Here is a 250,699-nt window from a genome sequence, read left to right on the forward strand (position 1 = left end):
TCCACCACTTTGGTGCAGACTGAAATGTCTCAACATGTATTACCTGGATTGACATATTACAATTTTGTAAAGACATTCATGTTCCCCTCAAGACTAAGTCTAATGACTTTCTGACTTGCCTCTAGAGAACACATTGGTTGAATATCCCATTGGCTATCGTCTACCGAAGATTTTACTTTTTATTAGCTTATCTGGTTGTTGGTAATTGGACTGTAAACACTGTAAATGGAAGAGCAAGTCTTGGTGAGGATATCTATTATCCAGAAGAATTGGGACGTAAATTAAATGAATACCTCAGGAAGCCTAATTAGAAAGTTGATTTGGTGTATGTCACTGTATGTAGACATACAAACTTCACAGATGTCTTTGCTGATATTGGCGTAATGTCAAAAAAGATAAAGACAAATATTTCTGGATGAACTTCTGTTGTGTGTTTTAGGACCGTAAGGTGCACCGGGCTCTGTAAACACTACAAACTGTGACTCCTCATTACAGCCAAACCCAGACACGTGTACCACCAGACTGCAGAAGCCTTCTGCTGCTCTCTCACCCCAGGCGAGCCATTTGTTTCTCCTCTCAAACTCGCCTACATATCATGTCTCCACTTGGACGTTCCCACAGTAATCAAACACTTTGCAGTATTTGAATGGACCCACAGATCTGATTTGCAGCTTTTCAAATAACAGACGGACACGCTGACGTTGGCTCATTTGAACAAGAGAAATCCCCTCAGCTTGCTTGGCTTAAACACTGTAAGAGTCAACACTCACAGCACTGTTAGTGCAACAAACATTTATGTTTCCAGAATATCAGGGAGGTTAGAGTTATCCTCAAGTTGTGGTGAGGAGGGCCTACATGTGCATATTTCATTGACTTTGTACTGTATGCAAGCTGAAATACATAACATTTTTATACAGCTCAAAGAGTCTGTGGACACTTACATTTATAAACATCCATTCCCAAATGCAGATTGTTAAAAATGTAGCCTTTACATCAATAGCATAAATATTAAAAATAGATAATGTGCCTATTATGTGGACCAATATGTCCACTGACCAAAAGGGACAGACAGAATCATCAAGTGGTATACTAAGGAAATCTGACATTTACACAAATGTTTATTCATGTATAAATCTGGCAAACTTTCAAATTTAATCCTAGAATCTGCACAGACTTTGCTTTTCCTAAAATTGAAAAAATGTTTATTACCCCGAGGTGCTTGTGAGGTTGTTGTATCAGAAATAGACAAACTAATGGTACTGGTGCTAAGGCTGTAAGGACAGTGACAGGAAAGCAAGAATATACAGATACACAAATGACGGACTGTAGCTATTTGAGTGCTTTGAGCTAAATGCTAACATGTCAGGTATAAAGTTTGCCATGTTCACTATCTGAGTTTAGCATGTTACGCATGTACAGCCTAGGCTAATGGGAATGTCATTTATTTTGCAGGTATTTGGTCATAAACTTACCTTGCAAGGCAGCTGGGTTCTAGCAATATCAAGAGATCACGCGAGAAGGACTAACAGGCTAGATTAGGCGCCCTGTCTCATCATAGAATGTTGACATAGAAGAGGGAGGGGAGCTGAGATGAGAACAATCGGAACATGGCAACAGCACGCGCAGCACTGCAGACAATTAACCACTGCGGGTCAACTACATAACGCCTAGTGTCTACGTTGGTAGGATTAACAGATAAAATGCCTTCTCCTGAAGCTAAAAACCCTGTTCGCAACGGTGGAAGCCTAAGCCCGGTGCTCGGAAACTCCAACAGCCGCTACGAGTTCATGTCGCTGACCAAGCCGTTGAACCGGTCCTCGCCGTCGCGTGCACACATCGTGTGTGTGTGTGTGTGTGTGGCAGTAGTAAAGAGAGAGAATGGGAGAAGGAAGTTTGTGTGAGGTGGACCTGGTCACCACAGACCCAAATCTTGTCAACTGTTGCTACTGTCATATGCTGCCTGTCTCTTCATGTGGCACATTATGTTTGGCACATTGTATGGGTCACTTCTTATATCGTAATACAATATGTAATCAAGTGATGACTGATTAACAGTAATGTAAATGCTAAATGCCCTAATACCTGTTGATACTACAACAATGCAAAGTATAGGCTCTTAAACTTGCAGTTTTGCACATATCATGTAAGACTCGATTTCTCCATTTCTTTGCACAAAACTCTCCAGAAAGTGCCATTTAATTGTTTATTTTTCTTTTTTTTTTCTCAGGGGGGGGGGAATACCCCCAGACCCCCCTAGGGAGAGCCCCCCCCACATAACAAATTCCAATTTAACCCCTGGTGAGAGGCAACAGGTAGGATTCAAAGTGTGACGTCTGTGCTTGGAGGCTTGCAAATATTCATGTTAACAGACTGGCTAGTGTTTGCTAACACTGGGAATGTAGCAGCCAAATGGTGGTTTACGGCTAGCTTAGAATATGCAAAACCGAGGCTGCTGAGCTGAAAACTGGTAAATATAAGGTAGCATGTACAATAAATGACAAGAATCTGGAAAACATAACTAATGCAATAACTCTGGTTTACCATGGAATCATGCATAGATTTGCTACCAAACTTGGAGGCTTGCAAATATTCATTTTAACAGACTGGCTAGTGTTTGATAACTTAATGCAAAGCAATGCTGCTGATGTCTGTACAAACCTTTGTGCCAACTGAGTTCCATTTAGGCCAACCTAAATGTGAGTCAGCTTGATAAACATGAATTTGATATGAAGTACCGTCATTGTTCCTCCAAGCAACACACAGACTTCTTGTTGAACCTGCCAGTCTACTTTTCAGCAGAGAGCAATGGAGTGACTTAGCTAACACTTCCGCACCTCAGGATGACATAGGTTTCAGTGGAAGCAGATCAAACTCAGATTGTTTTTTGCCAACCATGGCCAGCATGTTATGAAGCATGTGTTCAGTAGTGTGGAGACAGGCCAGTACATCTTAGCTTACTTTTGTCTATAAACACTTTGAACTGGCAATACATTTTTGTACATCATGGTTGTGTCTCAAGTCCAGTGTTGGGCAAGTTACTTTTAGAAAGTAATTAGTTACAGTTACTAGTTACTTCTTCCAAAAAGTAACTAAATTAGTTACTCAGTTACAAATTATGAAAGTAACTAGTTACTTCAGAAAGTAACTATTGCGTTACTTTCAAGTACATTTTTTATTAAGGGCTAGTTCTGACTCAGCACGCAGAGATTTCACACACAGACAACGAAAGCAGTTTGTAAGGTTTTTAATGAACAAAATTTTACTCAGAGAAACAGTGTGGGTTTTGTCTGGGCAGGGAAACTCCTGGCAGGTCCAAGTGCCGAGACGAGCCGAGAGGGAAGGATCCAGGTTGTACGAGACTCGAGGCGGACAGGCCGGGAAGAGTTCACAGTGGTTTCCACAGCTGGAGGATGAGACTGGACGGTGAGGCTGGAAGCTTGTAGGCACAGCGGAGGAAGCAGCAGGTCTGAGCGGCCACTAAACAAAACACAGGATAAGTATGAGCTCAAGAGAACAAAGACAAAAACTAGACACGGACACAACTTGAGTATACTGAGAACTCAGAGCCAAGTTACCACATGGGTGTAGATAACGAACTGGCGCCGAAGAGGTGATCAGCCCGGGTTTAAGTATTGCTGGATTGAATCTTGTAGATGAGCTGCAGTTGTGAGGAACGGCTGTGCAGTGATGAATCGGCCACGCCACTTGACCTACTTTTCTCTGAACACACCTCCAGCACTCCAGGTGGAAAAACAGACACACACAAAAACACCCAAAACAGGGCGGAGAGAGAGCTGCCCATAACAGGACCCCCCCTCAATAGACGCCTCCTGGTGTCCCTCTAGGCCTCAGCTTGTCAGGGTGAGCTCGATGGAACTCCTTTACGAGTTGCGGATCCAAAATAAAACTTCTGGGAATCCAGGAACGCTCCTCTGGTCCATAACCCTCCCAGTCGACAAGGTACTGGAGCCCTCTACCCCATTGCTGAACATCCAAAAGCCTTTGGACAGTGTAGGCCGGGTGGTGGTCAATCATGCGTACAGGAGGTGGAGGATCGGCAGGCGGGCACAGAGGACTGGACGAGACAGGTTTCAGTTGCGACACATGAAAGGTAGGATGACACCTCATAGTCCGTGGCAACTTTAACCACACAGCAGAGGGATTGATAATCGAATCAATAACGAATGGACCCAAAAACCGAGGTGCCAACTTGCGTGATTCAACCCGCAGGGGAATGTTCTTGGAAGAAAGCCACACCTGTTGTCTGGGCTGGTACTGGGGAGCTGGGGTCCTGCGCCGATCTGCCGAACTCTTGTTCTGCTCCGTGGTCCTGAGCAACGCTTCACGGGCGTCGCGCCAAACCTGATGACAGCGACCTAAGTTCTCCTGAACAGAGGGAACAGCCAATTCCTTCTCTTGATCAGGAAAGGGGATAGGCCGGTAGCAGAGGTGGTCAGGGAGTTGTGGGCATACTCGACCCAGGGAAGGTGTTTCGCCCAAGAAGATGGATACTGAGCTGCTTCCAGGTCCTGGTTGGCTCTCTCAGTCTGGCCGTTTGATTGCAGATGGAATCCTGAGGAGAGACTCAGTCGCGCCAAGAGCAGAACAAAATTCTTTCCAGACTTGAGAAATGAACTGTGGGCCTCTGTCAGAAACAATGTCCACAGGTATTTCATGGGGATGGAATACATGTAAGACTAAGAGGTCCGCTGCCTCACTGGCAGTGGGTAATTTCGGTAATGCTACATAGTGAGCAGATTTAGAGAATCTGTCCACAATGGTCAGTATTGTATCATTACCTTCAGACACAGGGAGACAAAGTCCAGGGCTATGTGTGACCAGGGATGACTCGAGACTGGCAGGGGTTGCAGCAGACCCGAGGGAGACTGGTGGGATGCTTTTCCTCGGGCACAGGTGGTACACTCTGCCATAAAAGCCAGGACATCAGCTTCTGCTGACCGCCACCAAAAATGTCTTTTCAGCAACTTAAGGGTATGTTGCATCCCTGGATGGCAGGCGAAGCGGGAAGAATGGACCCACTGCAACACTTTGGACCGCACAGACACAGTGACATAGAGCCGGCCAGTTGGTCCATCTGCTGGTCCAGGGTCTGATTCTTGGGCCGTCTTGACCAGAGATTTGATCCCCCAGCGAATTGCGGCCACAATGCAGGTAGAGGGCAGGATGGACTCTGGTTCCCTGGACTTTTTAGAGATGGAAAACTGGCGGGACAAAGCATCAGGTTTTACATTGCGAGATGTGATCAGCCCGGGTTTAAGTATTGCTGGATTGAATCTTGTAGATGAGCTGCAGCTGTGAAGAACGGCTGTGCAGTGATGAATCGGCCACGCCACTTGACCTACTTTCCTCTGAACACACCTCCAGCACTCCGGAGGCCTGCACTACGAAGCGAGATCAACATGTCCTGGATTTCTTTCAGTTACCTGGCTTCACCTAACCTAACACCCGCGGTCCCGCATAAGCTGTGTCACGACGCTGGTTATCAACTAGTTCAGTCAACCCAGGGTTTCCCAATCCAGCGGCGCGCGCGTTCACATAAAAGAGGCGGTGTTTGCACAGCATGACCAATTGCAAACATCTACCAGAGCCGCATATTTTACATAAAAGAGGAAATTATAATTCTACATAAATATGAATAACACAGACACGGTATTGCAGGCAAAACGCAATACAGTCGCTGCTTCCTAAAACAGGAAGGAAAGCTGGCATAAAACTAGCCGACATTGTAGATGCGTAAATCACAACACTTATTAATATCACTTTCACCCATCAGTCAGGACCGAGATCTGACCATAATTACACTTGTGCACTTTCCATAAACTGTCGTTGCTTTAGCCTAGTATTTCAGTTGCAACCCTGGAAGTGGGAAGCCATCGTGAGAGCAAATAAAATATATAAAAACAAAATTCAAACTGATGTGCGCATTGGCAACACACGGCTCAAGAAGCTGAGCCGATATGGTCGAAGTGATATGGTCGGTCTCTAAATGTTTTAACTTTTATGTGCGTACCCCTTTCTCCCCCTCTCCCCCTCTCCCCCTCTCTTTCTCTCTCTCTCTCTCTCTCCGCCCACCGAGCTCCGCCTGATCTTCTAAGAACGGTGACGCCGTTATCAATTGATTATTGATTGGTCAGTAGGCGGTGCTTTTACACCGGTTGATCTCTGATCTCCAACTTAACCTGCTCCCAACCAGGTTAGGCATTCAGCATAAGTTACCACGGCGATTGAACCCGATCACTAGTGATCCACCTTCGTAGTACAGAAAACCTGTTAGTTCGTTAATGCCAAATCTCGCTTCGTAGTACAGGCCTCTGGTGGAAAAACGCTCAAATGTGACCCCATCTCAACCCCTCTTTAACAAAACTTAAAATACATGTGCATGTTCAATTATTTATAATCAATCTGAATATTATAATGAAATGGACACTTAATACAATACATTAACAGAAACAATGTACACCAATCTAAACTATTTTAATGTTGCTGTGGGACAAATAAAACTGTGCGTTTCACGATTACGTTCGTTCCTTTAATTTCTTGGAAAGAAAAGTAATGGCTATACTTCCATTTAGAGAACATTATTTGGGCTCGCCATACCTGTCTCTCTCTCGTTGACTGACTCGCTTGTGTTGTTTGTTGTGTGTCTGACTATGCATGCTTTCGAACACCCGCCCAACTTTACCTCCGATTGGCTTAACATGACATTTTACTCAACCTCAGCCAATCGTCAGCATTAATGCACTTGTCTGGTGCACTGCCCACTAACCAAGGAACAACAGTAAAAAAGTCTTTGCCTCTCGGCTCAGACTCAGAGATCTAGTTGGTCTGATGAAAAAAACAGCTTCAATTATAGGAACGCGCCACATTTTTTGGCAGTAACAGTAACGGCGTTATTAAGATGGGAAGAGTAATCAATTAGATTACATGTGTGTCACCATCAGGAACTGTAATAGTTACTATGAGCAGATATAACAAGAGTTGATATTTGGGTGGAAAATAGTTGAACTACATTGTCAGTTAAATGTATCAACATTTTGCATCTTACCAAATATGGTAATTAACATTTCCTCATATTAATAGAAAACATGATCCAGGTGGAACTATGTTCACCCCAAAACATGTTTGCTGTTGCAAATTAGTTGTATATAAACATATTTCTAGAAGACAGGGTTGTACTGTATCTACATACGCAATAGACCCTTTTCACTGCAGACAGTGGCCCACAAGCACCATCTTCTATGGCACTCAAGACTTGAATGCTGGGAATCAGAGTCTTTGATTGCAACAGTGACGCACAGGCTGAAAGGAAGCTCACACACAGTTCACGGAACTCAGGTCTGGCACACAGGCAATTCTCACACGAAACAAAAAGGGCTGAGGCAGGAATTGTAGAAGGCAGGTCTGAGTTCCAGGAACATGGCAAGGCAAGAGAAACAATAACAGTCAGGGTTGGCTACAGATAATTAAACTGGGGTCCGTTTCAGGAAGGAGGTTTACCAAACTCTGAGTCTAACCCTGATGTCTGAGTTGATGTACACTGAGATGGAGAGTTTTCGGTTCCAGAACAGCTGATAAGAGTTGGTTCAATCAACTCAGAGTAGTTTCACGCGCGTGCACCACCACAATAAAAAGGCAGCATGAATGGAGCCATGATACTACGATTCACCATGGTAACAACCACAAACAAACGGGTCGGCGGAAATACTCATGCGCACAAACAAGTTTGAACATGTATTTAGTTAAAAAGGCAAGACAGCGGCTGCTGCTGCAACAGAGAGAGAATTGGTGTGGGAGAAAATTGCTGCTCGAGTCAATGCGTAAACATCAACAGTGTATTCATTTCATATTTAAATCACAGTTAACTTATAATATTACTGGTGAAAACTGGAATTGTATTACACCTATAATTTCATATGGGTGCAATACTGCCGGCGAAAAAGTAAGCTACTACTATATACCATTCTGAGGCTGCAGCACCATGATCATTAACAGAACTATAATGTATAATCATTTATTTCTTTTTAATGGCTCTCACTGGTTTGTGTCCAGGGAACAACTACAAAAAACGTTTCAGAGCGAGTCACACTTTTCTGACGGCTACAGTAGCTTTACTATTACAGTATGATCCGCATCACCACTAAAGAAAACTGCCTTTTACAAAAAACATAATGCGACACAAAGAATCCACTGGGATGTTAAAGCCTGTCCACGATGGTGGATGTTAGTGATATGAGGACGATAAGGTGTCTACATATCTGATGGACTGTGAAAAAATGTGGAAATGAAAATACATTTAGGCGGGACTCTATCATCTCCCGATATAAACTCTATGTGAAGTAATACAGCTTCTTCATCTACGGGATTGTCGACAAAAGGACATGACATGTTTGATAAAAAAACGTTTTATAATCTGCCTAACAATACGTTTTATTTATTAAGTTTTTATTCATGCAGAAAACAAACTGCATTAAAATGCGCCTGATACAGGCTGAATAAATGAATGAGGAAATGAGAGAGAAGAAACCTGCTCCCGACCAGGTTAGGTTCACAGACTCAGTTACCATAGTAACTGACTCTGAGGTTAAGTTACCTCTCTTTCTGAAACAGAAAACTCAGAGTTTCCCTCATTTCAGTGTTAACAAACTCAGAGTTTTCACTAAACCTGCTTTCTGAAACGGACCCCTGGAGACTGCTGGAAAGTCTGGCATGTAAACACAAAGAACAATCTGTAATGAGTGTGTGACCTGGGGAGGCTTCAGTAGTGAATGCAGATGAGAAGCAGCTGTGTGTCCAGGTGAGCAGAGTGGCTGATGAGGTGGGAGTGGCTGGCTGGCAAAGAGGAAAAACTGGACCTTTTCCACAGCAGACATGTTGACTTGTCATAGTAGGAAAAGCACAGCTGAAACTGATAACCTTAACAATGGCTCAATTCCATCAAGTGTCCCAGTGAGCTATTTCAGTGAGTCAGCATGCACAATCTGTGAACTTTCTTCTCATGCTGAAACCTGCTGCTATCTTATACATAGTATGTGTGTGGGAGGGTGTGTGGGGTCTGGGAGGGATGGGAGGGTGTCTGTCAATTGCCTGTATCCCAAAATACATGTGCTGTATATGTGAGTGGGTGAGTGTGTGTGTGGGAGAGAGAAAAGAGAGTGAAATGTATTTCGGGGATGGGAGGGGTGTTTGTTACATATTTTATTATTTTTAAAAGCACTGATCTGGCACAGCCTCTTGAACTTCGTTGTTTTAGTACACTGTATTCATGCAATGACAGTAAAGCTTGATTTGGTTTGATACCAGGGCCTCTCCTAAGTCGAATGCTGCCATCATTAATGGTTTTGAATACACCTGTGCTTTTCCTACTACGACATGTCAACATGTCTGCTGTGAAAAAGGTCTATAGGCTTGTTCCAGATTAGCTGCGCCTCGCCTGTAAAGTGAACGAGAGCATGCAGCAGCATCCGAGGGCGGAGACTTAAAGCCGTGGTCAAGGAGGACAGCTTCCAGCGCAAATTTCTTTTTTTGCAGGGTGGTTGGCAGAAGACTCCTCCCCGATTGGCGTGCCCTGACATTCTTACCCTACCAATCCCACTCCTCTTGCCTAAACCTAACTGACCCAACCAGAGCAGACAACGAGTATTAGGGTGAGTTCCCTAATGAAAATTCATGAGTCTCCTCCTACCATCCTGCAAAAAAATTGTTTTCGCATTTCCAGCAGCTGTTAGTCTGAACAAGAAGTCAAAGAAACACTCACATCCTGTTAGGTCCGATTTAATAAAATGTTATCAGTCACATATATCAGCTCGTACACAGTCTCCAGTTTTTATTATGACAGAGTACCTGTCAAAATGCTCCACATGCGATCTGTTGCTAATTTTAATAAACAACAGACTGTAGATGATCCGTAATCTGAACAGATTTAGTCTCTCTGACTTCTAAAAGTCACCGTCAGCCACACTCACAAACCTGCTCAAAGCATGTGACAGAGAGGGGAGTCCAGACAGGTTAAAGTGCTAATGAAACGTTCATTGATAAATAAACATAACTATTTATGAAAACCATGAGGTGTAGTAAGTAAATGGTATCAGTGTTGCGTGGTGTATGGATGCATGATAACTGCAACAGAAGTGTCAAAAACGAACCCAAAACAAGGAGATGTGGATCCTAGGAGACAGAGAACAACATAATGATACATGGCATGCAGATATAGCCTTGGTTGAGGCCTAGATCGAGGTCTACCCAGGTGTCAGCCCATTAGCCAATTAAACTCCCAAACTGCCAGCTCCTGCAGGAAAGCCTGTGAAGCCAACAGCAGGTAGAAATGGGAGGGGTCAGAACACACAAACATGTGTTCTGTTAACAGAATAAGCCTTTAAATCAAACAAATAGTAATTAAAATCCCTCCAATTCAAAAACAATAATAAAAAAAAAGTATATAAAATGTCATCACGTGTAGTCGATTCTAAACCAATCTGCGCAGGCCAGGCTCATCTCCAACAGGCCTAATGACCAGGCAGTAGGTAAATGAGGTAAAAGAGCCGGTTGTGACACAGAGCCATGTCACTGGCTTACATAAATGGAATGCAGCTATCATTAATGAGTGCTTTTCTAGCTTTGACGAATCAATATAACTGCTGTGACAAGGGCTTATACTGTTGGCACCAGTTTTCACCAATGTTAAAACACCTAAAGTTAAAGTAGCACATGGCACAGAAAGGTTCAAGATAGCAACATGACTTATTCATCTTTATCAGTCAACATGCACGAACCTCTGTCATCACATCCCAGCTCGCTCTGAAACATGCATACAGATAAAGATGATTTAGAGTCATCTTTAACCTTTCCCCAAGTGCTAGTCACTTCTCTGGAGTGTGCATTCATTAAGTGGTCTTTGTAAAAGTAACTGACTGTATGGTTGGAGTTGAAACAGGTGTGTTGGACACCCTGCTGTGTGCACAAGCACATCCAAGGAAACATGTTGTTCAACCAGGAAACCATAGCAAAGCTGAGCACGTCGTTTTGAGATTGAACAGGACCCAGGATAAAGCCTGACATCCGTTGCTGCCCTTCTCCTTCTGCTGTCTGTGTGATCTCCAACTCCCTTCGCAACATCAACAACCTCTGAGCTAGCAAGCTACACGCTGAAAATGGCAAGTTTTAAAGAAAACTTGGACCGTGCAATAAGGCAGGCCTGCTTGTGCTTTTGGTGAATGACTGTAAAGATTTACAAAGAATATGCTCACAGTATTTGCTATATAACTGGGACGTGCCAGCATGGTTTGCCTACCGGTTATAGAAAAACATGATTACGCCGGGCAAGATAAAGACAAGGATGAAACAATTGCTGTTGGCCAGTTCTACATCGTATACTGATCACATAACATTCATTGGCCACAATAGATGGAGAGCCATCCTTCAAATGCCAATGTTTTGGGACCGATTGATGGGATGGGATACTTTAATTTAATATTGTATGTGGCGTTTTCTTTTGGGGTGCAAATGTTCCACCTAAACAATTTCCTTCCAGAGACTATTTAGCAGAGCCACCGTCGCTGCATCCAGAGCTTAGCGCTCCCCAAGACAATTGTGATTGGTTTAAAGAAATGCAAACAACCCAGAGTTTTTTTTTCCTCCTATCCCGGAATGTATGTGTGAGGTGCAGCCAGACCTTACTCCACAGCGCTGTGGAGATAGAGCTGGCAATGCGAGACTACTCTAGAAGTGATTTAAAGTAAATGAATGTAGGAAATGTTCTACAGATATAAGCAACCCTGCATCAAAAAGCAAAGCTGAGCAGGAAGGTGAGACAGTAATACATGCCACTGAAGTTGAGCTATTATTGATTGAAGCCATTGCAGCACTAATAAAGGAACAGACAGCAGCGCCGGCTGTCAAAGCCCTGTGGACTTTGCTGATCCAGCTCCTCACACAGCCAGAGAGCCCCCTGATTGATAAAGATTCCGCAGCTGAGTGATTCAGTCATATGTTAACTCAGGCTGACATGCTTTTTCACATGATACAGGCTCACTCCATCTCTCCTTCTCTCAGAGGTTCAGTAAATGATGTGTGTACTCCAGCGTGCCAGTCAACGGGCTACATGCCTTTATTCATTTTGTAAATGTTTGGCTTACTGCTCGGAAAGCATAGCGTCATTTTTTGCACCACACATTAATACTTCAGGACTTTTTGCACTCAGCAAGCACATTTTTGTGAAAAATTAAACCTTTTTCTCCAGGTTTATGCCTGAAGGAGCAAAGTTGTCAGCTATCCAGGCGTGTGTCTGCCGGATCTCAATTTCATTTAATGTATTGCTTCTCTTGTGGTTCGTTGGGGATTGTGTTGCAAAGTGTATTGAAAAAATGATAGTTTTGCATATTATAATGTGTCTCTTTTTCCTACTTATATTGTGTCATGATGTTTTGAAGTAATTTGACTCAGGGTGGGTCCAGACGGACACATATTGCAACAAGGGGAGCCACTTGAGTGGTTTCAGCTCAAAAGACAGCAGAGGGAGAGCCACAACAAGTAAAAACATTTAGCTCCGTGGCCAGGTTTGGTTATACTTTGGTTAACCTGCCCTGTGGAGCAGGATGACATGCCAACAGAGAGCATGGAACATTGTATAAAGGTGTTGTTTCCATGCGGTATAACCACCCCAGCCTTTACAGCAGGACACACACTTGTTGAACAAGACTAAGAGCAGTTACAGCCATGCTAACAGCACTGTGAGGCTGAACTTGCCTGCTTTGAGCTTAATGCTAACATCAGCAGGCGCAAATTCTCAAAATGACAATGCAAACATTCTGATGTTTAGCAGGTGATGCTTATGATGTTAACCACTTTAGTTTAGCGTTTTAGCATGCTAACATTAGCTAATTAGCACTAAACACAAAGTAATAATGTCATTCACATCTTACTTGCAGGTATTTTTTCTTAAACTAAGAACTGGACAAATAACACATTTTGCTGATGATGGTGATCAATGAAAAGTGAAAGCTATTATAATAAAAAGTTATTACAAATCTCCCATAGGTGTTCAGTTGGGTTAAGATCTGGTGACTGATAGTCACAGCATGATTCCCAATCATTTTTATACTCAAACTATTAAGAGACTCCTCATAGGCTGTATGGAAGCACCTGCATTCATTTTATTTCTCCACTGATTTGCTTGGGGTCTACCTTAAATCTGTCATCTGTCTGTATATTCTCTGTTGTTTGTGATTGTGGCTAATGTGGGCAGATTTTTTCCATTTGTCTGGATGTACTGTTGGTAGCTGTATGGGTTAACCTCATGACATGCATACGCCTACAATCAGCTTTGCATTTTTAATATTGCACCACAGTGAACTGTTGAATTGTGTTGATTTGAAAATAGAACATAGGAAACAACTACTTAAAACAACCTTCCCTGAAAAAGTAGCTGACGATTGTGCAGTGTACACTATACTCAACAGCAGCTAACGTTAGCCTACCGCTAGCTAGTAGCTGGATTAAACACGGTTAAAATGCTGACAGCTAACGCTAAACGGTGTAAAGTGTGACTGTATTTCACTGTAGAGGATTCAACACCAGGATGTAACAATCTGCAGCTGCTGTTGTTGGAAAAATACAGACGGTGCATTCAATGAAACTGGTAATTTACAGCTTTGTGGTGCATTAAAAGTTGTTGTTAAATTCAAATGTGTAACTAGATTAAATATATAATAAACAATTACAAATCTTAAAATCAAGTTCATAAAGTCACTTTCTTTGCATTCATTTGATTTCCAATCAAGATACACTGGTAAGAATGACTTTCCATTGTTAATATGTATTTAAAAACTGTTCTGAAATGCAAAATAATAGAATTTTAATCATGTGATAAAACATGCGATTAATCGCGATTAAGAAAATGTAATCGTTAGCAGCGATAACAGCCCTAATACATATATATATATATATATATATATATATATGTATATGTATATATATATATATATATATACAAATATACATATATATATATATACGTATATATATATATATATCGTATATATATATATATATATATATATATATATATATATATATACATATATATATATATATATATATATATATATATATATATATCTTGATAGAAGTACGTATGTATGTATTTTGTGTGTGCAGTCTTTCCCCTCTGGCCCCAGGTGTTTGATCTGGGTCACTGCATCAGTGTGTGCAGCTCAGCTTGTCTGTCTACACAGCCATGTGTTTAACCAGCAAACTAGACATGGATGCAGAGACTGAACTGAACAAATCTGTGCTGCAAAGTCACATGTCTCCTGAAAGGTATAATTCCTATAATCAATCATATTAATCTGCAGGAGCGCCCGCTGGCCTGCCATTTTACAGATTTGTCATGTTGTCTCAGCATATGTCCCCCCCACAGAAATGGAAACAGACAAGAAGAAGCCTAATGCAATAAAAGCTCTGGAACTGTGGTTGGCCAATTGGAGAATGATGGAAGCTTTTGCTATTTTGAGGTCCTTATCAGAGTCATGAAGGGCGAAGCAGTGCCAGCACTCAGACGGACCTCCAGCCTCCATGAAGGGGCCATGGGAGGCGGGTGGTGCTTAATCAAAGGGACCACATGAGAAGATTGGCGAAGGTTGGAGACAAGTGTATCTAGGCAGTGTATTTATATCCCTGATGTCTCAAGTCTAACGAAGTGATAGACAGGCAAACTGAAAGCTTCTGTCACACAAAATTCTCCATGGCAGCATCTTGCCCTGTGCCCCCCTTCCTCTCAAAGTAAAAAAAAACCCAGAAAAATAATCTGCAGCATAAAGGGGACTCTTGGATTTCTATGGGTTAATAATAGCTTTTCTCCAGTCTTAGTAATTCCCACCCCGGCCTGTAATGTCAGGCTTGGGGGAATCAAAAGCTTGGGCTATATATACAATAAATATATTTAGATCAAAGAAATAGGGCATTTTTTTCTCAGGGGGACACAATATGTCTCAAGTAATCATTTCTCATTCTTAGCAAGTCTGTCATGGAAACATCAACTGTGATGCTGCTATGCTGTTATCATTAACTACTGTATTTAAAACGATTTAGTTATACTACCATCACCCCCAAGGCTAAACCTTGATCCTTAAGGGGGAAACACAAGTCAAGGCTACAATTAGACCTGCAGAGTGTGAGCAGGTAAACCGTCCTTAACACAACAGCCATGCCTGTAATGTGTAAAGGTTATTATCATGCTAGATTGAAACTACGCCCACAAACCGAAGCACATCAGGGGTTATCAGCACTTGAAACATGATTGGGCATCTTTCTAATGTATCATCAAGGAGTGATCCTTGATGGTCATCAGTGAATATTTATAGGCCTATAAAAGATTCACTAACACACATCTGTGAGTGTATGACTTGATTACATGGCAAACACAGAAACACTGCTTCCATGGTTGAGGAGGCTTTCCCACTTTTGTTTACCTGTCAAAGTAAATCAACAAATGAATAAATAGAGGGCTGGTGAAAAATGTGCTCCCTGGATCACTGGAGGGTCCAGGTTACACTGTGTGATAAAAGGTGAGATCAATAAATCACAGCAAAGAGCTGTTTACATGCATAATACTGGAGAACTGCTGCTCGGATCAGTGCGCACACAGGCAGAGTCACGCATTCACACACACTAACACACTCACTCCAGTAAACAAGCAAGCAGACAGAGAGCCGACCTCCGTCAATCTGTAAAAGGGTGCCAGATGGCTCTGTGGGAGGTGGTCAGCGAGGATGAAGCGGGTGAAGCCCCCTCGGTGAAGCTTACGTGAGAGCATCCATGCGCACACACATTTACCCTCTCGCACAAGACAAGTCATTACTGCAGAGAAAGACGAAGAAGGGTCGTGTTAAAGGGAGGCACAGCTGCCTTTTCAGGAACTGCCGAGTACTTAAATCTAAGTCTTTATCCCAGGTTTTAGTCTCTAAGACCTTTATACATTACCACCATGTTCTTGTGAGACAGTCATCAAAGCTGGGTGGACATACAGTATACAAGTGAAAAAGATTATACTGATTTTGATCAAACATTACCATGTAGCTCCTCACTCTTTATCCCCCTGCACACACACCTCCCACACTCACCACACTTAAAAACACCATACTGTAGGAAGAGACTGTCCTCCTCGAAAAACGCTCCCATAGGTCGTTGGTTCGAACCAGCAATTACGACTCATTTTAATGTTTATAGTGGCGGTCCTCTAGTGGCCGTAGTAGTAATTATGACGGGAGCAAAGCAGGAAGTAATGCAACAAAGTATAAGAGCGCCAAGTACTGAGTATAGGTGTGGACACACAGACATAACAAACATAAGACTGGGACAGGAAATTAACAGTGTGTTTTTTTTTTTAACTTTATGGAACAAACAGAACAAACCTACGTCACGTTCAGCGCCATGTGCGTAACCGGATGTAAATCGAAGTGAAATCAGATTTTAACCCAAACCACAATATTTTTTCTAAACTTAACTACTTAAAGTAGTTTTTGTGCCCACAACTAACAAAACTGCAAAACATTAAAGGTCCCATAGCATGAAAATGTCACTTTATGAGGTTTTTTAACATTAATGTGAGTTCCCCCAGCCTGCCTATGGTCCCCCAGTAGCTAGAAATGGCAACAGGTGTAAACCGAGCCCTGGGTATCCTGCTCAGCTTTTGAGAAAATGAAAGCTCAGATGGGCCGATCTGGAATCTTCCCTTTATGACGTCATAAGGGGAAAGGTTACCTCCCCTTTCTCTGCTTTGCCCGTCGCCCACAGCTGCCCAGAGAATTTGGCCCACCCATGAATATGCATAAAAAAAATTTAAAGCTACAGACACAGAAATGGCACATACTAAGGAAAGCTCATTGTGGGACTGGCTCTAGTGGCTGTAATTCTGCACCAAGGCTGAATTTCAGGAAAGAGACTTCAGATACAGTATTAGGGGACCACTAAGGTCTATATAAAAGAGACTTCAGATACAGTATTAGGGGACCACTAAGGCCTATATAAAAGAGACTTCAGATACAGTATTAGGGGGACCACTAAGGTCTATATAAAAGAGACTTCAGATACAGTATTAGGGGACCACTAAGGCCTATATAAAAGAGACTTCAGATACAGTATTAGGGGACCACTAAGGCCTATATAAAAGAGACTTCAGATACAGTATTAGGGGACCACTAAGGCCTATATAAAAGAGACTTCAGATACAGTATTAGGGGACCACTAAGGCCTATATAAAAGAGACTTCAGATACAGTATTAGGGGACCACTAAGGCCTATATAAAAGAGACTTCAGATACAGTATTAGGGGACCGCTAAGGCCTATATAAAAGAGACTTCATATACAGTATTAGGAGACCGCTAAGGTCTATATAAAAGAGACTTCAGATACAGTATTAGGGGACCACTAAGGTCTATATAAAAGAGACTTCAGATACAGTATTAGGGGACCACTAAGGTCTATATAAAAGCATCCAAAAAGCGGCATGTCATGGGACCTTTAACGTGTTTAAAACCGCGACAGATATGAAGACGGAAAACTCTCCTGTGGGTCGTATCAGAGGATAGGACTAAACAACCTATTTCGTTGTTATCGTTGTATCGTCGTATGGTTTGGAGGACTTGTGTTGGAATCCATTACCATGGGAACCTGCCCAGGAAATTGAATTTGACGCATGTAATGTAATACATGAGTATGGACAGTTGAAAGTAATGAACGTTTTACTTGCCATTTCAGAGAACACAGTTGCAGTACTGCGAGCAAGCCGTGAGTGTTCACAAAACACTGAGTGTGCATTAATCAAACATTTGTGTCAAGCACAGTGCTGCTGTAACTTTCACCTCAAACTTAAATGCAGCAAACAGCGAGAGTCAGGGCTCCGTAAATCCTACATGCTGCTCCCAGTCACTGAGTCAGGCATCAGGTAATGATGTGCTGCTGCTGCTGTCCACGGTCTCCAACAGGCCACATTACAGTGATAACCAGTGAGCAAATGGAAACTTAGGCCTGGCCTCTGGATAAATGGATTTCTGTGACAGGAACCAGAGGTGGAGAGAGTCCCAAAATAACCTGCACAAGTTGGAGCACTCTGCTGAAGTTTAACTCACTTTCCTCAACTGTTTTTGTATGAACCGAGATACATACGATTCAAATAGTGAGTGAGATAAAAGAGTAAAGGTTAGCATAGCCATTTTATGCCAAACATAATGGATGACTGTTTCTATATACAATTAAGTAACTGAATGCATCTAAAGAACAATTCAGAGATGTACAGTCTTAAGCTATTTGCTTTTATGCAATGACTTTTAATCTGAAAACTAATGTCATTATTCAAATTAATAAAAAAAAATAATACAAAAATTTTGTTTTAATCCAGTTAGCTAGCAATGTTTAAATTAAGTAGCTACAACTGCCGGGCTAATGCAGCTTGGATAGGGTTTTGGCTGCTAATAAAGGGCTAGTCCAGCAATTTGGTATTGATCTTCCATAAAGTTGAGGGACTCACAAGGAACAGATAACAAAAAGAATGATATCCCATAAAGATATCCTGACTTTAGTTCCAAAGTATTGGTCAAATAATCCGGTCTACATTTCCCATAATTTAACTAAATAGTGAATTGTATTTCATGCTACAATACATTTCAGAGATAGAACGTGAGAACTACTGAATTGATGTATGACAACAGCAAGATATTTCCATACAATTTGAAGTATTAATCAATGCTGTGTGATATCCAACAGGAGTACACTGTGATATAAATGGTTGTAACAGATTTCTTCTAAGTATGAATGTCATGTATTGCAGTTCCCCAGTGTATAATCAGCTTGGGCTTCATCCGGATGTATTCATTAATTGCTCCACCAAGGTTCTGTTCCTTTGTACATTGTCTGAGGGAAATCTGCTTCACATTGCCCCCAAATCAGCTGTGGGCTTTTATTAAAGAAGAACAACAGCAACTAAACATTTCAGTTGAAGTGCAAGATGGTCCGTTTCAAATAAATTGGTCTTGCTGAGGTACTGTGATGTATGTCAGTGTCTTAGTCCAGATTAATGTGTATTATCTCTACAGATTAGTCCAGAAATCATGCCACTGTTGCTGAATACTGGGAAGCGTTCAGCTTTTCAAAGGGCCAGACTGATTGCCATTCAGCCTTTTGTGTCGGATTAATTACGTTGGTCTTTTTGGTCTCATCACAGAAGGGCAACACATTTGTTCTCAGAGAAAATAAAAGTCAGATATCTGCTATCCCCCTCTGCTCCTTCAGCATATCACTCTCAGGACCGAAGAAGACCTTTCAGTATTCAAGACCCGGCTGTAAATCTCTCTACAGCTCGCTTGTATTATGCTTGTTCATGGTGAAACCTATTCCAATTCCTTTATAAAGAGAAATGGCTCAAAGCAACACATCAGGGATGTGGAAAAATCTAGCTATCTGCTTTTAAACGACCCTCACTGTGAGCCGTCTCAGACCAGACTGAGTGTAATATAGAGAAATAGTGCGATGGGACAAACTCTGGAACCTCTAATCGACAACTCTTCTAGTCACAACTCCTGCATTTCTAAAGTAACAATGACTTTAATCTAAGAAAGGATTTCCTTTCAGCTGTTAATGATTCATTCATCATGATTTACATTTACCATCATTTAAGTTAAAAAACGTGCAGATGAATAAAAGCACCAGTATACTGAATATGAGGGACAAGCTGAAGAGGGGAACAAAGATATTTCTTACAATTAACACTCGTCCTTTTGTTTCCAAGCGCTCATTCTCTTATAAAAGCTGTCCTCAAACACTTTCAAATTTGGGTCATTTGCCAAAAGTTCCTCTGCTAAGTTAATGGATATTAATGAGCTATAATCCATTTGATGTGACAGGCTACTTATAGTTCCCTGCACGGAAGGAAGAATCCTTCTTCCTAGATAATGGTGAAGAAAAAAATCACTATCAATAATGTGATTCATGCTTCATGCGCGACGATATAGCACATCCAGCTTAATGATGCATTTATGTAAACGTGGCGGCAGATGTGTCATCATGGATCTCGGACCTGGAGATGCATGGTCACTGATCCTGACAGATAAAGAGTTTGAAGTACAGAAGCTGTCTTCATTTTTTTTGTACCAACAGTGAAGATGAAGCCACTGTAGCATGACAGATCTCATGAATTAAACAGTGCTCTTATTAACTGTACTGAACCGCAGGACTTGCCTTCCTGCATTCGGCTGTGATCTGTTCAGTGCCATCTCTCGTTTTTCTTTTTTATCCATGTAGACTGTTTGACCACACATCAGGGGAGAGAAAGCCTCTCCCAGTGGGACGGTATGAATAAGAGTCAAGAGAGGGCGGGGGAGAGGTTGGGTGGCTACTGTATCTCCAGCAGGAGTGCAGTGCAGACAAAAAACGCAGGCCAGATGCATCTCAATTCCAATTAGGTAATGGGATCTGACAGCAGGCATGAGCGAGTGACACGTGGACTCAGAGCCAGAGCGGAGGGCTGGATGGATCTTTACAGGCTGCATTTTAAAGGCTCCTTGACCCAGGGTCTCTGGGAAATGAAGGCAGGTGGTTACACTACAATCAAAAATGAGTAGTGGTGTTATGTGTGAGTGCGAGAGGAGGGAAGGAATGTAAAAGGGAGAAGCATGTAGAATCAAATGATGAATGAAAGTTTGCAACAAACAGGGCATGTGAATGAGAAAGAGGCTGCTGTGGAGGTGGAAGGAAATTGATTGTCAGCGCCACGATGTGAAGTCAAGGAGTGTTTTTTTCCTTCTTTTATTCAACCAAAGTGCACACGCCAACAAAGTCTAGTTGAGGATGAATGTGGCTGCAGTCCAGTGGCTTCAATTCAAGGTGTCAAAACAACACCGGCTACAAACAGGCTGCTATATGTTTACAATTTACTGTCATAGATAAAATGTAAGTCATGGTGCACATCCAGCCCGACAAGCACATTCTCTGTGTCTCTCTCTCTCTCTCTCTCTCTCTGTCTCTCACACACATGCGCAAACACACACACACACACACACACACACACACACACACACACACACACACACACACACACACACACACACACACACACACATACACACACACACAACCCTGAACTGACAGACTGAATGAACCCTGCTAATCTCCTCATAATTTAAGTCATCCAGGGTAGCCGAACTCTGCACATCTGTCATCGTTACATCTTGTCCAATCCATTTGCATGATGCTATTGCAACTCTTCTATTTTTCCTCAGCACTAAGCCTGTTAACTCTACAGTCATGCCACATTCTGTCAACCCAGCTTGTGAAGTCCTCTTATACTGTAGTTTGTCAAACGCCTGCAGTATTTATTAGTTATTGTGCTCATTTCCACTTATTTAATAGCACATAAAGAACATTAAAAGAGCAATATTAATAATAGAATATGCAAGGGAGGCCAAAAGCTTAAAAAATGATCGAGGGTATCCATAATACAACTAACACATTACAAAACCCTGGACCTCTGCATCAAGGAATGAACCTCTACCTCTACCTAGGATCCAAATATGTCATCATCATTAGCAAGGCTAAAGCCTGTAAACGTGGTTAAGAATTTGCTGGTGGTAAATTTGAGATGTTGAATTTTTTGTTCCATTGTTCCATTTCCAGTTTTGTCTTTCAGCTTCTGGTAGACCTTTTTCACAGCAGACATTTTGACTTGTCATAGCAGGAAAATTACAGGTGAAACGATGGCTCAGTTCCACTAAGTGTCCCAGTAAGCTATTCCAATGAGCCAGGATGCACAATACCAGGACCTCCCCTGAGTGGAATGCAGCCATCAATAATGTTATTAAAGTGCTCATATTATGCTCATTTTCAGGTTCATAATTGTTACTAACCAGTCAGAAGCAGAGTATGAGGGCGTGCCCTGACAGTAGCTAGGTAAGGACTACTAGCCAGTCAGAAGCAGAGTATGAGGGCGTGCCATGCTAGCAACTAGGCGAGCATTATAACGTGTGTTACAAAGTGACGTATGTTTGTCTCTGAAGTAAAGGCTGGACTACAATAGAGCTGTTTGGAGCAGTTTGTGAACAGTGTTTTCTGTTGGTCCCATTGGGGTGGACTTTGGGCTTTTTCACTTTTTAAACCTATAACATGCACAAAAAAGATATATAACACAATAAAGAAAAGGGGAAAAGCCCAAAAGCATAATATGAGCACTTTAAATACACCTAACGTTATGTTAAAATGTCTGCTGTGAAATGTATATTGCTATAGGTGCCTATAGTACATACAAGTAAAAAGTTATCATATCTGGGAATGCACGTCCACATTTATGAGGAGGTCATGTGACCCGACATCACCACATCCACCACAGATGTCAGATTAAAAGACCATCTTTGGTGATCTTTGGTGCAAAGTTCAACTAACTTACTTTCGCGCTTACCCTCTGCTAGTACCAGCTCTACCCGGCTGGTCTCAGCTTGACCCGGCCGCGGTGCCCCGACCTCCTCTCAGTGAGGATTGTGCATAGTGTTTGGCTGCACTGAGCCTGTTTTGAGAGTAATCAATACATTACAACCACCAAATGGCCAAGATGACCAATAATAAGTAAATAAGTAAACATTAGAGTATAAGTGAATTTCTAACTACAGTAAAATATAAATATTAGGTATGGACAATAGGTTGTCTGCATCTTTAATAACAGAGGCAGTTTATCTTAAAGTGAATAGACGGGGCATGTTTAAACAAACCAAGTAAAGAAATTGATCTGATTTCCACAGATAGATTATTCCAATCTGCTGGAGCCTTAAACTTAAAATTTCTTTTCCCAATTGTTTTTTTAACTCGCGGGACAAGGAAGTAGAGTTGAGTAAAGTGCAGAACTTCATAGTTTGAGGTATACGGTACAAGATACTATTTTAAATAAGGAGGATAATTGAAATAAATACATTTAAATATAAGTTGAAGCCAGTGACTGTGTCTTCTACTACTTAGAGATGGCCAATTAAGTGCATTATACATTATACAGTGATGAGTGAGATAAGGACATCCAAGGACAAATATTTGTCTATTATATACTGTGTTAAGTGGAACAAGTTCTTAGTTAAATGCATTTTGATATACAACATCACAATAGTCAATAATTGGAAGTATTGAGAGGCAAGTTTTATACGAACACTGCGCGTAAAGCAATTCCGAGCTCAATATAAAACGTTGATTCCAAAGTTCACTTTACGTAACACTTGCTCGATGTGTAATTTGAATGAGAGTTCAGTATCAAGCCATACACCAAGATATTTAATCTTATCAACTTTATGCAGAGAAGAGCCATCATTACAGGTTATTACACAGGAACCAGGTTTTGATTTGAGTTTTTGTCTGGTACCAAAGATAATATAATAGGACTTTGTTTTGTTAAGCAGTAATTTATTATGTAAAAGCCAATTTTGTAGGATAATGATGTCAGACTGAAGAGAAGCTTGCATTTGTGGTAGTTATTGAAAATTGATGGTAAATCATTTATATAAATAGAAAAAAGAAGTGGTCCCATTGTTGAACCCTGAGGCACTCCTCTGTCTTGAATAAAAAATCTGAGTTACTTCCCTGTAGGACTACACATTGTTTTCTATTATGCAAGTATGAATTAAACCAATGGATATAGGTCTATAATTGTTTGGATCAAGTACATCTCCAGTTTTATGGAGTGGAGTAATGCGTGCACATTTCCAGATAGCTGGTAACTCACATGTAGACAAAGACATATTGAATAAATCAGCAAGTGGATACATAAGAATATGGGAAGCTAGTTTAATAAACTTGTTTTCTATTCCATCTAGTCCAGCACCACTGTTTACATTGAGATCATTAATGGAATTCTGAACTTCAGTTGGTCAAATTTTCCTAAAAGATAAAGAACTGTAGCGGGGTGATGTATTACCAAAGAAACTTGTAGTCAAAGGAGAGTTAGGTAGTAAGTTACAGACAGAGGAGAAACGCTGATTGAATGCTTGGGCAATAGATAAAGAGTCATGAAGTATCAGCCACTCTTATTCGATTAATACAGTGTTTATCTGATGTATTAATAATGGTTTGGATTTTTTTTCAAAATTGCTTAGGATTCTTAAAATTACTAGTGAAACATTCTGTATAATAGTTTGATTTTGCATTACGAGTTTTTGTCTTGCTCAAATTTCTCAACTGCCTGTATATTTACCAATCAGCACCATCCCTTGTCTGACGGAATGTTGACCATGCTTTGTCCCTCTGCCTAAACAGACTAATAAGTTCGGGGCTGATCCAAGGAAGATGTTAACCCTTGACCTTTATCATTCTCCTGGGAGCATGTTTGTCCACAACATCAATAAACTCATAATGCAGAAAGTCCCAAGCATCTTGTACATCTGGTATTAATTGGTATCTGTCCCAATTAATAGCAATCAAATTATTAATAAATACATCATCAAATTTGAACAGTTGAGGTGGTTCGGGCATCTGGTAAGGATGCCCCCTGGGCGCCTCCCTAGGGAGGTGTTCCAGGCACGTCCAGCTGGGAGGAGGCCTCGGGGGAGACCCAGGACTAGGTGGAGGGATTATATCTCTAACCTGGCCTGGGAACGCCTCGGGATCCCCCAGTCGGAGCTGGTTAATGTGGCCCGGGAAAGGAAAGTTTGGGGTCCCCTGCTGGAGCTGCTACCCCCGCGACCCGACCCCGGATAAGCGGATGAAGATGGATGGATGGATGGATCTAAATTTAATTTCCCATGTTGTCTAATTTTGATAAGTCTTGGTGGCAATTTAGGAAGTTTGATTTTCCATATGCAGTAGACAATTGAGTGATCACTAAAGCAGTCAGACATAACACCAGACCTTATGATTCTGTTCGGGTGTGTAACAAGTATCCAGTCAAGCAAAGATTGGGTTCTAGGGGTGATTCGAGTAGGCTCATTAATAAATTTTTTGAACAATCTGTTTATTGGATTTTACATAGTTATAAAACAAACAGGCAAACAATACTGTTCCATACAATAGTAATTGCAGATGTAAATTCAACATATCAGGACAGAATCAAAGTCAGTCTTATTTTTTCCAATTTAAGAAAATAAAGCACCTCCCTAACTCAGTTTGTAAAGGTAGGTGGGACTGGGGGTTTCCATTTTAGCAGTATCAACCTCCTCGCCAGCAGAGTTGTGAATGCTATCAAGTCCTTGTTAGCTGGGGAAAGAGTAAGTGGGAAAGGCCATACACCAAACAGAGCAGTTAAGGCATTAGGAGTCACATCCCTTCCAATTACTTTGGATAAAGTACTAAAGATCTCAGACCAAAATCTAGTCAGAGAATAACAGCTCCAAAACATGTGTGAATAATTTGCTGTGGCTTGTTGGCATCGTTCACATAGGGGAGACACTGTATCAAATATTTTTGCAAGCCGAGCTTTAGTGTAGTGAGCTCAATGGAAAAAACTGTGTCCAGCACAGATTGAAGACTTATTTACTCTCCGTAAAATCTCCTCCCAAACGTCATCCAGAATCACCTCTCCAAGATCTGTCTCCCAAACTGTTTTAAGTACAGTAGAAGAGCCTTGACAGAGGTTATAAATATTTAAATGAATAGAAGAAATTGCCCCCTTTAATGAAGAGAGAGGCTTCAGAAACGTTTCGAAATCTGAGGACTTAGGAAGAGCAGGGAATTCTGGGAATGAGTTACGGATAAAACTTCGAAGCTGAAGGTATCTAAAAAAATGTCCTTTAGGAAGCAAAAATTTATTTTGCAATTGCTGAAAAGAAGCAAAAATAGAACCAACATACAGGGCTCTAAAAGTTGTTATGCCCAGCCTAGTCCATATAGAGAAAGTGCTGTCCAATAACGATGGGGGAAAAAAAGGATTAGCTGCAAGTGGAGCACCAACAGAAAATGTTTGCAGGCCAAAATGACGTATAAATTGAGTCCATATTTTAATACTGGAGGCCACTATCACATTGTTAGTATAACCAGAAATAGAGAACGACAGGGGTGAGTACAGTAACGCCTTTAATGATACTGGATGAACAGAATTTGCTTCCAGGATCAACCATGATGGAGGCACCGCAATATCTCCATAATTAACCCAATAGTTCAGATTTCTAATGTTTGTTGCCCAGTAATAGTAAAGGAAGTTTAAGTAGGCTCATTAATTAATTGAGTAAAATTTAAACTATGAAGTATATTTTTTTCTTTGTTAGACTTATCTAACCAATTTATATTAAAATCACCCAGTATTATAAATTAATTTCTACAGGAAATGGAATTAATAGTAGCAGTCAGGCAATTAAAGGACTCTACGGGTGAAGAGGGTGGCCTATCGATACTACCAATAGATAAACATGTATTTGCGTTAAAGATTACCTTAACAACGACACAGTCAAAATGTAGAGGCTCAATTGTGGGTATAATTAACTCAGAAACAAGATCAGAGGAAATGTAAATCACCACACCTCCATCCCTGTAGCACCTATATCTATATAAGACATCATTTGTGAGGTTTATTTCATTATCTGAGATGTTACTGTTAAGCCATGATTCAGACAGTGTAATACTATTAGGTTTATGGAGAACAACCCAAGCATGAAGTAAGTACATTTTTGGCCAAAGACTCCTAATGTTTAAGTGAATGATTTTTAATCCTTAAGCATCATCCATTGAAGGTGCAAAAATAACCAGTGGTAGGCCTTCTGTCGCTTATCAAACATAAATATGAAATATTGATGATGATTGAATACACTGATGCAACACAGGGTTGTAAAGATTCCGTAATTCACAAGTTATAGCAGTACAGATACACACATTGCACATAGACATACAAAAAAAACACAAAAACCCCCCACAAAAAACAGCCACACCCATCAAGAACAACCCAGCAGCCCCAGACACCATATTCTAGAGCATTTCCGTGAGAAAACCAAAATATGATGGTAAAGTCCATCTATTGAACTCATGACTCAGTCTGCATTATTTAAAAAAAGAACAAAAAACAAAAACAAAAATGAAGTTGTCTACTTTAAAAGCAGCATTTCAAATTAACAGCTATGGGGCAGGTGTAGTACCATCTATGGCTGTAACATACCAAAGCAGAAGAAGAAGTAACGCACTCATCTGATCAAAAATCAAGCCGGCAATCCAGTGTTGCGTCAGCCTTTCAACATATAGCATTCACACTGCAATTTCTTCAGACATTGCATTCTCTAGTTCATTTTAATATAGTATATAAAGTATACTTTTTGTATCTTGTTCTTAACAAATACAGATCTTTTTTATTTCAGTAAAACCTGCATAACCCTAAATGCAGGTTCTATTGAGTGAGAGTCAAAAGCTTCATATAAGGAGATGCAGGAAAGACATTAAAGTGCTCATATTATGCTAATTTTCAGGTTCATAATTGTATTTAGAGGTTGTACCAGAATAGGTTTATGTGGTTTAATTTTCAGAAAACACCATATATTTGTTGCACTGCACATTGCTGCAGCTCCTCTTTTCACCCTGTGTGTTGAGCTCTCTTTGTTGGGAGTCGCACATGTGCAGTAAGTACTGCTAGCTTCTCAGTTGCAGAGTATGAGGGCGTGCCACGCTAGCAGCTAGGCGAGCATTATAACGTGTGTTACAAAGTGACGCACGTTTGTCACGGAAGTAAATGCTGGACTACACCAGGGGTCTCATTTATAAACGTGGCGTACGCACAAAACGGGGCTGGAAATGTGCGTACGCCACTTCCCACGCAAAGGTTGTGATTTATAAAAAACAAACTTGACGGGAGAATGTGCGGTCCTCCAATCAAACTCTGACCCGTGCATACGCACATTTTGGAGACAAAATAGGAATTGGCGACGCAGATGGTGAGGTGGTGAACTGAAGTCAGACTGCAGAAAGTAAATGGGAAAAACAATTACTCGTAATATTTTCAAGTATTGATATGCCTCACTCACATTTTTTCACTCTATATCATCCACGTTACCATGAAGATTAAATCCAGCAGTGTTATTTGCGCTTGTACTTAGTGATACTTGTTCCATAAACACCTTGTAAAATCCAAAGCCGTTAAGCTCTCGCGCAATCGTTACACTTAATGTCCTCATTATCAGTCCTAACTTTAATCCTGTTCGTGACAAAACCTGCATGAAGAAAAGTGTGTTTGCCTATTAGACTTTCTTTCGTCTTCAAATTGTATGCATGGTGGGTGGATACCACTAGTTGATGCTGTGTTGGCAAGGTGTTAACAATCACAAATTGTTGTAAACAAATACTGCGGTGACCCCATGCGTAATGCTGCATGATGGCACTGCTGGCCCTGCAGGATGACACCGCCAATGGAAGAATTAGGAGAAAAAGAGACTTCAGGGACCATGACGATGACTGGCTAATATGCCGATATAGATTCCCTAAAGCTGAGCTCTTGGATCTAGGTATTGAATTGGGTCCAGTAGAGAGGGCAACGCGCCGGAACCGTGCCATCCCGGTCTTATACAGGTCCTCGCCACTCTGGGGGAAACCAGCTGTTTCCAGAGGGAAATGTCAGACAGCTAAGTGTTTTTTTTAATAATAAATATTATATATAATCTTCAACTTTATCACTAAGGCTTGTTTGGATATAATATATAGTTCTGTGAAATCTTATTATATAGGTCTGGCATATCGAAGCTGTCCCCGAGTGCCGTAATGCCTGCCCTTTTGGACGTATTATTAATACATGTAGTTATAGATCAGGTTTCCTACACTGTGCAAGAACAGGCCGAAATCATAATTCAATTTGCAGCAATTCCTGAACATCTGAGAAGTTTTTTGCTTTTTCTCCGCCAGTCATCATGATTCGCTCTAACAACTGCCAGTGTCATTCATATACTGATCAGCATTCACAGGTGCTTTGCATTGACTATTTATGGTTAAAATGGGCGTGTACAGGGCGGGATAAGAGGCTGATTCAAGTACGCACACTTAATCTCTGATTTATAAAGGGAACTTTGCTTACAGGTGTGCGTACACACGGTTTTATAAATCTGACTTTTTTTTTTGGCGTACACCATTTTGGGCTTTTGGGCGTACGTACACTTATAGTAAGGATCCTACGTATAGTTTTATAAATGAGACCCCAGAGCTGTTTGGAGCAGTTTGTGAACAGTGTTTTCTCTGGAAGATGGTAAGTCCCTTTGGGGGGGACTTTGCTCTTTTTCACTTTGTAAACCTCTAACGTGCACAAAAAGATATATAGCACAATAAAGGAAAGGGAAAAAGCCAAAAAGCAACATATGAGCACTTTAAAAGATGAATTGTTAATTGTTTCCTATGTGATGATGAAACCTGGCACCCTGAGAGTTAAGTTGAATGGAAATAGATAAATACTTTTGATGCACTGCCCGAGGTCAGAATTAATCAGATGTGCAGCACGTTTGAATACAAATACATCTCACATGCACACATGTATTTAAGTGGAAGTGGTTTAGTGCTTAGGTGGAACAAATAATATGTGTTTTCTTAAAAGACATCTACTAAGGTCCATAAAGGTTATTATTTTCTTTCCTAATAAGTGAAAATGGGGCTCATTGCCTATGCCTGGGGGCTTGGGTCAGCATAAACTGTGTCATGTCATGTGGCCTCATTGGTCAGTGTTTTTCCAGTACTCTTTTCAGGCATCAACATGCAGCCTTGATAGGGGTCATGTTCTGGATTTCTGCATTATGATGATAATATGAGGCTTTGGCTGACTCAACCCCCTCACACATGCAAAACTCAATCGGATGAGCTCTGCTCCACCTGTCTCTCCTTTCCAGTTGCCAAGACTGACCGAATGTTTCTACTCTCTGCCCACAGCTGTCATAAATCCCAGCATGCCTGGCATGCATGGTACACAGGACGCTCAGGCCAACTCATTGCCCGGTCGGTTGGGTCGGAGGTAGCCTGTCTCAGCGACGGAGTGCTCCTTTAGCACCTCCAGTGTGGCTTGAGGCCCGAGTAGTGACTGATTTGGTCCGTTGCTTCTGCCTGTTGACCTCACTTATGTGTGTCCAATGTGCCAACATCTGTATAGAAACATGAGTCAGCTTCAAACACAGACAGAAAGAGAGAAAGATGGACTGGCCCTGTGCCATCTTTCCAGATGCTTTGCCAGAGCATGCTCAGGCTCAGTATCACCTTGATGTGCCTCACTGCTTCAGCTCTGCCCCGCTCTGTTTACCCCTGATGAGGCGAGGCGCTCACCAAGCTAATACTAATTGACATGGATTGGGACTTGATTGCATCTGGCTCGTTCTGCTGTTCTTGATTTCATCAAGCAAGCTCGCCTTCTCCACCAAGGTGATTGAAACAGATAATGCTTTGAGGTATTTCTTGGTTTCTCCAGCAATCTCATCATGCTGTTTTAGTGATAAATCAGATGTGATGTGGTGATATGGGAGCTGATAGTCATCTGCAAAATAGTTTTGGGGGCAATGCATGTGGTCTCTGTCTATCTGTCTCTCAGTAGTTTCTGTAACACATCAGAATACTTTCAGAGAGAGGTTGTAAATATACTGAACCCCAACTTGCTCGGTGTGTGAGTGTATGTGTGAATGTTTGTCCCTCGCCTCCTGGTGAGCAGGTGGCACCTTGCATGGTAGCCTCTGCCATCAGTGTATAATTGTGTGTGTGAATAGGTGAATGCTGGCTTGTATTGCAAATCACTTTGAGCAGTCGCTAAGACTAGAAAAGAGCTGTATAAATGCAGTCCATTTACCATTTTCCTTCTATAATTCAAAGTTTAAAAATTCATAGTCAATTTTATGATATATTTAAACAACATTAAAGCAATGTCAATGATATGTAATCATCAGTCATTTCAAGGGTATTAATATACAACAAGTAGATCCAACCAGGCAATCTGATTGGTCAACTAGACATTTAGAACATGCTCAAATCAGCATGACATCACATCCAGAGCTGTTTGAGCACAAGGCTCATCACTTAAAATATCACTCTGCCATTTACATTTTTTATTATTTAAAAAAAAAAATCCATGAAAATAAATCTGGAACCATAGTCCAACATAACCACTCTCCAACATATTTATATGAAGTGATTCATTGTATTAGATTACTTTTTGGAGTTGACTCCTCCTGGAAATGTTTGGATCAGCTGTGCCGGTGACACGCCACTATTTAAAAAAAAAGCTGCCACATGTGAAGTTCGCGGACTTATAGTAGCAAAATCTGTCGTGAACATGATTTGTTCAGCAGATATATAGTTACAACACGATTGAGCTAGCAAAACTGTTTTGTATTTACATGTGCGGTATTTATCTAGTTTGAGATTTATTATTATTATTTTGAAAGCAAATTGCCCAACAATATGAATGCAGTTTGATACAGTTTGATTATAACTTGTATTCTGTTGGCAACCTTTGTATGTATAATCACAATACTACTTAATAATACTTCATGACGTTAAATCACACCCTCTCTTGTAATATTGTTTAATTGGAGGTACTTTACCATACGTACATTTACTCACCTCACTTATGTCTCACTCCTTTCTGACGTAGTATTAAACTTAAAATACATGTCAGAGGGAAATACTGTACTTTTTCTTCACTACATTTGTTTGGAAGCTATAGTTAGTAGTTGCTATGTAGATAATTATATTGCACATAAGATATAGGGTATAATCAGCTTATAAAGCATAATATACTGACTAGATAAAAATACCTTTTGTAAAGTATGGAGCATCTTTAACATTAGTAAAACAATCTCTATACTTCTTCCACGGCTGGGACTAACAGTTTTACAGAGTGTTATGTTGCAGATCTTTTCTCATCCTCTGTCTGCTGGGTTCTTGGTGAGCTCTCTCACTGCAAATGCCAGTATGATGAATCTGAACATTCCATTATAAAAAAAAAAGAGAGCAGAAATATTTTGCAAGACACTGACCATATGTATGTAAACAACAATGAGACAAGGGATATCATTTATATAAAGCTATCCAGGTGATATGTAAAACTGAAACTGAACAGGGTGAGTGTGCAGCTAATCATGTGTAAGCACGTTTACTAAAGATGGAAATGATGCCTCTGTGTAAAAATAAAAAAACAAAATCAAGCAGCACAAGTAATCTTCAGCCTAATTAAAATCTGCAGTCAAATTTGAAAGGCTTCAAGTGAAATCTCTCTCTCTCTCTCTCTCTCTCTCTCTCTGTCTCTCTCTCTCTTTCTTTCTCTCTCTCTCTCTCTCTCTGTCTCTCTCTCTCTCTCTCTCTCTCTCTCTCTGTCTCTCTCTCTCTCTCTCTCTCTCTCTCTCTCTCTCTCTCTCTCTCTCTCTCTCTCTCTCTCTCTCTCTCTCTCTCTCTCTCTCTCTCTCTCTCTCTGTCTCTGTCTCTCTCTCTCTCTCTCTCTCTCTCTCTCAATGTCATTAATTTTTAAGGCCTGATGAAGCATCATGAAAGTACATATTTAATGATGTTACTTAGGATCCCAAGACCAACCCATTTCAGTAGCGTGTACTTTACATTTTACGTGGCAACTAACAAATACTGTATGAAAGCTCCCATGTCTTGTAAGACCAATGAAAGCCACTCTTCTCTGCGGTTACATTACACTTTCTGCAGAGAGAATTATTGCTATTTGAACAGTTTTTTTTGGAATTGCTCCTTAAGGATTTATTTTTATACATTCTGCACAGCGTCTGTTGGATATTTAATTACTTTGAGCTGTATCTTATTACACAGACATGAATGTGAAATGTGACATTTGCATTACATTATTTCTTTAAAATGTTCAAGTAAAAGTACCGGTAAGTCTTATATGATTATTGTGACCTTCAAAAAGACAATCAACTATTAGTATGGTTTCCTCAGACATCTTTGAGACTTTTAACATTTCTAACTATTGTTTGGTGAGTTTTCGTTGGAATGTCTGTATGGACTGAAGCTGCACATAAAATGTCCATTGTGATTAATAAAGTGTCTGAATCTGAATCTGGTTACAGCATTGCAATGTGAACCCCCCCAGTTGCTGGTCCACCTGTGCACATGGAGCTGATAAAGAGAAAACCACTCCGTCTGAATTCTAATTAATACTGCTGGTTACATAGGCTGATTTATTACTACTGCTGCTCGTGTAGGTGCTTATTAGCCATTTGAAAGATAAGCATGTTCAATCTGCCTTAAAAATATGTCTACTGGGAGGCTTTCTTCTGTCCAAACAAATGTGTGTCTCTGAAATTTGCAACAAATACAGTTCAGTAAAATACTTAATGAGCCACCCAGTTGGTTTCAGAGTTGAAAGATACTAAGAAATGTAGTTTGAACTGTTTAGTAGGGTTAGCTGGTCCAGTCCTCCTTAAAGTCTGATTGGGTTATACCCTCATGCTCCTCTACATATAATGTATATGCAAGACATATTGTTAGGTTGTAATTTTGTAACATATCTGACAGATTGTTTCTTAAAGCAGAGGGACTGTTCCTGCCCTAAGTGAGCTGCTAACACCATGTGGTTACTGTTGAGTAGTCTCTCATTGCCAGACCTTCCTCCACAGCGCTACGGAGGAAGGTCTGGCTAGTCCACACAGCATTCCGGGATAGGAGAAAAACGTGCTCTGGTTTATTGGCATTTTCTTTCAACCAATCACAATTGCTCGGAGCCACGGTGTTGCTGCAAAATAGCCTCAGGAAGGAACGGCCAGCTGCCTGGATTTACCCTGCAGAGATCTGAGGAGCAGTTAACCATAGTCCTCAGAAATCCACCGGAGTTTAGAACGGCAACACAAAGGAAGCGGAAAGAAAACGGACATCCGGCTGAAAAGAGGTGCATCCGGCGGAATTTCCGGGGGCACCGGAGCTATCCCGGAAGTGGAACGTCGTGGATATAGACTACTGTTCTGGTATCATTAGAGTAGGGCTGCACAATATATCGTTTTTTTATCGTCATCGCAATATCAACTGGCACAATAAACACATCGCAAAAGGTTGCAACATATCGCGAAAGATTTTTTTGAGTTAGTTGAAAGAAAATATCAGTAGATAAAGTGCACTTTATAATAACGTCATTCTTTTTTTAGTGCTGCCATTTATGTTAAAGTCAATGTTCAATTTGTTCAATAAAAGTGTTGGAAATGTTGGAAATTATTTCCTTTCACTTGTTTTAAATTCAACAAGCAATTTGTTGTATTGAAGCAGAATAGCTTAAATTCATGATGATACCCATTAGCAGCATTAGCAGCACCTGTGAGTTTATCATGTGACAGAAAAAACGTGAAAGGTGGAGCAGTATGTCCTGTATGTCCCTTACAGGCTAACGTATTATAACGTATATGAAAGAGGACAAGTTTGTGAACGGGCAACACAGATTTTGTATGTGCTAAAAACATTACATACTGGACCTTTAATATCTGATTATCTATCGCAAGTAATGATTGTATTGCGATATTCAACAACGTTATCGCGTATCGCACATTTTTCTCATATCGTGCGGCCTTACATTAGACCATATTTTATTGTGCCAGTGAGTACGTCAGCATTGGTTGTGTTGAGGTTAGCTCTTGTGTGTGCACTTACCATCTGCTAAATCTTTATCTTTGTCCTGTAGGATAAGGCTTAATCCTGAGGGGGGGTGGTGTGACTACTCAAGCCGGGGGAGAGAACAGCAACTAGACCCCCTCCTCTCCCTGCATGCTTGAGTCGTGAGGTTGAGTTGTGTTTACACCATGATGCACCTTTACCGCCTTCCTCTAAATTTAACCCCAGCTTGGTAGACCGTGAACCTGACACCTGAGGCCCGTTTCAGAAAGCAGGTTTAGTGAAAACACGGAGTTTGTTAACCCTGCTTGAGAGCGGGAGGTAGCGGGCAGAGGAGGGTGAAGCAGACCCTCCTCTGCCCGCTGGCCGCTGCCACTCGCTCCATAGACAGTTAAAGAAAGACTTGCTTTCTCTCTTTCTCTTCCTCTGCAACATTGTAGCCTACTCTGGCTCAAATGAATAGCCTACATATGGTCATCGAACTATAACAACCTTATCCACATTGTCGAAGTCATTTAAATATTGAGCCATTACATTGAAAATCTTTTAGAGGAGCCTATAATTTCTGTAGCCTACTCCGTAACAACAGACTACCTGGACGCCTTTTTCTCGTCTCTCTCCACACCGCTGTCTTCAGACTTTTGCGTTTTTACCCTTTAGACGGGAACGCGACGGTGGAGAGTTTTTAAGATTTCCACTCTGGAGGGTGGTTTCATTTTTTTGCGTTTTTAAGCCCCAAAAACGCCATCGCCGTATAAACGAAAGGCACATCCGATAAAATATTTTTCCGTTTTCACCCGCGAGCTTCATGGTGTAAACAGGTCCTCAGAGTTTGTTAAACCTCCTTCCTGAAATGGACCCTGATCAATAGTAGTTACTGGTAGACTGTTGACCCATTGCCTAATGTGTTACCTATAAGCACTGTTTTTAACATGTTTTTTATTGTTTAAATGTTCTTTTTCCTTTTTACAAATTCTTATGGATTTCAATAACATAGTTTGAGATGGTTAGATCACCATCCGAGGTTTCTTCATAACTTACTTGCCAAATAACAATATAAAGTTAAACCTCATGTATGCCCAGATCAACACAAACCCTTATTGTAATGAGGACATACACAAGCTCTCTCTTTTATGCTCTTTAATACCACAGAGCACAGTGCTCGAAGACTGAACAGCAAATAGAACTGGAACTTATTTGTGGGTAAACAATCATGTTAAATCCACAACATTAGTGTATCATTGATTTTTAGCTAAGTAGCTGCAGAGAACATCCCATGATGCTTTATTTTGAATTGTACAAAATGAAAACAACAATATGAAGTCTGTTTTAGTCCAATACTTTGACTTTTACTTTGACCAATACTTTTGACTTCTTTTGATTGATATCTTATCCTCCTTGTGAAAGTTTAGACATCCCTAAAGGCTTTTTCCTTCAAACACCAACCTCCCCCATTCCTTTCTATTTCTGTCCGCAAATATCTGCCCTCTCCACGATGAAAGCAAAAACTCTTCCTGCTTAGTTAAGATATCTATCACAACATATAACATCGGTAAAAGAGCAGTTACCTAAAGCACAAGCAGTGACCAGCCTTTGTTTTATCTGACTGAATATTATTGGAGAGGAGTTGAGGTTAGAGATGTGTGAGGGGATAAGAAAGGCAGAGTGGATGTGAACAAATGTTGAGGGTGTGTGCAGGGTTGAGATTATGGAGGAATGCCGACGGTCCAGGCCAGTCTCCATTGCAGATCTTAAGAGGATTTTGTGCACAATTTTTAGCTCCAGACAATTCGAACAGAGGCTCCATGATCAACATTTAACTACACAGTCGCTGTCTTCTATTTAAAGGGGTGTCCCACAGGTAGCATAAGCTGCATGTGTTTGAGGTGATTTCAACCACTTCTTGTTATTGACTTCACATGCTTTAGAAAACTATAATTTGTGTATGGCATATATTGACAGAGACCTATACAGTAGTATTCATATAAGTAATTAAGATTAAAATAAGGTAAGCTTACTGAAAGAAGTCTCATAAGCCCTAATAAGAATATTTTAGGTATCAGTAACAGTTTTGACCAATTCAATTGAAATTCACTCTCAAAAGACCATGAACACCTTTTAGATAAACCTGGACTAAAAGTCCATGACGGGATTTACACTAATCATTTCATTTTACTTTGGCCATCAGTTGTCAACCTCTGTAAAAAAACAACAACCTTTTGTTCTCAACAGCCTCCTGGTTTACTGAAGTTTTACATTCTGTCTTTAGTTTCGTGAGCCGGATGTTTTTATTGAGCTCATTCTGCACGTTTGGACAAACATTTCCACATTCAAACAGCTGCTATATTCAACCATCAGACATTTAATTAAACAAGAGGGGCAGCTCTCCGGGCATCATATGGTGGTGGATGTAGTACTTTAGTAAATATAGCAATATCAAAATTCAAAAATGAAAAAAAAAAAACATCCAACATTAAAGATTTAACATAAGGAACAAGTAATGAGCTAATGAGCTAAATATGAAAGTACACAATATGTAGAATTGCACCTGTCAGTGTAGACTATTATATATGAATGGATATCTATCCATTCATATATAAAAGTAATATTATTATTAATAGTGGAATAATAATATCACTGGTGCATTAACATATAAGCAGTATTTTAATTTGCATGTGGTCATGGTGAAGCTAATTTAAACTATTGTACATACTGTGGATCATTTATTCTACACAGTGTCTGTTAGAGGCTGATGATACAGTGTGTATGTAAAGAAGCAAATGTACTCAAAGTTTCCAAAGTAAAACTTTAAAGTATGCCCCCATTCAAAGTCAGATATTTATCAAATGATTGGAATATTATTTTTTATGCATGAATTTGTGAAAATGGCATTTTAATGTTGTCAAGGTGGAACTGATTAATTTTAACGACTATACAGTTGAGCAGTTTAATGTATAATGTGTGTAATGTATAACAGTGGATTATACTTTATTAGCTGATCATATATTCTATATGCAATAACCCATTCTGCAAAGTAACTGCAGCTGTCAGATAAATGTAGTAAAATGTCAAATGTTTCCTTTTGACATATGGTGACATAGAAGTATAAGGTACCATCAAATTAAGAACAAGCACCTCGGAATTTTAGTAAAGTACATGGTCATATTTCACCACTGCCATTTCACCCCAATATTATCACATGTACAGTATTGTTAAAGCATGTCAAAAGATACTTATTTTTTGCTTGCACAATTTAAGTAATCTTTCTGATGTCTGTATGACTATATCATCTAATCTGTATAAGATGTGATGATAAGTCAAATGACGAAAATTCAGTCAGCTCTGCAGTTTCCATGTGAACACAACATATCTATAGGATCCATGTATTATCTGCTGTCACGTGCTGCAATGCTCCAGCTTTACATTACACAACAGTATTAAATATAGGCTATATATCAAGACTTGAAGGGATGTGATGTAAGGCTAAAGCTCCACTGCATCCACTGAACTGAAACCTTAAGCTCAGTTTACAACCCTCTTTTTTACAGTCAAGTTTACTCATCCTTTTCAGGCTGACATAAAGCTGTGTGGCCTGCCGGTGTTAGGAAACTGGACATTTGAGATGATTTTTTTTTTATGAACAAGATTGAACTAGTGACTGTTGTTTGGTTGTCTTCTGACACACAGACACACATACTCAGTCTTTATTAGACTCATCACTCCCACTCCCAGTGATTATTTTCCGTTTCCTGTACTGGAAACATTTTATATCATGATTTCTGCCCTGATTTTTCTGTTGCCATTTAGATTATGTTACTATGTAATCCACTTGTTATTATTTGTCATCTTGATTTTGTATTGCTTAACCAAGGCTTTAAATTTTATCCTGACAAAAATCCAAACACACACTATGAGGTCAGATGAAAAAAAAAAAAAAACATTTCCTTTTAAATGGGTTTTAATGTGTTTTGAACAGTGCCTTCCTCCACTGTTTTTAATGCACCCCCATGATGTAAAACATTATTTATATATTTTGAGGGAAAACACTGCTGCGGGACATGGCTATATTTTCAGAAAAATCCCATCAGCAAGGCCAAGACCTTTCCCTTAATCCACTGTTTTCAGCCACTCGCAGCCTGAACGCCAGAGAGCACACCCATGCCGCTGCTCCCCCTCCCCTCTCAGTAGAGAATACACACTCTCCTTTTGTTAAATGACAGTCTTAGCCCATGGGGTGCATGCAGCAAACCCTGTAAAAAAGTGATTTAATTGCTCTGTCAGGGCAGTGGGAGCTCATAGGCTACCTGTTAGTGCAATACACCTGCCCATGTAAATTGGCCCTGCCAGTGGGAAGAATCTTCGAAAGAAAAGAGCCAGGCTGCAATTTACTGGGAGCCAGAATTTGACGCTGTGTAATATCCCTCCAGATTTACTGCCTCTCTCTTCTTTTTGTCTCTTTAGTGTGATTGCTCCTGGTCCTATGAAGCAGTTTCCCACTTTAAAGCTGCAGGTGAAGCATTTGTATCATTAGGATTGCTCTCTTTCCTCATGTGTTCCCATTTAGAAGGTCACAAACGCAATGATCATTTGTTTGTAACGTTTTGACTTCACACTAGTCACACTTCCTTCTGGACACCAATGCTTTCATACAGCACATATACTGTATGTACTGTATGTAATTATTATCATCATACTGTATATTCTGATTATATTCTCTAGAAACATCAGTTATTTAAAATAATTTTTCTGTAAAAGAAATAGCAAAGCAGAGCTTTTCAGAGATGTGTTTCACTCGTTTGTTTACAAGTGACCACAGGACTGTGTCATCTGGTTCGCGGTGGAATGCTGCTCTCTTGTGGTCAGTCAACGTCTGCAACTCAACCAGTGCAACGTCCCAATGAGGTGAGGAAACAGCAACTGCCAGAAAAAGACAATAAATCACTCCTCATCTAGAGGAATGTTTCAATGTATGATTAACTATCATACCTAAGGTTAATACAAACTTTGTGGAGAACATTCCATATCATGTTATCATGCCTTTATGCACTTTAATGGACTTCTAGTGAGTTTCATTGGATATACTTATCTTTCATAAACCAGTTAGTCTTGTAATTCAGTTTGCTTCCAAACTCATATTCATGTGGGCTTTTTGGTATGAAACAAAGTATGTTGTTCATTGCATGCTCTTAATAACTTGTCACCACAGCATCTCTCTTCCATTGAGTTCCATTTACCTCGGAACTCGGAAGCCGAAGCTGGAGCTGGGAATGATCGCACCGACCAGTAGGCGAAGAGTCAGCTGGACAATACGGATGCCAATATATTGACATACTAAGTCAATATTTTAAAGTTTCTCATTACTTTGAGATTCTTAGTTAATATTCTGAGTTAGAAAGTCAATATATTGAGATATTAAGTCAATATTTTGAGATATTAAGTCAATATATTGACATACTAAGTCAATATTTTAAAGTTTCTCATTACTTTGAGATTCTTAGTCAATATTTTGAGTTACTAAGTCCATATATTGAGATACTAAGTCAATATTTTGAGATATTAAGTCAATATAGTCACATATTAAGTCAATATATTGAGATATTAAGTAGATATATTGAGATACTTAGTCAATGTATTGAGAAACTAAATCACTATTTTGAGATATTAAACCAATATATTGAGATACTAAGTCAATATTTTGAGATATTAAGTCAATATATTGACATGCTAAGTCAATATTTTAAAGTTTCTCATTACTTTGAGATTCTTCGTTAATATTCTGAGTTACCTAGTCAATATATTGAGATAATAAGTCAATCTTTTGAGAAACTAAGTCAATATATTGAGATTAGGGCTGTCAAACGATAATTTTCTTTTAATTAAAATTAGTTAGCGATTAATCGCTGGATTTCTATAGTTAATCGCGATTAATCACATATTTTAATCACATGATTAAAATTCTATTATTTTGCATTTCAGAACTGTTTTTAAATACATATTAACAATGGAAAGACATTCTTACCAGTCTATCTTGATTGGAAATCAAATGAATGCAAAGAAAGTGACTTTATGAACTTGACTTTAAGATTTGTATTTGTTATTATTTACTGTAAACAAAAGAAAAATGTGTGAATCTGTCATTATTGCACAATTCCTCCAAGTACCTAACTAAAAAACTAAAAATCCCTATCCTTACTAGAGTCAGTATAGTGTTTAGTAACTCCTAAATAATGTTGATTATCACTGACGTCCAGTGATCACCGGTTAATGAGACAGCGTTTGCAGCACCTTGCAGCAGTTCCAGTTTAGCTGCTTTCTCCGTGTCGTACAGGCTGTGTATGCGTGCCGTAAACTACTGTCCCCCTCGACGGCAATAAGACGGGTCAGAACATGCCAACCGTAGTACGTCTTTAAGACTCATGTCCTCTACGATGCTAACAGGTCTGCAGTTAGTTGCCACCCGTTTCGCAAGAGCTGTAATAATTCTTTTGGATTTGGTTTCATCCACAGGTCGGCAAGTAGCACTCTCCAAAATACTGCTTTGCCTGAGCCCGCTAGCATCAAACTGAGTCACGTTAATTAGCTCGTAGGTGGTAGCTCAAGCTTGACGTGCTTCGGTGATATTTTAATGTGCACATGGTTTTCGACTTGTCTACGGGCCGTCCAGGAGTTTTGTCAAATAAAAAGCTCCATTCAGGATTTCATTGCTGCTGTCTTTCTCCATCATGCCTGCAGCCTGCAGCAGCAGGATGTGTTACCAGGAAGTGGCAGCTTGATGATAAGTAACGGTGCTGCAAAGGGTCAAAATAATAGCCTGTTAGGCACGACGCGAAGCAGAGTGAAGTGTAAATTAAATTAATAAATGGCAACATGCGATTAATGCGAATAAAAACATTGCAATTCACGCGTTAATGTTCACAGCCCTAATTGAGTCAATATTTTGAGATTCTAAGTCAATATTTTAAAGTTTCTTATTACTTTCAGATTCTTAGTCAATGTTCTGAGTTACTAAGTCAATATATTAAGTAATATCAAACTATATTTTAACTCTTGTTCAGGCTGCTCTTAAAACGAAACCTCCTGTTTAGTCAGACTCATTTCACCTCAGAGTGATATTACACCACCCCAGACTGTCACACGAGTAATATCAGAGCATTCTGATGTAGGATTTTAAAATTAAAGGCTTTGAAAATTTCCAATTAAAGCTATATGTTTTTCAGACTGCTAATTAAAGCTATATTTCAACTCTTTTTCAGGCTGCTCTAAAAATGAAACCTTCTGTTTAGACGGACTCATTTCAACTCAGAATGATAGTACACCACTCCAAGACTGTCACTCTGGTAATATAAGACCATTCTGATGTAGGATATTAAAAATACAGGCTTTGAAAATGTAAAATTAAAGCTAAACTTAAAGTAAGGACATTTTTGTTTGGTAGATTATTTCTCTGTGGTAACAATGCTTTTTGACAATAAATTGTATACCATTGGAAAGCCTGTTTAGTTCCCTTTCAAACGGTGCCCCATTTGTAAGGAACATACATTTGTGGGATGAGCAGCAGCGCTGAGTATGTGGGTTGCGCCCATGACAAATGTACCAAATCTTCTCTGCCAATGCCAAACAGCTTATTCTGCCATTGACTCGTTTGGTGTTTGGTGGATTGGATGATTGAAGTTTGAAGAAACAAGACATTGCCAGTATGTCTTGTTTCTTCAAACTTCAATCATCCATTGAACAATTTATTCATTGCACAAACAAGAGCCTCAGTAGCGTGTGGAAGAACCATACACAGCCACAACAGCCTGGCATCTCCTCCTCATGCTGGTCATCAGCCTGGTCACACACTGCTGTGGGATGGCATCCCATTCTTCAACCAGCAGTCCTGACCTCAACCCCATTGAACACTTGTGGGATCAGCTTGGGCGTGCTGTTCGTGCCAGAGTGACCAACACAACCACGTTAACTTGCGACAAATGCTGGTTGAGTATTCACATACTACAGCTTATCACCTTCCCACTGATGCCCAGCATGTCCATATCTACTGTGGAATAAAGGAGAAAACCCAGCTCCAAAGAAATCTAAATTTTGACGATTCTATTGCTAAAGTGCCTGACTTTGCAATGCCCCCAAATGGCCAAATATGGCTCCTCGTTGAATTTGAAACCTGATTCACATACTACAGCTCCTCACCTTACCACTGATGCCCCATGTCCATATCTACCCTGGAGTTATGGAGAAAACCCAGCTCCAAAGAAATCAAGATTTTGCCAATTTTATTGCTAAAGTGCCTGACTTGGAAATGGCCAAATATGGCTACCTATTGAATTTGAAACCTGATTCAAATACTACAGCCCCTCCTCATCCCATTGATACCCAGCATGTCCATATCTACCCTGGAGTTATGGAGAAATCCCAGCTCCAACTAAATCAACATTTTGACAATTCTATTGCTAAAGTGCCTGACTTTGCACTGGCCCGAAATGGCCAAATATGGCTCCCCGTTGAATTTGAAAGCTGAATCACATACTACAGTTCCTCCTCTTCCTATTGATGCCCAGCATGTCCATATTTACCCTGAAGTTATGGCGAAAATCCAGCTCCAATGAAATCAAGATTTGGACGATTCTATTGGTAAAGTGCCTGACTTTGCACTGGCCCCAAATGGCCAAATATGGCTCCTTGTTGAATTTGAAAGCTGATTCAAATACTACAGCTCCTCCCCTTCCCATTGATGCCCAGCATGTCCATATCTACTGTATCATTAATTGATTTTTTAAAGGCTTTGAAAATGTCCAATTAAAGCTATGTTTTAACTCTTTTTCAGGCTGCTCTAAAAACAAAACCTCCTGTTTAGATGGACTCATTTCACCTCAGAGTGATAGAACAGCCCCCTGACTGTCACTCTGCTATTATTGGACCATTGCAATGTAGGAATTGAAGGCTTTGAAAATGTCCAATCAAAGCTATATTTTATATATTTGGGTGTACAAATAACAAGGTCATGTGAGACACAGCCATCTTCTAAACGTATACAAACTGGGAACTATATTCTCAGAAAGGCGAAGCACTGCTACTTCTGCTACTTGGGAGGAGTGATTTTCTAGCAGCACCTTAAGTCCTGTGGTGAGGAGCAGAGAGTTCGCCTGGAGTTCACTCAGAGTTGGAGTAATAGAGTCAACAATTACTAGATAGTAAAAGCAGAGTAACCTTGTTATTTGTACACCCTGTGACTATACAAATCACAACATGTAAACAGGAACATGTTGGCGTCATTTTATCACTTATTGGGAGCAGTAGGCTAGTTGGAGCCGGTTACCTCCAGGATCTGTGCTAAGCTAGGCTAGCGGTGGGGGCATCAGACAGAGTTACAACACGCACAGAGATGAGAAGGGTATGTATGGACTTATCTAACTCTGGGGGATACGGGGAATAAGCTAAAGTCCCAATAAGTCGCCGTGTTCCTTTAACTCTTTTTCAGGCTGCTAATTAAAGCCACATTTTAACTCTTTTTCAGGCTGCTCTAAAAACGAAACCTTCTGTTTAGACGGACTCAATTCACCTCAGAGTGATAGTACACCACCCCAAGACTGTCACTCTGGTAATATCGGACAATTGTGATGTAGGATTTTAAAATTAAAGGCTTTAAAAATGTACAATTAAAGCTATATTTCAACTGTTTCTTAGACTGATCGGGAAAAAAATGAAACCTCCTGTTTAGACAGACTCATTTCACCTCATTTTCCTCTAATATAATGATAATGGCATAATAATGCAGGTACACCTTTTCAAAGATCAATAAACTTTTATTTCTAAAGAATATTTAACACTGAAACTGGAAGACATTTTAAATATCCACAATAAATGAACGAGACTGTCAGTCTGTTAACAAAAAATGCACTTGAATAAAAACTAAACACAACCAAAAACTCTTAGACTCTCAAGGCTGTTTATACTTCTGTGTAAAATCTACACCGTTGCTATGTGCGTAGGTACGTGAAGACACAAACATAGCCTGACGTCACCTCTCGAAAAATGTAACTACACGTCGCAGCGACGCAGGTCTGTCGGCCGTGGCTTGGCAGCGTTGCATTTCCCCCGACTCATTTCGTGGTTCTCCTTCTCCATAAACAACATGAAATCAAGGAGAGGGTTAACTTCTCCTGCTCCAGATTTCCCACCGTGGTCAGAAAGAACAGGGGAGACACTTTGTTTCTCTCACTATGACTCTAGAGTCACTACTCGCTCCGAAGCTAATCGGAGCGAGTGGTGCCCCCCCCCCCCCCCACACACACACACACACACACACACACACACACACACACACACACACACACACACACACACACACAGTGGTTCACCATGGTCATGCGGTTTTAATCCGAAGTGCTCCCACACTGCAGCTGTTGCGTTTGGCTTTGAAACCAATTCCACGGCTGACAGGTGACTGACACAGGGGTTCTGCACCGGAGTGGTCATCCAGTCTCTTTGGTAGAGGGAGAGAGAGACGTGGAAAACAAACAAGCATGCAAATGGAAATTAACGCGGCCATTTTTATTCATCATGCGATTAATTGATTTATTGACTATCGCGACAGGCCTACTCCCTATACATCAACTGGCTTCTCAAGATTTAGGATTCAGGCAAGGCAGTAGCCTACCTGGGTTGAGTAAGATCAAATACTTTTTCAGTAGTGGTGTGTGATACTGCAAAATTTGGTATCGATCCGATACCAAGTAAATACAGGGCCAGTATCGCCAATACCGATACTTTTTAATAATTAAGGTGGATGCATCATCAAATTGCTAAATCTGAACGAATTTTCATGACCTTTAACTGTTTTTGTGATTTTACCTTTGGATATTAATTAGTTAAAACCCAGGACAGAATTTTCATATGCTTGTATACATTTGTACATTTGTATACAATTAATATAATTTATTTGGAAACAATAATAAGCAATACAAATATAATAAACAGATTCCACAACCCCCTCCCCACCCCTCAACAAAGAGAACAAGAAAAAAGTCAAAAGGTTTTGAATATGGTGTTTCCGTTGTTGCTGATGACCGAGTGAGCATGCATGACACACAGGCAAACAGTGGAAGATGACAGGACCTCAATGATCCCTGCAAACTACTGTAATAATGGCCGATATATCAGCCTGACCAGTCCAGCTCTATTACCAACATATACATATACATATACACCTTTGGTTTTTTCTCAGCACTTTGGGATTTATCTCAAATGTCACTTTGGGTAACAATTTGGGTCTGTGACTCTAGCAACATAAAAGCTCACACACTGAAAGAACGTCAGACCAATTAGCTCTGAAAACTGTGATAACATGACAGTCTCTGCATCATTTCTCACCCAACATGAACCGAAGTGCGTAGGTATTGAAGTTCAGTGAACACATGCTCTCATCGGCACAACCTTTACCTCGGTGTCAAAACACTGACATGTGGCCACCTGGCAAATATACTGATACTGAACTGAAATAAATGCAGGCTCTGCTTCATAATGTAATGTGAAGCTTAAAAAATGATCCTGTTTTTACTGCCTTTCCACTACAAATTGTCTGCGCCTCTCGGGCATGAAGGAGCCTGCTGTCAGCGCTGCTAACAATAACTAATGAATTAACATAAGGTTCAATCCAATCCAGCTGGCTTGGTCCAAAATAGTACTACAACACTGAATTTTGCACTACCATCCAAGCATTATTTACAGACAGGTGTCCACAGGCACAGTTCACGTGCCCCCGTTCCCCCACTAGCAGAGTGCTGGTGCTGGAAGCCTGGCAAGCTTCCATGGCAGTCTTAAATTAGAAATCAAGCACTTTATTTCAATGGCTACTTTTCAGGTTTGTTTTCTTAAATTATTTAAATGTGTTGACAAAGGACATTTTGTGATGACCTGATTATATATGTCTTATAATATGTCAGCAAGCAATGCATCATCAAGGCTGTGTTGTAGATGTTGATGAAAGCCTTTTACCCTTGCACAGTTAACCATATGCAGTGCACCCATCCATATGATGCACATTGCACACATAATTTTGGTGATATGAATGTAAGATGATTGCAGAAGTGACACTGATCTGTGTTTTTGTTTATTATTTTTAAAGAAATGGCAGAGCAGATTCCGAAAACAAATCCATTGTGGCAGGGTTTACATTTTTATGATGTAAATTGAGGGAGCAAAAGCAGTATCGGCTCCAAATATCGGTTCAAGAAAATCGGCAGCCCGTATCGGTCATCGACTAAGGCTGATGTAAAAAAAATTTTTAAAAAAACGGTATCGGCACAAAAAAATCGATATCGGTCGATTCCTAGTTACATCACACTTTATGTGATATATGTAATTTAATAATTATGTATACTTTTTTATTGATCCCCAGAGGGGACTGGGGAAATTACAATTTACACTCTGTTGTTAGAACACACTACACACAGGCCTGAAATACACACGTGCTCAGGTCCGATACATGCACAAATGGAGAGATGTCAGAGTGAGTGGGCTGCAACTGCTAGACAGGCAACCTGAGCGGTTGGGGGGGGTTCAGTGCCTTGCTCAAGAGCACCTTGGCAGTACCCAGGAGGTGAACTGGCATCTCTGGCTACCAGTCCACACTCCGTACTTTGGTCCGTATGGGTTATTCGTACGGACAAATTTGTGTTGGTTTCGTATGGGTTAATATGAAAACATTTCAGTACATTGACCTTTCTGACGGATCAAACTTTTGTCCAGCTTTGAAAATTTGCCTCAGTTTGAGGCACTACACCTTGACGCACCAGCTGCTGTTACTGCAGGTTTGCCTCCGACCTACAGTACATGTTGATGTGAGCTGATGTAGGTGGTTCACAATTGAGTGTAATCTACTGCAAAAAACACACAGAGGCAGAGAAACAAAATTTTGGGAGTCCTTAACATCACCATGATATAATAGGGCAGGAAACCATAGCAACACCAGATGGAAAAATATTATTCTTAAGTCATTACTCTTAGTTCACATAACCAGCCTGCTACAAAAATCTACTATTATGTGCAAAAAGAAAGCAAGATCTCACTGATGGATGGTTTTAGGGACAAAAGCAGGGGGATAGGCACATTATAGAGGATTGCTAATGTTTTTTATATTATTTTAATATTACATATGTTTGAAAGGCTGAGAATTGAATCAACACGTGTGAAAGTGGCCTTCTGTGAACATATATTAGCCTTGGTTCATGGTCACAAATGCTGATTGACTATTTTGCTGCTCATTTAGAGGCCCAGTGGGTGAGTCACCCAGAGAAAACACAGCTCCCGTCCACTCACACTGTCAATGACATATAACAAAAAACATGTAGGAGCTGATGAAGGGGACAGAGAGGTGGGTGACTCATTCATGTTTTCCCCTCTTAGCTTACTCACATGGCGGACACACCGAACAAAGCATGTGAGCGGCTGATGAGAGCCAATATGTTGATATATTGATGACAATGCATGAAGGACAACACAGTGACAGGCCGCTTGCATCAGGTGTTGGTGGGTGGCTGCTGAACACATGATGTCAGAGGGAACAATGCCTGCTCAGGCCACACGGTAAGTGGCGTTGGCTGGATCAGAAAGGTCATTTACGTTAGTCATCATTATCCATAGTTAGAGCCCACACATAGAAATATCAGCCACTGACTCATGTTAGCTTCATGCTGCCTACGAGTCAGCGTGAAGCCTGAACAAATGCGTCGGGGGGGTCCCATCTCCCGATTGTTGCGCAATGCCGAGCTCCCATAGAGTGAGGACTGGCTCCCATGAAAGCAACAAAGTCAAAAATCTAAGGGGTTCATATCTGAAGGTGTCTGCCATATGTGGCATTGTAATTTAATCTTAAACAACGCTCATTATCCATCCCTGTGTGGTCTCTTGCCATTAAAGACGTTAAATTAAAATCTAGGCTACTACGGGATGTAGACCTGAGCCTACCCTAAGCTCATGACTGCACTTCACCACCACACCACTAGGCTATGTGAGCATACGATCGATTTGACAGCACTTGCAAGTGCGAAGAAGTCACCTGCTTTTAGCTTAATGTGCTTTTGGAGGTAAATACCACCAATACATCTTAAATATAAATATCACTGTCAGTTATGCCACCGAAAAAGGCCAGGGAGAAATTTAACCCCATGCCGTTTGTCCAGTCATGGAAGAGTGGACACCGGACATCAGCATCATGGATTCCTGGACGCAGGCCCCAACCAGCAGAGAGCAGGGCATGTACATTATAAGACTAGAACATAGTTTGACTGTGCAATGGCTTTATTCATTTCTGCCAGTTAGTGCATTTTTACCTGTGTATAAGTTAAAGACTACATGCACTATTGTGTTTGACACTGAGGATATCTGAGACGGTGGTCTGGTTCAAATGAGTTACGTTTTATTTCATTGTGAAATAAAAAAAAATCTTAAATTGAAATGAAAATATGGACTATTACAATCAATAATATGTTGAAATTAATTAAAAGGAATCCATTTCTGTAAAAATAAAAAAAATGTCTGTTGTGTGCGTGTATCAAGTTATAGCCTAGGCCTACCGTGCGCGTGTACTGCGCAAAAGCGGCACTCACGCCTAGGCTATTTAATTGTATAGCATTGTTAGGCTATGTGCCGGGTGTGCCAACTTTTTTTAATTAGATAGAGAGACCCCCTTAAAGACAAAAAGATCATTTGAGCACTGTCATGGATACAAGCCAAGACAATCAGTCTATAGCCTACATGACAACACACACACTTAACAATTTTTGATAATCTATCCGATATGCTATAGTATTCGTAAAGCAACATTGACATAGGAGGTTGCATTGGCTAAAGTTGTTTGGAAGCACGTTGTTTTATAACAAGGAGAGGCAAAGTTGTGCATTACAATGCAGACATGACAATAATTGGCACCAATCTGGCTCATTTACAAGAGCAATCAACTGAATAAATGCCAGGTATCACTCACTCACTCACTCACTCACACACACACACACACACACACACACACACACACACACACACACACACACCAACAATCAGTTCTATCATCACAATTCAGTCACTGCAAAGATTGAAAAAATAGCCTAATTACCTTAAGTTAGTTAATGTTTCTCTCTCATCTGGGCTAGTTCCACTGACCTTGTATGGGCCTGGCTGTCCCTGTGTTTGTATATCTTCTTTCATAGCCTCTTTGCTTCAGAGCTAGTAACATCACCGTTGAGTAGCAACGTTTTTGCCTGTCTACACACTAAACACCCCCATTTTCTTGCCATTTTCATTCTTCTGTGATTTGAAATTGTATTAGCCTACAACATGTTTTGTTGTAGACTAATACAATTACAAATAAAAAATATAAATAAATATTAATAAATAAAGTTATGTTTTCATTTATATTGCAATGTAAACAATACACACACTACACAGTACACTTAACAGCACCCTCCAACCCCTCCCACCATACCTGCCAACATTTGGTTTTCAAATGGAGAGGATCATCTGTTCTGGTAGTGAGTGGGCCCACTGTGCTAGCAGCATCGTCTTTCGGTGCCTCTTCATCTCTGAGTGCCACCTTTTTGGATATGAACCCAAAGTGTGTGAGTGATACACTCTGGTTTAGCATGGCTAATTTGCATACGTGCATGTCATCATCATTATCAACTTACCGTGCGTTCATGGGCATCGGAAAAACATTTTTCCCAGTGAAAACGTCATCATTCACGTCACTTCATGTGGGATTCAGAGGTGGGAAACTGGGGCTAGATTTAGCTAACCGAGTTTCCCAGTTGGTGACGCGTTGTTGACAACTGACGTTTGATGTAGGCGACTTTGGTTCACTGAACATATTTCAATGACAATAAACTGTTTATTGTGGACAAACGCCTCTGCCAAGAAACATACACAGACATTACATGTTACAAATTATTCATAAATAAGCCCATGTATAAAAAAACAACACCTTATCCGTGTCCTTTCCCGTTGGTTGTCCTGCAGATAACACAAACACCTGACGATGTGCTGTTTGTATGCTCGCATAAGAAAACAGCAGCAAATCTTTTATTATCTTTTGTTTTCACACACCTGATGCTCTAGGCTACACCCAACAGTTGGTGGCAGTCATGCAACAAGTTGTTATGCCAAACGCCAATATAACAGAAGAAGAAGAACACGTATCCCGACCATGTGAACGCTGCCAGTCGGAAAAACAACGTAATCATGGGGTACGGTCCCTGATATTCCCAGGTGGCATGAACGCACCATTATTGCCAGAATCAAGGTCCATTCAGAAGACACAGACATGACATACATTACATACATACATACATACATACACAAACATTCATTAAAAAGAGAACGATATATACACATACAGAGAAATAAAAACACAGCAGCATAACAATGCTGTTCTGGGAGACGTTCAGGTGACAAATGAATTTGTAGAAAAGACTCCTCAATAATGCTTGGAAGGTGCTGACCCCTGCATTACAACAGGTTACTTGCACTAGAGCACCTGGGTTTGTTGAGCAGTATCATCATACAGTCATTATAAGCAACCTTAAGGTTATGCATGCTTGCCTTTTTAAACGTAGTCCATAAGGGAGCAGTATACAAAGGAGTGCAATATGCTTTAAACAGCCTCATTTTGACGTCATCCGTGCTCGTGGAATTTTCTTACCAATATGTTAGTTTGGGCATATAATATGCTCCGCTTGGCAAAAAATTGAATATATTTGGGAATAAATGTTTTGAATTCTGAATACTGGACATGGTGAGCTTAAAACATTTTAGTGACCATTAGTGACAATAAAATATTTTATTTTTTATTTTTTTTGACAAAATGTGAGACCCCCTTGCTTTTGAGGTTTTCAAGGGCTCTCATGGGTTAATCGGGGTCAAGCCCCCCAGACCCCCCATATTTCGCACACTCGACGTATGCATATGTCCTGGGCATTTTGTAAAGTTACATACTAAACCGTGGAAGCCACAATATGTTATTTAGTTGTTATTGAAAACAGTGATTCTGAGAGAAGTGAGACTGAACCAAAACAGTAAAGGTTTGGGCTGGAAAAGCAAAACATTGAGCTGGAAGATGCTAAAATGCTCTGTAGAGCTCAGACAGACACTGCTGAGTAAGGATAATTCTCTGTGTTCGTCACTAAGATTGACACACATTCACACATTTCACATTGAACAAAGTCGTTGGATTCATTATCAATATAAAAATTGCGATAATAGCAGGATTAAGTAGCATACACTGCTCGTCATTAAGTGATGTATTAGCATCTAGAAATTGCTATATCCACAGCTTCTTAACTGGCCAATATTTCTGCTTATCTACAAACTCAGAAATAACCCTGGGACACACTACATGACATATTGGACCAAGCTACTACACTCAGTGGCCATTCAATGTCTTTGTTACAGTTGAAGACTGCTGTAGTATAAGCCAAACTGCCTTATTCCATTTCTTTTTTGTTATTTACAACTCAACATCAGGGGCAGCTCTTACTGTAAGTGTTATGAATTGACAGAGAGACCTAAACACAGACTCAGGAGGAGACGGATAAAAAAAAGGATTTATTGTCAGGAAAAAAGGGGATTGGAGGAGAAATGGGCAAGGAGGCTGCTGGCAGAGGCAGAAGGTTGGTAGGCTGCTGGAGCGATGCAGATCAGTGAGCTGGGACTGGACTGGTTTCCTGCGGTGGCTGAAGAGATTCAGGCAGAAGCAGGCAGGCAGAGGAGAGTGATCCTGGAGAACAGGATTAGATCAGGCGCAAACACACTCGAGAAAAAGATTCAGAAATTACAACAAGCAATGGCCTGAAGTGAAACTACCACGTTAGCTGACTGAACTATCTGGTGGGTTGAAACACTGGAGCTTGACGTACTTGATGGAAGGCAGGTGTGGATGATCAGCCGCAATCAGGAGCCAGGACAGAGCCGAGGAAGGCCACAGACACAGACAGACAAACGGAGAGGAACACACAAGGGAGGGGAAAAACATATAAAAAACGCGAGGAAAACCCAAAAGTCTAAATTTCAGGGAGGTGAAATGGACTATGGCAGATTTATCAGACAGACATAATACTTTTGGGGACTTCTGTTCTACGGTGAACGTGAGTTTCTGTCTGTCTGTCTGTCTGTCTGTCTGTCTAATTAAAGCAAATATTCAATAGACGCACAGTATTTAGCGATCAGTTCTTTTACATTATATCACTGTGATTGTACTGTGAAAGCAAAGCATTTTAGCCTTTATAGTTGTAATGTCGCTACGTTATAGCACCATCCCTCAGTGTAAATTAAAATCCACATACAGTAGTATGGTAATATGAGACACCGGTATCTGGGGTGGCAGTATCTCAGTCCATCTGGAAATTGGCTTGGGATTTGGAGGGTTGCTGGTTCAAGTCCCTGTAGGGATCATTGAGTGTGGACTGGTAGCTGGAGAGGTGCCAGTCTGCCTCCTGGGCACCAAGGTGCCTTGAGCATGGCACCGGACCCCAAACTGCTCAGGGTGCCTTTCTACCTCACTCTGACATCTCTCCATTAATGCCTGTGTATATGTCCTGTTTGTGCATGTCTGTGAATTTTGTGGCTGTGTGATGTGTAAAATAAAATAAACAGAGTGAAGAAAATTAAATGAAAAAGGACTACGTATGCTTTCTTTATTTCTGAATTTAAAGTTTAATGTTACCTGAAAGTGATAGAGAACATAATACTGTAAAATGAAAAGAGTGAAGGTAACTCCTCAACCTGCATCCTTATCCCCCACCTGCCCACACTATTCATCATTCATGTTATCCTCTGTACTACTTGGCAAGGTAACGGCTCTCTTACGTAGGTTCAACATGCAGCAGGCCTGAATGGATGGGAGGAGTACAGTCATAGTAGTGAGTCACAGTGCTGAGTGGTAGTGGGTCAGGTTGACGTATTTCTCCACCCCAGCTCGCTACTCATCAGTGCCCTTCAAGATCCAAGCTGGGATCGTTAATATGCGGGGGGGAAGAATAGGCAGTCTATAACTCAATGTTGAGATGCTTCTCATGGTTGCATAGATGTACTGTCTGGAGGGGGACTCTGTCCCTTACCTGAAGTGAGTGTCAAATTACATCTGCTTTTGAACTCTAGAGGTACTTGTCTTTCACATCATGCTCACAAACAAACTGAAATGGTGAGGTGCTGTATATGGTAAAATTACAAAATGTGTTGAATATTTCATCTATTGCAGTTTTTGTTTTGTTCTGTTTTTTTACAGCTACTGAATTTCATTTTAATACCAGTGGTGGAGGAATTACTTAAATACTTTACTTAAGTAACAATGCCATGCAAAAATACTCCATTACAATACTGATATGAAAAATATTAAGTCAAACATTCCAACTTCTCCTTTAGTAAAAAGTACAGAAGTATTATCTGCAAAAAATGCAAAAATAATGGTTTCCTTCTACAGTGTTAAATTTGCAAGATTTGCAATGGCAATGCAATGTCGATCTTGGCCGTCCTCCACTTTTGTGCAGATGGAAATATCTCAGCAACCACTAGATGGATTGTTGTGAAATTTGTGCAAACATTTCTGGTGCCAAGAGGATGAATCCTACTTTGGTGATCTCCTGACATTTCCTCTAGCATCATCAGCAGGTCAAAGTTTAAGATTAATTGGCACTAAATGTACAGACATTCAACACATCAGCATGGTGTGAATGTTAGCGTCCTGCCATTAGCATTTTTGGTCAAAGCACCACTATGCCGAAGTACTGCCTCACAGGGGAGCGTATCTATGTTCCCAGGGTCCTATGTAACATTTGGGATAATGTAAGCAACTCAACAAAATATATGAGGTGTGAGTTGTTTTTAGACATTTTAAATCTTATCTTACCTATTATTATTATTATTATTATTATTATTATTATTATTTTTATTGAGGTTGAAGCAGCAATTTAATCTAGCTGGTTGAGGTGGCACTAATTTAACTATTTTCAGTTGGTTACTTTAAAGTGGCCATATGGAGCTCATTTTCAGATTCATAATTGTATTTAGAGGTTGTATTAGAATAGGTTTACATGGTTTAATTTTCAAAAAACACCATATTGTTGTTGTACTGCTCATTGCTGCAGCTCCTCTTTTCACCCTGTGTTCAGGTCTCTATTTTAGCTACAGAGTGAGACCTCTCACTTCTGTAACATTTTTGTTGTCTGTCACACATGCGCGGTACCTAGGTAAGGACTACATGAGCTAGCTAGCTGTTTCTGCAATTTCAGTAGTACAAGGCAGGATTAGGAAGGAGACTTCTAAACGAGGGCGCACTTCTAACTGTGCGTGGAATACCTGCATAACAGGTACATGGAAGTAGTTCTATACAATGTATTTAGTAGATTATGGTGAACTAGTGTGTGTTGTAGCAGTGTTTTGCCATTGAGAACGAGCTAGCATGCTAACGGTTAGCCCACTAGGCCCCTCGTCTCAGCTAGTGACGTAGAAAGCCGTGCAGGTTGTGACCAGCTCACCCAGTTGCAGAACAATGTACAACTTTATCATTCGTATTGGTATGTACTTGGGGGACCTTACATAAATCCCAGCATTGCACAACTCCTACCTGACCAGGTCTAATCAGCCACTAACTGCAAACACCTGTGTAGCCATGAAGGGTCTTTAATCTATAACAATGCATCATATTATATGTGTTAATCATATATGTTGTAAATAAAATCAAAGTCATTAGTAACTATAGCTATAGTTAAAAAAAACATACTGGAATCTTTCACAAATGTAGTAAGATAAGATAAGATACTTTATAGACCTTTTTCACGGCAGACATGTTGACATGTCATAGTAGGAAAAGCACAGGTGTAATCAAAACCATTAATGATGGCTGCATTCCACTTAGCAGAGACCCTGGTGTTGTTCATGCTGACTCACTGAAATAGCTCACTGGGACACTTGATGGAATTGAGCCATTGTTCAGGTTATCAGTTTCAGCTGTGCTTTTCCTACTATGACAAGTCAACATGTCTGCTGTGAAAAAGGTCCATTGTCCGGAAGAGGAACTATTGCTTGGGCAATAGTGCTACATAGCTGCAATAAACATAGTTGAAGTAAACATGTAAAGAAGAATTACTTGAGTAAATCTACTTGGTTACTTTCCACCACTGTTTCATAGATATCTCTCTGTCGAAACGATCACAAAAACACGGGTGACGAGGCAGCCCAAACAGCACCAGGCTGACAGTCTCACTGTTATAATCTACTTCAAAATAGTAGAGGCCCCACTGAGAAATTTCCCCTGCAAATGAGACTTACATTCTGATCTCCCAGCATGCAGTCTGGAAATACTGGCTTACACCTAAAAAAAAACACAATCTAGTGTTTGGGACGATTATATAGCAATTAACCAGCAGTTGCCATCTGGCTTGAGTGTATCCTGCACCCTGTGTTCAAGCTGCTGTGTTCTGAGAACATATTCAGCTAATATGGTTGCGGGTTTTATCTAATACATCTATGAGCAAATGAGTTTTATTGTGAAATGGACCATTATGCTTATTAGTGCACTGCAGAGTCACTGGCTAAGAAACTTATCCCAATAATGTTCCTGTTATTGAAGTACCTAAAAAAATCATTCACCCCCCTTGAGAGTTTTAATTTAAAAAATTAGTTTAATGGATTAAATCACTTTTGTGTAGCCAAGGGGTTTATATTGATTGTAGTATAAATACACCTGCAGGAAAGTCCCACTTTATAAAGAATTGTATCTGTTCCGGTCGTTTCGGCGGACATTGTGGTTAAATTTTGTCCACAAATTGTTAGCATTTGGCGGCGACAAAAGGTAAGATTAGGCACCAAAACGACTAGTTAAGATTAGGAAAAAGATTGTGGTCTGGATTAAAACACTCATAAGGAACACGCAGCTTTTACCTGGGGGAAAGTCTTTAGTTTTCCCCGGGAAGCAAACTCCACTCTCTGGCTTGAAAGTCCTGTATGTTAATGCCCACCCATCCACCCATACCTCATCCCTTTGCGGCCAGCGGCGTTCTCATAAAACGGCCGTCAATGTCGTGAATACAGCAAAAACACTTGGAATGCTTACGAATTACAGTGCTTAACTTTTTGCATATTTTTGAACGAATGGTTTATGAGAACAGGCTGCTTTGTAGACATAAACAGGAACACTTCCAAGAAGAGTAAATACTTTTTAAAGGCACAGTGTCAACCATCTGCAGAGTACTGTCAGTAGACTAAATGTTGAGCACATCAATAAAAGTGTAGGTGTTAGACCACATAGTATACTCTTTCATACAGTATATGCATACACACTGTTTAAACAGTGGCCTTAAACAGTTGCTGAGAAAACACATGATGTAAATGCATTAAAGATGATCAAAGCTTATCAGTCAGTGATCATCTCTATATCATTTGGACCACTCGGATATCACAAAGGTATCTTTCCACAAAATTTAACATACTACCCACATCAGTTTGCACTCAGTGCTCTATCACAAAGCCAGAACACATCAACACGTCTTCCCCCTTTTTCTTTTACAGTAGCATAGTCGTTCTACAGTAGATCTGTCACATCAGCTCTTCTTTCTTTTTCCTCTCTTCACTCACCTCTACATCTCATTTGTACATCATCCAGCTCCTCCTGTTCTACAGGGTGACTATGCAGTTTTTGCTCTCTCGTTGATATGCAAAGTTGTGCTCTCAGATGGAGAGGTGGGATAAGAGGATGCAGCTCTGCACACATAGACGTGACAAAGGAGTGCTGCCACCAGGAGTGCAACAAGAGACAGAGTCTGTTTTCTGTGAGTGTGTTTGTTAATGTTTTTGTGAGAGCTTGATGCCATTTTGCCCATGGGGCATCCTTACCAGATGCCCGAACCACCTCAACTGGCTCCTTTCAATGCAAAAGAGCAGCGGCTCTACTCCGAGTTCCTCACGGATGACTGAGCTTCTCACCCTATCTCTAAGGGAGACGCCAGCTACCCTCCTGAGGAAACCCATTTCGGCTGCTTGTACCCTGGATCTTGTTCTTTCGGTCATGACCCAGCCTTCATGACCGGCATTCTGGCTCAGCTCTCTTTTCGTCACAACGCTGCGATAAATTAAATGTAATACCGCCCCCGCTGCTCCGATTCTCTGACCAATCTCCATTGTGATGTCCACTCATTCCCTACCTGGAGAATCGGTTTCCTGCTGAGAACCATGGCCTCAGATTTAGAGGCGCTGATCCTCATCCCAGCCGCTTCACACTGGGTTTGCGAGCCGATCCAGTGAGTGCTGAATGTCATCAGGACCACATCATCTGCAGATAAAATGCAGAATTGTGTATTATACATACAGTCTATAATAATATATCAGTCACAGGGGGCATTTTGTCTTTTAATTTTGCTACTTTAAGTAGCCGACATTAAGCTGACACTACTTCTGTACTTTTACTTCAGCAGGATTTTGAATGCAGGACTTTTACTCGTATTTTTTACCTTGTACCATTGGTACTTTTTGAGCAAAGGATCTGAGTAAAGTGAGTTCGGTAATTTGAATTATTAACATTACCTAACCTTGACCATATTGTGCCATGCACAGCTCATAGGCTGTAAAAATAATGGACGAAGCTTCCAGGTCTGAAAAGTGCAGCCAATGCGGAAGTGCCTTAAAGCTGCATTCTATCAAATTTCCAGAAGGGGGCGACTCCACTGGTTGCGAAAAAGAAGACAGTTTGCAAAAAGTCTATTAGAAAATGACCCTACTTCTCACTTGATTTATTACCTCAATAAACATTTAAAACAAAAATAGATGATAAAGCAGGGGATGCTTTAGGACCTGTCAATTAGGACAGAGGCTAGTCAGTGCTAACCATGCTAACATTGTGGACATTAAAATAGACCTGAACTTGTTTTTGGGTGTTGTCCATGTTTTCACCCTAACTCTGAATCTCTCACTGTGTGTTTACACTTCATCAAAGTAAAACATTTTGGTCGCCTAAAAATGTCTTGTTCCCCATCGGTAGCACCGTGCCAACCAAGGCTAGCTAGCATTAGCTGGTATCTTAAGGGAAAGTCTGCCGATTTTCAACCAGCTCTGTGTACGGCCGTACATGCAGATGAATTGCGCCAGTAGCCGGAGGTCAGTGTTTATCCACCAGTAAATCTCCACTGGATGACTCGTTTCAGACTTTCCCTCTTTAGCGTTTAGCTTAGCGCAGCGCCATTGCAAACATAAACAACACTGGCTTGGTCGCGTCATCCTCCCCAGCTCCACCCTCTCGTCCAAAAATGGTCCCATCCGGGTTGAAAAAACCAAGATGGCGTCGGCCAAATTGCTAAACTCGAGGCTTAAAAACGGCAGTCCACAAATCAGTGGGTGACATCACTGATGCTATGTTCATTTTTACAGTCTATGGTGCAGATATTGTAGAAAGTGAGAATTTTAAAAAGGTTGGTATTGGACATAAAAAAAACTAATCTAGGGTTTTGGAGAATCGTCCTGGTTGATTATGACCTTGAACTAATAAATGAAACAATGAGTAAATTCCATCTTACAAGCATCACTTAATAACGGGTCATAGAAGTGTGCAGGATTATGCAGTATACTATGTGCCTGTATGTGGAAAAACATTTTCTCCACTCCATCTGCTCTTATTGAGGTGTGCTGCTGCTGCTGCTTCTGTGACAAAGTTTGCATGTTAGCAGCAACGTAACATGTAAAAATGCATGAGACATACACTCTCGATTCTCATGACACCAGAGAAGCAGCAGCAGGAGTATAGTGAGCTCTAGGATTGACAGATGGGCATGAGCAGTGTATGTCATGTCAAGACCACACAGTAGTCATGCAAAAAAATTACATAATATGCTATTAATTTAGCAAATACATGCAGGGAGAACTGTAATGCCAAAGCAACATAATTAGGAAACATTTAATGAATGCTACACTTATCGTATTTATTCAAATGTATTTGCAAAACTCTCAACTTGGCATGTAACATAAACATGCTATCTTGATTCTCTCACAATGTATGTGGCTAAACAAACTAATACTGTACAAATGTATGTAGGGAGAGGTTTGCAATGGGAAGAAAAAATAATTGTGATGGGTACCTACACTACTTGACTTTACACCGTCCTTCCCCATATTGCATATTAATTGTGGTCCAGTAGTTAACATGTTACAGGCTCAGCCTCATCATTCATCATGTTTTCCAGTCCCAAATCTATCATTCTACACCTTCCCCTCTTTTTTCATTTTGTACATCCTGTGGAAGAATTTCTTCTTGTTCTCTTAAAGAATTACAGAGTCGGAGGTATGATGAATCAGATTCTTTACTGCGTGTGTAAAATTCGATTGAATTTCATGAATATCTACTCAAAGTTTTACGTTCTGTCTCATTCGATTTTCTCTTGATCAATGTACGACTTATGCGATAAACGCTGAAGGAAACATTATTTGCAGAATAAATAATGAATTGCGATCAAGTTTTAGGTCATTTTATGGTTAAACAGACGCACCTGTACGAGTCAGAAGTGGGGAAGACCGCGCGCCCAATGCGCACTGCCGGGAGTTCCGACCCAAATGTCCTTTATGATGCAACAATCGTCTACTACAGCCTGTAGTACAATTGATGGCCAGCACCTTGTATTGACAAAATCCCTGCAGCCTTCAGCACGGGGTCTAATCGGGACGTGAAACGCGTCTTTTGCACCATACACCTCTGGAGTTACGCAGCGAGATCTCAGGCGCCTCATCCACTCCAGGTAGGTATATGTACGTTTGCATCATCCTCGTTCATATGGCATTGAACACGGCGTAAACACACGGGGGTCTGGCTGACCCCAAACATTTCACCTACCACTCTGTACTCTGCGGATGTAGCCAGTTTGTAGAGCGCGTTGGCGATACGCTTCTCGGTTGGAACCGGAGGGCCATGGCTTATCTGGGTCAAGGGACGGGTCAATAAAATTACACAATGATTCAACCAAAGGGTTTCCGTGAAGTATCTCTAAACCACGATTTCCCAGAACTGTTTGGAGCGCTCTCGTTCCACACCACAGGCCGCCTCCGTTGTCGTCGGGCATTTATGTGCATCTGCATCTGCATCATCATAGCAATGTGTTGATAGCGTCGTTGTTTTCTTATTATAGCTTGACATGTCGCTATCAGCTGGCACATAAGCACTATTACAACTTGTGCAATATTACTCATTTGTTGGTAGACGACGCGACCCATTTTGTCTAGCAAAACTTTGTTCGCAAATGTCAGCTTGAATGCTGTGCGATTCAGTGCGAAAATTCATGGAAACACCATAAAATGTCTCAAATCAATTCGATATACCGATTTGACCGCTAAACAGCATGTGACTTCATTACGCACAGTTTTTTATTCGCTTTAAAGACGTTGGATGGAAACACACTTTCACCGGATAATTCGACTGACAAGTGGACGGAAACTTAGTGAATGTCCCTTCCTGCCACTGCTTACCTCCTTCACACACCTGCCCCTCACCATCCCCTCATTATGTATACCTGCTCACCTGCCCTTCCTCTTTGGCAGAGCATCCTTTGTGTTCTCATTTTAGCGTTCTGTATGTGTCTGTATGTGTCCAGCTTTGGAGTCTAAAGTAAAGTTAGCATGTTTCCTCTCAGTGCTCTGGACAGTCTAGCAAGAGGCACCTAATGCAATCCAATACAAGTTCTACCCTGAAGTCTACCTTTATGATGTCTATAATGTTGAGTTTCGACACTGTCATAGAGGTGTTAATTTAGTTCTAGGTTTTTTTGCATTGAGGTCATAATTGGTGACGGTGTTGTACTGGACTGCATTATATTGAGAGGTGTTTCTGATTTTACAATTGTGTTCAAAATAATAGCAGTCCAACATCACTAACCTCATGAATCAAATATTTTGGTAGAAGTGATATTTGTACATGGCAAATCATTTACTAGTAAGTGTTGTAGAGTCATAGAAAACCAACAGACCCAACAGTCATGACATGCATGCTGCTCATTCTGTGTATTTGAATCTGTAATTGAAAGGGACATGTTCAAAATAATAGCAGTGTTGTGTTCAATTAGTGAGGTGATTGATTCTGTGAAGAAACAGGTGTCAATTATGGCCCATATTTAAGGAAGGAAGGAAGCAAATGTTGTGCATATTGGTTACAGTGCATTTCACACTGAAATACTCAGCAAAATGGGTCGTTCCAGACATTGCTCTGAGGAACAACAGACTTTGATTAAAAAGTTGATTGGAGAGGGGAAAACATATAAAGAAGTGCAGAAAATTATAGGCTGCTCAGCCAAAATGATTTCAAATGCCTCGAAATGGCATCCAAAGCCTGAACAATGTGGGAAAAAACGGTCAACTACCATTCGGATGGTCAAAATGGCAAAGGCTCAACCAATGATCAGCTCCAGGAAAATCAAAGAAGACTTAAAGTTACCTGTGAGTACTGTTACGATCAGAAGAAGGCTATGTGAAGCTAAGCTATCAGCTAGAAGCCCCCGCAAAGTCCCATTGCTGAAAAAAAAGACATGTACTGAATAGGTTGAAATTTGCCAAAGGACACATTGACTGGCTAAAGGAGAAATGGGGCAGCATTCAGTGGACTGATGAGAGCAAAATTGTTGTTTGTCTGACGACCCCCATGCACTGAATTCAAGTCACAGTACACTGTGAAGACAGTAAGCATGGTGGTGCAAAAATCATGTTATGGGGATGTTTCTCATACTGTGGTGTTGGGCCTATTTATCACATACCAGGGATCATGGATCAGTTTCAATACATCAAAATACTTGAAGAGGTCATGTTGCCTTATGCTGAAGAGGAAATGCCTTTGAAATGGGTCTTTCAACAAGACAATGACCCAACACATACCAGAAAGCGAGCAAAGTCTTGGTTCCAGATGAACAAGATTGATGTTATGGAGTGGCCAGCCCAATCCCCAGACCTCAATCCCATAGAAAACCTGTGGAGTGACATCAACAATGCTGTTTCTGAGGTAAAACCCAGTAATGCAGAGGGATTGTGGAATGTAGTTCAATGGTCCTGGGCTGGAATACCTGTTCACAGGTGCCAGAAGTGGGTCGACTCCATGCAACACAGATGTGAAGCAGTTCTCAGAAATAATGCTTATGCAACTAAATATTAGTGCAGTGATTCAAAGTAAAGCAAACCCTTGAGACATTTGTCAGTTCATACAGTAAATGTTTGACTTTGTAAAGAAAAATGCAAATACTGCTATTTTTTTGAACAGCCTAACATTCCTTTTTCTTCACTTTCTGTAAAGGTATAACACAAACTTGATCAATTTTGGTCATGTTTTGATTTGGAATTGAATGTGCAGTGTTCCCAATGCATTGATATTATGGAATTAAAAGCTATTCTAAGGATTTTGAGCATTATTCACTTTTTTAAACACACTGCTAACACAATTGTAAATAGGGAGGACACAAATAGAAACATTTATCAAAATAATTTTGTCCATAGCAAACCCTGGGGAAACTTGTTACATTAAGGATTATAACAGAGCTTGGTTTTACTCATGCATTTAAAAACTAGAGAACCTAACCACTTGGGGTTACTTGTTGACACAACATGGCCTGCATCAGATGCCTAGACTGTAATTCATAACTCCAGCCATTTGCATTGGATGCTTTTTCTCTGTCTCCTTTATTATCAGTAAAGCAGCCAATGTTCCTCTGAATATAGTTTGTGTACAGTACATCTTTGGCTTTTGTGACATGCAACCAGATGTGTGTGTGTGTGTTCTGCCATCTCAGAGAACAAGCTGGGCCAGTGCCCTTGGATTATCTAAAGCTTATTCTACAGAGGTGGATGATTATTTCTACTACTGTTCATCTCATCCCACAAAAAGAATGCCTGTCCTGTGGGCATTGTCTAAAATTATATTATTGAAGGATGTCTGCTCTGCACCCCATTTGACTCCACTTAACAACTTTTGAGATTTGATCATCTCATCTCAATTAAATGGCCCCCAGTGGGGTCAGATACGTTTAACCCTTTTCTTCGTAGTCAGCCATGCTCGTCAGGATGTGATTGAATATGTCATTGTTAAAGCACTCTGGGGAAATGTGTGCCTGGTGTTCTGAAACGTCCTAAAATGAACACAATGTCAAAAAAAGCAAGTAAGTTCTCTGTGTATCAAAAGAAGGAGGAATACATATTTTACAACACTGTATTTTTCATTAGGAACATCTGTCTCCACCTCTGATCATGCAGGTCCTATTCCCACTCTCTGTCAAGCTGTAAGGATTTCTGTTATGGGTTGAAGTTATAGCTAAGGTCTTTCTAATTCGACAATGACAATATACTTTCCTTAAAGAGTAATACTGCAAGCAGGTTACTCTCCACTGCCTACTATATGACTATGAAAAAAGATGCAGGCTGTGGCCATGAAGAACAAAGCATGAACTATGTTTTTGGGTCAGTGAAGCCTTCAGTTCTTCCTAAAGCTATATATTAAACATACAGGAAGCCTGCAGCTATGAATGAGACCATGTAGTAGAATGTGAGCTAATTCATGGCTGCTGTAGGTTTATTATACTGTTCCTAAGTGCTAAGAGATATAAGGTTCAGCCTGTGGTCCCTCTGGAGGACTGGAGTGGCTCTTACACCATCATGACACTTCATGCCTTCATTGCATTGCTCTCCAGTGGCAGTTCATTAATTTCAAATGAGACAATCTGCCATCACTGTATTCCATTACATAAGTATTGCATTGTGATCCAAGTCAGGGTTGGTGGGGAAACAATATGAAGGTAAATATGGTGCAAAATGTAAGAGCTTGTAGACTTGATGTGTGCACTTGCAGAATACAATGCTGAGCAAAAATATGAACTTGTATGTTAAAATATTCAGAGCTTGTAGAAGGAAGGTAGTGTACCCACTGATGACCGTCTGCGGCTGCAGGAACTGGAGCTCACCGCCTGCTTCCTGTCCACTGTTTCAGTTTGACTGTTGAAGAGTGTTTAGATGATTTAAAATGCTATTTATTTAGAAGCCGGCTGGCCAGTTCGATAAGGCTTGCTTATTCCACCAAGCTTCAATGCTACACTAAATGAGCCGGACAATCCCTCATCTGGCGATAAAAACCCTGCCTGCCGTGTTCTGCTCGCTGAGAGCTCCACAGCCCAAGTCCACAGGTACAAATTTGTTTTGCACCAAATGTATCGCAAGAAGTTGAGGCGCACAGATTCACCACTTTGGATGCAAGAGAGCACATATGTGAAGTTGCAGTGACCGATCCAAGAGGATGTAATCACAGAGTTGTGGTTGTACTGGAAAATGGACTCAAGTAATGATAAAAAAACAAAAATATATATGAGTAAATGTTGGGTAACAAGTTTGCAGCTGTCATTGTAAATATCAATCTACACATTAGTGAATTGTTTTTCTGTGACTTCACATTCAGAACATGTGGGTGTGTGACTATTTTCTGTCAGTGAAAATTTCAACTTACAACTTTAGATTTTTGTTCTGCAAGTTCTCACATCATGTTCTAAAAGTGCTCACATGAAGTCTATAAGCGCTCGCATTTTGCGCCCTATTTACCTTCATAAAACACACGACATCATCTTTTTCTGCACCTCACACATTTCAGTTAATGAAATAAGTTCATTTCCTTTCAAAGAAGAAACAATGGAGCAGATATAGGGAAAATCCGAGTTGCTGATTGGCTATTTTTGATCTGTGTGGACGTGATTAATCATGTAGTCACCTGAGAGCTGCTCTTAAAATTTCTTCCTTCACTGTAGGAGTGAGTCGATATTAACGTCATACTGAGTGAAGAATTATTCTACTCCTCAAGTGGGAAATTTTTACATGTATTTGTTAGAGGATTGAGAAATACAGGCCCAGAGCTATATGAGCTATGATTCTCCCACGTTAAACTTGTTAATCATCTTAGACATTGATTACAACTGAATTGTAAAACGAAAATGACTTTAAATCATTTCCATGTTTCCTGTTTTGAAATATATATGGAAATAGGGTTTAATCTCAGTCATCACTGCACATTGTTGAACTTCATACCAGTTGAAAAGCAGAAGCAAACTGGTTGCTTTTCCAAGCAACTCATGAAACAGCGGCTCTCTCTGCACCCTTCACACACACTACACACTGGCCAAACAGCTTTGTTACATGCAATTCCCTCTTCTTTCTTCTGTTTAATCAAGGAAACAACATTAACAAAATGTAACCATATTAATGCTAGAACTTTAACAATAATAGAAGTATAGTCAAGGACATGATGATTGATGAGGACATAATGACAGAGGAGCACTTACTGTAGCTGGCCTATATAAATACATTCATCTTTTCTTGAGATTATTTATGAATGTTGGCGTGGTCAAATTGTTGTTTTCCAGGTTGGTCAACCCTTTTTCTTCACCAAGATTGAAATGGACTTTGGCAGGCAATAAATAGTACACATGTTAAATACAATTGTAATTTATAAGGATATGAGAGATGGTTGTTCTCTTCTATTTAAACTTTCATGAGGTACTTTGAAAGTGGCTGAGTGTATAACGATATCCTCCTCACAAATACATGAGCTTTATAAAAAATGAATTGACTTTCGTAAAGGCACGAAACCGTAAAGTGCTCTTATGAAGAAACGTGAATATATAGAACTCCAGGTTTCATGTTACTTGAAAATTACTGAGGCGTGAAAGCAACTTCAAGTGTGAGACCTGTTATGCCAACTCAGAAATTAACTTTGAATTTTATTTCTAGATCTTCCATATAGACCAGGCTGAAATATAACAGCACATCACATATGCCCTGTCAGGTCAGCCACGCAGAGGCAGTCAAATAAACACCATCCACTGCACTATAAATGTTAACTTAAAAAAGCATGTTCATATTCAACCACAGTCATCACATCAAACAAGAGTCCGGGCAGCTGTTTGTACCTAAACTTTAACGGGTGCTGTAAACAGGAAACTGGAAAAAAGCTGTGGCGTCATTCTGAGCAGTTTGAGTCAGAGGAGTGTGAAAGCAGAACACCTCCTTTAAGTTTGAAACTGGAGTTAAATTGAGCTATTTGGAGGGCGAGGTGTGCTTAGACATTTAGAAGGATTTGCCTCTCCCACAAGCATCCTATAAATGAGAAGAACATTAGCCACGCATTTAATCAAAAACAATCCAGACCAAAAATAAGAGCTTAACTTGGCAGCAGAGAACCACAGTGACACGACTGCAAACACCAAGGCTTCTTTAAATACAAAGATTATTTAAATCCGGTGCTAGTTCGGGAAACAGTGCTGTGACACTCAGTTTGAAGAGGTAGACTTCCTTATATTCCTTATATGTTACTTTTGTCGGTTGGTTACATTACATTACATGTCATTTAGCTGACACTTTTATTCAAAGCGACTTACAATTGCTATATATGTCAGAGGTCGCACGCCTCTGGAGCAACCAGGGGTTAGGTGTCGTGCTCAGGGACACATTGGTTGATGTATCGCAGTGGGATTCGAACCCAGGTCTCTTTTTACCAAAGGCATGTGTCATACCCAAAAGCAGCGTTCAAAGTTGGCTCCTCCTCCCCAGCTCAACAAGAAAGAGAGAGAGAGAGCTGTGAAAAAAGATAGGGGGCGCCGAAACAAAGCGGTGAATCAGAGGAATAAAACGTTATTTTCTGATTGTTTCACGGCGGTTTTGATCTAAAGCACAGCTAAGCACACCTACACCTCAGTGTGTTTGCACGTGCTTCAGTGTTTCCCCTGCTCCTAGTCCCTTGTATGCTGTGAGGAGCTGCTGTGCTCTGAGTATGTGTCAGTATCAGACGCCACGACCCTGCGCACCAGCAGCGTTATTGGCTGGGGGTTACATACCACGTGGGGCCAAAAGGCTCTTTGCTGACGCCCATAAATGTCCTGCACACAGACAAATAAGAAGAAAAGAGAAAATCCAGGCAGAGGACAGGGTCTCTGCAGATACAGATACCACCACACACTTCGGGTGGGTCATGAGTGATGATTGAGAGGGATTACATTTGTATTATACATGTATCTATACTAATTTTTAAAGAAAATACTGCATATTATACATTTTTAAAGGTCCAATGTGTAGGCACTTCTCCCATCTAGCGTTGAGATCATATATCGCAATCAACTCTCTCGCGCTACGCAATTCAAAGTACGTATTACAGCTACAGTAGTCTTCATGCTTCAAAAGCCGGTCTCTTTCTCTTTTCAATCTCCTTTTTCTTTTTCTGGGCGAAGAAGACTCCTGTTCCTGAAATTTGGATTTTGAATACGTGTGGTCCTCCATGTTTCTTTCTTCAAACTTGCCGGGGCCGGGAAGCTACGATACCCGTTAGCAGCATTAGCAGCACCTGTGAGTTTATCATGTGACAGCGAAAACACGAAAGGCGGAGCAGTATGTCCTGTATGTCCCTTACAGGCTAACGTATTTCAAGATGGAGCATGAATATGGAGCGTCTACCCCAGTTCATGCAAATGCAAATGTAAAATTTCAAGCCAATAGGAATACTTGGAATTGATGGTGGAGGTAAATATTCATGAAAAAGGACAAGTTTGTGAACGGGCAACACAGATTTTGATAATGAACAACTAAACATGTTACACACTGGACCTTTAAGCTTTTTTTTTCTTCAGAAAATGACTGGCAATGGGAACATGAGGAGCATGTCTGTTTAACGTTAAGTGGGGCCTGCATGTGAATGAACGGAAGTGGTGAAGCAGGGATTGACCACTACACACCCTGCAACCACCTTTAATAATTTATCATATGGGACATAATGCACTCTGAATCAACTTTGCATTGACTCTGACATTATAATTTCTTTTTCCAAGAATGGCTATTTGCCAATCACAATACCTTTTGATTTATAAACTAATTCCACTTGATATGTCACAATGTTTCTTTCAAAAACGGATCATTTCATTCTAAAAACATAATATTTTTTAGACAGTGATGAAATATCACAACATGATTTGACCGAATCCATTAGCATCATTACTATGGCTAGGCTTACTATGTCCTTGTTGTCATATGTTCGATGATCTGTTAAACTTCAACAACTTACCTGATACATATGTACTTGTCAGTATTATATAGACTACATACATTAAATTTAGGGCTACATGCCAACCTCGGAAAAGTATACTTACCCAGGTCTCGAAATACCACACTTGGTACAGAAACTATGTTGCAGGGCTGCCAACTCTCATGCATTGAACGACACTTTTCACACTGTCCCGCTGACCGCCACACATCCATTTTCTCACGTGATGTAAAACCAATGTTTAACTGATAATGTTACAGCGCAAAAAGAAGACAGACAGAGAGACAAGACTGATCTGGCACATTCAACAGACATTCACTCCGGACCAAGTGGCAAACTTCCAAGCCTAAAAAAAGTGATATGATGACCTGCAATTTATTTAATTTCCAGCAGGGGGCAACTCCACTGGCTCCAAAAAGAAGTCTGTTTCTGTAGAAGTCTATGGGGAACTGACCCTACTTCTCACTTGATTTATTACCATAATGTCTGAACCATCCAAGGTAGACTGACCCCGAGCTGTAAGATTGTGAAATGAATGTTCATGCTTCTGTAGAAGCCACAGGTCTGTATGAAATCAACCTTATTTTAAGAAAAACATCCTCCCAGCCCTTGCGTTTAACTGCTAGGGGCTGGCTGACTTAGGGATCATCAATGTATTACTGTTGTACATTTTAGTGAAAATGATGATTAAAGTTAGTAGCACACATTGTTTTTATCATGTTTTCATTTATATTACATAAATATTTTAATATAATAAATGGCTGTTTTTTAATAATTACCATGTAATGTATCACAGCGACTCAGATTTAATATCAAAATGTATCACTACACAGGACACACATGACACACCTCTTCATTTTGGATGCTAATGCTCCTCTATTTTGTATGAATATTTTTATGAAAAATTCATGATTTATTTTTCAAACGTAGTACAATAGTAGTCAAAAGTAGTTTCACTCTACATGTAATTCCGGTCGGATGTGGCTGTGGCGAAAGTGCAGAGAATAAAGGACAAATACACCAAATGGTGCAGTAATAAAAAGTATTTCGAGCCCTGCTTACCTGAAACAGAACCTTTCACATAGCTTAGCTGTTTAAACCTAGAAAGTCAATGTTCATACCAGAAATACACTAGTCATATATTCTATATATGTATATAGTATCTGCTATACTTACTCAATTTTATTTGATTCAGCCTGTTTTATGTGCTGTTGTTTTTTTAAATATCTTATTATATTTTATTTATCTTATTAGTTTTATTGACCGGTACCAAGGTTGTGAATTTTTTTAAAGAACACACAACTTGTGCCTGTGCCTTTTGGGTTGTTCAGGTAGCCTGAACTGGGTGTCGGTGGAGACATTCCCGGGATAAAATCAGAAGCGCCGCACAGATAGAGACGCGTTTTCCATCACCCAGCAGCGGTTGGTCAGCTGGAGAGGGTAGGCGGAGCTAACACAACAGACTCGCTCTTGATCTTACTCCTTTTTCCGGCCTCTGCTAGCGTTGCATGTAAATGGTTACAATGGCCGAACAATCAAAGAAAAGAGCAATGACTACAGACGAGAAAAACACAGTTATTGCAGTTATTGCTTATCGCCATATAGGTGCTGAAACGAAAATGAAACTGAGATCTTTGAGATTGTAACTTTAACCTAACCTAAAATGATCAAACCTAATCTAGCCCAACATTAGCCTTACCTGACCTAATTCCTAACCCAACCTAACAGTAATCAAGTACTTCCCATGGTGTTAAGATCCATATAAAATAATGTAATTAAACCAGTGAATCATGTTTACCTTTAAAGAAGCAGGATGAGGAGCTCTCTCTCCCCTTCCTGTCTCTATACCAATGTTAAACAGATACAGTGTTGTTTCCACTTGTCAACTGATGTTATTCTAATTCTATCAACACAGGATTATCGCCTTGGCTGCTTCACTGCTCTGTAGACGTAAAACACACACGTGCTCTCTGTGATTTGGAAATGTCCACCAGCAAACCGACTGTACAGATAGTTTACAAACATGGTATATATTTATATTCTGTGGCTTTTATTGGAGACAGATTAAGACTCAATATGTGTTAAATGAGAAATACCGCCAAATGTTTAACCACATATGCTCCTTTGTTTTTTGTTTGTACTGGCAATATTGAAATAGCAGCAGGGAGGACAAAATAATATAGAAACAGACCAATGGATTGTGTGTGTGTGTGTGTGTGTGTGTGTGTGTGTGTGTGTGTGTGTGTGTGTGTGTGTGTGTGTGTGTGTGTGTGCCTTGCCCTTTTTTTTATCAGATTGACTACATGGTAGAGATATGACTGCTTTTGATCATCTGATTACAATTTGCTTCTTTCTTAGGAGGAAACTCTGTGTAACTCTTGTATATTATTGCATGTTAATTCAGGCTCATCTTATTTGTACATATAGCTACGAACTGTAATGCACTGTAATTTGTATGTATTCCAGACATTTATCAATGTGTGGACCACATTGACTGCTGCTGTATAAGAGCGCGAAGATCTGAGGATGTCGGGGTGGATGGTTGTGGAGTGGCGTTTGTGTCCAGGAAAGAGTTAAGGGACTAACACAAGGGGAACGTATTCTCAAAACTGTGTGCACTTTTTTGCTGCAGTTTCTGGGTTGACTGACATTTTTCCGCAGAACAGTGTTCAAAAGTGTGCAACAGGCTTTGAGGTATGTTGTTTCTCGTTTCGTGGACGTGTCACAGGCTGTGTCAATTAATAATCAATTAATGTATCTCTGAAGTGCAATTTTGTGTTTCTTTGTGTAATTCGGTGCTATTTAACGCAATGTGTACTTATGGGTTTATTCAAGGATCCATTCTGGGTGTTTCTTTTTTTTCTATCTATTTCCTTCACTTATTGTGTGATATATGTCCTGTTCCTGGTCTGATGGTCTAATTTTCTTTGACTTTTGCTGTAATTATATTGTTGCCTGAGTCTAAAGGCTTTATCTAGTCTGTAACATATCTAAAACTAAACAAAAGATGAGTTTACTACCATCTTTTCCTGTTTGTAGCCAAAACATTGTCCTAATTTGTGATTAGAATTAGTATTTGCATCAGTGTGCTTCTGTCATATCTTGCCACAGTTGTGTGGTGACCTGGATATCATTGTGTTTGTGGTATTTGGTTCACTCCCCATGGTGGTGGTCTGAGGGGGGGGCATGGCCTGGGCTGCATGCCAGAGGGACCATCAGCTCTCCTGGGTTGTAGGGAAAGGTTGGGTGAGGCAGAGACACAATGTGTGTGTGTGTGTGTGTGTGTGTGTGTGTGTGTGTGTGTGAGAGAGAGAGAGAGAGAGAGTGGAAGGCCAGCAGACATCCCTAATTGATCCCCTCCACCCCAGTGCCCACTCTACCCCAATCATGTGCATGGCAGACCCAGAGGACAGAATGGGACGTCTGAATTCATGAAAGCAATCAAATATAGCCTGCGTTATGACATAACAGATATTGTAGAGCGAGCAGGTCATTATTGCGAATTAAACCCAGACACCCTGAATGGGTTTATTTCACACTAAAAACCTGCTCGCTCTTATCCCGCTTATTACAGAGCCACTTATTGAAGAAATCAATAATTTGAGAAGAAATATTAATCTGAATTGTTTGTTTTTTGGTCCTCCAGAGTCTATGATCACAACTGCATCCATAGCAACTATTATTCATAGCAGCGGTCTGCTGTTCAGAAATTACACACTATAGAATGTTGTAATTGACCAATCAGCAATTGAGTATTTAACGAAGCCGTGTTATAATGAAATGTAACGAGTAGATAAGTAAGTGTCCAGAATGGTGGCTGATTATTTGGGTACATGACAAAGTATTCCAGTAATGTAATAAACTGGTAAGACTTGAAGTCATTATGGGATGCTCAATGCCCTGCTGGGATGTAACCTGAGCTATTGCTGTTCAGTCCCAGGTGCAGGTTATGGCTGGTAATGGTGAAGTCATTATGGTATCCAAGGTAATAGGCATAGTATCATCATGCTCATCAACAATTGCACAATTGTCTCAGCCTCTGTGAGATTCAAAGGTTGGTAGGTTTGTCACATGTTCATATAATAAAATGTTTGAAACAAGGCAGAGAAAGTGCTCCTTTTCTATAAAGGAAGGACTCATTTTACACCAAGCTTTGTGTGAGTCTAGATTCTTACACAGAGGTTTTAGATAATGTGTGGCAGTAATTAGTGGTACTAAAAGAAAAGACAGAGGCTTAAAATGACTTTACGGAAATATAAAATAGTTCAAAACAAGCTCCTAGAAGAAAAAAAAATGCAGGAAAATGGTAAAATGTGCACTGTACACGATGATAATGCTCAAAATTGTCCAAGCATCAGACAGCTTTGCTCTCCCTCAGTCTCTGAGCCACACCCTGCTCTGTTGCCTCTGTTCCTCAAGCTGCGACTCACCACAACTTCCCTATCACAGCTCTCGTGGGTCTGCACTCTGTGGAGCCTCAGGGGAACACGAAAACATCCGCCAGCACTACAAAAACAATCAAGACTCTCCAACGCAGACACTCTTTCTCTTTCTACTTCTCAGTCTCAGTGGGGTTAGTCTATATTTGACAACCTTTAATTTCTAGGATTGTTCAGGAGCCGCCAGAAATTCCGTAGGATGTCCCTCATTTCGGGCTGATGTCCGTCACCTTCCTCTTTCTTTGTGTTGTAATTCTAACCGGATTTGTGAAGACTATGGTTAACTGCTCCTCAGATCTCTGCAGGGTAAATCCAGACAGCTAGCTAGACTATCTGTCCAATCGGAGTTTTCTGTTGCACAACTAAAACAACTTGAACAAACACGTCTACCACCAAAACAAGTTCCTTCCCGAGACTATTTTGCACGGCACCGTGGCTCCGTCCGGTGCTTAGCGCCGCCCAAGACAATTGTGATTGGTTTATAGAAATACCAATAAACCAGAGCACGTTTTTCTCCCATACAGGAATGCTGTGTGGACTAGCCAGACCCTCCTCTGCAGCACTGTGGAGGAAGGTCTGGCAATGTGAGACTACAGTCTGGTGGACCTGGCTTAACGGTAAATCCACAGGTCCGTTGGGTGTCACGCCCCTAACAGGGATTGGCACACTATTCAAGCAAATGCTTGGGTCTGCAGCTTTGTTTTGTGGTTCTTAGGGAGCCGAACATTATCAGTGAGGCCTGCTTTAAATCATTTCACAATCATTTTGATGGAATGGCGACGTACGACCTGAGGGTGATTATTCTACAATCTTACACAGTAAAAGTAGAGAAGTATGATCAGCAAGGTTTACTTAAAATATCAAAAGTAAAACTACTGGTTCCTGACTGATGTATAATATTCAAAATTAAATTATTAGATTGTTAATGCATAAGCAGCATTTGACTGTTTGCAGCTGCTCACGGTGGAGCTATTTTAACAATTCTACATACAGTTAGGTACTGTAGTTTGATAGTGGTTCCCGAGCTGAGCGTCGGGCCCCTCCAAAGAGGGTGAATGTGATAGGGAAGAAGAAGAAGAAGAAGAAATAAAGTTGGACTAAAGTTTGGACTTTTTTGTAATATCTGTTTTAATGGGAAATATTTGATCATTTAACATCTACAGCCACAAACAATAACTCAAATGGAACTATCTGAGAAGTTTAGAGAGGAAATGTCTGGAACTTTGGTGGAACTGCTAACGATTGATAGACTTCTGAAACATGACAAGGGGTCCCGAGTAGACACTGCTTTTTTGTAAAGGGATCACAAGTCAAAAATTGGGTTGGGAACTACTGGTTTAATCTTTAACAATGCATTATATTTTATAAGCTAATCAAATGCTTTTTTTTCAATGTAAAATTATCTTTTGAAAGGCAACTAGTACCTATAGCTGACAAATAAATGTTGAAATATCTACAGAAACACATTTCCCTCTGAAATAAAGTGGACTTGAAATTGTACTTCAGTAAATATGCTTGTAAATGTATTATTATCCACCTATAAAACTGTTGGTCAAAATTCTGTCTGCCATCGGACATGATTGCAGTGCGCTAACTAAAAGAGCTAACTTTAGCACGCTAAAAAAAAGAAGCTGCTAGCTAACATCGGCTTTGTCTTTTTGATAATCTACACATTTTTTCTTGCGGTAGCCTTTCTACAATAAACCGTGCTAAAAGTTACTATAATCCGTTCAAAGAGTTGATAAGCAGACAGATTAGCTAGCTAGTTGCTAAATTGTCTACTTCCACTTTATAAACAGCTAACCTTAACGTTACGTCCCTGCTGGAGTGGTCAGCTACTTTAGCGATGTTTATGGGGAGCGGGTGGGCGCTGTGAGCGCCGAGCAAGCAGGTACGAGTAGAGTAGTAAAATAGAAAAAGAAAGAGAGAGGAGGTGGCATGTCAAGGGATGTGACAGCAGTTAAATAAGTGGATGGTGAAAGGCAACAGGTAGGATTTAAAGTGTGACGTCTGTGCTTGGAGGCTTGCAAATATTCATGTTAACAGACTAGCTAGCGTTTGCTAACACTGGGAATGTAGCAGCCAAATGGTGGTTTACGGCTAGCTTAGAATATGCAAAACCGAGGTTGCTGAGCTGAAAACTGGTAAATATAAGGTAGCATGTACAATAAATGACAAGAATCTGGAAAACATAACTAATGCAATAACTCTGGTTTACCATGGAATCATGCATAGATTTGCTACCAAACTTGGAGGCTTGCAAATATTCATGTTAACAGACTGGCTAGTGTTTGCTAACTTAATGCAAACCAATGCTGCTGATAGCTACATTTAGATTTTGGTTAAACCCTATGGTACCAATCCCATCCATGACATATCTCAATTTTATTAAGGTCAAATAACAACTGGTAAATATAAGGTAGCATGCACAATAAATGACAAGAAGAAAAATAAATAAATATTTAAAAAAAAAAATATATATATATATATATATTTAAAATACAAAATGTTAATGTAATTTCAACAGCAGCACATTCATAATACTGTAATACTTACTGCATAATAGTTGTCTTCTCTGATGCCATCACTAGGCTGATTTAAGAATTGAATTTAGACTGCTATATTGAACAGTGAGTTCATTTCATTCAGGTGTGAGGATGGTGGATCAGGAAAGACAGGGGAAGGCAACAGGTAGGTCTAACATTAGCTGGAAGTGTAGGTGGAGCCACTTGATACCAACAGATTCATTTCTTAATATTATTAATATGGAAAAACTAATGAAAAATCTATTACATAACGTTTGTTTGACAATATGTCTTAGTGGAGAAGAACACAGGCAAGGAGTGAATGAGACAGACATGAGGTCGGCGATGGCATCAAGTAGAGATGAGACCAGTGATGACATCACGTAGGACTTCTGTTAGTTAGACCACACAAAACTAAATGTCCAGTATGGTTTGAAGTTCTGTTGACCAACCTATTCAAAAGTAAAAGTAAAAATAAAAGGACACAGCCTTTTTGGGGGAAAATAGTGCAGACAGAGAAGGAAAGCCACTCACCACTCAAATCACATCAACCAGGGGTGATGATTAGGTTGCCAATTGTCACAATTTGGTTGCCAAGGGCAACCAGGCAACCGTTAATGTTGCTGATAGCAACAGGTATTACATGCTTAAAACATGACTTAAGTGATTAATCAGTAATCAAAATGGTTGCTTATTATTTTTTTGTCTATTGTTTGTTTTAGCTCCATTCACCACAGTTTCCCCCTAAAACAAACTTGTTCTGCTGAGACTGGGGGAGATACAACTGACATTCATCCTTTAAGATATGACACCAGTTGAGTTTCATTATTACCACATATATTATAACCAGTGGCCATGGTCAATTGTTAACGAGTCACACCTGGCACATTATCATTACATCACCACGGAGATACAAAAACCTCATTGTAGCTGAGTGTGCTGGAAACCTGGAGTAGATCACAGAACACGATGAATGCTGGATTTGAATATACTATTTGCACTTCACACAGTTCTTTTAAAAGCACAGTGCTCGGTGTGACTGGGAGCTGTAAGACATGGCTGGTCTCCAATCACAACAGTGGCCTGTATGGCTATTGAGCATCAGGAGAAGTGCCTTCAGCTGCATGTGTAGCCTGTGATGTCTCTGTCAGAGATGCTGACATGCTGGAGCTTGATATGCCGGACTCTGCTGGCTGTGTCTTGTAGAAGAGACAACATGAAAGGCATCACAGGCTTTGTGAGATAGAGGAGAGAGAGAGAGAGAGAGAGAGAGATTAAGGTATCCCCGGAAAAGAGAGGCAGAGTGTGACAGAGAGTGAGAGCAGATAGTTGGTACCTGGATGTTTGCTTCAAAATGCTACTTTACATTAACATCCCCATCAGGCATTATAAAAAAGAAAAGGGCATACATTGGAATGCCTCTTAAGTTTCCCACATTGGTTTACAGAATGAAAAGTACTAAAGTATGGACTGGCAGAATGTTTCATGATCAATTCCCTGTTGGTTTTTCCAATCCTTTATTCTTTTTTTTGTTAATTTTTTCATCTTTAAAATTAGCTTGCAAAATAGCAAAGACTTGGCTGATTGACAGAACGATTAAAACATGATACATCGCCATGTGGAGACATTTTTAAACAGGACTGAGAATCTACAGCCATATTATTGACTCTGTGAGGCTGTAGCTGCGCAATGTGATGCTTTGAGCTAAATGCTAACATCAGCATGCTACAATGTTCACAATGACAACGCTATGATGTATGTTTAAAATAAATGTTTGACCTGATGATGGCACCGCATACAAAATGAGGGGAGTTATTGCAGTTCATCCTGAGGGAAAAATGAATGTCTGCACCAACCTTCATGGCGATCTATCTAAAATCACAAAGCCCTTATTAGAGGAAAAGTCAGGGAATCACCAAAGTCATTAGGGTACATGTACCAAATTTTACCGCATTCCATCAAATAGTTGATATATAACTGATATTTCAGTTTAGACCAATGTTTCTCAAATGGGTGTACTAGTACCCCTAGGGGTACTCTGGAGTACTGCAGGGGGTACAGATTTATTGAATGCATAATTACTAAAATAATTATACTATAATAAAGAATACATTTAGTGATGGAGTCTAACCATTTGAAATAGCATTAAGCGTTTTTCAGTTACAAGGTTGTTTTTTCAAAAAATGTTTTGCACTGTTAAGGGGGTACTTGGCTGATCAAATATTTCAAAGGGGGGGGGGGGGGGCATTATTGAAAAAAGTTTGAGAACCACTGGTTTATACCAAAGTGGTGGACTGACAATGGGCACTTTTTATATTTTTGTTTTTAGAAAAAAAGAAACACATCAAAAACATCTATAAGCCTTTCCGATTTGTTGTTGTTGTTTTTCTCCAATTTAATGAAAAACTATATTTTGTCAAGCCACTGAGAAGAAGTATATTTCCAACAAGTTAAGTATATAAGTATAAGTGATGTAAAAACTAAACTAAGTTTCTGTTTGGTAAAATGGCACACATTTTGTGCAACATCAACCATTGCAATAAGTGCAAAGTGCTTTAGAGAAGAATTTTTAGACAATATCTACAGTCATTGAGAAGATGAAAATAAATAACTGATGTTGCCAGATGAGTTGTATCATCGGTCACATTTGTCATCATTTTGCCAGCTGAGAACATTTGGATATAAACAAGAATAGCAAATGATGAGAACAACACTAGCATGTGAAACTTCAGATGGATTTATTTGTCATCCTGATGGAGGCTGTCAGGCCTCCTCCTCAGGGGTCCTAGACTTAGAGTTGGCTCTGAGGCATAATACTCTATGAGCAAGGCAGACTGAGTCAGTTGAATTTCAAACAGTCCTTGACTGAATCACTGTGAAGATGAATCATGCTGAATTAAGACAAGTTATTTGTTTAAGTTAGTGATCTCAGTGCATGGCAACTCTTTTTTTAATGTGACACTTTAGCAATCTGACCACCACTATTTCAGTCATACATAGTGAACATTTTACTAAATGGATTTGAATATATGGAATGCAGGCAGTGATCTGATGATGCACAGTGCTGGAGGATTCCTCTCGTCTTATTGCGCAGGATGATACCGCAGCTCCGCTAAGGCTTCACACTCCAACCCACCTTAAAACGGTTCCCTGCTGCGTTCAGGCCCCACGTGAAAACGGGAAGATGCAAAACCCCTTTTAAGACACAGAAGTCAGAAACTTGCAGTTTTTGAGCCTATTATCGATCCCAATACCTCCGACCCACACTAAATGTAGTGTCATGCATAAACACCTACAGTCGAGCAATGGTAGTATTCCTGTCTTTTAAACAAGCAAGAGGTAGCCTATTTTCATTGCATTTACAGGATAACCACCTGTTGGATTTTACCATCTGTCGTTGGGACTGTGCCATTGTGAAGGCATAGCTATAGCTTACTACAATGAACTCATTTATTAAAATCCGGGCCTGTCTTTGTAAGTAGGACGTTTCAGTCTTACCCAATCCTTATAGGCTACTAATAGTAATAGTGTCTGACCGCAGCTTGCTGTATCCTAATGTGTTCTAACTTAACTATAAAAACGGCTAGCAAGTAGGCCTATTTAAAAAAAAATAAAGTTGCTATCATTATAAATGTAAGTGCGTTTAGGGTGAAAATGCCAATAATTAAAAAGCTTTTTCTAGCCGCCATGAGCACACTGAGGTGGTTTCCTTTAACCAAATCCTGAAATCTCCGTGTATTTCCACATTCATTGAACGCAACACTCCAGCTGGAAAACCGACAGCGCAGGTGACCAATCAGCGGCCGGGACTTCTTCCCACGCACCTCAATGAAACCAGTGCGAAGGCGGGGCCGCGGTTATTTAGGAGCTCGCGCCTGGTTTCACTGCGTCGTGTGCTCTCGTCCCATTGGCGCAGGTGATCCGTCTCAGGATGCGAGAGGAGAGCGGAGGAGAGGGGAAGAGAGAGGGGAATGCGCCGATGGAAAAGTGTCCAGGGCTCGGTTAACAAGAAAACAGGATACCGGCCCGCTTCAGTTCGTTCTTGGGACATTCGGCGATGAGAGATTCACCGAAAGGGGCACTTTGAGATATGATGAGGTTTATTTCTGGTCGGCAATAGTACTATGATTTGGTATGTGGCCACTTTGATAGCAAGTGTATTCAGCACCCGAGGAACGGCCGCTCAAGGTGAGTCGAAGTGCAGTATCTGTATACACCGGCGCCTATTGTTCAAGTTTTAACTTACCTTTTTTTTATTTAAAAAGCAACCTTTTTCCCGCTTGTCTGTTAGCTAACTTTGGATATATCGCTTGTATGTTAAACACGTCATAGCCTACTTTACGCCATGAAGTTCATACGTGTGTTCATCACCGCACCTGAGAGGAGCCGGTGGCAAAATGATGAGGGAAACGGACCAAGTTAACCGTTACATGAATTGTAAAAGAGCTTTACCACGGAGGATAAGCAACTCTTTTGGTTAAACCTGTTTTTAAAAGAGGACAACCTGCTCTTTCCCACTGTAATGCATCATGGGCATGCGTGTTAAATGACACTATCGGAGTTGTGACGTTTTGGGCTGGTTTTGCAGTCTGTTTGGGTTGACATTTCTCCCAAAATGTGTGAGTTTGGAGCTCCATGACATAGCCACTGGACTGTTGCAGCCGGCTGCACTGAGCTGCACACTGGCTGCTAGCGTTTCGTGAGATGTGAAGGCAAATGTGATTAGCATAGTGCACTGGTGTAGATGTCATTAAAATGCTATGAGTGGATTAACCTCTTCCTGGTGAGCTGTTTGTGCTAACTGTGAGTCAGCCCGGCTCCGTCCGTTAGAGGGAGCGCTTTCTGAGCCAGCACCGCGTCAGGGTGAATCTTAACAGTTCCCAGCACACCCAGGCTGCTTCTCACTCTGCTATGTGTGATGCAACTAAGATAACATGTGTGACGACTTGATGTGAGCCTTAAACTATTTTCTACAAATCTAAATGTGCTTTTGTTGTGAAAAAGAGCATCGTTCTTGTTTGACAAAATGGCTCCATGGGCTAGAGATCTTTCAACCATGCCACCTTGCAGCTGACCTCTGACCTCCTGTAGAGGGTTAAAAGAGATGGGTTACTGTGTCTAAAAGCCAGTCACCTCAGTTTCACCTTTCACGACATTATAAAGAGGGCAGCAACTAATGATCATTTCCATTATCATCATCAAAGAATCTGCTGATTATTGTCTATTGTTTGGACTACAAAATGTCAGAAAAAAAGTAAAATAAATAACAGTACAGATAACAATTTCCCAAAACTCAAATTGAAATATTCATATTGCTTCTTTTGTCCAAAACCCAAATATTCAGAATACTATGATAGAATGAAAGAAAACCAGGAAATATTCACATTTGAGAAGTTGAAACCAGTGTATTTTGATGATTTGTGCTTTAAAAAACTTAAAGCTCCCTTGTGTACATTTTTGAGTTGATTCTTAGCAAAAAAAAACCTTTGTTCTTTCACATATATGTGCTCATTCATGTGTAATTACTTCTACCAACTAATCAAAGTATTCTCGTACGCGTAGAATCTGCCATTCAGAATCATTCAGAATACATTGGAGCGACTCGCTCCATTGTATCAATGTATTAAAGTATGTATCAAAGTTTTATTTTTAGTTGCTTGGCTAACTATAGCATGGTTGTGCATAACGCTAGAATGATGTCTAGGATACTTTTCCTCGCGTCAATGATGAAAAAGGATTGTCTACCTTGTAACATAAACGTAATCATATGTGTCGTGATTTCCCTGGCAGACAACTCACGTCATGTGCAGTTGTAACACAGACTAGATGGAGATACTAAGAGCTAATTTCGGTTTTATTGACATTGTTCATACTGCTCAGAGAAATATATTAAAAACACAAACCTCCGTTGCTTCTCTCCTACGCTGTAAACATTGGCGTACACTATTAATCTCGTACAGTATACAGAGTAACGATAGCACTGATGCTTTACTAACATTAGCTTGCATACGTTTGGGAACTTGATAGCTAATGTTAACAATGAAATGGTACCAAAATAACGTAAAACTGTTATTACACTGGAAGGAACACTCACGGACGAAGTCGTACTTCTTGGAATAATACGGCCACCGTAGGAGTTAGAACTAGAATTAACTGAAAAGTAATATTCAGTTGGTTGTCCTATACAATTTCACCGCTAGATGGGAGAAATTCTTACACAATGTAGCTTTAAACATTTTGATGATCAATAATCTATATATTAATTACAGCTGTATTTTATAAATGACATCATCCTCTAGTAGGCGGACCGGGGTTTTGTTTGGCGGTCCGACACTGTGCATTGTAGGCATGTGAGCTTGTCTCTCATCGATGACGACAGGGACACGTGGTGAGAGAGTAAAGCTGTAGCAGCATCACACCATACCTTTGATAAAAAGGAATCCCTGCTACTTTTGCCCCCCTCCTTCCTTCCCTCCCTGCCACTCATCTTTAGAGGAGAGATGGAGAAAATTGGGACAGCGTCTGTGCTTCAGCATCACTGATTAGATGATTAAGAAAGGAGCGCATTATGATACAAACAAGCTTTCCTTTACTGTGTGTTCAACTTTTGACACCAAATCTTGCAGGTTTTATGTATGTTTATTTTTGTTGACATCCTTCTGGCATGCAACGTGGGCTCGGCTGGCTGCACGGCAAACAGTAAGGCCTAAGTAATGTCCTGCCTAAAGAGGATACACTTAAGAATCGTCTGCCAAAAGATGGAGACTTAGGGAGATGTTTTTAAGCAGCTTCCCTAGTCTCTTCCACGGTTGGGAGAACAGGCAACTTGGCATAAATGAGCACTAAATTCTGAGGAAGAGCAACTGTGACCAGACTTGTTTTGTGTTTTGTAAAGACTGTCCCCTTCATGCATATGGTCCTTGTCCCGTGCTTTAACACATGGACAGAGCTCTCAGTACTCTGCAGCGTCCGTGCTGCGCACACACAGGCACACAAACAAAGGCGAACACACTAGCCGTCAGAAGCTGCGCAGGGCAGCATCCTTCTGGCCGAGTGCTGCTGTCTCCAGCTGGCAGCTGGCAAATGCCTCGACTTTTGCCAGTGATAACCCTGGACCTGAGCCAGGCTGTCTCTCTTTCTCTCTGTTCTCCCCTCCTCTCTGGTTTCCTCTCTTCCTCACCTGGTTTCATCTCTCCCTCCCTCCCTCCCTACTCTCACTTTTCCTGTCTGACTCAGGTCCTCGTCGCCATCCCATCCTCTTGCCGTCTCTCTTCTCTCCTGCACGCTCCGCCCTGTCGTCTTCCTCTTCCGTACGCTCGGATGAACTTGTTTCCCTCCAGGTTTCAAGTGGCCTCTCTCAGCATGGCTGTGTAGCCGAGGGAAGGGAACATGGTGGGTTGTGTTAATGGAGGCTCAGGGCGCGCTCCACAGCAACCGTCTGCTGCCATTCGCGCACACACGCACTTGTTACCCCTACCCACGCACACATACACACACGCAGAACATACACACACATGTCAACACGCAAGCATCCCCTGGGGGAGCAGTGTGTCTTTAACCAGGATCTGAACATATGCCCACTAACAGGCTAATTATGATTAAGCTGTGAGGTAAATGCCACTTGGTTGCTCGATAAATACATATGCCCCAACATGCCAAGAGGGCTGGGGACTGATGGGGATAGAGGAGGAGGGGGGTGATGCATACCTGCCAACATTTAAGTTTCAAAATCCGGTGTTAAATATGTAAGTAAATAATTAACCAGATGTATAATTATTATTTGTCTTTATGTTGTGAAAAAACATCAATCTATCACAGAAACACTGCAGTTTAGCAGTGGTACAAAACAAATACATTTTTATCAATTTATCATATCAATAATGAAATCCATTAGCTGTTAAGAAATCGTTCTCCCAATCTGTAGACTATAAGCCAGGGCTGCATGATTAATCTAATCGCAATCGCGATGTCACTCTGTGCGATTACATAACCGCAAAAATTGTGCGATTTAATTAAACAAAAAGGTGTGCTGTGTGCATGACACTCTAGTCTCTGTGTGCGCTGCAGTCTCCACGTTGGGCGGGAAACCACAGGGGAGACGTTCACTCCAGCTCTTTCGGGGGTAACACCCTTCACTTTACCGACAGTATTAACAACAGATGAAGCCACCGTGTCTTGAGAAGCTTGTTCTTAAAGCTATAGTGCGTAGTTTCTGTCTCCCCCCATGAGGAATTCTAAGTAATGACAACAACACTGTCGGCGCGTCCACATGATACAAGCCTTTGTGATTGCACACAGCCAATAATTACTTTTCAGTGTGATTACTTTGTGAACTCTTTGTGCCACCAGAGAGAGAAATACACCCATAATGCACAGTAAAGTGCTGCATGACTTGCTGTCAGTTTCCAGAATTTGATTTGATGTGGGTCCATGTAGAGCTGATGATGCAGGATGACAAACATTAACCGTCCAAACTATAATTTGGGTTAGGACCTGTTGGTCTGTATGAAAACGGCACCCTAAGAACATGTCTCTTATCCTGCAAAAATAGTTGTATGTAATGTCTTTTGTGGCTCTGGAGCCTACAAAGACCTACAGGTTGCTGCTATCTACGCTCTCTAATCTCAGCAGTAATTTGATAACAAGTTTAGTTTATCATACCCAATAGAAGTTAGTTAGCAGTAGTTAAAATTAGCTTCAACCATCATGAACTCAGGCTGCACCGACATATAACTGAGTCGCCCTCTCTCTCCATTGCCGCTGCCTCAGTTGAAGTTGTGCTTATATTGGGAACAATGGAAGTGGTGCTAACCTCTCGCTGTCTGAGCACCTTTAAATCTATCCATCCACTCTCTCTAGGAATTGGTTTTAGTTGGATTACATTTACACCTGACTCTGAAACACATCTGTGTTCTGCACTTTAGACTTACATTTTGTAAAGCTGCAACAATTACAATTGATTATTTTGATTAGTTGATGGATGGAAAATAAATTAGCAACTATTTTGATAATCCATTAATCATTCCTAGGTTATTTTTTTTAGGAAAAATGCCAAATTCTCTGGTTCCAGTTTCTTACATGGGGATATTTTTCTGGTTTTTCTATGATAGTCAACTGAACAACCTTTTGTTTTGGACTTTCTGAAGACATCAGAAGATGGCACCTTCAACTTTGGGAAAAATCAACTATTTTCTGACATTAAGAAACCAAGTGATTAATTGAGATACATATTCAATTAATTGTTAATGAAAATAATTCTTAGTTGCAGCCCTTAAACTTTTCCAGTAATTCCTTTTCTAATAATGACATTGATGAATAATGAGTTTTTCCTTACTCCGAGTGCTGATGCCTAATTAATTTGATTCCCTGAAATGTCCCTGGTATCCCTGTTTTTTGATGATCCCTACAGTATGATCACTTAATGAGCGTTCTCCCAGTAAGTGGGTGGCTGCTTGGCAAAAACAAAGCTGCTGACCAAGAAAAGGCTTGTTCACAGGATGGATTAAAATCCTGTGGGTGTTGGGCATTTTCTCACTGAAGGACTCTCATCGCTGTGTGTTGAGTGTGGCTTAGGGCTCACGATACATTGTTTTAGCATCACCATTGCGATGTGCACCTGTGCAGTAGTCACATTGCACGACGTGTAATGTAAATGCTACAGTACATTCTTTTGCTGCTTGATACAAAAGGAAAACTTGCACTGTTCTCATTATACATGTCTAATGTTACCGGCCGACCCTTTCCCTTTAAGACAGGCGGCCATGGGTTTGCTGTGGGAAGTGAGGCTCTCCCTCGTGTGTGTAGAAAAGCACTGTAAGTAGTGAAGCTACAGTAGTCAGTGTTTTGTGTTTACTGCAAAGAAAAAAAAAAGCAACCTGTTTAATGCATCATTATCACGATGTCTCCCGACCATTCTTGCAGTTGCCAGACTGAAAGCTAGTTACCAGCTAAAGCTAATTGAGTTAGCCTAAATAAACCAGGGGTCTGTCCCAACTACAGTTTGAAGCTGGGAACATAGCACTAATCTACAAGAGAAGTCTGTGTCTGATATAACATAGTTTACTCTGATTCAAGGGTTCTTGGATACATGGAGTATGTTGCTAGTACGTGACATGTAGGCTCTGAATGCACAGCCAACCACCAGTCACAATCAATGTTGATCAATTAATCAATCAACCAAAGCAGGACAAAAAGCTCAAGCACAAAAGCTCAAGAAAGGATGGTTCACATAAAAAAAAAGTCATTTTTCACTTGATTATTATTTTCTATGCAGATGCACTCCCCTACAAAATCACCCCATTCATTTGAGAATAATTAATTATTTCCAAATAGAGCTATTCAAGTAATCTGAATTCTAGCATCTCTTTTCATATAATAATGTAATGTATATCGCAGATTTTTTTTTATTGCAATGTCAGTTTTTTTCCAATATAGTGCAGCCCTATTGTGGCTTTAGACACATTAGTTTTTTATTAGGAATGCTCCGATCTGGCCTTTTAATTGATCTGATACCGATCACTGCTGTTCATGACTAAATGAATCAACATATTTCAACATATAACTGGTCAGCATCTCACCAGTTCACTTATGTTTTTGCCAATCTCCAACCTGGACTTGAGGCCCAGTTGGATGAGGCTGCATCTTATCTGCATAACTCCCTCCAGTCTATTTTTATGCTTTCAGGACTTCAAAAGGCTCATTTCCTTTCTGTACTGTACATGTTCTTTAAAGTTCAGCCGTGTGTGTATGTGTGTGTGTGTGTGTGTGTGTGTGTTCATTATAAATTTATTTTGACAATACTTATAATCTATAAAATGGCTGAAAATAATGAAAATGTCCATTCCAGTTTTGTAGAGCCCAAGATGATGTCTTAAATGTCTTGTTATGTCCAACCAACTGTCCAAAACCCAAAGAGATTCAGTTTACTGTGATATAAAACACACACATTGGAGAGGTTGAGAATCTGTTTTACTTGGTATCCATGGATCATTACAGCTGTGCGGTATGATCTGCTGTGGACGGTTGGTGCTCCATGTACAGAAGCCTTCACCCCCACTGAGCCTAATGAAAAGTAGCACCCCTGTTGCCTTGGGCAAATGGCACACTTCTTAAAAGTCACCAATCTTTAGATGGCAATCAACCTGGTATTTGGGCCAAGGAGCAGTGACTGGCGGCTGATGTCAGACCCCCCAGCTCCCAGCAGCCTCTATTTTGGTTCAGTGAACTAATCTGCTGGGGCTATTCTTAATATCACTCTATATTATTAAGTAGTAAAATTAAGAGATGAGAAAGTATCAATAATTGACAACCGTTTGTTTGTTGGCAGGCAACATATTCACTCTCTTCTATATAGTTTCACAACAATGCGTTGTGCACATTGAGCTTTTATTTTTATTTTCATACAATTTATTCCACAGGAAACGCATATTTGTTAGGCTCTAAGCGGCTCCATATAGCCAAGCGTAGGCTACTATGGTTAGAGTTGTGTCTCTAATTCAATCAGGAGAGACTTTGTTTGCAGATATGCAAAAGATTTATTGTACAAATGCATAATAAAATGTACAGAGTCTTTGGAGATTAGACTCCATCGTTGTAATAAAACTTTTTGAAGGGGTAGAGAAACAGGACATAACCCCCGATGGAGTCTAGACACTGGTGGCGGCGGAGAAGGAGACCGGAGACCAGACCGGAGACCAGACCGAAGGAGGCAAACGTAGCGGTCAGCCGGAGGAAAAAACGATGACCGGAGGCGGCAGGGGAGGAGGAGGGTTGAGTGCTTTCCTGAAACGACAGCTGACAGCACAGGGAGAGAGCAGATTTAAAGCAGAGTTGTAATGCTGTAGGGCTGCAGCGATCGATTATTTTAGTAATCGAGTATTCTACCGATTATTCCATCGATTAATCGAGCAATCGGATAAGAAATACTTTTGTTTTATTGAAGAGCAATAATAAACAATAGTTTGGTTAAACTTTCGGAAAAAGCAAAATTTGTGTTGCCTACATTGCTTACAATATCATCTCTCAAAAAACTAAACATAAGTGCATTTAAGTGCCATATAACATTGTAAAATTTTTAAAGAAAACATTTTCTGAAATGATATCAACCTCACACTAAGGCATACATTAAACATACGTAAACATTACATTAAGTTGTGCAACTTAACTTTCAGAACTACAAGTTTCAACCTGAGACTGATCTGTATATAGGCCTATATGTAAATATTAGTTATACTCAACCTATTTTTATTTATATATTTGATTACAATGCTACACAGCTCTGTTAAACGTATGCTATTAGATCGTTGATCAGCTGTTTCTCCGTGAAGAGAGAGAGTGAGAGAAGAATCAGCTGTTTTTCCGAAGTGATAGTCAACATGTCGGCTCTTTAGATCAGATTGTGGTCACCGCTACGTATTTTCTTGTCTTTGATTTTGCTAGTTGTTGTGTTTGGTGTAGTTTCATCGTCCATACGACTCTATGATTTACTTTTGTCGGGTCCGCTTCGTGGAATGGATGAGAAATGTTTTCTGTTGAGATGCTGAAGCATTGACGTCGTGCTATTATTGTGCTAAGCTAGTTTGGTTTTTCAGTAGACGCACTGTCCAGAGTTCTCGTTCTAATCACGTTTGAACTGATTCCAAACTTTGGACACTTCCTGTGGTTTCCTCCAGCCTGTCTCTTCTCTTAGCCCCTCACTATCTACGCTCTGGCATGGGTCGCCAGCAGACTGAGCAGCGTCTGGTGTGCGACAGTAATAATGATCCGTGTGGAAACACCGTCCGTCAGCGATACAACGTTGATTTAACGAAGCTTTGAGGCAAATCATTTTGCATCGAGGATTTTTTGTAATCAAATTATTCGAGTTATTCGAGGAATCGTTTCAGCCCTATAATGCTGTGATTGGTCCTTGAATTTCATGACCCAGTCTGATTGGTTTAACTAAAGTGACCCGTCTAAACAAAAGAAAGAGTAGTGATTGGGTTATTTGACGTCTTCCTGAAAGAATTTGCGCTGAGCTTTATGAGAGAGAGTGGAATATGCATACTGGCGGTGTCAAAAAATAGATTTTTTAATTTTGTATCGATTCTAAATTGAAACATTTTCAATACTCATTTGTTTGCTTTCTCGCCTGCTTTTGTTTTACCACTGCCATGCAGAGATGGCAAAAGTACTCACTTCCCGTACTCAAGTAGAAGTACAGATACTTGTGTTAAAAATACTTCTGGTAAAGTAGAAGTACTGATTTAACTTCTTTACTCAAGTAAAAGTAACAAAGTTCAGGCTTGGAAATGTACTTTTACTAAGTATAAAAGTAAAAGTAGCCTTGTGAATGACATTTCACAAGGCTTCCATTTTTTCCATTTTTTATGCAAAGCTACCTGGACCACACAAATGTTACTAGAGTGCAAGCTGAGAAACTTCAGTGGACATGGAGAAAAGGCTCTTTATATGCCATTGCCTACATTTTAAATGGATGTCTGCCAATAGACCTAAAACATCACATGTATGATTATTGTGACAGAGACTGGGACTCCAGGTTAATACGATTCTGACTGAGTAGCAAGATAGGAACTCAGTTGTGATTCTGTGAGAATTCACAGATCCAGTTTCTGTTTTTTAATCTTCCCCTTAACATTTAAAGGAATCTACATGTATGTATGTGTGCTCAAATATGGCTTCTGGAAAGTAAATAAAGGATAAAATATGAATTACTAAACAGACATTAATTAAGAAGTTCCCCATAATTTTAGAGTCACGCAGCACATTCGCCAGGAGTCATTCTTGATGCCTACTATCTCAAACATCTCTCTCAGATAGGGCCATGGATGATTGGGAATGTCTTTCTGCTTGTCTGACGAATCTCTGGGATCTCCATTTTCTTCATTTTTAAACATGTCGGAGTCCATACTACTATGTGCTAACGTTACCGCCATCAAGCCGCAATGATTTGCCGCAAATTAATGCTGCAGAATCTGTCCAGTCGTCTTGTAGTGGTGCGTCAAGTGCAATGTATATTCCCATCCTATTAGATTGAATTCGGTATTGATGACACGAAAAATAATAACGGTAACTCCACTGAAATTATTTGAAACTAAAGTAACGAGCCAATTTTGTAAAATGTCAGGAGTAGAAAGTACCGATATTGGTGTTAAAAATGTAAGGAGTAAAAGTAAAAAGTCAGCACAAAAATAAATAGTAAAGTAAAGTAAAAATATCTGAAAAATCTACTTGATTACAGTAACAAAGTATTTGTACTTCATTACTTCCCATCTCTGCTGCCACGCCTCTTTAGGAGACTAGCAGCAGGTCCTGAGTGTATTGATTCCATTCGGAGAAGTGAAAACGAACACAGATTAGCACCGATTCTTTTGCCCCATAGTCACCAAAGTTAATATTGGACCCATTTATCACAAGCCACATATCTCCAGAACATTCTCACTGTAAAATGGCATTTTAATGGATAAGCGAAAGTTAGCTTACGTTCGCGAAAGCCACAAATAACTTGTTTTTGTAATGCTAAATATGGCAGGAGAGAGAAGCCACTGATAACTGTGTAGCTTAACTATGGTAGCTAGTTCTAGCAGGACTGAATAGCGTGTAAACAACTGTGGGATTAGCAGGAAATACGCAAAAAAAGGAGAGAGCTGTGAGCGCTTGAGCGAACTAGTGAAAGTTTAAATCTGTATAGCGGATTTAAACTGATGTAATTAGCCGCTGTAATTAGGAATATATCAAAATTAACTAAGCTAGAGCTGCACGGCTCTGGCTACCAGTAAGCAACAGGAGCACCGGCAAAACACGGAAATAAGACAATGTGCAGCTCGTCAGCATGTATCATCATCTGATCGGCATTTTTAAGATAACTGATCCAATTATTTAGAACAAATATCAGGCGATTATGAGCGCTGACCGATCAATCGGAGCCCTTTATTTTGACTTAAAGGAGCACCTTTAAGTCATTATTAGATACTATGACTTAACTGCTGTTGATTTTAAAATTCACTCCCTAAGTAGCTTTAATAAGCTTGGAATTGTTTTTTATAGCCCAGGAAATGTAAACACAACAGCTGATTTTGCCTCAGACTTTCAGTTTCTAGCTGCACTTCGATTTGTCTGCATCATCACTCAGTGTCCTGGGGTGGTCACTTAATTCCATGCAGGGGAGGATGGTGTTGCTTATCTAGTATTGCCTTGCTGTCTAACTTCAATTATATACAGTATCTCTCCTAAAAGGAGCAGGGAGCTAGCAGAGAAGAATGTCTGGGTCCGCTGGTATAGTTCAACATGGATAAAGACAATATCTCACTCGTTGTCTCTTGGCTCACATAACGACAGCTGCTCTGTTTTATCCAAAACGCTCTCCCTCCTGACTCCCTCACAGCTACGTCTCACATCTGTGATGTCTAAAATAGATTGTGGTAGTTAGAGATAAGTGTGTGCATGGTATACTGATCAAGATAAAGTATTTGATTTGGAGCAGCTCTCGCAGCAAAGCACTTCAGGAAGGTATTGCTCTTTGGTATTTGTTCTGAATATACGTACCAGTGTCCTTTTTGCTGACTCATTTTAAAGCTGTCCAGCTAGTAATTTCTATAGCCCTTCTGCTGCAGTCAGGATACACAGAATGGGCACATCATCAAAACATTGCCTAGTTGCATTGGCGACTTGTAGTGCCGCTGTGGAGTTTACATTGGGGAAAATCGCGTTAGGGCTGGGCAATATATCGATATTGATATAATAGAAATTGTCTTAAAATTTGGATATCGCAATATGACACAAGTGTTGTCTTTTCCTGGTTTTAAAGGCTGTTTTACAGTAGTGAGTGATGTCATTTTCTGAACCTATCAGACTGTTCTAACTGTTTTATTATTTACCTTTACCCACTTAGTCATTATATCCACATTACTGATGATTATTTGTCACAAATCTAATTGTGTAAATATTTTGTGAAAGCACCAATAATCAACCCTACAACCTCGCCGCAATATCGATAATGATGTATTTGGTCAAAAATATCGGGATATTTGATTTAGTTTTCCATATAGCCCATCCATACATGTCAAAGCAAAGTGAGAATTAATTTTTAGTGCACATATTTCTCTTAAGGTGTTTATTTAGTCAACCATTTAAACAGGGGCGCATGCATAAAGTATCAATGTCCAAATGTAATTTTAAAAATCACAGTCAGCAGAAGAGAAATATTGTCTACAGAGTGTCTATAGAGTCTACAGCTGTACGTAAATGCAGCCACCCAAACATGTAAATGAGGCAACCTGCATACACCTTAAGTGTTCCATTATGTGTGATGCTGATAGAGCTGAGCTTCACAAATGGGAAATACATTTTCTCATGTGGAAACAAAGTCACAGTTTCACCCCGGCGCGTTGCACAGAGCAGATTGACCCGGCAATAGACAGGAGGGGGAAGCACCATAAAGTACATTTCTCAGCAACGGTCGACAAGCAAAGGCCAACTCTGACTACAGACTCAAAATCAACCATTGTTACTTCAATTCAATTTCAATTTTATTTATGGTGTCAAATCATAACAGAAGTTATCTCAGGAAACATTACCGATATAATTTACAAGAGACCCAACAAGTCCCCCAAAGGTGCGACTGTATCAATTTGGAGAATTCCCATAATTGAACACCCCCCCCCCCCCCCCCTCCCCTCACCACCCCTTTTTAATTATGTGTAGTCTGTCTCCTATAATTAGCCTGATTTTAGTGCAGGTTCTGAATAGAGCGTTTCTGAAATGTGTGATTGATACCCATACAATAATCATTTGAAGGATTTTAGTGCAGCAGTGTGTTTTTGTTTGTGGCTTCCTGCTACCATGCATCTTGGTTTCTGTCCTGTTCTATACACTTTCTCTGAATACTGCACTTCATGCTCCCTCCCCTCTCCTCCTGCCATTCTGAGCTGGCTGACTTCCCGTCTCATTTTACCTCCTGGCCTACTGATGCAGCACAGTCAGCTTCCTCCATGCCGACTTCTCGAGACCATTAAACATTCATTGGATAGGGCCATAAGATACCTCACTATAGCCTCAGCTCTGCTACACTAAATTCAGCCCAAGATCTGAGCCTAACCCTGATGCTGCAAACCAACAGGCAAATTCTATAGGCATGGCTGCGTATTGGCCCCTTTGAGAGATGCAGTAGGAGACATGTAATAGACAAACTGATTGATGATGTTGGTGTGGCACAGCATATGACACATGATCCCCTGGCTGCTGTGTGGCAGCAGTGTTGGAGTACATGGATTGATACAACTTGCAGCGAATACCACAGACAAATGACTGTTGTGGTTAGCAGTAATTAGGGCCAAAATATTAAGAGCAGATAATGACTTCCAGGATGTTTCCTACCAACGTGCTTGGTCTTATAAAGAGCAAAGTAAATACTGTAGTTCATTGGCACGAACCACACGGCTGTATGTGGAAAATAATGGTTTGCGTTAATCGCGCGTCAAAAACAATTAGTGGCGTTAAAAAGGAATTTGTGTTAACTTGTTATTATCGCGTCGATTTTGACAGCCCTAGAAATAACCAAAACTTTGTCAATGAAAGCTATTGTTTATTTAGAATTCTGTTACTTATGGTAAGAAGCTGATTGAGAGAATAGGTAATCAGGCTTTTTAAAGTAGCGTATATTCCAAGAGCTGTATGTGCATTAGTTTCAACCCTGTGCCCATGGCAGTATCCATGACTCTCCATCACCCCTAAAGGGTAAGGCAGATGGATCAGCCTGCTGGTTCCAAGGTGTCAAGTAACAACTTACTTAGCATATTGCTGACATGAACTGTTTGTAATCTTTCCATCAAAAGGTCAGATCACTCTTGTCCAAGAAACAATGCAGACACACGAGGCAAACATGAAGAGCTCTGGTAATTCACTAAAATATAGTAAACATCACAGAGCTGCTTGGGGCAAATGTATGTAAAGGAACAGTGTGTGGTTTCACATGTCAATGATCCAGGAAGCTTGTGGAAAACAGCTTTCTGGAAAGAAGTAGAGGAACATCGTCTGTGTTCAGAGCAGGTAGAGTGCGCTGTGGACATGAGGTGAGCAGGGATTAGCTGTCATGTCTAAATAGAGACATATTAGGCGAGCTGGCATTTTGTCTCCTCTACCTCCAGTTAAAATGTGCTTACTGTGAAAATTGGATGACAGCATTTTGCAAACAATACAGGATTTGTCCTACATATCTGCCATGAATCCTATGTTGTGATCTCATCAGAGTATGCTGTTCAGTATCTTCTACAGTTGTAAGTGTGAACTTTTGTTCTCATAGAATGAGGCATCCATTCATATTTTTTATGAGTAAAACTGCAGGACTCAGTTTGTACCAAGACAGAATACAGAAGAGGTAATTTCCTTATTTGCTTATTGCCCATTTCAATATGTGGGTTCCTGTGCTGTGGTTTTCTGGTGTCCCCTTATCTACTGTGACCTGATGCCATGGCCTTGTCCGAGCAATGGGCAGCCACACATTACTGCCTAATAAGCAGCCGTGCACACGGGAGCATCCCCCAAACAGCCAGAGGCTCTAAGATGGCCGCCGGCTCCTGAGCCTTTAACTTTGTCAAATCTGGATTGGACATTTGTTTATTGATTGTGGTTGGCAAACACAAGTCAGGTCTGTGGAAACAGATGGTGACTAATCGGAGTGACGGCTCATATAACTAGAGAGATTTATTTCAAAACAAGTGTTCCCTCTGGTGTCTGCCAGATGTCAACTTCACACCGCACAGGCTGAATGTCCTGGATTGTTTAGATGTGTCTTTTGAAGTGCTGCTGCTAAATTTGTGGGTCCAAGGGCAGAGGTGTTAGCAGCTGTACATGACCTGTGCCTGTTGAGAGAAACACTATAATTCATGTAATTTGGCATCATGGCATGGCCCGCTGGTGTGCAGAACACGCACACTAATGATTTCTTCCAGAATGCGGCTGGGGGTCAGCAAAAACAGCAACTACTTGTAGTCCACAAAGAGAATGAGTCCTGCTTCAGGTCTGACCTGTAACCCTAGTCCAACACTAATACCCCTTTCACACTAATGGCACACTAATAATCAATTAGTGTTTGAATGGGGTAATCCTCTTCGATCTACTCGGCTTCGCAATCCAGGTTGCCAGGTGGGTTGGATCTAGGACTAGGGTCGATTTCAATGTGAATTGAAACCGGGGCGGGACAAAGTATGTGATTGGTGGGAAAAGAGAGTAGGGCAGTCCGCAGCACATTTTAATAAAACGAACACAACACAGATTTTGTCTCACTGTGCTTTATGCACATGGTTTACACAAGCAGCTTCAACAACAGCAGAACGGAGAGCATGTTGCAGAGCACTATGCAGAGCGCTAGCAGAGTTTTACAGGCAAAACTGCCTGTAAAAACCCATCGTTAGAACGTCATCGTATGAAAATAAGTTAAGTTAAATTCTCTCTGCACACACGTCTGCAGACTGCAGTTCAGTGTGGCTGCTGGGGAGCACAGTGCAAATCTCTCTTTTTTCTCAATACAATTCAATTTCAATTCAATTTTATTTATAGTATCAAATCATAACAAGAGTTATCTCAAGACACTTTACAGATAGACCCAGGTCTAGACCACACTCTATAATTTATAAAGACCCAACAATTCTAGTAATTCCCTCAAGAGCAAGCATTTAGTGCAACAGTGGCGAGGAAAAACTTCCTTTTAGGGAGAAGTAGTCACAATAAAGATAATGGAACTATGAACTATTCTCTTTTCAATGAAGTCAAACAAAGAGAAATGTTCTCCCCTCGTCTTAAAATAGTCAAAAATCGATACTAGAGTAACCCACTTCCTTGTCCAGCTGCTGCAGAGGAGGAGAAATCAGTCTGCACAAAATCATCTGTTAGTGTTTGATGGTTATTTATGCTTTAGAGCGTAATCACTGCGAAACAATCATAAAGTGAACTTTATTTCTCTCTCTCTACTGTGCAATGTCAATTTCAAGTAGCTACAAAACATCAGTTCTGCTGGTGTACAGCTGGACTGGAGTATGTGACAAGTTAGCTGTTCACTGAATATGACGTGTTGAGCCCCGCCCGTTTCTAGCACATTGTCATGCATTGCTCCCTGGTTGTGACCCAGTTGATCTCTGAATTATCATGACCCGGGATATACTCCTGTCAGCTGGCTTGGTTTGAATTTCCAAAAGAAGGGTTGAACAGAGATTAGATTGACTTTAGAGATTAGCCTGTAATTTTCAGGGAGAAAAAGTTTGGCTTGTAAAAAGCCAGACATCAAAGACTTCATTCATAATAGAGAGAAAGCTGGCAGCATATAATGTCTGAGCAATATGGAGCATAGTGCAAACAGAGGGGTTGGGGCATGTACAGCAAAGAGCTACAATGTCCAGTATATTATTTAGAGTAATCAGGGTGAAGTGTGACATTAAATATGAACAAGTAACTGATGATGACGACGTAACAGACCAATGGAAAGCTAACACTTTCTTATATTCATAAATCATAAAGGAGAAAAGTCAGAAATGTATTCAAAACTCCACACAAGGAGCCAGAGAGACCGAAGCAGCCAGATTATACAGTTTCAGTAGATGGTCAACCTGTGTATTTTGTAGACAGAAAAGGTTGCATAGCAACAATCCCTAAAAGTGACAGCTGATCCATCCATACAACTCTAAAACAATGTTCATTGTAGAAGACATTTTGTCGTGGATCAGCCCGTCACCTTTGGACTCAAAACATGCTGGCCAATCATTGTATACTACTTCTGTGGCGCATGTCTTTCCAATAATATTTATGTTCAGCTCAGTGCTCATGCATGCTTTAATAATGGTTAACAATGGCTGTGTATATTAGAGATAAATAAGTGTTCACTATGCACAGAATCATGCATTTCTCATGGCAAAGTGAAAGACCAAAGAATCTAAAAGGAATGACTAAAGCAGTTACAGTAGAAAAACACTCCATCTACTAAGATGTGACACAGTAGAGAATATTATTCAAATGCATTTTTTTAGTGAAACATTTTACTATCTCTAAATTCCAGTGAGACTTTGAGGGAAAGTTCCCTTTGTAAAGACAAACTGAAACTCTCTAACCAAACTGTCAACCAGTGGTGAGGAATTGTGACAAGAAACCTATTGTTAATGGACTGAGTAGTTTTACAGTGATCTAAAAATACGACTTTTGGACAGGACAGCTTTGAGAACTGTCCTCATTCATAAGCTTGACATTCAGAATGCCTCTGGCCTTGTTACTGCTTTATAACATCCTACAGTAAGCACAATTTCGGGGTCATTTTAAATGGCAAAGTGTTTATTTTTAATTGCTTTTACAATGTGACCTGTCATGACATTGTTAACAGCTCTTTCATTAACAAGGCTACCACCAGCTCTACTTTAAACATGAAGCAAGCGGACATGGATTTCTATGACCATATATAATTGTTCTCCACTTCCATACTGTGAAAATTACTAAATTGCCTTAATGCTTAAATCTTCATATTGTCTGTCTTAACAGTTAATATACAGACAAATTATCAGCTTGACATTTTTGTAGAAAATTACATGCATCAGTCACCTTGCAAAATGTAAAAGTACTGTCAAATCATTGCGTTAAGAGGTTATGCCTCCGTGCGAGGTTACTGTATTCTGTAGGCTACGCCATTGCTGATGTGCTCCTCCTCAAAAATGTAACTCCACGTTGGGGTTTCGGCAGCTACGGAAAACTGTAATTAGCTGCTTGGGGTTTTTTTCCTACAAGTTTCTGGTGCCAGTAGAGATTGTTGCGAGTGGAAGCAACATTAGAGACTCAATAGTCTTGTGTTTCTCAGTAACACACATGTAGCAAACACATTTCACTGCAGACCGTTCAGTAACGAGACAAAGCAACATAATAAGTTACCTGGATGTAAACACAGTTACTGCGGGGAATATACAGCCTGATTATGCACAATACATGCATCTAGTGTTGCGATGGTAAAATCAGAGACTCCGGTATACATTAAAACCTACGCTGCAGTTATCTACGGCGGGACTCCGTTTACCCTTTGCATGAACTATAAATCCAGGAAACCCAATATTCTAAACCAATTGCATGCACTGATCCATTCAAAATCACAAACTTAAACTCCACAGAGTATTTCATCTCCCCTAATTTAAATTCTGAAGGTTTGTCCAAATTAATTTCAGGTGTTGTTTATTTGGCTCTCTATCCTTTTGTGGTCAGCATGTAACCTACAACTGTCTGTGATTTAATGAGTTGGGGGTCAGTGAGAGCTGTAGGGACTCAACCAGCTGGTATTGGCTGAGAGCTTAATGTTGATTCTAAGTCCCTTGTCTAATTCGAGGAAGACATTTGATTCAATGGGACTGTAAACCTGAGTGCTCACATCAGAGGCGATTGCCAACCATCTGTCAGTAAAAGTGCGACTGTACCACTACAGTAATAGTCTTTACCGTTTCCATAGCTGTGCTAATACATCTACTGGCTGTTGATAAATCAAATCATTGCTCATCGCAAACCTAACCTAAACCTAAATATTCTAAACACAAGGTACAATTAGCCTTTTCCAGAGCTTTCGACCATATTGGCCTTGGGAGACGCAGATACCTATCCAAAAGGTCAAGAATGAATCTCCAATCTTAACTTTGGATTGTAGACTTTAGACAGTTTTGAACATGTTTGATAAGATGAGACAATGTATTTAAACAGATCCAACTGGTTGTGGAGTGATGTGACATGAGTGCGCTACAGTCTGTTGTGGTTTTATTGTGGGTTTTTAAATGTGGGCCTTGATTGCAGTTATTGCTAAGTGATCAGGTTTTCAATTATCCCGTATGCATAAGGGTGTACTCTCACTTGGCCCAGTTGATCCGTGCCCGTTTGACTCCAAAGTCCGGTTCGTTTGACTAGTGTGATCACGTCATGCTATGCCCGGGCACGGCACGCTAAACCTGTCCTGCCTAACTGTGACTAACTGGGCCCGCTTGAAAGAGGTGGGCCGGTCCCCACCAGTGTGATCTCTAAACGTGCCCAGGTCTGCTTTTTATCTTACAGATGAACGGGAATTGGAGTTGGTGAGTCCTGCAATGTAATGACGTAAGCGTGCTCTGGCCCTGATTGTTTTATTGCAGTGTGAGTGCAGGCCAGCGGGGGAGTGGGGAGGGGGGACAATCGGATGCACAAGGAATACCTGAAGTGATGAAATGTTATCATGACCTGTTCCTAGTTTCTTTGCAAGGAAAGCAAGTGAGGCAGGCTGAAGCTTGTAATGCATGCTGACAGCTGAACAGATGCAACATGTCTGTGTACACTATTCCTGACAAGAATGCATCTCTCCATAGTCAGCCCATAATGAGCAGCATTTATTCCGATTAGTTTTTCCTCATAGTTTTCACTTGGAAGGGCTCCAACACTCACTCTCTGTGGCAGCCCCGAGTTGATTAGGGCGTTCTCACCTTCCCAAACCAATTGTACCGAGGGTGTAGATGTGTCAGGAGTTTGATTCAATTTTAGCAAGTCAGGTGTAAAAGCGCCTGAAGAGAACACAGAACCTTCATCTAAACGGCAGCAAGAGTGTCAGTTAAAGCTGAACACAGCAACACTTTTACTATCTCCGCTTTTACAAGACCTTTGTAGCACACACAATGCAACACCTATGTCATTTTAACCAAAGCTGCATACTGCAGCTGTAATACAAAATAAATTTAAAAAAAATGTTTAAGAAATCATATGCAGATGCAGTGTGAAAATTGTGGCTGTTAAATATATCACTGACAGACATCAAGATGAAATAGAGGCTTGTTCGTCAAGTACTGTGTACGGAGTCAATATTGGTTTGATTTTAATCACTGAGTTGCCCTTGCTTATTTGTGAGCATTGCTGAACTTGAGGATCTGATGATCCACCCTCTGCCATCTGCCCTTAATTCCAGCCAGTCAACAGGAGGTAAGAGGCTCAAAATCACTTCTTTACACACACAAAATCTAAGACTCTTAGGTAGAAGCCTGCAACAGGTTCAAAAGTTGAAGCCAATTTAAAAACATGCCTACTTGCAGTTTTCTTGGACTGTGATACTGCAAAAGTAATGCATATGTCTTTGATTAAAATGGAGATAAATACAAGTATTTTACTTTCTAAAATTTTGATTTAGCAAAAATAAAACAGGTGTGGAAACTGTCATACCCTCTAGATGTTGATAATTGGTGTTAAACAAATCGTATATATGGAGCAATGTTTAAATGAAACACAGCTTTAAATGTGAGATGCAGAAATTACATGTCATAATACCCCACTGGCCTGTACTTTACCCTCACAGAATGTGTGTCAGTAGTCAAAAAAGAAATTACACAATGTCTAATTGAAACAGGCTGATAGTCTATTATGTCCCCCATGCATACAGCTAACACCATTAATTAATATGTGCCTTCAGGAAGGATTTTTAAAGTTCCAATGCTGATCTAAACTTTGCTCCTTGAAATATGGCCGTTTCAGTTTGACTTTGCCTGTTTTCACCTATTCTTGTCTGAACCATTTGCTCTGTTTAGCTTTCCTGCCGCCACAATAAATGCCACACGTAATGAATTTCAATCGTAGGACATCTCAGGTTGGGAAAGGAAGCATGCAGAGGGGGCTGCAGGGTAAACCTAAAAGGCCAAGGGCCAATGAGACACCATTAAAACATTTGTCAGCAGCAATATTTGAATATTTGCTGAGGGATGATAAGGTTGTTTCTCATCAGCAGTTATTTCTTTGGCTATTTACAGGATCTTTGGAGCGTTCTGCCCTGTGTCAGAGACATGGCTGTAAAAATAGTGGCTGTAGCATCCGTGACATCACCCATTGGTTTGTGAACTGCCATTTTAATGCCTCGAGTTTGGCGATACAGGGTTTTTTGCAACTGGATGTGAACATTTTTGACAAGAGGATGGAGCTGGGGAGTTTATTATTGCAATGGCACTGTGCTAAGTTAAACGCTAAACAGGGAAAGTTGCTGATATTTAACCCTTCTGAAGCGAGTCATCCGGCAGATAAACACGGACCTTCGGGTACTGGCGCCATTCATCTGCATGTATGTCAGCACAGACAATCGGCAGCCTATCCCTAAAATTACCAGCTAAAGCTAGCAGTAGCTTGCTAGCTTGGTTGGCAGAAAGCTGACAAGACATTTTAACGCCACCAAAATGTTCCAATTACCTTTGAAGGGAAAACACACAGTGAGAAGGTCAGTTTAAGATAAAAACATTGGCAACACCCAAAAACAAGTTCAGGTCTATTTTAATGTCCATAGTGCCTCGCTAGGCCTCTGTCCTGATTGACGGTTACTAAAGCCCTGCTTTATCGTCTATTTTAAAATAAACGGGACCATAATTTTGCCAAAAATAAATCATGCTGTAATGAACAAGAAACTATAAACAAAAAAGAGAAGTAGCTCATCAAGGCTCATTTTCTCATAGACTTCTACAGAAACAGACTTCTTTTTTGGAGCCAGTGGAGTCGCCCCCTTCTGGAAATTAGATAGAATGCAGCTTTAAGGCATTTCCACATTGGCTTCACTTATAAGACGTGGAAGCTTCTTCCATTATTTTTTTGTCCATTATTTTTTACAGTCTATGGTCAGAGAACACTGAAATCTGAATTTCATTCAGGAATTTGTCAGGACACAGAAGATAAGCATCAGCACCAGGAAGTGGGTCATGGTGAAGGACAGGATTAATGGACAAAATACTTAGTGAACATCGACACATGTTGACAGCAACGCCATGATAGAACTGGCTGAGCTGAAGTTTAAAGTTGTTGTCTGACAGACACCAGACAGAGTCAACTTGACCAGTGGCTTCAGCTGTTTGCATGCATACACTAACAACAAATGGAAACTGCATCCAGGATTAAATCCCTTTAAAAGTCAACCCTGTCGTCTTGCTGTCCAAACTATTCACAAATGTTTGCAGTGTAACAATAGCAAGGCTACCACCAACATAACTTCTAGCTTTGCTACTTCTAGCTCCACATGTGATGCAGGAGGGATCAGATGCCTCTGCACCCTGGGAAGATCTCCTGTGAGTTCAAAATGATGAGGGTGCTTGCTTCAGAATTAGGTCAAGTCTCCCACCCTTTGGTGTAGCATTAGTGTTTTAAGCCACCCGTATATCAAAGGGTTGTAGCACAAGTTGACAATTTCCCTAAGCTTTTAGGCATAAATTATTTGACTTTCTGGATGCTGATTTCTGGTTTTCTTTCCATTCAAATTGAGCTTCACACACACCAGTTTTCAGTCACTGCTCTTCCCAAATAGATGATTTCTTCCTGCAAGAATGCACAATGCAATACACTTTAGTTCATATGGTTTTGCACATTTTGCTTTATTGATCTAAAACTGTACTTCTCTTTGATCCCACACAGGGGATTACAAGCTCTTAATGGCCTCTTCTAATGCTTTTGGGTTAGGAGACTATTTTGATGCCGTTTTTAAAAGTCCCTCTTTGGACTTATAAATGCAGAGATTTTTGTTTGTTGTGCTCAGTCATCTTATTAGCAGTCTGTTTAATTACCACTTTATTTAAGTGAAGGAAACTGTTTAATATATACGTAGTAACAGGGTGGGCTTTACTTATAATCTGCTGCTGCGTAGTAATATGTAATGTACTAAGATGAGAATCAAATCTGCTGAAACAAGAATGAGTGAATGGTTTGATCCTCTGGTGACACACATGCTAACGTCAGCGTTTCAAACAAAGCAAATAAATCTTAGTTTTCATTGTTTGCTATTTGACATTTGCAACTCATGCTGTGAATGCCTTCGTAGCCGTTGCATAACACGATTCAAGCCTCCATATTTTGGTAGCAGATGTTTAAAGGAGTTTAAAGGCCAAGTGACAGTAAGAAAGAGGAAATGTTCTACTACAGTACACACTCTGTGTGAATTACTGAGCTTTCATACACAAACTCCATTCGTTTCACAAGGCTGTAGCCACCTCTGATTTCAACTTTGGAATAAGATACAGGAAGACCAAGTGCAGGTGCAAGAATAATAGGCTGTATGATAATGTACTGACCTTGCTATAGTCATCAATAATTCATGTTATATTGTGTAAAAATCTCATTTATTTTTCATTTTTGTTGGCACTTAGCAGAGTGGGCCAGTTGTCCCTGCTAGACAGAGCCCCAATGGAGCCAGGGGAGCAGCTGAGACAGGGATGGGACACGCTTGAGTATATTTAGGGTTTTAAGTGCCAACAGAGAGTCTCAGCTGAAATAGTACTGTATGCTAGAGTGTTTTGTGTGTTTGGTAATGAGTCATAATTGTATTGTTTATTCATTGCATCTCACTGAATTTACATGCACGGTCTCGTTTGTCACCTTGAATAAATGTAGAAATGCAGTTTTCTGTGAGGCTTCACTGTGGAAATACGCCTGTCTGTGCTGTCACATAGTGTTATACTGATATATATCCTGTCATACTGTCATATAACAGAGAAAGAACAGTTTGTCTTTGACACCCCAAGACCTGAAATCAAATATCACTCGTAAATCACACAGTATTTTCGAATTGCAGTGTAGAGCATTATGAGGGAGATTATAACATGAGAAAACAATGGGAAGGAAATGTATTTACCTAAAAGGTAATGTCTTTAAAGGATCACGCCACTGTTTTTTTGAAATAGGGTTATTCACCGTCTCCCCTAGATGTAGATAGGTGGGCAAACGCATTTTTGTCTCAGTGTATGCATTGTCTTAGTCCGGCAGTGCTGCCGCTAGTTTAGCTTAGCATAGTGAATGGAATCCTTTGTTGCCGGTTAGCATGTTGTGAGTAAAAGTGAGCCAACAAAAAAAACAAAAACCTAATTACTTCTTGTGGCCTGCGTATTCACGAGTACAAATAGCAATGCAGATTAAGACTAGGTGATTTCCTAGGCAGATCTTGACTTGGGACTATATTGGGGCGAAGCACAGCCGAAGCACTGCTACTTAGGCGCAGAGATATCACGCAGCACTTGAAACCCCCCAACTTCCGTCAACATACCGGCGTGAATATTAGCTGGCTATTTTTCCTACAGTAGACAGTGAATAGCGATGAACACGGTGGATTTTGTGAGAGACGAAGAGGATGACTTCTCAGACAGTGAAGATCCAGAAGCATACCTCTACGAACCAGAGTTTTCAGAAGAGGAGCTGCGTGCTTTGGAAATACAACGACAGGAGGAGGTTGCAATCGCTCAACAGCCTGAGGACCTGAGGACGTGAGGATGAGAGCCGGACATGAACTGGTGGTGTGAGTGTGGGGGAATATGCCAACCTATGCCGACTGAAATAGAGTGTCTGTGCTGTGGCGAGTGGGACAAGGTACTGCCATTGATGACCAGGCTCAACATGTCAGATCAAGATGAGCGTGCCCACAGTTGTGTCACAGCTACCGAGGATTTCTCGCCGTTGATCCATCCTGCAGTCCTCAACTTTTTTTTCGGTGCGATAAAGTCAACTGGAAAAAACGCCGAAGGGACCCAATGAACAGCTGTCCACAGAGTAAGTGATTATTGTAAACATGACGCATGGTTATTTTACAGGATAGATCGACCCTTATTGTAGACCTGTACTCACACAGAGTTGCTGGGTGATATCTCTGCGCCTAAGTAGCAGTGCTTCGGCTGTGCTTCGCCCCAATATAGTCCCAAGTCAAGATCTGCCTAGGAAATCACCTAGTCTTAATCTGCATTGCTATTTGTACTCGTGAATACGCAGGCCACAAGAAGTAATTAGGTTTTTGTTTTTTTTGTTGGCTCACTTTTACTCACAACATGCTAACCGGCAACAAAGGATTCCATTCACTATGCTAAGCTAAACTAGCGGCAGCACTGCCGGACTAAGACAATGCATACACTGAGACAAAAATGCGTTTGCCCACCTATCTACATCTAGGGGAGACGGTGAGTAACCCTATTTCAAAAAAACAGTGGTGTGTTCCTTTAAGATGAAAATGGCTCAAGTGACTGGGGGAAATAGTGAACACTTTGGCAAACTACATGTTTCCATATTATATATATATATATATATATATATATATATATATATATATATATATATATTTAATCGCTAATGTTTTGATAATCTATTTGCTCACTCGTGGCATCTCCCCTGAACTAATATTGCAACACAATACATTTTTTATCTGATGGTGGCTTCAAAGCACCCTGATTACACATTATAAGTGTTACGGTACTCCTGGCAACAATCACAAATACCCAGCAAACATACCCTCCCCTTCCCTCTTCCACCTTGCTTACACACTTACTGTGTGTGTGTGTGTGTGTGTGTGTGTGTGTGTGTGTGTGTGTGTGTGTGTTGCCCTCCCCTGGGTCTTTGATTGTAACTGAGCTCGACCCTTATGGGTGTGGATGGGCAAATTAGCTGTGGCTTCGCTCTCTCTGTGTTCTGCTCTCTCCCTCTCATCAGTTAACAGTGAAGTCATACCTTCCAAGGGGCCTGTTTTTGTGCTATCTGCCATGATGTCACCAGCAGCCAATCAACGCATAGCGCCGCTTGAGGTAGTGTGTGTCTGAGTGAGGGGGTGGGGTAGTGAGGGGAGTTCACCACTGGGAAAAGCACAGTTATTATCTGGTCCTGCTGGCAAGCATGAGAGCACATGCACATCAAATCAGAAATCCACAGGCTTCCTCTGATACACACAGCCTCTCAGTGATGTAATATACTCTACATACTGTATGATGCATAAGAGGGCTATATACTGTATGAAATGATAGGCCTTTGATGGTGATTATGTATTCAGAGATATTCATATTCCATTGTATTGCACAAAGTGATTGCAGTGCTGTTGAAATGGTTAATGTGTGCTGTACCTCTCAGCCCTGCGTTTGGGGAAACACAGCCCTTGTGGTATTTGTTAGTTTACATTTCACTTTGAATTCACAAACCTAGATAATGATTTGCTTGTCATATTGACCTCAGTTCAAGGTGCCTGTGGAGGCCTTTCATGCTTTCATACTGCAGCCTTAAAATGCATTTGAATGCTCAAACTGTCAAGTCAAGACATGTCATTTGGGTTAACACTTTATGGCTGGCCTTTAATATTAAATTATTACAGCAATGTAATTTGTTTGCTCTATTCCACATCGAGCACATCCTGGTAATTGCAAAATAGAGACACATCAAGTGCTGGGATTGAAGATCAGCAGAATGTCATCCTTTAAGCTGTTCTTCCTGACCTTTTTCTAGCTGTTACATACAGCACCTCTGCTGATGGACCACAGGCTGTGTACAAAGATGGATGACGCGACTCCACTTGCTCCAACTGTACAAAGTGAAGCCCAAATATCCCGGGTACGGGCGTTGCCATCTTGTAATGTTGGAGCCAGAGTCTGCACAGTAGTGATCGGGCGGTGGAGCCGCGGTATCAAAGTCCTGCTCATAGACTAGGGCTGTTGGAACGAATTCCGAAATTCGAATATAATTTGAATATTAAAAAAATCAATACTATTCGAATGCTAAAATTATTATTCGAATATTGCTTTTTTATGAATTTTTTAAATGTTTTATATGCAATCTTGCCTTTCTCGTCGCCTTGGCTTACACGCATGTGAAAATGAAATGCTTTTGTTTAGTCTGATGAACAATAACGTTTTTGAATCGTATCACAATCGTACACGTTCCCTTAATACGTACATCCACGCGGTATCATCATCACAATACTATCAAAAATGGCGGAAAGCGACCTGAGGGCACACCTGATAACGTTACACCCTGACAAGCTAGGCGATGTGTCCGAGGAATTGCCGCTAAAAACGGGCAAGAATGACTTTTTTTCTGCCTCATCACGGGGCTTACCAGCTGTCTGCCAGGCGATAACAGACAAACTGACACGGTTCAAATGTAAAGATATGAGACCGATCAACATCACGCAGGGGTCTGGATTTAAATATTTTATTCACGAGCATGAGCCAAGGTACATTAAAATTGACAAAATTAAAGTCATTAATTTTGTCCCGCTGTTTTATTGTTAATAAGAAAGCGCTCACCTGTTTTCAAAAGTTTGTTTTGTAATGTTAGAAGTCTTAGGGACTGTTGAGGTCTATTACTGCCTCACTGTCCCATTCGGCTTTCAATGAGTCTTGTATTTATCTTCCTCCTACTGTTTGTCTAAGCCCTTCTGGGCCATGTGTTATTGCAGCGTCCCATTTTTTTCTCAACTGAAGAAAAAACAAACAAATTGATGCTATTTATTTATAGCCGACTAATGCATACATTGGTGAATTTTACATTTGATATTATTTTGGAAAGATTTCATTGATTGATAATGAGATCTGCGCCGGTTCATGCATTTCTGTTAAATGCTCTTTTTTTTTTTTAAGATCAATTTTTTATTGTTTTTTTTTTTATATTTTTGAACATATAGAACAGACAAACACAATTGAACAAGAACAACAACCCTCTCCCACCCCCCACCCTCTACGGTAAAAACATAAACAGGAAACAGGAATCCCACCTTGCCTAGTCACTCTCCTCTAGTTCTTGTGATGCTGAGGTCATCAGGTCTGATATTTGTGCTGCTGTGTTTTTCCATAGGTCTATAGTCGATGATTTGGCTTTGTTAATCCTTGCTGTAGAGAGCTCAAGAATAACTATGTCCAGAAAATACGCCAACCACTGTTTTATACAAAGCGAGTGTGGGGGGAGCCAGCGCTATCATTTTCTTGGTCCCGGTTGATCCAGCTAGCCAAATTTTCTTCTGTCTCCCAAGCAGGTGTTTAGAGTCATCATTAAGTAAGAAGACAATCGGGTCAGTAGGAATTCAACATCCTATCACATCAGATATTATTGATGTTGTTTTATTCCAAAACTCAGGTACCTGTTCACACTCCCAGACCATGTGCAAGAAAGTTCCAGTTTGTTCAGGGTGCAATAGGGAGTAGGAATGGCTTTAGAAACGTATCTCTTCTGAGGAGTCCAGTATGTCCTATGGCATATGTTGAGGTGGATCTGCTAATGATTTGGGTTCTTGGAACAGTGGGAAATGTCCCAAACTGTCTCCCAATTAATTTACGTTCCCCTCCGGGATCAGCTCTCGCTCCCATTTCTTTAATATTGGGAGTTCTCCTACAGATACTTGCATCAGTTTAGTATAAATCCTGGACACTAATCCTCTCACTGGAGAATCAACAAGCCATTTAATGATTGGGTGCATCTCAAGACTGTTCTCCCATGGTACTCCATAACATTTTAGGGCTGATCTTAAGCGAAGATAAAGGAAGAAGGATGTCCTAGGGACCTCAAAGCTAGCTCTCAGGTCTTCAAAACGTAACATACCTTCATAATTGAATAGCTGGTCTAGAGTATAATGCCTCTGTCACTCCACTGGTTATAAACAAAAGGTTTGTTACCAGACATTAAGTGTATGTTGTGCCAAATTGGGGTGTTCAAATGCCACTCATTGGTGTAGCATAGTTGCTCCTCGACATGTTTAAAGTTGGTCAATGTGTTGGTGATAATAGGGCCATAGGCTAGCATACACTTTTTTGAACACACACCTGTAAAGGCAAGGTCTTGCAGTCTTAGACTTCCAGTGAGGTTTTGCTCTATTTCTCTCCATGGGACTGTAGATGAGGGGTCCATCCACACTGATTCTGAGGGCCCGTAACTGAAAGGCTCTGTGATACATTTTAAGGTTGGGGAGGGCCAGGCCTCCCGTGTTTGTGGTACGTTGCAGGGTAGAGTATTTTAGCCTAGGTTATTCATAATTCCAAATATACTGCCGAATTATGGTATCAAGTTTATTTCAGAAATGTATTCGTGGGGGTAAGGGGATCATTGTATTTAAGAAATTCACACAAGGAACTATGTCCATTTTAACGACAGCAATCCTGGACCGTAGCGATGCCGGCAGCGCAGACCAATTGGCCAGATCTCTTTGAACACTGCTTAGTATAGTTTCATAGTTGTCCTGGACAACTTGCTGTAGCGATGTGTGAATGGTGATGTCCAAATATGTAATTTTGCTTTGGGTTGGTATTGTATCACTAATAGCTGAATTCACCTGTCCGTTGTTCAGCAGAAGAAGATTAGATTTATTCCAGTTGATTTTATAGCCGGAGATTGAGCCAAATTCGTTAAAGATCTTTTTGGGTCCTCAAGGTCAGAGATGTACAGCAAAACATCATCTGCAAATAACGATATTGAGTTGCTATTGGATTTAATCTGGACATTACATATTTTATTTTGTCTTATGGCTTGGGCTACTCTCCACTCTAGGCGGTCAAAAGCTTTTTCCGCGTCCAGTGATAAAACTGCTGCCGTTGTTTTGGTTTTTGGCTTCTTCTATTACATGGAATAATCTGCGTATATTGTCTGCAGCGTGACGCTTTGGTATAAATCCTGATTGGTCGGGGTGGACTAGCTTCTCAATAAAGCGTTCTAGGCGTAGTGCCAAGACTTTGGAATAGAGCTTAATGTCCGTCCCAATGAGGAAATGACCGAAATTAGTGCAATGTTGGTTTGTTGATGAAAGGTGCTCCTCTCTATGGCCGAGGTTAAAGTTTGTAAGATGGTAGGTCCTAGTATGTCAAAGTATTGTAGCAGAAGTTCTGATGGAATTCCGTCCAACCCCGGTGTTTTCCCTTTCTTAGCTGTTTTTAACCCTGATTTAAGTTCCTCTAACGTTATAGGTTGACCCAGTTTTCTGCCGCCTCTGGGTCAAGAAGAGGCAGGTTTAGCTCTTTCAGGAACTTTTGGCACTGTGTCGGATCCGGATTGCCGGAGGATTCATACAACTTTAAATAAAAGGATTGGAAAGTGGTGATGATATCTTTGGGATTCGTTGAGATACCTCTGTCTGTGCGGATGCTGTTGACAGCCGCTCTGGATTCGCTTTGTTTTAATTTCAGAGCAAGCAATTTGCTTGGTTTGCAACCATTAAAATAGTAATTTTGCCTCACTCTGTGCATTATGAATTCAGCTCTCCTTCTTAGCAACTCATTTAGCTCTGCTCGACTTGTGACTAAAAGAGTATGTGTAGATTTAGAAAAACACGTCTTTAAAGACGTTCTAACGATTTACAACGTTCTTCCAACTCCGCAATCCTTGCCTCTCTCTTTTTCTTCAAATTGACCGCAAAGGAAGATGTGAAATCTCTAATAAATCCTTAAGTGGCTTGCCAGTCAGTATTGATTCATATAAACTCCGCCAGCTTGGCTCTAAACTCTGTATCAAAAGCTGTATTTGGGCGCCCGGATAGCTCAGTTGGTAGAGCGGGCGCCCATATATAGAGGTTTACTCCTCGACGCAGCGGGCTCGACTCCGACCTGCGGCCCTTTGCTACATGTCATTCCCCCCTCTCTCTCCCCTTTCATGTCTTCTGCTGTCCTATCGAAATAAAGGCTGAAAATGGCCAAAAAATTTACTAAAAAAAAAAAAGATCTGTGTTCTGGAGAAGGGAATTGTTAAATTGCCATCTCCTAGATCTTTCTCCTAACATATCACAACGGAATGTGGTTATCAGCTCATTGTGATCAGACAGAATTGCTGGTTCTATTGCTATCGTGTGGAACATTGCCTTAAGCTCACTGGAGCACAAAATATAATCAATGCGGGAGTGGGTGAGGTGACGTGTGGAAAAGAAAGTGTAATCCTTGCTAGTAGGGTTATGCATCCTCCATATATCTGTAGGATGGTGGGATTCCACAACTGCTTTAAACATGTCCGATATGTGTTTTTGGGCTTTGGTGTGATTGACCCCTGATCTATCCTGGTTTAAATCTAGTACCGCATTCATGTCTCCCCCTATAATTAGTGAATGTTTCGTGACAGCAACATGATGGAGCCCTTGGTTTTGGTGTCGTCACCAGATGAGGCAGCAACCTTAAAGTATTTATTTTGTAGACGATTTACATCTCTTTTACGTAAGTTTGACTCTTGTATAAGTGCCACGTCTATGTTTTCCTTCCTAAATAATCCAGGAATTTAGCTTGTTTGATCGGCCCGTTTAGCCCCCTGATGATGACTGAAAGGACTGAAAGCTCAGCCATCTTCAAAATTGAAACGCATACGTGTCCCGAATACCCTACTGGATTTTGCTGACAAATCTGTAGCAAAGGTTGAACTGTTAGCTCTGAGCAAGGTGTGACAAAAACATAAAAAGTAAAATAAATCCCCTAACCCTCTGAGACCGAAGGCCCCCTCCCCTATCTGTAAGATGTGTGACCACATCAAACGCAGTTTGCGCAAAACTACAACTCCTGTCTTAAGTCACAGGTTAATTGAAACGGGTCTAGTGAATTCTTATGTTTATGTTAAACATGAACAGTATTATAAACACATTCAAACAACTTCTGGACTAAGCTGTGTGAAAAAAGACCAATCTAGTTGGAACAATAAGCAGACTATGAGCTGAACAGATGTATCCCTCATGTTCTTTCCGTCTAGCTTAATTGTTAACAAACAAACTGAAAACTGACCAGCTAGCATTTATCATGTATTTTCAGTCTGGTTAAGTGTCCCTTTTAAGCTTGGCTCCAAAACTTACATACAGTATCCTTAGGATTACCAGCCAGTATTTATCATGTACCTTCAGTCTGGTTAAGTGTCCTTTTAAAGCGTAGTTATGAAACTTAGCGCATCCTCAGGATTCATCATGTTCCCTTTTTTTCAGCCCGATTAAGTGTCCTCAAAATTATAGATTGTAGACTGAGTAGCCAGCATTCATCATTCCTTAGAGTCTGATTAGGTGTCCCCAGGGCTTAAAGTATTTAACGGAATAAAGTGTTAAGTGGGGTCATGCTAGTTTGTTGTATCAGTTAGGTTTTGGTATGTGAGGCAAAGATGAACCTACTTTAATGTTTCGAGGCTTGCCATTTCCCATGTTAAATTGTGATATCACTAGTTAACATGGGCGTATATTTCTCTCATATGTTAACCTGTGTTAACTTAGACTAAAAGTCCAATATATAGATAGAAATCACAAATTCATTTCAGTGATGTGTAGTGTAGTGGTATAGATGACATAGAAGTTAGTCTGTCAACTCTTTTGTCCATGACATCCAAGGCTCGAATCCCAGCTAGATCTCTAGTGCCGTGGTTCCCAACCTTTTTTCCTTGGCGCCCCCCCTACTCATGTCTAAGAAAAGCTGACCCCCTCACCCGAACCGAAGATGAGGTAACTCTCGAGATAGAGCCTTACTTTCTTTTTTGATAGAGAGCAGTTATCTGCACTTTTACGTTTCTAGGCCATGTTTCATTCAAATAGTGAAAATAGGAAAAACGAGGATGATAGCAGCTAGCAGCTGACCTGATGACAGCCAGGGTCCCAGGTTAAGAGGTCCCGGAGGTTTGGCCTACTAAGTAGCCTGCCTACAATTTTACGAACAAAAATACATAGTTTTTATACCGACTTTTGTACACATTATATATTCTAGTGTATTGTGTGGATAATGCTTAAACGGACATGTATTACACATAAACTGGTGATGTTTTCAGCGATATCCATTATTTTGTCTCACTTGCAAACACTTCATGAAAATGTGAGCCTCTGGCACTCGAGGGGCGGAGGCAGAGCAGAACGCAGGGCAGGGCCTTGTTGAATATTCACTGATTTAATGCAAATATCACCAGTTAACATGATCACCAGCTAAACTGGCACACCGGTGTGGTCTCTGTGGTAACGCGGCTAAAGAAAATGGAGGCAAAGTTTATCAAACTTGGAGCATGTAGGTACAGCTTTAGTTGAGAAAGGAGTTAAAAACAAATGGTGCTGGGCATGAAAGGACAAGAGGAAAAGGGTGGAGACGGGAAGCTGTTTAGTACTTGGTGCCTCAAATTGAGGGAGCCGGGTGCTTGCTTCTGCAGCGCATGTTCAAGGAAGACAGTCAGGGTGGGAAATTAGCACCCGCCACCAGCCAATGGCGGGTACTTTTTCAAAGTGGCGGGTGACTTTGCCTTGTTTACCAGCCACAGTGGCGAGTGGATTGTAAAGTAACAATGCACAATGCTTATAGGAGTTGCGTTACATTACTCCTAATTAATCCCCAACATTTCCAGAGTCTGCTGCTTCATAATAAAAAAACATTCAAATACCAAAATAACGGAGGACTTTTATTATGAAGAACTTATAGGAAATGAAACCGTTCACAGCCGGGGCTTTGACCACGCATATTTCCGTCAACTCCAGACTTTTGTCGAGTAGTTTTCAGTGCTAGTCCGTGACACCATGTAGCTGAGCTGAGGTACAGACGAAAGGGAAATTATCGGTTAAAAAAATGTGGCTACATATCCCCGGTGTTAAGAGGCCCGCCGCGGAGTAGGCAGTAGCTTTGAATGTACAAACTGTTGAGGGCGAAGTAAAGAAAAAGAGAAGGTACTTTTGAGAAGAGAAGTGGCGCGTTGACAAAACGTAGCTACAGCCAAAGACCGTGCAAAACATTTCAGACCGTCCTGCCAACCTGTATACATTTTAACATCAATGTACGCTGTGACGTTTTTTCAGTCGCTGAAAGCTGTTGCTGTTTTAATCCTGTCAGCTCTCTGCTGCTCAGTTCCCCCAACGACTGATGCCCGCGTACGCACGCACGCACACGGTGGATGCAAGAAAAACCAGAGATGAGACGACACGATGACCTAAATTGAGGACAGCTACTCTCGTTATTGTAAGTGCAATGATGAGTTAAAGTCCAATAAGTACTTTATCAAACCGTATGAATGTGTGTCCCAGGCCAGGATAGGAAATTAACTAACAATGTAAAGATCAACAAGCCACTGACACATATGTTCACATTTGATTCATTCAATAAATTATAATTTTTTGTCTTAAATCCACCAGCCATTTTCATATTATACCAACATTTGCAGCATCCTGAGCCTTTTTGGAAAGGTTACTAGGAAATCTCAGCCCAGAGTAGTTTTATTCTCCCCAAAATAAGTTTTTTATAGAACCATACAAAAAGGCTTCTTTCACTGTCTCTCGCAACTTTTATCAAAAGCTCCCGCAAAATCAGGCATTTTGGGCCACAACAATCTCAAAAAAACGGCCGTGAAATCCTGGAGGGACTGTTTAATGCTATGTAACTGAGAGATGAGTCAATATTGTTTTTCTTCAGTAAACATGTAGGCCTACAATTACTGTAGAATATGATCAAACTGAATCACTTTTTATTTGCCTATATTAATAAAATATGTATTATTAATAAAAAAAATAATGTTTTTAAGCAATTCAAAATATGCTAGTGCACTTTCTTTTATAAATTTGAATTCTGGAAAAAGTGGCATGTAAAAAATATAAGTGGCTGGTAAAATTGGGCATCCACCAGCCACTGTTAAAAGTTAATTTCCCACCCTGAAGACACTGTACGGCAGCAGCGGTAAGAAAGTGCTTGCTAGTCACAAAGCTTCGGTCCGTGCACTCTGTCATACGAGTACGTTACCGGCAACGACCGCTACCGCTGCGACTGCTCCTTCACTGACCGCACGTTCATAGTGGAACACGATGTGTCATTAACGATGGCCACTGTGTAAAAAGCTATCTGAAGCCCAAACTGCCTTGACAAAGCTGTCTGTTTGGCCTTGTCCCAGAGTTTAGACGTCCAGCTATATGAAAAGATAAACAATGCAGACGTTTTTAATAAATGTAAATAAAGCAGCTAATATCAACATGGACAAAATCATGAATGTACTAATTCTCTTTTTTGATGATGACCTGGCCAAAGTAACAACACAACATCTAGAAAGTTTTATTTTCACAATGATTCATTGTAGGATTATGATATGATTGCAATATGTAAATCTACATTGACTCTTAATTTAACATATGGTTGGAAGAAGTAAAAATGTATCCAAAACTGAACTCTCTCCCCCCGCGGGTCGCTCCCAGGGCAGCGCGGCAGATGAACGAGTCCGAGCCGTGCCCAGCGTGCAGTGCCAGCTCGTTGTAGCCCTTCAGGCTCCATGAAGGGATACAACTTCCTCCATATTAGAGAACGTGTTCACATTAGCCGCAGACATGCTAGCGAATTTCTCCAAACGAGTAGACAGCCCAGGCAACAACGAGACCCGCTCTTTCGTGCTCTTTCACCGAGTCACCGTGACAACAGACAAAACGTTTTGGCGTAGAAAAAGTAATAGACCTAGTTATTTTATGAAATGCGGAGGCGAGTGTAGGAGCTCAGTCTCTTGCAAGCATAGCGGCCGCCGGTCACGTGCTTCTCCTTAAATGCTCTTTTTTGAAAGTTTTTATATTCCTCACAGTAACTGTGTACATAGAATATTCCATGCTGTCGCCTAGGCATGCTAATTGAGATTTATATGAGACTGATAGCCGACCCTCTTTAACTGCAGCTGTCCAGACAGAACGTATGTCCAAGCCTGTCTCTACCGCATCATTTAGTTTAGCTGCGAGGTTGTCAGCTGTGTGTCTGCCGGGCATACGCTGTGTGTAGGATGGCTAATTTAAGCTAATTTAACATGTTTCACAAAGCTGGCCGTTGTGAGTGCTGTTCAGCAGTCAGTTGTGAGAGCCACCAACAAGAGCGCAGTGTTTTCCCTAGCTTTGTGGAAGACACATATTTGGAGGGGGATTTAGGCGTCCTTTCCCAGCGAATGTTTTTGGATTAAAAAAAAAAACAATTTCCCCTAGCCTGACAAGCCAGACCCACATCAAGATGTTGGTCTGGGATCTCACCATTGGCAGGGCTCAATCTGAGGGGCGGGATAAACGGTTGTCTTTCACATTCCCTCTGCACGCAATAGGATAGAGCTACAACCAGGCAGAGCAACGAAGAAGGTAGCAGAGCTAGTTGATAGATTCAACTTTTGCCGTATCCGGTCGGCAAAACTCCGAACACATCTTCCTTTTTTAAGAATGACTTCAGTGCCGTTCTTTGTTCTTTTCTCAAAGAAAAGCTTAACTCCAAATCTTCCAGAGTCTGGGTCATTATGTTAAGCCCGCCCACCGACTCTATACATGTTGTGATTGGCCTGACTAGAGTTTGGTTTTTCCAGCTCGCAAGCCAACGGAGAGTTGCTAGACGACCCTGGCTGCAAATTACATTTGCTGCTGCTAGGGTGGTCTAGATTTCTAGGCTAAATTTCCCCCCATACATTTTGTAACTCTTTGTGGATTTTTGTGTCTCTTTGTAGTCATGTTGAGTCTCTTTTTGGTAATGTTTGTTCTCTTTGGGGTTGTTTTGGGTCTTTGTGGTCATTTGGCGTCTCCTTGTAGTCGGTTTGTGTCCCTTTGTGGTAGTTTTGCATCTCTTTTTCACATCATTTTGGACCATTATTATAACCATATCTGTGTGTAAAACATTGGAAAAGCTAGAGCAGATAATAAACAAATAACACCCCAAATGCTCAAAGACAAAACAAAACTACAATTATTAGATCTGAAAAATGTTGTTTAGATCACTTTTGTTGCACTTAGGTGCTGCCCAAAACGGCTCGGGTGCTGCACCTAAACCTTATAATGGCCGGGAAAACCCTGGAGTGTACAAGTTTACACTAGCAACTAGCAGTTATAAATAGATTGTACAGCTTATTTTTCTTTGTACAGCTTATTTTTCTTTTACCATGTAACAAACTACTACTTTTTTAAATGTAATAATATTGTTTAGTGATAGTATTCATCGGTCAACATTCTCATTGTTGGTTAACGATTAAATATTGTTACCATCCCTGCTGTCGCTGCATGTACACTCTGTCATGTACTGTGATAGGGATTGGTGACCACAGTGAGCAGAGGGCTTTGTGAGATCTGTGTTACTAAAAAGAGGAAGATAACGGAACCTTCATTCAACTTGGTTCATGTTGTCTTCACTCTCAACAACTCCACTGTCATTAGGCACAGAAAACACTGCATTTAGGTATTAAAAGTTTTAAACGCCCAAATATTAATATCAGTATCAGGGAATGTTTTTACTGACTCTCATCTATGCTGCGCTAAGGAATAACAGACCAAGACTGGTGGTTCGCCCTTGCCTTAGTTATTTGTAGATGTAATAGATAAAGTTCTGTTGGCTCCTTGTACACAACGCCTTACACTGTTTGCTTTCACTAATGAGAGGCGATTGCAGGCAGTTGACCATCTTCTGTGTGCAGGAGAAAGTACCTGCCTGCCTGGCTTCCTTACAGGCCACAGAGGGACGAGCAGCAAGTACATCTGATTAACCATATCGACTGGTAAAATGCTACCATGCCGGGTTTCCGCTCATGAAGCCGAGCTACATAGTAATTAGCCTGGGATCGATGTGGCTGTCCAGCAGCTACACACTTTCACTGAGATTGCTCCATCGCTGAGCTAACAGGGAATTCTTTTTGTAAAAGGTTAAAGGTCCAAGTATTATTGAACATAAGATGCATTACTGTCTCATTACCTCTTTTATGTTTTTGTCTGCCCACATTCTGTCAGACAAATTAGATGAAAAAGATTCTGGCCAGATAAATCACGAGTCATGAGTCTGCAAGTGCCGTTAATCTTTCTTTTCCCACCCCATTGGCCTTGGCTCTGTATTGGATTTGCCACTGGCATTCTGTGCTGTCCTGAGTGATGGGACTTGTAGCTTAGCACATGTGTGTTATCACACACAAACACTCCTGGGTGAAACTCAAGACCCTTTGGCTATATTTCTTTGTAATCTGAACCATCTCTAATGTGCACGGTGGCATTTCTGTTAAACTAGACTACTGTCAAGAGCCCCTGAAGGAATAGTTTGTCATTTTGGGAATCACAAACAGATGAGGAGATAGATACCACTCTCATATCTGCCAGTCATCAGTTAGCTTAGCTTAACATAAGGATTGGAAACAGCTAGCTTGGCTCAGCAGATTGTCGGCTAGCTGTTTCCCTCGGTTTCCAGTCTTTATGATAAGACACGAGAGTGATGTCAATCTTCTCATCTAACTCTCTGCCAGGAAATGAATAAGCATATTTTCTACAAACTATCCCTTTAAACAAAGCACATATTTGCTGACTGTGCTGTTGTTGTTGTTGTTGACTGGACAATAGTAGAAAGCTGGTGTAGGTCTTATGGTTGTCACCCAGAAATAGGATTAATCATTCACATAAAAGTAAATAACTGTTATTTTTAAGGGTAATAACTGGTACTGTAATAACTGTAATTACTGTCAGGAATTAGTCATTTCTATTCTCTATTGACACTACTTAGTTAGTAAAATCACATATGTCCGTCTATATATCTTTTCTTCTCTTTCCTACTGCTCTGTGGTTACCAGATGCTTTCACAGGCACTAATGTGAGCACTAAATGTCTGAAGATTAAAATGTTATTGTGTGAAATGCCGAAACTAATTTGAAATATTGACTATTGAAATGAAATAGTTAAGCATTGTTTTGCTTTACATGGTAATCTGTAGCTCAAATGTGTAGGCTTAAAATGGGCTTTTAGCCACAGCTGCAGATCAGCTGTGATTGTGGAGCTGGCTGACCTGTGAATGCTGTTACCCAGGTGCCCACGGAGTGCGAGACGAGCCCCAGTTTGTGACATCACGCGCAGGAGAGAACGTCATCCTGGGATGCGACGTGTCCCACCCCCTGAACGGCCAGCCCTATGTGGTGGAGTGGTTCAAGTATGGAATGCCCATCCCCTTCTTCATCAACTTCCGCTTCTACCCTCCTCATGTGGACCCGGAATATGCCGGTAAGATGGTGAAAGCAGTCCTATTCGGACTGCAAGAAGTTGGGTTGGGTATTGTTTTAATGATTCTGATTCCCATTCCGGTCATCGATTTCAGTTCTTAACGATTCTTGATTCTGTTTGAGGGGTGGGGGGGGGGGAAAACAGATCAGTGCTAAATTCATAGAACAAAACGTATTTTTAAAACTTTTACACAATTCATATTTAAAATTCACTTATGTACACATACAGTTTATGAAATCGGTAAATTCATTTCATGCAGTTTTAATTGGTAGCTGTTAGTATTTGGTTGCTGTGGTCCATGGTGCACGGCTGACTCGTGTGCTCGCAACTCTAATTTATCTCACCCATACTGCCTAAACAAAACCAAATGTATCTCTTCACGCAGCATCGTCTAGTCCAGAAAGAGCACCATGTGTAATTGTAGAACAACAGATAAGCAGAACCAAATTTTTATTTTATTTTTTACGGGTACTTGGTTCTTGACATCGCTTCTAATTTGGAACCAAATTTCAGTTCCCAACCCTAGCAAGCAACTTGGCTGAAAGGCAACCGTTCACTGGTCAAATGTCCTGCCTGTGGAATCTGTTGGCTTTGGTCAGATGTGGGCTCTGTTGCACCTGTAACTACACACAACAGTGATGTCACAGTGTACTTACACACCATTGCGTAGGGCTGCTCAATATAAGGAAAATATCTTATTGTGATTATTTTTACTAATATTGCGATATGATTCACGATATTGTAGGGTAATGGTCATTTTTGTATTATTCTCATTTTCATTGAAAAATACAAATGTAAAAAAAAAAAGAAAGAAATGATTGATTTTTGCGAGGATTTTGTCTGTTGGATACGATTTGTAGGCTGGGACGTCTCTGGCTCGCCACGATACTTAATTCAGAATGTGTTTTGGATAATGCACTAGTCCATATTGCGATTTGGATGAAATTGAGTTTAATTGTGCAGCGCCACCCTTAAGTACCTGTCTACATCACTGCAGCAAGGTGAGAGGTTAAACCACTGGAGGTCAGCAAGAACACGTTTCAGCTGGTATCGGGTTGCTCTTTAAAGCCCCCCTTCACTGGGAACGTGTTTTCCCTACAGTTCCTTCACCGTGTTGTTTGAGTTTCACTGTGCAGAATGATAAATGTGCATACTCCCCACCCCCCCTTTTTGTCTCAGTGAAACCAGGGATATTATCCTCAGACTGAGTCAGCTTTTTATTATTATTTTTTATTTGTGAAGATTCTGTGTAACAAAAAGGTGACATGTAAACAATGCACATACATAGACAAACATAATTATAGACAGTCACAGACAAAATATTCAACAGTTATGTTAAATGTTGGTGTGACTGAAGAGGCATGGTGTAGATACATGTTTAGTGAATCGTAGTTTCTTAGACTGAGTCAGCTGCTGTGCATACATCTTGATTCGTAGAATCACAGTTTGCTGTTGGTTTTTCTTCCACTCTCTGTTTTGGTAAAAAGGTTTTAAACAAAGACGTTAAACCACAACAGTTCTGTCTTTGATCAGTGATGTGCTTACCAGGATAGACTGTAATACATGTTTTTTACTAACTAATGTAGACAGCTTTAATGAGATGACATTTTTCTTTTGGAGGCAGCAGCTCCTTCCACCTCAGATTATTTATGTGTTGTGCTCAAGGTGAACCTGCTGGGGAGGTGAGAGGGATTTTCCCCTTGCCTGCTTTTGCTTTCCTTCCCTCTGATCATTACATTTCAGAAATAATCCCCCCTTCTGGTATGTGTGTGAGTCAAAGAGCTTTTAGCATGCATTCATTCATGTCATAACAAATGAAATGCAAGTATCCCTTGTGTGAGTATGAGCCAGTGCAGCCAAGTAGCAGCCACAAACATTTTGGATCATCTAAAGAGTTACTTCATTTCCCTTCTGAGCGCTATTTTTTCTTTTATTCACACATCCAAACAATTCGTCTGTGCATGTGCGGTAAAAATAAGAAATCCTAAAAAAAGAAAAGGGAAATTCCCACACTGCTCCTGCTGCAGCATCATCATTTATTAAAGAAAACTACGTTTCAGCCCCTCTGGACCTTCGTCAAGAGTGACTCTTTATGACTCTATACTTTTTTCTCTTCTTTAATAAATGGTGATGCTGCTGCAACAGCAGTGTGCAGGATGTCCCTTTTCTTCAAGCCTTCTGAGCGTTATACCATAATAGCAATTTCAGATCCGCTCCAAAATGTACTGCAAAAATACATTTATAGTGATATATTACTAAGATATGCGTATAAATATAAATATATCCACACATGCAATGATCATGTCATGCAGCTTCTGAATTAGGGTACCTCTTTTGGTCAAACTGAGGTCAGGCACTGGTAAAATAAAATATTTAGTTGTGACGATGTATGACAGGTTTACTCTAATTAGAAACATTATTATTTATACATTAACATGGCAGCTACTAATCTCCACATCTGTTTGAAAGGCAGCTGATTGGTTGGCCATCTGCATCGGATACAGGAACATGTTTATTTTTAAAGTGTCCTTTACATCCCACCTGCCTGCTGCGGCAGGAAGAAAAACAGTCTGACATATTAGAAGATTGTGGCAAAAATACAGAAGCTTTGTATAATCTTTCTGCATTCTCTCACACTTCTCTCAGTCTCCATTGATTAGATCCCTGAGCACAAATACCTGCTGAGTCTCAGAACCGATGGTTTGAGTTACAGAATCCTGACCACAGCAAAAAGAGCAGTAGGTTATGAATGTAATTCACAGTCCCCGAGGACAGCAACAATCAAACCATTATGTGGGACAGTTTTCTGTCATGAACCAAACAAAGTCTGTATTGTAGACCTGGAAACAGGACTGAGCCACCAAACTGAGGACATGATCATATCATGATTTAGTTGGTGTTTGTATGCCAGTCCACCTATGAGTTAGACTCATACTGTATAGGGTTGAGGTCCATTCGATTTTATTCAATCCAATATTACATTTTCTTATTGAATCCAAATCCTTTCAGATCCCTGATAAGAATGTAAATAGGTTCAGCTTTCAACATCTGCAAGTAACTTAAGTCACACATAACTGAAACTCAAATAAACTCAGGTATAATCTGTTATTATGTTTTGTTAGCTGAGAAGCCAGAAACAGGTTTTAGTGGTACTATTGCCCTCTTAATGTTCACAACCTGTAGCTACAGTACAACCAAAAAATGTATCTGAATCATTAAAATAACTGCTGTTACTTACTTAACCAACTTAGTCTTATTAAGACGTAAGCCCTAACAGAAGCACTTGTAGGTAAAGCAAAAAACAAAATGAAACGTTGTCGATATAGACTAGTTATCAGGTAAACATTGTTTGAGCACTGATCTCCCGCAGAAGAACAGGCTGGGCAGTGTGCATAGCGTGCATAGCGTGCACCGGCGTTTATCCAGCCAGCGAGATTGAACACGAAGGGCTGGTTCAACTCATTCTCAATCCCATGCCGTCAAATACCGGCGGGTCCTGCATCACCCTGTTGGGGCTCTAATTTGCAATAATGACCAGCTCGCTTTATATAATCCCTTATGGTAGTCATGTTATAAAAAACCACTGCTGACTATCCCTACACAATTAAGCACATTGACCGAACACTGTCCAGCCATGTACTAGGTTTCAACCTTTGTAAAAATCTGGGTCGAGTGAATAAAATAAATTGTGGTTCCTATTGCCGGTAGCTTGGATATTTAAATATGTTGGGTTTGTGCAGGATGTCCCGTTTGGCGCTAGTGACGGATCTCTCTGATCAATCAGTGTGTCTGCAAGTCTGCAGTGTTTGTACTCCACCTTGTAGTATCGCAAAAAAAAACTACCAGGTACCAGGGACTATCTACAACCTTTGCTAATGGCAAAAAGCAACAAAAAGGGAAGTCCAGTTGAGTGGAGTCGTGCCGTACCATGCAGTGAAAATGCGGCATTATAAAGTGATGTTTCTTTTGCCTTACAAACAATCTTTAGCTGAGCACAGACACCTTCTTTACCACACATTACCCAGACAAAGTTTCCTTTTAGCCATGTAATGAAGGTTAATTAATAACACTGCAACAATTGTCATTTAAACTGTTGAAAGTGACAGCCATCGCAGGCTAAACATGGTGGCGATGCAGGCTAAAAAAATGCCTACTGATGTTACCTACATCTTATAAAAAGAGGGGAAAAAAATAAAACGTTTGAAAAGAGATTTGTTAGCTGAACAAATTTGTGTATTTTGCCATCTGAGGGGCTCGTCCTCAGTTACTCTTCCTCTTAGTTATAGTAAAAATGTTTTTTTGTCAGTCATGTATTGCTAGTTGGTATTAGATTTAAAATGGTGATCTACACTAAAGAATGCAATTATTATATATCAATGACATACATTTGACTGGTTTTGAGAGTGACAACCTCTCCTTGGTCCTTGTACTGTAAAATTCCTCTTGCTGTGTTTTCAGTCTGATGAGACACATCATTAGCTTTAGCCTTTAGCATTTTGTTGTTTCGAAGCGCACCAGTGAAATATCTCAAGTTCCATAGCCGGATGCAGGCGAACACCAACATCCCACTGTGCTTCAGTGTAACCATGATATTGTATCATGGAAGGAAGTCACAGGTCACAGTCAAAGCTGCTGAGATACATAGAGGCTCATATTGTGCCCTCTTTAGATTGGGAAGATGTCAAGGGTTAATGAGTCGAGCCAACCACAGGGGCACTGTTTCCTAGACATCCGTCTGCCCTTGGTCTCAAACAAGCCATTGTCTTATTTTTCATAGAGAGGAAGAGGGGGAAAACATCCGTGAGAGTACAAGGGGCAGACCAAGTATTAAACATTTCCATGAGAGAGTGTAGAGAGGAAGAGATGGACAAAAAGTGATAGCCAGGCAGGAAGAAAGCAATAGAAGATAAAGATTAAACGGGAAATGGAGGGACAGAGAAAAAATAAAGAAATAGCAATGGTCCCAGATTACATTGTTGAATGTCTCCTATCATCATGGACGATCTCCAAGCTGGTCCAGAAGAATGGTGACATTTTAAAATGACTTGCCTAAGCAGACATTCCCTGAAGCTGACAAATCTGCTTTGCCCTTCTACCAAAGTTATGCAGAATATTTTGGGCTCTGATTCAAACCTAGCTCTCATCTTCTAGAACTGATCTTATGAAACAAATAGAATCAAATCGTTCGGTGGGGTTCATACCTATGAAGGGCAGTTTATAATGAAGTTGAAAATGTGGACCCAAGGCGAGTCCTTTTATGTTATCACAGTTAACGCCAATCACGGGGAGTAGAGCTCGGTGACAGACTGCCATGTGTTGACTGCAGGAAGCTGATAAAAGAGACAAAAAGTGGGGTAGACTGACTGAATAGAACAAGATTAGAGGAACAGCTGGAGTTGTGTTATAATTACTTCAATTAACCAAAGTCCTGACTCCAGACTGCTGCTCCTGCTGCCTGAGGGATACTGTTATTTTCACTTATTACATTATACTATGGACACAGTTCAGGCTGTATATTCCCACTGTGAATTGAACAGGGATTTAAATGAGAATTTTGAGCACCTTAGGAATTCTACATCCTTGCAAACAATCTCTTTTCATTGAATTTTTTTTTTTATACTAGCCAATATATCTTCTAAAGCTGAGATATAATAATGTCTTTCCATTAATATGAGGTTGTGTGTGCAGAAAAGTTGTAGCTTTTATTTTACTCTTTTATAACAAAAATACTCATTTTGGAATCATTTTGACCCCCCCAATCATTTTTTATTTAGCTCATTAAAAATTCTTAAACTTACATCTTTTTCTTCTCCGTCATTGAAAAATCCAGAATCAATGAAAAAGCAGAAATTGTTAATTTCAAAAGTTACAAGTTCAAAAGTCCATTCTTAGTGTGTGTGCACTGGAGGCTTCAAGTTTCCACATCACACTGATTGGCTTCCAAACTAGTTGTGAGGTCTAGGGGTGACCCCGAATAGTCGAATATTCAACGCTTGGATCGAAGGAGCCTGATTCGACCGCCAATCTCACAGTCCAACCTTTGCAGAGCCCGGTTAAGACCAAAGATTCGCGACGAGTTCAGTTGAAGCTTGCAACTACTTGCAGCGCGCCAGTCTGCAAAGACCTGAAAGTTGCCAGTTTACACCAGTGCATCGAGTGTATCATCTCCATAACGACTCTTTGTACTTCCGTTTTAACTTCCGACTTTCAGCCCTTTTTTGTAGCTGGATATATCATTTGTTGCGTCTAAATATTAATGTGGATAATGTTAGTGATAGTTAGATTCTATATATATATATATATATATATATAGAGCTACAGCTGGATTCCTAGTAATGAATCTGTGAAAACAATGTCTTATTTCTCAAAACCTTGAGAAATAAGCTGTTTGAGTCGAGGTGAGACGGGCCGGTTGAGACCCGAACGTTCTAAAACGGTTTTGTCTCGTCGTGAATCTTTGGTGTGAACTAGGCTTTATGAAACAAGGATCACGCCGTTTTTGCTATGTGGGGGTACTGTCTCAGCCTATTATGCCTATTATGATATAAATATCAACATATTGCTGTAAATAAAAATGTGAAAAGAAAGAAGCTTTTAATAAATCTTTTTAAAGTACGTGAATAAATCCAACCGCCCAACGACAGATTCAAGTTTCACTTTCCATGATCCGCGACAGACGGCGGGATGGCGGACAGCAGTTTGAGGAAAATAACTGATGCCCCAGCCAGGTTTAAGTCCAAAGTCTGGACCCAGAGTTGCTCTATAGTTGTTTAATTTTAATTTACAGACTGAAAAACGTGTTTGGACTTGTAGTGAATAAAGAGAGATCACCTGCACTTAACCTTTTCACAGGCATTTTGTATTCATAGTTAGACCGATATCGTGATGTATCATTATAGGATTGTCTAGCAATATATTGATTTGCATAATTGCTGTAATGTGATATTATCTGTATCCTGAGCCATATATCGTGTATGTTATTGTATCTTGAGGTACCCTGTGATTCCCACCCCTAGTTAGCATGCTGACTTAAGCTTTTAGCTCAAAGCTGTCCCCAGGTACAGCCTACAGAGCCACTAGTGTGGCCGTGCACTTGTATATATGCATAAGAATAATCGTTAATCATAATACATTCACCTTTTTCCTGGCTGACTGTAGGATTGTTGTCCCCTGAAAAATTGGGGCTCCTCCCCAGAGTAATACTGTATGCCTGAGAAATAAATGTCTAAGAACTGTGTAATTAAAAGATTTAACAGGGAAATAGCACTGCAGGGCTTAAAAACAACATACTGACACACTGTCAGTGCTCCACAGGGTATAAAAGAGAAAGTATACACTTAATTGGTCTATTCTATCAATAGATAGTCAATGTCAGTTTTCTGCATGGTTTAGCCTTCCTTAAATAAGGAGGGAATAAAAGTACCAAAGCTGCGTGTTAGGCTCCATTTAGGCTTCCTCCTTATTGCCACAGTTTGAAAAGAATGTGCAAGGGCTGGGTTGCATGGTGACGACATAACCCATGCTTCACATCTTATTTTATTTTTATTTAACCATTATTTATTCAGGGATGGTTCACTGAGAGGAAGCCTCTCTTTTTGCAGGAACACCCTGATCACATTCACACAGTTGCACACATTCATACCTGGTACAGATTTTATCCTGTTGGTCTGAACCGGCGACCTCCCGGTCACAAGCATGCATTTCTAACCTTTAGGCCACCACTGCCCCTCCATCATTTATAAGGCTGGTACAAGGACTATACTCAGTTCAGCCGGACTAAAGCCATCTGTATGACAGAGTTAGTCCCTTCTTAATGGACTCAATGTTTTACAGTGAGTATTTCTGCTGTCATAAGGTAGATGCCACTTTCTGAGAAGTAAAACCTGTATTTTACTATAGTTTCTCCTAAAGTTGAGTCAATCTTTTCGACGCAGGCCCAATGCATTTTTTTGCGTGTCCCCCTCTGCGGCAATGTCTGCCGCAGCCTAAACACACTACCCCCATTCAAAATGAATGCAAAGGCCTGCGTTTTTCGCCAGACCGTCGGACGGCCGACGCACGTAGTGTGAATGAGGCCTAAAAGAGGTCTTCTCATCAGTTAATGTTGAGGAGTCTTTAACTAGCAGATCGAATAAAGCAAGTTAGATGGCCACTGTTCTGACTAGCTACAACTGACATTTTCTGTCTCCTGCAATTACTGCAGTTTAGTGGCCTCTAATGGCCAATACATTTGTGCTGTCTCCTGTTTATAAGTTTCCTGTGAATAAAGTTTTAATTTGAATGCACCATTTTGTTGGTAAACCATATTGGAGAAGGTTATGTCCACCTCCATCCTCTGCTTAGGCCCTTGAGAAGGCATTATTTGTAGGCACATTTGTTCTGGAATACATAGTGCATGTTATATAAGCTTTATTTAGACAATTAGTCAAATTAAAGATGTGTATTTGGTAAGTTAGATATCATGCTAAAGATTTAAGTAATATTACACTTTTCAATTCTTACATGTTTGATCTTCCTTGGTGGATTATTTCATTTTATTTTTAGGTATTTAATATTTCATTGGTGTATTTTTATGCATTCATTTCATGTTTATGGAGATATATACACTATGTTGTCATTATGTGGAATTTACACGTCTTTTAGTTTTACACTATTTACATTAAAAACCCATCAAGTCAGCTCCTGTCTTGGCCACATTTTTGGGGGAGTGTTTAACTCGCTGCATAGCCACGTACATAAACACGTGGTGAGGGCAGAAGAGTCACAATAGATAAGGGAGATCAGTGGTGGCGGAATAGAGTATAATGTAGAACACAAAGAGTAGGACCTTTTGGTTGGACTTCGCTTTGTTTTTCCTTTGACAAATAATACCCTGGCAACCCTTAGACATGTTTCTGAACACAGAAAGTCTTTGTGGCATTATATGGTACAGGAAACATCACAAAGCTAAAGGATGAGACCACCAACAAAACCAACAATGAATTGTTCCTACTAACAAGAAGAGATGGGGCTTAATGGCATTTTATTGAATCTGAATCCAGATCCAAATCTGCTCATCGAATGTAAATCCTTTTTAATCTCTTATTGAATCTTTTTAGGTAGTTTGTTTGGTGGGAGATAAAGACATCTCACTGCAAAGTTCTTGCTTTAACGTGATGTACGGGACTTGGTATTCCGCCATAAGCCGTGAATATCCTCTCTCAAATATTACATTTGGCAGTTGTTTGGTTGACTTTGCAAAGTATACTTTGGAACGTTTAAGTTAAGGCTGTCCCCCATGTTCAGTCAGTCAGTCAGTGTTAGGGCTGCATGATATTGTTTCATCGACATTGCGATGTGCGCATGTGCAGTAGTCACATCACAGGTCGTGTAATGTAAATGCTACACTACAACTTTTTTGCTGCTTGATACAAAAGGAAAACTTCTCATTATACATGACTAATGTGTTGGGTTTGCTGTGGGAAGTGAGGGTGTGTGTGTGTGTGTGTGTGTGTGTGTGTGTGTGTGTGTGTGTGTGTGTGTGTGTGTGTGTGTGTGTGTGTGTGTGTGTGTGTGTGGAAAAGTACCGTAAGCGGCAGGTGGCAAAGACATGCTTTTCCATGGGTAGTGAAGCTACAGTAGTCAGCGTTTTGTTTGTTGCAAAGAAGAAATAAAGCCCCTGATTAATGCAACATTATCATGACGTCTCCCGACCATTCCCAGACTGAAAGCTAGTTACCAGCTAAAGCTAATTGAGTTAGCCTAAATAAACCAGGGGTCTGTCCCAACTACAGTTTGAAGCTGGGAACATAGCACTAATCTACAAGAGAAGTCTGTGTCTGATATAACATAGTTTACTCTGATTCAAGGGTTCTTGGATACATGGAGTATGTTGCTAGTACGTGACATGTAGGCTCTGAATGCACAGCCAACCACCAGTCACAATCAATGTTGATCAATTAATCAATCAACCAAAGCAGGCCCCGCTAGTCGACCACAACCTGAAAATGAGCGAGGAACAGGAGGGGAGCAACATCAGGGAGCCCCCTTATTTTAGGGGAAGCAACATGCATGCATTATTAATATCATTGACTTCAGAATGGAATGATAGTAGAGTATTATATGAATACAATGGTGTGAGTCAACCAGTGTATTTGAGTATACCTCCTCACTTGCTTTTGTGTTTGTAAAGCATTACAGTTCAACAAAGGATGGTTCAAAAAAGAAAAAGTCACTTTTTAATTTTATTTTCTATGCAGATGCACTCCCCTTCAAAAATCACCCAAGTAATTTGTGAATTATTAGTTATTTCAAAATAGTAATATTCAAATAAAATACTGTCATCTCGTGAAAATTCCAGAATGTATTCATATTGAAATATGTATCGCAGGAAAAAAATATTGCAGTGTCAGTTTTTTCCAATATAGTGCAGCCCTAGTCAGTGTTATTAAAAACAGTGTATCTTAGTAAGCACAGGTTTGTATACGACATCTGTATTTCTTTGCAGATGCCTGTAGTGTCAGTAAGAGGTAGGGTTGGGTACCGAAACCCGATGCTAATACGGCACCGGTGCCTAAACGACTGGTATCTACCGGACCGAATTGCAACGCAGATTTCGGTGCCTCACTTAAATGCCTTCTGCGCTGCTCTCTGATGCTCTGAAACAGATGTTAGAGGCAACAGGAGCATCGCTGCACGTGACTCTAGTTAGCACTTCACTTGACAGCAGGTAACGTTAGCCTACCGTTAGCTAGCAGTATGTAGCTGTATTTCACTGTAGAGGATTCCAACAGCGGGACGTTAAGCAGTGTGCAGCTGCCGTTGTCGGAAAAACAACACAGATGTGGTGCCTTCACTTGAAACTAGTAAGCCTCGTCGTGCATTAAAAGTTATTGTAAAATACCCTTTTCCCTATTACACTATTTTTTAAAGTATTGGTTAAGGTACCATTTAGGCACTGGCACCGTTTTAAAAGTATCGTTTTAGCACCGGTATCGGAAAAAACCCAAATGATACCCAACCCTAGTAAGACGCTAAAGAGACTATCTAAGAGAGATGGTGAATGAAACAAAGAAATCTGGGTATTTTACAAACTTTGAACCAGATCCAAATTGGAACTGACTATTTGAACGCATCCCTGATAACATGTATTGTGTGTGTATCAAAGCCTTAAATATCCTGTTCCTGGTGATATCTTTTTCCCCTAGGCTGTCAGACAAATGCTAACTTACTGATGTGAAAACAAGAGTAAAACCTGCATTCATATACTTCAAAATATCTTAAGACTATAGCTGTCAGAGGTGTGAAATGTATCCACACACAGAGCAAACGGAGAGCACCGCTGATGGTGTTTTGACTCAACAGTGGAGATTTATTTCCGTTGATAATTGAGTAGGATGTGACCCCAGAGGGCACAGAGCATGGAGGCCATGTTAGCAACTGGTGGTAAATGTAACATACATCATTACCAGGGTTGTGGTATATCATATTGTTTGACTTTCTGTGTGAGCAGGGCTTGCAGTATCTATTCTGTTTCCTGTTTAAAGATATTTAAAAAACAGTCAGAATGTTAAAGCGTAACTCTTGCCAAAATGCAACCTAGGGTCTTTTTTTTGAATGTACCCGAGTCAAACTTTCGTTTAAAAGCATAATTAGGACACCTATTTTTTCATTAGTCAAAAATAGGCGATCTCCGAATGCGAATGAACGGACTCCATAGGAGGAAATGTCATTCTTATATGAGGCTCCTTTTTCAGCTACAAGGTCAATATTGTTTTACTGAGTTCATGTAGTTCATGTGCCCCTGGTGATACTTGGAGCAAAGTTTCATGTTGTGTCGAGCCTTCTTAGTGTTTTAAAAATGTTGATTTTGATGCTATCATAGTAGTGCCCCTAGCACTCCCATTCAAAAAGCCATTTGACCGACAAACGGAAATACAGTAAATCTTAAAAGTGGCGCTTCTGTCCTAAATATGCTTTTAAACGAAAGTTTGAATCGGGAACACACCCTAGGTTGCATTTTTGGCAAGAGTTACGCTTTAAATAGCATTGACTCATTTGTATTCTAAGTGCTTAAAAGCTACTTGATTTTACCTGGTGATCCCAAAAATCGTGTAGCAGATTGTTTAGACATCTGCTTTTAAGTGACAGTTTGTCAACCGTTTAATTGGCAGGATGAGTCTTTGTTTTGTACAGAAACGAAGTAATGCAAGCACAATGGCTGATGATAACGAGGATTATGTTTCTTCTAAGGGATGTGAATGAATACAAATACATTTTGGATATGAACAGCATCCAAATTTTTGTTGTAATATTTCTTTTTCCCAGTGGTTGCTGAATAGACTGTATAAATGAAGCCAAAACATGTGGATCGCCCCCTGGTGGCTGGCTGCAGTATAGGTAGGATACCCCGCCCCCTCTACGTTAGCAGATGGGACATGAGCCAAACTAAAAACGTCAATCACATTTTCCCCGAAGATGGTTTCTGTCTTTTTAGGTCGTTCTGATCCCGCTGATGTTTTTTTATTTTTCTGATGTTTGGTTTTTATTATTATTTGATGCCATAAAAATGGGTTGAAACGTCATGATTGACAGCTGTGATTGACTCGAGCAGGTGTATGGGTGGGATGGATCACTACTGGCTGTGCAAGATACAGTCAGGAAACTCTACAGGTCTGTATTCGAGGATCACACCAGCCGCAACGGTAGCTGGTGTGATCACCAAGATGGTCTCTAGTCATCAACATCTTAATTTACATAAACGTTCACTGGGTAATTCAGAGAATAGCGTTGGAAAAGCATGGGCCATATGTGAAAATGAAGCACCACTACGCTGTCATACCGTAAGTGAGAGTCAGAATAGCACCCTGTGTTTATACACACTCATGCATGATTTCCTGTTCGTTAACTTTTATGCTTGAATATATCAAGTCCAAAAAGGACATCCACTTCTGTTTGGACAGATTGTTTACCCTCAGACAAAGAGAGATGGAATCAAATGGCAGGTACACAGTGGTGGATAGTGGAGGATACATAGAGACTGCATACAGTGTATTAAATACATAGTTCACACTCAATAGGTAACATGGAGTCTCTTTCTCAGTTCTTTCCAGTCGGCCAAGAGAGGAGACCGACATGGTTGGAAGCTGGACAAATATGAGCTGATATATAAATAGGCTAACCAGGCCACACATACTCACACACACACTGAGACACACACAAATACAGGCTAGGGGACAAACATCACTTTGACTGTCATACCTTAACTCAGTGAGGCAGCCGCCAGTGCAGCTGATATATTTACCTGGGCTGTCATGCTGCGGAGGGGATTTAGGAAGGCAAACGAAATTAGTCAGGAATACCCACAAAGTGAAGAGGATAGGGCAGAGTGAGGGGATTAATGAGGGATAGCCAGGCTTTGATATTGCTGACGTTTTGAGCCGGCCTGTGCTCCGTGAAAGCCCTTTGTTTAGCCCTTATTGCCAGTCGCCATCTGCTATGATCCAGTTGCCAGATTGCCCGGAGCAACATCATCAATCCCCCTTCTCTCAGCTTTTGATCTGTAAAAGTAAAATGCAGCTATTCCTGACTCTGTACTCGCCAAGTCATAAGCTGTTATCTGTTCTGATGGATTGTGACTTCTGTGTATCCCTGAGGCTTCTCTGTTGTCATGTTGGCCACTTCCCACTCCTCAAAGGAAGTAATGACCTGTCCTTGCCTCAGTGCATCTCCAAAATAGACTGCCACACACATGGAGATAAGGACGTCTCAGCCGCACTGAGGCTTAAGTGACAGATTTCACTGCGTATGTACTAGGGGTGGTACGGTTCACAGACCTCACGGGTTGGTTCGTATCACGGTTTTAGGTTCACGGTTTTCGGTTCTGTACGGTTCTTGTTATTTTTTCTTTTAATCTTTAACACTACAGAAATATACTTCAGCATATGGTATATAGCTTAATTATCCACAATGTAGGATACAGTATTACATAATTATATAGTTATATCATGTAATCATGCACAAACTGAATTTGACTTGACTTTAAGCACATTATTGGGACCATCTGTGAGCAAAGCTAGCTGAGATTTTTATACAGCGAGAGGGAAGACGTTGATGATTTCAACAAGCTTTTCATTTATTTGGCAAAAAAAGGAGAATGTGTATTGCCATCTACAGGAACTTATGTGCCTTTTTAGCACATGAAGACTGAAATATTACAGAATATCAATTGAAATAACTTGCATTTATCAAACTGCCAACTTCAGTGTAGCTCTTACAAAAATGTATCCTTTAACAGAAAAAGAGAGGAACTCTTAAAGCTCCGTCTTTTGAATAAGTCAGAATACGTTAAACATAAAAACAGTTTACATTGTTAGTTAATTTCATACAGTTTGATAAAGTACTTATTGGACTTATCATTGCAACGTGCGTAGCTGTCAGGTCCTCCTGTATAGGTCTCATCTCCGTTTTTTCCTGCATCCACCGTGTGTGTTTGTGTGTGCGTTTGTGTGTGTGCGCGCGTCAGTCGTGGGGAGAACTGAGTAGCCCCGCCCGCTGCAGAGACCCGGCAGGATCTAAACTGCAGCCGCTTCAGCGACTTTAGAGTGAAAAAACATTACAGTACATTGATGTTAAAATGAATACAGGTTGGCAGGACAGTCTGAAATGTTTTGCACGGTCTTTAGCTGTACGTTTTGATGGTAACTTGTCCACACCTCTTCTTTCGCGCGAAAGGGAAACACACAGTCTGAGGTCACATACGGCACCTGACGGACACGAGGCTACATTGCGCATGCGTCGAACCGTGCGGCACACACACGCTCCGAACCGAGACAAGCGGACCGAGCGGTTTGGATGTTTTTTCATGAACCGTACCACCCCTAGTATGTACACAACTGCGTTGGGTATCCTACTTTGATGTTGTTGCAGCATTGACTCTGTTTGGAAACAGGTCTGAACTGTGATGTTACCCTGAGACACCTACACTAACACACTCTGTGATCCCTGCACATTTATATCTGAACCGTTCAAAGGTTGATGTTCTCTTTAAAATTCATCTGGCGTTTCTCTTCCCTCTCCTCTTTATTCATTCACCTCTCACCTGTTTCTTCCTTCCCTTCATTTCCCCTCATTAAATTCAATCCACCCGTCCTTTCTCACCTCTCTGTGTCTCTTTCTGCTGACACCTCATCTCCGTCTCTCTGCACTAGGCCGGGCCAGTCTGCACGGCAAGTCCTCCCTGCGGATAGAGAACGTTCGTTCAGACGACCAAGGCTGGTATGAGTGTAAGGTGCTGATGCTGGAGCAGCAGTATAACACCTTCCACAACGGCAGCTGGGTGCATCTAACCGTCAACGGTAAGCACAGTTAGCATGCTTTATTCATACGGTTCAAAATAAAACATCAGACTTATATAGGTGTACATATGGGGACTGATATATTATTGCACAGGTAGGTATATTGATTATTAGGGTTATTAATATTAGCAGCTGTGGTGTCAGCTAGCAAAGATGGGCTCCAGTGTAAGACATTTTAAAGACCCTTCTCACCTTATGACCATAGATATGCGCACAATCAATGCAAACACACAGTATGACTGGGATTTTATAGGTCAACTCAGTACCATTTGTACAAGGATATGGACTTGGATAAACTTAGATAAACTACTGTGATACTGTAAATAAGCCAGTATGAATCTGTAATATATATATATATATATATTTTCCTCAAACTGCTGTCCGCCATCCCGTTAAAACTAAAGCTCGTTAACTTAATCGATATTTTGTCTTCTCATGGCATGAGTGGTGTGTGAGCTTACAGGATTTTAGCACTATATATTAGAGCCCAACCGATAAAGGATTTTTAAGGCTGGTATCGATACAAATATTTGGTGATTTAAAACTCCGATATTCCATTATATCGGCCGATATATATATTTTTAAATATCCAGAAACGCGTAACAAAACAAACAGATTTCATTAGTTATTTGTAGTTATTTATGAGTCCTCACTAAAATAATAGGATAATGCAGTATAAAAATAAACTTGTTTGTTTTATTGTCACAACAGAACAGAGGAACATCAAAATATATTAAAGTTCTGATAAATAAAATGTATAAAAATACAAACGTAATATATGAAACTTAAAGGGTTAAACACGAGTGTTGCCAACAGGGACGTTGTAGAGTGCCCTCTAGTGGACAAACTATGCAACGCCAACACTCAGAACATTTATTTTTTAAATGTTCATTTATCAGCCATTATAAATGCTGATACCGATAGTTTGGAAAATGCCAAATATCGGCCCGCCAATATATATCGGTCGGGCTCTATATATGATAAATGTTCAATCAGAAAATTGTGAGGCTAATGTTAAAATTATTGAAATATTATAATGAATGTTAATTTAAGGCTAATCATTTCTCCATAGGGCTGGGTTTTTTTTTCAACACACTGTTAATTCAGCAAGTAACTTGATAACAGGCCAAAATGAAACTTGGCTGTTGCCTTGTTTAAGTGCTCTCTCTGCAGCCGCTATCTGTGTTCGTCAAAGATTGTTTGTGTGGGAGGACGCTCCATTCTGCAACACCACAATTGGGAGTGTTTCTGTAGTCCCATCAAATCCAACAGAGAGAAATGTCTTCTCTTTATCTTTCAGGAGATGTATTCTCCAGTTAATCTTTCATTCATAATACAGTGTATCGATCATTTTAGTTTTAGTATATTAACATAATATATTTGAACTAGGACCTTGAGCATTTGAATCAAGTAGCTCGTAAAAACAAGGTGTGTCAGATTGAGTAGCTACAGCTTAATTCCAGTGCGTCAGGTACATATATAAGCAACGTTTAAAGTACATAAAAGTATCGTATAGAACTTGTCATCGGCAGATACCTGATATTAAAGGACTCGAAAAAACAAGATCTAACTATTACACTTTTTATCACAGTTATGGCTGCAACCAACAAATATTTGGTTGGTTCAAACCCCAAATATGGGTCCAAAACCCAACTATATTGAGTTTATAGTGATATGAAACATAGAGCATGCAGCAAATCCTCACATTTGAGGGGCTTGAACCAGCAAATACTTGGGAGTTTTTGCTTCACTAAAATGACCAAAATTCTTGACCAAAATAAAACTAAAATAGTTTTCTTCTGAGCATGAATGTCACATTTTCTAACAGTGGTCAGCTAGGTGGAGCTACAGGGTCAAAGTTTAGGTCCCCATAGTAACAACTCCAAAGTATCCCTGGCTGATTATCGCTCACTGTTTGTGGTGTCTCACTGGCTTCGTATTGGCGGTGTCATTACTCGGAAGATTGACAAAGGTGACCCTGAGCAAAACATTTCACCTCCCTACATGCTCTGTCACTGACATTGTCTCTGGAGAGAGGAGCACCAGACAAACACCTGAGTATAAAATAAGTCACCGACTCATGGGACTCTAACACAGAAACAATTATTCTTGCCTTCTCTTGATAGCTCAAGCATTCATTGAGACACTTAATCAGACAGCATATGATTAACACACACACACACACACACACACACACACACACACACACACACACACACATATGGTCACTGCACATTAGCTCAGTTTCATCAGTGTTGCTCTTGTTCTGTTTGACTTCGCCTTGCCTCTTCTCTCCCTCCCAGAAGTGTTTAACGGCCTCAGGCTTCCTCCTCTGCCTCTTTTCTCTTTCGGTCTTCATGTCTATCACTCCTTCTGCTGTCCTTTAGTGTCTTGTTGCCACTTCAGTCATGAGCCACGGCACTCCTATCAGTTGTAATAGTCAGACAGTCAGTGGTGTACAGTGCACGGCTGACAGGGTCAACTTTGGTCAGAGATGTGCCAAAAAGGGAATGATTTTTTGATGTTGTCTCTGATGAGACGAAAATAAGACAGGAGTTTGTCGGTCTGTGACTTAAAGTCTGTGTATTTAGAGATATCAAACCAAGGAGCATTGTTAATGTCTTAAATAATGAAGTAATGGAAATTGTATTGTATTTAGACATTCCAAAATGCTAAATCTACTGTACTTTTGGGCTTGTGGAGTCAACAAATCAAAAACTGCAGGATCACATTGGTGTGAAACATGATAACACTACAAGGCTTCACAAATTGGATGTACTGTATATCTTACTGTAATCAGTGTGTCCTCCCTGATGATTTTGTTGAATAGGAGATGTGTTGAAGTGAGGGGCTAAATCAGACATTCTCTATTCAATTTGTGGCATGTTTAGGGTTTCAGTTTTTCACTAAGAAGAAAAAGACAAAGCTAGATGTCAGTGTAGGAGTGGGTGGGATGTCAATATGAGAACCAACTTACAGTGTACTGTACCAATAAAACTGAAAGGTAGCTTGGTTTAAAAACAGTAATATAACATGGTATGTGTTGTGAAACTGCCCACTGAGAAAAGATGGTTGCACCTTGTTAGTTTATAAAAAACAAGCAGACGAAGGCTCCTCTTTGCTGATCGGTGATCTGAATATTGTATCCAGGTAGCCAACATTTAAGTTATTTATTATCAAATGCACAACAATTACAGAAGCAGTCGTTGTTAACAGCAGTCGTTGGGCCTCAGGCTCCCTGCAACAATGCTCATTAAATGAAGTTAAAAAAAACAGAATGAGAATCTAAATATCTATAAATCAAACATGAAAGAAAGTAAGCCTAAGACAAGGAGGTTGGCCTGGTGAAATGCTCGGTGAAACAGCAGTGAAGCGGAGTCAGGGTCAGGGGGACCGGGGCTCTGGGGAGTCCCTGCCGCTTTACTGTTTGCTGATGTCATCCACATGCAGCTCGACAGGAGAACCCCCCCCCCACCTCTGCTTGGCTGGCAGGTAGAAGCAGTTAAGTCCTGATGTCCAGTCTTCCATGGCAGCGGTGGTGTGTTCTGCACCGTGACAGATGTGTGTATGTACAGAATGCAATAGTCTGTGGCTGTGGAAGTCATGGTGGAGTCACCAAAGCATAGTGCATCAAAGATATGCTTCTAAATGTTGTGGTCATATAAAATATCAAACTAATTCCAGGTGAAGAATAAGACGTCTTATCACACATTTTATTGTCACTAACCTCTGTCGCTGTTTTGCACTCAGTGCAGCCAAGCAACTGCTGCTTGTATTATTTCACAGTGCTGTTCCATTAACATGAATTATAACAAGAAATATTTCCTGAATGAGAAATCAGTTCCACCCCACTCTTTCAAACTGGCTGGTCATCGGGCACTTTGACAAATATGGGCCCAGGTCTACCGTAGTTGACTGAGCATATACATGCCCAATTTCTGACCTTAGATTTGAGAAGATGAATGAGCCTTACGAGCTCCATTGGCAGTGAAGCATGTCTGAAATAGAGCTTACCTTTAATGGGGTTTTAATGTGATCTATGAGATGTCATCTACAGTAGATGAGTCCACCCAAGCTTTACATCCTCACACCCCAGTTTCTGTCAATACAGTGCTGGCAGGCTGTAGATATTATACAGTCACAGTGAACCAGCTGGTGCTTACAACTGCAGTGTACATCCTTCAGTACTGTACTACCTGTGAGTCTGTGAATACCTACTTGGCCATTTATAGCACAAGCGTGTTGAATGCTTAACTAAGTGTTCTAGCACCATGCTTAAGTGTGGCTTATATTTTTAGGAATTGCTGTGACAGAATCTTTAAGGTTCAGGGCCCTGCTACATACTCATGCTGCATGAAGCTCCAGCAGTCCTGCTATTTATAGATCCCCATTTGCAATCCACCTCTCCCTATCATTGTCAAACATCAGTGGTTGTCAGTGATTACTCTCAGCACTTTAGCTGTCAGCCCTGTTGGCATTGAGGAAGTAAGCGATGCAGATAGATTCCGGGTGTGATGCATATAGATTGTGGGTGAGAGTGCTATATCACTCTGATGCTTTTCTTCTACAAATTGACACCTATGCTGCATTCCTGTGAACTTATATCGCCCTCAATCTCTTTTCGGAGAGTGTGAGAGGAGAAAAGGATGAGCAGGAAGAGAGGATGTGTTTGTAAGAATGATGTAATTATTGTGCAAGCCATTTGCTTGAATGAAAGGAATACCACCAGGTATTGAATGGCATGAGCATGGAATGGGGTTTGCATTCTATCTAATTTCCAGCAGGGAGCGACTCCACTGGTTGCAAAAAGAAGTCTGTTTTTATAGAAGTCTATGAGAAAATGACCCTACGATTTATTACCTCAGTAAACATTTACATAATGAGTTTATAGTCTCAAATGCTAGTTTAGCATTAGCTGGTAACTTAAGCGAAAGTTTGCCGATTTCTGTGTACTGCCGTACATGCAGATGGAGGACTCGCTTCAGGGGGTTGTGGAAGCGGTTAGCTTAGTGCAGCGCCAGTGCAACCATAAACAACACTGGCTTGGCCGTGTCATACTCCCCAGCTCCACCTTCTCGTTCGAATATCGTTGCCTCCGGTTAAAAAAAACAAAACAACCAAGATGCCGACGGCCAAACTGCCAAACTCAAGGCTTCAAAACGTCACTGATGCTACATCCACTATTTTTTGTTACTATGATTTTAGCAAATATTCTTCTTCTATTATCGGTATTATTTAAGTTATTGCTGTTGCGAGACATGTGCAGTTTTTACCCACTTTAGAAATTAATTTATGGATGGACAAAGAGGATCATTATAACTAAGTATCCCAGTTTCTGGCTTCTTGGGCCATTACTCTCTCCTTTTATTCTCCTTCTAAAATGATTTAGACTCCCACTGTTTTGCTCGCTCTCCCATCTCTGTGCAGGTCCCAATCCAGCATGAGGTGATTCCAAGGAAGCAAGGTTCATATCTCCCAGGGTTAGTCTTCAACAGCTCCCCCTAAAATAGCTTCAGCACATCCTCCTGCTTGCCATCTCTGTATTCTGCAGCAGAAGTCTGCAGTGCCTCCATGCTGCACAACAGACTTTCTCTCTATCTTACCTCTTTGATGGTGGCTTCCTTTCCCTTTCTTTCCCCCATCTTTTCTCTACTACTTTACCTTTTGCCCTCTTTTTCTCTCTTGTGAACTTTTTGGACTTGCAAACACACACATGCAAACAAAGCACAGGTTGAGGACATTGAGGAAAAAGGGATACAAATGTCATTATGCCCCCTCCTTGTCATGGTCTAAAAACAGATTTGGATTTGACCACTGGCCACTGCTTATCCCATGTGCTGTCAGATTAACAAGCACAGTGTCCAAACCCCTAAGGCAAAAATGATCACCCTCCAAATCTATCAAGTTAAAACACCTACTTTTCTGTAATATAAGATTTTACATACAGCTTTCATAAGAACTTATTTCAGAGTACAATGAACACAGTTAGTCTAAGATATTACAGAATAATAATTAGCCCTTTATTCTTACTGATGCATTGTGCTGGCCTCACTTGAACTTGTTTCATATTTTGGTTGCCTGTTGTGAGTGACTGTGGTGACATGCTAACACGTGTCCAATGCTCTTTTGTGTTTTGTATTGACAAAGAATTGTGTTAAAAATAAATTTATTTATTATTTTTATTTATTAATTTAATTTATTGCAGTTTTCCCGTTTTGTTGCAGGATGTTAGTATCCTCATTTTGTTATAAAGGCTGTATTAGTTAAGTGGGTGACAAAAACAGGGATTTAAGTAGAAAAGTTGCCACTCCTACAAACACAGTATGTCCCTGCAATGCCGTGATTGTGACGTTCGTTCAATGTCGGCCGTTGCAGTGACGTTCCTGCAACAACCCTGGACGCTGCATGCGTCATAAAGTGACGTTGTCACAGCATCTCCAAAAGGTTGGGACAACGTATCGGCGACGTTTCAAATTAAGTGCTGATGACAACACTTACTTTGTAGGTTGCTATAACGTTATATGGTTACAACGTTGGAGCGACGTTCCTGTAACGACTCTGTGTTAGTAGGGGAAGGGGAGGTTTTGTATTTTAATGTCTGGTAAAACAGATGCTCCAGGAGCAGTGCCATAGCCTCGATACTTTATGAGAATTAAATATATGACATTGAAATAGAGAGAATAGCAAGCCACTTATACCTACACTGACATCAATAATGATCACCTTGTTTAGGAGAACAGGTGCCATTTCAAGTCAGTGGTACAAAGGATCTGTTATAATGAAACTTAGGCCACGTCATGAACACATGAGTTCTGCCTGTGTCCTCACAGCAGGGAATAGCCACACTAGCATTGCAGATAGCAACCAACATGTGATGGTCTTCTCCCTTTTAAGCCAGGGGTTTGCAAAGCCTGACAGGGCGACTCCTCAGACAAAACTGAGACAACTATGCCCGCTCAACACCCCGTTGTCATCCCGCCCCCCACCATACCCGCCATGTCCTGCTGTTTGCTATTTACTATTTGCTATCATGCTCTTAGTTTGGGGCCCTCATTTGGGGGCTTTGGGGGATGTGAAAAGCAAGTATAATGTTGCCATGGAGTCAGTGAGCAACTTGAGTTGTGTGTTTTTTATGCCTTTTACGTTTTTGGCAAATTGGCACAATTTAGAGTATGCTGAATTAGTTATTAGCAGTTCCTGCTTTTGATGTAGCCACAGACTTACAGACAACTAATATGAGATTACTTTGATACCCAAGGAAAGTTAAAAACATGATGCTTCTCAGGCAAGTTTTGGAGTTAACTAAGTTTTGGAGTTGCTAACTGACATGGCATATTCATATTCATCTGTTTTGGATATTGCAGGGAGGACATACAGCATACAACAGAGAGCTGTGAGATAAAGAGCTGCAGGATAGCGTACTGTGCTTACTGTGGTTGGTTGAAACCAACACACCTCCAACAGGTCAGCAATGCCTTTTAACTTGCTGTGCTGCGGAAAACACTCCATGCCAGCAGGGCTTGAATAGTGGTTGGTCACAGCTCAGCTCAGCATGAATATTCCCAGCCCTATTAAAACATGACCAAAGGGAATACTACCATCTGCCAATCTAACATAGTAATGTGGCCACCTACAGTGATACAGAGAGATGCTTATTGTGATAGCTGTAACAGTAACAGAAACATCTTTGATTGATATTTGATTCTGTTCTGACACCCAACCAACACTATGCCAGTGCCTGCTGTGAGGCACAGTTAGCATTAACATTTTATGTCACATATGCCACTGCTCAGAGTAGGTCAATGGTGTCCTGACCCCATGATGGTAATCACTGCCATGGTAGATTTATGAATCACATCTCATTACCTGCAGATTTTGCATGACAGGATGCAGTTAAGAATGACTTATGATCACAGTCAACCTGCACACAGTACAGTATTAGCAAGCATGGCAAACTTCCAGATCAGTTGTCTTGCATTTCACTCAACTAAGACAGGCATACCACATAAAACACACCACAATTTTGCATTACTTCTAACAGGTTTCCTGGGAACCATTGGTTTAAATGTATTACACTGTACTGAAATGCACAGTAGAATTAAACCTGCAGATACTTCAAATTTACTTGGAAACGGTAATCAATGACACAATTCAAACAATTTGGTCTGAGTCAAGACTTCTCTGGAAAAAACTCAGGTGATACCCACTATCTGAGAATTGGGTTGTAACTTGCCAAACAAAAGACACTATAGCTTTCACAACATCCATTTTTGCTGTTATGTGTCTTTTAAAATTGAATAACAACATAGCCTCTGAATGCAATGCTTTGGGAAAGCTGGCTATCACTATTGGGAGTCAAAGTGCCCTTGAATGCACCACAGAGTAGAGTTATAAAAATAGTACCTGCTCCCTACTGCAGTTCACATGACGACAATTATGTAACTCTGGCAAATGGTAAAGGTGAATGGTTAAAAATATTGTTCAGTGTATGCAGTTTGTAGTTGCACTAAAATATGAAAACCCACCACCACTGAAAAAGGAAAAGTTTTAAATTACATTTAAAAAATAATCATAATATTACAATAAAAGGTAATTCCAGAAGATATCTGATTGATGATGAGGAAATACCCTGCGTCCCTTAGCAATTTCAAATCATCCAAAAACAAGATGGAAATCCCAACACATTTGCTGTTTTTTAAATATTAAATGAATCAATAGAAAAAAAATGTCGCTAAGAAGTTGCATGGTTGGAGTGCCTTTACTGTCACCATCTCTGTGGCATGGAATTAGCACTATGGTCTGGTTTATGGTTGAAGATGGAATGACATGTTGGCAATTGAGAGGCTACAGGATTACACATGTAAGCAGATCAGCTTCAGTCCTAAGGTGATTAGATTGAGAATATCAAAACAGGAATTATGACTGAACAAAATCGGTATTAAATCACTAAAAATGATATCAACATGTGTGTGCATTGAATGGGATTGGTTCAGGTTACATGGGGGTAGGGTAGTTAGAAAACACAGCTTAAGTATATTTGGTAGGAAGACATGCCAACTGTCTTGCATGATCATCCCTCTTCATAATCTAGAAGGCCTCTGAGCTAAAGATGATTTTGAAAAATGTTTTTACAAAATGCAGCATGCCTGGAAGCACACTTGATTGAAGTGTAAAAGCCCTGACAGGCAAGGTGGAAAAATTGTTCTGCAGTTTATGGGTATTTAGATGTTTTAGACATTATTAGACATTATTATACATAATTTCACAACCTTCTTATTTAATTTTTGCAAACAAAAAAAATGCATTGATTAAAAAATGGTGACATTTGGAATTCAAAAGCAGACAAAAAACTTTTCTAAGAACTCATGTCCGTGAAGGACAAGAACAAGTTCTCCTGTTTATTATTCTGCGGCTGCAGAAAATGTCAGAACTGCTGCTCCATTTGTGACACGATTTTTCAGACAGATGTGGATTCAAACATAAAGTCTTTCATCAGCTGCTTGTGAGTGTGTGTTTTGCATATGCTCTGTTGGTGTACGTGCACTTGCAGCACCAGGGGTAAAAGTCATTCATGTTTATTGCACAGCTCTTCTTCCCATTCAGTTATGTGACAAGCACTCCTCTGCTACCTGACTTTCATCGTCTTATTTCTGTTCTGGTACAACTCTAAAGTTGTGACCCTGAGACATGTGCAGCCAACCAGATAGCAAAGGCAAAGCCAGGCAAATGTTTACACACATGCATTATTGCGTAGTCTCTTGGTAACCTGTTTGACTGGTCGGTCTCCTGCTATTATGTACACCTGGCCTCCAAAGGAGGAATTCTGCAACCATGTAAGAACATACCTTCAAAGACTTTAATGTCAAATGTGCTGGAAGGGGTTCTTTTAACATGTAAATATCAACACTGGTGTTCTCTGGTGCGCCTTAGTACTATACAGAAGGCCTTCCCTTTACGTGTGACTCTGAATGCAACAGGTATCTGTTACATCTGCATTCACTAACTGGAGTGATGATGTCACTGCCAAGCCACAATTACACACGGCAGATCCGCTGGTTGCATTTTGTGCAACCAGCATCAGGAGGGGAAACCCAATGCCCCCCCCCCCCCAGAGATGGTGCCAGTGCTGGTATGTGTAACAAATACATATTTTGTTAACACATTACGTTATGTGGTTACAGCAAGATTTAGCTACCAGTGCAGTTTTGTCTTCATTTGTGGAATATTGCCCAGTGATTAGGAAGCATTGCTCACTCACTGTGCAGTAAGGTTGCAGTGAGCAATCACTGCTTACTGCTCAACAAGAAAAAAACAGGGAGTGCAAGAAAGTACCAAAGGGGTTTGAACTTATGACAAGACTGTGTCATCAAAGCAGATGTATAATTTGTAAAAATGTGCCCACGGAACCAAATAATTAGCCTACTAAATACAGCTGACCTCCTCCACAAAAACGTGTCTTCCGTCATGTAGATGTCATGGGATTGTACAGCGTACGGCCTGGACTGTGTTTGTGTTTGCTTTCCACAGAGTGTAATTGGGCAGTCTTCCTCATGCGTTGGTTAAAGTTCTGCCCTTTTGCTGTGAGTCCCACCTGCACACTCTTGGTACCATATACCAGGGACAAATCTGCATCATCATACACAGAGCAACATAAAATAACTGATTTACCCGATTAAGTATTGGTTTCATTTTTACAGCCAGTATACTATAAGATCATATATTTAGAAAAACATATTCAGTGAATATTGTCCATGGGCTCAGTTAATGTTGGGTAAGCTGAGATCTGCAATGACTGACCAAACATGTATACGCCAAAGGCATCTATGTACTCAAAACGACATTGTTTTAACAAGAGTTATCGTTGTCTGATGGATGTGGTTGGTTGCTGCTAACAGTATGCAACAGTTTATAATGGATCAAAAGAAGTCTGCAGAAAGAACTCTTGTCCTTGTCCTTGTTCTATCTTTGCTTGATCCCTTTTGAAGCATTTTAACATGTCCTTGTGTCTTCTTCTGCTCCCTGTCCTATGACTCTTCAGCCCCCCCCACGTTCACAGATACGCCACCTCAGTATGTAGAGGCCAAGGAGGGGGGTAGCATCACTTTGACCTGCACAGCCTTCGGCAACCCCAAACCCTCGGTCAGCTGGCTGCGGGAAGGCAGCCTCATGGTCAGCAGTGCCAAGTACAAGGTATACGACTGTATAATGTCTTTATGTCTCATCTGAATATTGATCGTGACGCTCCTCTCAGGTTGTGTTCAGACTGACACCAGTGCTGTGTGTAAATAGATAGCTTTCTTATTCATTTTAATGAGACAAATTAGACTTCTGCATCTGGATAGAATTCATTAATACGTCTTATAACAACTTGTTAGAATGACAATATTATCATGAATGGCCAAATTCACTGAACACTCTTCCTTACCACTCTTCTAGGCTTCCTTCTTTACCTCTTTATTATTGTTAAATTCTTGATCTGTCGAGGCAAGTCATGTAAGTCTTATTTATATAGCCCAATTTAAAAAATCACAGATCTGTATAGCCTGCAACACTCTGTCCTTACCCTTACTGTACGTACACACCGCCGCCGACTTGAGCTGCAAAGAAGCTCTGGCCGCCCTGTCAAATTACATGTGTAATGAGAATTTGCATTGTTTGTTGGTCGCCGCTGAACCGCAGCAGAATGCAGGCAGAGCGAGCAGCCGCCACACTACTCTGTTGATCCATGCAGGACTTCACTGTGAGCGGACTGTTTAGAGACCATGTGACTGGCAGGTAACGTTAACTGGTCCCTATATGCAAACAACGTCATATCATAAATGATAGGGAACCCAGCAACGGCGATTATGAGCTTTTCCTCCATTTTCTCAGAACAAATGTTTTGGTAGGAATGGATTTACATCGTATGTTTCTCCGGATTCAGCCAGCGCGAAGGACATCTATATTCCCATCGGTTGCTGGCGTTTGCCGCTGAACCGCGTCATAGCTCATTACCATAAGGTGACCTACTTTCAACTTTCAGATTGACGCTCTGGTCGCTCAAAATGCCCAAAACGTTTGCACCGACAGATTTGCCGCTCCATAATGAAAAACGCTTTAACAGGGAAAAAATAAAAGAGGAGGGATGCCTCGTTCAGGACGGACAGAAATGCATTAAACGTGTGTAGAGAATAGACCAAAATAGCGAAATTACAATATGGGAAATATAAAGATTGTAAACATATATAAAGAAAATGGATACAGGTGGAGGACAGACAACACAAACACACAAGAGGCCAAACTCAAGCACACCATTCACACAGAGGGATCGAGAGAGACAAGGACATCATGCACATTAGGGAGAGAAAGACAAGAGGAGAGGCTGAATGTCCTGGAGAATTTGTGAATCTATTAGTGAGTATGTTCCATGTGGGATTTACTGTAAGTGTAGCATATCAGATGGTGAATAAATTGTCACTGCAGCTGGGATCCCCACACACACACACACACACACACACACACACACACACACACACACACACACACACACATTAGATCAATTATTTAAACTTTGTTCATGGAAGAGCCTATATATCTAACGTAGTGGTCAGCAGCTTTCTCCGAGTCACTAGACTATACTGTTTACTTTTATAGACTGGTGAGCAGCTGTGAAACCTGTAGATCTGCTAACATGAAGATGTGCTCTACACTGACTGACTCATCAATCTGAATGACCATTTAGTGTTAATCGAAAGGCTGCACTCATCTCTTTCAGTAAACAAACTTCTTGTTTTCTGAAAAAACTGTCCCATGTAAAGTGGAAATTGTTGCATCATGCTGTCAGGTGTGGTGGACTTAAAGTTAAAGGGAGGAGAAGGAAAGTCCTTTGAGTCAGTTTTGACTTCAGCTGTGTTTATTTGATATGACGTGCTTACCATAAAAAATGTTTTTTCAAAGTGTCTGCAAAAAATGGCAACATTACGCAACTATGACTACATTATACTAAATTTGTTCATGTCTGTCTTAAAATAATAATATAATGTAAAATCTTTTTTTTTTCCTTTTTAAGTTTAGTGAAACAGCCCAAATGGTACAAAAGGTAGCCTAAATCACAAGCCACACCAAACTACTTGTATCTGTCCAATTAAATAAGAAGTAAAGCCGCCCAACCAATGCAATGTGCTCAGCTCTTCACAAACACCAATTTACAATTTGAAACAAGTTCAATGTTTCCATGACTCTAGGCTCGGCCCTGAAGGCGACATTGTGTCATAAAACCTCCCTCTCCTGGGTGTAGTAAGTACTGGTGAGGTTCTTGTAACGGTAGTCTTCCACAACTCACTTTCCAGCTATACTCCCCATTAGGGTTGGGCATCGAGAACCGATTCCTACTTGGAGTCGTTTCTTTATTGGAATCATTTGGAATCATTTGGAGGATTTGGTTTCAAATCTGATCATGGGTTCCAAATTTAAAATGCGCAACTTTTGGTTTCCGTAGCAGCCAGGTGCTTGTTGTGTTGCAGCCTTGGAGCACAGTAAGCGGCGCTCTAATGTGGCTTTATTTTACGTTGAAAAAGCTGTAAAACTTCAACCCACCATTGGATCAAAATAAAAGTTTCCTCTTATTTGTGAAATAAGCATGTGACCCGTTTCAACTCCACCCCTCAAAGAATCAGAATCAAGAATCGATGAGAACCGGAATCAAAAGGAAGAATTGGAATTGGAATCAGAATAGTTATAATCCAAACAATGCCCAAACCTACTCCCCATTTACCTTCTCCAATACCAGTAGCATGCGTTTTAACCAGACACTGCTCCAAGTGACATCACATTTTAGATTCAACTTTATTGTCATTGTGCAGTGTACAAGTACAAAGACAGCGAAATGCAGTTTGCGTCCAACCAGAAGTGCAAAAAAAAGCAGAAAAGTGCAACGTGATATACAAGTATAGACAGGTGGTGCATAGGCAGGACAAGAAATATATTGTAGTGTTATAAGAGCAGAATAAATATGGCTATGTAATGTGAACAACATGTACAGATATGTGCAATGTAGTAGCAGTGACATTATACTAGTAGTAAGAACAATATAGATATAGATATATGCAGTCTATTAACAGAATATATAATAAGTAAAACAGAATAAATATGGATATTCTGTATGAACCATATAGACAGATATGTACAGTATGTACAGCTATGTCCGCATACAAATGGTACGATATGTCACTTATTAGTCAATTTAGTGACATATCGTACTAACTGTACTGCTCGTTTAAGGAAACTGAGTTCTCTAAACTGTCATCTTTAATAAACTGTTTGACTAGAATCAAACAGTGGTTATGTGACAACTTTCTGCTTCTGAATTCAGATAAAACAGAAACTCTAATTATCGCCCCTGAAAGTCTCAGGAGTTTAGGTGTTGTTTCTGATTCAGCTATGTCGTTGGATCACCACTCTAAATTATTAGTTAGGAACTGTTTCTAAGTTAAGAACACTTGTGACTAAGGATGAAGGATGAAGGATGTCTTTTTACCTGTCTGAGTAAGAATCAGCTTTATCGTCTCCAGGCTATTGAGAACTCTGCTGCAAGACTTTTCATGCACATTAACAAAAGAGCACACATCACGCCTGTTTTAGCTTCACTTCACTGGTTACCAGTCCAGTATAGAATTCAATTTAAAATCCTGATCATTACTTTCAGAGCCTTGCACGGTCAAGTTCCTTCATACATCTCTGATTTGATACAGCTACATACCCCCACCCGTAGTCTGAGATCATTAGGTCAGAGGCTATTAGTGGTTCCACACACTCATTTTAAAACTCGAGGGATCGGTCATTCCAAGCAGTGGTTCCTAGTCTGTGGAATGACTTGCCTCTCCTGCTACGTTGGGTGGATTCTGTCGAATCTTTTAAAAAGCAGCTGAAGACTCTGCTGTTCAAGCAGGCTTTTACTTAGTCGAGGGGCTTTTATGGCTGTTTGTTATGTTTTCTATTTGTATTTCAATTTGCTTGTATTGTGACTATTTGTGTTGTGTTGCATTTTATTGTGAAGCACTTTGTGATTTTTATCTGTGAAAGGTGCTATACAAATAAACCTTACTTAATTACTTACTATGTGTAGTGTGGTAACTTTATGAGAGTAGTAAGAATAAGTGTGTGTGCAGGATGAATAGTATGAAGAGCAGTAGAATATGGCTATGTATAGGTGTAATTACAGTATGTATATCTGTAAATAAATAAATAGAACAGTATGGGTGGGGTAGGGTAGTGAAAATTGTCCGGGGGGGGCTTAGTAGGTTAAATTGTCACCGGGATGCAGAGCACGAGTTCAGTAGGGTGACAGCCGCAGGAAAGAAGCTTCCTCTGAACCTGCTGGTACGGGTGCGGAGAGATTTAATTAAGATTTAATTTCATTCTCAGCCAAAAAGCAAATTAAAAAGCAATATCATTATTTCTGGGATTGTAATAGTAGTTGGATCCCTGCTGTAATGAGCTACAGCAGGTTATTAGTCTGTTGTGAGAATCAAACTATTGTTATTTCCAGTTGGAAGCAGTTTTAGATTTTACTAGAGACCTGTAAATGTTTTCAGAATTGCCTAATCAATGCTCAGGTTTGATGAAATCCATAGATTACTTCAATCAAAAAATGACAAAAGCTTTGGATTATTAATTACCTCCGCCGAGGAGGTTATGTTTTCGGGTCTGTCTGTTTGTTGGTTTGTCAGAGCATTTGTCATTATCTCTATAACTTCCAAAACTCACGTGAAGGCAGAAGGGCTTTCTCTCTCTTTCACACGCAGTGCTCTGTGTGAGAATATAAACAAAGTCAGGTGACTGGGGGCAGAGGGCATCGCTGAGGGGAAAAAATGAATGAACACAAGATTGGATGATATGGCGATTTAATTTGATTTAACTTTACTAATGATGGGCTTATTGTAATGATGCAGCCACAACAGCAAAAAAAAGAAAAAATGAAAGAAAGGTTTATTCAAACGGGCTGTTGCTCGGGAAACAATAGCCCGTACCTGTGCACGTCCTATCATTTAGAGTTCCTTCAGTTCAATAAAGACTGAAAGTAGCCATGTTTCCATCCACACATTTTTATTCGAATTAAGTAATATCAAAAGTAAAAATTACTTGAAACAGAAAAATTCGATTGAATTCATGAATATCGACACAAATATGTTATACGTTCGATCTCATTGGATGTTCTCTTAATCGGTAAGCGGCTTATGTGATAAACACAGATGGAAACGTTATTTGCCGAATAAATAATGAATTAAGTTTTAGGTCATTTTATGGTTGCAACCCGCCATAAAACGAAGAAGAAGAAGAAGTCTTAGGTCATTTCTGCTTTCTTTGCAGACATGGCGAGTGCCAACAAAGACAAGGACACGAGAGACTCTTTAAATTTAATTTACGAGCCAAATATAACGGCTACTTTATATAGTTGTCGTCTGGCATTTACGTGCATCTGCATCATCATCGTGATGTTCATAGCTTCAATAGCAACATGAATCAATACAAAATCTACATCAGCATTTCATCCTCTCAAAGAAATAGCAAGAATTAGAAGTCTCATGTTAAGACAAGATTTGGAGAAATGCATTCATGTCTTCATCTCCAGCAGGGTGGATTATTGTAAAAGACCCTTAGACAACTTCAGCACATTGAGAACACTGCTCCTAAAGTTCAAAACGGTACCAGTACCATTGAGCATAGTCCTCCTGTCCATAAATCTTCCCACTGCCTTCTGGTTAGTTACAGAACTGATTTGAAAGTGCTGCTGCAGGTTTAATAAATCAGCTAACAACCTCAGGCCAACATGCAGTTCTGCCTAGAGAATATAAACACAACAGTTCCCTCAGATGATTTAGAAGCAATGAGCTGGTAGTAACAAGCTGCTTTTAGCTACCATTCAGCACACAGATGGAACCCACTTCATGATCATCTTACGTAATTGCACAACTTTTTTTGTGCCTGTGATGATTGGTTTCTCTACTGCACTTTGACTTTCTTTTGTCAAATTTGGGACGTCATAATACTGCACTGTAACAGCACTATTTCTAGTCTATTGTATAAATATAATCCTTTTCTTGCCCAAAGTTATTATATGCTTTGATCTTATAAGTGTATTCCCTGCACTCTCTCATGGTCCATCTCCCATCTATCGTGATGTTTTATTATATTGTAAATATATTGTATAATCAAATTTCTTAGTTTAACTTTTAAAAACTTTCTTTGGACTTAGAGCTGCAAAGATTAAACGATTAATGTAGTTGTCAAATGAATTCCTAAATTAATCACTAACTAGTCTTTTTTTATGAAAACATTTTTTTATTTGATTCCAGCTTCTAAAATGTGAATATTTTCTAGTATATTTTTTCCTCCGTGACAGTAAACTGAATATATTTGACTTGTGGACAAAACAAGACATTTGAGGCACTCAAATGACACTGACACTTATCCACATTTTTCACCATTTTCTGACATTTTAGAGACCAAACAACTAATAGATTAAGAAAATAATCGACAATGAAAATAATCGTTAGTTGCAGCCCTTAACGCGCACGTGTATGTCTGTGTGGGTGTGGGTGTGTGTGTCTGTGTGTGTGTGGGGTGTGTGTGTGTGTGTGTGTTATATGTGTAAACGCATGTGGCCCGTTGTCACTGACGGTCCACCTTAAAAGTAGACTTTTAATAGTTACAATGTTTGCGTGTGTGTGTTCAGGTGTCTGATGGGAGTTTGACAGTGCGATCCATCACCCGGGAGGATCGTGGGGCCTACACATGTCGAGCCTTCAGCCCCCAGGGAGAGGTCATTCACACCACACGGCTGCTAGTACAAGGTAGGTACATGGGTATGTGTTGCTGTGTCCTTAGAAGTGCAAAGTATGTTTTACATGTTCTTATGGCACACAATTCTTTTGATTAAGAAATGTTTGGATTAAGACCATGAAAACATTTGATTGGACTTTTGCGGATAACGTTTTTTAATTTCCATCATTCCATGTGTTCGTAACAACTTTGATTGAATTCTTCTGATGGACATTTTTTAGATGTAGCTCCACTCTGCGCTCAGGAAATCGTTTTTCTTTGCTCTAACTTTACTGTTGACACTGAGTCTGTGGTAGCTGCCACGGTTTAATGTACAGTCATGTACCTGCACATTATAGATAAAGTACAGCTAGTTTTTTGGAGGTTGGGAATGTGATACTAAGGAGTAATGCTTTGAGAGATGCATTAATATTTTAGTGGAATAATGCTGTTGTGCCTATTTAGGAAATTTTTATTTGTTTTTTTCTTTTATGTGATTTTTACTTTAATTTAATATGATACACTGTTTTTGTTATTTTCTTATTCCTATGACCATATTTTTTATAATTTTTCATACCTGACAATATTATTATTAGTATTCAAAAATGGAGCAACAAGCTGAAAACCAGTTGCTTTTTAGAGGTGAATTTGTGTACCGTACTTGTACTTGCATTTCCAAAACGTTTAGCCAGCTAGAGAAGCCTTCCACTGAGAAACAGTAGCTACTAGCAGTAATAACGCCACACAGTTAGCTCGTCAAACAAGTAACGTTAGCATGTACATACAGCAGTACAGTATACAGGCAATACTTTACTTATAACAGTTTTCTCTCTGAAAAATGACCAATAACAACATGATGCATTTTCCAAAGCCAACACTGCAACTCTAACAGCTGTAACCAAATCATACACTGAAACTAAGCACACATCCCTCTGACCCTAATTTATGATAGAGCCTGATAAACTATCTTTGCAAAACTTCCCACCACCTTATTTAACAGGATGCTGAAATAGATGTATGCCCTCTGAGCTAACAGAGAGGTTTGCCTCTTGGGATATTGAACTGTGCATTGCTTTTCGATTTGTGCAGTTTATGGTACAAAATCGTCTCATGTTGATCTTCTCATAAGCTCTTAGTCATCCTGGGTTGCATTGAAAATGATGCCATTGCTCGGAAACCGTAACGGCCAATCTCATGAACTCCCCTCATCATAAAATGCAGCCGAAAGACTAATGAGCAGTGAGGACAGTACAGAGTGGCTTTGCTAAGGGAAACTCTTCTGGATGTGCAGCGTTGCAAGTCAGAGCCACAACACTCCAAATGTAATATACTGTACAGAATAACAGAACTACAGAAAGGCAGTGTCTAGTTTTGAGATGAGTTTACATTTACATGTAAATTATGACCAGCTGACGAACACACCAACATTGCTGGTCCTTGAGCCATGCCTTTATTATCGCTAACAATAAAGATAAACAGTTTTAAGTGAAACTGTAACATTTTTTCTGAGATTGAAATGTGTTAAAGCTAAATGTATCTCTTCCCTGCTGGTGTAAAAACGTCACAACCTTTGTGATATCAGCTAGCTGATCCATTAAGGGTGCTATCACACCCATGTGGACCCAGCAGGCTGAGGAGAATTTAAATAGTTAATGATGGTATGTTTAGGGGTGGGATTGGTCTACACTGAAATTAGTTTGGAGACGACTAACTGCTGCATTTTACAACAGGAACATTTAAGACTAAATGGAGCTTAGCAATTGCATTCATACATTTGCACAGTTTATTATTCATAGAGGCCTACAGAGAAAAAAGAGTCAGAGGATGAGAGAGCATTTTGCCTGCAGCTCTAAATGAAACGTCAGCTTCTGTAACTATAACAATCTGTTTGTATCAATCCACGCTTTACCACAAAATCAAGACACATTTAGCAAATAAATCATTTATTGTCTAGAATGTGCCACATCATGCACACACCAGTGCTGAAACTCAATATTTTTTTTCTCTCCAGAAATTGAAAGTAAACACAGTATCAAATGTGTCTGTGCAGCAACCATAGATTTGATACGCCTCACCGAAGAGGATAAATGATAAAGCAGCAAACATGGCATTCCAGGTCATCTCATTTAAAGATGGCTGCCACAGATGAACACAGCTGAGTGGTCATGACCTCATCTGAACTGAGGGAATTGGGGCTCCATCTCTAACTGAAACATTTTCACTGAGTTTTCACCAGATTGACTTGTATCATTCTTGTGGAAATTTAACAAAGTAGCAAAGACCTGCTCACTTCATAATGAATGCCAGTTAGATACCAGAAAAAGGACTATGCAAGACTGGACTATGAGACATAAAGCTAGCTGAAAGCCATATAATGCACTGCTAAACCAGAGAATTTCTCTGAATGATACTTCCTATGTCAAACATCACTTCACTGGGATGTTTGAGCTTCACCAATGCACAACATTTTCATATGTCCTAAACATGTCTGGAGGTCAGTCCACCACTTTGGTCCAGTGTGACAACTGGCAGTTGGATCGGTATGACATTTTGAACAGACATTTGTGTTCCCCAGAGGATGAGTCCTTTGGTGATCACATCGGTGATCCTGATTTTCCATTTAGTGTGACCAGCCGTTTAAAGTTTATCCTGTGAACTATCTCAACATCCATCAGATGGATTGGCACCAAATTTTGTACAGACATGTACATGTAATTTATTGTCATTCTTTATGCTACACGAGAAAACTGTGGTTTATATGTTGGTTGTCAGTTGCTGTCATTCGTCAGAGAACAGACAGTGAACATGTTCACAGAGATCCCATGTTTCCTTTAGTGACTGAGCCCAAAGCTATGGCTGAGGCCAGATTCTTGTTTGACCCGTCCTGTATAATTTACGGGACAGACGGATTAATAGAGGCCCTCCTGGAAAGCCACTGAGCAGCAGATCAGCTAAGACTACAGCGCCAACAAATCTCCAGCACTCAGCTGGTTCCAAATAGGGCGGGATAGCGCGCGCACACACACGCCTGGCAGTCGTCCTAACTGGAGGAGGAAATGCTGGATGCATTTGTTGGAACTATGCTGTAAAGCATTGGTTCCCAAACCAGGGTTACACGATGTGACTTAGGGGGTATGTCTAAAAAAGAAATCATGTAAGGGTGTAAGGGTGGGGGGGGTACATAGCTGCAGAAGTCTGAAGGGGTACGGGACTGTAAAAAGTTTGGGAAACACTGCTGTAAAGGATAAAGCACACTCTCCAAGAGAACTCTGCATTTGCTATAGATTATGGTTAAAAAAAAACCTAGCAGAAAGTGGGTGTTGTTATGAAAGATTTTAATCCCTTGATGAATAGTAAGTAGATCATACTGTATAGCAAAGTACGATACCACAGTGAAGCATGTCATTGAATGTATTTTGTATTCATTCAGTATTAAATAATATTTTATCAAACAAGCGATCATGTTGACTCATATTGCTGGAATTTTGTATTTTTTTATAATGTCGGAGTCCTTCTTTTAACCTTAACAACACCTACTTTATAACCATCTGTTACTGTCATCCCCCCCTCCCTCTTTCCCTCTTTCACTTTATTGATCTAACTTTTGTAAAAAAAATAAAATAAAAACTGACTGCATCCTCAGCTGGTTAAACTGCTGACTCCTCAGCCTTGAACTCAGAGCGCACTGCAGCCATGTCTTTATTGCATCAATCTCTTCATTACTAATTATCTCTAGACTGGTGGCGCTACTCCTACCTTTTAACCCTTGCCAATAGTCTTGAGCACACACTTTAAAATCTCTCCATACTTAGTTTCAACCCTCAGTTGCCTCTTCGTACTCTTCCAGCCAGTTGAGGAGCTGAGAGAAAGATCTCTTTGATACTGGCTCCCTCTCCAGCAGAGTCTCACTGAGATTTAGTTGGGCCATCTACCTGTCCATCTCTTCATCCTTCCTTGGCTTTACATGTATCTGTCCAAATTCTGTATTACAGTTGGACTTTTAAGTTTATGCCACTGTTCCTGTTATGTAGAAATTATTTATATATTTAGTTTGAAAGAATAAAATCCACACATCAGAAAGCCTGGCACGTTCAAATGAGATCTTTCACACGTAATGGCTCAGTCTTAAGCAGTACTTATGTGTAGTATAATCTATTTTGGGTGGTATTGCCACATACGCTCACACACTAAAGGGGTGCTCTTGTATAAATCCTACAACCTAGTGTGTGGTAAGTAGCTGAACGTAGATAATGATAGAATAGGCTGCTTTTAGCTTCCAGACCAAATTCAGCATGGTTACGGATGTAGGTATCGTCACAGATAGCAAATCATGTATCATGGTATATAAATATATCCATGCGTGCAAGGAGGATGATCCATCTGGCACAGCAAGGATCGCTCAATAAATTCTCATAATCCTTTACTGAGTGCAAAATAAGTATGTGATATGGCTCTGGGGTCTGTTAACAGAACCAGAGTGGCTGTACCGGTGTTAATCCCAGTGTGTCTTCACAGTATGTGTACATGGCCATAAATATCCCACATGACCCTTGCCCAGTCTGTTAACTAATTCCTGTGTTGTGTCTGTAGTGGGTATGACGTGGTTGAGTGGGAGCTTCCCACTGAGAGTGGTCAATATGTGAGTGTCACACTGGCCCCTGTTCTCCATGTGGACAGTGCAGTCATTTAGATTGCGGTATAGCTTCACACAGATTAGTTTCATGCTGCAGACAGTAAAATTATAAATATTTGTCCTGTATGTGCTGTATATGTCTTGTATTGTTTTTAGGGCTGTCCTTGATTAAAGAAAAATAGCCGGCAAATAGCCGGCTGTTCGAGCCAGCCACGCATTTCTCCGCACTGGTCACAAAGCGCTCAATGGTGTTTTAAGCCCCCAACATTGACTTCAAGGCAGCGGTGCGACCGTCGACTTCAAGGCACCTAACCCTAACCCTAACCATTGCCTAATCCTAGTGCCATCTATCTATCTATCTATCTATCCATCTATCCATCTATCCATCCATCTATCTATCCATCTATCTATCTATCTATCTATCTATCTATCTATCTATCTATCTATCTATCTGTCTATCTGTCTGTCTGTCTGTCTGTCTGTCTGTCTGTCTGTCTACCCCAGCGAGTGTGTGTGTCACTCTTTCTGTCTCTCTCCTTGTGCCTGATCGCGTGTCTCGCTGTAGACACAGCTGAGAAGTCAAGACAGCCAAAATCACCATAAATCTGGGTGTTTTTATTTTGAAATTTGTTTTATTTTGTAAAGTATCCGGCTGCCCTGTGGCCTTCCTGTATGTGATTACCTGTCTGGCTTGACACATTCGCTCGCTGAAAAAATAGAAGGGACGCCGAAAAGCTCGCTGCAGCGTGCCCGCCGGTGTGGCCTGACAGATAACGGATGACGGATTACATGGGCGCCGAAATGAAATTAGCTCCGCTTCACGGAGCTTCAGCATGCGGTGTGCTTCAGGTGTTAGTCGACTAACACAATATGATTTTATCGACTAATCGATTAGTTAATTTAATCGACAGATCTGTAAAACTGAGTTTCTCTTAAGGCAGCTACACACCGGGCCGATGATCGGCCGTTGGACAGTCTGGCGAGGTTGGACTCGAGTCTGTTCGGTGTGTTCCGTGCCGTCGTCTGTTGGAGGAGCTGTCGGCCTTCATTTGGGCCGACCTGACATGCTCAGTCAGAGACAGGGCAGTCGGGACTCACCTGGAAATGGCGAGCAGGATGAGCGTGGCTAGAGTCTCTCAAAATCTGATGAAAATCTTTTAAACTGACCTTTGTTGATCTGAAATGAAGACAGATTCAGCAACTGCACGGCCTATTTCTCTCTTAAAATGTTTTCAGAAACACGTTTCGGTGAACTACTTTAGTCCAATATGAGATCGTATTCTGAATGAGTCGCCATTAATGGCCGGTTGAAAAATCCAAAATCTGGAAGCAGCAGTCAGACCCACATGACGCGTTCATCCAATCAGCTGCCGATTTTCATTTTTGGGCGACAATACAGATTAGCGCCGCCTGCTGTTATGGAGACGTATTACGTCTCGTCTCTTCGGTGTGTTCTGAGGCACTTTTTTGACCAACTTCGGGGAGACTGATCAGTCCAACTGCCTTTTCTGCTGAGCGTCGGCCGTCTGGTTGGTCTGTAATGGCCTTTACAAAGAATCATGCAAAAGCACCACTTTAAATCTTGTGTTTACCAGAAATGTGCTCATGAGTTTCTTGGAATAAAGTCATTCAGCATGAAAAAAGCATAAAAAATGAAATCTTAGTCGACTAAGACAAAAACAACCGATTAGTTGACTAATCGTCTAAGAGGGGGCAGCCTAGTTTAAAAAAATATTTAAGAACAAACTGTTGCACTTATACATTGAAAATGTTGAACTTGATCCAATGACTATAGATCAAATATTTGATTTCTTCCTACGTTTGAACAGTAGTTTGAATTTCGAATATAAAGTGACAGCCCTAGTAATTATTTTTCCAATATCAGGTTCCATCCCCGCAAAAATGGATTTTCTGCTAAGCAAAATATTGTAATTGATTTATTTGATACAAATTCGTCTCAATCCCTTTTTGACAAAATGACATTTGGCATCATGCACTTCTGCTGAGGCAAAGTGTCCTACTCAGTGTATGTGTCTTCCCCCCCTCCACCAGGCCCTCCGTTCATTGTTTTGCCACCAGAGAACATCACAGTGAACATCTCGCAGGACGCCTTCTTCACCTGCCAGGCGGAGGCCTACCCTCGCAATCTGACCTACACCTGGTTCTGGGAGGAGGACAACGTCTTCTTCAAGAAGTAAAGTTATGATTGGTTTCATTATGGTCTGCCATATCACCTCACCTGTCTGTACAGACTGTACACCAGCCACTGTCAAGAGTCCTGTGTTGTTTCTGTGCTGGATATTTACTAGAGAGTAATGATATAACTTTAATTAAATAAAAAAAACAGGTACAAATGCAATGATGATCAGACAGGCTGTGTGTGGACAGAAATCTGCCCTTTGGTGTAGCAGTTATTTAGCTAACTACATAGGCTTTTAGGGACTCTTTTGGCGTGTAAAACGGCTTATCTAATTGCTTTAAGATTGTAGTAGCTGCAGTGTAACTAAAAAAGTCATTTTTACATGACAATGATGTCCAATGTTCAAAACAATACCCTTGTCTTCATACATGTTATATTGCACTACTTCATTATGTATGTTTTTATGAATAATTTCTAGGGGTCATTGTATGTTATATTCTGTTTCAACTTGGTGATTGGGTTTTGAGAATAACATCACATTATTATTATTTTTTATTTTTATTTTATGTATTCTTTAATTAGCCAGAAAGGTCCCATTGAGATATGAGATCTCTTCTCCCAGGGAGTCCTGGTTCTCACATGAATGTTTTTGAGAGTCCACTCAAGACAGCATGGACCAAAGCCCCTCTCAGACATTCACTCCTTATGTAAACGGTAATTTAACATGTGGGTCTCATGTCTAAACTAGACACTTTTTTATTTCAAAAGCATGGCAGCAATCTTACTAGGTCAAACACAGGACCATTTCTGTAACACTTTAAACTAAATGAGATGTTTGCCTAATTAAGATCACTGTAATACTGTTATTACATAATTATCATCTCCTTTGCTCAAAAACAGTCAAATCTGTTTTATTAACTTTAAAACTGATTTGAAGTTTTACGATTCTTCTCATGTCAGATTAGACTATAAAAAATGTTTTACCCTCATGGGTGAGAGGTTACAAAATACTTAATAAAACAACCACAGTAATAATCGGACCAGCACCCCCTCCTTTAAATTTCATATATTCCAACTGCATAGATGAATAAATTAATATCCAGCAAAACCTAGCTTTGCAAACAGCGATTATGGTCTGTCGCACTGCAGCTGAATTCTCTAATAAATTATGAAGATGGTAAGAACATTTATTAAAAGAGATTCAGTTTTTTTTAAATGTTTTTTGGGGCTTTTTCCCTTTATTAGATAGTGACAGTGGATAGACAGGAAAGGGGGAGAGAGATGGGGAATGACACGCAGCAAAGGGCAGCAGGTCGGACCCGAACCCGTGCCGCTGCAAAAGACTCAGCCCACATGGGGTGCAGTGATGCAGCCTGTGAGAGAACGGAAAACACTCATCATGAGTCATTTCAACTCATTGCTGATTTCTGGCAGTGATACCTCTTCCTCTCGCACAACAGGTGCCAAATATTGCACAAGCACGTAGCTCTTGTGTTGTAATGCCATGTCCACTGTATGGTACGGCTCTGCTTGACTCGGCTCACTTTTTTGGTACCAGTACCTTTCTCTTTTTGCTTTCCTTTGAGGATAGTACCCCATCAGTGTAGGTGAGATTCTCAGCCGATCTTCATAGCCACGATGCTCTAAACTGCTGTGATATCTGTCTTTAACGCGTCATTCGGTGAATCCTTAAATTGGCATCCAAACAGAGGAATGTCTGTACATAATTGGACGTGTAGTGTACGCCGTAGTTTTGCGGGCTGCCAATTTTTTAAATGTGGGTCAAGTGAGTAAAAAATTGCCGTTGCTATTGACGATAGCTTGGCTATATTAAAATGGCAGGTTTGTGCAGAATGTCGCGTGTCGCGCTAGTGATGATTCTCTCTGACCAATCAGTGATCCGCAGTGTTTTAACTCCTCCTTCTAGTATCGGCTCAGCTCGCTTGGAACCTCGACCGAAGAAAGTTCCAGGTGCAGTACTATCTAAACCAAAACGGAGCTAGTCGAGCAGCATCAAGTTGAGCTGTACCATGCAGTGGAAAAATGGCAATTCTACACCCTGTTGGTCTGGAGGCTGCTGTATCACCTCTCAGCTCTGCAGTGTTATCAGGGTCATCTGGGCTTTCATCGCATTTTATCAAATCTAAGTCCAGTTCCGAAATAACTCATCAAATCTGAACCCTTTCAAATGACTTACCATCTTCTTTTTACGTAGTTTGTTTGGTGGGAAATGAAGCCATCTCTTAGTTAAAAGGCTTTCGCTACATATTTAGTCACTGCTAGACAATATGCTGAGCCAGTTCAGTTTGATGAGTTTTTAGACGGAAAGACATACATCTCCTGAAGATCCATGTTATCAGCTTTAAACAAAAAAAAGCGTTATAATGGAAAGAAGGCGTAATCACAAATGTTGTATGATGGATCTCTAGAAATGTCAGTCAGTCGGCACATCTCCCTCCGTTGCCACAAGCGTTGACATTTCCACTGTTGATCCTTGGAAGCTGTTCTGACAGAGACAAAAATGCACTTGTCCTTTCTGCTTCCCCATAAAGTGCCCTACAGCCACCAAAGCTTGAAGTTAAGTTAGGTTTATGATGCACATTCACAATGCATCAAATTACATCAACATCCGCTTCAATGCACCTTTTTTAAAGGAGACGGAGTCAAAACCAGCTCTCGTGCATCAGGCAATTTAGTCAAACAAAGAGGGAGATTTTCTCTTTTTACTGGTATGGCCATTTCATGCTGCCTAATATTATATTTCATTTATAATTAAATTATGAAAAAGAAATAGGAAATATCTTTACAGCATACCGTAACTTCATTTCAATAACAGGATGTCTGCCCTTTTGAAAAATGTAAAATAAGGACATGATGGAAAGATTTGCACTAATATGTTTATTTTCCAGAGTTGATATATAGTGAAACAGGTTTAAAACATCACACAAAATCTCACACTTGAGTAATGAATTTATTTCCTCAACGAAAAGCTATTTAAGGACATATGTGTTGTGTGAAATACAAGATTACTTACAATGAAGAACTGGATATTTTTATGGAAAAAAAAGGAAGACATTAATCTAGATATCTGAAAGTGTAATCTCTAATATGAATAGACAGCAGAAAAACAAAGCCTGGAAGGCTGGACTGAAGCGGTCTGGAGGCTGCTGTATCACCTCTCAGCTCTGCAGTGTTATCAGGGTCATCTGGGCTTTCATCGCATTTTATCAAATCTAAGTCCAGTTCCGAAATAACTCATCAAATCTGAACCCTTTCAAATGACTTACCATCTTCTTTTACATCGTTTTTGTTTGGTGAGAAATTAAGCCATCTCTTAGTTAAAAGGCTTTACATAAATAAAAACTAAATACATATTTAGTCACTGCTAGTCACATATTCTCTTCATATTCTGCAAGTTTGCCAGATCGGGTATGAGACAACCTGTAGGGGGACCGAAATGGGGAACGTTCTCTAGTGTTGCTTTAAGTTTATCCACTAAAAGGTGACTGTGATAAGACGCTGTGACAGTTAAGTTTAAGCACCAAAAGGACTAGTTAAGATTAGAAAAAAGTAAGTTAAAACACCGGTCCCATTAAGAAGTACTTCTGGGACACAAATAGCGCTCCCCCGCTTGAAAGTCCTGTGTGCAGACCTCTGAATACATTTGGCAAGGGTATAAAAACAGTTAAACATCGACAACAAGAAAAAGAAAACCTAACCCTGATAGCCAAAAAGCAAAGGGAAGATTTAATAAAACAAGATGCAGGGGTTTCCCCAGTGCCTAAGCCACTGAGAATTACTTTTTAATTTATTTTTAAGATTTTTTTTTAAAACTATAGTTACAGTGGGCCGCAGGGTTGAAAACTTAGTCATATTTTCAAATCTCCAATTAGCTTTCAGCTCTGACTTAATGTGCAGCCCTGTGGAATCTGTCTTGTAGCTTTTTAAAATTCTCAATTTCGCAATACTGTCCATGATTCTTTTATCACAGAAACTATTGGCCTCTACATTAATGCGGCCCTCATAAAAAAAAGACCCTTGCCACCGGGCCTAAACAACTTTTCTGGGGGAAACCCTGAAGAAGGAAGACATAAGTAGAAAGTGCCACCCTAAGTAAAGCTTAGGAGAAATGAGATGGGTGACACTCTGCAGCTTCTATCCTGTGGAAGGGAGACCCACCGGATGCATCTTACAGCTGAGTCATTCATTTAATGCTCATCAGTCTCTGTGACTGGAGATAGTGAACACAAACAACCACGCTGATGAATCAGTTCACTACCATGCGTATTGTGAGAGATACTGTGTGACACAAGGCTCATGCATCAGTAATGCCTTCAAATTGTATTTCAAATTGCTCACAGAGTCACTAGATCAGCCTGGCAATCAATGTGGCTTGTCCCAGTTTGACCCAAGTTCTTAAGTCACTCGTAGCCTAAACTACCGCTTCCTAAGCTTCTCTGTCCACAACATGGCTTAAACTACGACTGTGGTACTGTAGGATTTCACACAAAGCTTGTTCTAATGCCTCCAGACAGGGCAGGGGATGCACATTCTGTTGCTCCTGGCAGTTTCTAGTTATTTTATGACTGTAGTGACTGAGGACTGAATGGTGTAGTTTGAGAAATGATTGCCTTTGCTAACAAATCCCTTACATTTGACAGCTGTTTTCCCCTCATGTTTCAGTCGGAGCAGCGTGAACAGCTCTCTGAATTGTAAGGCTTTTTTAAGTCTTTTGAAAAAAGCCGCAATCATGACAGATTTGAAAATGATCTCTGTTTTGATGTTTTGCTTCTAAGACCTCTATAGTCTATGTCCAATCAGCCGAAATACTGCTTTGCAAAACACATCCTGTGAAAGTGACACCACAACAGTGGTTAAATGACAAAAAACGTGTTGTCTCCGTCAGGGATGATGTCATCTCTTTTCACTCGCTTTTCTCCCAAGACTCATACCTCTGCTCGTTGCACTACAGTATGATGTGGAACGGGCAGCGGAGGGAGCAAAGCCAAGAATTGCAAAATATCTGTTGCCTTGGCTACTGCAAGTGGCTGGTCAACAGTCAGCAGACCTTTATCTCATCCCTGCTCCCTCTCTCCAAATGCAAACATATGTCTGATGTAGAAATGGATAAATGCAACATCTTGGACTATTGACACTATAGACAGAGCTACAGCGCATGCTGTGTTCTACAAAACAGCAGCTTTACTGCACTGAATAATTTACAGCGTGCCCTTATGTTTAATACTGTAATGTTGTATTTTACACATACATGTACTCATGAGGAGTACTACCCAGCATGTGAAAACAGTTGTTTAATGTCTTCTGTGACTCTGGAGGGAGATTTCCAAAGTCTGAAAAAAAATAACCCTGATGATATCATCAGGGTCATCTCAGTTTAGGCTTGGGCATTAGACAACAGATAACCTGCATTACAAACTGGGAGCCTGGAGTTTGTAAGACATGGGCATTTACAGACAGGGAGGATGCTGTTGATGCATTATGGGAAATTCTAGTATTCTAGTATGCTTCTTGGCACTAAACACTGAGTCAAAAGATCAAATATTCTTTCACTTACATGCAGTGATTGGTCTTTATTATGACAAGTTGATTCTATTTAATATTATTTATATAATTGTAAAAGTTATTATTGATTCTGAGCTGTCATCCAACCTCCACATTATTGCCAGTGAAAAAATAACAACCAAGGTCTGGACATTCTTTAAACACCCAAATCTTTCAAACTACACACCTTGAAATCCAAGCTTTTTGTTAAAGCTGAAACTGAGAAAAGCTGAAGCTAAATGATGGAAGAAGAATCCTTCGGAGTCCTGACATTAAAAGAATAAACATTAACGAGCACTATCTAAAAGGGACACTATCACATTGTATTATGGGAAATGTTGGAGCCAGGGTTTTGGGGAGCATGACCCATAAATGGACTTAAGTTGGGAAATATTTGCCTCTGCGGATTGACCAATTTTGACCATTCTTTTTTTTCTCGGAATCCATGACCTTTAAGGGTTTCTGTATGTTTTTTGTATGCACCACCCAACAGCTGGTAAAATGAAATGACTTGTCAGGACCCTTTTGACAATAGGATCTCAAGAGACTTATCCTGTAAATAATAGCCTACATCTGTTCAAGGGTAGGCGCCAGTGTTTTTGGAGTTTGATGGGTAAAATAAAAAATTGCCTTTAATACTGTCATGCTAATATGGTGTGATGTAGTCCATCACAACCTAAAAATGCTAGGCTACTTTATGCCTGACTTGTTTTCTTTTCCTTAGTCCAAAATCAGCTAAAACAGCAGTCAAAATCCCTTCACCGCCACAGTCTAACCATATGCAATCCAATGGATACTTCTCACAGATATTGCACTTGAGGCTAGTTCCAGAAACATGTAACAGTAACTTTGGTGTAGTTCTCCAGAGACACACACACACACACACACACACACACACACACACACACACACACCCCAGATCTCACAATAGTAGAGCCCCTTTAGGATGAAAATAAATGGGATTTGTAAAGTATGAATGTGCTGCTGAAAAATCTGCAGGCACTGTGCTTGATGCTAAGTCGAGCATGAACCGAGATCTCTCTGATCCCCTTCTTCAGATCCAACACAAAGCCTGCAAGCTGGGGGTGTTCTAGAAAGTCTGAAATCTCTGCATCTGGCAAAGTTATTATTGATATTGGTATCAATTAATCCATCAACCTCACACTGGCATATCCTAATGAGTTTTCCAGCTACCTTTTATAGCGTGGAGACTTACAGTTCCTATGCAACCAACCATTCTGCTGGGAATCATGAATCAAGCTGTGTGCAGGACATCATTTATACTGTATGAAAGTCAGAGCTACACATCCACTGGGGTAAAAGCACAAAAGGGCAAGACAATGTGGCACTGGCCAAATATACTGTCGTCGTCTTCATGGAAGCCTTGCATCATAAATCAGTGACAGTATGCGTGTACATCTGTCTTTAAATATTCTCAAGTAAATGCTCATAAGGGTAAGACTTGTACCTTCTGATGACTGAGAAGATGTGTTGAAATAGTATTTAGTACTAACAAAGACTAAGCTTCAGTGTGGAAGATAGCTCTCCCAATGTGTACACGTTTGGTACACACTGCACGAGTCTTCTTTTGAAATACACCTTAGATGTTTGCTAATTTGCTAACATTTTGCCAAGTCTTTTTTTCTCAACACTGATTTCTTCTAAAAGAAAAAAAAACACTTTGATCCCAACATTAACGTTTCCTCTCTCTTCATTTTCACAGTGACCTAAAGCGCAGAGTCAGTATTCTCATTGATGGATCCCTCATCATTGCTCAAGTCAAGCCGGAGGATGCTGGGAAATACACCTGTGCTCCTAGCAACAGCCTGGGCCAACCCCCCACTGCTTCTGCCTACCTAACAGTGCAATGTGAGTGTTCAGCTTTTTCTACACTTTTCATTGCTGTATGTGCTGAACTTTAGAGTCTGTCCTGGTTCATTGCAAGGGTTCCTCTTTAGGCCTGTTTGTGTGGGTCAACTCTGTACTAATAATACCTGAACCCAAGCGCTAATCATGACGGAGGTTCAGAGGAATGAAGCATGGCAGAGCAGGTAGAGAAAGAGATGCTGTCCACTGCAAGAACATGGATAACTTCCAGCACCTGAAAACTTGGCTTCAAATCTTAGACATTAAATATTAATAACTAAATCAGCAACAATCAAAAACATCCTTGTGTATTATTGTAAGAGGTCAATACTAAAAGGTCTGTTAATTGGTTTCTTGGGGCCTGTGTGGGTTTGATCACATTTGATTGACAGTGATCAAACAATCCACCAAATTCCATTCAATTATTTGATAAAAATGAATCCTGATTGGGGCATGGAGGATTGTGACATCACCTTTTTCCAACTGAGCCCCACCCACATCCAAAGAACAAGAAAAAGCATGTCATGTGAAACAAGCTAAAGTGTTCTAACTTTGGTAGAAGTTAGTGTGTTCATATAGGATCCCGTAGCTCATAGAAAGAAGCCAAGAAAATACTTTATTAGGGAATTTGAAGCTACAATAGACCTTTTTCATGGCAGACATGTTGACATGTCATAGTAGGAAAAGCACAGGTGTAATCAAAACCATTAATGATGGCTGCATTCCACTTAGCAGAGACCCTGGTATTGTTCATGCTGACTCACTGAAATAGCTCACTGGGACACTTGATGGAATTGAGCCATTGTTCAGGTTATCAGTTTCAGCTGTGCTTTTCCTACTATGACAAGTCAACATGTCTGCTGTGAAAAAGGTCTACAGTATAGGCCCTTTATTTTTTTGCATCATTGGGCATAAAATTCCATAATAACCTTTCAGCATATTATATTCAAGGGTCTGAGAGAAAACTAGACTTCTGCACCTCCTCCTGGCTCTGTTCTCAAAATTTATGAATTTATTTCCTCAACGAAAAGCTATTTAAGGACATATGTGTTGTGTGAAATACAAGATTACTTACAATGAAGAACTGGATATTTTTATGGAAAAAAAGGGAGACATTAATCTAGATATCTGAAAGTGTAATCTCTAATATGAATAGACAGCAGAAAAACAAAGCCTGGAAGGCTGGACTGAAGCGGTCTGGAGGCTGCTGTATCACCTCTCAGCTCTGCAGTGTTATCAGGGTCATCTGGGCTTTCATCGCATTTTATCAAAATTTAGCAGTGTACAATACATACAATATGCAATATACATTTACATAAAATACAACTTTGCCCAATAGGAAAAGTATGATTATCAGCAAAAGTTGTTTTTTTTCCTTTATGTATAGGTTATTAAAAATAGTTGTATCGAGACCCCCTCCATTAAATTTCATGTTTATTTGAATAGGGACAGGTGCTACGACATAGGACAGATGTACAGCATCACAGCATTTATAGCTATTGCTAATTTCCAATGTCCGTTCCTTTTAAAACAGTAATAAAGAACAAACATTAAACATTGCCACATTAAAATACATAAAGCACATAAACATCCAAGGCACATCCATCTGTATATACAGTGTGTGTATATATATATATATATATATATATATATTTGTGTGTGTGACTCTGAATGCCTTTAATCAACAGGTCATGAAATTGTATTTTAGTTGTATTATTTACCAATCAAGAACGTCAAAATGTATTTTGTGTTATTGATACTCTTTAAATGCAAAACACATAATATAATCTACTGGGAAACCACATCAGGTGTTACTGAGTCCAGACCGACTGCGACCGTCAGCAGCAGCTCCTGAGCAGCTGAAAGGACAGCGGCAGGCCTAACTGTCTTCACCAGGGTGACTGATAGCAGACATTTTCTGGATAAAAATAGCTTTCAAGTGGGCTCCATGAGGAGTGGCAGAAAACAGCCTTGTTTTCATTTATGAATTAACTCATTTTACCCCGCCCCCTATGGTGGGAATTAGGTATACTGTATTCCTACAGTGGAACCACGAAGCTCGTAGACACTCCATGATCAATCATTACAGATACTGCTCCCGATAAGCGCACCAGAGGGAAAATAGAAAAACATGGGGTTCCTGTGATTCCTGTTCCATCAGTATGGATTTATACATTTGATAATGTGAGCGTATCTGCTCTGTGAGATGTTTCAGTGACAGATGAGGCTGAATCAATTTAGCTCATTACTATATATTGGCTATAACAAAGTTTGGGTGTTAAAAACTTCAAAAACAGTGGTACATATTACAGAAAAATGAAGTGATAAAAACATATTTTATTATTATAACTATAAACGCAGGGCTCAAAACGAATCTAGTTGTAGCCTTGCAATGTGTGACCCTGCAAGATCGCCAGTCTTTACATATTATGACAGTCTTTAACGATAGATGTGAGACGGTTGTCTTTAGATGTGAGATGGTGTCAGACTGCAGTAGTCTTTTCAAAGTCTGTTCAAAGTCTTCTAGTGTACGGTAGGCTTAGGTGCTGCTCCTAAGCCTTGTAATGGAAGGGAAACCCCTGGTCTCCAGGCTTACTCTGTCCCACCTCTCAGCCAGTGCCATACTAACACCCATTTGCTATCTCAAATACACTTTTCTATTTTTTATTTGTTTGCTTTCTGCCTCTCCCTCCTGCTCCCTCTCTCTCCCCTGCCCCCCCCCCGCCTCTACATTTCTCATTTGTACTCATTTATGTATATATATTCATATGCACAGCAACACATCTCTATCTCTCCCTCCCTCTGTCTTCATCATGGGTGTCCGCCTCCTCATTCTCCCATCCCATAAAACACTCACTCAGTCCATCAGTCACTCGCAGCTCTATAATCATGACGCTTGGTGAATTTGTCACTTTGGAAAAGCATCTGGCTCTTATCCTCTTATCTGGAGCAGACAGACAGAGGCAGGACGAGCTCTGAGATTTTAACCTCGTCGACCGGTGACCGGCCACTGGCAGTAGTCAAGGCAACAGACATTTTGCATTCCTTTGCGCTCCTGCCTCCTTTGATGGCTGTACATTAGTGTGTGTGTGTGTGTGTGTGTGTGTGTGTGTGTGTGTGTGTGTGTGTCGAACAGAAGCAGGCAACACCAGTCGTGAGAGGGAGGGAGGGAGAAGTGGGGAGGGGTGGGGGGGGGGATTACATCATTGCTGTAAGACCAAGGACTTTTCTTTGTCAGACTGCAGAGCGCTCCCTCTGTCTTTATGTTCTATTCTTTCCCCTTATTCTCATGTTTTCCTTCTGTCCCCTCTTCCTCTCTTTATCCCTTTCTCTCAATCCTCAACATTCGCGCTTCACCATTCGCTTCATGCCCTTTTTCTCTCTGTTGAAATCTCTCTCCCACAGTCTCCTTTCCTCCTTTCCTCCCTGTCCTGCCTCTGTCTTTCTCCCTGAAATGCCTGCCAGTGAATGACTTCCCTAAAGCATCTTGCAGTGGGAACCAGCGTGTTGTGAGCGATAGCGCTGTCTGAGGGCTATATTTAGAAACTTGGCTGATATTCTTGTCTGTGGTCCTGGTGGCGGGGCTCCTCTGGGCTCTCTGTGGTGGAGCGCTGGCTGGCCGGCGGTTAGGACTCGGGAGGACAGCAGCTGTAGTACAAAGTTGTTCTGGCAACGGTGCGGTCAGTCGATCTCTCTCGCTGAGGTTTAATCCCTCCATCTCCCCATGTCACGCACTCATTCACTCACTCTCTCATCTCCTCTCCTTTGCAAAGCCAGATGAATGCCTTTTGCCTGCTTCGTTGTGTCACCCCGCCTCCTCTCTCCTCCCCTCTCTCCTCTGTCCTCTCTCCTCTCTCCTCCCTCCTCTCCCTTCTGTTCTCTCTCCTCTCTCCTCCACCAGCTCCTCTCTACCTTACGTCATCCATTCACATCTCTCTCTCTCTCTCTCTCTCTCTCTCTCTCTCTCTCTCTCTCTCTCTCTCAAATTCAAAAGGGCTTTATTGGCATGAAAGTTCCAATAACAATCTTGCAAAAGCATCAATGTGCAATTTGTCCAAATATTCGTACAGAACACAATAAACAATTATATGAACATTAACACAATAATCAGATGGATTAATATTAATTAGGTAAATCAATTTACATAGCAAATATGAAAATAAATGTTAATGAGCAATATGAAACAAAAACAAAAAAATTCAATTCACATGTATACAGATATTTAAAGCGCTGTAACTCTCTCTCTCTCTCTCTCATCTGTCCTCTTTCCCACGCTCAGCCTCACTCGTCCTTCCTCTATCACTCCTCTGGTAGCGCTCATGCCTCTTCTTCACCCCCCCCCTCCTTTCCCTCCTCACTCACACCAATTCTCCTTCTTATCACCCAGTGCCTGCTCTGAAGCTCTCCTCTCTGACCTAATTTAGGAACCACGCTGTTCTCTCCCCTCTTCAGGATTCAGGGTTTGGGAAGGAGAAGTTTGAGCTTCTCCTCTTTTTTGTCCTCCTTTTCCTCCTCTCAGCCCCTTTTTCTTCTACCAGATGAACTCTCTTTTTTTCTTGTGTGCCTGTCTATGCCCAAAGGGTATAGCTCGACCATGTCAAATCCCAATTATTTAAGACCTAAAATACAGGGGGTGGAAATGTGATGGATAGCCACTAATAGTTTAATAGTTTAATTTGCTGGATATGCAGTAACAAACATATTTATGTCAATGAGCCTCATGGAGACACAGCAGGCTTTGGACAGTATTTTGATTAGATGGACTGTAATACTACTTTGTTGACTTAATATTAAATAGTAAATGGCATACAGATTTGTATGATGATTGGATGATATAATAGTTACAGTGCTCATATTATGCTCATTTACAGGTTCACAATTGTATTTAGAGGTTATGTCAATATGTAATAGGTTTACATTTAATTTAAAAAAAACACCATATTTTTGTTGTACTGCACATTGCTGCAGCTCCTCTTTTCACCCTGTGTGTTGAGCTCTCTGTTTTAGCTACAGAGTGAGACATCTCACTTCTGTTACATCTTTGTTGGGAGTCGCACATGCTCATTACCTAGGTAAGGACTACTAGCCAGTCAGAAGCAGAGTATGAGGGCGTGCCCTGACAGTACCTAGGTAAGGACTACTAGCCAGTCAGAAGCAGAGTATGAGGGTGTGCCCTGACAGTACCTAGGTAAGGACTACTAGCCAGTCAGAAGCAGAGTATGAGGGCGTGCCCTGACAGTACCTAGGTAAGGACTACTAGCCAGTCAGAAGCAGAGTATGAGGGTGTGCCCTGACAGTACCTAGGTAAGGACTACTAGCCAGTCAGAAGCAGAGTATGAGGGCGTGCCCTGACAGTACCTAGGTAAGGACTACTAGCCAGTCAGAAGCAGAGTATAAAGGGCGTGCCCTGACAGTAGCTAGGTAAGGACTACTAGCCAGTCAGAAGCAGAGTATGAGGGCGTGCCATGCTAGCAGCTAGGCGAGCATTATAACGTGTGTTCCAAAGTGACCACGTTTGTCTCTGAAGTAAAGGCTGGACTACAATAGAGCTGTTTGGAGCAGTTTGTGAACAGTGTTTTCTGTTGGAGATGGTAAGTCCCTTTGGGGGGGACTTTGGGCTTTTTCACTTTGTAAACCTATAACGTGCACAAAAAAGATATATGAAACTATAAAGGAAAGGGAAAAAGTAAAAAGCATAATATGAGCACTTTAAAAGAAACCCATGTTGTCCCTGGGTACAATAAGAATTATCCGGTTACATCATTTTCTCTAAATACTGAACCAATTTCAAAGATGTTTGTTCACATTTGTCACTAGTACACCAATGCATGGGAAAATAGGGTCCAGGTTGAAAGATTACCTTTAAGTGTGATAGAAGTCAGTGACGCACACACATGCATGAGAGCAGGTTTGTAGTGAGATTTGAATCTTGTTCAAATCTTGTTTGATTTACTCTTATGTGCCATCATGTGCACAATGCTTCAGTTCAGGAATAAACCTGATGAGCATGGGGGTTCAGTGTAGAACAATTTACACTCTGCAAACACGCACAAATGTTGCTCTGAGACCAGCTGTGCTCCACATAAACTCATTTATCATTTAATGATGAGCCCACATCCCATAAACTGTTTGATTTTACAATCAGCAGGCACCCGTTTTCCTAAGCTACAAAGAGATGTTCTATCTCATTTCATGTGTTTTTCACCAGATCCTGCCCGTGTGGGAAACATGCCATCTGTCATCTACGTGGCCATTGGTCTGCCCGGCTTCATCCGCTGTCCTGTCGATGCCAACCCCCCGGTAACTCTGGTTAAGTGGAAGAAAGATGGCCTCCCTCTCCGGATAGATAAGGTGAGCCGGTGCAGTGCTGCAGCTTTGGTTCCGCTCACTTTACCCTACCTCAAACTGGAAACAAGTGCGTCATTTCAGATGAAGCTTGAATGTGATTCCATTCTTCACTTCATCCTTTCATTTTCAGTGCGCCCCTCTGTCTCTTATTTGAGTGAAAGGATTCAGTTAACCTTCAAAGTTATTGATAGGAACCATTTGCATTGATCTATAACAAAACGTAACTCTTCATTACACACCGTCCATGACTTTTCCTTCCACAGTACCCTGGTTGGAGCCAAATGGACGATGGGAGCATCCGTGTGGCAGAGGTCACGGAGGACTCTCTCGGCACCTATACCTGCATGCCTTACAATGCCCTGGGTTCCATGGGATGGTCCCCTCCCGCTCCCCTGGTGCTAAAGGTACAGTCATAGTCACTGTGCATTTAGTCTCCTTTGCCACCGGAAATTCCGCGAGATGTCACTCTTTTCGGCCCAATATCCGTTACCTTCGGCTTTCTTTGTGTTGTAATTTTAAACTCTGGTGGATTCATGAGGACTATGGTTAACTGCTCCTCAGATCTCTGCAGGGTAAATCCAGACAGCTAGCTAGACTATCTGTCCAATCTGAGTTTTCTGTTACACGACTAAATCAACCTTTGAACGTACACATGTTCCACCAAAACAAGTTCTTCCCGAGACTATTTTGCAGAGGCACCGTGGCTCTGTCCGGTGCAGCCACCCAAGACGATGGTGATTGGTTTAAAGAAATGCCAATAAACCAGAGCATGTTTTTCTCCCATCCCGGAATGCTGTGTGAACTAGCCAGACCCTCCTTTGCAGAGCTGTGGAGAAAGACCTGGCAATGCAAAACTACTATGCATTTAAATGATCCGAAGATAGCAAAACAGGAGGCATTGCAAGTTCCCCACCAACTCATCAGTTTACTTACCTGTTCTGGCTTCTTCACCCCCGGCAGGACCCTCCCAAATTCTCAGTGGTTCCTGGAGGGGAGTACAGGCAGGAGGCTGGGAGAGAACTGGTCATCCCCTGCGAGGCGGAGGGAGACCCCTTTCCCAACATCACATGGAGGAAGGTAAGATCCCTTCTAGCTCTACACCCCACCTGCCTATGTGTATAATTTAGAGATGCACCGATTACAACTTTCTAGGCCGATTCCGATTTTCGATTTTCTTTGAGCTTGACCTGCCGATACCGATTTTAGCCGATTCCGATTTAATTTTTTCTAACCACTTTACAGCACACACAAATATTTATTTTCTATCTTTTCTTTAATAGAAAATGTTACATTTTGCATAGAACATAGAACATTTTTTAAATAGATAATTGATTGCTATAAAATACAACTGTATAAATGACTCCTGATGTGGGAAATTAACACACATCTAAAGTGCAATGTTATGGAAGAACCATTTCCTTCTTTTCACATCCAATATCCAACTAAACAAATGTGATATATTTAGCAAACTAAACTTCTGTATGTATGAAAACAGGGAAAACAGGTAATGGCAATACAATAATAGCCTATATAAATAACAAATAAAAATAAAATAAATATAGCCTTAATGAACTTATCTGCTAAGCTACCGACGGTTACCTCGGAACCATCCAGCAAATAGACGGTACCCTAGAGTGCCGTTACCTGAAACAGATAATTTAACGTCACCTCTCATTTTACACACAGTTTAACAACAGAACTAAACTCTTTAAAGATTACTATGTTTTTAATGTTGGTTTTGAGCAGTATGCACCCCCACTAACCTGGAAAGCTTTTTAAACAGTAACGTTAATACAGCGTGTCGGAGGAATACAGGGTCTGTTTTTTGTTTACAGCGTCTCCTACAGCGGCAAGCGGGGCGTCAGAGGCAGAGGGACCACAGCGTTTGCTAACGTTAGCTTCTTGTCTCATCTGGGGTCTGATAAACAGTAAATTCATCAAAGTCAGTGTGCCCAATGCTATTTTCCGATAAATATATCGTCATATTTCATGGGACCGCGTGAGTGCGGTTTTCATGTTCCAGTTTTTCAGCCTCAGAGGGGAGAGAGAGAGAGAGAGAGAGAGAGAGAGAGAGAGAGAGAGAGAGAGACTTTACGACTTTATGACATTTCATAAACAGCTGATGGAGCAGCAGTGCACCGCTGCTACATGCATACAGCGAAAACCCTGCATGTGCACGTGTGGTGTTGCTGTTGTGCGATATAAATCATGCGGCGCCCGAGTGCATTTGACCGGCATAAAATCGGCATATGTCAGTCTGACCGGCAGGTCGCCGGTCATGGCCGATGACGTGAAAATCGGCCAATTCCGGTCACCAGCCGGTCAATCGGTGCATCTCTAGTATAATTGTATATGTGTATATGGCTACCAGATTTTCTGTCAGGCTGTTAAGTCACCACTTTGTTTTGTTTTAAATCACATGTTTTACATACATACATACATCAATGTTTTCCATTTAGAGTGAGTCTGAAAGCTGTGTGCCTGTAGTAGGTGCTCTGATATTAATTACTCAAACTACTGTTTGTCATTTTAGCATTTTTAATCACATTTTAATGATGTCTATAAAATATGCAATCAAGGGAATATATTAGATTCTCTCAATTGTTTGCTTGATTATGAAGCCTCGCATATTGACTACTGTGTGATTAGCTGTTGTTTTTTTCCCCCACTTAAAAAAAAATCATCATTCTGTGTAATTTGATATTTAAGTTAGATATTGAGAGCAATAGTATTGCAGTAGATGTAAAATTGTAGGTTGAGATTTTTAAAAGCTAAACTGTCCCTTCTGTATGTGTGGCCTCTATGTTTTTCCAAAGTGAATTCTAATTTGCATGTTCCAATCTATTGTGCGCCTCTCTCCGTCTCTTTCATTGGCTGGCTGGACTGCAGGTAGGGAAGCCCAGTAAAAGCAAGCACAATGTTCTGCCCCGAGGCAGCTTACAGTTCAAGTCCCTCATAAAGGAGGACCACGGGGAGTGGGAGTGTGTCGCCACCAACGTTGCCACGAGCATCACTGCCAGCACGCACGTCCAAGTCATAGGTACCCAACATGTACACACATTCACAAACACACATTCACATATAGAAACCTACAATACATCAGACTTGTTCACTAAGCCCCGCCTCCGTTACTGTTGCTACACCTATCACCTACCTAGTGTTCCATTTTTTGCATTGGCACATTTTCATTTTTACATTTTCACGTTTACAAGAGGTGTTTAGCGGTTGGCTTCTTCAGAAGCTGCTTAGTGTAAATACTTCTCCAAGAGGTCTCCAAGAGGAAACCAGATGATTGCCCATGTAGACAGTAGTGGTAGTGTTGGTTGTTTTACTCTGGCATCCTGCAGCTCTTTCATAATATGCTCAACCCCAGGGACAACACACTACAAGCTGTCCAGGAGTAAAATGATTTGGCTCCAGAATTAGTTTTGACATGTTATTTGTTTCTACAATATGAATAAATGTCTCTGGTTAATGCAGTCATTGGCATTGTGTGCCCTGTTGTCCACCTTTTGCCTTGCTGACCACTGTGCTTCCTATGTGGATGTGAGCTCATCAAATCAGAGCAATACAAAGACTATATTGAACTGGCTCCTGATTGGTTTCCTGTTGCTTTGGCTCCAGTACAGTACCTTAACAATGGAACTGGAAATGAGCAAAATGCATATTGAGCATTTTGGGTGGAATTATTCTTTAGCACTTTTACTTACATTATTTACATTTGACAGGCAAAAAAAACAAAATTTGGACTTTTGACAAAGATCAATATTACATTATTCATGCAACCTAAAATGTTTCTATTTTACACTGGGTTGCTGGCTGGCTTAAAAACACATTACTGGTTCCAGCTCACAGTCAATGTGTTTGAAGTAAAATGAATGTACAACATTAGTGACTATTGTGCTCTTTTAACCACATCTATGTCACTGCTCTCCCTCCTTGCAGGCACAAGCCCCCACGCCCCCACCAGCATCCATGTGGTGCCATCCTCCACCTGGGCCAATGTGTCCTGGGACGCGGGCTATGACGGAGGCTTCCAGCAGACATTCTCAGTCTGGTATGGCCATGTGTGAGTCATCCCAGCATGCTTTGCTTCCTGCTTTTTTCTTCTTTCATTACTTTCTCTGTTATTTCTAAAAAATGTCCTTTCCCAGGGTTGTGTTCAGAACAGTTGTGAAAACGTAGAGATGGAAATACATGAAGATCCAGTGTGAGTGAGTTTTCATCCCTTATCTTTGGAATTTCTGGAGGAACGCATAAAAACAGTTGCAACTTAACTGAACATGACCCAAAGTTCACTGTCGTGCTGCTGCTGCTGCTGCTTTGCTGCTGCTTGACTGAAGAAAAGGCCTGGGTTCAAATGTTTCATTTATTTATTGACTATTTTAGCCATGACTGGCTGCGTCTGCATTTTGGCTGATGGGTGTGTGATCAGAATCCATCCATCCATCCATCTTCTAAACATGGGCTCTTCCGGTCTGTGTGCCGTAATTTGTTTCATCTGATTTTGCAGAGAATCAGGCCGGGGACAGGCATTAAGAATAACTTCATAGAAATAGGCAATCTTCTCGCCGATGGTCTCGTTTTCTTATGAAGGTCATATAGAGGCATCAGTATTAAATTAAGACTGTTTTGTAACCAGTTAAAAGCTCCTCCTTTAAGCTTCCTAACATGCATTAAATAGTGCCTTTTAATTTTGGATAGTTATATATTTGGATCTATAAGTCCAACTCTGTTTATTATAACCCATCATGCTTTATTAAAACAGTGAGGGAACCGCAGCGCAGCACCAATTTAAAAAAGCTGACAGCAGCTTTAATTAATGCTGTTTATACTGACAGCAAACATCAGTGAGTGATGGGAGCAGAGCAGGTTGCATCCATCTCCATGACGTTTCTCAGGTGGTCCAGCCCTCTAAAGTCCTGCTGTTGGTTTAAAAGTCCATTTAAACTTCAGTATTGTGTTCATGCTGGGGATGACATCCACATTCTGTCCAAAACCTTCCTGCCAAAACACATGCACACTGACTCTTGTATATTACTCCATAAAATACTATAACGTACTATTCCCAACATCTGTAAGCTTTGACACATGCTAAATTTTCTTAAAACAAAGCTTATCATGATTGGATTAGCTTTACTAGTTTTAATGGGGGCCTTTAGGCTAAAGGCCCGATATACTAGCTTTGTGTTGTAATTCTAAATCCGGTGGATTTCTGATGACTATGGTTAACTGCTCCTCAGATCTCTGCAGGGTAAATCCAGACAGCTAGCTAGACTATCTGTCCAATCTGAGTTTTCTGTTGCACGAAAACTACTTTTGAACGTACACGTGTTCCACCAAAACAAGTTCCTTCCCGAGGCTGTTTTGCAGAGGCACCGTTGCTCCGTCCGGCTCTTAGCACCACCCAAGACGATTGTGATTGGTTTAAAGAAATGCCAATAAATCAGAGCATGTTTTTCTCCCATCCCAGAATGCTGTGTGGACTAGCCAGACCTTCCTCCACAGCGCTGTGGAGGAAGGTCTGGCAATGCGAGATTAACCCGCTGGTAAATCTCCGCTGGATGACTCGTTTCAGAAGGGTTGAAAATTGGCAACTTTCCCTCTTTAGCGCTCAGCTTAGCGCAGCGCCAATGCAACCATAAACAACACTGGCTTGGCGGCGTCATCCTAGCCAGCTCCACCCTCTTGTTGAAAATCATCACGTCCAGCATCAAAAAACCAAGATATTGCCAAACTCAAGGCTTCAAAGCGGCAGGCCACAAACCAATGGGTGACGTCACGGATGCTACGTCCATCATTTTTTACAGCCTTTGGTTTTGGATCTGGGGCAAAAATGTATTAAAGGCCCTATGACTTTTTGGATGCTTTTTTAGGTCCCCTAATACTGTATCTGAAGTATCTTTTATATAGGCCTTAGTGGTCCCCTAATACTGTATCTGAAGTATCTTTTATATAGGCCTTAATGGTCCCCTAATACTGTATCTGAAGTCTCTGTTATATAGGTCTTAGTGGTCCCCTAATACTGTATCTGAAGTCTCTTTTATATAGGCCTTAATGGTCCCCTAATACTGTATCTGAAGTCTCTTTTATATAGGCCTTAGTGGTCCCCTAATACTGTATCTGAAGTCTCTTTTATATAGACCTTAGTGGTCCCCTAATACTGTATCTGAAGTCTCTTTTATATAGACCTTAGTGGTCCACTAATACTGTATCTGAAGTCTCTTTTATATAGACCTTAGTGGTCCCCTAATACTGTATCTGAAGTCTCTTTCCCGAAATTCAGCCTTGGTGCAGAATTACAGCCACTAGAGCCAGTCCCACAATGAGCTTTCCTTAGGATGTGCCATTTCTGTGTCTGTAGCTTTAAATGCTATTGAGGAGGAGAGAGGGGGGGCAAGGTGGAGGGTGGGGGTGTGGCCTTGACCAACTGCCACTTTGCTCGTTTCAAGCCATGATGTCTCTCTCTCTCTCATGGGTGGGCCAGATTCTCTGGGCAGGCAAAGCAGAGGAAGGGGAGGTAACCTTTCCCCTTATGACATCATAAAGGGAAGATTCCAGATCGGCCCATCTGAGCTTTCATTTTCTCAAAGGCAGAGCAGGATACCCAGGGCTCGGTTTACACCTATCACCATTTCTAGCCACTTGGGGAACATAGGCAGGCTGGGGGAACTCATATTAATGTTAAAAAACCTCATAAAGTGAAGATGTCATGTCATGGGACCTTTAATACTTAAATCAATATATTGAATTGTACTGTGTGCACTTCAAAGTACTATAGTGGCTGTGTTGGTGAAATAAAAGAATCTCAGCAGGTGATGTCCTCTGTGACAAATGTTGCATTTCCTGCAAAATACAGGTATATTACACCAGGCATTTAGTGTTGCAGCTGCTGCATGTGTCCTGCTTTGTTTGGTGACTAGGTGCAGTCAACGCTGAATGTATGGCATGGGCACACATCAAACTGCAAAGCTGAGCGCAGCATGGGCATTATTACCATCAAGTGAAAGTCATGTTGTGAATGAAGTGAACAAAAATTCATGGAAGAAATATTTAATTTTACACTTGTAATGTTGGATCAATAATGGATCTAGGTAATGATGCTGAGAAAAGACGTAAGACTCTACTTGAACTTTTCTTTCTACTTTTTTTTAAATCCAACTTGCAAGACTTTTAACTTAATCAAAAACAAAAAAGTGAGGGCACCCCCATTATCCTGTCTGTCCGCTCACCTCTCATTCTGACTCCTACAGGCTGAAGAGAGAGCGTTTAGGTCCCCATGACTGGCTTTCCATACCCGTGCCTGGAGGCCACGACTGGATGCTGGTGCCCGGCTTGGAGCCAGAGACAACATACCAGTTCAGCATCCTGGCCCAAAACAAGCTTGGCACAGGCCCTTTCAGCGAGGTTGTCACTGTGAACACACTAGGTGAGTATACTCAGGGCTGCTCGCCCGGGACAAAGGGATCCAATTATAAAATGGCTTTGACATGCAACTAAAATGACCAGAAAGCCTGTTTCTTGAAACAAAACATTTAGAATACTTTTTATTTCTCCTTTTTATCATATCTTAAAGTGTTTTTGTGCAAAACTAAAATTCCTGGTCCACCAAGGCTCGTAAACCTAAAGAACTATGGAAAGTGCTAAATATAAAAGTAGGCCAGTTCAAGAAACATGTCCGGATATCATTCCAGATAAGATTAGCGCTCCAGTGGTAGAGCAATCATTTTAGTTCTGTGCTGTAAATGAAGTCTGTTCATGAAGTCTCAAACAAGTTCATGTTTCACGCCTCCGCTCTGGAAAATCCAAACAACACCCTCCGTGAGAGTGCTGGTTGTGTGGTGTGAGAATTCAGCAGCTGTAGAGGATCATGCTCATGTTTGTTAGGCTTCGATTCCCATATTCCCTTCATGTCTACTGGTGGTTATCCAGAAACCTTAAACAAATACAAAGATTATCACATAGTTGAGGAGTATTCAGAGAGGAGGCAGTGAATGATTCTGTCTGGTTCAATGATTGTTCTTAGACATTGCTAACCTCATAGTCTAACCAGTATGGGCCAGTCAGTGAGTGAGTGAAAGAATTATGCCGGAAACACACCGCACGCAGAAGCAGCGCGAATAGCCGTGAAGCAACGTTCGGCGCCCACAGAGACAGCCTGACGGACGGACAAAGAGACAGAGTGACACACACAACACACACACACACACAACCAAACACTCACAGGGAGAGAGAGAAAGAGAGACGTTCTGTAGAGTGGAGAGGAGAAGGATCGCTTTATGACAGGCGTGGAGAAATGTGCGTTTGGTAACAGCCAGGTTTGCGACGCTTCGCCGTCGGTGTATAGGCTCTGTCAATGAACATTTTATTTTCTGTCCCTATATTTTCTGGCTAAACTATTAAAAGAAAATATGTAATTGCAATTTTCTTGACCAATATTGCAATTTAAATAGCAAGTCTTTTCTATGTACTAAACTGCAGGCCTCTATTTGTTTTCTACATAATATCAAACATGATATGATTGTACCCAACATTATCACAAAGCCTGTTTCTCAATAAAATCAGATAAAATAATATAGGTGCTTGCTGTTGAGGAGGTTGTTTTAACCAGTCAGTCAAAGAAAAGTCTAAAAATATCGAAGTAAACTTGCGTAGTGTTCTACAGCACAATTGAGCAGGTCATAGTCATTAAGATATTACATTAGTGGTATACTGCACACTACTCAATAATATTCATATATAATCACAAGATTCAAAAGTGGCGTTATATTGATTCACACCACATCCGCCGAGCTACCTGCTCACTGCCTGTCTGACATTATAAGGTAATCGTTCACAGTATGTACAGAAAGACGGCCACTCTGTTGGTCTTACAGCAAAGGACACAGCCACAGTCAAAAACGAGACAGAGTGGTGTTTTTTCTTTCACAAAACCACCAGAAAGTGCAGACAGCAGCATGCAGGCAAAGAATCTATTAACCAGACAACAGCCAAGATGTATTCTTTTGCTGCTCCACCAACTTACAGAATTATTGTTTATTAACTACAGCTGAGTAAATCTGCCGGGGACAGTTGTCATTAGAAGGCGGTGAAATCAACAGTCGCCAGCTCAAACTTTCATTTGCTTCAGCTTGTTAAGACACTGTTCTAACAGTGCCCTGTTATATTGGGTCATAGATAAGTGCACTGAAGGGCTACATATATTGTAACAAGACAACTTTTTGACTGAAACGATTTTCAGAAGTGTAAAAGCTTAAACCAGGCTTTGGTTGAATCATTATGCATTGTATCATTACTAACAGAAGTGAGGACATTTATTAGGTATAAAAACAAGCTGTCACAGATTATTAATTAAAGATAAGTGACATGCTGAAAATTGGGATAACTATTCGCGCTTCATCACCTTCTGTGTCAGCCAAGGAGGAGAAACAAAGAAGGCTTATTGTCTTTCTCTCGCTTCAAAACCATTTTACACCATTCATTGGCAAGTCAGGTATATTGGCACATCTATTAAATCATAATGCTTTTTCATTGAAGAAAGAAAAAAAGTAGTAGCTAATAAGTTGGATACGACCTTCAGTTAACTTTTTTTTTAAATTTGTTTTTAATGGAAATGACCACTTGAATTAGTAAATGAGGGTAATGGCAAGGACTGGATGATCTTTTAACCAAACCATGTCCACAGGTGGTCAGAGAAAAACTGTGTGTGAAGTGTCAATGCAGAGTGAGAATTATAATGGGAATAAACTTACAGATCATTACAGTGCGTTTTTCATGCTGAATGACTTTATTCCAAGAAACTCATGAGCACATCTCTGGTAAACACAAGATTGAAAGTGGTGCTTTTGCATGATTCTTTGTGGAGCAACTCAGTTTTACAGATCTAATTAAATCCACTAATCGATTAGTCGACAAAATCATATGAGTGTTAGTCGACTAAGAGTTTATTTAAGCGAGAACAACCCTAGAAGTTATGTAAACGATGCATGTGGATTGTATGCGTGTGTGGGAGATGCATTTGGTATAAAAGTGTTATGACATGTAGTCACAGTTGTAATACATGTCAGAGTGTGAAAAGCTGATTCACTGGCATCATGCTGGTGGAACTGAATATAGAACTGAGTCACTCACACACATTCTCAACCCTATGTGCTCTTTCAGTATTTCCTATAAGTACCCCTGAACCATTGGTGCTGCTTACCCCACCACGGTGCCTCACAGCCAATCGCACGCAGCAGGGAGTTCTGCTGTCCTGGATCCCGCCTGCCAATCATACAGCACCTATCCAGCATTACGTCATGGAGTTCCGCCTGGGGGAACGGTGGGAGGTCTTGGACGACAGCATTCCTGCTGGGGAGACGGACTTGCTTGCCCGAGACCTGATCCAGGTAAAAGACAGGACACGGACTGTAGACTTCACACACGCTATTATACAAGACCAGTTCCAGGATAAAGGCACGTCTGGGACATAGTGGAGGGTTAAATATACATTTAAATTGGCAGAGTCCAAGTTATACATCGTCTTTATGGTTTTAATTCTAACTACTGTATCAGGATCATTACCTGATTTTCCTTTTTAAATGTGTCAGATGATTGTGTCAAGCATTTTAAAATTCTCTATGTCTATAATTCTATTCTTGAATGCAGCCTTATTTTACAAAGAAAATGTTACTGTTACTGCATTTCACAAAATCAATCACATCTTAGTGTTTGTGTGTGCTACAGTACATCATTTATTAAAACACCACAGCCTTAGATGTATTAAAAAGAGACTGAGGGTATTTGGTGTTTTTCATATTTGACTAAGAGCTTGATGAAAAGACTGATGTCCATGATTACAGGAAATTTCAGGTATTTCTCAGCCTAGGTCTTATCCTCATAGTTGTGTCCATTCTGACTATAAGTCAAAAGAACTTAACACTTGCCACCTCTGTTGTAGATAGTGATGTTAGATTTGAGAACGAATCATTCTTTTTGAAAGACTCTTAAAAAGGAACACGTTAACTCAATTCACAAGCAGGATTGAATCTAAAATCGTGCTTAGGTGTGGCGCATGCACAGTGCATGTGAGCCAGGTTAACTTCCGAGAGCCGCTACTCCAGACTCTTGTTAGGTGTGACTCTGAGCGATTGGCTCTCATTCAGAGAGCTCACTCAGTAGCACAGAGCAGACTCACTGAACCAGAAAGGGTCGTCCGTGAGTCAGTTCATAGTGGCCCGTACTCGACACAAACCACGTTACTTAACAGAACCCGTCTTCTCATCACTAGTTGTAGAGATATGTGAAATGTGAATCCAGCAAAAGAATGTATATCTGGGCAATCAGCATGAGCCTTAAAGCCTTTCAAGATTCTTTTACACAGACCACGTCAAATGCTTGTCTTTGAGTCCAAACGATACACACGATAGCTAATCCAGTGGGCTAATTGTTGGGTTTACTAGAAGAGTAGTTAAGAGTCTTAACTAACTATGTGCAATAGGTGGTTACCCAGCAAACTAGTATTAAGTGGCCACCAACAGGTCAAACATATTTTTCTAAGCTTAAGTGTTCCATCATTTCACTAGATGGTCATAATCTGAGTCTTCAGAAATCATTTGGATTCAGTTAAAAGTGCTGCAATTGAATTTCTTCCTTTTTGCTCATTCCCATCTGTACTGATTTAACACTGTATCCTACTGAAAGTGTAAGAACAAATAACAGTAAAATCTGTTTAAAACTTTATTTAATACCTGAACAAAATCAACACAGGCTGTGTTCAGACTGCAGGCAAAGTTGATCTGTTTTGCAAATTGTACTGTTTAAAGGTCTAGTGGGAAGGATTCAGGGTGATCTTTTGGCAGAAATGGAATATAATATTAGTGTATAATCCCCAGAAACTAAGAACTGTTGTGTTTTCATCGCCTAAAGAATGGGCTGTGTATGTGTATATTCGGACATTCGGGTCCTCTTCCACGGAGTCCGCCATGTTGCACTACCGTGTTTCTACAGTAGCCCAGAATAACCAAACCAAACACTGGCACGGAAGAGGGCCATTTGCGTTTTCGCATCGGCCACCGTAGTTCTCTACACGCTTGGCACATGGGAGAAATTTCAGTTGGTTGCAATCTCAACCTCACAGCTAGATGCCATTACATCCTACACACTGATACTTTAATGCTCTAAATACCCAGATCAGATTCTGCATACGTATAATAATGTGCTGCCATATCCACCTTGGCTGTCATAGTAACAATGCAGGTGTGCACGCGCTGACTAGGCTCACTTTCTTACCATCTCTGTGGACTTGACTTTTTTGTTCGTATATGTTGTGCAGAATACACAGATGCTTTTACTTCTGCGGGTCTGCAAGTGGCTCGTACTGAGCGAGCAGAGAGAATAGCGATTGAAACATGGTGTTAGATACATGTAATACATTGTATCAATATTAATTATGAATACAATATGCTTTTTAGAGAAGGAGAGTAAATGTCACTACAGCAAAGGAAAATCAACACTGATTTCTGATTTATACTTCTCTTTCAGCATTTTCACATCTTTGCACATGTCAGCTAATTCTCCTGCCATGACATGTTTGAGCTTTAATCTACCACTGTCAGCTCCATGCAGATGCTTTTATCTCTCCTTCCGTTGCACAGCAAACACCCACACACACTTCTCTCCAGCCCTCCCACCACACACACAATGCACAATGTAGTTTGTATAACTTTTTTGCTGCATATGTCTTACTGCATCGGTGAAGCTGATATGACCGGGAGGGATGCTCCTGGATGTTTGGTTGTCTGCATGTAGAAGTGATGTTTGGTATGACACAACTCTCCACATTCTAATCCTATTTCCTGCTAGTGTGTGACAACTGAGTCCACGGCAAGAGTATCAGACAGTTTCTGAGTGTTATGCCAACAGTACAGTAAAGGAGGTACTGCACCCTGCTAAAGTGTCCTTGAGCAAGACACTGACTGAATCTCTGCCAGCTCCACAGCTGCTGTTCTGTAGCTGACCCTACACTGTGGGGAGCACAGCCAGCACCAAGGAAATAAAAAAAAGAGGCTTAATATGTCTTTTCCTCATGACTTAGTCATAGCTGATTTAGTAATTATCCATTATGATATTCACATAATCAGTGCATTTCTCTTATCATTTTCTATTGAGACTTTGTCATGTTTTTGTGTTTAAGTAGTATTACTTATTAATTTTCAAAAAACACCATATACTTGTTGTACTGCACATTGCTGCAGCTCCTCTTTTCACCCTGTGTGTTGAGCTCTGTTTTAGCTACAGAGTGAGACATCTCACTTCTGTTACATCTTTGTTGGGAGTCGCACATGCTCAGTACCTAGGTAAGGACTACTAGCCAGTCAGAAGCAGAGTATGAGGGCATGCCTTGACAGTACCTAGGTAAGGACTACTAGCCAGTCAGAAGCAGAGTATGAGGGCGTGCCCTGACAGTACCTAGGTAAGGACTACTAGCCAATCAGAAGCAGAGTATGAGGGTGTGCCATGCTAGCAGCTAGGCGAGCATTATAACGTGTGTTCCAAAGTGACCACGTTTGTCTCTGAAGTAAAGGCTGGACTACAGTAGAGCTGTTTGGAGCAGTTTGTGAACAGTGTTTTCTGTTGGAGATGGTAAGTCCCTTTGGGGGGGACTTTGGGCTTTTTCACTTTGTTAACCTATAACATGAACAAAAAAGATACATAACACAATAAAGGAAAGGGAAAAAGCCAAAAAACATGATATGAGCACTTTAAACTATATCATCCACACTTCTCTTAATTGGGTGTTTACACATTTTAACGTTTCAAATATATTTTTTGAAATTTTGAAAAACAAAAAATGAAGGGGAAGCAACAGATTTGAGCTATCTCTGATGTGGGTCAGGCTCCAAAAATGCTGGATTCTACTTTCCCATAATATAACTAGTTAGACTCTTCCTGACATGATTAGTCACATAAAAGTGAGGAAGACTCGGAACGCAGACAAATACACACGGCGCAGAGAGGCAGAATGGGAAAAGCAGGACTGAGGGAGACTTTGACTCTCCCCACCTGATAAATGCCCACATCTTTCACAGTCCACACCCCTATTTCATAATGCAGGCTTTCTGTTAAAATGTGAGTGTCAAGTCCAAAAGTCCAATCAAATATAATCCTAATGACATCACCATGACATCATGAGTGTGATTTTGTCAGATTTTAGGAAAGCTCCGCCCAGAGCCACAGAAGCTAAACAACTGTTTTCATTGGCTGAGTGGTATGTGTTTAGCAAACTGATCTTCGTGTGCAAAATTTGAGGAATGCCCCTAAAATAAAAAAAATTGGAATCATGCCAAATTCAGTTTGCAATACATGACTTTGGGGTTCCATTGTGCCATTCATGCACTGTAGGAACAAATATGTTTATTTTTTAGCTGTTAAACATTAAAGGAGCTGCACCATCCATTTCCAAAGCTTGGGGACTCAGCTGGCTGGTCTTTGGAGACGCAAACAGAATCCTGCAGCCTGATCGAACCTTTCTGACACCTGACATGAGTTTACCTTCTGAATGTGGATCTATCTCTGTTCCCCTGCTCCTAGGAGGCGTGGTACGAGTTCCGTGTCATGGCCATCATGGATGACATGATCAGCGAGCCTAGTAATGTAGTAGGAGTGTCCAGCACAGGTGAGCCATTGCATCACACACTGCATTATAATTTTACCTAGTGGTCATATTTAACACAATCTAATTGTATATTGAAGTATAAATATCAAGTGTGGGAACCTTACATTATACATTATATATATATATATATATATATATATATATATATATATATATATATATATATATATATATATATATTAGGGCTGTCAAACGATTACTTTTTTAAATTGCGATTAATCGCTGAATTTCTATAGTTAATCGCGATTAATTATAATACATATTATATCACATGATTAAAATTCTATTATTTTGCATTTCAGAATAGTTTTTAAATACATATTAACAATTGAAAGACATTCTTACCAGTGTATCTTGATTGGAAATCAAATGAATGCAAAGAAAGTGACTTTATGAACTTGACTTTAAGATTTGTATTTGTTATTATTTATTTACTGTAAACAAAAGAAAAATGTGTGAAACTGTCATTATTGCACAATTCCTCCAAGTACCTAACTAAAAAACTAAAAATCCCTATCCTTACTAGAGTCAGTATAGTGTTTAGTAACTCCTAAATAATGTTGATGTCCAGTGAGCACCGGTTAATGAGACAGCGTTTGCAGCACCTTGCAGCTGTTCCAGTGTGGCTGCTTTCTCCGTGTCGTACATGCTGTGTGGGGCTGCTGTCCCCCTCGACGGCAATGAGACGGGTCACAACATGCCAACCGTAGTACGTCTTTAAGACTCATGTCCTCTACGATGCTGACAGGTCTGCAGTTAGTTGCCACCTGTTTCGCAAGAGCTGTAGTAATTTTTACGGATTTGGTTTCATCCACAGGTCGGCAAGTAGCACTCTCCAAAATACTACTTTGCCTGAGTGGGTAGCATGGTAGCGGGTAGCATCACGTTAACTGAACTATATGCTTAGCTCTGTAGGTGGTAGCTCAAGCTTGACGTGCTTCGGTGATATTTTTATTCCGCTTTACACAATGTGCACATGGTTTTCGACTTGTCTACGAGCCGTCCGGGAGTTTTGTAAAATAAAAAGCTCCATTCAGGATTTCATTGCTGCTGTCTTTCTCCATCATCCCTGCAGCCTGCAGCAGCAGGATGTGTTACCAGGAAGTGGCAGCTTGATGATAAGTAACGGTGCTGCAAAGGGTCAAAATAGTAGCCTGTTAGGCACAACGCGAAGCAGAGTGAAGTGTAAAATAAATTAATAAATGCCGGTATGCAATTAATGCGATTAAAAAAAATTAACGCGTTATGCTCGGCCCTTAATCGCATCGCGATTAACGCGTTAATGCTGACAGCCCTAATATATACAGTATCTCACAAAAGTGAGTACACCCCTCACATTTTAGTAAATATTTCATTATATCTTTTAATGGGACAACACTGAAGAAATTACACTTTGCTACAATGTAAAGTATTAAGTGTACAGCTTGTATAACAGTGTAAATGTGCTGTCCCCTCAAAATAACTCAACACACAGCCATTAATGTCTAAACCACTGGCAACTAAAGTGAGTACACCCCTATGTTAAATTCCCATAGAGGCAGGCAGAGTTTTATTTTGAAAGGCCAGTTATTTCATGGATCCAGGATACTATGATCCTGATAAAGTTCCCTTGGCCTTTGGAATTAAAATAGCCCCCCACATCATCACATCCCCTTCACCATACCTAGAGGTTGGCATGGTTGTATTTCAGTTAGCCTAATAGCTGGTTTGATTTGCATTGAGAGATGATCTTATGGAAAGTACCCCATGCCAACCTCTAGGTATGGTGAAGGGTATGTGATGATGTGGGGCTGTTTTAAAGCTGGGGGGAGAAAAGGCAGGTCTTCTTAAAAACTCTGCTCACTGCATTCAGAGGAGCTTTTCTTGTCAATGTTAGGATTCAACCCAGCAACCTCTGGCAGTAACCTGCATCTCTAACCTCAGGCAATCAACTCTGAGGAGGGGCTGCGGATGTGTTGCACACGCAGCAACTCAAACTTTACATTTTGCCCACTCAGCACTATTAAATCTAAGCTCTCTTTACATGCACACTGCTTTGTACCATCCTGAAAAGTATGACATCATCGTCCTGCCTGTCTGCCATGGACTGTCTTTGTGCTAAAAACAGACTCATTAAAGGCTGTCTTTTTTTTTTTTCATCACAATATTGAAAGTCTGTTTTAAATCTGAAACGAAACCCCTCAAAATGTGATATCACTCCCCTGCAGAGGTCACTGGGTACATATCATTTAGTAAGAGCAGCTGTTGGTAGCATTTATAGACAGGATTGGCTCAGGAACCCTTGGATCTCTGGAGGTACTCTGCTGCCCCCTACTGGTAAAGACGGAGTGCTACGCAATGTGGCGATCAAAGGCTCCTGCTCATTTCTCTGTTGTTCTGGTATCAATGGGACTGCTTTTTCTGTGCATATGTGTCAGTCAGCATCATATTCAAAGCGAGATGTGGATACACCCTGTCCTTCTGAGTGAAGGTGTTCTTTGGCTGATTATTTCAGGTACCAATATTGCTGGAGGTACAATACATTTGCATTTTGCTGTGTCATGCTTCACTGCTGCACATAAACCACTCTAACAAGTTCATAACAAAGATTGACACATTATCCCCCCTGGTCGTCACTGAGCGATTCATTAGCATGCAGGCCACTAAAACAACTCCAGCATTAATAACTGAGGACAGTTGTGAAGTTAGTAGCTCTATAGCAGGAGTTAAAGCAGCTGCACAGCACATTTTCCTCTAGTACACTGGCTGGATTTTCATTTTCTTAATGATATTGTTAATGCACGACTGTGCCGGTCACATTGATTCTGGCTTTAAAGCATCTGAGTGTAACAAGCTGCAGAGTACAGCCAGTCATATTGAACGGACTACAGCGTCAGAAAATAGAGAAGAAATGCAGCTCTACAATATGGTACAGTGCTGGATTTGTTCAGGCAATCTGAACTTTAAATAACGCAAGCTAAATGGTAGTTCTACATACAGTGATGGTTAATTAGGGCTGGGGCGATATGCTTTTGTCACGATTTGATTCTTTCACGATACATGGGTGCCGATTGGATTTGTATTGCGATTTTCATTTTTGCGATTCTAGAAGTACTGCGATTCGATAGTATTGAGTATTGCGTCACTTCTAGAGACAATATATTATGAGACATTTCTAAATACTGATTGTTTTATAAGAAGAATGCACATCACACAGTCAGTCAGTCATTTCATTTGTAAAGTACAAATGAAAGTGTTGTGTTAAGTACATAACATGGATTTTTTGCATTTTCTGCTTTCGCTCTGTTTTGTTGGAAACGAATATGATGTTGTGTAAAAGGTGAATCATTGCTAGAAATAAAAAAAATAAAAAGTATTGATTCTGGGGGAAAGAATCGATTTTACAAATCGTCGCAAAAAAATCACGATACATACGTAAATCGATTGAATCACTATGCTGCTTTTATTCTCCTGCCACTGTGGCTGATAGGTTTGACAAATTCACCCGCCAACGCACAAAATCAACCGCATTTGGTGGGTGGCGGCTGCAAATTTCCATCCCTGGTCTTAAAACATGTCTAGAGGGGATTTCTAACAATGATGTCAGTGTTTATAACCAAAACAACCTAAAGAGGTAGCACCCAGGCAATACAGTGTACATGTGGCCTCTGCAGCTTCCTACACTGTAAGGTTGGAATGCATATAGTTTGGGAAAAAAAGTTTATATTCTGCTAAATCATCATGGCATATGCCCTGCTTATCCATTTTGAAGACACGTACAGTAGTAAAGGTCAGCTCTTGCAAATTTGAATCTCCTTGGATATGGCAGGACTTTTCCTTTCATAGGCCCTTCAAAGGCTTCTCTGCAGGAACGAGGTACAAATTATTGCAGGAGGAGTCTCTTTTTTTGTTAGGGAGGGTGGCAAAAAGGAGCTTATACGCATATTATATGCATCCTAATTCCGTTTCTCATATAGTTAAATAGCTGCCTAATCAGAGCACAGTGTGTTCTTGCAGGGGACAGTGTGCTCTTTTTCAGTGGACTCACATCTGCGTGTTAATCTCATATTAAATATCAGCCACCATTTCAGAGCCAGAAAATAAATGTTGACATTAGCATTAGACTCAAGCAGTGCCATATTAGAAGTCTAGTGAGCAAATTAAAGTTTTACATTTGTTTCTTTATTCAGTTTGCTATCTTAATAACAAATGCTCCTCCTTTAAGCTGTAATTTCCTTCACCTCTGAATGGCCACGTCTGTGCCTACACATCTCCAACTGCAAACATGTCATGTCCCTCTTTCTTTACATCCGTTTCATTTTAATGCTCCTCTGTGACTTCAACCAGATGTACGGCCCTGACTCTTCCCTCCTCACCCCACAGACTTCTTCCCTCCGCCAGAGCTGGTTGAGGAGCGTGGCCTGGCGCGGCCGGTGGTGGCTGGCATCGTGGCCACCATCTGTTTCCTGGCAGCGGCTGTCCTGTTCAGTACCATGGCTGCCTGCTTCGTCAACAAGCAGCGCAGGCGGAAGCTGAAGAAGAAAAGAGGTGAGGTGAAAGTCCTGGTCATTAAAAGCTATCTCCACAATCACTAAGCCAGCTTTTAGGCAACTTCAAATAATGAGATGAGAAGATTCTTTCATGTTGTACAGAAAACATGCATGTATACAGTTATGGTTAATTAATACATTTATTATGTCAAACTTCAACTGTGACAAAAGTTACCTAAGTTGTACTTCACTGATTCATGGACTTGAACTGCAACCTCATGCTGCTTTATCTGACTCATGTCCTCTCAGCTTTAACTACATGTTCAAACAGGAAACATCCATTTAAATGTTTGACTTGGAATGTAAACTAAAAGCGGATTAATGACACTTCAGAAAGCTGCTATGGGTATAGTTGTTGGGTACGTCCCAGTTCCTTAAATTGCATCCACGTTTCTTTACATGCTTCCCTTCCTCGCGTCTTTGTCTGTCCCCCCGAGAAAGCATGGGGGAGATGCGAGGAAATCATGTAAGGAGAGAGGAAACAAGAAAATGTGTTTTTTAAGGGATGAGACGTGCTTTCCTCTGAAGTGTCACGTGAAGGCTTCCCGGAAGGCTGCTCTGGTGTATCCTCGCTCATAGCTCCTCAGAGATCCTTCCTTCATCCTCCCTCCTCTGGGCAGGAATAAGAGCTTTGGACGGCCTTCACGAAGGCGGACCACAACGACTTCTAGTTCAAGCAAGGAGCAAGGAGATATCTAATAGGAGACTTGGGATCCACCCGTTATGTTTAATGCTTTTTGTTATTCTGGAACTTGGTTTTAAACCCTGCTCAAGGCTCAGCAACAGTTTTTATAAACCTTTTGTGTAAATGTCTAGTGTTGTTTATCATGAATACCTAAAAATACCTTTTTCTGAATGTGAAAACAGTTCATTGGCCTCCTTCTGTTGCATTTACACTGCCTCTAACTGCCTCTATGTTTTACTCATCGTGAACTTTTTATTTAAATAGTTCTGAAACGATAGACAGCCAACTCTGAAGTATTTATTAGTGATGGCGAGATGATGATGGCGAGATGAAGCCTTAATGAAGCGTTGAAGCTTTCCAGCCAAAGGGTTCATTTCTTGAGTGTGCTCACAATACCACCTGTTGGTCAAAGAGTGTAAAACGCTATATTTTGTGCCAGTAAAGGCTTAGAAATAATGATAAAAAAATATTAATGTTATCCATTTATATTTTATAGTGTGTATTTTCTGGTGGTATAATGATTGTATAACATAACTCTGTAATAAACTAATTGCCTTGAGAGGAAGTAGCTATCAAATGTGTGTAAATCAATCCTTTGGTCATAATATAATAATAGCAGTTGGGGCAATATTACAATTCTAAAACTGGAAAGAGGCAATGGTTTATCAGGCAGAGGGCAGTCTTGTGTATATCATGGATGTATAATGAAAACAGTGTAGATTTGAACCACTTCCTAAAACTTTCACGTGGTATGGAAGGGCCGCCATGCTTCGTCTACACTTGGTCTTTGTCTAAAACAATACTAGCTTCATACGCGCTTCGTGAAAAACCTCCGGGATATCTCGACACACGCTCCGAAGCCCCGGCATAGAACATAACATCACTAGTATTTATCATACATAGTTAAAACGTACATATAGATATATACATAAAACTGATCTTAAATGGCTGTAATGGCCTTGTCTGTCTTTTTCCTGTCTTCCAGACCCCCCTCTTTCCATAACCCACTGCAGAAAAAGCATGGAAACTCCGTAAGTAATCCCTACATGACACACAGCACTGCTACACTGCAGAGTACTCTACAACAAACCCACAATCAAACAGCACACCCGTTAGGATTAATTTTTTCTCACTGGATCAGAAGACATTGTTTTATGTCATCAAAATAGAATTGTATTCAGCAGAGCAGATACTTTATTTCTACATGTGAGATGTATGCAGTACATTAGTAACATGGTAAGTAAAACTGCAGCACGGAACAATAACATGATTAATATTAGTTAGTATCATTGTAACTAGAAGTAAATTCACAGTTCATATATATAAAGTTTTCCCGTTGATATCTAAATGACAACTTCAAATTACGTAAATCCTGAATGTTTCTTGTGTATCATCTGACCTGAAATCTACATCCGGTTTATCAGTGTGTCAAATGTGGCATTACACTGAGCAGGTGGAAGTCTGTTGTGTCAGCGTGAACAGAGCTAGGCTGGCTCTTAACCAAACATCAGCAGGCTAGTTAGCATTGTAGCCTGCTGACGTTTGCTGTGGGTTATTGTGTGAGTGGGGGCAGGGCTTTCTGTTTGTGATGTAACAAATGTACACAGCATTGCATGCAGTGCGCAGCAACAGGTGTGTGTTGTGGTTGGAAGGATCAGACAAAGCAATGGCTGTATATAACAGTGGTTGATGTAATGAAACTGCTGATTCATTCAAGTGAAAGCTGCTCAACCTCAGTCAGAAAGGTCTAAAAGGTTGGCCACCCTGCCGGAAAGGGGATCTCAGAGCCAAGGACTATGTTTCCATTTCATAATATATGACACCTGCTTACAAGACAACAAGACAATGAACAACTCCAAAATGCAAATGAAGCTTTGTTGCTTCAGTTTTAACAAAATGTTCACACTCTTTGTGCAGGAGTGAACAGAGCTTAGCAGCTTAAAGCTTTAGCTTGGCTGGGTCATGGTTTTTTTTCAATTTGAAAAGAGTCATAATTTATGGAAAGGAAATTGCTTCTATTTAGATTACCCAAAAAAAGAATCATCTGTCATACAAAAAGGAGGATATAGACATCTGTCTGAAGTCTTATTATTTATTAGACAGGATTTATTATGTGTCAAATGTAACTGGACAATGCTATGAGTTTTAGGACAGCAAGACTGCAGGTGACAAAGGTGCCATCCCATTATTTCATGTCTTTTCATTCCTCTGTCCTGGTGTGACCCTAAAATCAATCCAATCCACCTTCATAAAGGACGCCTCAGGTCCCTTAATAGACTCTTTTCACAGCCGACATTTTGACATGTCTTATCAGAAAGAGCACAGGTGTAACATTAATCGTGGCTCTAGTAAGCCATGCCAGTGAGCCAGCATGCACAGACTGGAACCCTGACACTGGCACACCTAAATGAAAATATCCATCATTATGTTACACCTCCTTGTTTCTGATATGAAGAGGAGATGTGTGTGACTCGAACATCTCACATTTACCAACAAAACGTACAGCGCAAGATAAAACATTTCAGACCGTCCTGCCAACCTGTATACATTTTAACATCAATGTACGCTGTACATTTTCACTCTAAAGTCGCTGAAAGCTGCTGCTGTTTCAATCCTGTCGGCTCTCTGCAGCGGGCGGGGCTGCTGCTCAGTTCCCACCCACAAACACACGCGGTGGATGCAGGAAAAACCCAAAATGAGACGTACACGATGACCTAAATTGAGGACAGCTATGCTCGTTATTGTAAGTGAAAGTCAGGATAGCAGTAGTAGATAACGGGACGTATAATCTTTACTTTTGTATCATCATTTCTGGACTCCTTGTTGATGTTTCAGTGAATTAATCACCCTTACCAAACAATAAATGGCTGTTATACTGTATGTAGTTCACTAAGAGGATCATGGTGCCTCCCAGCAATAAATCTCGAAGATTTCCATTGAAATACAGTAAATATTTGTTTAGTCACTATGAGGTAAGTTAAAGTCCAAAAAGTACTTTATCAAACCGTATGAATGGATAGTAAAATAACTAACAATGGAAAGATCAACAAGCCACTGACACATATGTTCACATTTGATTCATTCAATAAATTATTATTTTTTGTCTTAAATCCACCAGCCATTTTATATTATATGTGTATATATATATATATATGTATATATTATATATATATATATATATATGTATATTATACCAACATTTGCAGCATCCTGAGCCTTTTTGGTAAGGTTACTAGGAAATCTCAGCCCAGAGTACTTTTATTCTCCCCGAAACAAGTTTCCAAGTATACCAAAAAAAAATCGCAACTTTTCTTTGCAATTTTCACTGTCTCTCACAACTTCATTGCAACAAAAATACAAAAGACGCAAAATCAGGCATTTTGGGCCGCAACAATCTCCAAAAAAGGCCGCAAAATCCTGGAGGAACTGACAAGTCATGCGGTGGGAAGCACGTCTGATTTCATGAATTAGGCAGCTTTATTTAATTTAATACGCGTTTCCTTGATTTCTCCTTCCTTGCCCCTCTTATGACACGCACCTAGAGGAATTCAAGTCTGAGAATGGGTAATTTTGGCCATATATCTTTAGAAACAATAAATGGAGAACTGTCTCACAGTGCAGTGGTCATATCCTACATATTTCTTTCCTCTCCCGTGTCTTTCTCTTCCTTTTGTTGCTCCATGGTAGCCTTTCTTGTCTTCAAGCTTTTTCTCTGACACTTCTTTCTCTCAGATCTTCTCAGTGACTTACTAATGTCTCTTGCCATTTCTGTCTTTTCCAGCCCACTTATTAATAAAGCTATATTTCCTCTCATTTTCTGTTGCGGTTTCAAGCATACCTCTCATTGACAGGCTTCCTGTTAACCTCCATGTTCTCCTCACTTCTTACTGTCTGATCTCCCCACTTCTACAGGAGTCCACTTAGCCTCATTCCCAGCGTTGAACCCTTCTGGGAGGGGCTGGACGCAAGCAGGTACAGGCCCCAACCTTCCAGTCCTCAGTGAGTGTGCCAACCATTGCCCCCTGTTCTTGCACACTGTATGCACCCCTTTGCTCTTTGGTTCAACCCAAGCTCCTCAGACTCCTGACCTGGCTGCATGCGTCTGGCCAAAAATCCCCACAAGGCAACAACAATACTGGTCTGGTTCTTTCATTGATTAAACATGAAGGCTCTTCATCGTCAGAAGATGTTCAAAAAACCTGTTCAGCCCTGATTGTTAGGGATTTAAAATTAAATAAACAATCCATCTTGCCATGCAGGACAAGATTCAAAGCCACAGGGAAGTATGACACAATCTCTCTGCTAATTTCTCTTAGCTTAACACTTATCTCCATTCAGGATAGCAGTAGTAGATAACGGGACGTATAATCTTTACTTTTGTATCATCATTTCTGGACTCCTTGTTGATGTTTCAGTGAATTAATCACCCTTACCAAACAATAAATGGCTGTTATACTGTATGTAGTTCACTAAGAGGATCATGGTGCCTCCCAGCAATAAATCTCGAAGATTTCCATTGAAATACAGTAAATATTTGTTTAGTCACTATGAGGTAACACAATGGTGATTGAGCCTATTGCCCACTGATAAAAGGCCTTGCATTATTATTAGAGGTGTGAATCTTCAATGATCTCCCGATTCGATTCGATTACGATTATCATGTCTTCGATTCGATATCTCGATGCATCATGATGCGTCAAATACATTTTTCTATTAAAGCCATATAGGATATTTAATTCCTAGCTTTTCAAGCTTCAAAAACAAAACATTCTGCAGTGCTCTAATACTAAATAAATTGGATACAGCACTGAGCACATGGCACTTTCTGAATGTGCAAAACATAACAGAATATGTAAACAGAAAGGTTGTTAGGCCTACATTAAATTGTAAACAGAAATAATCGATTATGGCCCGGCCAATTATCGATGCAGCATCGTCCACGTCCACGATTCAATGCATCGATTATTTGATTGATTTCAACACCTCTAATTATTATGAACTGGGTATCTGTGGCCACACTCCTGGGAAAAAGGCAGTAGGCGGAGCTAACACAACAGACCTGCTCTTCAACTCACTTGTGTGTGAAGCAGCGTACTGTTTTTTCCGGTCTCTCAATTGACACCATGGGTGCCGCCAAAGAGAACGAAACAGAAATCTACGAGATTGTAACTTTAAAGGAATAGTTTGACATTTTATCGAATCCACTTATTCTCTTACTGGCTGAGAGTTCAATCAGAATCAATACCACTCTTATGTATGTACGCTATATATGAAACTAGGGCCCGGGGATGGTTAGCTTTGCTTAGCATAAAGACTGAAAGCAGAGGAAAACAAATCAGATATAACATGTTAAATGGTGAGTTTTTAGCATTTGGAAATTTGTAAGTCCCCTGCTTCCAGTCTTAATGCTAAGCTAACCTAACTGTCCCCTGGCCCTGGCGTCATATATACGGACATTGGAGTGGTATCAATCTTCTCATCTTACTCTAATGCTGCCGGGCTCTGAGAACCTGTTAGTCAAATACATCTAGTATAATGATCAGTCACTGTATGGTAATGGTGATTCATTTGTTGAAACATCAAACAGAGCAATGCAGATCATGAAATGAAAGTGAAGATTTGAGAATTACCGTGGTAAATGACATCATACACTGCATGAGAAACATACTTGCTATTTTAAATATAAGGGAATTTACAGTATACAGCTGCTTTTGTCTGAAATTAATATTTAAATGCTGAGGTACTTCTTTCCAGAGAAAATAAATCATTCTTGAGCTGTGCGTTCCACCACAGTACTTAATTCTATTTGTTAAAGGAATACTTCAGTAGTGGTGCTGGTAGGCTGATTTTGTCACCATTGGACAGAGCTAGGCTAGCTGTTTTGACCCTGTTTCCAGTCTTTATGCTAAGCTAAGCTAACCAGCTGCTGGCTGTAGCTTTATGTTTACCATACAGATAAATAAGCGTATTTCTCAAAATGTCGAACTATTCCTTTAACACAATCCTTGTTTTCTGCATATTTCAAAGCACTTTGCGTATGCATTGTGGCCATTTCTATGGTTTGAGCTATATATGTGACCGGGTCCTTTCTCACTCCTTTAAATCACTGTTTCACCTCCAAGTGGCCTGAAACACTTTCTTTTCTCACCACTATTGCTTTCTCATCCCAGATGCTGTCACACTCACACTTTTTGTTCTGCCTGTTAGTCTACTAGTCAAGTGTTTTAATTGTTAGTCTGCATTCTTTGCTTGTAGAGATTACATCATCAGTGCCAACTGCTGCCCATGGTAATATGTGTAAGCTTATGAAAAACATTGTCTGTACTCGGTAGTTTATTAAATTGTATAATGAATCTATATTTTTACAGCATCGATAGTTATCACTGAATCTTCATTCAGTGGCTGTTTAATGAGTAAGTGTTGTCTTACAGTGATTTTCTTTCTGTCATGATCCAGCCAGTTTGACGAGTGTCAGCTGTATTTCTTACATACTGAGTACTGAGCACATCAAGGGAAAATTCTGATTATACAGTATTTACCCTGCATTTTATCGTTTTGGCCACTATTCCTTTCGGTTGAAGCAGGGACGCAATAGCATCAGCAGAGACAACTTAACAACATATTCTTACACGGTTAAACAAACTAAAGTCATCAGAAAGCTTTAAAACAAGCCCAGTTTTACCATGATGTCTGAACTATTTCATGAAGTTTCTGATTCAAATATTATTGCAACCAAAGGGAATAATGGTCAAATCAACAATCATAACAAAAAAGTATGGATTGAATGAGTTGAAGATTGTTATATTGATGAGCAGTCTTTTATGTGAACATTGGAAAGGCAGCACATTATTAAGAATGGCATAGTTGTTGTGACGTATGTGTTTCTGTTATATTACTGTATGTAGAATATATTATCACTGTAGTTTATGAACACAAGCTACTTGATATTTTAGTATTATATCTCTCTGTAGCTTAATAAAGCAGATGTGCTTTTTCAAGAAAACCATATCTGAGTAGGCATTGCACCCTGGAAACACAGCGGGAATATGTAGCATATGTAACAGTGTTTCTCAGACTCTATTTATAACAGAATTATTAGCACAAGCCTTAGTGAGTCCTATGAGGATTGGCTATATGTTTCATTTTTCACTAAATAAAGTAATTGTGGCTTCAAAACAAATTATTGTTTTCATTTATGTTTCATCATGTACTTTAAAGTGTGTGTTGTGTAGAGACAGACAGACAGACAGACAACAGACATTATAAATACTATAGTACAAAGGCCAGCTCTTTCCTTTTTTGACGTTGTCATGGATAGTTATTTTTTGGCCCTGAAGTGGTCTAGCAAGCTGTTTCTCCCAAGCTTGAGTCCAGAGTGTATTTTTATTCCTTTTTATTTCAAAACGCGCAAAATCATAACCTACTTGGCAGAAGTAATCAAATAAAATAAATGAAAAACAAAAAAGTAGAACTCAGAAAGTTAACAGGTCTTGATAAGAACCCATGCACACTTCTATCCTGTGGGTTTTTTTTCTGGAAATTTGCCTTCACCCATAGTTGACAGCAAATGGAGGCATCGTTTCTCAGCTGCTGACAGATTGATGTGTGTATGAGAAATAGACTATGGCTTAAGTATGCAAAATAGTAGTCTTCCTGACTTTTCTTCCTGACTTTTCTTTTTTGTTGTAGTCATTTAATTTCAAATCAAATGTGTTCTGACAACTTAATAAATAAAAAATTCTCTTGTATCACCAAATTCGAGCATCTACACTCCGTTATCTCACTGTTCAAGCGAAGTATGTGTCCAGCCAAGTTGGTGGTATAACAGTGAGGCATAGAGGCACATGGTGTGTGTCCTTTTCCAATGCTTAGCTCTGCCAGTATGTATAAGACTGTTAAATGAACAGGTTTAGAGGGTGCAGCAGCAAATACACATAAACTCCTGGCTGTTAGGCAACGCTCATAACATTTAGTATCAAAGGGAGAGCAAAGACAGCTTATGAAGGAGTCATTACTCTTCTTAAGTTCCCATTGTCACTGTTGGTTTGTGATATTCGTATCAACTTATGAAGATGTTACAAATGGCCGACAAGTCCTCCAAACCATTTGACACATAGGTCATTTGTTTCTACATTCTAATATGACTCGTAAGAGCGTTTCATAAAGCAGGAAATACAACCCAACAGGAGCGTTTTCCGTCCTCATTACCTAAACGTAGTAGTCACAGTTTTAAACAAGTCGTTTACGTTGTGAACAGTCACAGTTTGGTTAGGTTTAGGCACAAAAACTACTTGGTTAGGTTTAGGCAACAAAACGTCTTAGGTTTAGAAAAAGATCGTGGTTTGGGTTAAAAGCAGTTAATTTATTACTTCACTTCCGTGCGTATGTACATGACGTAATTACGCACGTGACACAGAACGTGATGTGGTTCTATTTGTTAAGTAAAGTTCAAATAACTCGTCGTTTACTTTTATTTTTAAACAGATTTTAATGGGACAAGAACACTGGTCTCCTGGGTAAAAGTCGTGTTTGTTTGACCCATCCCTATCCCCTTTTGCCACTCTTAACAGACTTTCTGGGTCTTAATACCACGTTACATGACTTCCTGTTTTTCTCCGGTCATAATTACTAAAGCCACTACAGGATACAGTGGAGGACGGTCTTCAAATGGCACACAATGAAAACCCAGATTATTTATTTATTACATTTATATATTCTTAATTGTTGTGGTGGAAAATGAGCTACCAACATATTTTGCAGGATACCTTTATACACTAATGACTCAATAATCAAAAAGGTGTTTTGAAGTAGAAGTTATAATCCTGTAAATGGAATGCAGCTGTCATTGAAGTTATAACTTACACCTGTGCTTTTAAGGTGTGTTGTCATTTTTGTTTTATTGTAGCTGTGTTTGTTTTCCTCAGTAAAGCTTTGTACTGGCTTTTTGAATATTTAAAGATTCACTTCTGTATTCTTTTCTTTAGGTCATCTTCAGGAAAGGTGAGCCCAGAGAGTGTTCGTTCAAAGGCATCCCCGTCAGAATCATCTGAAGATAGTCATGACCAGCGTGGGAAGAAACCACCCCCAAGTCCAGGAAAGAGGGAGGAATTGTCTTTATACAAGAAGACCAAAAGAGCAATAACAAGCAAGAAATACAGCATCTCCAAGCATGAAGCTGAAGCAACAACACCCATTGAACTCATCAGCCGAGGCCCAGATGGACGCTTTGTCATAGATCCCGCTGATGCAGAAATGTCTGTTAAGCCCCGGCGAATTGAGGGCTTTCCTTTTGTGGAAGAATCAGACCTCTATCCTGAATTCCGGCAGTCAGACGAAGAGAATGACGATCCTAGGCCTCTGCCCCCAGTTATGCCCCCCCTTCGGCCTCACCAGATTTCCCCCATCTCCAGCCAGGAATCCTACCTGCAACCTCCAGCCTACAGCCCTCGATTCCACAGGCCCTTCGAAGGTATGACCATAATGGAGAGCAGTCGTCTCCAGGCCGCGGGGCAGATCCGAGGTTCTCTCCACCACAGGGCTTTCTATGGCTATCTAGGTCCCCATGGGGATCATGATCCCCCACCTTTTTACATGCCCGACACTAGCCCACTCAGCTCTGTCATGTCCTCCCCTCCATACCTTGCTGAAGGTCCTTTTGGTCACCCCATGATTCCTGAAGAAATGGGGGAGGGTGATTACCCACAATATGCTGTCCCTGGTTTCCCACTTCCTCTGACACTCACCTCTTCCTCTCGTTCACCAGAGATTTGGCAGGGACTGGATTTCACCTTTGCAAATCTGGAGGGGCCCCAGTTTATTTTTCCGCCGCATCACCCTTTGCATCTCCGCCATGGCTCCCCCTATCCTCCACCTCATGTTCTCCCGCTTAGTGCTTTCCAGCCCTCCTCTCTTCCGATGCCTACCTACCCAGCTGTTCTGCCACTGGAGGCCCCAAAGAGCCGCTCAAGCAAGTCTCCCAGCAAGGCCAAGCCTCATGGCTCCCCAGCCAAGCATTTAGCTATGCAAGAGGCACATTTAGGGCAGCTAAAACACACAAGCCACGGTATTGGTGTGCCAGTTTTGCCTTACACCGATCCAATGGCCCACATTGTCCCTAGCACATTCAGTAGCCTGGACACACGATGGTTTGAAACAACCCCTCGTTTCAGTCCTAGACAGGCTCGTAGGATGGATTCTGGCATGCATCAGGTGGTTCTCCAGCCCTCCCGACTCTCACCCCTCACCCAAAGCCCCTTTAGTTCTCATGAGGGCTCCCCAGAGATTGTAGTACGTCCCAGGCCACGCCCCAGCATTGTCCAACCTCGCATACCCCCAGAGATGTCTGAGATTACCCTCCTCCCTCCTTCCACAGCCAGCTTCTCAAGGAGATCTTCCCCCTCCTCCTCACCTGCCCAAGGCCAGGGTAAAGGCAGAGCAAGTCCCAGCTACCGTTCCCACATGGCCTTTGCCACCTCTGCAACCAGCTACCCAGCTTCCCAGTCCCCATCACCCCCCATGGAAAGCAGCAACCTATTTGGGCAGATGCCATCTCAGAGGAGGACTGAGGAGGGGATTCTTCCATCTGAGCCCTCTCCACCCCAGTGGTCAGCTTCAGGGTAGGTGCATTAGGCATGCAGAGAGGGATGCAATTTTAGTCATCTGCCCCAACCCATAATGCTTTGATGTGTGAAGTTGCTCTAACATTTTGGTTACTGACGTGCTGTCTAATATCCATCAATTTGTTAAATCATCTCTGTGGCAAATTAGTTTTATAGTTTAGTTGCTTTAGATGTTTTTTTCTTCCATTTGTTAGAACTTTTATGTGAAAAAAAACTGTATGGTTGAGGAAAAAACATTTTGTTGTGATGATTCATTTGATGAGCTCTGGAAGGTCAGTTTAGTTTAATTTGGTCAATGCTGCTTTTCATGTCAGACATCAAGTTAGAGGTACCACCCATTGAATCTGTGAAGCATTGTTCCAAAAGTATCACCTTGAAAAATACATTGCATTTTCTAGTGAAACCAAAAAGTATAAATTGTGAAAGTAACTATTTGTTGAATTGACAAGAAAATGCATTTGCTTCACAGATTATATTTCAGACCTTTTGGGGCTACAGTCCATCCGGATGAAAAACAATATTGCCAGTTCACTGTGTACAGTAATTTGTTTGGCACAAGCCCCTAAAAGCCTGGGAATTTGCAGACATCACCACAAGATCCCTGTTTATCCATCTGTTTCATGCGTTATCTTGCTTTCAACTAACAGGAGGAATCCCATAATATTCATCCAATTGATTCCCCAGACAAAACAAACACCCATTGTTATGTCTAGCTCCAAGCCTTTGAAGATGCCTTTATCATGCAGAGGGATGCTTTAAGAAGAGTTCATCTTGGCAGGCCCTGCGGCCCATGCTCGGCCTTAGTAACCTGACTGCATGACCAATTCTCCCTTACCTTCCAACCTCTCCGATTTTTTCCTACCCTACTTCCACTTCCCTTTCTGTAACCCTCCTTTCCCCAACCCCTTTAATTGCCCCCAGGACAGCCCCAGGTCTGACTACCAAGGAAAAGGTTGTTGGGCAAAGTGTGTCACAGGGCCTGTCCGCTTCTCATGTACTGCAATGTCTCCATCATTATGAATTAGGGGCAGTATGGTGGTTCTTGATGGCTCCTGGAGTCTTACCTGCTTTGTTTTTGATTGATCTCAGCTATCTGGGCAGCGTTGTTGTGACCAGGTCCTCTACACCGCAATAGGTAAGGGTTGGATCCATGTCTGAAAGGGGGGGGTTAGCAGGTGGGACTTTTTTGATCACCTCGTCCTTTAAAGGGGAATACAAGACTTTGAGTCTTTGTTTGATTTGTTCCTTCCTTCAGTCAACACGTGTAGTTCATTTCAGTTCTTTACTTTTTCCTTTTTCTTAAAGTGGCTATGCATTTTAAGTTCTGCAGTCTTCAGTACATTATGCATTCTGATATGCATATGCCGTCTGTTAGCTAATAGATTAGGTTAGAGATGTATCACCAACATGATTTCATGCTTGAGTGGTTTGCTAACTGACCACGTTCACAGATCAATCTACCTCAAGTCTACACATAATTAAGACAATGGTACTCTTATCAGCCTCAAAACAATTTTAATATTTATTCAAGTATTTTTTTTAAAATATATTTAAAGCCACACTAAAGTTGTTGTGTCCTATATGTAATGGGTTTGACATCAGCCAAAGGTTACATGATTGTCAATACAGACGCAAACCCCTTAAATGGCCTCCTATAATTTTATAAAGATTTGAACGTGTACTGTAGGTTGATGGTATTTTGTACATCCTCAGCCCTCTACTGACTTCTCTATTGATTTATCCTAATAAGCCTCTGCCTCAGCACCCTGAGACAGATCACTGCACTCTAGTATTATGCCGTAATCAAGAGAGGGGAGATTGGTTGAATCAATGTGAAAAAAAGAAAGAACTCTTCAGCAAACATGTCACAATCCAACGTCATTGCAAGATATCATCATGGATGAGACCTGATCCTTCTTCTCCACTCCTATCTCGGCTCAAGACGGCAGGTATAAGGCCTGGGTTTATATTTCCCCCTTTTTTACCACGCCAAGTAAGAACGGAATGCATTGCTAACTGCTTATCCCGTGGGAATGGCTTTAGCTACCAAATGCATGGTTAAGGCCCTCCAATCAAACAAAGGAATTGCACATGTCAAGAATACAGGCAGTGCCTCCTTCCCTCTTCCTCTCTTGAGACCAGTGGTAAACCATCTCTGTCATTCAGCCATCTTCATCAGGAAGAAATCCATTGCTGCTCGATCCTGTCCACTTTCTTATATGCATATGCTGCACAGGGTGCAGCTCTAGCCTAGCCTTCTTAGCAGTCTCTCTTACCACTACAATACCTCTGATTGCTGTGAAGATTGGCAAGGATTACAATGAGGCTAGTCTAAATCAATGACGTTTCATTCCCGGGATTGTTCAAGTGCCGCCGGAAATTCCCCGGGATGTCCCTCTTTTCGGCCGGATGTCCGTCCCCTTCCACTTTCTTTGTGTTGGCGTTCTAACCTCCGGTGGATTTCTGAGGACTATGGTTAACTGCTCCTCAGATCTCTGCAGGGTAAATCCAGACAGCTAGCTAGACTATCTGTCCAATCTGAGTTTTCTGTTGCACGACTAAAACTACTTTAGAACGTACACATGTTCCACCAAAACTAGTTCTTCCCGAGGCTAATTTGCAGAGGCACCGTTGCTCCGTCTGGTGCTTAGCGACGCCCAAGACGATGTGATTGGTCTAAAGAAATGCCAATAAACCAGAGCACGTTTTTCTCCCATCCCAGAATGCTGTGTGGACTAGCCAGACCTTCCTCCGCAGCGCTGTAGAGGAGGGTCTGGCAATGCGAAACTACAATGAGGCCAACACTTCTCAGGATGTGTTCTGGTCTTTACAATTAGCTGTGAGAGAACCATGTGCACTACATACAGTTGTGAACAGATGTACAGATGAACGACCCTGAGTGGTGAGCGCTCCTCAACATGCTATCCCTCCAACTCACCTGTCTAACATCCAGCAAGATGTTGAACTGACATCTAGCTGCTCCAGGCCCCTCCTTCCTATCTGTCCCTATCTGTCTGGAAGATGAGCCTAGTAGGGGTTTGGAGGACCAATCTCATCCATAGAATGAATAATGCTTATAATAAAGGGCACTAATTACTTCCTTTATATAAAAAGCAATAAAGATTTCCATAACAAAACCATATAAGTATAGAATAGTCGTGATTTTTCATTATAAAAAGCAGTTATACTGTTCTCAGCAGGTATGTTCACCAATTTATTTTTGTCTTGTGTCTCTCTGTACTATATAGATTATTACAAGGTGTGGCATACTGTGTATTTATTAAAGAATGTCTATGTGGACGTCTACATAGACATTCTTTATTGTCAGATGATCACTTTATAAAGCGCTCTTAGCATTCTTCTCAAGCGTGACACATTCTGCCATTTATATATTTTTACAGATGCTTGTAGTATACGACACCAACTGAAAAATATTTTGGACAACAATCTCCCAAGAAATATTTTGCAAGATTGGCATTATGACGTCAACTTAAGCTGTGTGTCCACTGGGAGCCATCATTCACAGCTATTTTTTTGCATTAGCAGTGAAGCACAAATGCTGTTGCATGTTCCTGGCAGTGATGAAAGCTTAGCATGTGTAAAGTTCTCAGCGCATCAGTTTCAAGAATTTCAAAAATATCCCAGCTTTTGTCAATAATGCACCAGATTCCTAGCAGGTTTTGAACAGCATCAGAGCAATAGCAGGAGCCATGACCAGCACCAGTTTCCTGGTGGACACATGGCCTTAATCCTCTGTATAAAGCATCTGTATAGAGCACAAATCAAACCATCTACTGTAAATATACAATTGCACTTGTAAGTTTGGACTACAGAACAGTTCTCACTACCAAGTGAAGCAAGTGTCCTGCCAAAACAGCTTCTTCTTTTTATGCTAAAGAACAAATATTTTGCCAAGGGCTTGTAGATGGGGAACACAGGGGGCTTGAGGACCCCCCCCGCCCTCCCCCCTTTATTTTTATGTGTGAGTGAACTGCCCAAGTGCTTTTGAATGTATTCCCCTTTAAAGTCGTGTTCCATGTGCAAACTGCCATGCATGCCATCGCTAAATATTGCTCCTCCGTTTCAAAAAAAGGAAAAATTATATGGATAAATTATTGTTACATTTGTTGTCCTAGTGCTTCGCTTTTCTTTGGCTTATTTTTCATTATGTGACTGTTCCCGAGTAGTCATTTTCCCCTCCCGCCATCTCTCCCCCTGTCAGCATGGTGAAGCCCATTGTAGACAGTATCCATGTCTATGAACACATATTGATGATGCTTTGTTGCTCAGCTGTGATTCTCCCCCTCTACTAACAACCTTCGGTTTCTCTCTGCAGCCACGGTGGGAAGATGGCCTCTCTGTTATGCTAATTGTTTTCTGTGCCTTGAGAGAACCAAGTGTGTGTTTGTGGCAGAAATCTGTGGGCTGCCAAGTCATACGTGCCTCAATGAATAGGAGGGATGTCTGTGCAGTCATTAACATCTGAGAAATACTGTATACACTCAACACCAAGGAAACACTTGCACCTGTTATTTTCAGAGTGGGATAGATTCATTTATAAAAGAAGTATACAGTACAATCTGCAAACCTAGCAATTGAAAAGTCTTGCTTACATGTTGTTCAAAATAGTATTCTCTTTTTTTGGAGTATTTCCCTCTGAAACCAACAGTGCAAGTCTTTTAAAATGTTCTTCTCAAAAACGTTACTCGCTGTTCTAATCTGTACCGTGAGGTAAATAGATGGTTCCAGGGGTCATGTAATACTTTGCTTTCCTTTGGATAAAGGTTGTTTGGATCAATTTGAGCAAAATATCTTAGATGACCCTGAAGGGCAATGACATTTCAATGTGCACAATTGAATATCTACAGTACTTTCTGGATGTATTAAATGTATTTTGTGAAACATAGTCATCATTAACCTAAACATAACTAGTAAATCCAGATGGTGTACAAGGTTTTGGTAATAGTAGAATTAATGACTTTGTACTTAAAACCTTTAAAAACGTTTTCGCTGGATTTCTGATTTCAGCTCTTTGGGTGTGTCTCATATTGATCCTTTGGCAATGTGCTGCACCTCTTGCTTAGCACGAGCAGTGCTGTTTTGAGATTGTGTGGGTTTCTGGTTCTGTTGCACTCCGTAGTGCAGAAACACAGTCCACTGACTATGTTTGGCCTAGAGTTACCTGTTTTCCCCTCTCTCTGCTCTTTATCCAGAAAACGCCGAGGTGCGCCGAGTGCCCTTTCGGGGTCTGAGAGGATTGATGCACTGAGATACCAACGTATTAAAAAGGCCAAGAAGATGATGATGAACAACAATAACTCCAAGTCCAGAAAGAAAGCAGGTATGATCCCTGTTCTGCTCTGTTTTCACTTCTAACACGGTGATATTTTTTAAATTGGCTAGGATCATTACCATTATGACCACAGGTAAAATGTTTTTTATTTTTTGCTGCATTCGTATGTTTTTTGTTACCCACAAAGGTATGCATGAATGATATTTGCACAACACACTTGGCAGAAAGGTTAAAAGGGAATAACATTTCACAGTCATTTGCCAAAGGAGGGTATAGCAGTTAGTCCACACTAAAACTGGTTATACTATTTATAATGTAATGTGATGCTTATACTATAACTCCAAATGGGTTTGTGAAGCATCAGTTTTGTGTCGGTCAGTAGAAATAAGAGAATCAAAACTCCACTGTTGACTCAATTAAACACAATACTGACAGTACTGATTTGGCATGGCCAGTGCTGGGAAGGATACTTTCAAAACTTATTCCGTTACAGAATACAGAATACATGGCCAAAAATGTAATTTGTAACGTATTCCGTTACATTACTCAATCTGAGTAACGTATTCTGAATACTTGGATTACTTCCACATTGAATTGCATTTTATAAGTGTAAGAATGCGGCCATCACATCCAGCTTACTAAACAGGCCTATTCTGGTGTGTTCTTCTGTTCCAACTGGCTGAATGTGTACCTGAACAAGCAGATAGATTGTTGTATTTGTAGTCCCGAACTGCATACTACAAAAATCGAACCGCAGTCTAAGCTACCACGAGCTAATTTTAGCTTTATGCGTGGAGTTGCCTTAATTTATTCAGAGAGTGAATAAACCCGTGAAACAGAGAAGTATCGTCATGTAATGAGATTAGCAATGTAATGTGATTTCAACAATGTAACTGGATTCTAAATACCAGCTATTTAAATTGTAACTGTAACGGAATACAGTTACTCAGAATTTGTCGCTGGTACATGTATTCCGTTACACCCCAACACTGGGCATGGCATTGTAAAAATGTGTTTACATTTCTAAAAACACCCTTTAAATGAGTACTCCAGTGATGTAGCTTTGCAATTCCATAACATTGGGGGACTCACAAGAGACAGAAGAAAAAAGAAAGGTCAAAATCAAAGTCAAATTAGTCCGGCTATTGTTCAAGTCCTATATGTCCTGCATTTGTCATATTATAACTCAGCAGCTTATTTCGTTAAACCCCCCCCGCTTCATAAATGCCCACTTCCACTCAACCTTCAATAAGACTTTTTGTTCATCCAAGTCAAGATGACATCATCAGGTTTTTGTCTTCAAACCTTGAAGTGCTCCCTCCAGAGCCACAGAAGACATAAAAAAGACACTTTTACAGTAGTAAAAGTAGTTAATAGTAGTACTCTCAATGGCAGTGAACTTCATGGGTCAAACTGGTGGAGTAGCCCTTTAATTTCAATGAGCATATGTCATATCCTGGTATGGTTGGTACATTTAAATAATGTGTGCATTACTTTTTATGATTTCAAGACCAAACGTTTCAGCTCCGCCACAAGCCACCACATCAACATTTTAAATCATGAGAATGTTGCTGCTTCTAGTCCTTCAAAACGTGCTGTATGCTCTTATTTATTAATCATGTTTCACTTTTGCCTAAATTATCACAAGATATAGTTTCATGATAAATAAGTAAGAACACAAAACTAAGCTTTTGAGATGCTAAGCAGCAACGTCTATCATGACTTTACTTTGATATGGGAAAGTGGCAGTGAATGTTTAATCATGTTGTTGCTGCAGTTTGCAGAGATGTAAGGCTAAGAATTATAAAGTTTGAAAATGAACTAACACAGACCCAGTGCCTTCCCGTTAAACTTGTTTGGGACTTACATTGAGACATCCAAACAAAAGCAAACAAAACGTGCAGCCTCGGAACACACTGGAGATGTAAATTACAAGTCACTTTGCTAATTGAAGTCCTTTTGTTCAGGTCTATTCAAAGATTTGTAGCCACTGATGTACAACTGTACGTAGTTGGTTCTATTCTTTTCTAAGCTAAGTGAACGCATCACCCTTCAATGCACTTCAGTACATACAACACTAGGTGAACATTGCTATTCAATGCAAATCTTCCCCCAGAACAGCAGATGTCATTTTCTGTTTTCTGGTGCCTTTGAGAAAAATGGTTAAAGGTACAGTATTGATATTTTGGTTACATCTCTGATTAAAGCAATAGTTTGACATTTTAGGAAACACGCTTATTTTCATCCTTGCTGAGAGTTACAGTAGATGAAAAGAACGTTACCACTCTCATCTGTATGCTAAATATTTCACTAGAGTCAGCAGACAATTAGCTTAGCTTAGTGTAAAGACTGAAAGCACCTGTACATTTTACTAATTAACTTGTCACATACTAAATCATTCGTTTGTTTAATCCATACACACGCACACAGAGATTTAAAAACGTCTAGTCATGGTTTTACGGGGAGTCGCGTGCTGGAACTATTTCTTGGCCGGGACAGTGACTTTCTGGAGCCTTGTCGTCACCATGAGGTTGCCTGGCAACCAGCAAAGAGCCAGGCTAGCTGTTTCCCAATGCTTCCGCTTCATGCTAAGCTAAGCTAAGCTAAGCATGTGCTTGCTGTAAATTCATTTTATATTTAGTTTACAAACATGAGAGTTGTATTTTCTAATGTAACTTTCTGAAAGAAAGCAAATGAGTATGTTTCCCAAAAGAATATTTTCTTTGTAGCAAAAAATAACTGCTGACGGACACACTGAACACTGGTACATACACACAAAGGTACATACATACATACAACACGCATTTTACACTGAACTCCCTCAATTCTGAAGAGCATTACCTCAGGTATGTCACATACTGTTTCATTTGCATTTTGTTGTAATGATTTCATATAACATGGTAAAATGAGATAGTGGTGGGACATGTGAGTGGGACAATTGTGCAGCGTTGCCTATAAACATGGTGGCTATGGCCTGCATTCCATCTCCCCTCCTCCAGGTGTCACCACCTCTCAGACCCAGCAGGCCTACACCTCTCAGGTACTCCAGCCCGAAGAAGCTCTCTACCTCCGCAAGAAGAAGAAACGGCCCATCCTCTATGACCCATATACTCGCTTTTCTGCTCTGCTGTACCGCCGCCCACCCAGGGAGGACCAGAAGGCTATTTTGGCCAGCATGGATAACATAGACCTAGACCATGCAACCCTCCTCTGAAAGGTCACAACCATATGTCCTCATTCCAAACACTAGCTACATACCAGATGGTAAAAAACAAAAACAAAGATGATTGCAATTTATTGTCTATAAAGGGGAATAGCTCTAAATTTCAGCATTCAGATTGGGTACCTTCTGTAGTTACGTCCTTGGTCAGTTCAATCTGCACTAGTAAGCATTCTGCTATGTTCAATCTGTGATGACAGAAAATGTACCCCGAACAATCAGATCAAGAACACACAAAAAAAGTACATTAATGATTGTGTCTGAAATGCTGGTCCCAACTTACTGTTAGTGACGTACAGTAGCAGCATTTGTAGATTGGAATGGCATCACAGAGTGCATCCTGGTTCCAAGGCTTTCCCTCTGAAAAAAGTTTAGATTATTTTGACTACTACTGATTGGGATGATCTGTGTATGCTTAAATCCAGTAGTATTCCTTTTAAAAATGTGTTTAGACTGTTAGCGGTTTAAATCAAAATGATAGTTGCCACAATTTTCCAAAGTTTTACTCCAGTGCAAAAAAAGGAATTAAAAAAGAGGCAATACAGTACCAGCTCCTGTTTTCCCCATTTAAAATAAAAAATAATATACTGTAGTTTTCCCACTCCAGTGTTACCATACTTAATTTAAAAGGCTTCTCCAGACTAAGATTATGTTTATTGTGCTGAGCCAATCCCCCCCACCCCAAAAAAAAGCCCTGCGGGTCTCCGTTTACAGCACCTTCCACCAGATCCTCTCCGCCAGCAGCGTCTCTAATCTGCCGAAAAACTCACCTCACAAATATGGGTGTTCTCACTTCCTACCAAGTATACCTCAGAGCACAGGACACGAGACCACACAACACCAGGATCAGCCAGCAGAACAAACTAGCCTTTTTTCATGTCATTGTGTTCCACTTTTCCTCATAATGACACGTTATAGTTTTTCTTTACTTTTCCTTTCTTATATGCACTTCTTCTAGTTTGTTACAGTAAATGTACATAATTCAGTTTATGTATCTCTCAGAATGATAATTCTGTCACATTCTACTCATCTTTTCTGCTCTGCCGGAAATGATCAGGACTGACAAACAGAAACACAACCTTAAACTACTTTACTCAGCCTTCTGAGGGAATTCTATTGACTTCCACTATATCCAATTACTTATTGAATAGATGTCATTCAGCAGTGAGTCGCACAGGGGCTTACTCTACATTTGCATTTCACACTCTTATAACAAAGATTAACAGGCGCAATGAAAAGTGTTAATTCACTTGCTTTGAGTTATTCTATATGAAGTCATTTAATCGCTCCAATTAACTGCTCCGTCTTTAGCTTCTCGTATCTCGTAATGGTTTGCACTGGAGCAAAATCTGGTCCATTTCCTTAGATTTGTGTCTGCTTCTTTACATCTCCTCCAGTTTTTCTTCTTTAGGTAGTGTAGAGAGTTCCAAATCCTAAGAACTACAAAAAATTCAATTAAAAAAGTAACCAACCATACATAGTGGAGGATAAGATTTTGTGACATAGTATATTATAGTATTTTCTTCATAGATTTTAGAGGGCATAAAAAACAATGGCTTTCTTTGGCCTTAATGAAGCTTCTGGTCGGTTGCCTGACTCACGTCTAATTTCTATTTACATATTTTTTTTATGTGTGCGTGCATGTGTAATTACCTGCCTCTTTGTATTTTGTCTCTTTATGTGCTTGTCATTTTAAATGGAAATGCTGAGATTACAGTCATCCCTGAAGAAAATAGTAAGTGGCATTGAAGGCAACACACAGAGAGCCACAAGTTTTTGTTGTATACTACACTTTTGTTAACATGTTTGTTAACATGTGGCCCAGTTTTACTTTGAAAGAGTCCAGTGATTGAGATTACATTTGCCTGTCTAACTGACATAGAAATGTAGACACTAAGGGGCTAAAATGAGTTTTTATTGGATAAGGTAAGGAAGTGCCATAACATCCGAAACTCAACTATATCACACATTACACATGCTGCAGCTCAATCATATTTTAGGTTCAACAAAGGATGGGTGTGTACAGTTTTGTTGCTGTTTTTTTGTTTGATTTGTTTTTTCAGTTTTGCTCAAAAGGTGCTCAATTTCTTCAGAAGTTGTATTCATTCATAGATGTTACAGTAACATATCTTGGGCTCCTAATATGAAATGAAAGCTGTTCTGTTGAAGTGTGTTTGGAGTGGTTTTGCTCATGTTCAGTTTTTATGAATATATTTTATTTGTGTTATTGTGATTTTGAGCAGATTCTGACAACTCCAACATAGTCTTCTAAAATCAACCACATTTTAAGTGACTACATTTGTTTGCTTGATTAAGATATTTCCACAATGAATGCTTAGTGCTTAGCGGTGTTAAGCTTACAAAACAATCTGCTCTGACAACCGACCTCTCCTCTCATATTTAATATTTAAAGTGCAGGAGGAGTGAAGAAGACAAAGTGATGTGATTTATTTCATGAAACAGGGAATAATAACTATGTCTCCTGTAACAAATGATCAAAAATAATACTAATACTAATAACTTGACTATATCCATCATACTGGAATAAAGTTAATACATGCATCATACAGATGCATTAGTGTTGCTTTAGAAGTTAAAAAAAAGCAGCAGCTAGTGCCTTTATGAATTATGTCTCCAAGGTTGGAACATCTGGTAGCTAACAGTGAAGTATTGCGCCTATGTCAACATAATGCACTTATTGTGGAAATAACTTTGAAATACAATTTATACATTAGTAATACATATTAATGTTAACATATGTTACTAAAACGAAATCACAATTTGTACTTCCAAAGATAACAAAGTCAGCATGAATCATTTCAGTGAGAATGAAGGGGCATGAGAATGCACGTAGAACACCCAGATCATTGGTCATTGGCCAATCCCCAACCAACTTCAACATTACCAATCCCCAACCAACTTCAACATGTGATCAATGAGAGCTCCTGCCCTCCAATGTGAATGTGTCTGGGCCGAGCCTAGAGGAATTACCATGAGCTTTTTAAAACACTAACTGATGGGATGACTGAAAGGTATCAGCAGAGAGGCCATCCCATCATACAGGAAGTGTTTGAGCAGTGGTGTCAAACAGAGGCTCTTCTTGCAGTCCGATGTGCTAAGTGAACCATAAAGTAATGTAATGTAAATTATTACAAATGCCACTTCAATTTTCACAACTGTGTAGTTGCTGTATTGTTGTATTTTATGATTTTTTTTTCTAATGAGCCTATATTTAAAAGATCGGTGGTTGGAAGGCGCTTGTTGGAGTAATGGTTGGATTCAAAATCACACTGAAAGAGAAATAATGACCTCTTCTTTCATAAAAGCCTTTTTTTGTGGCATACTTACAGTGATATTTAATTTTGTAAGGCACTCTGATGTTCTCCAAGTCAAATATGTAATTATAGAAAGGTATTTGTCAGATGTACGAAGAAGAGTGCCATAGTTTCCTTTCCTTGTATTGCGGTGGGTCATCTTAGCAGAGCTCTGGAGGGAGTTCACTGAATGAATGAAGTCACTCTGTTGGTTTTGTTAAAAGACTTTGGCATTGTACTTTCTAGGCCTGCATGATAGAGGGGACAGAGGCCATTGCATGTAACAATGTGTATGAAAAGACAAGGTGAACACACTTAAGGGACGGTTTGATTAACATCAATTAACAATTGATTTATCAACCAGGACTAGAATGACTATATTTACATTGCTAAGAAACGAGCAAGATATTGCTGTTAGGTAAGTTTGGGAATCTGACATTCCCTAATACCAGCAGAGCATTTCTAACCAATTATTCCAAAGCAGGTACTATTTTCTACCAATGATGACGTTCTAGAATGGAATCAATGTAAGATCAGTAGAATAGGTGTTTAAAAAAAAAGTCGACAACATCCTGTGAAGAGTTTACATTTAAAACAAAACTAAGTGTATTAACAATAGGGATAGCTTGTAATGTACACATACTGCTGTACCAACATATCGTCGCTGTCGGGCAGAAACCTTGTATCTCCATATTTGTCTTTTTTTTATGAATCAATGCTATTGGTCACCCTTTATGTCTGTGGGTTTTACAAATATTTATATATTTATTTTATATATTATAATAAAATGTGTTTACCTTTTTTAATTTCCTGAAAAACAACCGTTTTGCACATACAAGGTTTTCACCCGACAGCGATGATATTTTCCCAATATACATACATATTATATTGTTTCTGTTGAGGAATTAACTTTACAATTAATTGCAAATATCTGCGAAATCATAACTGATGCACTCTGCCAAGCTAACATGTTGTAATTAGTCGACATTTAAAATAAACCAAAACACGGACAGATGTGGAAAAAGACCTAAAATAAATTCAGATTATTTATTAAAATTTGTAGATGTAATTAGTATATATATGTATATGTATGTATATATATATATATATATTGTAATATGTAAAAAATAAGAAATTGCATATTTTATCAAAATTGGTCGATGATATGCATGCAGTTACACAAATGAAAAATATATACCCATTTTTTTAATCTCAATATGGAAATAGTTGTTATGTAGATGTGAGCAGAGTGGATTAAGTCAGCAGAAACTAACAGGATGAGCATCTGTGTTTGGTGAAACCACATCCAAAATACTAAGCTAACTGAATTAAAGCACTGCATTGCTCTGTACATAGGGAAGGTTCAGCGGTATGGTTTGCTTTCATATATTTTGGCTGAATGTAGAGAGAATGAATGCATTGAAAACTTAGTACACCAACAAAACCCTGAAAATTCAAAGTCACAAGACAGCTCTTTAAAGCAGCGGTGGTGGGAAATTGTAGCTTTGTATGACTGTGCAGTTTTGTCATCACCTAGGGCTTTAATGAGACTTATGTGAAGTGAGAACAGTGTGAGCTGGACGGGTGAGACATCCTAACGAGGCTGAGGGCGAGGTCAGATCTGCCTCAACAAAGAAGTACTGTATACCTCTTAATGTGCCACTGAGAAGTGTGTCCATGTACATAGTGTATAGTGAAAGATATTATTTGCATGAACATTTGAACGTTACTGACTAAAATGGGGAATTGCCACTACCCGAGCAAACGTGCTGTGGTTGTTATGTGTAACAAAAGCATGACAACATGTTTAGTCCCAATGAAACAACTATGCTTACCTGGAAGTTAAAGGAAAGCAGTAAGGCTCTTTAAATGATAAAACCACCTGCTGTACAGGCAGACACAGTCCCAATGTTTTAAATTTGACCATTATTGCAGTTTTGGCCACAGTAGTAGTAGTAGTGTTGACATGCTATAAAAGCACATTAAATACGTGGATTTAAAGCTGTTGCAACACCCAGAATTGTTTCTAGATGATTTGGTAATTAGGGCAGGTAGTTTGCTCTTTACTACTTCTGTGATGTCTATCAATTGATATTTTTTATAGTACATGTTAGGTGAATGTTACCTCACAAACTGTAGTATGGAGTGAAAAGATACAAGTCCATTTTGATGCTCTAGTTGCACCTGCACAGAAGAATTGTTGGATGTGCGGATGTTTTCTTTAAAAAGATGCTTTAGTTGTCAAATTGCAGTCTGACTTGTGTTAAGTGCAGTACATAGATGTAAACTTGTGAAATACCCGAGCTCAGAATTATATTACAGACTATGTATCATGATGAGGGTAACTCTACTGTCATATGAGCCCCCACTAGTGCAACACATTTAGAGATTACAGTGACAATTCACAGTTGATAGTACTGTACAAGCCTCTGAAATAGCTTACAAATAATTATGTTTGTGGTGTCTGGCGGAAAAAAAACGTGACACATTTTTCATCACTCGTTAAAGAAAATCTCAGTACTGTATCACTCTTGACTCTTGAGCAGAGGAGAACCAGACGTTCTGCTCTGGCTTTACATATTTTAAGATGCATTAAAAGAGACTTCTCATCGTATTGTTGACGTGTTGAGCAGGCTTTTATCCCATACGCTAAGAGTGGAGAACCTCTGGTGCTAACACATGCCGCACAAGTACAACGTTTTTGTTGCCACCATATTTACTATATTTAGTTGCTCTTGAAATGCAACTCTCTGAACTGGATCTGATACCTAAAACTGCCATATTATTTTCCTTATTTCTTCAACAACAAAAAAGAGCCCAAATGAGCAATTTACACGTGTGTTGTGACATGGGGTTTAATCATATCACTGAGATCATTGAGATATCTGTAAATAAATAGACATATTGCTATTTTGACTAATGGCCAGAACTGACAAACTTACAATATTATAAAACTGCAAAGTGATACAGTGATAAAGTGCATTGTAATACGTCACACAACATAACTCTGCCTTTCAAATGAAATAAAAGCTGAAAAGCCAGTGAAATAGTAAATAAATGACTAAATAGAAGGCTCTTCTATCAGCCAGTAATGGCAGGAAGGATGCACTGACGCAGAGACCTTAATCTAAACTAAATGTGACACAAAGCCAAGCTCATCTAAAATCAGTCTTAGAGAAGTCCAACACACTGCAGATACTTACCACCAGTGTATCGATACAGCAACGTGTATTGAGATATAATGTGTCAACTTTTGTCCAAGCGTGTGTGTACAAAAAGGCATTACAGATTTGAGATTTAGAAAACAAAGTTTTGTTACACTGTGTAAATAATATCTCAAATAAGCTTACCTTGTCATATATATTTTTTGTAGAAGAAAATATGATGAACATTAACTATATAGAAGAGTGAGTGGGAACCGAAGTAGTGTAGGGTCTGCTTCAGTGACACATTATAACATGATGTAACAGGCCAATGTCTATATGTGAGTGATGGAAATCTTCTAAATGCTAGAAATTAGTTAAAGAGTTTAATATTATAGAGCCAAGAAATATAGAGAAAAAAAGTCTATATAAATATATTGTCATGGAACCAAAATGGTTATATGAGTATCTATATTTGGGGACAGTACTTGTTTTCAAGAATGTATAAGTCTATATTCTATTATTTTTATATCCATTTGTTGCTCTATACTGTAGCAATGCAGAATCGTACACACAGTAGAGAAATATGTCTGAGGTTTTTAAGTTGTGTACAAAACAAAAGAGAATGGTGCACCAACATTGCTGTCACTACTGTATATCTCACTGTCCATTACCCAGAGACTCTCACAGAAGGATACAGCAAACTAGTTATTATAGCAATGTCCATTTGGTGTGAATAGCAAATGTAATTGTTGAATTATCTGTGGGCCATCATCTTACCACACGTAACATTGGTCCTTTCCGGGACAGTGGTTAACTCCTCGCTATTTATTTACTTCTTGATTTTTTTTTTTTCTACCAGGCTGGCTTCTGCAGTCACACATTCATCTTTTCAAAAATATATTTTTGGCATGAAAGAATGGTGAGAATCTTTTTTTCCTTACTATGGTGCTGCTTTGCAATCTGTATCACAGCAGAGCACATAAATATAACTGTATAATCATATAATTCACAAACTGTGCAGATAGAAATGTTTCACGTCGTATATTTACAGTATGTATGTAACAGACACAGTGCTTCATGATGCTTTGAACTGACATAAAGGGATCCAAATGGGTTTTTTGGTTTGTTTAGGTTATAGGCAGAAGCATGTGCAAAGTAATATGAACGTTCTGTTGCCTTTTGCTCAGAAGTGGAGTTTGAGCATTGCAGCAGCTGCTAAACGTTACCCAAGACATTGGTGACATCCAATTCAGTGCTGTACATTGCCAAAAAAAAAAAAAAAACGTCATATACATTCTGACACTGGTGCTATTTAAACACATCTGTGGTGCTTTATTTTTAAGTTAGATATTTCCTTGCTTCAGACAAAATGTAGCTCCACAATCCTGTACTGTACTGTAGGATGCTGTTTGGCCAGTTGGTCAACATTTGATCTGGGTCGGTTCATGTGTGTAGATGGTTCTCTTTGACTGCTGTTGTTTCAGGGAATACACAGATCAGATAGGACTAACATTTTGAGTGGCAAATTTGAAAGCAAGGAAATTGAATAGGACATTCATTTGAATACACGTGTCATCATGATTTATCTTGGGATTGAGTTTGAAAAATTGTTCTTCATCATTTTGGTCTCACAGTGCTTCGATGTCATGTATTGGTGGTTGCAAATAGTATCCACACATTGTGTTCGGTGCTGAGTGAACAGATATGCTCACCATGACTTTTGATACGGTATTCATCTTAGACATTCAGATCCCTCCCAAGTCTTTCTATCAGGTCAGGTTAACATACTAACTCCTCCTGCAGGTGCCCTTTTATTGTACAGTTTAAGCAACATGATGACAGGAGGGAAAACTCTGACTTTTACTCACCTTCTAGTAGAGATGGTCCGATACCACTTTTTGCTTCCAGATACCGATTCCGATACCTGAACTGACGAGATCCGATACCAGTGTTTCATATATTTTATTATGTTTTGACAGCTGTATACTACCATGCCTGTATGGATGTGATATGATTGCTATCTTTGTTGTACGGTCTGGCTCATGTTAAACTTTTTGTGAAACATGAACAAACAAACAATGAACGCCACGGAACTTTCTCTTACTATCCAGTTTCACAGTCAGTCATAACGGAAAAAGAACATAAATAAACTACTTTAAAGTAGATTTTCTTTGTGGCTAAATTACGTGGTATCGCAATTACCATAATTTTAGGCGGTATCGGAGGCTTTTCCGACACGGTTATTGGTATCGGAACATCTCTTACCTTCAAGTCATTAGGACTCGTTCTGCAACCGAGCTACTCCAAAAGCCACCACTAGATGGAGGTTGTTGCTTATACAGGACCTGTATTGTTGGAGAAAGCATTGAAATATTGTCTTATAAAGATGCTGTTTAATACTAGTTAACACTCTTTGGAGCCTCTATACATGAAAACTGTATCTTTATGTACAAGTTACATGACACTGATTATCTCTTCTTTTTGTTTCATCACAAAATGCAATACAAGTGGAAGAAGAACAAACTGAAGTTGTCTCCTATTAATTGTTCGGTCTTCCTGAGACGTGTAGAACTGAGTTACAGAATTCATTTTTTAATGGGGTTTTTGTTATCATGACCCTCTGGAGAACTACAAAAACGTGTGAGTGTGTTCACTGTTAGTTACAGGCGTAGACAACTCAGTACCTCAAAATGTCTCTACATGGAAATATTTTGTCCAGATATGTACTGTAACTATTCACTTTTTTTATGTTCACCATCTCTGAGAAGTCAGTACTCATGATGCTTTTTATATGTGTTGGCACAAACACTAACAAGAATGTATGGCTATTGTAATTCCTGCTCACTCCCACTCTTCCTAAAATTGAAGCTTTTAAAGCAAACTGTCAGTTTTTTGTATTTCAAATGTCTTGGTATGCTTGTTGTAGTTGTATATTCATAATGGTGTATATTACATCAGTTTTTATTTATTAAAATGTTTAAATTTTCTAAGATGACTTTTCATGTTATTGAGCAAAGTGGTATCATTTGATGCACATTGTATAGATGTAGAGGTCTTTTCTCTGCATTGTGTTAAAGGGCCATATCAGTGTTTTTTAAGTATTTTCCCTACTGTTTCAGGCCGCTATTGATCTACGTTCATTTGATTTCTCTAAAAATAAAAAAATAAATTAGCAGTCTGCATTTCCTCTTAGGACTAATCAGCATCAACCTATAAATGATTATACAGACCAATGGATATGTATCAATTGGAAGGTAAAATACAAAATAGGAAGAATACACATCTACAACACAACATCAGGTTCTGCAAAGTTGTGTGATGAATGTGATTTAGAGTAAATGTGACAAAGCATTCAGAACCACTGGTATGGTCCTCAAAGCAATCAACATCAACATTTGATTAGTGAAAAATGAGAAATGAGAACAAAAGTCAGCTCCTAGTATTGTTATGATTACATGGATTTCTGACTTTTCTTCTGGCGCCATCATCAGGTCATCATCATCAAATACCTGCAAAACCCAAGACATTCCCATGAGCCTCAGCTGTACTTTGTGTTTAGTGCCTGGTGAACAATCAGCATGTTGCCATTGTCACTGTGAGCATGTTAGCATGCTGACAATAGCATTTAGCTCACAGAACAGCTGTTCATAACGTCAGCCTCTCAGAGCCACTGGCTGTTGTTTTTAACGTGGAGTGGTATTGTACTGGTATCAAAGGTAAACGTTTAGCTGCTTATTATAAAGAAGAAATGCATACATTTCATCATTGAAATATGAATTATTCAGAAGTGTAAATTGTACACTATGTAGGATACTCTATGTTTTTGTACATTACAGTCAGAGTTACTATACAAAAAGAGCATACATGTGGGCCCCCTGCAAAATATACCATGATGCCCATCTTTCACTAAAATAATATACTGGAATATCCACAGGGGCCTTTTGGCATGGTATGATATTCTGGCTCACAGGCATGACTTACTGGGACACTTCAATGGAGCGGAACTATTGTTATAGTTATGTATCACACTGTGCTTTACCTACTATGGCAAGCCAAAATACATAGGCCAACACAAACATAGGCTGCAGTTAAAATGCCTATACATCCTTTAAGACCATGAACACAGTGATTTAAGCCATATGATATTGTGATAGAAAAGTCTCACATAGCACTATGTAGTTATCATGAGACTATATTGGTAAATGACCCACCTCTAATCTGTTTGGGCTGAACTGATCTGACCCAGTTACCTCTTAAATATATTTGTATTGAGCATGGTGTTTTGGCACCCGTTTCTTTTATTATTATTATTTATGTATTATTATTTATTCTTTTAGACTCTCTACAATATGTGGGTATACCTGCACATGGACACTGACATCAAAACCCCTGTGTAAATGTTCACTTTATCCTACATTCATTCAACCTTTTTTTTATGCTCAAGAAATCATTTAGAGGCGGCCCTCATTTACAATGAGACAAATTACAAAGACAACAACAAAACAACATCAACAAATGAATTTGAATTGGTTCCAAAGGAATTAATGAAATCATCATTTTCTGTGGAATATCCTTGGAAGAAGGTCTTTTTGAGACTGGGGGTCCATTAAGTGTTACAGCTTACTCTACATTGTAGCGCATATATATATATATATATATATATATATATATATATATATATATATATATATATATATATATATATATATATATATATATAGTTCAACACAGCAGACCAGTGGCTCCTACTCTCGCGAGATCTGCGGTTGCTTAGCAACTGACGTCAACAGCTCGATTGATGTAGCTAACTAACACCAGTACAACTCTAACTGTAGCTAAGGATTCACGAATTGTATACTGACTTTTCCGTTCATATAATGGAGGTAAGTGCTCTTCTTAACTTAACGTTTAGCTATGCTCATTGAGTATTAACGTAACGTTAAACATGTATTTGTTTTAGCATAAATGGTTAGCTAAGTGTCGCAAGGAATTGTCAACACAATTAAAGTAAATGTAATGTTAAATTTGGCTAATGACGTATATTAGACCGCATGGAAAGTGAACTATTAGCATGTTTGCTAACGTTAATTTCACCACCTTGTCTGTATTAACTTAGCTAAACCTACTGTAAGTCAAATGTTCAAATACAAAGTACAAACTTGAAAATGGCCCATTAGGTTAAACATTAAGTAGGTTAAGTAAATTCGTGTAGTAATATATTTCACATAACATTAACGCTACCTGTTATTTATCTGTGGAAAGGGCCTTTTCATTAGGACAGAAAAAGGAGCCGGTGTTCTGACGGTACTTACTGCCTTGTCTAAAAATGAATTATGTGTTTTTGTGCATTTTCGTCTGTACTTTATTTATGTTTTTGATTACAGACCGGGTAAAGTGTACGGTAAGAATGTGGGGAGCATATTTTGATACTCTATTATAATATATTTAGAGGTAGGGGTAGCATAAACAATGCTCCTACGCATGTGCAGAAGCACTTCTCGATAGAAAGCACAAATGACAGAAGACAGGTGTTGTGCCAAAAAGTGATGGCAGTCTTTCCCTTGTAACTGAAAGGTTGTTTCTGCCTCAAAATGACTTGATTGTATTTATAACTGACAGGTTATGCACCCACAACTTTTTACCTGTCGAAATACCTTTTTAAATGAGCAATAGGCCTACAACCCATGAAATGCACTTTTGCGCTTGCTTAAAATTGATTGCAGTCTCTACCTGGAAGGTTGTTTCTGCCTCATAATGACTTGATTTAATGCATGAGGGTTATATCTGATAGATCATAGCTCACCCAGAACTTCTTACCTGTTGAAATACATTTAAAGGCTCATTCTGACTCCCAACCTTCACACATGTTCACATAGCGTCTGTGTGGCTCTGCTGTGTTTCCAGGAGACAAGGCCGGTAGGAGAGGACATGTTTGAGTCCTTGGAGGAGTTCCACATGGTCCTCAATGAGCTGGCTGGGGACAAGAGCATGGACAAGGTCCGGGTGGAGTACGAGAAGCTCATCCATGCACTGAAGAAGTCCCGAGAGAATGAGAAGAGGCTCATGTCCAAATGCAGGGAGCTGAATGCAGAAGTTGTGTCCACCTCAACTAAAGTGGCAGCTGCCCTGAAACTGTCCCAGGATGATGAGACAACCATAACTTCACTAAAGAGGGTATACTGCCAGAACATGAAGGGCTACAGCAGGGGCGTCAAACTCAGTTTCACTAAGGGCCACACTGGAAAATGAGAATCAAGGGCCAGACATGTAGTTTATTGCTTTTATTTAACCAAAAAAACTCAAATATCTTTGACTGTATTATTGCATGCGTCATATAGTCTTCTCACTTACAGTTTGGTCGACATAAAGCCCTTAAAAAAGTCAGCAAAAAAGTTCCTTAGCCATCATAGAATTTAGCAAATCAAGCAGATCAAAGATTTTTTTTAAAGTAGGCTACCACACAGCCGCCTCACAGCAACCTGTTTCACAGCCTGAATATGAAAACTCTTTGCTTCTGGGGAAATTTCTGAGTCTCAAAGTCAGCAAATCTGTCAAAGTGTCGCGTGATTCCAGTTTGAATAACAGTTTCCCGTCTTTTTGGTTTGCCAGCCAGATCAAAATTTGTGAGGGGCCAGATTTGGCCCATGGGCCTTGAGTTTGACACCTGGGGGGTTTATATGTTTGTTTATAAAGGTTTTGACATGATTTCAAACATGGAGGTTATGTTACACATATTTTGTGAAATAAATGACCAGAAATCCAAACTGATGCAGTATCCTCAGATTCTATTAACTCTACAATAGTTTGCTCAAATGTTCCTTTGCCTACACTGTAGGAGCTGGACAAAGCTTGGAAAATGGTTGATGCTGCACATGATAAAGAGAAGAGGGACAAAGAGGCCATCAGGACTTTAAAAGAAGAAGTTGCCAACCTAATGAAAATGGCTGAACAACAAACTGGCTTCTCTGCGGACCAAGAGCAGAGGTGACCCATTTGTCACCATCACCCGTGCTCTCAGTCATTTATTGTGTTGGAAAACTGGATGGAACCATCTGTAATCTGTTTCTTTTCAGTGATCTACTAAAAATGAATCAGGAGTTGACTAAAGAGCGGGATGATCTGCTGACAACCGTGGAGCATCTGAGAGAGAAACTCAACAAAGCCATCGCCACCCAGCAGGAGATAGAGGCCCAGCGAGATCGTGCCTCAGAAAATATTTCTCAGGTAAATAAGTGGAAAATTCTTTGACCTGTAATGTACTACTGATTTTGTTAGATTTTCACATCAGTGGTAGAGGTTAAAATTTTGTTAGGAGGCTTTTATTCATGGGAAGATTGCTAATACTGCCTGAGCAGCAGCAAAACAGAGATGTACTGTAGAAGGAAATTGGATTTGTGTTTACAGTATATTTAGAACTGTAACAATTCAAAATTTTGCTGTACAATCAATTGTCTCCGAAATAATTGCGATCTGTTTCAGTCAAATTAAAACACTATTCATTTATGTATTACTTTTTCTAACAAATTAAAGTTTAGAATGAATCCCAGAACAGATATGTTGGTTATATCTCTGTTATGTGACCCAGATATTGTAGTAACACAGGTACACAGCCTATGAAGTAAACCACGCCTCTTTATTATCATAAAACATTTTCTTAAATGAACATACAATACACAAACACGATAAGACTTATGTAATAATTGTGACAGGCCTATATATATTATATAGTTATATATATTATAGTAGCGTTACTTATGTTTTACAATATTCTTTTTCCACATCAATATGTCTGCAGATGACCGTATGTAGGAGGAATAGACATTGCTTTGCTGAAGCCATTGGGGATGCTCACAAATGTTCAATCTAGCTCTGATGCCAACTTGTTGCTGCTCTGTGTGTCTAAATCCAGCTCCAGCAGGAGCTCCAGGTCCAACAGAATGAGATTTCACGTGAGATGAGGTTGAAGGAAAAGCTGGATAAAGAGGTGCAGCAGTTGCACGTCGACATGGAGGCCAGGATGGGGGAAATGAAAGCTGTGAATGTGCAGGCCCAGAGGGCCAAGGAGGAGCAGCAGAGACTGGAGCAGCAGCTCAAAGAGATAAAGGTCAGCAATGGGGTGGCACGCATATTCTTTAAACCTACCGCTATAATATTTATCATTGTCTTTCAAATTATAGATCCTTACTCTTTATAATAACTACACACTATGACGCATTAGTTAAGGATCAGTAAATACTTCATTCATCATTTATGAAGCATTGTTCACACATTATAAAACGTTAGTATGTAATTCATCAACACAGTTTTACATGTTTTATGCTTGATTAATAACCTCTAACTATAATGTGTTTAATTAATGTACTTCCATACTTTATGATTAATGGATTCACATTATTTACGAGTGGTTAATGGTTCACAAGATTTTAGAAAGTGCCCTTTAATCTTATTTATAAATGCTTTGTGAGGCATAGATAGTCCCCACTTTAGATGAGCTCACAACGGTACGAGTAAATGCTTTCTAACTACCTGAATTAATCATGAATTGCAGTATTGATAAGTGTTTATAAAACATATATTAACACACGGACTGACCATTAGTGCATGTCTAAATCATTATATGTGTAAATGCATGCATTCATGTACATCATGTAATCACACTTACTCACACTTTTTTAATGATCTTGTGAACCATTGACAACCCGTAAATAGCTGTTTTGTAATTTAAACCTAATTTAGAAATGGTGACTCCATCATTCAAAAAGTATGAAAATACAATCATTAAACACATTATAGATGAGCTTATTAATCAAGAATAAAACATGTATAACTGTGTTTATGAATACCATAACAATGTGTAATAATGTAGGAACAATGTTTGTAATGTTTGTAATGCTTCATAGTGTGTAGTTATCAGTATTGGGCAAGTTACTTCCAACATGTAATACATTATAGATTACTAGTTACTGTCATTTGAGAGTAATTAGTTATATTACAATATAACTGTCTCTGAATTGTGATGCTTTACACTACTCTTGCGTTACTTTTGAGTTACTTTCACCAAAATAACAGCAGAAGTATGACTTGGCAGGTAGCTTGTGAATTACACCACGGGATCAATAAAGCCTCATCTTTATCCACTTTAATACATCATAGTTTATTCATAATATTTTGTACAATGAATGTGAATATGCAAAGTAACTAAAGCTGTAACACAGAGAGATAAAATGTACAATAGGCAAGTAGGAGAAAATGAAAATACTCAAAAAAATACTAAAAGTACCTTACAATTATATTGAAGTATGTATACAGTACATACATATATAATATAATATAATGACATCTGACACCTGGATCCCTTCCCTGACTGTGACAGATCTTGAATGAGCGATCCACCAAGGACCTGGAGCAGATGCAAGTGAAGAACAACAAGTTGTTGCAGGAGTGTGAGCAGCTCTCATCAGTCAAAGAACATCTCTCTTTGGAAAATCAGCAGAACACAAATGAGCTCAAGGTACACATTGGTCCACTGACAGACACACACACACACACACACACACACACACACACTAGGGCTGCACAATGTATCGTTTTGTTATCGTCATCGCAATGTCACCTGGCGCGATAAACACAACGTGAAAGGCTGCAACATATTGCGGAAGACACTCTTTGTGTTAGTTGAAAGAAAATATCAGCAGAAAACGGCACTTTAAAATGTAACATGTCATTTTTTTAACTGTTGCCTTTTATATTCAATTCAGTGTTCAATTTGTTCCATGAAAGAATGTCGGAAATGATTTCCTTTCATTCAACAAGCAAAACGTTGTGTTTTAGCAGAATACTGAGAGCAGCAGAAAGGCAGAACTGAGCACACGTTAATATTGTGTTGTGTATGTTAGCAGTGTCTGTGCATGCATGGCTTTGAATGTGAATGGGACAGAGAGAGAATGGCCAAGTAACAGATAACTGATAACTGATAATGAGTTCACACTCTTAATGTAAAAACCCTACTGGAAGTCACCCAACATGGAGATATGAGAGCATACGTTTGTTCTTTCAGAGCTCATCCTTAATAGGCAGCTTGCTATGGCAAGTATCTTATTTGGAGAAAAGGTTGCAGGAATATTTCTTTTTATCTTTTGAGCCATTTTTATAATACTTTACTTTTGAAAAACCTCCTCCCACAAAACCTGCATCAACATTGTTACACTGAAGGAGTACAGTGAGAAAAAGCTGTTGGGTTTCACTCATTCTGAGTATTACTGCACTTTTTACTGTTTTTTAGTGAAAACCTACATTTACTCACTCCTCATTGATCTTTCATAGGCCACATACAGTATATAGCTGAAGTTGGCCAGTCCTGAAAGTGATATTATTTAACATGCAGAAGAGAGAAGAGCTAAAGCTGTGCAGGCATTACTTGGTTAACATTCCATTTTCTTCTCTTATTTATCAACTCTAAATGGAAGTCATGGGACTCACATTGATAATAGATGATATGGTTCTGTCCTATTGAACCACAAGGGGGCACTTCTCCGTCAGTACATCATGTAATGAGCCAGTCAGAAACAGGTGTACTGTGTTTTGAACTGTAGCAGACAGAAATAAGAGAAAAAGGGTTATTCTTTTTGTCTTAAGTACTTTGAAATAGTTATGTGAGGGCTGTGGTCAGAGAGACAGACCACATTTGACTTATAGCCCTCTCCACTCTCCTGTTTACTCCTTGCTACTTCGGTGAATACTTCACACAACTCCGCCTTTCCTGCCTGTCAGATGAGAGAAGAGGAGGTGAATCAAATGCGTCAGGAGATTGCCAAACAGACAAAGATGAGAGAAGCCATCCAGAAGAAGTTCCACCAGATGGAGGATCAGAAAGCTGATGTGGATGTGCAGAGGGAGACACTGAAAGCTCAGATCGCCGGTCTGGAGAAAGGTACGGGAGCTTGCCATGCTTTATCAGAGACACGCACATAGACTTGGAGAGTTCCATGAACCATCATCCTCTCTACAGTATGTTGCCCAGTCTTTCTATCCCTCAGTGCTGCCCTGTCTTGGTCGCTGTGAGCTCATCAGTCTCAGGCTTAAATAAGTTCTGAAGTCTGACATGAGATAATGAAACCTAAACGTTCATCCTACAAGAGTACAAGATGAGCACATGAAAATATGTCTTCCCTATCTTCCCTATATAAATACAGATTTGTCCACACGCAAACACAATCCAAATCCATATAAGTCACTGTGGTAAGTAACCCACATATGCATCCACCGATGCATTCAGATATGCATGCATGTGCAAATGCTCAAAAAAAGCCCTGCATTTACAATACAATACAAAACAATATATTACAAATGATTCCCAAAACACATAGACACAAGTATATATGCATGTGTGCATGTCCTGTACATCCGGAGGCCTTGGAAGAAGAACAACTAGATGAGTGGAAAGAGACAACAACAAAGGTAAACAATATATCAATAGAACTAACTTTTTAGTAGTATTTTTATAGTATCAGTGTTATAACTTGAATTTGTCTGGAGGAAGTATGAGAGCCTATCTCTTGAAAACTGTCCAAATGGAGCTGAAATAGCAGCTGCTGATCCTGTTTCTTAACACTAACATCTACTGTAGTTCTCTAAATGCTATAATCAGAGTGGAAGTTGAGATGGAAGGGCTTAAAATGCATACATACATTACATTAACAAAGATCTCAGGGGTGATGGATAGAGTCAGGGACTGGCAGGGTGGTCAACAGCTGTATGTGGTAATTAAGAGGAAAACAAGCAATGACCATTTCTAATCACAGCCCATATATTTGTTTCTGTATGCACTGACACAGTGATGTAGATTTTCTTGTATTTATAGAGTCTCACACCTGCAGCCTAGTCTGATAAGTCTCTGATATTTCTTGGCATTTTTTTGTTTCTCTTTTACAATTCTTGTATGTACTTCATTTTGTTATATTCTGCACTGTGAGCATTTTCATTGAGATAGATCTTTTTCTTAGCAGACTTCACTAAAGCCTTAAGACCTGCTAAATTACTTAAAAATGACATAGTGGCACGCTCATGAAAGATAACTAGTTCAGAGATCTTCAACAGGGGGTCTGGGACCCCTAGGGGGTCCTCAGAGTTGCTGCAGGGGGGGGCACCAAATTATTGTTTGATAGTTTAACAAAAAAAATATATATATATATAAGCTTAAGGATTCACTGTTCCACCTTTAACATATGAAATATATGAATATGTCAATAAATTATTATTTTAATAGCTTAGTATTGTTTTTACTATAAAAAGGTATATCTGAAGGATTTAGGCTGCCCTATATGTAGGCCCAGTTTATTATGCAGCTCAATTTTATACATTATACTGTATATAGTAGCCTAAGGGGTCTCTGCTCCGTCTCTTTTTCAGCTGAGGGGATCTTGTTCTACAAACATTGAAGACCCCTGAACCAGTTAATATGAAAATATCCAACACTATTCGCTTTGGCCATCAATACAAACTGTCCTCATCTTTCTCCCTCCACAGATCTTGAATCTTCCCAAAAGCAAGTTGAAACTGACAGGAAAGCCATAGAAGAGCTTATCAGAGAGAGAGACATCTTAAATAAGGTATGCGTTGTAGTGTACCTCAGGTTCTTGTTAACAGAAGACGTTGTGTGATGCACAATAGTCATTAAAATGTTCATGGACAGTGACACACAGAGTATTTCTCATTACATGTAATTTAGCTGACACTTTTATCCAAAGCGACTTACAATTGCAGAGGTTGCATGCCTCTTGAGCAACTAAGGTTAAGTGTCTTGCTCAGGGACACATCAGTTGATCTATCACAGTGGGAATTGAACCCAGATCTCACACACCAAAGGCATGTGTTATATCCACTGCGCCATCAACACCACACAGTTCTCCTGTTATCTACAGTATTCCTCATCGTTTACTCGTGCTTATACATTTGTGTGTATGATCTCATTCAATAGAACATGATCAAAGCTGCACTGTCAACGGAGAAACAGCAGAACATTGTGAAGCTCCTGGAGCAGGACAAGAAGACCTTGGAACACGAGATCAGTGGCTACCGCCATGAGGCCCAGAAGCAGCGCAAGATCATCCAACAGCTGGAGAAAGAACGGGACCGCTACATCAACGAGACCAGCAACCTCATGCAGAAGGCAAGTTATGCAGAAAAGCTAGCTTATTGCATTTCATCATTTGGATTATTTTTTAATATTACACAAAGCTATTTCTTATCACAAGGTTGGGAAAGCTGCCATCAACCTTAGCGTGTCTGAAGGGAACAGCAAGGCATTCTTGAAGAAAATATTAAAAAGCTTTAATTGATGCGGCTAATGCATAGCAAAAGGTAAAAAAAATACGCACCAATGCGTTGCAGCACACAGGCCTTCTTCAGGGTGACTAACCAGAAGTGATACAAACAGGAAATATATAGAACAAAGTGTCATCATACTTAAAACCATAGGAAAATAGAGAATGAATCAGAATAAAGTCCCAAAGTGCTAAATAATAGTGGAAAAATAATTAAAGAAATATATAACTTAGTAGAAACATTAACAGTATGAACAATATCCATTAACAGAAACCAAAAAACAACTTTGCTCTGTTCCACAGGTGCAACAGAAAGTGAATGATGTTGAAGTGCGAGAGACGGAGATTTTTGATTGGAGGAAGAAGGTCACTGAGGCAGAGTGCCAGCTCAAACAGCAAGAAAACCTGCTGGAGTCTGTTGTTTCTGAAAGGAATCTCTACAGCAAAAACCTCATCGAGGCTCAGGTACCAGTGCACAGCTGTTCGCAGGAGGTAGAGCAGGTCATCCACTAATCACAGGGTTAGTGGTTCGATCCCTGGCTCCTCCTGACTCCCAATGGGCAGGCAAAGCCTTGCATGTGAGCTCAGTGACCATCAGTGTGATTGTGAATGAAGGCCAATTGTAAAGCATTACCCCGTTAAGGTAGAAAAATGTGTAGCCCATTTACTGCAGAAGTGCAGTCTGTTTGCCATCTTTAATTTGTTAGTTAATTATCCTGTTAAGGAGTCAATCAGCTAGTTTATATTCTGTATTTCCCAGTGTGAAAAGATGGCTGAGGCTAAATATGCCCACATTTTTCCAGTGGTAAACCTGGGCTGACAGGGCGTTGCTAGACATAAAGCTCTACTGGGGCCCCCCAAGAAAAGTCTGCTATATATCTGTGCTATACATACTGCCCTTGCTTGGCCCACTAGTACTGCCATTTCTATTCTGCTGCTGAAATTGAAATAACTGGGCTTATTCTGCAATAATAATAATGAAGCCAAAATGTAATAACAAACATATATGAAATGCACTATATGATGCAAGGAAAATATCTCCAAGAGGGAAAGCCATTTCTGACATGTGCCCTAGTAAAACGGCTCTAGCGACTCCTATGGCTGACAGGCTAGGCAGCTTTTTCACAACTTCTATTAACTTTTCAACTACTGGTTGCATTTTTTTATTCTATATGTACAGTATATAATATATTGTTCCATATAATTAGCTTTTTTTCTACCTTCCATTCTTCCTTTCCTTCCTTCCATGGTCTGCCTCTCTGCCTCAGGAAGAGATTGCAGAGATGAAGAGGAAGATGAAGACCATGAACAAACAGGTCACCCGACTGAGAGATGAGATCACTGGAAAGGAGCTTGCCATCGCCAAGGATCAGCAGGAACACAAGCGTTTGGAGAAGGATAACGAGGCTCTCAAGGTAATGCAGCCTGCCTCATTGCTTCATAGTGGGGTGTGGTTTTGAGTACCTCATCAACATTTAAATTGCGCTTGGACAAAAACCTTGGCCAATTGAATACATGTTAATGTAAATTTGCCCCCTTGTATTAATTATATATGAATTAAGTATATTTTATTTATTGAAAGTTGCATTGTCAAGTAGCAGTGGGAACTATTGACCAACTTCCAAAGCTAAATATAGCCATTAACCATGAGTGTTTTTCACTTTTTAGGGCTATCTTCACTGTACATTGCCAGAACCTTTTATGCCTAATCTGTATACATGTGTGCATCCATCTCTGTGTCCTACAGGGGGAGCTGCAGTTGATGAAGCTCCAGCTTGAAGAAACAAAGCAGAGTGTTGACAGCCAGAAAGCAGAACAGCAAAAACTGCAGAAGATTATAGCCGACGCTGACGCTGAGCAGGTCCAACAGAAGAAACAACTTGAACAGGTAAAGAAAGAGAAGGAGATAGACAAGAAGAACTAGAGAAGGAGAATGACAAACAGAGACTTGCAGTGTTGAGCAAGTTACTTCCAAAATGTAATACATTATAGATTACTAGTTACTGCCATTTGAGAGTAATTAGTTATATTACAATATAACTGTCGTTGAATTGTAATGCTTTACACTACTTTTGCATTACTTACTTTCACCAAAATAACAGCGGAAGAATGACTTGGCAAGTAGCTTGTGAATTTCACCACGGTATCAATAAAGTCTCATCTTTATCCACTTTAATACTTTATAATTTATTCATATTATGTTGTATTATCAATCTGACTCTGCAAAGTAACTTAAGCTATAAAATAAAAAAGTGAAGTAAAACGTACAATAGGCCTACTTGACTCTGAATTGTGTTGGAGTAGAAGTAAAAAGTAGGAGAAAATGAAAATACTCAATTAAAATATAGTACACATATGGTATATGTATATAGGTATAGTTACTTTCTACCGCTGACAAAATGTAATGGTATTACGTGTAACAAGCCTAAACATTAATTCCCGACATGTTTATATCTGTCAGGAGCTCCGACACACTGCTGTCATGTACCGTTACCTGTCGGGATACACATGTTGTCCATACTCTCTCTTTGTTCTGGCTTTGATCACGGGAACAGAGACGGGACAACTTGCTTCAACACAGCGTAAAAAGCTCCTGAAAATAATATCCATCTCGCAAATGTATCCGTCTCTGCAGTCATCTCAACCATTGAATCCAGCAACAGGAAATAACACTCAGACTTTTTTTCTGTGCCAAAATGTTTGGTGGTGTTGGTGAATTCTTAAAAAAACAAAACACCACTAAATGTCGGGTTAAAATGCGTTGTAACTCGCGTTACTGAGATTGTAACGGGGATAATATTACCAAAATGTTATTAGTAATGCGTTATATTACTGCCTTACAGCAAAAAGGAATACATTACTGTAATTGCGTTACTTTTGTAACGTGTTACTCCACTGGAGACTTGTATCTGATTATTTGTTGGCAAAACTTCTCCCTAGGTGATCAGAGAGCGAGACAACCTGGGCAAACAGCTGCTGCACCGCAATGATGAGCGTGCGCTGCTGTATGAGAAGATCAGGATCCAGCAATCAATCCTGAGCAAGGGGGACTTCCACTACAACCAGCGAATGGATGACATCCGCCTGCTCAAGCTGGAGATCAAGAGGCTCCAGCGCAAGAAGAGCATCCTGGACAAAACTGTGCCCAACACAGAGGACCTGAGGTAAAAGAGAAAGAGAGAGAGGAGGGCCTGAGCAGGATAAAGAGAAAATGAAGTGGAGGACTATAAACAAAGACAGTCAGCGTTGAAGTGCTCTAAGAGAAGAATTTGGAGTAGAGGAGGACAGGATGGAGAAAGAATGAGGTGACCCACAAAGAGCAGTGGTTAGAGTAGAAGCATACCATTCAAAGAAAGATAGGGCAAGTTGGAGAGAGATCCAGAGTCAGAGGTAGGAATGACTTCCTTTTAGCTTCCAATATCATAGGAAACTTTTCTATTAAAACTGCACCATTTTCAAAGTAAAGCTTTTCAGTACCTTTCAATACCTTTATTTAATACCACTCAACATGTCACTTCATCGCTTAATTTCTTTAATTTTATTATTTATTTTCCAATAAAGCTTATCATTTTGCATTATGATTGTTACCTAACCAGGCAAAGGATGGGAAGCTGTTATTGCTTATATTTCCTTATGTCTCTGTTTTTCTACATCTAATTAAAATGACCTTCCGGTGAACTATGGGGCAAATTTACTGTATTAATTGTTCACATAATGTATGTGAGAACTGTGCGAAATAACATTGAGTTGTCGTGTCGCAGGCGAGAGCTGTTTCACCTGCAGAGGGAGCTGCTCAGGGAGAGGACGAGGAACAGCGTCCTCGAGGAGCAGCTGAAGCCCATAAATATTCACAGATGGAGGCGACTGGAGGTGAAGCACTCTTTTAATAGTGTCTGTGTGGATTAGCTTGAAGCCATCACTACCCTAAACTGTATCTATTTCTCTCTGCCTCACAGTGACATGAACGTTTTTATTCCTAGTTTATGGGGCCACTCACACCCTTAAAGCATTTTTTCAAAGAGGAAAAGATCTGTCCATTAACATTTTGTAAATGACTCTCCCCTGCAGGGCAGTGACCCGGGCAAATACGAACTCATCCAGAAGATTCAGTCCTTACAAAAACGACTGATTGCCAAGACCCAAGAGCTTGAGGAGCATGAACTCCTATTACAGGTCAAAACTCTCTCCTCAATTAATATTCCAAACCAACTAAACATTAGTATGTGAAAGTATTCGGATCACGAATATGTATTATAGCTCAGTAATATCCTAAAACAACTGGCCACTGTAGTTTTCAGCAAACAAACTGGAAAACAGGAGGAAAGTGCATTTGTTGGAGACTATTTTCAGTGGCGGATTAATACACATTTGGTGATCTAAAGAGTATTTGGGGCAACAGGATGGTGTGTGTGGGATTGAGTCAAAATAAACGGTGTGTGTTCATGGTAATGTATAGGTAAATCGTATCGCATTAGAAAAGCTGGATGGAAAAGGCAAAATTCGATAAAACTTCCGCAACTGCGCAAAACCATTTTTATGCTTGCTTGAGGTGTTTTTTTCCTTTGTCGAGAAAGAGTTGATGCGTTAAATGGGATTCGAAAAGCCTTTGCCGAATAAATTCTGACGTAGCGAACATTTAACTCACAGGACTGATCAGCGGTTTCCTGCTGTCGGCGTATTCCAGTATATTCCCATAAGGTGTCTTTGTCTCCTCATACTAGCTAACATGAAAGAACAATTAAAAGTCCTCTCTCTGTTTTTCTCTTGTAGATGCCAGGGTTAGATGACCAAGGCAACTTTTTTTGTTTCCGGTTAGCAACCTCTACTTCATCTGTTTACTGGAGCATTACAGCCATGTGTAGCCAATAGCACCAACTTCTGACCAAACTCAGCTGTAACCGAGTTTATTCGCTCCAAAACCAGTTGATAGACACGCCTAATTTGTATTTCTTTTTTGCGACATTTCAAAGCTTTGCTTTAAATTGGCTTGATAATTACAGTAAATGGAAACACAGCTAGTGTGGCTCATTCATGTGTTTGACAGTTTTTGGACAACAATGGAGCTCTATGGCACATATAAATAAGATATATCAGGTTTTGGATACACACACCATAATTGGAGAGGATAAATGCATTGTTGATGTTGATCTTTACATGGGATTAGTTAACAATAATACAAATGTATCACCCAAGTTAATTCTGTCAAGAATCACTCACTCACTCACTCACTCACTGTCTTTGCTTCCCCATCAAGGAAAAGGAGAAGCTGTATGTAGAGCTGAAGCACATTCTGGCCCGGCAGCCCGGTCCAGAGGCAGCTGAGCAGCTCCAGCAGTGCCAGTGGACCATCAGAGAGAGAACCAAAAAGCTCAAGGTTGTTTTTTGTTGTTGTTGTATCCCACTCATCATTTTTGCTTATTTTTACTATTTGACCCCATCAGAATCTGTTTTTTCTAAGTCAACTATCTCTTTCTCTGTCCCTCACAAGCCTGTCCTTTAAAAACGTGACTGTACAATATATATTGTTTGTTCAACAAAGGCCTTTGTCAGAATGTAAGCCTCAATATGTATTGATTTGATGAAGGCTTTTCACGAAATGTTGGAGAGTGGAATGGTTTTAATTATGAAGAAGTTGCCTAAATAAAGTATGTGCCAAACTTCATCAGATCTGTGTACACTTTGATATAAAGACCTGTCAGTTGATACTGTGTCAGACAGTTCATTCAGTGACAAGTCAACTCACTATGTAACAGTCCATGTGTATCTAAAAACTTGTATTTTATAAATAACACACACATTATCATAACAGATGCAGCGTCTGATTTCAGGTCAAACATGGTACCTGTTTGCATCTCTGCGTTCTGTGACTAAATCATGTTATTTTTCTCTGATTCCACAGGTGTTGATAGCAGAGCTGAGAATGCTCGACTCAAAGATGAATGAGTACAAAAGTGAGAACCAACGATTAGCTAATGAGCTCGCAAACATTAAGAAGAAGTACCTCAGCGAGAAAAAGCTTCACAGGTGAGGTTGATCTTTTCTCTGCTTTACATCTTAACATTAATAATAATAATAATAGCTTGGATTTTTATAGTGCTTTTTTAAGTGACTCCAGGATGCTTTACATAAAGGCAGAACAAGTAACAGAACATACAAAAGCAAGAAAAGTCTTTATTTTAACACAGACTATTATTACAGAGTAAATTACCCCATTACATTTCCAGCTTGTTAACTCGGTCCAATGAATGGCTTTTACTTGAGGTCTCTCACAGACAGACTGAGCTTGGCAAGACTGCTTTTTCATTTGTTGCTCCACATTCCTGGAATGTGGCACAAAGCACCTTAACATTGGTCTCTCCCCCGTCTATCAGTTAATTTAAAGCTTAGATAAATGACTTCTATGTATCTTCTTGTGTCTGTCTTATCTGATTGTTTAAACGTTTTATCTGTTGTAATTTAAATGTTGTTGTAATTATTTTTATAATGTAATTTGCTGAAATGCATGCTGTGCACTCAGCCCCAATGAAAATAAGGGTCTCTCTCAATGGGCCCCAAGTTTTAAATAAAGGTTTGAAATTAAATGAAATGACATATTAATTTGTAAAAAGGAATCATAATTTATTTTACGCAGGGAAAGGGAACCATTTATTGATGCTGTAGTTTTGTGTCTCACCAGTGAGCAGAGGACCAAGACCAAGGTGGACCATCTGGAACCCCTGCCCCAGCTGAGCAGCAAACCTCACTTCACTGGGGGGGGCTTCAGGATCGACAACCCTGTGAGAAGATAATGGCCTTTATGAGGGAATATTTTAGAAGCCATCTGACATCTTTAAAACGATCTATTACCACATCACATGACATTATGTTTTCAAACACCCTGCATTTTACCATTTATCATCCTCTCTGAAAAAAAGACTTTTACAATGTAGATACGTAGTATTGAATTATGACTGCAATACTGATTATTTAATAACACAAAAATGCTGCTAATTTCCATTGGGCAATCAGGAAGGAAATAGCTTTCACTCTATAATAAATCACGTTCTAGGATACATTTTATTTTTACATTTTATATTTTTATATATCTTGACAGCACATCAAGTCCCTATTATGTTCTTGTTCTTTCTAGCTTAGTATATTTTCAAAATAAGACTCTTTCACTATCAGTTATTCATAAATTTCTCTCATCCTGAGTAGATTACAGTAACTACATCACAATCCATGAGAGGTCAAGCAAAGAAGGAAACTGCAAACCATGTTTTTATCAGAATCTGAATCCGGTTTATTGCCAAGTACAGTAGGTTCTCACTATACAAGAATGGTGCATACAATAAAGATAGTAAGTGAAAATAAGTTGAAAAATAAATGCAAGTATGGCAAGAGTTAAATAAAAATAAAATGGAGTATGCTTCCATGAATAAATAGTAGATGAAAATGTACTATTACAAATATATACAATATATCTGAATTAGAATTTTTTAATTGAACTGAATTTATGTAGTTACCTTCTGTTAAGTGCATGTATTAAATGTGTTTTCAGTCATGGTACAGACAGAATGTATAAATAGCCATCTTTAGCTTATGATTGGCTCTAAATGGGGGGAAGGGGGGTCTGACCAACCAATCGTTTTATGAAAAGTGCAAAAATTCAGTACACCTCCCTTGCCTTTGAGGCACCTTACCATAGAAGAAAAGGATTCAGCACATTGTGCTGTTAAAAATATATATCCAGCTACATGAAATATAACCATAAAATGACATGACAAAAAACAATGATGGTTCTAGGTTCCCTCCCAACAAATCCCACATGACTTTCAATATGCAGAGAGGAGTCACCATGGGAGGCACATACTGTATGCACCGTTTCATGCCCAGTTTACTGACCCAGTCAACTACTGAGTCTGCTCAAAGAGTAAAGGCAAGGTTTTATGCTGCTGTTTCCTTCTTGACTCTCACCACTGATAGATTGTGAATATATATGTTGAATTGTTGTTGAGAATAGCATTTCAGAGGCTGAAGGTTCCATTCATTATGTTTGACACCACACTATAAGGGTTTGGACTAGAGTGCCATGGCTTGCTGTTGTCGCTCGTTTTAACCTTCCTCCTTTAGACGTTGGGCGGGCCGGTCACTTATGTGTTTTCAGTTGTGCAGTAAAGTTTGTTTCTCTGTTTTTATCGACGTGTAAAACCCTTTAAGAGGATCAGAGAGGTGCTCTGTGAATAAACTTTCCTTTTTAAACAAGTGTATTTAAAATGTTGTTTGTTATAATGAAATCCATCCAGTCTAAACCTCATACAAATGCTAATACAATTTAGATTAGGTATGTTCCAATCGGTGGAAAGTATCGGATCAGAGCCGATATGGTCATTTTTTAACTGATCTGGGATCTAGAGAAAAAAAACAGTGTGTATCGGCAGATATTTAATATTTAAAAAATCAGATCAGGGGCTAAAAAAGCTGATCGGGACATCCCTAATTTAGATATTTAGATAGTATTTAGGGGAAACCAGCAGTTCTCTGACTTATTGAAGAACTTTAATAATAGTTACAATCATTATGGAAGTAATGAGTCTATTAGCAGGCTGCTCTGAAAGAATTTGGAAAAACCAGGTTTAGTTAACAGACGAGCCATTTCTGAATAGGAAACTTTATATCTGTCATTTAAATCTTTCATTTGTTAAGTTATGGCAAAAATACATAATTATTTCAAGTATGGAGGAACCACTCAGACACTACCCAGAAAACAATGTGTCCCATGACACTTCAGTGATGGAGCACTGCCAGGTATAATAATAGATACTCATATGATTTTTTTTCTCCATTCAGAGCCATAGTGGGTTCATGTTGTATGCAGGGATTGTAACCTCTGATCTTTACATTCAAACTTCACACAGCGGTGCCCTCTATTGTTGAATCACAGGCCTACAGGACAGTGAGAGCACCCAGGGGTCAAGGGTCAGTGTTTATTTACTGTGTCACTTCTCATAATACTATCATATTATATAAAATGAGTTATGTGGCAAGTTTTAAATCCCCCCTCTCTGTTTCTTGAGTAGGTAATTAACATAACAAAATAAAGATGGACAAGACACAAATATATTCCATCTGCTGGCATGGGCTACTTTTGAAATACATGGATGAAAAGATGTATTGACATTTTTGTTATCTAAAAATATTAAGTACAGCCATATATTATTTATTTTGTGTTACATGTATTTATGTATGTATGTATGTATTTTCAGCATGGGAAATTAAAATGCAATGCAATTAAAGGATATGCATCAGATTTTTTATTATCACCGTCTTATTCTGTTTGTAGTCGGGTGGTGAATTTGATGCAACACCCCCATCACATTTATTTCTGGTTACCTACAGCATGTATTTTGTGTTCTTGTAATTCAAATGTTCTAAACATGAAAAAAGTGTGCAAGTCCCGCTGGATGTCCCTCTTTTTGGCCGGATGTCCGTCCCCTTCCTCTTTCTTTGTGTTGGCGTTCTATGGCGAGGACTATGGTTAACTGCTCCTCAGATCTCTGCAGGGTAAATCCAGACAGCTAGCTAGACTATCTGTCCAATCTGAGTTTTCTGTTGCACGACTAAAACAACTTTTGAATGTACACATGTTCCACCAAAACAAGTTCCTTCCCGAGGCTAATTTACCGGGTCTCTGCATGGATGATGCCAGTAAACCAGAGCACGTTTTTCTCCCATCCAGGAATGCTGTGTTGCCTTTTTCCAGATCGTTATTTCAGCCACTAGGTGGCAGTGTCACGCGCCAGGTAGTTGCGCGGTGCCTCTTGGTCGCTCTCTTTTTCTTTTGGGCGGCGGAACAGAGAAGCAGCATAGTGGAGAATCGCAAGCTTCTTATATACTGTCTATGTGGAGAATATTGATATGCCGCAGTATCGTGTCAAACAAATAGGTAAATATTGCAATAACTGGTTAAAACCAGTCAATGGTTAAAACATGTATGTACAAAAGGTTGGTTATATATAAAAGTTATATCTGTTTCCATCTCGTAACTGGATGATATGTTGTTGTAGATGACACTGACTTTGGATGGACGTCGAGGGATTCGTGTGTAGCGGCCGACGCCATTGTTTCCATGTGTTAGCAAGGTATGGTTAGCATTCATAAAGCCTCACCAACGCTACGTGTTATGTGGTTATTGGTAAAATACAACAACTGTTTATGTATTTTTATTGTATTTAGACAACAGAGTGACAAGTGTCTGAAGTTATGCGCTCCCTGGTGGAGCCCGTTTTTGGAGGCTTTGTAATGTGGAGTGTTTTTTCGAAGTTAAAATCTACTGTGAAGGTATATTTGTATTGTTTTGTTTTCTATGTCATTTTCCTCAGCCCACTGCTGTATGTTTTGGAGGATTTTGTGGTTTTAATTATTTTGTTTTTTGGCCTTCTGTCGAACAAGTCAATATTACCAAAATAAACGAACCCCAAAGAAGTTATTGTCAGTTTCCAAAATCGCCTACTTCATACTAGAGATAAATGCAGTATACTGCGGTCATCATAGTGTGCAGCTTGAAACAGTTAAATTGATGTTTTCTGCAGTATGCTAGACCAGGCTGAGCCTTTAGAACAAGTTCTTAAAGCTCTGGACAAAAAATGAACTCACACCATTTATTGAGCTTTGAATTTTTTGTGTATGACCAATAGAGCTCAACAGTCCCGCCCCTCCTCTGAGAGACCTTGGGTTCCGGAAGTTAATTTCCCATTCATTTCTCCCATTGACATCTGGAAAAATCCGTATATAAAGAGTTTTAGACCATGCCTTAGGCTAACCAGATGGTACGTGACTCATAAGCGTACAACGTATCATTTCGAGTAAATAAACGAACAGAATCTCAAAAAAGTGAAAGGTACAAGACTTATACATATCGTCATTTTAGAGCGAAGGAACTACTCATCCCATAAACCACCGTGCACCACTGAATAAAGGAAGCTACGTTAGTTTAGCTAACAGCTAATTCGGCTAACCGCTAGCTGAGACAGCATGTAATAACTTTAAACCTCAAAATAAAACCCGAAAATAACCGTTAACATATATAACAGTTGTTACGTCAGCTGTAGCCTGCTTTACCCAGTGTTTAGTTTGAGTTAATGTTATTTTAGACTGAATCAAGCTGTCAGCTAGCGGTTAGCTGAATTAGCTGTTAGCTAATGTTAGCTTGCGGTTGGAGGCTAACGGCAGAAGCATGGAACAGATCGTGATTCGTGCAATGTCGTAAATCCTCGTGACGGATCGTGCAGGCAGCACAGATTGGGTACTGACACCCCCCCTCCTCACCAGCATGAGTTCCACCAATCAGAGGCATCACTGTGGGATTGTGGGATTGTTCACGATTATGGGTAATGAAGTACTTATCCAAGACATCGCAAATAAAAGACATTTATCTCAAAACAAGGGTAGTGTCCCATGATTTGTGGCGTCTATATGAGCATATACAATCGCTGAGTCCCGCTGTGGCCTGGACTGTTGAGTTCTATAGGCCTAGCCCCACATCCAGATGTTGGTCTGGGATCTCACCATTGGCAGGACTCAATCCGAGGGGCGGGATAAACGGTTGTCTTTCAAATTCTCTCTGCACGTAATAGGATAGAGCTACAACCAAGCAGAGCAACGAAGAAGGTAGCAGAGCTAGTTGATAGATTGAACTTTAAACTCCGAACATATCTTCCTTTTTTAAGAGTGACTTCAGTGCCATTCTTTGTTCTTTTCTCAAAGTAAAGCTTAACTCCAAGTCTTCCAGAGTCGCGCCCAAAGCCGACTCCAAAGTAGTCCAGCAGCAGGGAATTCATGTGGAACCGTCATCATTATGTTAAGCCTGCCAAACAACTCTCTACATGTTGTGATTGGCCTGACTAGAGTTTGGTTTTTCCAGCTCCCAAGCCAACGGAGAGTTGCTAGATGACCCTGGCTGCAAATTACATTTGCTGCTGCTAGGGTACGTCTAGATTTCGTCTAGAAACAGGCCTTTAACAATTCCAAATTTTGCTGGACAATTAATTGCTTTAGAAATAATTGCGATTAACAATATAATTGTCTCTTTTTAGTGAAATATTTTTTTTTAATTTATTTTACTTTTTCAAACAAATTAAGTTTAAATGAATCCCAGGATACATCTTTTGTGATATATCACTGTTATGTAAGCCAGATACGCAGGTTCACAGCCTACGAAGTAAACCACGCCTCTTTATTATCATAAAACATTGTCTTTTTTGCTTAAATGAACAAAAAATTGAAAATAGAACATTTATTCCCGTCAATTAAAAACTAAGCATTAGCTAATCATAAACAAAAAACAGAGCGTGTTTAATTTCTCAAGCCCAGGATGTTTGGAGTCGCTATGGCAACAAGTGACAGCTGCCGCTAGCATAGCTTTAGCTAAACAGTCCGACCAATAATCACTCATATAATTATAATTTGGTGGTGGCGTCCTATGGTAGGAATCCATAGCATCATAGGCTAGCTAACGTTACTAGCTGATGCTACGCCAGTATTGCAAAACCCTTGATGGATCCAAACAATAGTGTAACCAATCTCATAAAAAAAATGCTCTAATGCTTTAATAAAATAACAAAATAACCACGATATGTAAAAAAAAAATTGCGGTTGGACAATTATTTAATAATTGTTACAGGCTTAATGACCAATGTTTGTTTACTTTATAAGATGCTGCGTGGTTTAGCTCTCCCACTTAAACTACTAACATTTCCTCAAACTTTTTCAGTTACATGAACAAAACGGTGAAGTCTGCATGATTCATGCCATAACATGTTAACACTTTATGTTGCATACAAACTGAAACTTAATTCTTAAATCTTTATTTAAGTGAAATAAGCAATACAACAATCAATAATTATGAACTGAAATATGAAATCTAATGTATAGGTTAGCATCACTGTGTTGGCTAACGTTCTATCAAAATATCTGTTCAAATACAAATATAAATTATCTATTAATGTTTTCAGTTAATGTCCGTCCTTCACAATAAAATGACATGCTTCAACAACTCTGAGTTATGCAGTAAAAGCTCCTTAATTTCCAGTAAAGTAAAAATAGAAAGTTTTTAGAGGGAAAGATCGTCCCCCGAGCGTTCTTACTTCTTTTCCTCATCAAAGTAACTTTCATATACTAATTAGACATCTAAATGTCCATCTGCATATAGGAAAATTCATACGTAGATTGTTAGATGGGTATAGATCAGTTCTGCTAACATTTTTGGTGATAATCGGAAACGTAAAGTACCGCGAAAAGACCGGAAAGTGCGTCAGATCAGAAGTATGGCCAATAGCAGCGAGTGGTGTCCGAACGTGGACACAGTGATGCTATACATATACAAATGTCTTTAAGTCTGCAAAGAGAGACGGGTCTCCCTGTCCCAGACGCTGCTCTCCCTCGCCTCTGCCTGCTCCGTGGCCAGTATGTGTGCGAGGGACAGTCAGCCAGCACGCTTGTTAACGTTACGCCTGCAGTCGCTTGTGGAGCTTTTTAACTCCGAAAAGGAAGACAACCGCAGATAACCACAGGTTCACGTTAATCTTATAATGGATATTTGTGTTGTGTTATATAATGGATAATTGTGTTGTGATATTTGTGTTGTGTTATTAAAACAAACGATTGGGAAAATAAACGCCTCTTGTCCTCGAGGTCTCTTCGGAGAGCTCCAGTCTGTGAACCTGTCACGTTGACAACGTCGGAGCAAAGTTACAATTGGACATCAATTTTTGTAAAACTGGCCACATTCGAACTCTACACTGTTGATTTCTCGCATAAAAATGTCTCAGAAGTGAATTTAGTGATGAAATAGCAGACGAACATTGTGAAAAGTTTCCAGTTGTTGGCCACAACAGCAAGCCACGGCTGTGATTGTTCCGGCGCTTTGCATTGTGGGATACATTAGGCAAGATAGACTGGTCTGAGGCATACTGGAGATCCGAATCAGTACGAGATCCGTGTATTTAGGGCCCGAGCACCTTGAAACTGAAGGAATTATTATTTTCTGCAAATTAATCGCCTTTTTGAGGGGCTTAACATATTCAAAAACAAACTAAAATTGGCGGGCGCATCAAGTCTGGTGAAAATCTACGTATTTTAAGGGTTTCAGGAATAGGCGCACAGAAATGTCTCGCTAGCGCACATACAAAGTTAAAAAATTTAAGCTAAGTTAAAATTGAGCCCTGCAGTGTGTTTAACGTAGACTCACGAAACTTGGAAAATTGGAGCCATACCCTAAACCAAACAGGAAGTCCGCCATTTTGATTTCAAAGTTCAAAATTAGTGCGATTTTGGCCATTTCCACGTCGTACTTTAACAAACTCCTCCTAGAGATTTCATCCGATCAACTTCAAATTCGGTCTGTACCATCTTAAGACATTAAAGAAGAAAAGTTATTAAAAGAAAAACTTTTCGTCATAGGGTGTGGCCGTGGCGAGGCGGCCATTTTTTGCGTTTTGCCATCAAAACAGGAAGTGGGTGTAACTCGAGTGTACATTGTCCAGTTGGCTCGAAACTTTTCAGGATTCATAACACTCCAACTCTGAGGACAAATAAAGGCAGATCTTTATTTAAAGTCATAGCGCCCCCTAGTGGCAACAGGAAGTAGGCTTAAAAGTCAACGAACTCCTCCTAGAGATTTCATCCGGCGGACAAATTTGGTCTGTACCATCTCAACACCTTCAAGATGAAAAGTTATTAAAAGAAACTTTTCGTCAAACGGTGTGGGCGTGGCATGGCGGCCATTTTGAGTGTTTAGCGTTCAACGAGAAAGTGGCTGTAACTACAGTATACATATCTGCTTGAAATTTCACAGAATCAACAAGGGTCCAGGCCTGAGGACATCTACAGGCCAATATTAACTTTTGGTCATAGCGCCCCCCGCTGGCAACAAGAAATCTGCCTTATATGACAAACATCATCCGATTTACATGAAACTTAGAATGTGTGGTCTACATGTGATACTGAACCGGCCCCTGTAATATAACCACGCCCACTTACTCAGGCCACGCCCCCTTTCATAACATCATAACCGTTTAAGGTAGTCTTGTGTGAGGTGTCATTGAACCCAGCAGACAGTTCCTTATTCATTGGTGATTGTTTGGCCCGCCCCTCTGTACTTAGCCATGCCCCCTTTCATAAATGGTGACCCATTTAAGGTAGTGTCTTTATGAGGTATCAATGAACTCAGCAGAGACTTCCTTTTTTTATTGGTAAAGGTTTGACCCGACCCCTTTACATTGACCACGCTCCCTTTCACAGCTAATGAACTGTATGATGTATGAGAGTCGTGTGAGAGTCTTGTGTGAGGTATCATTGAACTCAGCGGGGAGTTCCCTTTTCATTGGTGACGATTTGCGGTGTCTGTGTGCCGTGCAAATGCACGGTCGCAAGGAGCGGCATTCGCCAGTAACCCTGACGCGCGCAGAGGCGTGAGGGCCCGTCCATCGCTGCTTGCAGCTTTAATATATTTAGCTTTTGCCTACTTCATGCTACATTTTGGCCAAATCAGTACGCAATGCTAGTATATTATGTGGTTTTGAAAACGGCCACGTGTCCTGTGTGGGACACAGTTCAGCAGGCTACATGTTGAACAGTGCAATCCCTTCACTGTAATTCCCGGTGATCTCAGGACTCCTGACAGCTGCAGCGTGCTGCTGCTATGACGCTGTGTTCTTTAATCTGTAGAGTTTCATTCAGAGCTGGAACCATTCCAAATGTTGCTGTACAATTAATTGTCTCAGAAATAATTACGATTTAACAATATAATTGTCTCTTTCAGTCAAATTTAAATGTTTATTTACTTTTTCAAACAAATTAAAGTTTAGAATGAATTCCAGGAAACATCTTTTGGTTATATATCACTGTCATGTGACCCAGATAATGTAATAATACAAACACACAGCCTATGAAGTAAACCATGCGTCTTTATTATCATAAAACACATTTTGTAAGTATCCCCCCTTATCATTTTTGTTGGTATGAACGTGTTTAAGGTCAAGTGCCAACAACTAACAATTAAAATATATAGTCAGACCTATTTATCCATCCATCCAGCTTCGTCCACTTATCCGGGGTCGGGTCGCGGGGGTAGCAGCTCCAGCAGGGGACCCCAAACTTCCCTTTCCCGAGCCACATTAACCAGCTCCGACTGGGGGATCCCGAGGCGTTCCTAGGCCAGGTTGGAGATATAATCCCTCCACCTAGTCCTGGGTCTTCCCCGGGGCCTCCTCCCAGCTGGACGTGCCTGGAACACCTCCCTAGGGAGGCGCCCAGGGGGCATCCTTACCAGATTCCCGAACCACCTCAACTGGCTCCTTTCGACGCGAAGGAGCAGCGGCTCTACTCCGAGCTCCTCACGGATAACTGAGCTTCTCACCCTATCTCTAAGGGAGACGCCAGCTACCCTCCTGAGGAAACCCATTTCGGCCGCTTGTACCCTGGATCTTGTTCTTTCGGTCATGACCCAACCTTCATGACCATAGGTGAGGGTAGGAACAAAAACTGATCGGTAGATTGAGAGCTTTGCCTTCTGGCTCAGCTCTCTTTTCGTCACAACGGTGCGATAAATTGAATGTAATACCGCACCTGCTGTGCCGATTCTCCGACCAATCTCCCGCTCCATTGTCCCCTCACTCGCGAACAAGACTGAGCAAGAACCCGGAAACAGCTCTCGCAGAGATTGGATGGCCCTGAGAAGGGACCCCCTCACCCCGTACTCCCGCAGCACCTCCCACAGTATCTCCCGGGGCACCCGGTCATACGCCTTCTCCAGATCCACAAAACACATGTAGACCGGTTGGGCATACTCCCAGGCTCCCTCCAGGATCCTTGCAAGAGTAAAGATCTGGTCCGTTGTTCCACGACTAGGACGGAATCAGCATTGTTCTCTTCAACCTAAGGTTCGACTATCGACCGAACCCTCCTTTCCAGCACCTTGGAGTAGATTTGACTGGGGAGGCTGAGAAGTGTGATACCCCTGTAATTGGCACACACCCTCTGTGAATCTCATCAATTCCTGGGGCTTTGCCACTGTGGAGTTGTTTAACTACCTCAGCAACCTCCACCAGGGAAATTGACGACAATCCCCCATCATCGTCCAGCTCTGCCTCTACCATAGAGGGCGTATTAGTCGGATTTAGGAGTTCCTCAAAGTGCTCCTTCCACCGCCCTATTGCCTCCTCAGTTGAGGTCAACAGCGTCCCATCCTTATTGTACACAGCTTGGATGGTTTCCGCTTCCCCCTCCTGAGGTGGCGAACAGTTTTCCAGAAGCACCTTGGTGCCGACCGAAAGTCCTTCTCCGAACTTCTCCCACACCCGCTGCTTTGCTTCTTTCACGGTAGAGGCTGCAGCCCTTCGGGCCCTTCGGTACCTTGCAACTGCCTCCGGAGTCCTCTGGGATAACATATCCCAGAAAGACTCCTTCAGTCGGATGGCTTCCCTGACCACCGGTGTCCACCACGGTGTTCGTGGGTTACTGCCCCTTGAGGCACCTAAGACCCTAAGACCACAGCTCCTCACCGCAGCTTCAGCAATGGAAACTTTGAACATTGTCCACTCGGGTTCAATGCCCCCAGCCTCCACAGGGATGCACGAAAAGCTCCGCCGCAGGTGTGAGTTGAAAGTCTGTCGGACAGGGGCCTCCTCCAGACGTTCCCAATTTACCCGCACTACCTGTTTGGGCTTACCAGGTCTGTCCAGAGTCTTCCCCCACCCCCTGACCCAACTCACCACCAGATGGTGATCGGTTGACAGCTCCGCCCCTCTCTTCACCCGAGTGTTCAAAACATACGGCCTCAGATCAGATGAAACGATTATAAAATCGATCATTGACCTTTGGCCTAGGGTGCTCTGGTACCAAGTACACTTATGAGCATCCCTATGTTCGAACATGGTGTTCGTTATAGACAATCCATGACTAGCACAGAAGTCCAACAACAAACAACCACTCTGGTTTAGATCAGGGAGGCCGTTCCTCCCAATCACGCCTCTCCATGTGTTTCCATCATTGCCCACGTGCGCGTTGAAGTCCCCCCAGCAGAACTATGGAGTCCCCGACTGGAGCCCCATGCAGGACTCCACTCAAGGTCTCCAAGAAGGCCGAATACTCCGAACTCTTGTTTGGTGCATATGCACAAACAACAGTCAGTTTTCCCCCCCACAACCCGCAGGCCTAGGGAGGCGACCCTCTCGTCCACCGGGTTAAACTCCAACGTAGTGGCGCTCAGCCGGGGGCTTGTGAGTATCCCCACACCCGCCCGGTGCTTCACACCCTGGGCAGCTCCGGAGAAGAAAAGAGTCCAACCCCTATCCAGGAGTATGGTTCCAGAACCAAGACTGTGCGTAGAGGTAAGCCCCACCAGATCTAACCGGTAGCGCTCCACCTCCCGCACAAGTTCCGGCTCCTTCCCCCCCACAGAGAGGTGACATTCCACGTCCCCCAGAGCCAGCGTCTGCTGCCCAGGTCTGGTCCGTCGAGGCCCCTGACCTTCACTGCCACCCATATGGCAGCGCACCCGACCCCAGCGGTTCCTCCCACAGGTGGTGGGCCCATGGGATGAAGAGATAGGTGCCACGTAGCTTTTTCGGGCTGTGCCCGACCGGGCTCCGTGGCAAACCCGGCCACCAGACGCTCGCTGACGAGCCCTCCATCTGGGCCTGGCTCCAGACGGGGGCCCCGGGCTTCCTCCGGGCAGGGTCACTCCATCTCTACCTCGATCACTCATAGGGTTTTTGAACCATTCTTTGTCTGGCCCCTCACCTGAGACCACTTTGCCTTGGGAGACCCTACCAGGAGCACAAAGCTCCAGACAACACAGCCCTCAGGTTCATAGGGACACACAAACCTCTCCACCACGATAAGGTGATGGTCCCCGGAGACCTATTTAATCCTTCTATAATTACAATTTTGCATGTCTAAACATAATCACCTTTTACCAGTCATACAGATTTAAGACCTTAGCTAATGTCAGCAATTAATTGCTGTTATTCAAAGAAACTGCGAATGTGTAAAAGAAAAGAAAAAGACTATTATGTAATAATTGTTACAGGCCTTATTTCAGTTCTTTTACCATCTCCCTTTGACAAGTTATGACACAGAAAACCCATAGCCACTGTTATTCCTGCAGTGCTGTGGCCTCCATACCAAAAAAAGATATTTTTTGCCCTTTTGTTTTTGTTATCTATAAGCATGCAGTAGTTGGAGGCTGTCTGTTTTCCAATCCAAGCGTTAGATATACTGTGTATGCAGCTTAAGATCCTCTGTACAGGCTGAATTCAGGGCAAACAACGTTGCTGGGTCCCCATTGTTCAGGCCTGGTTAAAGCTCATTAGCGTAGAGAAGGTGTGCTGCTAATCAGTGAAGTCAGCTGTTGGAGTGTTTGAGTGGAATCTGTTTGCATTGTGTTCTAACAGCTGTCATTGTGTAATGACTACCACTTCAGTTGTTGTTTGATTGGATAGATGTTCACCACAGCCAATTTAACACTAAGAGGCTAAGATTTACTATCAACATGCCACTGTGAATACACGGAGGAATATGCAGCTACTTTTTCTCTGTCAAAGTGCAGTACTGTAGCTATTTCCATACCGACCATGCTGGTACAAATGTACAAAAATCAGAAAAGGAATTAATCGCAAACGAAGTAACACTTAAAATGATTTTGCCTTGGTGGCTGGTGCACACATAAACATATGATATAAACAATAAATACAGAAACACATATATACAACATAACTGTTCAACATAAAAAAAAAGAGGCTGAATGGTTTAGTAGGGGTGCACGATTCAGAAAATGTCACGATTCAATATCGAGTTTTAGGCTCACGATTCGATTCAAAATCAATTTTCGATTTAAAAAAAACAATTCACAGTATGTAAATGTAGTTACTTTTCCCATGAGATTGCAGTAGACGTATAATTTAAAAGAAAAGAAACACAACAAATTGAATGTAGTTTGATATTACTTTATATGTCTTCATACATAAATAAAAACTTTTGCAACTAAAAACTGCAAAGTGCCAAGCTTTG

At 40.4% G+C, this 250,699-nt stretch overlaps 2 protein-coding genes across 2 annotated transcripts; both read left to right on the plus strand.

The window, feature by feature from the left end:
• Positions 1-79,492: 79,492 nt before the first annotated feature.
• Positions 79,493-212,889, plus strand: igsf9bb (immunoglobulin superfamily, member 9Bb). Its single transcript, XM_078266574.1, has 21 exons — positions 79,493-79,728; positions 117,992-118,183; positions 133,372-133,518; positions 144,557-144,708; positions 151,232-151,349; positions 158,003-158,144; positions 165,376-165,521; positions 171,727-171,869; positions 172,130-172,270; positions 172,827-172,943; positions 174,756-174,906; positions 175,812-175,923; positions 179,120-179,295; positions 182,028-182,254; positions 186,438-186,522; positions 190,885-191,049; positions 192,722-192,767; positions 195,649-195,735; positions 200,721-202,352; positions 207,569-207,696; positions 210,648-212,889. The coding sequence occupies exons 1-21, from the start codon at positions 79,665-79,667 to the stop codon at positions 210,860-210,862; spliced, it is 4,386 nt and encodes a 1,461-aa protein (XP_078122700.1). The 5' UTR covers positions 79,493-79,664; the 3' UTR covers positions 210,863-212,889.
• A 9,316-nt stretch (positions 212,890-222,205) lies between these two features.
• On the plus strand, positions 222,206-237,614 carry cfap58 (cilia and flagella associated protein 58). The gene is made up of 18 exons (XM_078265442.1): positions 222,206-222,211; positions 223,233-223,502; positions 224,164-224,312; positions 224,402-224,552; positions 225,238-225,432; positions 226,702-226,839; positions 228,099-228,258; positions 229,854-229,936; positions 230,305-230,496; positions 230,954-231,115; positions 231,919-232,065; positions 232,398-232,538; positions 233,591-233,814; positions 234,412-234,520; positions 234,719-234,823; positions 235,905-236,024; positions 236,550-236,674; positions 237,327-237,614. The coding sequence occupies exons 1-18, from the start codon at positions 222,206-222,208 to the stop codon at positions 237,436-237,438; spliced, it is 2,589 nt and encodes an 862-aa protein (XP_078121568.1). The 3' UTR covers positions 237,439-237,614.
• Positions 237,615-250,699: the final 13,085 nt, after the last annotated feature.

Source organism: Sander vitreus, chromosome 13 (genome assembly GCF_031162955.1).
Source record: "Sander vitreus isolate 19-12246 chromosome 13, sanVit1, whole genome shotgun sequence".
NCBI classification, from domain to species: domain Eukaryota; kingdom Metazoa; phylum Chordata; class Actinopteri; order Perciformes; family Percidae; genus Sander; species Sander vitreus.

Bases quoted from the DNA above. Each gene is read 5' to 3' on its own strand.
- igsf9bb (XM_078266574.1), top strand. From the start codon at position 79,665: ATGATTTGGTATGTGGCCACTTTGATAGCAAGTGTATTCAGCACCCGA. The intron at 79,729-117,991 runs GTGAGTCGAAGT...GCTGTTACCCAG, and splicing joins CCGAGGAACGGCCGCTCAAG to GTGCCCACGGAGTGCGAGAC. The intron at 158,145-165,375 runs GTAAAGTTATGA...TCATTTTCACAG, and splicing joins GACAACGTCTTCTTCAAGAA to TGACCTAAAGCGCAGAGTCA.
- cfap58 (XM_078265442.1), top strand. The intron at 228,259-229,853 runs GTACGGGAGCTT...CTCCCTCCACAG, and splicing joins GATCGCCGGTCTGGAGAAAG to ATCTTGAATCTTCCCAAAAG. The intron at 232,066-232,397 runs GTAATGCAGCCT...TGTGTCCTACAG, and splicing joins AGGATAACGAGGCTCTCAAG to GGGGAGCTGCAGTTGATGAA.